This window comes from Spermophilus citellus (genome assembly GCF_964194105.1).
Source record: "Spermophilus citellus genome assembly, chromosome: 14".
Taxonomy (NCBI): Eukaryota; Metazoa; Chordata; class Mammalia; order Rodentia; family Sciuridae; genus Spermophilus; species Spermophilus citellus.
Window position 1 is genome coordinate 28176458 of NC_138194.1, and position 288358 is coordinate 28464815.

Genomic DNA, 288358 nt, shown 5'->3' on the forward strand with positions numbered 1-288358 from the left:
AACCCAATGCCTCACACATTCGAAGCAAGCACTCTGCCACTGAGTCACAATCCCAGCGCCCTGCCCCCTTTCCCTCCCTCCTCTTTTCCCCTCCCCCCCTACCCAGTTTTACTGAGTATTTTTTTTTTTAATATTTATTTTTGGTGTAGATGGACACAACACAATGCATTTTTTATTTTTATGTGGTGCTGAAGATTGAACCTGGGTCTCGCCCGTGCTAGGCGAGCACTCTACTGCTGAGCCACAATCCCAGCCCCTTACTGAGTATTTTTTAAGACATTTCGACATTTGGTAAACACTCTGTCTTCTGTTTCCATGGGTTCTGTTTTCCATGGATTCAGACAGCCCTCCATATCCGTGGGATCTGTATCTGTGGAATTCTAACTTCAGGTTGAAGATATTAAAAAAATAATTTAAATCTGAACTGAACATGTACAGACATTTTTCTTGTTATCATTCCCTGAACAATGAAGTGTAACAACTATTTACATAGACTTTATATTTTATTAGGGATTTTAGGTGATATAAAGTATATGGGAGGATATGTGTAGATTATATGCAAATACTATACCACTTCACTTAAGGGACTTAAACATTTGTGAATTTGGGTATTTTCAGTGGGAAGAGGGTGGCCTTTAACAGCGTCTCCACATTTTATGGCCCAGAATGTAGACACAGAGTAAACTAAGTAAGTAGCCTGAGATCACATAGCTAACTGAAAGAAGCAGGATTTGAATTAAGGTCTGACCAACTTCAATGAATGGACACTTAGCCACTGTCCCCTGGTTTCCCATGATCTAGCTACTCTGCCATGGTGATAGACAGAATCTAAGTGTTCAGATGTGAGGAATAGTTAGTCTTAGGGTTTGTAACTATTGAAGGCATTCGTGGGAAGAAAATTAATATGGGCCTTACTTTTTAGGCCTCTGGCATCCTGAGACTCATTAATCAAATTGTGGTCCAGGGCCAGCAGCATTAGCATTAGACTTAGCTTATTAGAAATGCAGACTTGTAGTCCCCTCCTGAGACCTACTGGAGCAGACTGCAGTTTAGCCCTATGGGAATTATGTGCATGTCACAGCTGGAGAAAACAGTGGCTTAGACACAGCATGGCACCCATCAGAAACAAGTGATGCTGGGGAGACAGACTGGTATCAATGTATTGTAAACTAGGTGTCCCTGGAGTATAGTGTATATTATGGGAGATGCTTAGAAAAGGAGAGCTCCTTTGCTGTTTTCTTCCATGTCAGAAATTTTACTTTTCTTATAAGTGTCCCCAAACAACCCCTTTAGTTGAAATTCCTTCAGTATTGAAGTAGAACTGGTGGAGTTGAATTGTTTATCAGACATCGATGGTAGGATTCAAGGTAAAATCAGCAGAAATACTTCACATTGTCCTTAGCTGTTTAAGAGCAGATCAGAGCTAACTCCAAACTTCAAGGTTTTGTACTTCAATTTGGAGCTGGTAAAGATGCCATTCCCGACTATTGCTACCATATAAACATGAATTTCCTGATCTATCCATTAACCATTTTTCTATGTGTGGACAATGATAAATGTAAATGGAGGTTTGTGTCAGGTTAAACACTATTGTTGTCCTTATCTATCTGAAGAGGTCTCTTTCTCTCTCATCCTCTCTCTGTCTCTATTTCTTTCTTTATTTTTTTCTTTCTAGTGGTAGGTTATGACAAAGTCAGTATTTATGAGGCAAAGTGTGCACTTCCCATCTCTAGCTTTCCAAGCTATCACTCATTCCAGGGGCTGCTTTGTCCCTGATCACAGCTCTTCTTTGAAATTCTATCTTATTTTAAATTATTCAAACTGAGAAGAAGGGGTATTTTTGTTTTCTGCAACTGTAAAGACACAGGTTCATGTGCATAACTGAGTCATCTGTAATTCATAGTCTTCTTTTACAATTCTCTCTCTCTCTCTCCACACATACATACACACACACACACACACACACATACACACACACACCAGAACCATTTTCAGGAGAGCTAAATGACTAACCAGGGTCTGGACTGGCATGTTGTCCCAGGTCCCAGATGATGGCACCACCATGTGAAATAGCATGTGTTTGAAGACAACATTCTGGGGCACATATTTAAAAGTGATTTCTCTTCTCCAGAGGACACTTATCATTTTGTTGTTGTTGTTGTTGACTACTGAGGCAGAAAGTCCAGTAAGAAACCAGATTAGGTGAAGCATCTTCAAAGCTGATTAGACCTCGAGTAGGCTTTAGAGGGATGATGACATCTGGGGTGTCATCTGGGACTTCATGTGTGGCGAGTCCTGACATGTTTACAACCCACTGTGATGAAGCAGCAGTGGAAGAGTGCTGTGGGCAGAACAGGGTTCTGCTGAGCAGCCAACCGTTGACACTTACAGCCATGGTCTTTAGAATGACAACAACGTGGCACTGTCTAGAAGTGTCTAAATAAATATTAATAAAAAATCCCTAGGTTCTTCTCTTTTTGAATTACTACCAGGAGCAAATAGTGTCTCAGAATTACTTATTAACGAATGATAAAGTCTCAAACTATTTCATTTTTTAGCAGCATGATAGTTTTTCCCGTTTACCATAAATAAATGGGGCTTTAAGGTTGTCAGGAAGATTTGGAATGCATAGCATGCTAGGAGATGTCTTGTTTCTGGCTGTGGTTCCCTTAAGGCAAGTTCTGTCTGGTGATTAGCATCATCTTGGATTAAATTAATTGGCTATACTCAAGCCCTGGGTAGACAAGCTAAGAATAAATCCAGAGATTCGTTCCTTCGCATGAAACGAGCAGGTTACATATCCAGTGAAATTTATGTGAACTACACAAACAACTTAACCTAGTCTTTTCTTATCCTGAAGCTCTGGTAAGTACAAAACTATTTGAAATATTTCTTTGGGTGAAAATAACCTCCTTTTTTTTTTTGCTAGTTTTATTTTATTTTTTATTTTATAATCTAAATTACATGTCTGTGTTCTGTCCTTAACCAGTAGAAAAAGTATAAATGTTCCTAATAATTATTGTCTTTTATTGCCAGCAACCTTTGCAATATGCTGATAGTGAAGAGAGAACTTCACTATTAGGAAATCAAGTGATTCTAGTTTATTCAAATATGAGTACAGCTTATGTTTTCTTTTTGTCATTATAAAATCACTATAGACTCGGGGTAGAAATCTGTGAAATACATTAGAGAAAAAGGAAGCTGATTGTAATTCAATAGTACTGTGATTACTACAGTGAAGAACTGGTGTATACATCTTTCTGAACCTCCTTCTCCTAATTCCCATCCAATAGAGTTTGAAAAGTTTGTGAAATGAACTAATTTTTCTTACATCAAGTCTCTGAATTAATGAATATTTTGAATGTATCAGTTTTCTATTTTGTTTTCTGAATTGCCTGATTTTCTACTATGTGGAAGAAAATTATATTTAAACACCATTAGTAAAATGGCATGTGAACTTTGTAGATCTTTATTTGTAGGTCAAGTGAGTATGAGAGCAAAGCCGTAGCCCTGTAAGTAGAGGTAGCTATTTTGTTCTGAGCTGCATGGTCAAATACATTATTGATTGACACCCACCCACAAGAGCATAGACAATTATATTCATAGTTGAACACAATGAAATGAACAGTATTAGAAAATCTTAATCTTAAAAAGCAATGAAGTTATTCAGGATAGTTCCAGGGTATAACTTGAGGCAATGAAGAAACTCTGCAGAAAAGGGGGAAAGATATGGGTGGCAAGCAGTCACATCGTTAGCAACAGATTTTAATGTAAATTGGGCTGGAGGCAAGAGATTTTTTATCAACCAGCTTCCTTGTAGGAAGCAAGTGGTAAGAAAAGTGGAGGGCTGCAAGATTATAGTTTTCTGTTGTTACCCCTTTCTACCTCTAGTCTCCTTCAGTCTAAACTTTTGGGAAAAGAGTTTAAAGCATTTTAGGCTGCTTAGTTGGTTTGTGCCCTAGGTAGTCATTAAGCATATTACTGTCTTATTCCAAGTTCAGAGGGAATACCTTGTCATAAAAATGTATGTGAAGAAAATTTACTTAATTCTCATTCAAATTCTGATTAGTTTTCAAAATTGATTAAGAAAGGATCACAGTAAACACAGAATAATTTAAAGTCATGGAGGGTTGGTAACTCAGTTTCATAGAAAAGGGGACACTCGACTGCCAAGACTCCGTGACCACATCACAGGGCTTACCCATAGGTGCTGGCTAGATGATGCTCTATTTCTGCCTTCAGAACCCAGTAGGGCATCTCCAACTCTCTTTGCATCAGCTTTACAAGGCTTTCCTCACTCCTACTTCCAAGCCTTCAGGTGAGGTTAGACATCCCTTCTTGAATATTTTCTTGGTACTCTGACTCATCCTCAGTTTTACTCTTGAATTACCATGTGAATGTCTTGTGGACTCCACGAGATGCCGATGATTATGTCAGAGCAAAAACTGATCCACTTCCTTGGGAAATAATTTGGTTTGAACCCTCTTCCCCAATGACAGCATCATGTACAGAAAGAACATAGCTTCTTTTATTCAACAATAATATTGAATAGTCATCATGTTCCATGTTTTACACCCAAAGCCCATCTTAACATGGGTTCTTAAGTCTTACATACATGTATGCAAAATCTCGATGCTGCCTAAAACTTCCCCGAGTGACTTCTAAGAGTTTCCAAAGATTTTTTTTACATGTGATGAAGTCATGAGAATTTGTATTATTTTTTCCCCTACAGTCTTCTTATCAAGGTGCTTGGCAACTGCCTTGCTATAGGCATTTTCTCTGCAAATGCTCCTCCATTGCTGGGCATGGGGTATCTTCCCAGGTCATGATGCCTTCAGCTCTTGCCTTTCATACATTGGGCTCAGAACTAGCTCAGGACCTGCAGCCGTGAAATAGGGACAATGGGGTTGCCTCTTGTTTCCTATTGCCCTTATCTTCTATGTTTTCCCTTGTGGTCCTGGTACAAAATCTCCTTTATCATATTTTAGACAAAACCAAATAAACATAAAATCCTTCAAGAGCTTTAGCATATTGGATCACACAGATATGTTTCCAGAGTGGTCACCAGGTTAACAACTCTCCAAATAGTGAATATGGGCAGGACAATAGCAACATTAAAAGCCTCAATAATAGGTAAATAGCATTTTCAAAATGAGGTGAAAATGGCGTCTCAAATACTGTTCATGTAAAATATGTTCAAATAAACATTCAAATAAACTATCTTAAAAAGTAACAGGAAGCAAAGATTTCTTTATTTTTTAATTTAAATACTAAAATATTCATCCTTTAAAAATATTTTTAATTGATGCAATGGGACATTTTAATATTATGCATCCAACGTGTGATGATCAGATCAGGTTGAATGGCATATCTGTCATCTCAGACATGGATAATTTCTTTGTGTTGGAAAGTTTAGAATCCTCTCCACTAGCTCTTTTAAAATATTTAATGAATTGTCATAGTCTTCCTAGTGTGCTATTGAACACTAGAAGTTACTCCTCCAATCCAGCCGTACCCATGTGCCTGTTAACCAGTCTCTCACCTTATTGTTGCTGAGGGCAAGGGGATTAAGCAGCATGCTCAAGGTCAAGCCACAGTTTATCAGATGATAAGAAGAGGTTGCAGTTTTGCTGACTCCATTGCAAAGCTGGATTCCCGGTCTACTGCTGCACATGCTTGCCATAGCTGCTGTTACTGTCTTAAGAAGTATAATCACTGTAAGCCTCTGGGGAAGAGAGAAGGGAAGACATCCGATTTCTAAGCTGAATTTCAAATGCTTTTTGTTAAGTTACTTATAAGTAATATTTGCAACTCATTTTAGAGATATATGAAAACTCTTAAATTAGAGCTCACAAACATTTATGTTGGTTGTTTGGATAAGGCATGCAAACATGCCTCTTTCTATCCTCATAATACCAATCATATTCTGTTTGTTCAATTTGCCTTTTCGTCTGCTGAGTTTTCTTACTCTGAAAAAAGGCAAAAATAATTAAATTGATTTAGTTTATTTATTAAACAATAGAAAATACTAAAAAATTATATATATAGATAATTTTTTAGTATTTTCTATTGTTTATATACGTGTGTGTGTGTGTGTGTGTATCCCAGAATCAGATAAATCTTCCCACAAACTGCTCATTTGGTCTAGAGTGTAGATTCACTGGGGAGTAGAAAAGGAAAACCACCATGGTTTGTTGAAAGTGTCTCTTCTTGAATTCCCTTCTGAATTTTTATTTTTAGAACCACTACTGCAAAGAAGTACCCAAATTAGACCATTTTTAGCATCCCATAGAAATGCTATCATTCAGTCAAAGAACACTTGTTTATTGCAGTATTTCCCAAGTAGTATAAGTGGTATGTCAGATGATTTGTCTGCATTTTCTCTAATCAGCCACGGGAACATCTGGTAGTATCATAATATGGCCCTTATTTAAGGATCTATGGGATACATTCCTCCTTGGACTTAAAGTAAGGTACATATTCCTCCAGATAAACTCATTTGGTTCCACCCAACAGACAGTAAGAACTTTAAAACCTTTTCCTGTCTTTGCTTCCCCTTTTCTCGACTGTCAGGACATTCAGGACTAAATTGATCAATTACAAAATTCGAATTTTTTTCATTGGATAATTTCCAATTTTTTTTCTCCTTTTGTGATTTTTTAAAAAGTTGTGCAATAATACTTGTTGAATTTACTTTTGTTCACAAAGTTTAGCAATGTATAATAAAACACAAATAGGATTGGGATGTAGCACAGTCCACTTGCTTAGCATGTACTATGTCCTGGGTTCAATGTGCAGCACTGAAAAACAAAAACACAAATACAAATAATATCCATAGCTGTGCCATCCCAAGATAACTGGTCTATATATTATTTCTAGACTTTCCCTTATTTCTATAAGAAGTATGTTTACGTAGAAATCAATGTCCTAGCATATGTGTCTTACAAACTGCTTTTTCATTTAGCTGTATGTCATGATCATCTTTCTGTGCCGCCAAATACAGATCTATAAAGCAGCTTTTAATGGTTGTATAGTTTTCTATTACGTGGGTGTACACATCATAAATTTATTGACCTAGGCGCTTATTAGTATCTGTAGATTGTTTTATTTGCAAATTATAAATGTTTTAATTTAACTATTTCATTTGTATCTTTTAAAATTTTAGGATAGACCCCTAAAATTATCTTTTAAAATGGATGGGTAGAATGAATGAATGAATGAAGGAATAAAATCCCAGGAATATCCTGAATGTCTGTAACTATAATTAGCCTGCATTAGCATTATCATGTATTTTTCACAGTGGTGCTGTTAATTCTGGAACTATTTTTTTTTCTCTCTCACTAGGTCTCAATCAAAATGAGTGAGACTCCTTCCACTGGTTTTTCCATGATTCATCCGAGTTCTTCTGAAGGTCAAGTTCGTTCTCCTCGCCATTTACGCATCACTCATCCTGTTGTGGCCAAACGGATCAGCTTCTATAAGAGCGGAGACCCCCAATTCGGCGGAGTCAGAGTGGTGGTCAACCCTCGTTCCTTTAAGAGCTTTGATGCTTTGCTGGACAACTTGTCCAGGAAGGTGCCCCTGCCTTTTGGGGTGAGGAACATCAGCACGCCTCGGGGAAGGCACAGCATCACGAGGCTGGAGGACCTGGAGGACGGTGAGTCCTACCTGTGCTCCCACAGTAGGAAGGTGCAGCCTGTGGACCTGGACAAGGCTCGCCAGCGCCCCCGGCCGTGGCTCAGCAGCCGCACCCTGGGCGCGCAGGCACAGGGTCACCCCGTCGTGGCCGCAGCTCCGGGCTTGCTGCGCGCCCCTAGGCGCCTAGTGGTTTTCCGGAATGGCGATCCAAAGACGAGGTGCGCCGTCCTTCTGAGCAGGAGGGTTACACAGAGCTTCGAGGCCTTTCTGCAGCACCTGACAGTGGTCATGAAGTACCCGGTTGCCAAGCTGTATGCCACGGATGGAAGGAAGGTGAGCATCCAGGCTGGGGGTCTCCACGAGGCTGAGCGGGCATCAGGAGCCTGCGGGGGGTTGAGCTGAATATGCATGGCAGCCCTCTGCAAAGAAGGCCTCGCTCTTGTGTGTGTGTGTGTGTGTGTGTGTGTGTGTGTGTGTGTGTTTAAATTCTGTGCATTTGTGGATGGTGTCTTTGCTTTCTTGTCAGAATCTGCAGAGGCATTGGGCACGAGGTTCTCTTTTTACTCCATGCGTTCCTTGAGTTATAAGGCTGTGGCACAGAATCAAATATTGATAATTCTTGGATGAGAATGGCATGGATAGTGTTCTTCTAGCTAGGGAAAGCATTTTTTTTTTTCTGTTTGTGGTCAGCAGCAGACAGCATGTCCACAAGAGTTCACTTTCCTGACCAGCTATGTCCACCAGACCCTTTCCCAGCTTGCCCTGCAGCTGCAGACTTTGGTGTGGAGCGACATATACATTTTAAAGATTTTTTAAATTATGCCAGAAGACCAGCCTGTCTTTCCAGTTAACATGTAGGCTTAATAGACTTCTTGGGTCTGTATTAGTCACCCCTACCCTTAGTGTTCTGTATTTCCAGTTATTTTATATACATCATTTTACATCAATTTTTTGCTTAAGAAAATGCTTGATGATGTCTTTCAAACCTGAGAGGTTATTGCATTGATTTCAAGTTATAAAATTATTTCATGGAAAGAAGAAAACCTGCTTGTGTAAGGACCATGACTCTGTTTTTTTCTAGGTTCCCAGTCTCCAGGCAGTGATCCTGAGCTCTGGAGCTGTGGTGGCAGCAGGAAGGGAGCCATTTAAACCAGGGAATTATGACATCCAAAAGTACTTGCTTCCTGCTAGATTACCAGGGATCTCCCATCGTGTGCATCGGAAGGGAAATGCTAAATCAGAAAGCAGAAAGAGTAAGTCACTTACACATAATAGGCCTTATTTTTAGTCCTGACAACTTGTGTCTCAAGAGCAAAAAGAGACATGCTTACTAAATGACCAACTTCATTTATCACAGTAAATAAAACATAAGAGGATTAAAACCACTCTAAAATGAAATTGGTTTTATTTTTAGTTGGAAAGAGTACAGAGATTATCTGGTAATTTAAAAAAGACTTTTCCAAATCAATGATGTATCTGTGTAAACTGATGAAGTATGCTTTATTTGTTTTATATTTTTGCATAAAATACCTAGTTAAATAAAAATGTCAGACTTTATTGCTCTAGAAATGAATTTTGTGGAATCTGTATAACATTTCTGGTAGTTGCTGAGTTTTCCCTAAATGGTCTCATGCAGCTTTCATAGCAGAGTTTAGCACGTTAGTGCAGTGACTGTATTTTTTTTTTTCTAATCTATCTGTATGTTCTACCTTCTTGAGTTATACCTGTAAAAACTATAGGTCTTTAGAACCACTTTTTATTTATTACAAAAGTTTCATGCTGCCAAATCTTTCTGGTTGACAGTAATCTGGGTAGTTGATTCCTTAGGATCTTTTGCATGGTGTGACATTATCCTTTGTATAGGAGAGAAGGAGGACCTCTTAAGGCTTGGGGTGTTGGGTACATTAATCTCTTTCTTCATTGTGCTCAGTATATCCAGGGAAATTTTAGCTCTATGCTAATATACTTATTGCCATTTATACTTTGATTTTAATTTTCATTGCTTTTAGATGCAGAATAAGACATACTATGCATTTTAAGAGGTACTAATCCCTCTACTTACTGCTAATGTGGAGAAAACTCATTTATTGTCATTTAATCATTTCATGGGTATCATATCTTATCAATGAAAGAATTGATAAGCAATTGATAAGCTTACAATCACTAATAGGTCATTGTTAATGCTTCTTTTTTGTAAGCATTATGCTTCCAGAAATGTTATGTATATTGTAGTACTATTCCACCTTGGTCATTTTACTGATGTAGTTTTATTGCTTTGTGTCTGATATTGGCTGCTGATTATGATTTTTAATTTTTGATGACTTCAGGGAATCTGAGGGCTTTGCTACATTTCACTTCAAAAAATTAATAGTGAGACATTTTCATTTATGAATTCAGTAAAAGTATATAAAAAATAAAAATATTTTTGTATTTATACTCTGAAACACTAAAGATGAACACTTGGTGGTATTCTATGTTCTGTAAGCATGTGCACATAGATATAGACTACTAATAGGAATTTGATTACATTGAAGAAGCAGGAGCACCAAGGTTAATTATAAAAAAATCTTTAAAAATAATATCATGACTGATGTGATTCTGCAACATGTACAGTGAGAAAAATGAGAAATTATACCCCACTTACGTATAATATATACAGCATTCTACTATCATATATAAGTAATTAAGAGAAATAAAGAAATAATATTGGACCTGTGTCTTACTGTTCTTTTTTGTACCATGTAGTAAATCAACTGCAATGACTATACAAAGTGAATATTAAATTTATTATTTGATTAATTCAGTCTTAAGTGCTAAAAATGTTTTCTGCCTTCCTAAAGCTATAGATGTCTGTCTTGCATATACACAGATAGGTTACTACTGTTACTTGTTTAAATTGATAAGCATTTCTTGATAAGCTGACAGTTTCACTAACTGTAAAATCACGAAAGCCCTTCATTTCAATAGAGTCCTTAGTAATTTCTACTTTATTAAATTACCTCATAAATTTGTTTAAATTAAAACTATGTGAATATTCTCATTGAAGTAGATTTACAAGTTTCTTTTAAGAGTAATTTGAAGAAATGTATGAGATATTACATTGTTTTCTCAAATAACCATTGAACATAGAGATTAGAAACATATCAGTATTATTTTACTGTGAAATACAGAAAATATGGTATTTTTGTACTAATATTTTCCTTTTTCTTCTTCTTTTCTTTGCTGCTTCCTCCATTGGATATTATAAATTCTCTACCTTTCATGTTATATTTTGATGTGGGCATCTTTTACTCTTAAAATCTTGAAAGTGAGCACACATATGTCTTCGATCCCAAGATCCCAGATTTATTCTGTTTCTTCTGACAAAACACATACTATTGACTGCTGCTCAGACTATTCTTTTGCTCCTGAAAACTACTTGGCCTTAGAAAAACATGGTTCTCAGAACTTATCGATATATCCTTCTGAAGACGATATTGAGAAATCAATTATTTTTAATCAAGATGGTACTATGACAGTTGAGATGAAAGTTCGATTCAAGATAAAAGAAGAAACCATTAAGTGGATCACCACTGTCAATACATCTGGTCTTTCTAATAATGACGAAAAGAGTGAGATAAGTTGTTTTCCTGGAAGAACAGATCCTCCATCACCTAGTTTCAAGTTTGCAGCGTGTTCAATGTCTGCAGATGCTAAAGGCAATAATCAAGAGGCCAGTTTAGCAGAAGAAATAAACACTCAAATGACAGTTCAAGAGGCTGAAACTTGCAGTTTTGCTAGTTGGGAGAATGCTGCTTTGGACACAGGTAACATCTATGGAACTCAGAATCAAGTGAAGCATCGTTTTTATAGACCACCTACACCTGGACCAAGGAGAGCAAGACAAAAGAAGTCAGTGATGGGGAGTGTGACCCTAGTATCTGAAACAGAAGTTCAAGAGAAACAGTTTTCCTATAGTGAAGAAAGGGAAGGTGGGAAAAACAAATCTGAATATCACATGTTCACACATTCTTGCAGTAAAATGTCATCCGTATCCAACAAACCAGTATTTGTTCAGAACAATCAGAATGAGCAGATGGAGTCATCTTTAGAAAGACAAAAGGAAAGTAGACTCCCCAAATCAAGAGCAATAGGTGCTGGTATGATAGAAATTACAGGTCAGAAGATGGTAAAGATGTCCCATAATAGTGGCTTATCATCATCTACATCAGAGAACTCCACTGTGGAAGAAAGTACAGTTAATAGTGTCATATCAGACAACAAAACTGATACCAAGAACTTAAGAACTTACAATAGCACCCGTGATACGTTCAGTCCTATTTCAGCAGCTGTAACGAGCTCTACAAGTAACAATTCTGGGACTGACAGAAGTATTTCTGAGGCCACAGTTTCCGTAGGGTCTTCTACTGTCACCACAAGAATTGACAGATTAACTGGTGAATTTTCTCAGCGTGGTTTAACAGAACTGCCAGAAAATCAAAAGCAGACTGTATTATCTGTTTCCCGAAAAAAGAAGAAGAAAGTTCAGCCGCAAGTAATAAGTTCCAGGTATCAAGATGGGGTAATTGCCACCAAAGAAATCTCCAAAAAGAGTAAGAGAATAAATACAGGAGATAGAATTGCAGAAGCAACCGTGTTGAAAGGTTCACACAGTCCCCTTAAAGGAGGGACACTTTGTGAGGAAGACCCCCATACAAGTGATATGGCAATCAAATCAAATCATTTTTATTCCAAAAGTATTCTCCATCCCACAATTTCTAAGAATTTCCATAGAAATAAATTAAATACTATTCAAAACCCTAAGGTTCAAGGACTTTTAATCAAAAGAAAATCCAGGCTACTAAAGAGATCAAGTTTAGGAACACCCCAAAAAAGAGAAATTGGTCAGGGAGATAAAGTACTAGCCCATAACGAATCTAAATATTACAAAAGCACTTTAAAAAATCAAAGTTCATTTCATGTGTTTAATCACACTGAACAAACATCAAAAGTTTTTTGTGATCCGGAGTCTCAAGCAGAAATAGCATCTGAGAATTTGAGAGGAATGGCCAAAAAGAGTTTATTTCCAAAAATTAATGATTCACACATAATTTCAAAAAGCCCCCCCAAACGGAAAGGGGTTAAATTGAAATCAGGTGCTATTGTAAATAAGCACCATGCTAGAGCTAGGACCAATTCTTTAGCTTCTTTGAAAAAAGCTGATTTCCTTGAGGATATTGCCCATAATTCGGTTCATAATTATATACAGAGATGGTTGCAGAACATAAATCCATATCCAACTTTAGAACCTAGAATGTCAGCTCCACTATGCAAAAATGAAAGGAGAGTGGTAAATTATAATCATGGCGGTTCTCCAGGAAATCATCCCCACACAAATATTGCAAAAGGAAATGATTTTGTCCTGCAAAGTAGTAAGCACATGACTAAAAATGCCACTTTGACAGGAGATAATCTCTGTAAAGAGGCATCTATTGCCAAAGATGACGGTGAAGAACCTAAAGATCTTGATGAGAGTCAGGTTGGATCTGTGAATGGCGCCCACTTGGTTTCACTGCACGAATATGGTACATTGTCACAACCAGCTGTCAATGACTCTAAGACTAAAAGCCAGATATCTGCTGAAAAGTCAGGACCAGAAATGAGCCTTGTTTGCCAGGGAATAAACCTAGCTAAGAAAGCACAAAGTGTAGAGGTTGCCATCCAAGTAGATCCTATGGAAGAGAGTACTCCCAAAGACCTCTTATCAGTCCTATTGCTTCGCCAATTTCAAGCTCCAGCTGCGGGTGTCCACAAGCCTCAGAATGGAGTTGTTCAGATGCCAGGTTCACTTGCAGATGTTTCTTTCCCTTCTTCCCTGTGTAATTCATCCACTAATCTTCTTCTAGCTTGGCTGTTGGTGCTAAACCTAAAGGGAGGTATCACTAGCTTCTGTCAAGGTGATGCTCACAAGATTACCAGCAGATCTTCAGAGACACTTGCCCTGCTGGAAGTTCTAAAGCACGTTGCTGTCACAGAGGAAGCTGATGAGTTGAAGGCTGCGGTTGCCAATTTAGTGGAAGCAACCAAACGTTGCCCTGGGCCCAGCGAGGAAGAACCGGGTAGGGTTCCGGTAGGTCTGTCTGCAAATTGTATCACAGCCAACATTCAGAGAGTTTCTGACTGCAGTGGAAATGAAAGAACCCTGAAAATCTCTTTGGAGAGAGATTTTCAGGGTTCTACCAATAAGGTCTGTGATTCTGAGGTCTGTGTTCCAGAAACGACTTGCTCTCTGTGTGCAGTATGCACTGTGGATGACACTTACCCTCCTGCAGAAATATGTCACCCCAGCGAAGCTGTTTCCCCTAGTGATGGTGGTGTTGGGGATCAGACCTCCTTGAGTAAACCTTGTTTCCTAGGACAGATTTGTGCGCTTCCTGATGCTGAGTTTCCCCAGGAAGCTTATGCTGAAGAGGAAAATATCTATGAGGCAGCTTGCTCAACTGATGAGACCCACATTCCCACCAGAGTCTTCAATACTATTGACATTTTAGACTCCCAAGAAAACAAATATATTGATTCATTGGAATTAAGCGAAGAGTTGGGAAGAGTTGATGAAGTTGAGAAAGACCTACATGTTTTGGCAGACTCTGAGTATAAAAGTGGCTTTAATACATCAGCGTCACTTCGGGATGTCAGTAATTTAAGCCCTTGTGGCCTTTCCTCGAGTAAAACTGATCTAGAGTTTGATAAGCAACAGAGTTCTTCAGATGAATTTGAAAATTGTTCACTAAAGAAATTTCAGGATAAAAATACCTACACTTCCTTTGATAAGGAAGACTCAAGAACTTCTGAAGAACCAGGTTCAGTCACCAACAGCATGACATCAAGTGAAGGAAATAATATCTCTGAACTGGAGTCATTTGAAGAATTAGAAAACCAAGACGCTGGTATCTTTAATACCAAGGTAAATGCAGAAGAGCAAACCACTGGAGAATCCATCCAAAAAGAGATAGAGGCTGGTGGAAATTTGCAATCCATCCACATGTCTAGTAGGAATATTAGAGAAGAAGAAAGAAGGAATGATGTGATTTCTGAGACCACCAATACGAGGCAGGTGACACCCCCATCTTTGGTGTTTTGTTATGATTCTAAGCAAAATACTGAAAAAGAGATTAGTGAAGGAGATGCTAAGAGGAGAGCTAAAATGATGGTGAGACGCATAGAAGCTGGAAGTTATTCAGAGTCCTCTCTGGATTTTAAAAAATGCTTCAAAAGCCCGGCAACTTCTGACTGGTCAGACTATAGGCCAGACAGCGAAAGCGAGCAGCCACATAAAACATCCAGCGAGGACCACAATGACAGTGATGACGCTGCCCAAGAGAAAGAATATAATAAAGGGTTTGTTAAAAGGGCCATAGAAAAACTTTATGGGAAGGCAGAGAGTATGAAACCATCTTTTTTTCCAGGGTCTTTACACAGATCTCAAGTTTCTCCTTACAATTCTGTGGAGTTTCAGTGTGCAAAGAAAGCAAATTCTTGTGTTTCTGAAGGTCAGTCATTTGGCTTCTCTGAACAGGTGTCCAGTAGATCCCCGATGTTGCAGGAATTCCAGGAGGAAAGACAAGGTCAACGTGATGCCAATGGTGTGGGGGACAGTTATCACCAGGTCGACATGGCAGACCATGGTACTATAAAACAAAATGATCCTAACAGGGTCCTCAGAGACAAAGAGGAAGGAAAACTGATTGACAAAGGCAAGTGGCTTTTGAAAGAAAATCATCTGCTAAGGGTGTCATCTGAAAATCCTGGCATGTACGGCAATGCAGACACTACATCAGTCGATACCCTCCTTGATCATAACAGCAACGAGGTGCCATATTCACATTTTGGAAATTTGATCCCAGGCCCAAACATGACTGAATTATCCTCTTCAGAGTTGGAGGAGCTCACTCAACCTCTTGAACTGAGATGCAATTACTTTAACTTGCCTCATGGGAGCGACTCTGAACCCTTCGGTGAGGATTTTGCAGATGTTGAGAATAACACCTGTGCCAAGGAGAGACGACCAGATCGCACAGAAGAGAAGGGTAATCGTCAATCAGAAAGAGTATGCACGGCAGTCACTCATGCCTTTACATCTTCTAGTAACAAAGTTCACCCTGTCTCTGATGAGATCATTAAAACCCAACCATTACCTGGCAGTTCTGTAACTCACAGTACACTTCAGGAAGGTGACTCTTTGGATAAACTCTACGCTCTTTGTGGTCAACACTGCCCCATACTAACTGTCATCATCCAACCTTTAAATGAGGAAGATCGAGGATTTGCTTATCGCAAAGATTCTGATATTGAAAATTCCTGGGGTTTCCATTTAGGGATGAAAATATACCCCTATTGGCCACCGTCAAACAAAAACACATTCAAGAATCAGGATAATCATTCAATTAGGAGAAAAGAATTTGTTGATAACGCTATTGACGATCCATTTGATAGACTTTATTTCAATAAAATGTTTGACTTGATGGATAAAAGAAGGAAACCAAAAAGAATTAAGTTCTTGGGCTTAGAGGAAGAAAGCAATTTAAAGAAATTTCAATTATATTTAAAGAAAAGGTTTTGTGTAAATTTCTTGCACAAATCATTGTTAGTTGTGGGTGACGGGAATTCAGAAAAACAAAACCCCAGCAACTGGACAAATGGTGTTTTTAAGACAGTTGATGAGAATAACAACTTATTAAATGACAGATTTCAGAACTCAAGAACAAATCTCAACCAAGTAGTAAGGGAAAATGTCAACTGTTGTTTCTTCTTTGAAATGCTTTGTCAAACCTGCCTGCTAGATATTTGCCAAGTTGAGACATCCTTAAATGTTATTAATAGAAATATATTAAAAATACATTATATTTTTGAGGGTGAAAATCTTCTCATTTGGGAAGAGGAAAACCAATTAAATTTAATTGATCTTGAAAGCAGTAATAGGCAAGATGATTTATAATTTGTAATATCAGCACCATCTTTCTTTGTAATTATTTTTTTTCCAAAATAAGATGGAACATTGGGATAGACATATAGATGACCTCTAAGTAAATTTCCTACACTTTAAAAATGAGCTTACCATAGAAATCTTACCCTTGGATGAACTGATTTGACTTTTATTATTACTCTGTTCTTTTGTTTTTTTTCAACATTTACAGATTTTATGTGGTTTTGTTCTGAACTTGTGATTTCTTGTATACATGAATTTTTGTCTAGGGCATCAAAAATATGCCTAGGACAAGAATTATGTCTTTTTATATTGTTGGCTTTATATAACATGTTTATTGAATATAGTCTTAAATAAATGGAATAGACATAGACTTAAAGTGCTTCATTTATTAATTTTAACTACTGATCTGATAAAATGTATAATTAAAAGACCTTCATCACAATGTCCTAGTTCTTGTGCCAAATATGTTGAGTCCTGGACCCTCAGAACATCTATGTCTATGGGACACGATTCACCATTTTCACACTGAAAAAAGGTGCTCTACCACTAAGCTGCTAGAAAGTACTAGAAAGTACTAAAAGTACTAGAAAGTACTTTTCCTAGAAATTATAATCTTTTAAATAGTATTAAAAGCCAAAAAATATGAAGGGATCAGAAAAAGTGGAGACAAAAATCTTAAGACATTCTCTGGGAAGGAAAATTAAAGGAGCTGGAATGATTTAATCTGGAAAAGAAAAGAATGGTGACTTCAACATTCTCTTCTGGAAAGAGAATTGCCGTGAAGAATTTGACAGATTTCTTTGTGTCTTTTCCTGCTTTAATGAAATATTAATTTTATAGAAATAAAAACATATTGCTTCCCAGAAGTATAAATAAGCTTGACTAGATTATAGACCATAAATTATTTTGCGTAATTGTACTATGTTGCCTGGGTGTTAATCAGGAAACCTTTTGAGAATCCTTCCACTCCATGGTTCTAGGATGGTATAACAAGTCTTACAGGACTTGGAAATATGTGCCTGTTGTCTAGAATGGACTTAGAGTAGAATGTTTACTAATGTTCTTGGAGCAACACATAGAGGTGCTAAAATAACAAATTTGGTTTTGAGGGATGAAAAATAATTAATTACATCAATAATTACTTTTGTATCAGTTCAGCATGAGTCATAAATCCATAAAAAATTTGTGAATTGCTACTTTGCCAGCTAAAGACTACCTCTACATAGAGTATGCTTTTTCTACATGAAGTGATACCTTCTTTAAAAAATTATTTTTTAGTTGGAGTTGGACACAATATCTTTATTTTTTTTGTCTTTGGGGTTTCTTTTTGATTTTTTTATTGGTTGTTCAAAACATTACAAACTCTTGACATATCATATTTCATACATTAGATTCAAGTGGGTTATGAACTCCCATTTTTACCCCAAATACAGATTGCAGAATCACATTGGTTACACATCCACATTTTTACACAATGCCCTATTAGTAACTGTTGTATTCTGTTCCCTTTCCTATCCTCTACTATACTCCCTCCCCTCCCCTCCCATCTTCTCTCTCTACCCCATCTACTGTAATTCATTTCTTTCCTTGTTTATTTTTCCATTCCCCTCACAACCTCTTATATGTAATTTTGTATAACAATGAGGGTCTCCCTCCATTTCCATGCAATTTTCCTTTTCTCTCCCTTTCCCTCCCACCTCATGTCTCTGTTTAATGTTAATCTTTTCTTCCTGCTCTTCCTCCCTGCTCTGTTCATAGTTGCTCTCATTATATCAAAGAAGACATTTGGTATTTGTTTTTTAGGGATTGGCTAGCTTCACTAAGCATAATCTGCTGTAGTGCTATCCATTTCCCTGCAAATTCCATGATTTTGTCATTTTTTGGTGCTGCATAATACTCCATGATGTATAAATGCCACATTTTTTTTATCCATTCATCTATTGAAGGACATCTGGGTTGGTTTCACAGTCTAGCAATTGTGAATTGTGCTGCTATGAACATCGATGTGGCAGTATCCCTGTAGTACGCACTTTTAAGGTCTTCAGGGAATAGTCCGAGAAGGGCAATAGCTGGGTCAAATGGTAGTTCCATTCCCAGCTTTCCCAGGAATCTCCATACTGCTTTCCAAAGTGGCCGAACCAGTTTGCAGTCCCACCAGCAATGTACAAGTGTACCCTTTCCCCCACATCCTCGCCAGCACTTGTTGTTGTTTGACTTCATAATGGCTGCCAATCTTACTGGAGTGAGATGGTATCTTAGGGTGGTTTTGATTTGCATTTCTCTGACTGCTAGAGATGGTGAGCATTTTTTCATGTACTTGTTGATTGATTGTATATCCTCCTCTGAGAAGTGTCTGTTCAGGTCCTTGGCCCATTTGTTGATTGGGTTATTTGTTATTTTATTGTCTAATTTTTTGAGTTCTTTGTATACTCTGGATATTAGGGCTCTATCTGAAGTGTGAGGAGTAAAAATTTGTTCCCATGATGTAGGCTCCCTATTTACCTCTCTTATTGTTTCTCTTGCTGAGAAAAAACTTTTCAGTTTAAGTAAGTCCCATTTGTTGATTCTTGTTATTAACTCTTGTGCTATGGGTGTCCTATTAAGGAATTTGGAGCCCGACCCCACAATATGTAGATCGGAGCCAACTTTTTCTTCTATCAGATGCAGAGTCTCTGATTTGATATCTAGATCCTTGATCCACTTTGAGTTAACTTTTGTGCATGGCGAGAGGAGGGGATTCAGTTTCATTTTGTTGCATATGGATTCCCAACACCATTTGTTGAAGATGCTATCCTTCCTCCATTGCATGCTTTTAGCTCCTTTATCAAATATAAGATAGTTGTTACTTTGTGGATTAGTCTCTGTGTCCTCTATTCTGTACCATTGGTCCACCTGCCTGTTTTGGTACCAGTACCATGCTGTTTTTGTTACTATTGCTCTGTAATATAGTTTGAAATCTGGTATCGCTATACCGTCTGATTCACACTTCCTGCTTAAAATTGCTTTTGCTATTCTGGGTCTTTTATTTTTCCATATGAATTTCATGATTGCTTTATCTATTTCTACAAGAAATGCCGTTGGGATTTTGATTGGCATCGCATTAAACCTGTAGAGAACTTTTGGTAATATCGCCATTTTGATGATGTTAGTTCTGCCTATGAATGAACAGTGTATATTTTTCCATCTTGTAAGATCTTCTTCTACTTCTCTTTTTAGGGTTCTGTAGTTTTCATTGTATAAATCTTTCACCTCTTTTGTTAGGTTGATTCCCAAGTATTTTATTTTTTTTGAGGATATTGTGAATGGAGTGTTTTTCCTCATTTCTGTTTCAGAAGTTTTTTCACTGATATACAGAAATGCCTTTGATTTATGCGTGTTGATTTTATATCCTGCCACTTTGCTGAATTCATTTATTAGTTCTAGTAGTTTTTTTGTAGACCCTTTTGGGTCTTCTAGGTGTAGAATCATGTCTTCCACAAATAGTGATAATTTAAGTTCTTTTTTTTGTTTTATTTATTTATTTTTATTGTTGGTCGTTCAAAACATTACATAGTTCTTAATATATCATATTTCACAGTTTGGTTCAAGTGGGTTATGAACTCCCATTTTTACCCCGTATACAGATTGCTGAATCACATCAGTTACACTTCCATTGATTTACACATTGCCATTCTAGTGTCTGATGTATTCTGCTGTCTATCCTATTCTCTACTATCCCCCCTCCCCTCCCCTCCCCTCCCCTCCCCTCCCCTCCCCTCTTCTCTCTCTACCCCCTCTACTGTAAATCATTTCTTCCACTTGTATTATTCTTCTCTTAACCCTCATTTCCTCTTATATGTAATTTTGTATAACCCTGAGGATCACCTTCCATTTCCATGCAATTTCCCTTCTCTCTCCCTTTCCCTCCCACCTCTCATCCCTGTTTAATGTTAATCTTTTTCTCAAGCTCTACGTCCCTACCCTGTCCTTGGTTATTCCCCTTATATCAAAGAAGTCATTTGGCATTTGTTTTTTAAGGATTGGCTAGCTTCACTTAGCATAATCTGCTCTAATGCCATCCATTTCCCTCCAAATTCTATGATTTGTCATTTTTTAATGCAGAGTAATACTCCATTGTGTATAAATGCCACATTTTTTTATCCATTCATCTATTGAAGGGCATCTAGGTTGGTTCCACAATCTTGCTATCGTGAATTGTGCTGCTATGAACATCGATGTAGCAGTGTCCCTGTAGCATGCTCTTATTAGGTCTTTAGGGAATAGACCGAGAAGGGGAATAGCTGGGTCAAATGGTGGTTCCATTCCCAGATTTCCAAGAAATCTCCATACTGCTTTCCAAATTGGCTGCACCAATTTGCAGTCCCACCAACAATGAACAAGTGTACCCTTTTCCCCACATCCTCGCCAGCACTTGTTGTTGTTGGACTTCATAATGGCTGCCAATCTTACTGGAGTGAGATGGTATCTTAGGGTGGTTTTGATTTGCATTTCTCTGACTGCTAGTGATGGTGAGCATTTTTTCATGTACTTGTTGATTGATTGTATGTCCTTCTCTGAGAAGTGTCTGTTCAGGTCCTTGGCCCATTTGTTGATTGGGTTATTTGTTATCTTATTGTCTAATTTTTTGAGTTCTTTGTATACTCTGGATATTAGGGCTCTATCTGAAGTGTGTGGGGTAAAAATTTGTTCCCAGGATGTAGGCTCCCTGTTTACCTCTCTTATTGTTTCTTTTGCTGAGAAAAAACTTTTTAGTTTGAGTAAGTCCCATTTGTTGATTCTGGTTGTTAACTCTTGTGCTATGGGTGTCCTATTGAGGAATTTGGAGCCCGACCCCACAGTATGTAGATCATAGCCAACTTTTTCTTCTATCAGACGCCGTGTCTCTGATTTAATATCAAGCTCCTTGATCCATTTTGAGTTAACTTTTGTGCATGGCGAGAGAAAGGGATTCAGTTTCATTTTGTTGCATATGGATTTCCAGTTTTCCCAACACCATTTGTTGAAGATGCTGTCCTTCCTCCATTGCATGCTTTTAGCCCCTTTATCAAATATAAGATAGTTGTAACTTTGTGGATTGGTTACTGTGTCCTCTATTCTGTACCATTGGTCCACCTGCCTGTTTTGGTACCAGTACCATGCTGTTTTTGTTACTATTGCTCTGTAGTATAATTTGAAGTCTGGTATTGCTATACCACCTGATTCACACTTCCTGCTTAGTATTGTTTTTGCTATTCTGGGTATTTTATTATTCCATATAAATTTCATGATTGTTTTATCTATTTCTACAAGAAATGCTGTTGGGATTTTGATTGGCATTGCATTGAACTTATAGAGAACTTTTGGTAATATTGCCATTTTGATGATGTTAGTTCTGCCTATCCATGAACAGGGTATATTTTTCCATCTTCTAAAGTCTTCTTCTATATCTCTCTTTAGGGTTCTGTAGTTTTCATTGTATAAGTCTTTCACCTCTTTTGTTAGGTTGATTCCCAAGTATTTTATTTTTTGGGGGGATATTGTGAATGGAGTAGTTGTCCTCATTTCCGTTTCAGAGGATTTGTCGCTGATATACAGGAATGCATTTGATTTATGCGTGTTGATTTTATATCCTGCCACTTTGCTGAATTCATTTATTAGCTCTAATAGTTTCTTTGTAGACCCTTTTGGGTCTGCTAGGTATAAAATCATGTCATCTGCAAATAGTGATAATTTAAGTTCTTCTTTTCCTATTTTTATGCCTTTAATTTCTTTCATCTGTCTAATTGCTCTGGCCAGTGTTTCGAGAACTATATTGAATAGAAGTGGTGATAGGGGGCATCCCTGTCTTGTTCCAGATTTTAGAGGGAATGCCTTCAATTTTTCTCCATTCAGAATGATGCTAGCCTGAGGCTTAGCATAGATAGCTTTTACAATGTTGAGGTAAGTTCCTATTATCCCTAGTTTTTCTAATGTTTTGAACATAAAGGGATGCTGTACTTTATCAAATGCTTTTTCTGCGTCTATTGAGATGATCATATGGTTCTTATCTTTAAGTCTATTGATGTGGTGGATAACATTTATTGATTTCCGTATATTGAACCATCCTTGCATCCCAGGGATGAATCCTACTTGATCATGGTGCACAATTTTTTTAATGTGCCTTTGTATCCGATTCGCCAGTATTTTATTGAGGATTTTTGCATCTAGGTTCATTAGAGATATTGGTCTGTAGTTTTCTTTCTTTGAAGTGTCTTTGTCTGGTTTCGGAATCAGGGTTATGTTGGCCTCATAGAATGAGTTTGGAAGGGCTCCCTCTTTTTGTATTTCCTGAAATAACTTGAAAAGTATTGGTATTAATTCTTCTTTAAAGGTTTTGTAAAACTCCGCTGTATACCCATCCGGTCCTGGGCTTTTCTTGGTTGGTAGTCTTTTCATTGCTTCTTCAATTTCATCCATTGATGTTGGTCTGTTCAAATTGTGTGTATCCTCCTGACTCAGTCTGGGCAAATCATATGTCTTAAGAAATTTATCGGTGTCTTCACTATCCTCTAATTTATAGGAATATAGGTTTTCAAAATAATTTCTAATTGTCTTCTGTATTTCTGTAGCATCTGTTGTGATGTTGCCTTTTTCATCCCGTATGTTAGTGATTTGAGTTCTCTCTCTTCTTCTCTTCATTAGCATGGCTAAGGGTTTGTCGATCTTATTTATTTTTTCAAAGAACCAACTTTTAGTTTTGTTAATTTTTTCAATAGTTTCTTTTGTTTCAATTTCGTTGATTTCTGCTCTGATTTTAATTATTTCTTGCCTTCTGCTGTATTTGTTGTTGTTTTGTTCTTCCTTTTCTAGGGCTTTGAGATGAAGTGTGAGCTCATTTATTTGTTGGTTTTTCTTTTTTTTTGATGAATGACCTCCAGGCAATGAATTTCCCTCTTAAAACTGCTTTCATTGTGTCCCATAGATTTCGATATGTTGTGTCTGTATTTTCATTTATCTCTAAGAATTTTTTGATTTCCTCCTTTATGTCTTCTGTAACCCTCTGATCATTCAGTAACATATTGTTCATTTTCCATGTGATATAGGATTTTCCCTTCCTTCTTTTAATCATTGATTTCCAGTTTCATTCCACTATGATCGGATAAATTGCATGGTATTATCTACACCCCTTTATATTTACTAAGGGCTGCCCTATGGCATAATATATGGTCTATTTTTGAGAAGGATCCATGTGCTGCTGAGAAAAACGTATATCCACTTGAAGATGGTTGATATATTCTATATATGTCAGTTACGTCTAGGTTATTGATTGTGATATTGAGTTCTATAGTTTCTTTATTCAACTTTTGTTTGGAGGGTCTGTCCAATGGTGAGAGAGGTGTGTTGAAGTCACCCATAATTATTGTGTTGTGGTCTATTTGATTCTTGAACTTGAGGAGAATTTGTTTTATGAATGTCGCAGCACCATTATTTGGTGCGTAAATATTGATAATTGTTATGTCTTGTTGGTGAATGGTTCCTTTTAACAGTATATAATGTCCTTCCTTATCCCTTTGGATTAATTTAGTCTTGAAGTCGATTTTATTCGATATGAGGATGGCCACTGCTACTTGCTTGCGAGGACCGTGTGCGTGGTATATTTTTTCCCAACCTTTTACCTTGAGCCTGTGTATGTCTTTTCCAATCAGATGTGTCTCCTGGAGGCAGCATATTGTTGGATTTGTTTTTTTAATCCATGTTACCAGCCTATGTCGCTTTATTGGAGAGTTTAAACCATTAACGTTTAGAGTTACTATTGATGTATGTTTTGTACTTCCAGCCATGTTTGATTATTTATCTCTCTTTTTTTTTAATTTAGTTTGTTTCTCCATGGTTAGCTTCCCCCCCCATGGTCTGTCCTTACTGAGGTACTTCCTACTGTTTGCTTTGGTTATTGTTATTCATTTCTTCCTCGTGTAGTGTTTTGCTCAAGATGCTTTGCAATGCTGGTTTTCTGGCTGCAAATTATTTTAGCTTTTTTTAAAAAAATTTTTTAATATTTATTATTTTTTAGTTCTCGGCGGACACAACATCTTTGTTGGTATGTGGTGCCAAGGATCGAACCCGGGCCGCACGCATGCCAGGCTAGCGCGCTACTGCTTGAGCCACATCCCCAGCCCTTAGCTTTTGTTTATCATGAAAGTTTTTTATTTCGTTGTCGTACCTGAAGCTTAATTTTGCTGGATACAGAATTCTTGGTTGGCATCCATCGTCTTTCAGTGTTTGAAATACATTGTTCCAGGATCTTCTCGCTTTCAGCGTCTGTGATGAAACATCCATTGTTAACCTTTTTGGTTTACCCCTGAATGTAATCTGTCTCCTTTCTCTTGTAGCTTTTAATATTTTCTCTTTGTTCTGTATATTGGATATCTTCATAACAATGTGTCTTGGCGTTGGTCTACTGTGATTTTGTATGCTCGGTGTCCTGTATGTATCTACAATTTGTATATCTGTTTCCTTTTTTATTTCTGGGAAGTTTTCTGTAATTATTTCATTCAGCAGGTTACTCATTCCCTTGGTTTGAATCTCTATCCCTTCCTCTATCCCGATGACTCTTAAATTTGTTTTTTTTATTGTTATCACATATCTCTTGGATGTTTCTCTCGTGATTTTTAACCAGCCTATCTTAGTTGGCTAGACTCTTTTCAAGATGATATATTTTGTCTTCATTATCTGACGTTTTGGCTTCTACTTGCTCCACTCTATTAGTGATACTCTCGTTTGAGTTTTTAATTTGGTTTATAATTTCCTTCATTTCTAAGATTATTGTTTGATTCTTTTTTATAATCTCTATCTCCTGATAAAGATGCTTAACTTCTTCTTTTATCCGTTTATGTAATTCATTCTCAATGTGTTCTTTCGCTGCTTGAATTTGCTGTCTCGTATCCTCTTTAAGGTTCCGTTCCATCTGTCTAAGGTGTTCCTTGAGTTCTTTATATGACCATTTTTCTGATGACTCTAGGTCCTCCTGAATATTTAGGCTGCCCTGCATTGTTTGCACTCCTTTTCTTCCTTGCTTTTTCAAGTTGCTCATGTTACTTCTTGTTCTGTTTGACTGCTGAGTTACTGTTTACTCCTATAAATTTATTTGATGCTTGGGAGGAAAGGTATTAGAAGGGAAGGGAGGAAGTCACTAAAGAGAATGAGAGTAAGCAGGTAGAATTCAAGGAAGGGGGAATTAGAAAATTGAAAAGAAATGTAAAGACAGAAGAAAAGAAGGAAAGAGAAAAAAATAGAAATTTAAAAAGAATTTAAAGAAAAATAATAATAATAGAAATGAAAAATGAAATTAAAAACTAGAATAAAATAAAATAAAATAAAATGGATTAAAAAAAACATTTAAAAAGACAGCAAAAAAGAAAAAAAAATTATAAATGCAGTCCTAGAGTTCGATTAACTGTTCTTCCAGTAGATGGAGCTATGCCCACCGGGCCAAGTTTCTCCTCTCAGTAGGTGGGAGTCAATCCCTGTGTAGCAGTTCTTCCTCCCGGACTGGGCGGGTCTGCACTCCTGCTGTTCGCCGTGTGGGTGGGGCCTTTTGCAGAGCCGGTCGGGGGTCGTTTGCAGCGCCGGGCTGGCAGGTGGGGGGTGGTCGTTTGCAGCTCCAAACCGCCAGAGGCAGTTCACAGAGCCGGGCCCGCGGGGGCCCAGGCAGGCAGCGCCTGTCCCCAATTTCGCTGCAACTTGTGGGCAGCAGGCATTTGGCGGCAGCTGACGGCCGCTCACAGAGCCGGGCCAGCGGGGGCCCAGGCAGGCAGCGCCCACTCCTAAGCTCGCTGCAATGTGTGGGCAGCAGCCGGCGGTGGTTCACAGAGCCGGGCCGGCGTGGGCCCAGGCAGTCAGCGCCCGCTCCTAAGCTTTCTGCAACGTACGGGCAGCGGCTGGCGGCGGTTCACAGAGCCAGGCCGGCGTGGGCCCAGGCAGGCAGCGCCCGCTCCTAAGCTCGCTGCAACGTGTGGGCAGCGGCCGGCGGCGGTTCACAGAGCCAGGCCGGCGTGGGCCCAGGCAGGCAGCGCCCGCTCCTAAGATCGCTGTAACATGTGGGCAGCGGCCGGCGGCGGTTCACAGAGCCGGGCCGGCGGGGGCCCAGGCAGGCAGTTCCTGCTCCTAAGCTCGCTGCAATGTGTGGGCCGCGGCCGTCCGGCGGCGGCCGGCGGTGGTTCACAGTGCTGGGCTGGCGTGGGCCCAGGCAGGCAGCGCCCGTTCCTAAGTTCGCTGCAACGTGTGGGTGGTGGCCAGCGGTGGTTCTCAGAGCCGAGCCGGCGTGGGCCCAGGCAGGCAGCGCCCACTCCTGAGCTCGCTGCAATGTGTGGGCCGCGGCCGTCTGGTGGTGGCCCGCAGCGGTTCACAGAGCCGGGCCGGCGTGGGCCCAGGCTGGCAGCGCCCATTCCTAAGTTTGCTGCTATGTGTGGGCAGCGGCCGGCGGCAGTTCACAGAACTGGGCCGGTGTGGGCCCAGGCAGGCAGCGCCCACTCCCAAGTTCGCTGCAACGTGTGGGCCGCGGCTCACAGCGCCGGGCCAGTGGGGGCCCAGGCAGGCAGCGCCTGCTCCCACGTTCGCTGCAACGTGTGGGCAGTGGCTGTCCGGCGGCTGCCGGCTGCGGTTCACAGAGCCGGGCCGGTGTGGGCCCAGGCAGGTGGCGCCCTTCCTAAGTTCACTGCAACGTGTGGGCAGCGGCCAGCGGTGGTTCTCAGAGCCGGGCCGGTGGGGGCTCAGGCGGTCAGCGCCCGCTCCTATGTTCACTGCAACGTGTGGGCTGCAGCCATTTGGCGGCGGCCGGCGGGACTGTGCCCCTGCTCTGTGTTGCCGAGATTCAGTTGTCTGGGACAAGGTGACACCTCCAATTAAACTTACTAGTTCCCGGCAGTTCTCCTTTCAGCGGAAATTTGCTAGAAGTTTCTCAGCAGGACGCATGTAGGTGTATTGATGAGTCTCTCTGATCCCGTCACCGCGGAGGCATTGAAAGTGCTGCCTCCTCACTGGCCGCCATGTTGGGTCCCCCCTAAAAAACTTTTGTACATGAAATTTAGCATGTAAGTGAAGCTTCAGAGGGAATTTAAGAATTTTATATAAACCTCCCTTTCACTTTAGAGTAAAATACCTGAATGGCTAAGAAATGGAGTCCAGCTTCTTTTTTCAAAAACATTTTTATTCATTGTTGATTAATTTTAAAATTTTATTTATTTATTGATTGTGGTGCTGAGAATCAAACCCAGTGCCTCACACATGCTAGGCAAGCACTCTACCACTGAACCACAACCCCAACTCGGAGTCCACCTTCTTGTACCCAGAGGAATACAATGCTCCTCAACTTCCAGTGGAGTTACATCCTGATAAACCAATCTCCTGCAGATACCACGGCATGAATGTATACCTGAGTTCAGGGTTTCTGGTCCCAGTGTGGCATGGTGAAATTTTGTTTATGTCCACCAGATGGCGGCGGCGCAATGCACTGTGCAATGTTCAGGCACCCTCAGAAGGACGCTTTTGTGGTCCAAGGGAGTACTGTCAACATTAGCTGCAAGGAGTTGAAGTTCAGAAGTAGAGGGTTGAAATGAAAAATGATTTATAAGAGTTGATCTCAAGGAAAACCCAATTTGGAGAGGGTAGGGGACATTTAATGAAACACCTAACCCAAGTTGAAGCTAAGTTAATGAGTGATTATCTCAGTGAGTAAGAGTAGTTTTGTTGTTGTTGTTCCCCCCCCCCCAGGGTGGGAGGTACAGGGGATTGAACTCGGGGGCACTCGACCACTGAGCCACATCCCCAGCCCTATTTTGTATTTTATTTAGAGACAAAGTCTCACTGAGTTGCTTAAGGCCATGCTAAATTGCTGAGGCTGGCTTTGAACTCACGATCCTTCTGTATCGGCCTCCCAAGCTGCTAGGATTGAAGGCGTGTGCCACTCCCAGCCAGAATAGGGGTAGTTTTTTATATGATTCTTTTAAAAATAGTTTACCTCTTAACTTTCCAGTGACACAAAACAAATACACCATTTTCAAGGTTTGAACTTAAGTATTGAAACCACATTTCATTTTCTGGAACTCATTTTGTTGGTTTCTTCATCTATAAAATGAGGCTGCTATTTAAAAGTCCTTATGAGGAGATTACCCTGTAAGTTTATTATGAGAAGATAACTAGAGACGCTCTTAGAGCTCTCAGCACAGACCATGGCCTCCAGTGCTGAATACATTTTGTCTATTAAAAAATAAAAAGCCATCAGTGTTAGTACTTTCGATAAACTTTTTAAAAGTTGGTGTTCTTCCAATCAAGAAGTATTTCTCTCTGTTGGGTGTTAGGATATCTAAAACAAATCAAAACATTTATTTCATGTTTTGACCCCTTATAAGGTAAAGGTGACTAAAATTTTGAGCCCTGTTTGGTGTCAAGTATTGTTTTAGGTTCTTTATGCTGATTGGTCAACCCGCATAATAATGTCCTCAGATGGGTGATTGTATCTTTAATAGCCAAAGGGGAACTAACTCTCACAGAGATAGACCAGTAAAGAAGCACTTCCACTTTCATGTGTGTCTTTCTTCCAAATTGTCCTGTGTTTTGTGGTTTGATCTTCTGTGTATAGAACTCCTCAGGGTAGCATAGTGATGAGACTCAGTTCTCTGCTTCTGCAGGAGGGTGGGGTCTGTTTCAGCTCTAGGTCTCTGCAGCTGAGGAAGCCCATTTGAGTGTTAGCAGATCGTCAAGGCAGGGAATGCCTGCCAGCATAACTCTGAGGGTTGCAGCTGACAAAGCTGAATTCTTCTCTAGTGCTATGAAGTGCGTGTTGTAGCTCTTAATGGTGGGTCGTGCCCTCCAATGTCATAGCAATTCACTGCCGACTTCTTTTTAGGTTCGGCTACTTCTTTCTATGTTCTTATCTCATAAATCCAAAAGAATGAAATTCACAGGCAATGGAAGGCAAGAGAGAAAGGAGTAGGATTTATTCAAGGGGGAAGAAAAGAGAACTCTTGTAGGGTGAGAGGGGACCTGAGAGCAGATTGCCACTAGACTTGGGTCAAACTTACTCGTCCAAATTTTTGCTAATCGGGGTTTGGAAAAGTGCCAACTCTATTGCTTAGCCCTGCAGTTTCCATTAGGGTCTGTCCCACTTCTGTTTTCCTGCCTCTCACTGGAAAATTGAGGTTGCTGAAAGGTGGATGCTGGAGTTTGGGGCTTCAGTGCTGTTTGGAATGGGTGCCTGCACTGAGCCTAGTTGTGACAGGTCTGGCTTGCCTCATTCCTGGCTTATTGCACCTCAGGCCCACACTGGCATGGTGGGCTCCAGGGGAGATTAGTGGACTGGCTGCTAATTGGCGGGGATTAGTGGGCTGGCTGTGCAGCTCAGCTACTGGGGAGCCATGTCAGTAAGCCAAAGTTATTTTAATCCAAAATAGAGTACTTTCCCTATTGTTATACTCTCCCATCTATTATAGCATTAAAGGATAATTTTAAAACAAAATCATGAGTCACATATAGATAAAACACGAACATGTGCCAAGAACTTTGTTTAACTTATGAAGAGGGAACCATTTGCATATTACAGTGGTTTCAAAGGAGAATTTAAAGTATCACAAAAAATAGGCAGCTGAAGGAATGCTGAAGTGAATATGGGTCTGTCTAGGACAATAATTAACTGCATCCCACTGGTCATAACTAATTTATACTTTTATGGACCAGGATAATTTGCATCATGACCTGCTTTTTTTTTTTTTTTTTTTTTTTTTTTTTTTTTTACAACTTACAGGATTGTAAGTTGATTTAAAAAATAATGAAAGAAGAGATAACCCTTAAGAGGATGTTTGACAAGACATAGTCCCCTGCCTTTTTTGTTCACTTGATGAAGTTTCACAATTTTTTCTTTCATAATTTTTATCCTTCAGTGGCTTAAGTGCTAAGTTATTAAAGGAATATTCCCAGGTCATAGTAAACAATGTATGATTGGAAAAGCTTACTAGAATTAAATAACAAAACAACAAATTTTCGAACAGGGACAAGTGTTAGACTGTTTGATGGTTTAGAGCATATTTTTTCATTCTGTTTTTAGGATAATAAACAATATACAGACTTTAGATGCAATATATAATGACTGATTTTAAACAACTGGAATTCTTCCATAGGATGTGCACATCAGCCTTTTCTCTACACATAGCTATTTCTGTACCTGATGAATATTTACTTCCTGATTCGTGAACAGAGATCATCAGAACAATAATAGCACTATAAAAAACAACAAAAGGCAACAGATGAAAATCATTTTGTTGTTTTTCCTCCTCTTGAGAATAGTTCTTATCTTTTGTAACAGCAATGTTGAGGAATAGCTGAAGTCTACAGAATACTAACTAAGTAAGACTGCTTAAAGTTCAGGTAAATCCATAAAACTAAGTAACCTAAAATGGAACATGAGGTTCATAGGAAGACATGAGTTATACATCATAGGGTTTCATTGTATTAGGGCTGAAAGTGGTTATTAGTGAGAAATGAATGACATTAAATACAATAGCTATATTTATAGGTATGAGTATTCATATATATGTGTATTATTACAGTACTAAATTTGTTTAATATAGTTAGTTGCTGCCTCAGCTTCCGTGTTAGACTTGAAATACATTATTTGAAGCTCAGTCTTTTTTCTCCTCCCAGCACTTGAAATTGAACCCAGGGCCACTCTATCACTGAGCTACATCCTTTACCCTTTTTATTTTTTATTTTGAGACAGGGTCTGGGTAAATTGCCCAGTCTGGCCTTGAACTTACAATCCTCCTGTCTCATCCTCCTGAGTAGAGGATGCCCTGCTTGAAATCCATTATTATCCTGTCACCTTGGCCTAGTTTAGACCTCTCCATATGGTTGTTCACCAGATAGCCTGCTTGGTGCTCATCTCACTCATCCAAACCCAGTGTCCTCCACAACTGTTGCCTATGGTAGAGTATAATGGTTAACATCTGTCATGTGACTAAATCTGCCCTTCAGGAGTGAAGGGGATAACATTTCTTTAAACTAGCAAATCTACAGTCTCCAAGGGAAGAACTCAGGGATAATGCCCATGGATCTTAATAAATGCATAGTCCTATAGGCACCCCTTCCCCATTGAGCACCCTACTTCCTTTAGACATCTTTTTGGGAGTCTAGTCTCTCTGGGGGCTGTGAGTAATACATTTCTTTTTTCAGCATTTTGATTTCACTCCCTCATTGTGTCTCACACAATAGACACAAACACACCCAAGCTTCAACCTATTTCCTGGTCAGGATTCTCTTGAGGTGGTTATCTTCATAGGAATAAACTGAACACAGGTCAGACAAGAGGCACAAGGATATCTTCCAATAAAAAGATTTTTTTTTTTCTGTGAGAGGGACACCTGCTCATGGGCCAGACTCAGAGGCAACAGGTTGTTTACCAGGATAAAGAAGTATCCCATGAAAGGCAGACTGCAAATATCCATGGCCAAAGCTTTTAGATTCCCAATCAGGGAATGGCTGGAGCTTATGGCCATTCCCAAGGGACAAAGAAATCTGGGCTGGGGTTGTGGCTCCGTGGTAGAGTACCTGCCTAGCATGCATGAGGCAGTGGGTTTGATTCTCAGCACCACATAGAAATAAACAAAATGTCCATTTAGAGCTAAAAAAATATTAAAAAGGGAGAGAAAGAGATCTCAAACTAAAAACTCCATAGGAATAATATCACAACATCTGTATACATATAAGTTGCATTTATTCTCATGAATGTGGTGCAGATAAGCCAAAAGAATAACACAATGTCATTTAAATAACATTGGAATTTGTTTTAGACTCATATTTAAATATTGACCAATATACATAGCCATATATAATATGAATCTTTACTAAGCAAAGATTTTTATATGAAGAAAGACTTAGACCAATAAAAACCTAAATCTTTAAAGCTTGCTTTAAAACTTTTTTTTTAAATGGTGGAACTTTTAAGAAGCTAAATTTTTCACTTTTGGCTAAGTCTAATTTGTTAATTTTCTTTTTATGGATCAAGTTTTTCAAGTTCTATTGAAGAAATCTCTTCTTAGTTCAACAACAAGATTTTTCTCCTGTTTTAGGAGTTTCATAATTTTAGTTGTTCAATTTTTTTTTGTTCCCATTGTGTGTTTTCTTTTCTAATATGAAGGGAGGTAAAGATTAAGGTTCATTTTATTTCATATGAATATCCAATTATTCCAGCACTTTTTGTTGAAAAGACTCTCTCCATTGAATTCTTTGAATTAAAAAGGATAATCTTTTGTTGAAAGTCAGTTTCTACACTCTCATTTTACTTCATTGATTTGTCTATCTGTATGCCAAAACAGACTGTCTTGATTACTGCTGTTATAATAGTAAGCCCTGAAACTGAGTAAAGTTTTGCAACTTTATTCTCTTTTCAAAATTGCTTTGTCTAGTCTAGGTTCTTTCATTTACCTCTGCTTTAAACTCTGCCCCACTGTCAGGTGGACACCGAAGACTTAAGTTTTGAGCTTGCAATCCACTGTGGATGGATTTTTGTCCACAGTCAGAGACATGCCCTTGGTCTTATATTCCTAGATGAAAAGAGAGACCACAAAAAGATGGAGGAATCAAAGTAGCTCAATGCTTAGAGGCCGTGTGATGAAAAGTGTCAGGGAGAACTACATACAATGACCCTGGTATTTGTGAAGAAGCCCATCAGTGCCTAAGACACTCAAATTGCTATGTTAAGAGGCAAGGAACAGAAAAGAAACCTTTTTTTGACAATGTAAGAGAAATATCTCCATTAGTTCTACATCTTGAACTACTCAGCAGTTATTTATTTTATTGCCACCTCAATCAGTCTTCAAACAACAATAGCTAAGATTAAACAGTCTTTACTTATTGCCTTATTTATGGTTTTATTTCCAGTGGATTAATCCCAAGTATTTGTGATTCATATTTGGCTAATGCTCACCAATAAAAGCTTCCTTACCGACAACATTGTAATACAGTGGCTACAGATCTATGTCTTAAAGGCTGATTCCCTTTCTCTCCTGTTTCTTATCTATCTATCTATCTACCTACCTACCTACCTATCTCTCTATTTTTATTACTGGGCTTGTGAATTGCAATCATTCAGGTGTATAGATAGGCACATGCCCTTTTTCTCTAACATTGTATTCCAGGAGATTAATTTTCATTTGTATAATTATGCTTTAGCCAGCTTTTTCATTGCTGTGACCAAAAGACCTGGCAAGAACAATTAAAGGAGAAAAAAAGTTTATTTGGCTCATGATTTAAAATGTCTCATTTCACAGATTATATACTCATTTTGCTTTGGGCACAAGATGAGGCAGAACATCATGGCCAAATGTGATGGTAGATGAAAGCATCTCAGAACATGGTCCCCAGGAAGTAGACAGAGAGCTTTGCTCACCAGGAACAAAACATGAAACCCAAAGGCACACCTCCAGTGACCTCCCTCCTCTAACTACACCTTACTTGCCTAGAGTTACCACGCAATTAATCCATATCAGAGGATTAATCCACTGATTGGGTTAAGGCTCTTATAACCCAATCATTCAACTCTGATAATATTTGCATTGTCTAACCCATAAGCATTTGGAGGATGCTGATATTTACCATTACATTGTTTATTTGAAATTCACAAGGCTGATAATAGTCTTTCTGTGTAACTTTTAAGTAGCTTATTTAATTTCTCAAATTTTTTCTTATCATTGCCTCCTGCTCAAGATTAAACATTAAGGAACAACATTTTGTTGGATAACACGAAGTTATATGTTCCCAGCTGATTTCCTCCACCACATTCTCCCACCATGATATTCTGCCTCTCCTTGAGCTCCAAGAAATGGAGCCTGCTGTCTATGAACTGAGACCTCTGAAACTGGGAGCCCCCCAATAAACTTTTCCTCCTCTAAAATTGTTCTGGTCAGGTTTTTGGTTACAGCGGCAAAAAAAGCTGACTAAAACAAATTCTTCACGTTTTTGTTGAGAATATTTTTATTTATGTTCATGAGGGGTGATTGCCTTGTAGTTTTCTGAGGATGTCTTTTTCTGGTTTTGGTATCAGGTTAATGCTTTTCTCATACAATGAGTTGGGAACTATTCCAAAGGGGTTGCGTTGGATTGATATTATTATTATTATTTTTTTATTGGTTGTTCACAATATTACAAAGCTCTTGACATATCATATTTCATACATTAGATTGAAGTGGGTTATGAACTCCCAATTTTACCCCAAATGCAGATTGCAAAATCACGTCGGTTACACATCCACAATTTTACATAATGCCCTATTAGTAATTGTTGTATTCTGCTACCTTTCCTATCCCCTACTATCCCCCCTCCCCTTCCCTCCCAATGCCGTTGAATTTTGATTGGCATTGCATTAAACCTATAGAGAACTTTTGGTAATATCGCCATTTTGATGATGTTAGTTCTGCCTATCCATGAACAGGGTATATTTTTCCATCTTCTAAGATCTTCTTCTACTTCTCTCTTTAGGGTTCTGTAGTTTTCATTGTATAAATCTTTCACCTCTTTTGTTAGGTTGATTCCCAAGTATTTTATTTTTTTTGATAATATTGTGAATGGAGTGTTTTTCCTCATTTCCGTTTCAGAAGTTTTGTCGCTGATATACAGAAATGCCTTTGATTTATGCGTGTTGATTTTATATCCTGCCACTTTGCTGAATTCATTTATTAGTTCTAGTAGTTTCTTTGTAGACCCTTTTGGGTCTTCTAGGTATAGAATCATGTCTTCCGCAAACAGTGATAATTTAAGTTCTTCTTTTCCTATTTTTATGCCTTTAATTTCTTTTGTCTGTCTAATTGCTCTGGCTAGTATTTCAAGGACTAAATTAAATAGAAGTGGTGAGAGAGGGCATCCCTGTCTTGTTCCAGATTTTAGAGGGAATGCCTTCAACTTTTGTCCATTCAGAATGATGCTAGCCTGAGGCTTAGCATAGATAGCTTTTACAATGTCAAGGTAAGTTCCTGTTATCCCTATTTTTTCTATGTTTTGAACATAAAGGGATGCTGTACTTTGTCGAATGCTTTCTCTGCATCTATCGAGATGATCATATGGTTCTAATCTTTAAGTCTATTGATGTGGTGAATAACATTTATTGATTTTTGTATATTGAACCATCCTTGCATCCCAGGGATGAATCCTACTTGATCATGGTACACAATTTTTTTGATATGTTTTTGTATTCAATTCACCAGAATTTTATTGAGGATTTTTACATCTAGGTTCATTAGAGATATTGGTCTGTAGTTTTCTTTCTTTGAGGTGTCTTTGTCTGGTTTCGGAATCAGGGTGATGTTGGCCTCATAGAATGAATTTGGAAGAGCTCCCTCTTTTTATATTTCCTGAAATAGCTTGAAAAGTATTGGTATTAATTCTTCTTTAAAGGTTTTGTAAAACTCTGCTGTATACCCATCTGGTCCTGGGCTTTTCTTGGTTGGTAGTCTTTTGATTGCTTCTTCAATTTCATCCATTGATATTGGTCGGTTCAAATTGTGTGTATCCTCCTGACTCAGTCTGGGAAAATCATATGACTTAAGAAATTTATCAATGTCTTCACTATCTTCTATTTTATTGGAATATGGGTTTTCAAAATAATTTCTAATTGTCTTCTGTATTTCTGTAGCATCTGTTGTTATATTGCCTTTTTCATCCCGTATGTTAGTAATTTGAGTTCTCTCTCTTCTTCTCTTCGTTAGCATGGCTAAAGGTCTGTCGATCTTATTTATTTTTTTGAAGAACCAACTTTTAGTTTTGTTAATTTTTTCAATAGTTTCTTTTGTTTCAATTTCATTGATTTCTGCTCTGATTTTAATTATTTCTTGCCTTCTGCTACATTTCCTGTTGGTTTGCTCTTCCTTTTCTAGGGCTTTGAGATGAAGTGTGAGCTCATATATTTGTTGGTTTTTTCTTTTTTTGAGGAATGACCACCAGGCGATGAATTTCCCTCTTAAAACTGCTTTTATTGTGTCCCATAGATTCCGATATGTTGTGTCTGTATTTTCATTTATCTCTAAGAATTTTTTGATTTCCTCCTTTATGTCTTCTGTAACCCATTGATCATTCAGTAACATATTGTTCATTTTCCATGTGATATAGGATTTTCCCTTCCTTCTTTTATCATTGATTTCCAGTTTCATTCCATTATGATCAGATAAAACGCATTGTATTATCTCCACCCCTTTATATTTACTGAGGGTTGCCCTATGGCATAATATATGGTCTATTTTTGAGAAGGATCCATGTGCTGCTGAGAAAGAAGTATATCCATTTGATGATGTTTGATATATTCTATATATGTCAGTTAAGTCTAGGTTATTGATTGTAGTATTGAGTTCTATAGTTTCTTTATTCATCTTTTGTTTGGAGGGTCTGTCCAATGGTGAGAGAGGTGTGTTGAAGTCACCCATAATTATTGTGTTGTGGTCTATTTGATTCTTGAACTTGAGGAGAATTTGTTTTATGAATGTCGCAGCACCATTATTTGGTGCATAAATATTGATAATTGTTATGTCTTGTTGGTGAATGGTTCCTTTTAACAGTATATAATGTCCTTCCTTATCCCTTTTGATTAACTTAGTCTTGAAGTCTATTTTATTCGATATGAGGATGGCCACCCCTGCTTGCTTACGAGGACTGTGTGCGTGGTATATTTTTTCCCATCCTTTCACCTTCAGCCTGTGTATGTCTTTTCCAATCAGATGTGTCTCCTGGAGGCAGCATATTGTTGGATTTGTTTTTTTAATCCATGTTACCAGCCTATGTCGCTTTATTAGAGAGTTTAAACCATTAACGTTTAGAGTTACTATTGATGTATGTTTTGTACTTCCAGCCATGTTTGATTATTTATCTCTTTTTTTTAAAATTTAGTTTGTTTCTCCATGGTTAGCTTTCCCCCCACCGTCTGTCCTTACTGAGGTACTTCCCACTGTTTGCTTTGGTTATTGTTATTCATTTCTTCCTCGTGTAGTGTTTTGCTCAAGATGCTTTGCAATGCTGGTTTTCTGGCTGCAAATTATTTTAGCTTTTGTTTATCATGAAAGATTTTTATTTTGTTGTCGTATCTGAAGCTTAATTTTGCTGGATACAGAATTCTTGGTTGGCATCCATTGTCTTTCACTGTTTGAAATACATTCTTCCATGACCTTCTTGCTTTCAGCGTCTGTGATGAAAAATCCGTTGTGAACCTCATTGGTTTACACCTGAATGTAATCTGTCTCCTTTCTCTTGTAGCTTTTAATATTTTCTCTTTGTTCTGTATATTGGATATCTTCATAACAATGTGTCTTGGCGTTGGTCTACTGTGATTTTGTGTGCTCGGTGTCCTGTATGCATCTTCAATTTGTATATCTGTTTCCTTTTTTATTTCTGGGAAGTTTTCTGTAATTATTTCATTCAGCAGGTTACTCATTCCCTTGGTTTGAATCTCTGTACCTTCTTCTATCCCGATGACTCGTAAGTTTGGTTTTTTTATGTTATCCCATAACTCTTGTATGTTTTTCTAGTGATTTTTTACCAGCCTTTCTGAGTTGGCTAGACTCTTTTCAAGATGATATATTTTGTCTTCATTATCTGACGTTCTGGCTTCTACTTGCTACACTCTGTTACTGATACTCTCAATTGAGTTTTTAATTTGGTTTATCGTTTCCTTCATTTCTAGAATTATTGTTTAATTATTTTTTATAATCTCTATCCCCTGATAAAGATGCTTAACTTCTTCTTTTATGCGTTTACGTAATTCATTCTCAATGTGTTCTTTCGCTGCTTGAATTTGCTGTCTCGTATCCTCTTTAAGTTTCCATTCCATCTGTCTAAGGTGTTCCTTGAGTTCTTTATATGACCATTTTTCTGATGACTCTAGGTCCTCCTGAATATTTAGGCTGCCCTGCATTGTTTGTACTCCTTTTCTTCCTTGCTTTTTCTAGTTGCTCATGTTACTTCTTGTTCTGTTTGACTGCTGAGTTACTGTTTACTCCTATAAATTTATTTGATGCTTGGGAGGAAAGGTATTAGAAGGGAAGGGAAGAAGTCACTAAAGAGAATGAGAGTAAGCAGGCAGAATTCAAGGAAGGGGGAATAAGAAAATTGAAAAGAAATGAAAAGACAAAAGAAGAAAAAAATAGGAAATAAAAAAAGAAAAAAATTAAAAAAAATAATAAAAAAATTACAATTAAAATTAGAAGAAAAAAATTTAAAAAAAATTGTAAAAAAAAATTAAAGAACAACAAGAAAGAAAAATGAAAGTGAAAGAAAAAACCCAAATCAAAAAAAAAGAAAAAAAAAAAAACTAATAAATGCTGTCTTAGAGTTTGATTAACTTCTCTTCCAGTAGGTGGCGCTGTGCCCACCAGGTCAAGTTTCTCCTGTCAGTACGCGGGAACCAATCACTGTGCAGCAGCTCCTCCTCCCAGACTGGGCAAGTCTCCAATCCTGAGTGCCTAGGGCCTCCTCTTGTGTCTAGACACTTCCCCACTTTTCCTCTAGCCAGGCCCCTCTCACCGGTGATGCTCACCACAATACTGGCTACACGCCAGGTCTGCTGCTCCCGGGAGCCCTGTTTTCATGAATGACTGGGCACACTCTCCCTGTTTGCCATTCCCTGAGACCCTAAGTTTGTAGAGCTTGGGGCTGAGAATCCTCAGCGAATTTTACTTGCCCTCCGGTAGCCACGCCCCCGGTAGCTGGTGCAAGAGACCTCAGTTGTCAGCACTGGTGGGAGTGGTAGCCGGAAGTTCCGCGCCGCAGGTCCCGCGCCACGTCTGATTCCCTCGGTCTGGCTATCGCGCTCACGGGAGAGCTGGGGGGGGCCCTTACGGGAGAGCTGGGAGGGGCCCTTAAGGTTTCCCCAATGTGTGGAGAGGGAAAGCTAGGGAATTACACACCTGTAGCCGCAGGTTTCAATGAAGTTATCTCCTCCGCCGCAGTCTGGTGACGTCAGTTCTCTGCCATGGTGGTATCTCTTGCAAATGGCGACAGTTCGTTTCCCTTTGCCGGGTGACCAATGCAACGGGTGGGTCCTTACTGTCTTTCCCCAGCCCCGTTTCAAACCTGTGGCCACTACCTATGAAGGCTCGGTTGGCATTTACCTCTGTAGAAACAGAAGGGCCAACCAGTTGTTTCAGCCGGATGGATTAGTGCTGAGTCACAGCTGTTTGTCTGCGGGAAGCAGGCGAACGGGAGCTTGAATTCAGCCGATCCGGGCTCAGTGTGTGTTCTGAGAGGCCCAGACTGTTCGCCCCAGATCCACGTCAGCTCAGCATTGCCTAGTGATCCCTCTGCATGGTGCCGGGACGTCCGGGTCGGGCGCGGCGGCGACGCGGACGAGACGAACAGGCGGGCGGCGGTGGCCGGCGGCCGGTCCGGAGCTCCGTGCTCCTCCGGGCGCACACGCGTGCCAATATTATTATTTTTTAAAAGCTTTGAGAGGAAACTTACTAGTGAAGTCATCCCCTGAAGTGCTTAGTGAAAAATAATTGAAACTATAAGTTTATTATTATTTTTAGAAGATATAAGAGGATTTAGATTTTCAATCTATTTTGTATTTGCTATGGTAATTTCAGTGTTTTATTAAGCAAATTGCCCACTACCACACTCTGTATTCTCTAATTCATTTACCCTTCAATGTACTCTTTTTCAAATTAGGGTCTAAAAGGGAGATTAATAGTAAGAAGATTTTTAGAATTTTTGTCTTCTTTCTCCCATAATATTTCTGAGAAATCTGGGCTCCTTACACTACAAATTCTTGAAATCTGTGTCACTCACTTCTTTGCTTCTATTTAACAAGATTATGGTGCAAAATTTTGTACATTCTTTGTTTATACTAACATGGGTTTTTATTTCTTGGGGAAAGGGCTTCTTTGTTGTTATCACTACATTTGTTTTAATTTTTCTTATTTATTTTGTTAGTTTTTCTGTGATTGGGCCTCACCTCATCAAAATCTTCTATTGAGAGTAATTTATTTTTTCTTTTTGGTATGTTGACAACTACTTCACATAGTTACAGCTAATGGAGGACAAAGACATCACCTTGTGTTTTTTATCCATACTCCCCCCCCTTCCCTTCTCCACCCCGACACTGGATACCTAGTCATGACTGAGTGACTTGCTGCCTTTTGGTTGATCAAAGTCTAAGTGATAAACTAAAAGGTGACTCTTGGTTGGTCTACTTTCTTGTAGTATTCCCTTGCAAGGCTAAGGTTTTAATGATTTAAGGAGGTGCAGAACCTATAGCAAACCAATGATGGATTTCATTATTTTAATCTTTATTTCTACTCCTACACTTTTCTTCTTTTTCCATCTTGGTTGCTGGAAAATGCAATTTCTCTCACTATCGATTTGGTCCTTGCACATTTAGCAAGTATCGATTCTCCCCTAACCTCCTTTGCCTCATTTTTAAGAGAGCAGAAGTTAAAAAGCTTTATTTCATTTATTCAGACAAACACTAGCATACCAAGTGTACTGCAGAACACAACTAGAATTCTCCCATCTCCAAATTTATAATTGTGATTTATCTGCTTCTGCTGCTGTTAAAGATAGGATTTCAATTTCTATTCATTTGTAAAAATTATGTTTTTATTTACTGAAAGATGGTAGCCTATCGTGGCTTTTTATCCTGTGTGGGACAAATAAAGTACAATTTTCTGTTTTAAAGTAGATTTTTACAAACATACACTAATTTCACATATACTTGTTATATCATATATGTAAAATTTGAACTTAGAACTTTATTACTTATTTTAGTGATAAAATGGGAAATATATATTGCTTCAAATTTGGTAGAGAGGAAATCAAAGTTGAATGAGTAGAATGTTGGTTAAGTCCCTAGTTCTGAATTTTATTACCCTGTATTCTTACTTCTTTTATGTAGTCTTGAGTGTGTTCCCTAATTCTCATTTTTCACTTGTCTTACATCAACTTTCTGATGTTCACCCTAAACAAATCTGACAAAATTGAGTTGAAACATTAGGAAGTTATACCATACCACTACTAATGTGTTGTAATGTCTAATCAATCTCATTTATACTCAAATTAAACCATATAATTTCTAGCACTGTTTTTATTTGTTGCTGAATGATACAAAATTTACTTAATGTTTATGAAACTCAGTTACTTTATCTGTTAATTAAGGAAGCTTAAAATAATAAATGAAATTGTGCCTGATGATTCCTCAAATCCTTACCTTATTGATTCTAATCTATATTCTTATGTAAGTTATATTTTAGAAAGTGTCTAAACTCATAAACCTTTGAAAGCATACTGCAGAATGCATATATTACATGTTAGAGCTAAGAATATTGGATACATTTTGGCAAAAGGTTGGGAGCTTCAGAGAAGTTCTATAATGACTCTTTGAGTCCAGGCATGACCAACTATGACAGGATATTTTCACAGTCACATTGTCAGATATAGTAATCTTATTGGGTATTTTAAAAGCCAAGTCTTAAGTTCTCTGTTGTGGCACTTTTCTCAAGGAACTGACCTCTATCTGTCCTATCATCTATTAGCTTTATGATGACCTGTTCTTCAGAGTCTTTCATTTCTGTAAGTTGACACAGTGTTGTATATTATTTGTACTTCTGCAGGTGGTAACTGGAAAGTTTCCATAATCACCAGCGACTTGCCAAATGCAGGGACCAGCTCACAGATTTATATTGTATTATATGGACAACATAGAAGTTCAGCCCCTATATATCTTTATGGAACAGATGGGACCAGATTTCAGGATGGCCATGAAGACATCTTTACTGTAAGTAATAAAACGGAGTAAAACTGTTAATAGAAGTGATGCAACCAGTAAGTACTTTCGAATGACTGCAGTTTATTAAACCCGGCTCTTCCTATTGTAACAGATGTGCCCTGTAGAAGATCAATCAAAAGAAATTCATGGCACTCTTTGCTCAAGCCAATTTAACACAAGTAAATCCACCATATGGAGGAGACAGTAGTAGCATGAGAGAAATACTAGATGTTCAGCATTTATTGTTCTTATAAGGGTGACTAACAGCAGCAAGGCCTTATGTGTCTCAGGCGCTACAGAAAAGTTTCAAAGCCAAAGTCAAAAAGGGCAAAATAAAATTATCAAACAATGAGGGCAAAGAAGTTGTCTTCAAGTTATTAACTATGAGTAGTAGTTTTTCCTTGTTATTCAGGGAGAGACACCTTTAGAGACACTGAGATCAGAATCTAGAAAGAAACAGAGGTAGAAAAGATGAAGTAGGTGAGACCAGCGCCATGTTGTTAAACCAAAGTAAGAAATGTCATCCATCAGTGGCAAGATGGGCCAAGCATTGAGTAGTTTGTAGGTGCTGCATAATGGCTGTTGAGTGAATGTCTGGGTGCATATTTTAAACCAGGTGGAGAGAATGAAATCACAATCAGAAAGTGGTATCTTCATTATCTTAAGTTTTCACAGGGCATCCCCTTCCATGTGGCACTAAATGCTTGGTTTTACTGCACCCACATGTCACATGTCACAGGGGTGGCCAAATCATTCTCAAGTATCATTCCTTTTAGATTGGTGTGAACTATCCTTTCCATACTTTATATGAGTTTTTTTTTTTTAAAAAACTCTCTTTCTTGTATTGATGGTCACTAGAAATAAAAGTTTTAAAAAATGAAGATTCTTGTCATTATTTTTCATATATTAGAAATAAATGTAGAAGTGACTATATCAAAATTTATGTAAACTGTTTTTCTTTTTTGTGGGTACTGGGGATTAAACCCAGGAATGCTCTACCACTGAGCTCCCCGCACACCCCCCCCCCCTGCCTTAAAACTTTTGAAACAGGGTCTCCCTGAGTTGCTGAAGCCGACTTCAAACCTGTGACTCTCTCCCTCAGAATCCTGAGTCCCTGGGGTTACAGGTGTGTCACTACTCTCAGATGACTTGTTTTTCTTGTTACTATTTTGCTATTGTATTGTCTCATGGTTACTTTTAAATCAAATTTTACTTTCAGGTAATTTATAGGGCTAGATCGTTTTGAGTTCTATAGTACGAAAGGAGTACATTTAAACCCTCATTCCCATTTCCCATAGAAAATCATTTACATAGTGTGATGCTTCTTGTTTTTTGGGCACTGCTACCTACATTTCAGCTGTCGGTTTGTCTTGCCCTCTTTCTAGAGCCTTCTTGGTGTGGCTAAATTTGTCTTTGTAGAGTTGTTAGCTTCATTGAGTTTAGTAATTTTATTCAAATGTTGATCATAGCTTTATTTGTCCTGGTGAATTGTATTTTGGTAAGGGTTCTTAGGAAAACCTTTCTTTCCCATTCTTCTTTCCTTTTGCCTGTATCTTCTTCTTATAGATCTTCTTCTTCTTATTATTGTGGTAGAATGCATAGGACTATACATAAGGGTTCCCATTTTTACAATTTTAAAGTGTACAATTCTGTGGCTTGTAGTACATTCACAATATTGTTCAACTGTCACCACCATCTTAAGTCACCCTAAAAGGAAACCCCATTGTGCAGTAACTCCCATTCCTTTTACCCTGAACTTCTAGCAACCTCCCAAGTGTTTTCTGTTTTTCTTTCTATACGAAAGCTTTACATTTCTTCTTCTTGCTGAATGATTCTGCATAGAACTTTTAATACAGTGTTGAATAGGGGTGACAAAAACTGGTATCTTTGACTTGTTCCTGATTTCTGATTTAGGGTGAAAGCTTTCAGGGTTTCATCTGTGAGAATGTTATCTATAGTGTTTTTTTTTTAATCGATGCCATTTATTCATGTCCAGGAAGTTCCCTTTTATTCCTAGACTTTTTAGTGTTTTTACCATTCACAAAGGGTGTTGAATTTTGTGAGTTTTGTTTTTTCTCCCCCCATCCGTGGAGATGGCTGTTTTGCCTCCTTTCAGTCTGCTTATGCAGTATGTTATATTCTTTGTGTGTTGACCCCATCTCCATTCCTGGGATAAATCACACATGGTTATGATGTATAGTCCCTTTAATGTGGCTCTGGACTCAGTTTGCTAGTTTGGAGGCTCGTTTGTGTGTATGGCTCGTGTGTGTGTGTGTGTGTGTGTGTGTGTGTGTGTGTATTTGTTAGGGGTTTTGGTTTGCCCTTCTCTTGTCTCTCATCTGGCTTTGGTATTAGTGCACTGCTGATTTTGAGGAATGAGTGAAGAAATGTTCTCACCCCTTCTATATTTTGTAAGAGTTCGGTATAAATTGGCATTAGTTTTTAAAAATTAATTAAATCAATTTATTTCAAGGCAGGGTCTGTCTGTGTTGCCTATGTTGCTTAAGCTGGCCTCAAATTTAGGATTCTTTTACCTCAGCCTCCAAAGTAGTTGGGATTATAGGTCTGCACTACCATCTCTCCCAGTTTAATTCTTTTAAAAAATATTCTTTAGTTGTCATTGACCTTTATTTCATTTATTTATATGTGGTGCTGAGACTCGAACAAGTGCCTCACACATGCTAGGCAAGCACTTTACCACTGAGCCAAACCCCAGCTCTTCGCCCAGTTTAATTCTTCAAATATTTGGTAAAATTCACCTGTGAAGACTTCTGTTATAGACTTCTCATTGTTGGGAGGTTTGTGATTACTGATGTAACTTTTTTAATTGTTATAGATCTACTCATGATTTTTCTTTCTTTTTGAGATAGTTTTGGTGGCTGTGTGTCTAGAAAATTTCCCATTTCATCTGGGTTAGCTACTCTGTTGGAATATAATTGTACACAACATTTTTTTCATAATCCTTTTTATTTCTGTAAAGTTGTTAGTCATGTCTCTACTTATATTTCTGATTTTAGCAATTCGAATCTTTGTTTTTATAGGAGACAGGTTCTTTCTGTATTGCCTATGTTGTTTAAATTGGCCTTAAAATTTTATCAATTTTGCTGATATTTTTCAAAGAACCAATTTTTGGTTTCAATGATTCAATTGTTTTCTGTTACCTATTTTTTTTTAAATCATCACTCTGATCTTTATCTTTTCCTACCTTCTTCTAACTTAGAATTTAGTTCTTTATTTTCTAATTCTTTAAGGTATAAAATTAAGCTATTTATTTGAGATCTTTTATTATATTTATATATTTTTATTTTTCCTCCTTTTTAATATATATGTTAGAGCAATAAATTTCCTTCTGAGCTCTAATTTCACTACATGCTTTATGCTATTTTTTGTGTCATATTTTTGTTTTCATCCATCTAAAAGTATTTTCTGATGTTTTTGTAATTTCTTTTTTGACCAATTCAATGAATTGTCCAGTTTTACTTCTAGTATTGATTTCTAGTTTGATTCTATTATGTTTAGACAAAATAGAGTATATGATTTTAGTCTTTTAAAAATTTCCAGATTTGTTTTTGTTACACAACATACAGTCTATCTTGGGAAATATTCCAAGAATACTATATCTCTTGTTGAATGGGGTGTTCTATAGATGTTACGTCCAGCTAGTGTATGATGTTCCAGTCCTCCATTTCTTTACGGTTTTGTCAAGTTATTCTATCTATTACTCAAAGTCAGGTATTGAAATCTCCAACTATTATCATGGCCTGTTTCACTATTCAGTCCTGCTAAATTTTACTTCATAAGGCTTGAATTGTAGCTCATGGAGCATGTGCTTGGCTCATGTGAGATTCTGAGCTCAATTCCCAAGTCCCATTCCACCCCACCAAAAGAAAAAAAAAGCCTCATATATTTTAGTATTTTAGTGCTCTGTTGCTGGATGTGCACATTTATAATTCTACTCTAACATCTTGATGAACTGACCTCTTTAATCAATATATAATGTCCTCTTCTGAACTGTTTTTAAGTGGATTTTGTGAAATTACATTGAAAGATATTTCTTTGACTTCTTTATAGATAACAGTTGGAGACATTGGAACGGTTTTTAAAATTCGTATTGGTCATACCAACTCTGGCCACTCCCCATCCTGGCACTGTAAGAAGGTAAGGATATATCAATAATATTCTCCGCCCCCTTTTCTTTTTGCAAAATTTTCTGCAAATTTCTCCAAGAAATTAACTCTCAGGGAGACATTTTATGTCTACAGCAGGTTGATGATGTCAAACCTGGACCTTTTCAGTCAGTACATTTCTTAAGGAAGTAGTATGGTATGCCCTTATCAATTCATTAATCCCTAATTGGTTGGGGGAATTTCCTGAATTAAGCAATACTTTCACTTCTATTCAAAGAAAAGGAAGTACTGGGATAATACTCTTGATAAACTCACATAGCATTTTTTAAAGAACATTATAGTTATACATGGTTGGATTGATACTGACAGAATCATACATGCATGGAATTTGACTTCAGTTCACATTCCCCCTTTCTCTCTCTTTTTCTCCATCTCCCCATTCTCCTTCCTCTACTAATCTTTATTTCTCTCATCTATTTATTTATTTTTTAAAGTTCATAGTCATATTTACTCTGCAAACATTCATGAGACGGCACACTTATGGATCAGAACACTTTAAAACGTTATACTTCAATAGAAAACATTAAAAAAATCTCAAAATACAAACATATACACAGTATAAAATATATTCTTGGCCAGTCCTTGCCCCTGGATGAGGTATGTTCAAAGATCCTAAGCAGGTTGAAATTGGCCAGGTAAAATCTTAATTGGAAATTAATATTGAGCCAAAGTAAACAACCTGTATGTTATATCACACCTTTGAACTATTCTTTATGACTGAGTAATTGAGAATTGTTCAGATATAGTTTGTTGTTGGAGAGATTTCTCAATTAATATTTTTATTAAGTAGTAAGAAGAACTAATTTTGTTTGTAATAAAATACTGAGCCCAAGGATTTCTAACCTGTCTTATTAGATCATTCTTTTTTTTAAGATTTATTTTAATTAGGTATATATGGCAGCAGAATGCATTCTGATTCATTGTACATATTGCAGCACAACTTTACATTTCTCTGGTTTTACGTGATGTAGCGTCACACCGTATGTGCTGCCACACATGTACCTAGGGTAATGATGTCCACTCACTCCACCATCTTTTTTGATAGATCCTTTCTATTTTTACATAAAGGTGAAATCCACTGTAGTATATTTAATATATGCACATAGCAAAAATTTTAAAAATTTATTCCACAATTTTCTCCCCTTTCCTATCTCTCTTCTCTCCCTCTTGATCTCTTTCTATTCTACTGATCTTCCCTTTTTCCTTATGATATCCATTCTTCCCCATTATCTTTTCCTTATTTTTTTTCTACCCTCCACATATGAGAGAAAACATTTGACCCTTGCTTTTCTGAAACTGGCTTATTTCATTCAGCAGGATGTTCTATAATTTTCATCCATTTACTAACAAATTACATAATTTCATTCTTCTTTATGGCTGAGTAAAACTCCATTGGGTATGTATACTGCAATTTCTTAATCCATTCATCTATTGACAGGCATTGGAGTCGATTCCATAATGTGGCTATTGTGAATTGTGCTGCTTTAAACATTGAGATGGCTGTATTGCTGTGGTATGCTGATTTTAGCTTTTGGATAAACACCAAGGAGTGGGTCATATGGTACTTACATTCCTACTTTTTTGAGGAATCTCCATACCCTTTCCAGAGTGGTTGTACTAGTCTGCAGTCCCACCAACATACACATAACTTTTTGATATACTTGCATTAATGATGAAAAGATGTCTAGCTGTATAGCATTTGCATAAAAAGTTTATTAAGATATATCATCGTATTGATGACTTCATGATATACTAGACTTGAATTCCAACCCTAGAATTTAGTGTGGCATACTAAGCAAGATACTAACCCTTGAGTATTCTTAAGAAGGAAGAAAAGATGAGTTAAATTTTCTACATTGTTTAGAATGAAAACTCTGTTCACTTTCTCCATCACTGGTAAATGCAGATCTCTCACACGGAAATCAATACGGCATGTCATCCATTTTTTGGTATGATATATTTACATCATATAATTTCAAAATAAATGATCTTTAACTAAACCAGTTCTCAGAGAGCAGAGAGTATCTAGTTACATATTCCTGATATTGTTGACGAACTTGTTCTTCTACTGATTTGGAATATGTGAGAAAATTAATAGAAAATTCATGGAAGATGAATAATTACTTAAGACAGACTTTTTATTCTACCAGTAGAAATGAATAGTTGTTACTTATGCCATCTTCTCTACATTAAAGTCACAAAGCATCCTGAAGCAGAATGAAAAATTAATATAAAATCTACTTTGTGAAAATATAGGATGTGGATGTTAGATTTCAAAATTCAAAATTATTGCCTGGCTTTTATATGCAATAGTGTTCTCTTTTATGCCATATAGAGCTTTTGATGTATGCTATTAATGCTTAGTGTGGTGGTATATGCCTATTATCCCAATGACTCAGGAGGCAGGAGGATGACGAGTTCAAGGCCAGTCTCAGTGATTCAGAGAACACGCAGCAATTTAGCAAGACCCTGTCTCCAAATAAGCAACCAAAACAAAACAAACAAACAACATAAAACAAAAAAATGACTGGGAATTTAGCTTAATGATAAAGCACCCCTGAGTTCAATCCCCAGTACCAAAAGAAATAAATCATATGATATTCAAATTGATAGTTTTAATAATTATATAATATCATCTTTTCCCTTTTTCTCTGTTTAAAAACTGATTATAAAAATTATCATTAATGATTATGCTATCTCATTTGATTGATAACCAATAAGAAATATTATATTCATTATAATGTTGGGATGCTAAGATAGTTGTTAAGTTGTCTGAAAATATTATGTACTATTGCAGAGGAATGATATAAAAATCAGTCTGAAAATTCCTATTCTCTTTCTCTCCATGATAACTACTTTCTTTTTGCAAGACAATTTGTTTGCCTGAGGTTTACCTCACCTCTATTTGAGTACCAGTAAAGAAGACACTCTTTTTGGGAAGGGGTTGCTGGGGATTTAACCCAGGGCCTCAAAGATGTTAAGTATGCACCCTACCACTGAGCCAGCCCCCAAACATTTCTTAAATCAAAGTTTAATTCTGAGTGAATAAAATCTTCATGTAATTCATCTCAATTAATATGCTGATAATAGGTTGGAATTTTTCTGTTTAGTTTTTATAATTCAGTTTAGAAGTTTGAAGTTTGACATTTTAAAGAAGCCAACTTATACCTATAACCTGAAGGGATTTGAGTGAAAACTCTGCTTTCATATACAATACCAACAGTGATACAACATTTCCATAAAATAATCACATTGCTTTTAGGAACTTAATTCTTTCAATTTTAGTTGGGGAAGAGTACAAGATAGAAAGTTAAAAATGCCGGTTTATTTTCTGTTTCTCAAATGATTAGTTTTGGCCTTAATAGCTTAATTGCAAACCAATGATTATTCTCCATGGTTCTCAGGGAGACTTTCTAAAAGTGACATTGTGTCTGAAGTGTACTTGGTATGCATTTATAAATGTGAATTCCTGGATCTGTGTGAGACCCACAAACCTTAAAGTATTGGGTCCTGAAGATTTGCTTTTTAATGATATAATTTCAAAAATACATTAAATTACATCATTAAAACTCTTAATAACATAAAACTTGGGAGAAATTGGCATGTTTCATATGAACATTTCAAAACAGAAAAATTACAAATAGAAACATTTCAAAATAATAAAAAGAAATGCCATTGTACAATAAAAGATCAAATTGGAGTAAAAAAGAGTAAATATGCTTTTTTGGGGCAAATAATCCATAATTTCTTATATTAAAAAATGTAAAATGGTTTCTGAGCTAAGTGGAGTGTTTGGACAAATTTTGTTGGAGACTTTGATAGGAGATTCTTTTGCAAGTAATATTGTTGCTATCGTAGATACAGTTGCAGAACATGAATTCTGGAGAAGAGTTTTATATACCTGTACAGCGATGGTTGGCGCGAGATCAAGAGGATGGAGAAATCTGCCGAGAATTGCCTCTTATAAATAGAGGACAACCCGTCCTTCCAGGTAGGGACACTCCAAACCCAGGCAGCACAAAAAAACCCTCGTTTGCCTAAATGTTGAAGGACAGGGAACTCAATGAATGCATGATGAGTAAATGAATGAATGAATGATTAAGGACTGCTAGTTTCTTATCAATTACCTCTGCTGCTGTGCCAGCTGCATCTAAATGTGCTTTAGTTGTTTCACATGCTGGCATTCAAGAATATGTTCTTGTCATTGTTAGCCCTGTAGGAAGGTCAACTAAAGTGCCTCTCAATCAAAACAAGAAAATTAATTCTTAGAAGGTCATGAGAAAATTGAATGTCAAATGAAGCGAAGGGCTAAGACATGCAAGTTAACGTGTACTTTTCCCACAAGGTTCTACCGTGCTTTTGAAAATTGATCTCTTTGATCAGGAATTGAAAACATAACAGCTCAATGACTTTCTAAACATTTGCCCAGAAGCAGAGATATGTTCAAGTTTTATGTACTTGTGGCTGAGACTAGTTTTATCAAGTGCGGCTCTTGATACACTGAGAATTAGGTAGTGACTGTTCCCCACCACAAGAATCCAGGGTGACCTTGTCTATAGAAGCTATTTGTTCTTGGGGTCTAGTTACTAGCCTATGTTTTGGAAGATAATGGGAAAAAGGTATATGAGAATTATTAAATTGACAATTGGTAAATAGAAATATTTTTCCAATTTAGGCGGTGTCCTACTATAATGTTATCTTGTAGTTTTCTAAAGAAAAAAAATAGTAAAAGTATTATCTGAAGAATAAGAAGAGACCCACAATATCATATAATCTGACATTTGGCTTACCTATTTATGTAACTTTTTGATGGAACGTAGACTGGTAAAACACTTGCACAGACTGATAATTTCCCTGTGGTTTTTAAATAAGGTGCGCTGATAAATTTTCTTGAGTTTCTGAAGCTAATGTATTTTGAAGACATGAATAGCTCTAATTTACTGAAAAGTGAAGATTGCGTGAGCATTGTTCTCACCATTCATAAAAGATTTTCTTACTACTTGTAAGTATTTTTCTTACCATTCTTCTTTATCATTCCACATGTACCACCTGAAAGAAGTTCACCAGGTACCCTATTCTATTACTGTTAGTAATAATTTAGGGGTTAGAAATGATTTAGAGGCTATATTTGCTTTTTCCTCTCCCCATTTTAATTGCAAAATTCTGATCAAAAGAGACGTACTCTAGAAACACATACTGATTTTCTTTGCTTCCCCTGTAGTGCTTGGTATTTATTAACAGACATTTTTCTTTTCAATTTCTCCACTTGGCTTGGTTTTCTAACCATACTCTATCATGTGCTTGGTATACTCTTTGGTAGGTCAGGGATAAATGAAGTAAATGGGTAGCTGACTCTACCCATATTTTTATCTAATATCCTAGCAATGATTGATGTGATATCTGAAATGATGTCATTATAGACAAGCAGCAGCCTTCACTAGAGGTAGACACATCATTTCTTAGGGATATAAATAAGGCAAGCTTCATTAGTGTGTGTGTGTGTGTGTGTGTGTATATATATATATATATATATATATATATATATAATTTTTTGTTCCTTTAAGTTCATGAAGAATTATGGTAGTATTTGTTATTTAAGACAAAAGGAACTCTGACAGAATTTACCTGTTTATCAGTATACTATCATATGTACCTGAAAAATACTTTTTCTCGAGGGGTGTGGTGGCGCATGCCTGTAATCCTATCAGTAGGGAGGCTGAGGCAGGAGGATCACAAGTTCAAAGCCAGCCTCAGGAAAAGCGAGGTGCTAAGCAACTCAGTGAGACCCTGTCTCTAAATAAAATACGAAATAGGGCTGGGCATGTGGTTCAGTGGTGGAGTGTCCCTGAGTTCAATCCCCGGTACCAAAAAAGAATATATATATATATATATTTTTTTTCCTTATTATGGAATTATTTTCTTGAAGAGGATACAGGTTGTTAAGAAAACTGAGCAAAAGTGGGGTTTCTCAGTTTGGTGAGTTATTTATAAAATTTTTATTTTTTATTGTGGTAGTAACTAACACAAACATTAAATTTACTATCCTAAACATTTTTAATCATACTCTTCCCTATGATTAAATGTATTCACACTGTTATGCAAATGGCCTCCAGAACTTTACCATCTTACAAATCTGAAACTCTGTACCATTAATTCGTAATCCCTCCTGCCTCACCGCCAGCCCTTGGCAACCACCTTTCTACTTTTTGTTTCTGTAATTTTACCTACTTGAGATCCCTCATCTGAGTGAAACCATATGGTATTTATATTTTTGCGATTTGGTTTCTTTCCCTAGAGTAATATCCTTGAGGTTCATCCATAGTATAGTGTTCCCATAGTAAAAGGTTTCCCTTCTTTGTAAAAGCTGAATGATACACTACAATTTCTTTGTTTATTTAGCAATGGACATTTGGGTTGCTTTCACTTCTTGGCTACTGTGAATAGTGTTAAAACAAACCTGCATGTGAAATTATAAATATCTCTTTCAGAATCTGTTTTGAAAGCTGCTGGATCATATAGTAATTCTCTTTTAATTTTTTTGAGGAAACTCCATACTGTTTTCCATAATAATTGTAGCATTTTACATTTCTACCCACAGTGCACAAGGGTTCTGATTTCTTTCTATACATTTTCTTCAACACTTGTTTTCTGTTGTATTGATGTGGGCCATTCAATGGGTAGCAATTATTTATCCTTGTAATTTTTATTTGCATTTCTCTAATAATTGTTGGTGTTGAGTTTTTATATTCTTGTTGACCATTTGTATTTTTCTTTAGAGAATTGTCTATATTCAAACTCTTTGCCCTTGTGTGTGTGTGTGTGTGTGTGTGTGTGTGTGTGTGTGGTGGTATTGTTGAATTGCAGGATTTTCTTTTATTTTCTGTATATTCACCCCATAGTAGACATATGAATTGGAAATGGTTTCTGTAACTTCAATGGATGCTTGTTCACACTGTGTTTTCCTTTGCTTCTTAGAGTTTAAGTTTGAAGTAGTTCTGGTTTGTCTATTTTTGCTTTTGAAATCTGTGATTTTGGTGTCATACCCAAGAAATCATTGCAAAATTTTATAACTTGAAAATTTTCTCATGTTTTCTTTTAGAATTTTATAATTTGGGGTCTTGTATTTAGGTCTTTATATTTTTTGAGTTAATATCTATATATGATGTAAGATAAGGGTTAGGGTTTTTATAAGCTGAAGGCCTATTGCAACCCTGCATTAAGCAAGGCTGGAGGTGCTCTTTTCCTAACGATGTGCTTTCTTCTTGTGTCTCTGTGTCAAAGTTTGGTATTTTATAATATTCCATGCTTCTTCTTACTACATCTCTTATGGTGACACATGATCAGTGATTTTTTATTTTTACTCTTGTCTTTGTTTTGGGGCTGCACAAACTATGTCCATCTAAAGTGATCTTAATGCACAAATGTGTGTGTGTGTGTGTGTGTGTGTGTGTGTGTGTGTACCACTCCACCAACCAGCCATTACTCACCCTCCTTAGGTGTCCTTCTTCTTCAAAACACAAAAATATTGACATTTGCCCAATGAGTAAAGCTACATTGTTTTCTAAATGTTCAAGTGAAAGAAAGTCTTACGTCTCTCCCTAGAAATGAATAAGAAAAATCTAGAAATGAGTAAACTCAGTGAGGAAGGCATGTTAAAAGCCAAGACAGGTGGAAAGCTAGGCCTCTAGCATCAGTTAGCTATGCAGTGAATGCAAACGAGGAGTTCTTAAAGGAAATTAAAAGTGTTGCTCCAGTGAACACATAAATGATAAGAATGAAATGACCTTATTGCTTACATGAAAAAAGTTTTAGTGGTCTGGATAGAAGAGCAAATTGGCCATAATATTTTCTTGAGCCCAAACCTAGTCTATATGTGCTCTAAATGTGTAAAATAAATTGCAATTCATTCCACTGTCATATATAACAACAACAACAACAACAACAACAAAAAGCCCATGTGATTTCATTGTGATATTTGCTTTATTGCAATAGTCTTAATTGCATAGTCTAGAGCAAGGACCTAACTCTCTTAAATTCTATAAAGGCAAGTGAGGAAGTTCCCAAAGAAAAGTTTTTGTTTTTTTTTTTTTTCTCTCCACTGGTAGTACTGAAGACTGAATCCAAGGGCAGTCTACCTTGTGCTACATTTCTATTCATTTTTATGTAAAAAATATTTATTTTATTTGTGCATTATAATTATACATAATGTGGAAATAGCAGCCCTTTTTATTTTTTGAGACAATTTCTCCCTAAGTTTCCAAGGCTGGATTCAAACTTGTGATCCTTCTGTCTTAGCCTCTTGAGTGGCTGGGATGGTAGGCAAGTACCACCATGCCCAGCACCAGAAAAATTTGAAGCTAGCATAAGATTTAATGAAAGTAGTCTCTATAACATTAAAGTGCAAGCTGAATCAGCAAGTACTGATGCAGAGGCTGCAGCTGGTTCTCCTTAAAAGATCTTGCTAAGATCATTGACAAAGATTATCAGTTATATTATGATGAACATTTTATCACAGATTTTCAATGTTGAGACACCTCATACTGGAAGAAGATGCCATCAAGGTTTTCCAAAGACAGAAATCAATGTCTGGCTTCAAACCTCGAAAGGACAGAATGATTCTCTTGTTAGAGTCTAATGTTGTTGGTGACTTTAAGTTGAAGTTGGTGTTCATTCACTATTCTGAAAACCCTAAGTTTCTTTAGAATGAAATGGAATCTACCTGTGTTCTGTAAATGGAACAGCAAAGCCTGAGTGACGGTACATCTGTTTACAACATAGATTACTGAATATTTTAAGTTCAGATAAAAGTTTCTCTTATTATTGCTCATTGACAATTCCCTTGTTCATCCAAGAATTCTGGTAGAGATGTCCTCTAAGATTAATGTTGTTTTCATGCATGCTAACATAATATCCCTCCTGTAGCTCATAAATCAAGGAATAATTTAAACTTTCAAGTCTTATTATTTAAGATATTCATGAGCCTATAGCTGCCATTGATATTGAGTCCTTTTTTTGGATCTGTGCAAAGTAATTTGAAAATCTTCTGGAAGGGATTCACCATTGTACATGCCAGGAAGAACATTTGTGACTCATGGAAGGATTTCAAAATATTAACATTAACAGAAGTTGATCCTAACACTCATGGGTGACTTTGAGAGGTTCAAGACCTCAGTGGAAGAAATAACTGCATATGTAGTAGAAATAGCAAGAAAACTAGAATTAGAAGTAGAACCCGAAAATGGAACTGAATTGCTGAAATCTCATGATAAAAGCTTATAGGATGAGGAGTTGCTTCTTACAGATGGGAAAAGGATTTTTTTTTTTTTTTGGAGATGAAATCTACTCCTGGTGAATATATTGTGAAGATTATTGAAATGCAACAACAAAGGATTTAGAATATTACATAAACTTAATTTGTAAAATAGTAATAAATTTTGAGAGGGATGATTCCAATTTTTTAAAGAGGTTCTACTGTGTATAATGTGTTATCAATAGCATTGAATGATACAGAGAAATCTTTCATGATAGGAAATGTCAATCAAGATGGCAAAACTTCATTTTTATCTCAAGACTTTGCCACTGCTATCCGAGCTTTCTGCAAAAACCACCTTGATCAGGAGGCAGCTATTAACATCAAGCAAAAAGATTATGACTGGCTGATGGCTCAGATGATTATTAGAATTTCTTAATAACAAACTTTTTCAGTTAAGGCATGTGCATATTTTAATGCTATTATTGCATATTTGGTAAACTATGGTATAATATAAACAAAGCTTTTTTTTTTTTTTTGAGATGGGGGTCTTACTATGTTGCGTTAGCTGTAAACTCCTAGGTTCAAGCAGTCCTCCTGCTTCAACCTCCCGAGTAGCTGTGGCAACAGGTCTGTGCCAACACATCTTGTCCACTGTTAGCATAATTTTTATGTATGCATTGTATAAACAAAAGGTCCACCTGATTGGGAGGAATAGACAAACTCTAGATAGCACAAAAGTATGGGAGGGGAAGGGAGGGGCATGGAGTTAAAAATGATGGTGGAATGTGATGAACATCATTATCCAAAGTACATGTATGAAGACACGAATTGGTGTCAATATACTTTGTATACAACCAGAGATATGAAAAATTGTGCCCTATATGTGTAAATTAAATTATAATTCATTCCGCTGTCATATATAACAACAACAACAACAACAAAATCCATGTGGTTTCATTGTGATATTTACTTTATTGCAATAATCTGGAAACAAATCTGAATATCTCTGAGGTATGCCTTTAGTGGAGAAAAGTTATTAATTGTTAGAGCAACATTTCCAAGTTAACAATATAGAAAAAAAAGTGAACTTCTCTCAAAGATTACTGCTTATCAATTTTGTTTCTATGAGTCAGGTGTGTGGAAATATCACTGGTGTGAAAATCCAAAGAATGGAATTGGTACCAGAGGAATTGTGCTCATGAGTACATAGAACAGGAGTCTGATTCTTTCTCCTTCTGGAAGTCCCCACCAGGAATATTATTAGATTCTTTGTTATTATCCCACAAATCCCTGAGGCTCTGGTCTTTGCTTTCTCTTTTTCTTTTTGGTTTTGGGGATTGAACCCAGGGAGTGCTTAACCACTGAGCCGATACATCCCCAGTCCTTTTTAATTCTTTAATTTGAGATGGTCTCACTAAGTTGCTTAGGGCTCCCTAAATTGCTGAGGCAGGCTTTGAACTTGCAATCCTCCTGCCTCAGCCTCCTGAGTTGCTGGGATTACAGGTGTGAGCCACCATACCCTGCCTGCTCTAGTCATTTTTATAGAAAGGTAATTTTCTGTCTTTATGTTCACGGGTGTTTTCCTTGTGCTTTTCATTCTACTCTTGAGACTAGTCAGAGACTTTTAAAATTTTAGTGGGATTTTTTTTTTTCAATTCTAAAACTTCCATCTGGATCTTTTTTAAGTTTTCTATTTCATTGCTAAGACTATTTTTAAAAAATTGTTTCTTCGTTCCCATTTCCCATGTGAGTTGAGACTTTTGTGATTCTTAATAGTACAAGTAATATCCTGAATATTTTACACGTTATTATATGAGGCATTGGTTCTTATTTAAATCTTGTGGAGAATGTTCATATTTTTATTTTAGCATGCATATGACTTCTGGTTAGTTTCAGGTCACAGATTTCAACCTGTCTTCTGTGGTCTGTTTCCAGTGTCTATTCAGTTTTTAAAGGCTTTATAGCTCCCTAGATCCTCTTTTTGGTCCTTTAGCTGAAAAACTGGGGCTTTCTGCTCTATTGGGTTGTGGATTTCTGCAGTCTTTTCTGTCTATGGCTAAGCAGTGGCAGGACAGAGAAAGTAAAGCAACAGGGTTGGGGGCACGGGGTAGGGGTGGGGAGGCCCCTCTCTACTGAAGCCTAGTTTCACTGAATTGAAGAGAAGGTTCTTGTATGCTGTTGTTTCCAGACACTGAAATGTAAGAGAATAGAGAATGAAGGATATGGAAAACAGGTCCCAGGGAACTTCCCTTATCTCCAACTGTTCCCCTCCTGTCCTCCTGTCCTCCTGTCCTCCTGTCCTCCTGTCCTCCTGTCCTGTGCGTGGGGAGATGTCTGTGGTAAATTGGAGGTTTTTCTTTGCAGCAGGACAAAATAGAAGCTCAGGCCTCAGCCAGAGGAAAGGCCAGAAGGGAAAATGGGGGTAGCTCAGAAGGGACTCCCAAGTGACCCCCACCTGCAGCTGAACTGGCTGTCCCCAGTACTGAGCACCTCTGTTCTCTATCCACACCTTTTGAAGGACATGCAATGTAACAACCCTCAAGGAGAAAGGGAGAGTAATGGGTCCTGAACTTGTTGCAATGTTCTTTATCTACAACCCTTTCCTTGACTGCCCAAGGTCTACCTCCAGCTGTAACCAACACATTTCCTGCTAGGACTCAGGTCCTCTAAACCCTATAAAACTCAGACCCTTATGGCAGCCAGTTGCCATTTTTACTCTTGAAAATGTGCCCTTCTGCTGCTTAGTAAAGCAGAGTGATCTGTTGAGGTCTGTTTCCCTTTCTTTTTCTTTTTGTGTTCTTTTTCATCTGCTTTCAGAGAAATGGAGGGGTTGGAGAGGTAGAACGACTACCTTTTCTATGTGTGGAGAGTTCATGTTTTTGCTTCGTTAGTCAGAACTAGAGGCCTTCTTCTGAGCCCTCTGTATCTGAGCTCTAGTGAGTTCTTTCCAGCTTTCTCATGCACTGAATCCAGGCTGGAGGACTGTGGTGAAGATAAATGTCAACTTATTAACACTTGCTGTTTCTTTACCTTCTGCTCTTCTTTCCCAATCCTCCTGCTCCTATGCACTGCCCAGTCTTCATATAGCTGTGGCATGCATTCAGCTAAGTTTTCATAACCTGCAATCAGTGGGAGTGACTTACCTAGAACTGGAACGGTTGATTAGTTTTATGTACTTAATTTTTAGTTACAGAAGTAATGCTTGGCACTTAAAGCCTATTTTTCTTCTGTTATCAGTGACAAAATACGAAGTGTTTGTGGCAACAGGTGAGCTATGGAATGCTGGAACAGTAGCAAATGTCTACATTTCTATCTATGGGGAAAAAGGAGACACAGGATCCAGACAACTATTTAGATCAAAGAACTCCTGTAAATTTTTAAGAGGACAAGTAAGTAAACAAAAATTCCTTTGATTGAAAAAAAGATTTTTCCTTGTGGCTCAAAAACAAACAAACACATAAAATAAGATTTCCTATCTTTACCATTTTTAAGCAGATTTTAAGTGCATTTCTAAGAGCATAGTTCAGTAGTGTTCAGTGCACGGTGGTGACAGTATGTCGCTTATAGTGTCTCAACATAACAATTTTTCGACTTTATCAGAAAAGCAGTGTGCAAGTAATATGCAGCCAGTAGAAATCATATCTTGAATTTTGATCTTCTCTTGAGCTAGCAATGGGTAAGATGCTCTATTCTGATGCTGAGTAGTAGCAGTGAACCACGGCTCCTACCAGTCACATTATCATGAGAATAAGCAGCTGAAACTCTATCTGCCCTGTGTTGCTGAGCACTGATATTGAGTAGGATAAGATTTTTAGCTCACTATTTTCAAGTTACAGTGGATTTATTAGGATGTAACCCCACTGTAAGTCAAGAAGCATCTGTATTCACATTGTTATGCAATAGCAGGTCTTGAGAAATTTTCTGTCTTTCTGAACTTGGAAATCTATACCCATTCAATAACAACTACCCAGTTCCCCAGGTCACCACCACTCTACTTTCTGTTCATGGGAATTTGAGTACTTTCATTCGGTACATCCTATTATAGAATAATTATCTTTTTGTGACTTTTTTGAATTAGCATAATGTCCTTAAGATTCATCCATGTTGTAACATGTTAGAAGATTTTCTTTCTTTTTTACTGAATACTATTCCATTGCCTGTGTGCACACACTATATTCTGTTTATTGATTAATGTGCATCTGGTAATGGACATTTGGGTTTCCGCTACCTCTTAGCTATTGTGAATAATGCAGATACATACATAAAGTACAAATACCTCTTTGAGATCATTCATTCAGTTATTTTGGATCTATTCCTGGAAGTGAGATTGCTGTATCATATTGCAGTTTATTTTAAAATTTTCAAAAGTACAAGGGAATATTTAAAAATACAGTCTGATCACAAACATTAAAGTTTTATGTATTTTTCTTGATTATTTGTAATCTCTTGCCTTTTTATCCTGCCCTAAAAAAATTAATTTTGATTTTTGAAGCACATGTATAACCAAGTCAGTGCATCTTCTGATGAAGCCTATGAAACATTCCCATCAAACAGGCTCAGATTAATTCACAAGGTTCCTCCTGATCTGCATCCTACCCATGTCCTTCTTCTGTCTCCCATTCCACCTTTCCTCTTGCTCATTCCACCCACTGACATTGTCCTGGAGCTGTTCTCCAACATACCAGCTTGGATACCTTGGGGTATCCAAGTTATGCAGTTATGCCTTGGGTATTTTGCTTGCAGGTAAGTACCTCTTCTAGACTTTAGACATAACTGCCTGTGTTCAGTCCTGACTCCATCGCTTTGAGCCTACGATCTTGGCCAAGTTCTATTCCTCTCTGTGCCTCAGTTTCCTTATTTATACAATGGATTTATTACCTAGCTACCTAGTTTATAGGTTGATTGTGAGAATTAAATGAGCTCATGTATGCAGAACACTTAAAAATAATTCCTGGCACATGAGGACACTAATGTTCCCTTGGTTGGCACGAAACCCCTTTCTTTACCTTCTTCAGGTCTTTACTCTAAGAAGGCTACTGTGATGTTCTCATTTGATATTACAGCCTTCTACCACTTCCTCTCCCCATTTTTTAAATTATTGGTTCTTTTAAATTATACATAACATTAGGATTCAGTTTGACCTAATTATAAATGCATGGAATATAATTTATCCTAATTCAGTCCTCAGTTACTTCCCTTTTCCTTCCTCTTCCCTGCCCCCCATTCCCTTCCCTCTCTTCTACTCCTTCTGCCATTTATTTACATTTTTTTAAAAAATTAGTGTCTTGTGGATATACATATTGGTGAGACTCACTGTAGTACATTCATAAGAATTTTAGATAAGAGTCATTCCACTGTCTATTCTTATCTCTCCTCCCTTCCCTTCATTCCATTTTATCTACTCCACAGATCTTTCTTCTATTTTTTTTATCCTCTTGCTTATTTTGGATTAGATTCTGCACATAAGAGAAAACATTCAATCTTTGGCTTTTTCAACTACCTTATTTCACTTACCATGAAAATCTCCAGTTCCATCCATTTACTGGCAAATGTCATGATGTCATTCTTATGGCTGAGTAATACTCCACCACATTTTCTTTATCCACTCATGTGTGGAAGAGCACCTAGGTTTGTTCCATAGCTTGGCTGTTGTGAATTGTGCTGCTATAAACATTGAAGTGGCTGCATCTCTGTAGTATGCTGATTTTAAGTCTTTTGGATATATACCGAAGAGTAGGATAATTGGGTCAGATGGTGGTTCCATTCCTATTTTTTTGAGACATCACCATACTGCTTTCCAGAGTGGTTGCACTAAATTGAAGTCCCACCAGGAATTGTGTGTTCACCTTATCACCTGCATCCTTGCCAATATTTATTGTTATTTGTATTCTTGATAATTGCCATTTTGACTGAAGTGAAATGAAATCTCAATATAGTTCTGATTTTCATTTCCATAATTGCTAGAGATGTTAAACACTTTTCATATATTTGTTAACCATTGTATTTCTTCTTTTGAGAAATATCTGTTTAGTTCTTTTGCCCATCTGTTGATTGGTTTTTTTTTTTTTTGGGTGTTAAGTTTTTTGAGTTCTTCGTACATTCTGGATTTTTAAAAAATTTTTAAATTTTTATTTTTTTTGTACATTCTGGATTTGAATGCCCTATCTGAGTAGTAGGTGGCAAATATTTTTTCCCATTTTGAAGGCTTCATTTTCACTCTCTTAATTGTTTCCTTTGCTGTGAAGCAGTGTTTTAATTTGATGCCATCTCATTTATTGATATTTGATTTTACTCTTTGTCCTTTAGGAGTCTTGTTAAGGAAGTTGGTTCCTGTGCCAATATATTAGAGTGTTGGTTCTGCATTTTCTTCTAGCAGGTGTAGGGTTTTTGGTCTGATTCCTATGTCTTTGGTCTACTTTGAGCTGAGTTTTGTATAGGGTGACAGGGGTTACGTTTCCTTCTATTATATATGGATTTCCAATTTTCCCAGCACCATTTATTAAAGAGACTAGCTTTTCTCCAATGTATGTTTTTGGCACCTTTGTCTAGTATGAAATAACTATATTTACGTGCATCTGTCTGTCTTCTATTCCAATGTGCCTGTTTTGGTATCAGTACCATGCTGTTTTTGTGGCTGTAGTTCTGTAGTATAATCTGAGGTCTGGTATTGTAATTCCTCCTGCTTCACTTTTCTCACTAAGGATTGCTTTGTTAATCCTGTTGTCTTTTATTATTTTTCCAAGTGAATTTCATAACTGCTTTTTCTAGTTCTGTGAAGAATATCATTGGAATTTTGATGTGACTTGTGTTGAATCTGCATATCACTTTTGGTAGTATGGCCATTTTGACAATATTAATTCTGCCTATCCAAGAACATGGTAGGTCTTTTCATCTTGTAAGGTCTTCTTCAATTTAAACTTTATTTATTGTTTTATATTTTTCATTGTAGAGGTTCTTCAACTCTTTTGTTAGACTTATTCCCAAGTATTTTATTTGTTTATTTATTTGAGGTCATTGTGAATGAGATAGTTTTCCTAATTTCTTTTACAGCAGATTCATCATTGGAGTATGGGAATGCAATTGATTTATCAGTGTTGATCTTGTATCCTATTACTTTGAGAAATTCATTTGTGAGCTGTATAAGTCATCTGGTAGAGGTTTTTGGGTGTTCAAAATGTAGGGTCGTGTCATAGCAAACACATAATTTGAGCTCTTCTTTTCCTATATGTATCCCTTTAATTTCCTTCTCTTTTCTGATTGCTCTGGCTAGTTTCAAGGACTATGTTGAATAGGAATGGTTAAAGTGGGAATCCTTGTCTTTCTCCTAATTTTAGAGGAAATGCTTTCAGTGTTTTTTCCACTCAGTATAACATTGACCTTGGGTTTGACATGTGTAGCTTTTACAATGTTGAGGTAAGTTCTTTCTGTCCCTAGTTTCTCTAGTGTTTTAAACATGATTGGGTACTATACTTTTTCAAAAGCTTTTTCAGCATCTCTTGAGATTCTGTGCATCTATGTGATTCTTGTCCTTAAGTCTATTTTATGTGGTGAATTACATTTATTGATTTCTATATGCTGAACCAAGCTTGGATCCTATGGATGAAACCCACTTGATCATGGAGCACTATCTTTTTAATGCATTTTTTTTTGTATGTAGTTTGCCAATATTTTATGAAGAATTTTTGCACTTATGTTCATCAAGGATATTGGTCTGTAGTTTTCTTTCCTTGATATGTTTTTGGTTTTGGTATCAGGGTGATACTAGCTTTGTAGAATGAGTTTGGCAGTGTTACCTCCTTTTCTATTTTATGGAATAATTTGAGGAGGATTGGTATTAGTCTTTTTTTTAAAGATCTGGTAGAACTTGGCTGAGAGTCCATCCAGTCCTGGGCTTTTTTTGGTTGGAAAGCTGTGACAACTGCTTCAATTTCATTACTCAATATTGTTCAGTTGAAGTTTTTATATCCTCATGGTTCAATTTTGGTAGGCCATATGTATCCAGGAATTTGTTAATATCTTCAAGAAGTTTTAGTTTATTGGAGTATAAATTTTCAAAATAATTTTTGATGATCCTCTGGATTTCAGTAGTGTCTCTAGTGATATTTCTTTTTTCATCTTGAATTTCATGATTTGAATTTTTGCTTTCCTTCATTTGTTGAGTTTGGCTAAGGGTTTATCAATCTTGTTATCCTTTCAAAAAACAACTCTTTTTTTTCATTAATATTTTGTATTTTTTTATTCTCAATTTCATTGGCTCTGATTTTAATTATTTCCCATATTTTACTGATTTTGATGTTGGTATGTTTTTCTTTTTTCTAAGGCCTTGAAATGTAATGTTAGATTATTTGTTTGATATCTTTCTATTGTTTTAATGTATGAACTCAATGCTATGAATTTTCCTCTTAGAACTGCATTCCAACTACCCAGAGACTTTGATATGTTGTATCACTGTTCTCACTTCTAAGAATTTTAAAAAATTTCTTCCAAGTTCTTCTTCTATCCAACCATCATTCAAAAGTGTATTATTTCATTCTATTATGATCTGGAGAATGCAAGGTGTTTTTCTTTCTTTTCTTTTTTTTAATACTGATCTGTTCTAATTCATAAAATGCTCCATGTGCTGCTGAGAAGAAGTTGAAATCAGTTGTTGATGGAGGGAAATACTCTATAGATGTCTATGTTATTAATTGTGTTTTTTAGTTTTGTAGAATCTTAGTTTATGTTTGGTTGATCCATCTATGGTGAGAGAGGTGTGTTAAAATCACCTAGCTATTGTATTATGGTCTATCTGACTCTTAATATTGAGAGGGTCTGTTTGATGTGCATAGATGCTCTGTTGTTTGAGGCATGAATATTTATAATCATTATCTCCTGTTGATGTATAATTCCCTTAAGTATGAAGTGACCTTCTTTGTCTCTTGTGATTAATTTTGGCTTGAAGGCCACTTTATCTGATGTGAGGATAGCTACCCCTATTTGTTTATGAGTCCCATTTGAATGATATCTCTTTTCCCATCCTCTCACCTTCAGTCTATGAATGTCTTTGCCTGTGAAATGATGATTCTCTTGCTGACAGCATATTGTTTGGTCTTGTTTCTTAATGTATCAGCCAACATGTCTTTTAGTTGAAGACTTTAGACCATTTACATTTGATGTTATTACTGAGAGTTTTTTATTCCTTGCCATTTTGATTTATTTCTAATTTTATATAGGATTGATTCTTCTTTAATTGACTATTCTTCTAGTCATTCTTCCTATGCTGGTTTCCCTGTTTGTTTTTTTATTCATTCTTCATGAAATATTTCACTGAATCTGTTTTACAGTGCAGGGTTTCTAGTTATTAATTTTTTTTGCTTCTGTATATCATGGAATGTTTTTATTTCATGTTCAATTCTGAAGTTTAATTTTGCTGAGTATAATATTCTTGGTTGGCATCCGTTTTCTTTCAGAACTTGGTATATATTATTCCAAGCCTCTCTTGGCTGTTAAGTGTCTGGGTTGAGAAATCAGTTGAAAACGGGATTGGTTGACCCCTAAATATGACCAACCATTTTTATCTATCCTTATTTTGCATGCGAGGCATTTTTGTTAAATATGTCTTAGAGTGGATCTTTTGTGACTTTTGTGTATTTGGAGTTCTATATGCCTCTTGTATTTGAATATCCATCTCATTTTTAAGGTTTAGAACTTTTTAACGATATTATATTATTGAAAAGACTGTGTATTTCCTGTAGCTTGCATTTCAGAGCCTTAAGACAATGACTCTTACATTTGATCTCTTAATGTTATCCCAGATTTCTTGAATATTCTGTTCATGGTCTCAACATTTTTTCTTCATGGTCAGCTTTATTTTCAAAATTATATACCTTGTCTTTGAGGATTGAAAATCTGTGTTCAAAGTGGTCTAATCTATTGGTGATGCTTTCCACTGAATTTTAAATTTGGTTTATTGAGTCCTTCATTTATAGGATTTCTGTTTGGTTCTTTTTCAGAATCTCTGTTTCTTTAACGTGGTCTTTCACTTCCTGGATTTGCTAATTTCACTCCTTACATCTTCTTTTAGCTCATAGAACATTTTAATTATGAATATTCTAAATACGTTTTTAGACATTTCCTCCACTGTGGTGTCCATGGCGTCAATTGTTGAAGCATTGTGGGCTGTTTGGGATGGCTTGCTGCCTGCCTCACTTTTTCATATTGTTTGTATGTTTACCCATCTATTGGTGTAGTTCTCACTTTTTTCTTTTAAGAAAGGGACTACTTTGTGTGCTTGTTTCCCTTAAGAGCCCCGAGTTGGGTGATATTGATATCTAAGTCAAATGTGTGACCTCTATTGATCCCAATATCAGTACTACTTTGAGATGTCACTGGACCTTAATCATTTCAGCCTCATATTCTTCAAACTTAAAAGAAACATAAACTCGTTGCTCTTGTTCTCCATGTTTTCTCAAATCCAGATATAAATTTGTAATAAAGTTCTGGAACAGGCCAAAAATTTAGTTACTAAATTTAGTAAAACTACTAAAACCCTAAGTGAGACCTAGACAAAAGAAGAAAGACTGGGCAAAAAAGATAGGGGAAGAGAGAGAAAGGAGAGAGAGAGAAAGGACATAAAAAAATGATTCACGTCAATCTAGAAATGGGAAATAGATGAGAGAGAGAGAGAGAGAGAGAGAGAGAGAGAGAGAGAGAGAGAGGGAGAGGGGAAGGAGGGGAGGGGAGGGGATAAACTCTTAAGCTCACCCACTTAAAGTCAAATATCCATCCAGTGGACCTTTGAAATAGTAGCAGATAAATAATACAAGAGGATGAATGGGGGTAAGAGGAGAAAGTACAAACTAGAGCTAGGAAAACAAAGAAGATTGATTCTAATTAATGGTTTAAACCATTAGATGAAATACATTCAATTGGGTTGAAGGTACAATGTTGGCTATTGGGGTAACAACTATCATTCAAGAGTTATTTATATGATCAAAGTTGATGTTGGTGTTATTTATAGTAAACCACGTCCAGGTGAAGAATATTCTTGTTGAATCCTGGTTTGGATTTCATTGCGGTTTAGACACTTAGCAAATGTCCATCATTCTTTTTGGCTGTGGATCTCTCCAGAGTTGCCCCTGCAGGAGCCAATTCACTAGTTGCTATGAATCTCGCACCAGCTGGTTCTGGTTTATCAGCTCAGGGATATGCAGCTGACTGCTTGGAGGGTGCAGTGTCATGGCTTGGTTGATTTTATTATTTGCAGGAGTTCAGTCTGCAGGCTCTGGAGCATTTTTGTGATTGCTTTGCTTCATTTTGTACCTGCTCCCCTCTATAGGGTCCTTTTTGTGGTGGTGAAGATGGTGATGGCTGTCTGTGAGCTCAGGAACTCTGGTTGTGGGTTTTCTGCAGGTGTTTTGTGATGCAAAACTATCCCCTCAGCTGATGCTGCACTCTGCAGTGCTGTAGTGAAGAGACTCAGGTGGTTCACCTGGGCGCTTGCTTCCACTGCCCCAGGTGTGAATGGTGGGTGTTGATTCCCTCTGTTTACTGTGTCTGATGCAAGGTCCTGCCAGTATCCACACAGTGCCGTTTCACTCGCCAGTCGTGATCACAGTCAGGCTATGAGTGGTTAAGGCTGGGAGCAGCTGCTTCTTATTGTCTTTGCTCTGGTAAGTTTTTGCCTGCACTAATCTCTTTCAGGTTATCTTTGCAGGTGCCTTCAGCTTAAGTGTCCTGGGTATACAGGGAACTTATCCTAGCCACCTTCTGTCTATGGCTGCCACTATCCGGGAACCTGGTCTCCATGTCACTGGATATTCAGGCAACTTCCCTGTGGTAAGGTCCCTTGATCCCAGGACCATTCCTAGGCTTCCCGTGGTGCCTCCCTGCAATGTCATGATTGGGGCCTGCTGAGTTCACCTTCTTCTGCTTGGGATAAAGCTGTTTCTTTGCTCTCTCTGTTTGAGCCAAGCAGATGCTATGCACTTTCTGCCCTTGCCTGGATCATGAAGACTGAGCAGGGTTATGTGCATCTCCAGGCAAAGGTTCACTTTGCCCCACTCTTCTTGTTTGTGGTGAGGAGGAGAGGGAGGGGGTTTCAGCAATTTTGGGCTAGTAGTAATTCCTCTAGAAGTTCTTTCTGGCCAGAGTCTTAAAAGATCCTACTGTAGGGGACTTCCCTCTGGTTTAATTTGCAGCTGTCTGAGTATGGGAAGACACTGTGCTGGTTTAAGGGAGCAACTGGTTTACTGAAGGCTCCACAAAATGACTTTGGACCCTCAGCTCAGTTTCTTTTCATGACTGGTTTTAAGCTTGTTTGCTCTGGTTTAAGGGCCATGCAGTTACTGTCAGACTTAAGTGGGTGAACTTGAGTTTTTTCACTCCCTCTCTCTCTCTCTCTTTTTTCCTCTCTGTTGCCCCTCTCCTTTCCTCTCCCCTGATTAGGGTTGAGGGTTAGGGAGCTTTGAGTTTATTTTGTACTCTGATAACCTTCTTCAAGTCTCTCCAGGTCTCAGACTTTGCAAAATTGAGTCTTAGAGCATTGATTTTGTAACTCACCTTTCAATTTTTCTTTTCCTTTGCTGCCTTCTTTCTGTGTTGTGAGGAGATTGGGACTTGCTGCCTAGCTCACTTCTGCCATCTTTAGCAGAAATTTTATTTTTAAGTTTTTGAGAAACTGCCATAATTTATCTTTTTTTCAGTGCTGGGCATTGAATCCAAGGCTTTCACACATGTTAGGCAGGTGCTCTGAGCTAAATCCTCAGCCTGCTGTGACCTTTTTGATAGTGGTTACACCATTTTAAAGTCCAAGCAACAGGGCACAAGAGTTCTCATTTCTTCACATCCTTGCCAAGGCTTGTTAAATTTTAAAAACAGTCACCATTTTAGTGGATATGGGTGATATCTCATTGTGGTGTAGGTTTGCATTTCTCTAATATTTGGTGTGTTGAGCTTCTTTCTTATTCTTATTGATCACTTGCATATCATGGTTAGATAAATTGAATTCAAATCTTTTGCCAACTTTTCAATTGGTTTATTCTTTTTCTGCTGTTGAATGATAGAAATTCTTCGTGTATTCTGGACTTTAAGCCCTTATTATTTATACTTTTTTATCTCTTTCAATAGGAACTGGCTTCTAGCCTGCTTGTTTTTGGGGCACTGATAAATTTGGCACACCCTAATCTCCTTCAAGAGATGAAAAAGTAAAGGTTTAAGGTACAGAATACACGGAGAACCATATTCTGAATCCCCTGTTGATTAAATTATACCTCCATTTCATTAGGGTAAATTTATAATTAATCTTGTTATTTTTTTAGAATATATTCCCTTCTTTATTTTCTTTTTTCCTAACATTGGACAAGAACCAGGTCTCCCAGTATTCTCAGACTTTTTCATGTAGGAAATGAACTCACCAATAAACTTGGTTAGAGATTGAGTGTGCTTTTCAAACCTTTATAGTTGTCCAAACTGCTTTGTTTTTAGTAGCCTCCAGAGGATTATGGTGTGCCAAATTCACCAGTGCCCCCAAACAAGCAGGCTAGAAGCCAGTGCCTCAAAAAGCAGCTGGGAATGTTGGGATGCTAGATGGGTGAACTAGTTTCTTCTCTCCTCAGGGAAAACCTGGGAGCTAGAGTTTGTTTCCCACTTCCTCTGTACTAAGGTTAGGAGAGGATCTGAGACCAATGTCTGCACTAATGTTCTGACCACACATTTTCAGCCTATTACTTTGTTCTTTGATGCCCCCAGGAGCCTTCTAAACGCATGGTTCCATCAGCTTTCAGGGACAGGTGGGTGAGCTGGAGGCTGGGTTCCATCTCTGGAGCAAGACAGGGGAAAGAGCTGCATGAAGTATCCAGATACCTGTCCAGGTGCTCAGTGGCCTGCTGACTGCTTGTTCTGTCAGTTCCTAGATGCATGCTAAAGCAACAGCTGGGCAAGCTGGGACATTAGGTGTGTGGTCAGATCTTTTCCAGGGACAGACTGAGAACTGGACGTTTTTGCCTATTCACTTTGTGCTAATGGCTCTGGTGATAGCTGCTGAAAGTGTTCCAGTACCCATTTGAAATCATCTTTTTGTTCTCTGTGGTCCTGAGGGATCTTCACATGCTGAGCCCTAACCTTTGAGAGCTAGGTTATTTGGGAGCCAGTCCTTAGAGTGGTAACTGTATAAGTTGGGGAGCTTAATGTGTGGATAGTCTCTTTCTAGGCAGAAGTTAGAGACTTCATTTTATTACTGGGGTGAGCTAGAGTGTAAAGTCAAGGGAAGTACCCACATGCATATTCCTGTCCCCAGAAGTTTACTGGTTACTTGCTCCATTGACTCTCTGTCATAGGTTATTTAGAAGCTTGACCCTCAGGCAGCAACTGGAAAAGTGTGTAGTTAAACCCCTTGTTGGGAGAAATGGAAAACTGGACATTTTTCTCTGCTCACTGCATTGGATCCAGGAGGATCGTGACCTTGTTGTTCTGTGTGGTCTCAGGGGATTTGCAAATGTTGAGCCTCATCTGCTCTCAGAGGTAGTTGATTCAGGAGCCATTCTCTCAGGTGGCAACTATTAAAGTAGGGGTGCTCTATTCATGGTCCCCAAACTTCACTCTTCAGGAGGCAGTTAGGAGTTGGGGATTCCCTCTTGATCATGCAGCACTATTTCCAGGCTATGTTTTTTTGCATGACTCAATTTTCCCTACCCGTTTCCATGTAGATGTTTTCTCAGTGCCAGCATGTAGAAAACTTTTAACAAATTTCTGGATCTTTCTCCAAAGGAATTGGTCTATGTATAGTTGTTCATTTGATATAGGAGTGTTGAAAGCTGGAACCTTCCTACTTTGCTGTTACTTGACTAAATACTTATTTAAAGAGAGACTTTGTTTATTTTCCACATACTTGTAGATTTTCCAGTTTCTTTCTGCTTTTGTTTCTGGTCTCGTTCCACTGGGCTCGGAAAAGGTTCTTCGTATGATTTTAACTTTATTGAATTTGTTGTGACTTTTGTGTCCTAATTTGTGATCTATTGTGAAGAATTTTTTCTATGTGAGTTTGAGAAGGATACATATTCACTTATTGGTGATGGTTCTGTATGTCTGTCAGGTTCAGATGGTCTGTGGTGTTGCGTTCTCTGTTTCTTTATTGATGTTTTTATTTCATGGCTCTATCCATTATTGAAAGTGCAGCATTGAAGTTTCCTGCATTATTGTGTGGATATTTCTCCTTTCAATTCTGTCACCATTTGCTTTTTACATACGTGAGCTTTGATGTTAGCTACATACATATTTATAAATGTTGTATCTTCCTGGTGAATCAACACTTTATTTATTGTGTCATGTCTTTTTTTTTTGTCTTTTTATAGCAGTTTTTGACTAACACTCTATTTTGTCTGATATAAGTATTGCTATGTTCTTTTTTAGTTCCAATTTGCATGAAATATCTCTTCCCGGCCTTTCACTTTTAGCCTAAATTAAATCTATTGTAAATAGTATGAAGTTAGATTTTGTTTTTTAATACATTTAGCCTATTCGTGATTTTGATTGTGAGGTTAATCCATTTACACTTAAAGGATTTCCCAATAGTGAAGGACTTACTATTATCATTTAGTTAATTGATTTCTGTATATTTTATAGCTTTTCCCTGGTTCCCTTTTCTCTTTTTTTTATTGGTTGTTCACAACATTACAAAGCTCTTGACATATCATATTTCATACATTAGATTGAAGTGGGTTATGAACTCCCAATTTTACCCCAAATGCAGATTGCAGAATCACGTCGGTTACATATCCACAATTTTACATAATGGCATATTAGTAACTGTTGTATTCTGCTACCTTTCCTATTCCCTACTATCCCCCCTCCCTTTCCCTCACATCTTCTCTCTCTACCCCATCTACTGTAATTCATTTCTCTCCTTGTTTATTTTCCCATTCCCCTCACAACCTCTTATATGTAATTTTGTATAGCAATGAGGGTCTCCCTTCATTTCCATGCAATTTCCCTTTTCTCTTTCATCACTTTTTTTGGTATCTTATTGATATTTTTCCTAGTGACCTACTTGATTCTCTTCTTTTCACTTGTATTCTACAGATATTTTCTTTGTGGTTACCAATGTGATTATACAAAAACATCTTCAACTTCTAACTATTTTATTTCTAACTTCTAATCTATTTTATTTTTTCGCTTTCCAATATTTTTTATTGGTGCATTACAGTTGTACACAATGGTGGAATTTGTTGTATATTTTTTCAAAAAAGCTCTCTACTGTGGGAGACCAACCTTACACGTGACTGGGTTACACTCCCCGGCAGGGTGCTGAGGCACTCAGTCGCAGAAATGTGGCAGAGCTTTCCCCACCCTTCTTGGGTTCGAGGGTCGGTCTCTTGTGCATGGGTGTGTCTTGCTACAGCCCCAGGGTGAAGCTACACTCACCTGTTCCTTTGTAATCTAACCCCTTGCCCTGTTTAGGATAGAATCTTCCATGGAAGTGCCTTGTGTGTGTGTCCTCCTCTTACTGTGCCCTTGGGTGTGGCCTACCCAGGTGTCAGTCACCTGCTGACAGTGGACATCATGAAGATAGACTCAGCCCCCTGAAACCTGACCCCTTGCCTTATTTGAATAGCTTCTCCTCAATAAAAGGGGTCAGCGTGTTCTCTCTCTCTCTCTCTCTCTCTCTCTCTCTCTCTCTCTCTCTCTCTCAGGACCCTGAAGGTCAGAGGAGCCATCACAACGACCCCAAAGAAAAAGGTACTTGTGTCTCTTGTGTGGTTATTTTGTGCAGCCCAGTTAGCCCAGTTCAACTGGAGTGACCCCTGAGCCTTTTAGTCGTGAGAACTGAAACCCATAATTGTACCCCTTTCTCATTTATTTCTTCCTGTCCCAGAATGTGTATGTTGGTGACTTGATGGAGTCCTGGAAGCCTTAAAGTGATGTGAGTCATTGTCTTCCTTATCAAGTCTGATGTAGAACCCTTCTGGTGACATTTGCAATTCAGTTATTATCAGCAGCAGAAGAGAAAGGGGTAGGCAGTATTTCTCTTTGGTTGTCCCTTGTACTTCTATCTTTTGTTGATATTTTACTGAGGCCTGATTTTCCTGATTTCTTTAGTTATCTGTGAGTGTTTAGCTCATTTAACATCATTAAGATAGTTGTTTAAAACCTTTTTTTTTCCCCCAGGAAACTTAGTGAAACACATTTCTATGAATTTTTTTTTGTTCCTTTTATCGGGTCCTAATTTCCTCCTTCTCTGTAGGCCTTGAGATCTCTTGTTGAGTTTCAGGCATCTCATAGTTGTTGAGGATAGGGGAAATCTTGCACTCTTCTGCTCTCAAACCTTTTCTGCTGCTGTGTCTTCTCTGTATACTTTTTAACTGTCTTAATTTCCTTAAGTGCTTCCTCCTATTATCTGAAGCCCACAATCTCTCACTCCCTGGGTTATCTGCTTGTCATACTGAAGGATCCCTGTAACAGTAACAGGCTGCAGCCACAGCCTCTCTTCCTAGGATTTTAAACCCTGCTGTCATTCTCGTCATGGCGCTGGGCCAGGGGAGACTGAAGCAGTCTCTGGGCTGTCTCCAGACAAGTTACATTTTGGACACATACCCCATTCTTTTGATTCTGTCCTGAGGGAGGATTTGGGCGATGGAGGGTTTCCTTCCTCTTGTCCTGCTAGGTAGAAGTGGGGCACAGGCAGGTAAACTTCCTTAAGTTTTGCTACTCTACTGAGATGGAGTCACTTCTTAAAGACATTTTTCTAATTGGTTATACATGAGAGTAGAATGCATTTTGATACATAGTACATATAGGGAATATAACTTCATTCTTCTGTTCCTATGTGGTGTAGAATCACACTGGTTGTGTTTATACACACACACACACACACACACACACATACACACACACACATAAGGTAATAATATGGGGTTCATTCTACTACCCTTCCTTATATCCCCTCCCCTCCCTTCACTCCCCTCTGCTTAATCCAAAATACCTCTATTCTTCCCTAGTCCCACCCCGCTTTATTGTGAATCAGCATCCATATATCAGAGAAAACATTCGGCCTTTTGTTTTTTTTTCTTTTTGTGTCTAGCTTATTTTGCTTAGCATAATATTTGAGATGGAGTCACTTTTTGATTATGCATTGACCTGAGTGCTACATCTCTTTAAGTGGTCTTTAAATCAAAGAGAGTACTCTAGTCCTTGTATTACTGTTAACTTGCCTCCATGGGGGAAGCAGGGACTAGAGCTTCCTAACTTGCCATGTGTCTCCCCTTGCTGTTGTTAATTTTTAAATCTCCCTCTAGATTGTTAAATGTGGTAGTTATTTATACAACTTTCATTGTTCAATGTGAAACTGAATGCATTATATTATTCTACCATTATTACCTAATAGTATAAACAGAATATTTAGTATACATGCCTGCCTGCCTGTTCTTCCTTCCATCATATTTTGGTTTCTTTGATGACCCAACTAGTCCTCTAACAGATTAGTTTAGTGGATAAAAGGATGACAATATTACCCATTAAACTATAGCTAAACATGAGCTATATTTTTTGCTAACGAATGCTAATGGTTTTGTTACCTATTATTTATACTCTTAACAGACCACTTCTGCCCAGGGAGAGTGGTTCAGAAGGAAAGTGGTCTTATGCTATGTCAGAGAAATTGAGCTCAAATCCCACATCTGTGTCTCACTTGTATTGTCTGTAGCAAGGAAGTTTTGCTCTCACTGAACAATTTTTGAGGATAAAACAATAGTATGTGAAAATATTTTGAAACATGTAGAACACTATACCATGCAAAGGTTTTTCTTCTTGATCATTTTCAATAGATTTTATGTATTTATGTATTTATGTATATTATGTATTTTTCTTACACCGAAATCTATAGCATCATCTTAGATTTTATCAAAAGTATTCTGTGATACTCACATTCATCCATTTTCTGAGTATATAAATTGTTGAAGTGTGACCATAGCACCTTTCTATTTGACAGCAGATTTGACTTCAGATAAATGACATATATTTCTAATATTTTTGTATTAGTATCTTAATGTTACTTCAGAAGTATTGTATTTTCAAATGGCCCATAAAAGTTCCTAAAACTTTTCATTCTAGGATAGATAGGAGTTATTTACATTGAAATGAATACAGATTTTTAGAATATTTTATAATCATTATTGTTATGCTGTGATTATTTGAAAAATATAGTTGTAGAGAATCCCCAAATGTATGTTCACATACTAAAAATTTTCAATAAAGTAGAGGAGTATATTTAAAATTTATTATATTCTATAAATAAATGTTACTCTTTTATTTATACTTTCTTAACATAGAGATTTATATATTTAGTCAAAGAACATACTTTTTACAATTAACTTTTACTACATATTAATTTATACTCTTGATAGAAATCAGAATGACAATCTAGATCCAATTGTGCTGTTTTGATTGGTTATAGACGGATGCATTCTTCCTGGAAGCTGTACACCTTGGAGATTTGTACAAGATTGTAATTGGCCACAATGGGCTTGGCCCAGGTAAGGTCTTCCACAGAGTTGATGAAGGTCTGGTTCTACTCTGTTTATGTGAAATCTTATACGAGACTTGAAAATAATGTGTGAAAGTTGTAGGAAACAAACTTCCAAGTATGGACTATGTGAAATAAAAATATTGGCCCCAAATGTCTTTTAAAATAGATGTGTTTCTCTTCAAGATGACATAGGCTTGGCTAAGTTGATGGATAGGCCTGGATTGCTAGAGAAATAGATTCAAAGAAATAGAAGGAATTTGGGATTTGTATGCGGTGGCAATATCAATGTTCGGCACACCAGTGGCAGCAGCCGTAGGGTCACTTGGTGGTAATATCCCTGGAAGGCTGGTGATTGTCCAGTTGTGGTACCTTAAGGAGGCCTCAGAGGTGTCTCCTGCTGTCATCTTGCTCATGTTTCATCCCATGTTTCCTCTCAGCTTTGTTAGAATTCGTTTTCCTTAAAGCAGCCATGACATAAACAGACTCCATTGACAAAGCAGAGCACTAAAAGGGACATACCGAAAAAGGATAAAAAACAAACAAAACAACTAACACAATAGCAAACTTGTTGACTAAAATGTGTCAAGGTATGATTTTCCTGTTAAGAATAAAATTCTCCAGCTGGGGTTGTGGCTCAGTGTTAAGGCACTTGCCCAGCATGTGTGAGATCACTGGGTTCGATTATTAGCACCACGTATAAATAAATGAACAAAATAAAGCCCAACAGCATTCCTTTGCTGGGTGTGGTGGTACATACCTGTAAATTCAGCTCTCAGATGGCTGAGGCAGGAAAATCACAAGTTAAAGGATATCCTTCAGTAACCCCCCCCCCAAAAAAAAAAAGAATAAAAGAAATTCATTTCTTATAGCTCTGTAGTTCTGGAGGTTCTCTAGTCTGGGAAGTCAAGATCAAAGTGAAGGCAGTGGGGTGGGAATATGGGTCCATGTTAGACTGCTTGGTATTTAGGAGGCCCAGCACAACAAAAAAATAAAAGCAAAAAAGAAAGAAAGAAAATGTAGGCACAAAATTACACGTGTACTGAACATGTATATACAATTTTTTTGTTGTTATTCCTAAAATGATATAGTATCATAACTCTTTATACAGCGTTAACCTTGTATTTAGTATTATATCTAGAGATGATTTAAAGGATATGGAGGATATGTGTAGGCTTCACGTAAATACTGTACCATTTTATATATAGGACTTACGCATCCATAGAGTTTGGTATCCTTGTTGGGTGGTGGTCCTAAAACCAATCCATCAGGGATAACATGAGATAAGTCTCCACTTTCTAGATTTCCTTCAGAAGGTGGTGGGGAGAAAATTCTTTGAACAGATTTAAATGAATAGGAATATAAAAATAAATTTTCTCCTTTAACCCTGTGGATTTCTAGTATTTTCAGCATAGAGAATACATGACTGACTATTAGGAATAATAATGTGATTTATGAAGTTCAAAGGTATATTCTAAACCTCACTTCCAGTGTTGTTCTGTAGGAAACCCAGTTTTCTCCTACTACACTCTTAACATAAAACACTTCTCTTACCAAATGAGTGGGATTTTTGTTGTTGTTTTCTTCAACAGAAATTTCCTGGTGGATACCTATCAGGTGTCTTACCGCTTAATTCAATTCTGACCCTATCTACCTGGGGTTAGTTACCCCAGAGTTTAAGGGCTTAGCTCTTTGAGACTGCCCCTATCTCACATGCTAATTTCAAGTCTGGGCCTCCAAAATATCAGACCAAATGTTTACAATCAAATGGTTATAAATTGTGGATTCCCTGGAGTCTCTTCAGTGATTTGCTAGAGTAACTCACATTACTCAGGGAAACACCAACCTTTACTGGTTTATCATAAAGGATATTATAAAGGATACAGAAGAACATCTAGATGAAAAGGAACAAGGACTCAGATATTTGGGAAGAATCCATTCCAGGTACCTCTCCTTCCTGGTAACTCTGTATGTTCAGCAACCTTGGAAGCTTCCTAAACTCTCTTCTTTTGGATTTTACGAAGGCTTCATTACATATGTATGATCAGTTAAATTATTGGACATTGGTGATCGGCTCATCTTTCAATCTTTTTTCTCTGTGCCAGAGGTCTGAAAGTGGATTTCTCAGGAGATCAATCCCCATTCAGGGGCTCTATACTATCAATCATATAATAGCATATTAAAAGATTTCGCTTTTGGAGATTCCAAGAATTTTAGTGTAGAATCTGTATGCCAGGAAACATGGAAGAAGAACAAAATACACCTCCCTTATTATAAATCATAATATCACAAGTGATTAAAGAATGAATAAAAGAAGAGAATTTGTGAATTGAGTAGATATTGTTACTATAGAGGTTGATGGTTATTTTCTTTTAGGACTGGAAACACATAATTGCAAACCCTCCTGGCTTTTAGAGTTTGTGCTGAGACAGAAAGTTATTCTCATTGCCTTGCATCAAAATGTGACCTGATGCTTTTCTCTGGAGTCTTTTAAAATTCTACCCTTGTTCTCTATGTTAGGCATATTAATGATAATGTCTTGTTAGGAGTTTCCTTTTTGATCTTTCTCTTTGGGATTTTGAATGCCTCCTATATCTGGATGTTCATCTCATTTTCAAGTTTTAGAAAATTTTCTGTTATTATTTTCCTAAAGAGGTTTTCCATTCCATTAGCCTATATCTCATAACCTTTCTCAGTTTTAATGATTCTTAAATTGTGTCTTTTAAGATTATCCCAGAGTTCTTGTATATTCTGATCATGATTACTTCTTTTCTTTTATTCTGTCTGAATGTTCAAGGCTTTCCACTTTGTCTTCCAGCTCTGAAATTCTATCTTCAGCCTAGTCTACTCTATTAGAGAGTTTCAATTGAACGTTTTATTTGATTCATTTTATCTTTAATCCAGTATTTTTGTTTGGTTATTTTTTAATATTTCTGTCTCCTTGAATTTCTCATTCATGTCCTGTAATGACTTCCTTAATTCACTCAGTTGTTTTTATGTGTTCTCTTGGAATTCATTGGTCATTCATATGAGTGTTTAAAATTTTTTGTTGATATTTCCTCCACTTCAGCATCTTTGGGGTCAGTTTCTGGTGAAGTATTAACTTTAGGAGATGTTGTGTTACCTAGTTTTTAAGTATTTCTTGTATTCCTGTGATGGATTTTATGAATCTTTTAGGAAGGATTTCTCTTCCTTTATTATGTGTTGACCTTTTTAGAGTGTAGACTTCTTTTGCCAAAGTGTCCTTGAGTAATCTAGGTGAGACCCCCCCCCCACCCCTTGTAAGTGTGGTATCCATAGACTTTGTGTTTATTATTATTATTATTATTATTATTATTATTTTGGTAATAGTGGATGTCTGTGAGTGGGACCAGAAGATCTGTCTATATCCTACTTGGGGTCTGGTCATTGGTTTGGGTTTTTGTCTCTTTTATTCTTTGTATTGAAGTACAGTTGAAGTTTGTGTATGATTCACTTGTATGTGGAGCAAAGTGTACTATCTTTTGTCTAAGTTCAGTTCAGCAGCAAAGTCTCTCCCTTGTGAACTTTTAGTGTCCTCGTAGGTTCTCAGCACCTCACAGAATAGAGAGAAACAAACAATCCTAACAACTGATGCAAACAATATGCAGCCTTAAAATAAATACCCGATTCCTACTGTGAGATCTATAACATTAATTACCTCAAAAGCAGGAAAGGGGAGGTCAGCAATTGTCAATAGCAACAAAACAATCAACAACCATGAACTAGATCTGGCTTTAAAGCATATACAACAGGTGTCATGTCATCCACAGCAGTAATAATGGCAACAACATGAATGGTGAGGGCAGGAGTTATATAAATCAATTAGTTCCAAAAGATGGGGAAAATGTAGTTAAGAGAAAGGAATATGTGATAAGAAGGTAGAAAAGAGTTTACCGTGTTCAAAGGTGACAGATAGAGGGATGTAGTAGTTTATGATTATATGGAAGGAGGAGGGAAAATAGGAAAAACAATGTAAAGGGAGAATCAATGAGAGGAATCACCTCCAATGAGGTAGTCGAAATAAGAGAATAGACGGTAACTGCCTATGCCCAACTGTCCTTTTCATTTCTTCTTGAGCTATGAACAGAGAGGGGATGGGGTAACAAGAACACAGTTGTTTTTTGTTTGTTTGTTTGTTTTTTTACCCCTTCTTCTTTTATTGCTCAATAAACAGCCAGTTGGTGTGGTCTTAGACTGAAGCTGGTTGAAATAACTCTCAGCTTCCTTTCTCTCCAGTGTCAGGTAGGGTGGAGGGGGAAGTACTGACAATTGGAGTTCTCTTTGCACAGACCAGATCAATGCACTCCCAGGGTGGGACTGTGGCAGGGCTCTATGAGTGGAGTTCCTGTGATTGGTGCTTAGGTCTAATCAGGCATCAGGGCAATTTTTTTTGGGTGGTATCTGCTCTACAGAGACTAAATCAACAGACCTGTAGGGCCCCAAATTACCTATCTCTGCTGGGATTCTGGATCTCAGGAACCTCCAGGAAGTCTGATCCTGGAGCAGGCGAGCCAATCCTCCATACGCTCTGCTGCCCCCAAAGCCTTCCCAGGCTCAGTCCCTGAGTGGATTCACATCCAGCTCTTCAGATTTCCAGCCCTCTCCTGCTGATCACATGAACTGCTAGACTCAAAGGAAATGCTGAGTTGGGCTCCCTTCCTTTTTTTCTGACTTGAATACCCCTGGGTACAATCTCTCTGTGCCTGTTTCATTCTCCTCTGCCGAGTACACCCTAGGCCACACAGTAGGCACTTGTTGGTGCGGTATGGCAGCGATTGCTGTGATCTCTCAGGATCCCACAGCAGTAGCTACAGCGCAGCTACCTCAAGATTACTTCCGCCTGCAGCTTTCTGCTTGCCAGTTGAGAAATACAGAGCACTTTTCGTATACCCATTCATGGTGCAGCCTCTGGATCAGCTAAGTAAGTTCAGGCTGCTTTTCTGATCTTAGGATTTTCCTTACCAAATCTTTTCAATGGGTTTTCCTCCCTCTGTGTCATTCCTCTGTTTGGTGGTGATCCATATTTATGACATATTTATGGCCTTGGCTTCAATGTGCTTTCTTCTTTGTTCAGTGCATCCAAATTTCTGAGTCTCTAAGATACTTTGTCCAATACTGAATTTTAGTGAAATCCCACTTTCACCTGCTTCTCTATGAAACAGTATACCCGTTGCTTGAATTCCCAAGCTGCAGAGCAATTAGGAATGCAGGCTTTCTCTAACCTGTCATCTTGAATCTCTAATTTTATATATTCAAATGGAATTGTATGAATAATACAGAGAAATTTATCTGCACCTTTTACTCAGTTTCCACTAATGTTAGCATCTTACAAAGCTGTAGTACAATATTGTTACCAGTATGTTGTTATTGATACAGTAGGACATAAAATTATACTACCTCAATATTATGTTTCTCTTCTTGCCTTTTTGCTACATCCACATCCCTTCTTCTTCCCCCTTCTCCTATCCCTTGTTCTTAACTTCTGGCAACTGTTAATCTATACTTTATTTCTAAAATTTCTTGAGAGTTATAAAAATGGAATCATACCTTATGTAATATCTTAGTTTTGGCTTTTTTCTTTATAATTTCCTAGAGACTCATTCAAGTTGTATTTATTAATAGTTGATTTTTTAAAATTGCCTTTTGCACTCCAAAGTATGGATTTCCCTCAGTATGTTTAACCATTCACCTATTGAAAGACATCTAGATTTCTCAGTCTGGAGCTATGATGAATAAATCAAAAGGCCAAGGCCAAAATATATGGAATGGGGTGGGTTGGGAGGAAAAGAATTGTGGTCAAGTAATGAAATACTTTGTGATTAATATTACTTAATGTTATTTGAAAACTACACTAATTCTACTCAAGAATTTTATTTCCAGAAAGATAGCCAAAAGAATTGATAAACATAAATAAAATGTTATGATCAAAATTGTGGATTTATTAAGCATAATACCAAATTTGCCTATCTCATAATAGGAAAAAATTATATATATATTATATATAATATTAGTTGTATATAATAATTACTTGGAAATTAAAGGCAAATGTAGATTAATAAAACCAATTTTGCAAATACAGAAATGGAGGAGATATGATTTAACGTCAGAATGGTATAAATTACTTAGGTGTTTTGGTTGACAGCTCAGTGTAAAGTCAACTATATGAGGTGATGAGAAGAAAACAATGTGAATTATCATGAATTCAGAAGCTGAGTATCTGGTTTCATAATCAAAGTACCTACTTGATTCTAGGTGTCATGGTTTTAGAGGGACTTAGATCTGAAAGCAATATAATTCTTGAAGTTGCTTTAAGTTTTTTTTTTTTTTAATTACCAAAATAAACAAGCTACCAGCTAACATTATCAAGAGGAGAAAGGGTGAAAGCACAAACATACAAAATGAGAAATAACAATGGAAAAGGAGCCATTAAAACAGGAAAAAAAAATTACTAGAGACTTTTTAGGCCTCTGTGCAGGTACATTTAAAAAAGCTCTGATGAAATGTATAATTTCCTAGGGATGTACTGGTTACCAAAATTAGGAGAGTTATAAAGTTTAAATAGGCTAAAGAAGAAATAGAGAAACTTATTAAAGAAATATTGTCCAAGAAAAGGAGCAGGCTCAGATGATTTATAGGAAATATATATTATGTGTTACATCAGTACACAGATATGTTACAGAACTTTAAAAGCAATGGCTAATAATATTTAGGAAAAATGTGGGAATACTCATGTATAATGTCAAGTGAACAATGTAGATACATGTCTTGGGTAATCAATTCTCACTAGCTGGAATAACAAATCACCTCAAATGCTGAGAGGTTTCACGCAGCACGGGTTTGTTTGTTGTTCATATAGCAGTCTGATATAAGCTTGAAATTCTCTCAGGCAGCTATTCTTGGAGCAGTGCATCACAGCTCTGGGTCCAGTCAATTTGCAGAGACTTCAGGTGCTCTACGGCTTCCAAGGTCCCCACAGAAGGTGGAGTTGGTCAGAGATTCTTGAAGGATGTGTTTCAAGGCTAGGTCTGCAAGTGATGTACATTGTTTTTGTTCTCATTCCCTTGGCAAGAAATGAGTCATGGATCTCTACCTAATTTCAAGAGAGACTGAGAAATGTAGTCCATTTTTTAAAAAATAACTAGATAAAGGAAACAATGCAGTAAGCACCTGGCTTCTGTGTACCACAGTAGAGCACCAAACTCTTACATAGAAGGATCCATATTTATGACATATAGAAGTGCTATACATAAGCATTTAAAATGTATAAAGTACCTATAGTGTTTTTTTTAAAGTAGGTGCTAAAATTTTATATTATTTCAATGCCTTTTTTTGGTCTATTTTTAAAAAACCCAATCCAGTGTAAAATAAACATTATATTGAGGGGGAGAGGCTTGTGGGAAGCCGGTGGTGGCAGTTGGGCTCTGAAGGTTTTTCCTGAGGAGCTGTTTTGTTTGGCGTGTGTGTGGTTCTAAAAATAAAGTTCGTTTCTTTTGACAAGTGGCTCCTGAATTGTGCCTAGCCAGACTGCGGCAATATTAAGTAATGATTAATGTTTTAAATATTAGAAGACCATTCATTCTGTGCATTATGTTAAGAAAGTAACACATTCAGTGGAATTTAATATTACTTTGTTGACTCCTATTCTTTCTGCCTAATTCTTGCAGAGACAGCTTGGATTTCTTTATGAACTCATCTTTTCTTGTTCTAATTTCAGTCCTGGGTCTTTCTCACTTATGGGGGAAAAATGTAGACAATATATTTGTACATCAATAGTTTTAGGTGAACTTATTAATTTATAAAGTGTTATTTTATAAAATATTTTTAATGATGAATTATAATTATACATGATATTAGGCTTTGTTTTAATACATTGTACCTGCACATAGCATAATTTGCTCTAATTCATTCCATCATTTCTCTCTTTCCCCTTCTGTCTGCCCTTTATCTGATTCCTATTCTCCTGGTCTCCCTTTTATTTTGATGATAAGGAACATCAGTAGAATTTCTCTGTAGTTTCCATTTATGAGAGAAAACACGTGATCCTTGATTTTCTGAGTCTGGTGTATTTTACTTAGTATGATGTTTTCCAGTTCATTTTTCTGGATAGAACTCCAGGAAAGAACAACATGACTTCATTCTTTATGGCTGAGTAAAACTCCATTGTGGATAGGCACCACTTTGCTTTGTTCATTCATTTATCGACCGACACCTGGCCTGGTTCCATAACTTACCTATAGTGAATTGTGCTGCTATAAACTTGGCTATGCATGTATTCCTAAAAGTATGCTCACTTTAATTCTTTTGGATAAAGATTGAGAAATTGTTTAGTTGGGTCATATGGTGGTTCCATTCTTAGTCTTTTGAGAACTAAGAGTCCACAGTGGTTGTGCTAATATCCAGTCCCTCCAACAATGTACGAGTGTTAATTGTTTCCCAAATTCTCACTAGCATTTATTATTTGTATTCTTGATGGTTGTCATTCTAATTGTAGTGAGATGAACTCTTGATGTGGTTTTGATTTACATTTCCCTGATTGCTAAAGACGTTGAACATTTTTTTATATATTTGTTGCCCATCTGTATTTTTTTGTTTTGAGAAGTGTCTGTTTATTTGATTTTTCCATTTATTGGATGGGTCATTTTTTGGTGTTAAGTTTTTTGAGTTACAAATTCTGGATAGTGATCCTCTGTCAGAAGAGTAGTTGGCAAAGATTTTCTCCCATTGTGAGGGCTGTCTCTTCATGATTTTATTTCCTTTAATGTGAAGAAGCCTTTTAATTTGATGCTACCCCGTTTACTGATTCTTGTCATACCATGCTGTTTTGTTATAATAGCTTTGTAATATAATTTGAAATTGGGTATTGTGATGCCTTCAGCATTGATTTTACTGCTCAGAATTGCTTTGGCTATTCTGGGTGCTTTATTCTTCCATATGAATTTTAGGACTTTTTTTTTTTTAAGTTTTGGGTAGTTTTTGGTAGTTTGGTGGAGTTTGCATCAAATCTATAGATTGCTCTTGGCAATATGACCATTTTAGCAATATTAATTCTGTCTGTCCGAGAACATGGGAGGTCTTTCCATCTTCTAATGCCTTTTTAAATTTCTTTGGAGTTTGCTAATTTTCATTGTAGAGGTCCTTTACCTCTTTGGTTAGATTTAGTCCTAGGGTATGTTTTTGTTTTATTTTGTTTTTAAACCTATTGTGAATGGAATTGTTTTCCTGAATTCTTTTTCATTGAACTCATTATTGGTGTATATAAAATTTGTTAATTTTTGTATGTTATTTTTTTTTATCCTGTTACTTTACTGGATTCATCTATTAGCTCTAGAAATCTTTTGATAGAGTTTTTGGGTCTTCTAAATATAGGATCATATCATCTGCAAACAGTGATAATTTGACATTTTCCTTTCCTATTCTGTTTATTTCCTTCTCTTGCCTAAATGTTCCAGCTAAAATTTTAAGTGCTATTGTATAGGAATGGTGAGCATGGGCATCCTTTCCTGGTTCCTGACTTTAGAGGAAATATTTTCAGTTTTTCCCTATTCAGTATGATGTTGGCTTTGGGTTTTTCATATATAACCTTTATGATGTTAAGATAAATTCCTTGTATCCCTCATTTCTTCAGTAGTTGAAAATGAATGGGTGTTGAATTTGGTGAAGATTATTCTACATTTCTTGAGATAATCATATGATGATTGTACTTAATTCTATTTGTATATTGATTTGCATTTGTTGAACCTTCCTTGTGTCTTTGGAATGAAACCTACTTGATCATGATTTGTAGTCTTCTTAATGTGTTTCTGAATACAAATTACTAGTTTTTTATTAAAGATTTTTTCATTTATGTTCATCAGGAATACTATTCTGTAGTTTTCTATTCTTTTTTTTTTTAAAGAGAGAGTGAGAGAGAGAGAGGGAGAGATAGAGAATTTTTTTTAATATTTATTTTTTAGTTATCGGCAGACACAACATCTTCATTTGTATGTGGTGCTGAGGATCGAACCCGGGCCGCACGCATGCCAGGCGAGCGCGCTACCGCTTGAGCCACATCCCCAGCCCTAGTTTTCTATTCTTGACGTGTCCTTATCTGGTTTTAGAATCAGGCTGATACTGGCTTCATAGAACAAGTTTAGGAGGGTACCTTTCTATTTTACAGAATAAGGAGAATTTACATTGTTCTTCTTTAAAGGTCTGATAGAATTCAGCTGGGCTTTTCTTTGTTGGAAGTATTTGCTGGTGCTTCGAGTTGATTGCTTGTTATTGGTGTGTTTATACTTTCTTGGTTCAATTTTGGTAGGTCTTATGTGTCTAAATTCATCTATTTCTTTTGGATTTTCAAATTTATTGGAATATAAGTTTTCAAAATAGTTCTTAAGAGCCTCTGGATTTCAGATATGTCTGATGTGATATCTCCATATTTATCTTTTATTTTATTAATTGGGTCTTTTGTTTCTTTTGGTTAGTTTGGCTAAGGATTTATCAAACCTGTTTATCTTTTCAAAGAATCAACTTTTTGTTTCATTGAACTTTTGTATTACTTTTCCACTTTATATATCATTAATTTCAGCTTTGATCTTAATACTTTCTTATACTGGTTTTGAGTTTGATTTGTTTTTGTTTTTGTTTTTATAGAACCTTGAGATGCATTTTTAGCTTTTGGGGGGATATTTTTTGATGTTTTTTATGTAGGCAGTCTTGTTCTTACATTTTCTCTTAGATTTTCTTCATAAAATGTCCCAGAGATTCTGATATGTTGTCTCTACTCTCAGTTGATTCTAGAAATTTTAAATTTTATATTCTATTTTCATCTTTGTTTCATTCAGCTTCCAAAAGTATATCCTTCAACCTCTTTATAGATATGTAGTTTCCATAGTTGTTTTGCTAGAGATTTCTAATTATATTCCATTATGATCTGATAAGATGCAAGGGTTTATGACAATTTTTTAATTTGTTAAGACTTGCTTTGTGACCTACAATATGGTATATTTTGGAGAGGATTCAATGAAATTTGGAAAAAAATGAATTTTGCTGTTATTGGATGAAATATTCTATAGACACTTGTTAGCTCAATTTATTATATTTTCTTAGGTTTAAAGAGTTTTTTACTGATTTTATGTTAGGATGACCACCTATCTGCTGGTGAGAGAGGTGTGTTAAAAGTGCCCAGTATTATTGTATTGGGGTCTATCTAGGTCTTTGAGTAGTGTTTGTTTTAAGTAATTAGATACACCAGTGTTTGGGGCATAAATATTTATCATTATTATGTATCTTTGTTGAATTTTTTTTCGCTTTACCCTTATAAAGTGACCCCCTTTGTCTCTTCTGATAAATTTTGGCTTGATATCCCCTTTGTTGGATATGAGAGTAGCTACTATTGCTTGAATTTAGGCTCTATTTGCATGGAATATCATTTTCCACCCTTTTACTTTCAATCTGTGGCTGCCTTTGCCTGTAAGATGAGTCTTTTGAATACAATATGCAGTTGGGTCTTGTTTTTCAATGTACTCTGCCAGTCTTTGGCTTTTAATTGGAGAGCTGAGAAAAATAATGCCTATCATTGTATAATTATCAGGACCAAATTAGTTCACATATTCCAAAGTTCTTTGTGAACTCAAGAGAAACACACATGTGAGATAATTATGATTCATGTATTCCTCAGTCAGGACCCATCCCAAGTTACAGACAGAGACAGGGTTTCTGAATAACTGTTTATTTTTATCTGATCAAAACATTTATTTTATTTACATAGACTTAGTCCATATAAACTTTAATAAGCTTTAATAATTTTCTGGAAATATAAGATACTACTAACTCATAAAATATATATTCTCTGGAAGATTAAGTTCAGGATTATCAATATAGTTTATAAAATCAAGAGCAATGGAGAAATTATCCTATTTTCATTTATTTGGAAGATCATATTAAAATATTTATAAAAGTATGAAGTTTTAAAATAATGCTGTGCTTGTTGCATGTATAAGACATATGTATGTTTCATATAGTTTACTTCTGTTATAATTTGCTTTTATATGAAGTACTAAAGTTTTATGTTGCATAAGACTTTTTTGTATGTTTGGAAGTAACAAGTAATTTCTCAAAACTTGAAGTAATCCCTGGACCATATATATTCACATTGTATTTTTCTTTCTTCAATTTGTGTTTAGGGAACGGCTGGTTTCTTGATGATGTTGTAGTCAAGGATCCCACAACAAATCGTGACTATGCCTTCTTCTGTCACAGGTTTGTGTGTTTTTACATGGAACAGATTATAATTAGTCAATTTTATGTTCATGTGCTTTTGAGAACTAGGTAGCTTATTGAATTATTCCTGGTAACAGATGCTTTGTTGAATCACTTTTATGAACATTAATCTTAGGGACTCGTGCTTCTATGGAGAAATGTATCTATTTATGTTTATTATTGTTCCTGATGATATAAATTGAATGTTTATTAATAAATTAAAATATATTTAAAATTTTTTTATTTCCCTCTACACATTAGTAAAGAGAGTGAAAAATCTCTGACAAGAAAACATACTTCCTTTTAAGTTGGTCCCAAATTCCTTTCAAAAATAACAAATGTGCATGCTAAATTTTGCATTTGGCTTGTAAAACGGCAATGACAGTGATAACTTGTTGTCCATAGATCTTGACATTTTGGTTATTATACCAGCAGTGGTGATAGATTTGTCTTTTTGAAAACACTTTTTGCCTCTTTCTATATGGAACCAGTAATAACTGACTGGAATTGGAATTGTAGTTGGTGCCACAAGAACAGGGTAAAATAATTGGTCGAATAGATGTACTGTCTGTGACCTTTTCAATTAGCAGGATGACTGATTAACTCCCCTGTGCATTAGGGAAAACATGTGATCCTTACCAGATGGCAGCTTCTTCTTCCTTGTACTCTTGTGGTCATTCTGGGATTTCCTGTTCCATTCTGTACTATTCTGCCTTTATCAAGTAGGTATACAGGACTCCTCCCAGATCCAGCTATCCAGTTTTTCTGACTAGAGCAGATATTCGCTAATAGTTTGAGTAAATATAAAGCCTGAAAATAATGGATGCACTTTTCTTTCCACAGATGGCTGGATCAAGGAGAAGATGATGGTAAAATTGTCAGAGAACTGTATGCCAGGACTAATAGTATCTTCTCTGCAAGTGAGTGTTATGTAGAAACTTTTTTTTTGGAAAATTATATTTTATGATGATGGAAGAAAGCATGACACTACTAAATTCATGATCCTCTCTTTTATCTTCTCAGGGAAGAAGCTAGAACTTCAGAGAAAAGAAATGGTGAGATTTTGCTTTGGGCTTTAAACTATTTAGGACACACCATGTTCAGATAACTATTAGAGGTGTTAAAACAGAAGAGTGTGTAATGTTTAGTAAGAGACATTACTTTGTAATTTCTTCTCTTGGTATTTTCTCACTTGGTATTTTTGTTTGTTTTATTTTTGTTTTTAGTGGGCTGCAGAAAGCTGGAAGTTTACAAAAGGAAATACCCTTCAGTTCTACAACAGGCTGACTGGAGGTTTTGTCCGTCTGCATCCAGATGGCACAGTTGATGCCCTCGGAGAGAAGACTGACAAATATGGTAAAGCCAGCAGACAAGCATGTGGTGCTGGGCAGGCCTGGGAGTGGAAGGAAGGCAGGTTTCTAGGCATACCATGATTTGCAATTTTACTCTTTCTTTTTTGGATGCCTTTACACCAGTATTAGGCCATTTTAATAATTCACTATCTGCATTACAAATGATCAGTAGACGACAGGCTTTAAATATGTGCAGACAGCATAATGCAGAACAATGTGCCATTAAAAATTTATATTTGGTATTAATTAAGTGAAGAATAAAATGTAGGCAATTACCATTAACCATTCATAAAAAGCAGCAGCTATTGGCTCTTGATGGATACGATTATTGGGGAATTAAGTTAGTGTTCCTAAATACTGAGTACCCACTCTCTTCAAAATATCATGTTAATTTAAGAGGCATGAAAGTAACTAAGATATTCTTCTCAATTCCAGAGATTCATAATCTAATGAAGAAGGCAAGCATGGGCAACAATTCTAATAGTGGTAGTTTGTAGCGAATGCCTTAGTAAAGGTACAAAGGGAAAATGAGGCAAAGAAAAACTAGATTTGATGTTTAATATTAGCATGACATAAAGCCATACTCATAGGATTAACAAAGAAGGAATAGACTGATTATGGTGGGTCTTTGATTTAGACCCAGATCTTCAACTCTTTTTGAAATTTGGAACTTCACTATTTTATATAAAATTTGCCTGCTGTATCTATGAATGTAATTTTACCATACTTTTTAAAAGAAACTGGGCTGTTCAAATAACCTCTAGAATGTGCTGGAGACAGTAATCTATAGCATATTCTCTTTTACTTGACATTAGAGATCCTAGGGAATCATCCAGTTTTCTCCTCTATGAAAATAGATGACCATTAAAGAATATTTCCTTTTTATCCTCCATGGCACTGGAGAATGAACCCAGGGTTTCATACATTCTGGAATGGCAGGTACTCTACCACTGAGCCACATCCCAGCCCTCAAAGAAAGTTCCCAAGTCACTTCTCCTTCCAAAAGTAATCTCTTCCTTAAACATTTAACTTAACTCTTGGTTTCCATCTGAGATTACTAGTCAATCCAGTTAGATCAGTAAAAATAGTCTTTCATATCTTGTTCCCTGTTTTCAATGTCAATAGTCTTTTATTAGCATGGTAGATGGTATTTGCAAATATGGCCACAAAATGATTTCCTATTGTTAAATCGGAAGGCATGAATGCTCTAAGTTTTATTCTACTTGCAGGAAACACCAGGCCACTGGTCAGACTGAAACCATTTATTTCTGACATCCAGTGCAGCAGCCAGAGCGGTATCTTGTATCAATTCCCTGAACCATAGTTCCATGGTGTCGTGAATAGAGAGCCTGAGTGTTCTGTACAGGCAGTTGGATATATTAAGGGAAAGAAAATTCCCAAATTAGGAAACTCTTTTATAGGGCTGCATATCTTTCCTTCCAACAAATGAGAAAGAGAGGGAGAGGGAGAGGGAGAAGGGAGAGAGGGGGAGAGAGAGGGAGAGGGAGAGAGAGGGAGAGAGAGGGAGGGAGGGAGGGAGAGAGAGAGAGAGAGAGAGAGAGAGAGAGAGAGAGGGAGGGAGGGAGGAAGGAAGGAAGATAGGTAGGAAGGAAGGAAGGAAGAAAGAAACTGAAAACATACCTTTATTCTGGAATATAAGCAAATTTTCAGGGAGGAGAAGTAACAGAAAAGTTACTCCCCTGGGACATCTGGAGAGAATGCTATGTCTTATTCACTGCATTGTAATGTCTCCTTAGAAAACCATTTTATAAATGTCTTTGCTCAGAGACATTGGATTGTGCAGGAGCATGAAGGATCTCAGAACTGGGAAGGATTTTTTTCTTCTAGCATCTATTCCATAGGCTGGTTTATAAAAGGACCTTGCCACATCTTCCTAAAAGATGTGGAGCCTCCTCTTGCTAGGCCAGCCCTTTCTGCATGTTCTCACTAGTAGAAGGCAGCTAAAGCAACACTTTAGCGTCCAAGATATTCATCTTCTGCTTTCACATCTTGGATTAATCTTTCTTAAAACCCAGTCCTAATTTCAGGAAGAAGCCCAAGAAGTTATTTTCCCAAGGAAGTAACTGAGGCTCTGGCAGCCCCAGATGAGTTCTTGACCTGTGGCCAGCACTTGAGTCTCTGTAGACCAATCTGACTGGTAGGAAACCACATAAACTTTTTACCCTTCAGAGTTTCCAGAATTTGAATATGCTATTCCTGCAAAACATAAAGCAGAATGAACAGCTCTAAAAAAGGCAGGTGCGGGATGGTATGAGTAATTTTCCTCAGTGTAACTGACAGTTTGACAACAGGAGGTCTTTTATGTGCAATAATTACCCACAGGATTACTTCCTGACGTTTTTCACACTGTCCCATAAATTCACACTAATCAATCAGTTTTCTCATGGGATGAACACTGACCCGGGAACACCTTTTCAAGGAAGTATCTTAGGAATGTTGGAAATATATTGACTCATAATTTTTACTTCACAAAATAATGTTTTTATCATTGTAAGCCAATATTTCATTTTGTGATTAAGCTGGTAATAAACGTAGCTATTTTCATACTCAGAATTAGAATGCTTATTTCACTAAATGCTACTGAACCATTTCTTGGCAATACTAGACCTAAAAGCAGATGCATAGCATGAGAAGTTCTTTGAAATTGCACAAGGAACTGTTATGATCATGAGCTCTTTCAGCTACTAAAAAAACAATTCTGTAACATTATTGACAGTGACAGATACAAATAAGCCTTCTTGTCTCTATTTTGGGATCCTATAACTAAAAGGAAGGACCAAGTAACCAAAGCTATTCTGTTTTTTTTTTTTTAATCACTGCATCCTTGATAGCTATTTTTATGTCTGGTTCAGTTTCACAAACTTCATATCCCTTAAAATTTCAAAAGATTTACTCCAAGATGGAGATTCATATACCCTTCTCATTTCACGGTAGTAGTAGTCTTTTAAGGAAGAAAAAACCCCTCATAACCTAATTTTAGATATATTTGACTTATAGTCCTAAAAGGATTAAGTTTGCTTTTTAAATGTTTTCAATATATCACATAAATGGAAATGAGTAATGTGTCATATTCTTCTGTCTTCTGTATTATCTTTGTATAGTTCTATGTTCTGGGTTTTGAGATAGGATTTTTGTTTTCTATTTTTGGAGTGTTTATTTTGTGCTATGTCAGACGATTGCATATGCAAGAGTTGTCTGCATTTTTCAATGTGGAGGTTTTTAAATATGTCCACAAATAACAAATAACCAAGGTAGACCTTAATTCCTCTCTCCTTGAGTACGAGCTTAATTTAGTGACTTTCTTCTAACAAATAGCATGTGGTGAAATCACTGTGGATGACTTTTAAGAGTTTGTCCAAAAAAGCATTACAGATTCCTCCTGCCTCTCACTTTTTCTGGGAGAAGCCAACTGCCATGTTATGATGACATTCAGGCAGCCTAGTGGAGAGGCTGGTATGACATGGAATAGAAGCTTTTGTCAATAGATACAGGATCCAGACATCTTTTAGGAGGGCCCTCCTGATCCAGTCCAGCTATCAGATAACTGTAACTGCAACCATCAACTTGATGGCAACCTCATTACAGACGGTGAGTCACCCACAGAAGTTGCTCCCAACAGAAGTTATAGGAAAATACATGTTTGTTTTGAGCTGTGATGTTTTAGAATAATATTTGATCTACTTTAGATTACTAGTATACAGTTCATACATTGTTCTTTGAGGTAGCTACTCACAGAACTTTCTCAGGATGGGCTTCCCTTTCCCTTCATAGTAAGGGTAGGAATGGAAAGGGCAATATCTATCTCTCTTGTCTCTGATTGGGATTCTCAGCTTCTTTCTTTGGTTGCTGTTTAACTTCTATATTCTGCACTGATGTGATGGAAAGTCCTTAGTATTCTGTGTAATTTTTCTGCAGTGTTAATATTGATGCCACTTTGATGACTGTGGATGTACTTATAAAATGCTTTCTATAAAATGCAGTGCAAGAATTAGGAAAAATATTTCTAACATAAAAGTAATGGGCAATATTTTTCATGAAAATATATTCTACGAACTAGGGATAGAAAGAAATCCCTTCTGCATGGTAAAGGGCATTTATTAAATTGTCAAAGGTAGTGTTTATTAGTGGTGAGAGAGAGAGAACGTCACCCCCCAATCTGGAAAAAGAAAAGGATGACTGCTATTACCACTTCTATTTAGCCTTTTACTGATAGTTGTAGATAGAGCATTATGCAATAAAATAAAGGCATCCAACATAAAAAAGGAAGAAGTAAAATTATAATTATATATGACAAGATCTCATATATAGAAAATCATAATGGATCCACAGCAAGGAAAGTATTATGCCTAATAAATAAAATCATCAGGGTTGTAGGATATGTGATGGGCACTAAAAAAATCATTTGTATATATCTGCAATAGAAATAATTCAAAATGAAATTTCAGAGAACAATTTTAATTATGATAGTATCAACTTCTTGGGAATAAATTCAACCAACAAGTGTAAGACTTGTACACTAAAACTATAAAATATTTTTGAAAGGAAAAAGACTTACCAAGGTGGAAATATATTGTACACTTACGGTATTCAAAGTTTTAATATTGTTAAGCTGGTAATACTTCTGAAAGTGATCTACAGATTCAGTGCAATACCACCAAATACCAACACCTTTTCTGCAGAAATAGAAAGACTTCTGAAAAGAATTTCAAGGGACCTCAAATAGCCAAAACAATATCGAGCAAGAGCAAAGTTGGAAAATTCACATTTTGATTTGAAAAATGGTTATAAAGCTAATGTAATTACAATAAAGGGGTATTGGTATAAAAATAGGAGGCAGGTTTACAGCTCAGTGCTAGAGTGTTTGCTTAGCATGTGGAGGGCCCTGGGTTCAATCCCAAGCACTGTAATAAAATCAATCGGTAAATAAAAATATCTTACATACATACATACAAAAAAATAAATGGAATAGAACAGACAAAAATGAACCCATACATCTATGGTCAATTATTTTTCATTAAGGGTGTCAAGACCATCCAGTGGGAATAGTCTCTTAAACAAATGGTGCTATAACAATTTGATGTCCAAATAAAAAAGAATGATGTTTTATTTTTACCTCAATACACATACAAATTTTAATTCAAAATGGTCTAATGGCCTAAATGTAAGAGGTAAAGTTGTAACACTCTGAGAAAGGAAATGTAAAAGTAAACTTTATGTCCTTGGAAGTTTCTTAGTCAATGGCTTCTTAGATATGAGATTAAAAACACAAGTAATAAAGAAAAAAACCCCTATTGAGGAATTTGGAGCCCGACCCCACAATTTGTAGATCGGATCCAACTTTGTCTTCTATCAGATGCAGAGTCTCTGGTTTGATATCAAGTTCCTTGATCCATTTTGAGTTAACTTTTGTGCATGGCGAGAGAAAGGGGTTCAGTTTCATTTTGTTGCATATGGATTTCCAGTTTTCCCAACACCATTTGTTGAAGATGCTATCCTTCCTCCATTGCATGCTTTTAGCCCCTTTATCAAATATAAGATAGTTGTAACTTTGTGGATTAGTCTCTGTGTCCTCTATTCTATACCATTGGTCCACCCGCCTGTTTTGGTACCAGTACCATGCTGTTTTTGTCACTATTGCTTTGTAATATAGTTTGAAATCTGGTATTGCTATACCGCCTGATTCACACTTCCTGTTTAAAATTGCTTTTGCTATTCTGGGTCTTTTATTTTTCCATATGAATTTCATGATTGCTTTGTCAATTTCTACAAGATATGCCGTTGGGATTTTGATTGGCATTGCATTAAACCTATAGAGAACTTTTGGTAATATCGCCATTTTGATGATGTTAGTTCTGCCTATCCATGAACAGGGTATGTTTTTCCATCTTCTAAGATCTTCATCAACTTCTCTCTTTAGGGTTCTGTAGTTTTCATTATATAAATCTTTCACCTCTTTTGTTAGGACACCCATAGCACAAGAGTTAACAACAAGAATCAACAAATGGGACTTAATTAAACTTAAAAGTTTTTTCTCAGCAAGAGAAACAATAAGAGAGGTAAACAGGGAGCCTACATCCTGGGAACAAATATTTACTCCTCACACTTCAGATAGAGCCCTAATATCCAGAGTATACAAAGAACTCAAAAAATTAGACAATAAGATAACAAATAACCCAATCAACAAATGGGCCAAGGACCTGAACAGACACTTCTCAGAGGAGGATATACAATCAATCAATAAGTACATGAAAAAATGCTCACCATCTCTAGCAGTCAGAGAAATGCAAATCAAAACCACCCTAAGATACCATTTCACTCCAGTAAGATTGGCAGCCACTATGAAGTCAAACAACAACAAGTGCTGGAGAGGTTGTGGAGAAAAGGGTACACTTGTACATTGCTGGTGGGACTGCAAATTGGTGTGGCCAATTTGGAAAGCAGTTTGGAGATTCCTGGGAAAGATGGGAATGGAACCACCATTTGACCCTGCTATTGCCCTTCTTGGACTATTCCCTGAAGACCTTAAAAGAGCATGCTACAAGGATACTGCCACATCGATGTTCATAGCAGCACAATTCACAATTGCTAGACTGTGGAACCAACCCAGATGCCCCTCAGTAGATGAATGGATAAAAAAAATGTGGCATCTATACACAATGGAGTACTATGCAGCAATAAAAAATGACAAAATCATAGAATTTGCAGGGAAATGGATGGCACTAGAGCAGATTATGCTTAGTGAAGCTAGCCAATCCCTAAAAAACAAATACCAAATGTCTTCTTTGATATAATGAGAGCAACTATGAACAGAGCAGGGAGGAAGAGTAGGAAGAAAAGATTAACATTAAACAGAGACATGAGATGGGAGGGAAAGGGTGAGAAAAGGGAAATTGCATGGAAATGAAGGGAGACCCTCATTGCTATACAAAATTACATACAAGAGGTTGTGAGGGAATGGGAAAATAAACAAGGAGAGAAATGAATTACAGTAGATGGGGTAGAGAGAGAAGTTGGGAGGGGAGGGGAGGGGGGATAGTAGGGGAAAGGAAAGGTAGCAGAATACAACAATGACCAATAGGACATTATGTAAAATTGTGGAAGTGTAACCGATGTGACTCTGCAATCTGCATTTGGGGTAAAATTGGGGGTTCATAACCCACTTCAGTCCAATGTATGAAGTATGTTATGTCAAGAGCTTTGTAATGTTGTGAACAACCAATAAAAAAAAAAATTAAAAAAAAAAAAGAAAGAAAAAAACCCCAGATAAATTGAACATCAAGTTAAAAATGGTTTTGCTTCAAAGGATATTACAAGAGATGAAAGATAACCCGAAAAAGAGGAGAATATATTTGCAAATCATATATCTCATAAAAGTCTATATCCAGAATATATTAAAACTCTTATAACTGAACAACAAAAGGCAAACAATTAAAAAATGAATAAGGCACTTGTGTAGACAATGATCCAAAGAAAGATACATAAATAGACAACAAATACATGAAAAACTGTTCAGTTTCATTAGTCCTCATGGAAATACAAATTAAAACCAAAATGATATACTGTTTTACCTCCACTTGGATGGCTATGATACAAATAATGAAAAATTGCAAGGATCTGGTAAGAATGTGGAGAAAAATTGAAATCTTTTTGAGTTGCCGGTAGAAGTGTGAAAATTATTTAGCAGATTTGGAAAATACTTTCATGGAATTAGAATTATTTTGTGATTTAGCAATTTATTCGTAGGTATATGCCCAAGAGAATAGAAAACAAAAGTAATTATACAAATGTCCATGACAGCACTATTCACAATAGTGAGAAAAATGGAAACAACATCCATCAACCAATGAATGAATAAACAAAGTGGTGCATTTAGCACAAAAGGGAATGAAGAACTGATGCATGTTATAACATGGTGGGCCATCAAAACATTGTGTTGAGTGGAAGAAGCTAGACACAAAAAGTCACAGCTAATTCCATTCATATGAAATCCAGGAGATATAAATTCAAAGAAAGCAGAATCCTGGTTGCTGGAGAATGGGGAACAGGGAATGGGTAATGATTGCTTAATGGGTGCAGTGTTTTCTTTGAGGTGATTAAAATGTTCTGGTACTAGATAGTGGTAGTTGCCCAACACTGAAAAATTACTCCGTTGCTACTGAGGTGTATACTTTAAAAAAAGAAAATTTTTATTTTATATTATTTTACCACAATTAAAAAAACATAATAATGAGCCATTGTGCTTTGTACAACAGTAGGGATACTATTCACATTTGTAGTTGCTATGAATTTGTATATTTATTAATTTTCTAACACAAAAGCAGTACAATGTTTTCAGGGAGGAACTTATAGGTCCTGTATCTATTTATTCATACATACATACATATGTACCCACTCCCACATGCATTTCTTCCCCCTGTACATAGGTACCTACATTTTCTTGATAGCACTATTTGTAGGTGTTTCTTTGCTAGATACTAGACTATTTTGGTGGTAAATAGACACTTTCTCTAATATAAATCAAATTTATCTGAAAATATATAGAAAGGTCTATTTTTTATGTTTATCCAGTATTTATTAATGTGCTACTGTGTATCAGGCATTGGTCTAGTTATATAATTACCTTATAGCTTACTACCTTACTGCACTGTCATTAATTATAGTAACATATTGGTTATACTGTCTCTGTACATATATGAATATACCAGAGTGAATATCCTGTGGATAAGATGCTTCTTATTTTGATAAACATACCTATATGTTCCATCACTGCTCATGTTTCTATGCTATTAGATTATTTTTGTAAAAAAAATTCCAGAAGAATAGAATTACCAGATTAAAGATAAAGAGTATTTTAAGTCTCTGTACATATTACCACATCTCTTTCCAGAAGTTATATAAATTTCAATCTCTTCTGTTGTGTATGAGTATCTTCACCTTAGTATACCCTTACCAGTAGGGCCAAAAGAATAATAATAAATGCATTGAATTTTATTCTCATACAAACTTGAAACATATAAATGTAACTTATTCTCTAATTTTAAAAAGTGAGACTAGGTTTTATTTTTTCATAAAGTGTAACTCTAGTTAAAGTGACCATATACTCTGTTGTGACTCAGTTTTCCATCTGCCTGGCGTCCCCCTTCACTCTCACTAGTGTCCTGGTGGGATGATCAATTCTACAGGTTAATGCATCTTTGAAAATTTTCAGTTTCAGTTTCAATTAAAATAAAGTGAGAATTTAAAGAGAACTATTTCATGGTGGATATAGCTTCTTGACTCTTAAAGCTTTCAAGAAGAACTTATTTAAAAATTTTCATTGCTGTTTTAGTAAATAATTTACAGAGTATGTCAAAGAGGATAATAACTTTTCCCCTTTGTGCTGCAACTTTAAGAAAATGTTCTTGGGCTGGTTATTTCCTAATTCCCCTTAAAAAAGAAAAACATAACCAGCTCTAGAAATTACCATCTCTGGATTTTCTTTGGTTTCCTTAGCCATGTACTCAGTACAGATAGAATTATTCTACTTTTTTTCTGTTGCTAGTGGTTGAACAACACAATTTTTAAGTCATGTTTCTCAGGACTATGTGGCGATGATTAGCAGTAATTCTTTTCTTTGTCTGATCCTCTGGTACTTTGGCCTAATAATAGATATGAAAGAGTGTCATTATTTAATGTGTAGCACTAACTATAGAGTGGTTACTTTGTCTTCTGTCCAGCTCTTATTACTTATATTAATCTTTATTGGTGAATTATAATTGTATTTAATAGTGACATTCGTTTTTATATAATCATATATGCACACGATATAACAATATAAATTTGTCCCTGAAATTCTATGAAATCAAGAGGCCATTGGCTTTACCATTCTATTTTCTGAGAGGATTGTGAAGAACCATCTTTGTTTTAAGTTGGAAATGAATGGGATCTGGACTGGAGCACATAGTCAGTGCAGCCCGCTTTTACTGAGAACTTGCGTCTCTGGATACAGACGGAAATCTTAGCGAAAGAGAAAAGGATTATGGATGTCTCATAAATACATCCAAATTCTTTTAGAACATATCCTGAAACTCTTTGGTTTTTAGTATGTAGTTTAAGACAGGGAACACCTTTATTAATCTGTAGTAAATCATGGTTGTTTGTATCACTAACTGCTGAAATTCCCAACTTAAGGTTGCATAATAGAAATGTTCACTTCAAGTTATTGTGTGCTGACTGTGCTTGGAACAGTTAAGTGTTTAATCTCATTTTTACCTTAGAAGCCTTAAAAAACTTCATGTATTATGCCACCACTACAACCATATCATCCCCTGTTAAAACCATTCATTCTGCTAGTAGCCCCAAGCAGTGTGCCGCATTTGATAACTTAAACCTTAGCTCTTCCATAATTTCTCTTTCATTCTTACCCATGAAAGGCTCTGGAAAGAAAGCCAGTCCTATATCTACAAGCCACTTCCCTTATTCCCTCCTGGTAGTGGGAGATAGCTTTGGAGGGATTTGAAGTAGAGTAGAAACACTGGCAGTAAGTGGAAGTCAGACTTGAGGCATATAGAAGAAGAGTAGAGAACGAAAGAACTTTTTTCTTTTTCTTTTTGTTTGACATAACCAAAAAAGTGGGGGAGGCTTACTTAGAACTTGAGGGAAAGGTACAGAAGGTTCACTCACTTCCCATAGAGGGGTCAATGGGAACTGTATTTTTAGGGGTATCTGCTTAAGTTTATAGAATCTTTCAAATGGCTGCTGATTGTTCAAATGTTTTCAGCTTAATTTTAATTCTTTCATTCACATAGTAGTGCTTTTTCCCTTATCATACTTTTTCCTTGTACTCCATGGAACTCCAGAGGCTCAGATAATTGTTGTAGAATTCCTCAAAAATAGTGTATTTTTTTCTCTATTGAAAATACTTTAATTTCCTGAAGCTCTCATCTATCACGCTGACTTGATTATAATTTTACTGGAAAAGATTCTATTCCTAAAATATATTTTTAATTAAGAGTCACTATTTTAAGCTTCCACATGCAAGGACATTTTCTACTGTGTTGAATTTCTCAAAATAGAGATGCTTAATTTTTTTCCCCCTCAACAGTAGTTAAGGTTTCAGAGAGTTCAGTTCATGGTCAGCTGGCTCCAAGGCAGGAACAACATCATGGAAGGGCATGGAGAGGACAGCTGTTCTGCTCATGGGAACAGGGAGGGGCAGACAGGTGGAGGATAGAGGGAGAGAAATAAATCTGCAACTAGTAATACTTAATGACCTCCATCTAAGTACCACTAGCCAATCGTTCATTCAGCCCATCCAGTTAATCCAGCAAATGGATTATCCATTAATGAGGTCAGCACCCTAATTGTTGCCTAAATGTCTCATCTCTAACCCTTGCCATACTGGGGACAACCCTTCCAACACATGAACTTTTGGGGATATTTCAGATCGACAGCGTAATACACACAGAGTGGCTGAATGGAAAAAACAAAAACAAACAATATCCAACTCTTTGCTACCTACAAAAGACTCATTTCACCTGTAAGAATACACATACTGAAAATGAAGAGATAAAATAAGATATTCTGTGTAAATGGAAACCAAAAGTGCACAGTAGTAGTGATACTTACATCTGATAAATTAAATTTAAAGTACAAAAACTGTAAAGTGACAAGGTCATTATATGACAATAAAAGGGTTAATTCAACAAGGAGATAACAATTGTAAATACAGGCATGTCCCACATAGTGACATTTTGGTAAATGTCAGGTAACATATACAGTGGTGGTCCCTGAATATTATAAAAGAGCTGAAAACTTCTTATCTCTTGCTAATCTTGTAGCTACTAGAACTCTGGTAACATCTTTGCACAATGCCTAATTTATGTGTTTATGGTGATACTGCAAACAAATCTACTATGTTACTAGTCATATAAAAACAGATCCAATTATGTATGGTACATAATCCTTGTTCATGTTACTAGTTTATGTATTTTCTATACTTCTATTCTTATTTTAGAATGTATTCCTTGTGCTTATATAAAAATGATTTTACTATAAAGCTGAATGCTATGTTATGCTGGTACTAGTCATACATCTAGTTTTATTGTATTTATTGATTGTATCAAGAGCTCATGTTGAGCAATTGACCTAGACCATCTGGATTTATAGAATTGTATTTTCTTGTTTGTTAAATGACAGTATCACCTAAGAACACATTTTTGAGGAATGTATCCCTGTGGATATGTGACACATGATTATATGTATCCAAAACTGGAGGTCCCAAATATATAAAGCAAATATTATTAGTTCTAAGGGAGAGATAAATTCCAATACAGTAATAATAGTGGGCTTCAACATCTCATGAAAGCAATGTTCAGATCATTGAGACAGAAAGCCAACCAAGACACTCCAGATTTAAATTGAATTCTAGACCAAATGGGCCTAACAGACATTTATAGAGCATTCTATCCAACAGCTGCAGAATACAAATTCTTTTTTATTGCACAGTTTCTAGGATATATGTGGGTCCACAAAAGAAATCTTAACAAATTTGAGAAGTTAAAAATCAATTCAAGTATCTTTTCTGACTATTATGGTATAAAAATAAAACGGGGCGAACTTCAGGAACTTTACAAATACACAGAAATTAAACAACATGCACCTGAAAATCTCTGAGGCCCTGGTCTGGGCAATGATATTTTTGAATATGACCTCAAAAACAAAGACAAAAATAAAAATATACAAGATTACATTAAACTATAAAGCTCCTGCATAGCAAAGAAAACAAAGAGACAACCTACAGAATGGGAGAAAATATTTGCAAGCTACATATCTGATAAGGAGCTAATATGCAAAACATTGAGGGAACTCAATAACAAGATAAGAAAAACAAATATAAATAGGTGTTCAAGAGTCATGAATAGACACCACTCTAATGAAGACATGCTAATGGCCAAAAGGCATACAAAAGGACACTCAATATTACTAATCAGATAAATGCAAAACGGCTATTATTATATAGACAAAAGGACAAGTGTTGGTAAAGATGTGGAGAAAAGGGAACCCTTATTCACTGTTGGGAATGTAAACTAGTTCAGCACCAAGAAAAACAGCATTGAGGTTCTTCAGGATATTAAAAATAGTACCTGTAGAACATTATGTTCTGTGAAATAAACCTGGAACAGAAAGACTAAGGTGGAGTTTAAAAGAGCTGATCCCTTAGAGAGACAAGGACAGATTAGAATGGTGGTTATCAGAGGCTGGGATGGTTAGAGAGGAGTAGAGGATAGAGAAATGTTGTCAAAGATACACAATCACAGTTAGGAGGAAAAATAATATGTCTTGAATAGGCAAATCTATGGAGACAGCAGGTGAGTAATTGCCTGGTGATAGGGTTTGAGGAGAAAGGATAGGAAGGGAGAAGAGGGGAAGACAAATTGGAGTGACAGCTAACGATGCTGAGTTTCTTTCTGAGATGAAAATGTTCTAAAATTGGTTGTGGAAATGACTGCACAGCATTGTCAATATTGTGTGTTTATTTGTTGTACTGGGGATTGAACTCAGGGGCATTCAACCACTGAGCCACATCCCCAGCCCTATTTTGTATTTTATTTAGAGACAGAGTCTCACTGAGTTGCTTAGTGTCTTGCTTTTGCTGATTCTCAAAATTCTCCTACCTCAGTCTCCCCAGCTGCTGGGATTACAGGTGTGTGCTGCCACATCTGCAATGTTTTTTTTTCTTTTTTTTTCTTGATGCTGGGGATCAAAGCCAGAGCTTTGCATGTGGTAGACAAGTGCTCTAACCCTGGGCTATATCCCCAGATTGCAAACATACTAAACATCATTGGATTAATGGGTAAATTGTTTCATATGTAAAATATGTCTAAATAAAACTGTTAAAACACAAAAATAAATAAAATAATTGTAATAATTTTTAGAAACAGATAAAAATAATGCCTTTAGAATTTTTATGGATTTATATTCTGGTATTTATAAAATCATTAGGTCAAATTGACAATTGAATTAAACCGTGAAAATTATAGTTAGCACATTTGTACTAATAGTTCCTTAGTTTTCAAATATTTCCATCAACTCATTAGTTAACATGATTAGAGCATAGTCTGAATAACATCCCTTTGGGAATTACTGCTTTGATTTTATTAATGAGAAAATGAAGACAGAGAGATACAAAGCGATTTGCCCAAGGTTATTTAATGAGTCAGTGTCAGCCTCAAAGTCCGAATTCTTGCCTCTTAGTTTTCGGCTCATTTCAATAACACCCTGACCCCCCAGCATTATCTATAATTGCTTATCACCACTGTTTAGTTTTGCCAAGGTCCTTAATTCTTAACCATTAAGATGTATTTTATTAGGTAGACAAAAATAAATTAGAGATTAATTAGGCCAAAAGCTTTCCATTTGGAGTAATATGTTGAACTAATCTTCAAACCTTTCACTTTTAGAAATATGATGTTAAATGAGTAGAAGATTATTTAAATATGTAGTGGAATCTTTTTAAAATTTGGAATTCTGTAGTCACCCTCTGCATCAGACTTTGCTCTTAAAAGTGTTTGCCCATTGGGCTGGGGATGTGGCTCAGGCGGTAGCGCGCTCGCCTGGCATGCGTGCGGCCCGGGTTCGATCCTCAGCACCACATACCAACAAAGATGTTGTGTCTGCCGAGAACTAAAAAATAAATATTAAAAATTCTCTCTCTCTCTCTCTCTCTCTCTCTCTCTCTCTCCTCTCTCACTCTCTCTTTAAAAAAAAAAAAAAGTGTTTGCCCATGTAATTAACTGGAATAAAAATATAAAGGTAGAATTTATTCATTACATTTCTTAATACTAGATGAATATATATGTATATATATATAAGCCACCTAATTTTATATATGCATGTTTATATATATATGTATGTGTATGTGTGTGTATATATATATATATATGCATATATATATGAAAACATATGCATAATTCTAAGTTAGAAATTGGGATTTGGGGAGCCTAAATTAGTGAATAACTCCCATAATCTTCCTTTACTTGATATTGATTAGCTTACAATTTTGAGTTAATACAAAATGGGCTATGTTGACAGTGGTAAGAAAGGAAAAATAGGTTCATTTTAGAAAACCAAAATGACATCATTCAACAGATACTATCTAATGTATGTTACATATTTCATATTATGTATTTTATATAAATACACGTGTGTATATTTAGTGTGTATAAACACACATACAACACAAACTTCAGCAACTCGTTAGGAAATGCAATAAGTCCTGGCTCAAGGAATGATGCAAATATGCCTATGCAGAAAAAGTAATATATTGTATTATGAATTTTCACAAACGAAACATACTATACCAGAGGCATTTTACCTTTCACTAATTACAAATATTTTTTTTTAAGAGAGAAAGAGAGAGAATTTTTTTAATATTTATTTTTTTTTTTTAGTTTTCGGCAGACACAACATCTTTGTTGGCATGTGGTGCTGAGGATCGAACCCGGGCCGCACACATGCCAGGGGAGCGCACTACCGCTTGAGCCACATCCCCAGCCCCCTAATTACAAATATTTTATTGAAAGATATAAAATGTATTGTTAGGAGAATTTGATTACTTGCTAACATTTAAAAATGTTTTCTAGGACTCTTTGATGTTATTTTCAATAAAGGAAATATATGCATTTTCCAAAGTCATGAGATGAGGCATCTTTCTCTTGGTATTGACAATGGCTTTGTCAGGGGAGTGGTGAGTAGTAACTTTTCTCTTTGACATATATAAATAGAATTGTATCTGCATAGGATATATTTTTCTATACAATACTTTTATACAATCATCAAATTATATTTTACTTTGGCTGATACTTGTGCTCTTTACAATTTTCTGTCTTTTGTTTCATTTATTTTTGAGATTCTGGTGCATAAATGATCCTACTTTCTAGCAAATGAAATTTAAACTAGAAGAAGTATACCGATTCTCTAGTAACATTGAAACTTTTAATGAGCTTTCCAAAGGACTTCTGACTTCTCAATGGCCCCTTTAGGGAACATATTATCAGGAAAGAAAGAAATAATCTTGCCTAGTTATGGTTTGTATTGCTTAGTCTAGTATGAAATGTAGCTTTTAATATATAAAATTGTCTTTAAAATGAATGCTTATTATTTATCTTGAAAAATGAAACTGGAGGATAATTGATATGCACTCTTCTAATTCTTATTATGTATTATAACATTTAAACCTAAAATCTGCCCCATGAGAGAATCCACTCTTATCACTGTTTAACAGAAGCAGCACATGATATATAGAAAGATTGAGTTGCTCACAAGATAATAAGGGTGGCTGCAGGAATTGAACACAGGCGATCTGACTCAAGCTACAACTTCCTCACATAAGGTTATACAATTTAACATAATGATTTGAGCTCATAACATGTTATTTAATTTAAGGGAAAATACTAATGTAATTTGTAGCTCTGCAATTTAGACTGGCATTGATCATTCAGATGTTCTCCATAAAGGAATTACTCCTCTGCTTTGGACTTAGCATAGTATCTTATATTGTACTTCATAGTACATATGTCCTATTACAAAGGCCATAGTAAATGCTTAATAAATATGAAGGTAATAGGTTTGGAATCTATACAGTTGAACTGAGATTTGAAGACGTGTTCCATTATTATAATTTTCTAAAATAAAGTTAAATCGAAGCCTCTATCCCACTAGGTTGCACTAGGTTGGTGGGAGATTCTATCTTAGTTATTATGAAAGTTATATTTTTTTCCACAAAAGATTTTACCTATCATGTGGCCTTGGAGTATCTGGTGTCATCCTTTATATGCTGGTCACTATGATATACTCATAAACCATCACATATTTTCTTAAAGGTAAACAGCTCTACTAATAAGAACAAATAAAAGATATATTAATAAAAAAAGATAAACAGCTCTGTCACTCCCCTGCCATATGCAGGATTAAACTTTGCTGAGGTTGTCCCTAGCATCTTGGGACACTGTAGGGAGAGGCCCTGAACCTTGAATGCCCTGTTACATAACCCCCTCAGTTTATCTACTGTTTTGAAAGCAAAATCTGGAAATGAGATAAGACTTTTGTTTCTTTCAGGTTTTGGTTCCAAATAGTCTTGAGTTAGGAAAACTCAAATGATTAAATGAAAACTAAACAATGGTCAAATACACATTAACGTCTCATTAACTTATTCCTGCTCCTAGTCTTATTGTTTATTGTTATGCAACATCTGCCTTGGGTCCTGAGAAATCAAGAGAAGAAATTTTTGGAGGAAGTCACTGACAATGAGGCCAATAAAACCAAGGGATAAAAGTAATTAAATTGTAAAAGCATGACACTCTATAAATAGAACAAGGACTGCATATCATGAAGTAGATCTGTATGTACATGCAATGTCAAGACATTTTAAATTTAATTGTCTCTTGCTAATTCAGAGCCGGGTTTTAATTTTTTTTCCCATCTTCTTTTAGGCTTGTGGTGGAGCCTCCAGTGAGCTGCGGGTGCTTTATCAGCCCAGCCGCTGCTCACTTCTTACATCGGCAGCGGTTCCTGGCCACATGGTGATTTTTGATCGTCATGGAAAAATAGCTGATGAGTCCTCAGGAGGCTATGCAAACCTTTCAAAAGAATTTGTGATTTTTGTCAAGGTAAAATGGAAGAAAGTCATCAAAGTTTATATGGCTAAGTACCTACTTTCTTGTCTTTACTGAATAAAAAATTTGAGAATTGAGTCATAACCGCAGTAATGAAGTCTCTTTCCACTAGGTGGCATTGATGCCTATATCTAGTCTGTTTAACCAGATTTTGAAAAGCAAATAGTGATCAAGGCGTCAGGTGCAATGAAACTGGGATGGTAATAACATCCTATGTCCAGCTGATGTTGGAGGTTAAAACTATGGACGTGGAGATTCTTAATAAAAAGTTAGAAAATCTTGCATCTGGTTGTCAAGAAATGTATATATTAAATTTTTCTGATTGTTAGGATTAATACACTTTGATTATTATGCATATGTGATAATTTCCTACTGTTTATGTCTCTTTACAGAGTTTATAAATTTATTTAAAAAATAAGATTTCATATTAATACACTACTTATAATTTATGAGACTGCTTATTTTACTAGAACTTTAATAGTGTTGCACCACAAACAAGACTACACTTAATCATCCTAAAGACATTGAAGATATTATTATCTGTATTTTAAGGTAAAGGTAAAGAATTTCAGGGATAATAAGAGTCTTGGCTTATATAGTATAATTAGTAAATGGTGGATTATGACAAACCAAACTGTATTTGCCATTAAAATATTTTATATAACCTCTCATTATTATTTTTCTTAAAACAACATAATTTTAACTCAGAGCATATTATTTAATAATATTTACACATAAGGATTTTGTAAATGTATACATCTTTTAAAATTATTAGACATTTAATATTTCATTTCACTCTTACATGAGATATTATAATATATACTTTGACATATGCCTTTGACCATATTTTTTATTTTCTTAGCTTACAAAATTAAATATTGAATTTAAAGTTTTGACTATGAAACTTTTAAGCTGCTGGGAACATAATATTGAATCTTTTCCCCCCAGAAATGTATGTATCTTACTCTTGTGAAAGTTATGCCAGCTATGAAATTAGAGGGTCTATACAACCACCTGCCTCTGACGCCAGCCTCAATGTGTGTGGTTCCCTGAGACCACTACAATTAATTAATCACTGGAAGGAACCACAGCATCATTGAAAGTGATTAAACACACAGTTACAGTTTATTACAGTGAAGGATATAGATTAAAATCTGCCAAATAAGGAGATTCATAGTTCAGAGCCTAGAAAGAGCAGCAAAGTGGAACTTTTAGTTGTCCTTTCTCCATGGAGTCAGGTCAGGGTTACTTCCTCAACACTGAGGTGATGACACACAGAGAGTATTGTGTATCCAGGGAAGCTCACTTGAACTATGGTGTCCAGAGTCTTTACTAGAGTTTCATCATGTAGGAAGTTCTGTGACTGGTGGCTGATCTCAGTCTCCAGCCTCTTAAAGGTCACTCGATACCTTGTGACCCAAAGTTCTACACCCTAAATGTCTAGACCATGGTCCCAAGGCAAATAAAGCACTCCTATCAGGCTTGACACTCCAAGAGCTGACAAATTACATTTCTTACTACCCAACTCCCTTCAGAAGTATAGGCAAATACCTATCTCATTGACCTCTGTGTTGAGTATGGTTCCAAAAGAGAAAAATCTTTGACAATTTTCTAGAGGAATAAACATTTAGTGTCAGCTTTTTAAAAATTTATAAGGATGAATTACTTTTCCTTGTTTATTTTTATTTGCATCTTATGATTTGTCTTTTACCATTTCTATATGGAATTAGTGTATTTCTAGTTAACTTTCAAGAGCTTTTAATATCTTCCTCCTCAGTTAATGATTGCATAGCATTTACTGAAATATACCTTATTTGTGTTTGCTCTCTCTTTTCATGCATTCTTCTTATGTACATATTACTATTCATAGAATGCATTCCATAATTCAGGTACTCTTACAGCATAGTCTTTTTATTCTACATTAATACAGTGTTAATAAAAATAATGTTGATGTAATATTAAAATTATTTACTAATGGTGACTATTGTGAGAAATAAAAAGTCTGATGATCCATTTTCAAAATACAGTATTTAGCGTGGAATGTAAAATTACTGAGGATGTTGAAAGAAAACAGCCAATGGGGAAATAGAACAAATGGTTACTAGCAGTTAATACATGAGTGACAGATTCACAGCCCCTTAACAAACAGGAGCTGAGGGGAAAAAGGGCTGACCTGACCAACAAAGATAAATAGCACAAGTGCACTTCTCCCAAGAAGACCTTCCAGCCACAAGAGAACAAAGGGAGTTAGGGCAATTCTTTAAATAACCCAATAGGAGACAATAAATCCTGGGCAACCTTTGGAAAGACTACACCTCATAATACTCAACCAATGAGGATGCTGGGGAGAGAGAGGCCTTGCACACTAGGGAATAAAATGCTAATTATAATCACTCTGGGTGCTCCTGCTCATCCAGACACCTGATCTTGCAAGACCATCAGTAAAAGTCTCATTTTTTTTTGCACTATTTTATTTATCACAGTCCATTCTTTGGGTTTGTGCAGGTGAACTTGTTTCCTATGCTGTGAGTTCCTTAAGGGAAATATTTGCATGTGTGTGTTTTTACCTGTTAAAAAAGATCTCTGTAAATCTGATGCTCAGCCTTCAACTTGCAATAATGGTTGAAGTAAATTGACCTCCTTTAGTTTTGTTTAGCTGTTTCGCAGTTACATTATTTCTTTTGCTCATTCTCAGCTACTTAGCTTCTGGTAACATCCTGATCACTGCAGCCTCTGTGAGAGAATTGATTCCATAGCCATTTCTCCAGTGCAATTTGAGCCTGTAATTTACTGCCTTTCTGTTGTTTGTTGCTCTGAAGGGGGTGTTCCTCAACAATGCTGTGGTTCTTCTTGCTACAAGCCTGTGCCAGGCCCTGTGTCTCCAACCCGATGGGACCTGCACTGGAGCAGGAAACCAGTCTGAAAAATCCTACTGGAAAGTGCATAAAATCAGCTCTGGGATTTGCATGTTTGAAAGTGTGAAAAATGCACGGATGTATCTGAGGATTAAGGATGGTCGATGTGATGGCACAGTAAGCATCTGCTCTTATTTTTCTCAGCACATGTTTAAGACATTTGCCAGCAATAGACACAAAAACACCACTTTCTGAGGGTTTTGGTTTTTCATTTTACTTACAGATATTTTGGAAATTGGATGTTATATTGTGGTGATCCCTCTTACTGTCATTTTTAATAAGTAGGGAGACAGTCACATGCCTGGTATAATAATAGAGAGATTCCGACTCCCTGGACAGTGCTTCTGAAATATAGTTTGCATACAAATTACCTGGGAGTTGTGTTAGAAAGCAGATTCTGATTTTGAAAGACTGAGATGGGAGCTGAATGTCTACATTTATAACAAGCTTTCAGCCTTTGCTGCTGATGTCCAACCACAAACTGCTTTTTCCAAATCAAGGCTCTAGAAAAATCCCAGTTCAACAATGAATTCTTACTGCTCCTTTTAGTGCCTGGATTTCCACCATTGGAAACACTATACTTTCACCATGGAAGAAATTTTGAATCCACAACAAACTGGTGACTGTTGCCAGGCAAAGAGTCTGAAGGTATCTCTGGACATCACTCATCAGCATCAAATGGGGGCGGGGGTCATGTTGAGCTGAAGCTTGGGACAGAGTCTGAAGTTCCTTGCCTGGTGATCTCATGACATGTATGCTGGGTGGTCTCTATGATGTGCTTCAGTGTTCCTTCTTTTATACCTCTTAGATGGATGTGATTGCATCATTCATTAGCCTAGTGTGTTTGGTAAATCCATGTGTCTGGTGGCTCTGATGTGATCCAATAAGCCCATATGTTGGTGTGCCCCTGATTTGATTTGATAAGTTCACAGGTGGTAATTTTTTATTAGCTCAAATAATTTATTTATGGTTCTGTAGTGTAGGCTTTTGCTGGACAGATGGTGGTTATTTATATGCAACAAGGTACAGAGTCATTCTACCCTGGGCACATGTACTCAAAATGGTGTAGTTCAGGGCAAGTAAAGTGCAATAACTCAGGGACAAAATAGAGTAAGAGCAAGGTACAGACTGCTCTAGACATGCATGCATAACAATGAGGAAATATCATTTTTCACTTTTGCTGTATCTGACCAGGAATCACTAGACTCTGGAATGGCATTGCTGTTGAAAATAGAATGATAACAATCCTCTTAATTACTCTATTTTCGTATGTTTAGAGGCAATGGTAAAGCATGCTTATGTTCTCCACAGGGATTTAAGATGCATTCAAACGTATATGATAATGCAAACTCCTATCACTATACTTGAAAAATCTAACAGTGCCTCAGTCCTGGTTGCTACTCAAAAATGCTTATTGTAATAAATTGAATTTAATGAAAGCATTACTGGTTCCAATGTGTTTGCCATTGTACATTTGAAAACATTTCTTACAGGCAAACACACATTTAAATCAATTGATGCTGATCTTATAACAAATGTTTCTATTTCTGTTACCATAAAATTCTTATTCTGTAGGAGTAAATCACTTTAATACATTTTGATGTAGTAGAGATTCAAGTTAGCAACAAACAGCAAGCAGTTCACTAGGGACAATTGTAAGGTTGTTAATTTAAATAAAAAAACCCAAGACTCAAAACAACATGGGTGGAACTTACTAAGCATGAGTACAAAGGGGGGAAAAAAGATGTAGGAGTTGTAGGAAAAATAAGCTCAGTGTACCAAAATGATCAGTGCACCAAAGTGATACAACAGACACACCCCACACAAACAGGATGCTTATTCATGGACAAGAGTTTAGTTTATAGAAATTAGGAAATATTCTGTCATTGCAGTTTATCTAATTTATCCTCTTCACTCAAAATACACATGTAAATAAATTTAAGATGAAAGGAAACTAATATTTGTAAGGAGTTGAAATATGAAAGCTGTGTGTGCTTGCATACACACACACACACACACACACACACACATATACAAAAAACTCTTGAGACTGAGGAAACTGAAGTAAAAGGGTTTCTTGAACTGTTATAGGTATTAGCCCACTAAAGGACAGGTCATGGCATAAATTCCCTCAACTTCTAGGAACAAAGTTAGAGAGCAGTCGGAAGAATGTATGTTGGACTTGGAGCTTAATATTTCCATATAAAAAATTTGAGGAAGGAAAGCACAAGTTGTACATTGAACCTATATTAGCTGTGGAAAAAGGTGGGCAGGATAATGCGAAGAAAGCTTTGGGATAGGACAGTTCATAGGTGAAGGTGAAGTGCCTGCTGCTTTTGGATGGGTTGAGTTGTGTGGTACCCCGGGGTAATGCTGGAATTCAAATTAAAGTTTTACTATCCATCCAGAAATGTGAAAAGGTCTTTTGTTTTGGCCCTTAGCTGTTAACTGATTCAATTCTCCCAGCTTTCTTCTGTTTCTTTCTCTAGCTCTTGTGATGTAGGCCATCCCAGAATTCTGTTTTCTTTTATGGATGATGAGTTAGGTATACACGTTGTTAGGCCAGTAGGATGAGAAGTATAAAATTCAGTGAAAATCTTACTTAGTTTTATGTCAAGAATTATAAACTGTGTTTCATTTAAGCAAACATTTTTAAAAGAAACTTATTTTAATAGAATTGTGCTGTATACATAGCCATATGCAAGATAAATTATTTTGTTTGAATTTCCTGGAAAATGATCCTACATTTTGTTGTTATTATATACTGGAGTTTATGTGTTAGTTTTGATCTTTAAAGATCAAAAAATATGAAAAAATATTTGAAGAAAATACGGGGGGCCTCCAGGATAGCAACAGAGACTTTCTCCACTCAGGAGCAAATATGCTTTAAGAAAGGAAAAAAATCTTTGAGTGATTGATTCATCTTGGAAAAGAGAAAGCTGATGAGTTGCATTAACAGTACTCTATTGTGCAAAATGTGTATTAGTAGGATGACAGAGTCATGTTTGTTTTGTTCATTAAAATATCACAGACCCTACCGTAAGACCGGATATTTTTTAAGTACTCAACAAATATTGAGCGAAAAAGAAGTTAAAATATCAATTGGGTAATGGTAACTAGGACTTATCCTTCTGCAAAGGAGCCAAAGAGAGAGAAATTGGCATTAGATGTTATATTAGCCTGCAGTGGTGTGAGCATGTATTCCATAGTGGCTTTGTTCAGTTAGGTATTTGTTGCTAATTATTAACAGGGCAGTGAAGAACACTTCTGCATTCAGAACTCACATATTTTAGTTCCCACCTACTTCCTTTTAACTAGTTGATATTTGGATTAGGTGTAAATAAGATATTTTTAAATGAGAAAAGGACAGATGGAATGAAGGGAACTAGAAATGTTTATTGTTTTAAAATTTAGTTATGTTAAATCTAATTTTCATTCTTATCACTAATTTCACTTAATGCAAGGTTAATAATATCATTCCTTGAGGTGCTGTTGGAGGAAGCAAATATGTACTAGAAAGAGAATACTGGCGAATCTGTAATCCCATTAAATTTGGTTCAACTGCTTGTTCGAAGGATTAGGGGAGGCAGTTGAATTGAGTGGAGTAGGAAAATTGGGAGAAGTTTCTTGGAATTATGAATTTCAGAAAGAATAATCCCACTTTTTCAAAGAAGAAAGAGGAAGACATGATATGAACAAGTTATGAGCTTAAATATTATCAAACAAGATCATTTTTTTAAGAGCCAATAAGCATTTATAGAGTGTCTACTTGGGAGGTAGAAATTGCTATAGTAAACATAGTAAGGCATCCCACCCTCTCCCCATCCTTGGGAAATTTGTAGTCTGAAAGAGAAAATGACTAAGCTTCCAACAAACAAACCTTTGGAGGACATACTCAAGCCATATCCAAACTACAGCAGTGTGAAAGTTCAAATGAGGCTGATGCTGTTGTCTTAACATTCGGGGCCACAAGGCTCTTGAGACTCCAATGTAGCCTCTGGTTTCAAGAGTCCCAACTCAGTGGCCCAGTTGTCGCAAGTACAATCCTCTCCTAGGCGTTAGTCTTCTCAGTCGTTGTGTCTGCTACAGAAGCACAAGATAACACTTGGATCTCCTGATGTCTTTGTATGAGCTGTGGAGAATCTAGAAAGCTATTATCAGTGTCATCTTCTCAAATTCCTTCCTCAGACATTTCAAATCCATCTTATGAGCAGCTCCATGTTGCTCTGGTACTAGGCTGAACATCAGGATAGTTTAAGAGAAATTTGTAAATTTCTGGGGTGATGCTTTCAGCCCTTTTATTGGAGATTCTCCACTAAAATATATGGGTGTTTCTACTACCTCTCATTTCTTTTCTACACTAAGAAACAACTCCATGTGGGGTTGAAAAGGACATTCATGTTTGCTTTTAGGACATTTACTCCAGGTTTATACTCCTAGCACTGATTGGCCTTCTTTTCCTGTGGGGTGTAAGTTTCCTCTGTATCATATAGAATATCCACCTACTTACTCATTGTTTTCCACATTTAAACTCTGTGGTTTACAGTCATCCACGCTTGGTTCTAGGTATATTAAATCTGATTTTGCAATTTCTTTTAAAAATAATTTTATCTTTCAGTGAAGAAAAACACCTTCCTTTTGATTATTTGCTGAAGACTTCCTGTAGCCCTTATAATTATAAACTCAAAGTTTAGGACAACTTTTTTGTTTTAGCCTGGATTCTACTTACAATGAGCATTATTGATCTGGTAGGTAAGGGAGCTTTGGAACAATAATCAATGAAAGTATATTTAATAGTCAAAAATATGATTCTTATTTTAGACTGTGATTATAGTGATCCAGGTGATGGGGCATGTTATCTGAGAAGTAATGAAACAGAAGATTTGCATCAAATTTGAAAGACACTGTTGTGGAGTGTCGAGAGCCATCCGTTGGTTGTGTGTGGACTACGTCCACATCTCAGCCTAGTGAGTAGGAGAATCTGGTGTCTGGGAACTTCCAGTGGACATTTCCTCTGGCTGACTGCCGAGACACATTGTGAGCCCTGTTCAGCTCTGCCTGGTCTCACACAGCACCAGAGATGGGGTGACCTGCTGCAGCCACACAGCCTCTCAGAGAGAGGTGTGATCTGCCAAGTTGCCAATCAACCTACTGAATGAAGACACCATGAATCAAGACTCCACCCCTGAAACCTGATCCCTGCCTTTGATGTATCCCCTTAAATAAACCAAAGGAGCCATTTTCCAATTGTCCAGCTCCAGGACCTGTGAGGGCTGAATCTATCAGGCACTTCAGGCTCCCTTTGAAACTATCTTTTCTGACTCTTTTTCTTGTGTTCTTCAGTAGTCATTTCTGACTTTAAATTCTTAGCAGGCTTATTCCTCTGAGCAGGCAAGAGTTCCCTGGCAAGGTGATGGCCATCTCGTGATAGTGGAGCATTTTGTATTAATGTTGATTGAATATTTATGGTGAAAATAAGGAAAACTATCAGCAAATTATGAACAGAGGGGAACTTTCTATTCTTGGTAAAGAATATCTACAAAAATCTTACAGCTAATATCATATATAATTATGAAAAATTACATGCTTTCTCCCTAAAATGAAGGGGAAAAAAAGATGTCCCTCACAGTAATCCTTGCAACATTGTAGTGGAAGTCCTAGGTAGTGCAATGAGATAGGAAAAGGAAATAGATTTTGTACAGGTTGGAAATATATAAATAAATAACACTGTCTTTGTTCATATATGACATGATTAAATGGTTCAGTAATTTTTTTTTTTTGCCACTGTGACAAAAAAGACTTGACAAGAACAATTTTAGAGGAGAAAAAGGTTATTTGGAGTTCATGGTTTCAGAGGACTTAGTCCATACATTGGAGACTCCATTGCTCTGGTACTAAGGTGAGGCAGAAAATCATGTGTAAAGGTGTGGAGGAGGAGGACATCTCAAGACATAGCAATCAGGAAGCAGAGAGAGAGAGAGAGCTCTGCCCACCAGGGACAAAATATAAACCCCAAAGGCATGCCCCCAGTGGCCTACCTCATCCAGCCACACCCTACAGTTATAGCCCAGTTAATCCATATCAATTAAAGTACTGATTAGGTTAAGGCTCTCTTAACCCAATCATTTCACATCTAAGCTTTCCTGCACTATTTTACACATGAGATTTTTGGGAGACACATTTTATATCTAAACCATAATAATTAGGCATATAGAAAATACCAGAGATTCGATAGAAAACTCTAGAACCAATAAGCTATTCTAGCAAGACTGCAATGTACAAGTTAATATACAAATTCAGTTGCTTTCCTATAGACTAGCAATGAAAACTTGAAATTTTAAATTAAAAATGTAAAGATAATTATATTAGTCCAACAAAATATATGAATCTAACAAAATATGTATAAGACCCATATATGTAAACTATAAAACTGGTGAAAAAAAATCAAAATCTAAATAAAATGGACAGATTTTACATTCGTAGGATGGAAGACTCACAGTTGTTATCAGTTCTTTCCAACTGATTCTTAATGGAGATGTGTCAAAGGATATAGAAGTCATCTGCAAGAGCTCCCAGGCTGGAACAATTGGAGCAACAAAATAAAAAAATATTGGATTATAATGCAAAGTCTGAAATATTCATGAGTCCTCACTGCTATAAATAAATAATTGAATAAATAGATAAATGGGGCAGAAGAGACAAATCTCTTGTGCAGAAGATTCCAAATAAATTGTGTGAGATACTCAGCCTTAAAGGGGTTGGAGCATAACTCCCTATGCATCAGCACCCTCAGGTGTGGGTTGAGCATGATGACTTTCTCCTTGAGCAAACGGTATGCAAAGTTGGGAAGGGAGTAACGGGAGGAACCTGACAACCACTGTCTTAGATGATCTGGCCGTCATCAATAGTTACAAATCATGTTTATAATATGTTATGCTTGTTGTGATGTGATGAAAATGGAACTTCACCTCCATGGTCTTCCACTCAATATCTCATAACATCAGTTTAATTATGAGAAAAGCAAACACCTTCCAATAATGGATTATTAGAATAATAGTAATAATAATTGAATAGCCTACAAAATGCTTTACCAGTACTTCTCAAAACTTTCAAGGTCATCAGGAATACAAAGAGTCTGAGAAAATGGTACAGCCAAGAGAAGTCTGAAGAGTAGTCATGAAAACTTTTTGAAAATTTTCTTCGAGGATTTCAGAGTTCTAGAAAATGAATTTTGTAAGAATGGATTTAAATTTCCAATAGCAACTATTATTTTATTTATAATAGGAAATTATGTTGTAATCTCAACTTAAATGTGAGCTGTTGTCACTAAGAATCACACGACTTTCCGTCTCTCTGCCTTGCAGACTCTCAAAAAGTTTTCATGAATACTATATGTAACATGGCACCCTGGATAAAATGCTAGGGAGAAAAGGGATACTAGATAAAAAATTGAGAAAATAGGAATAAAGCATCAGTTAATAGTATGTATCAACGTTGTTCATTTTAGAAACTACAGGAATCTGTTTCTTGCACATGTTTATTCTATTATCTGTCTTATTATTTTTATGTGTATATGTCATTGTCTCCTGTGCTTGACAATGAACGAATCAAGGCCAGAGTCCTATTGTATCCATAATAAGAATAGGAGGTTAAAGCTGCTCAATTCATATTTGTAAAATGAGCAGGGCAGGGAGACAGACAGACAAATGGTTCTTAGTGACAACAAGCTCACATTTGAGTTGAGATTTCTCCCTCCAACCCTCCATCCCCTCTGTCCAATCAATCCCCTTTCAACATTGTGAGTCAGAATCCACATATCAGAGAGAACATTCGGCCTTTGTTTTTTTGGGATTGGCTTATTTCACTTAGCACGATAGTCTCTAGTTCCATCCATTTACCAGCAAAGGCCATAATTTGATTATTCTTTATGGCTCAGTAATTTTTTTATTGGGTATATGTATCACATTTTCTTTAGCCATTTATCTGTTGAAGAGTACCTAGGTTGATTCCATAGTTTAGCAATTGTGAATGGAGCTTGAGCTGATATAAAGGATGTGGCCAAGTCACTGTATTATGCTGATTTTAAGTCCTTTAGGTATATGCTGTTTTAGTCAGCTTTTTTTGCTGCTGTGACTAAAGGATCAGACCAAACAACTATAGAAGAGGGAAAGTTTTTCTGTGGGCTCACGGTTTCAGAGGTCTTATCCGTAGAAGGCCGACTCCATTCCTTGGGGCACAAGGTGAGGCTGCACATCATGTGGGGAGAGGGTGGCAGAGGAAAGCAGCTCACATCATGGTGACCAAGAGGCAGAGAGAGAGATGCCACTCACCAGATACAAATATATACACCAAAATCATGCCACCAAAGACCCACCTCCTGTAGCCACACCCTACCTCTTCAGTTACCAATCAGTTAATCCCAATCAGGGGATTAATTCACCGATTGGGTTGACTTTCACAACCCAGTTATTTTCCTCAAACCTTCTTGCATCATCTCACACAAGAGCTTTCAGGGGACACCACATTTAAACCATAACGTATATCAAGGAGTGGGATAACTGGGTCAAATCATGGTTCCATTCCAGGTTTTCTGGGTAATCTCTATACTGTTTTCTTATCAGCAATGTATGAGTGTATCTTTTTCTCCACATCCTCACCAACATTTATTGTTGCCCATATACTTGATAATTGTCATTATGACTAGAGTGAGATGGAATCTCAGTGTAGTTTTAATTTGCATTCTTCTAATTGCTAGAGATGTTGGACATTTTTTTTTCACATATTTGTTGACCATTTGTATTTCTTTTCCTATGGAGTGTCTGTTCAGTTCCTTTTCCCATTTATTGATTAGGTTATTATTATTTTTTGATGTTTTTTTTGTGTTCTCTATATCCTGGAGATTAATGCTGCATCTGAGGTGCATGTGGTAAATATTTTCTCCCATTCTGTAGGCTCTCTGTTCACATTCTTGATTGTTTTCTTTGCTGTGAGGAAGCTTTTTAGTTCGATTGTATCCCATTTATTGATTCTTGATTTTACTTATTGCACTTTAGGAGTCTGATTGAGAAATTGGATCCTAAGAGGACATGATGGAGATTTGGGTCTACTTTTTCTTCTAGTAGGTGCAGGGTCTCTGATCTAATGCCTAGGTCCTTGATACACTTTGAGTTGAATTTTGTGCAGGGTGAGAGATAGGGGTCTAATTTCAGTTTGCTACATAAGGATTTCCAGTTTTCCCAACACCATTTGTTAAAGAGGCTGAAATACATATATTTCTCCAATATATGTTTATGGTGCTTTATCTAATATGAGATAACTGTATTTATGTGGGTTTGTCTCTGTGTCTTCTATTCTGTACTTTTGGTCTTCATGTCTGATTTGGTGACAATACCATGCCTTTTTTGTTACCATAGCTCTGTATTATGATTTTAGGTCTGGTATTGTGATGCCTCCTACTTCACTTTTCTTGCTAAGGATTGCTTTGGCTATTCTGGGTCTCTTATTTTTCCAAATGAATTTCATGACTGCTTTTTCTATTTCTATAAAAAACACCATTGGGATTTTAATAGGAATCACATTAAATCTGTATAGCACTTTTGGTTTTATGGCCATTTTGAAAATATTAACACTGCCTATCCAAGTACATGGGAGATCTTTCCATCTTCTAAGGTCTTCTTCAATACCTTTTATTAGTGTTCTGTAGTTTTTATTATTAGAGGTCTTTCACCTCTTTTGTTAGATTGATCCCCAAATATTTTGTTTTTTTGAGGCTATTGTGAATGGTATAGTTTTCCTGATTTCTCTGTCAGTTGATTTATCACTGATGTATAGGAATGAAATTGATTTATGGGTGCTAATTTTATATCCTGCTACTTTTCTGAATTCATTTATAAGTTCTTGAAGTTTTCTGGTAGATTTTTTTGGGTCTTCTAAAAATAGGGTCATGTCATCAGCAAATAGGGATAGTTTGAGTTCTTCCTTCCTATTTATATACCTTTAAGTTTTTTCATCTATTTGCTCTGATTAGAGTTTCCAGAACTATGTTGAATAGAAGTGGTGAAAGAGGGCATCCCTGTCTTATTCCAGTTATCAGAGGGAATGCCTTCAATTTTTCTCCATTTAGAATGATGTTGTCCTTGGGTTTAGTATATATAGCTTTTTGTTGATGTATGTCCCTATTTTTTCTAGTGTTTTGAACATCAATGTTTGCTGAATTTTCTCAAATGCCATTTTTTGCTTTTATTGAGATAATCATGTGACTCGTGCCTTTAAGTCTATTTATGTGATGAATTACATATATTGATTTCCATATGTTGAACCAATTGTGCATCTCTGAGATTAACCCCACTCGATCATGGTGCACTACCTTTTAAATACGTTTTTGTATGTGATTTGCCAGTATTTTATTGAGAATTTTTGCACCTAAGTTCACCAGGGATATTGGTCTGAAGTTTTCTTTCGTTGATGTGTCTTTGTTTGGTTTTGGTATTAGTGCGATACTAGCTTCATAAAATGAGTTTGGAAGGATTCCCTCCTTTTCTATTTCATAGAATTATTTGAGGAGGATTGGTGTTAGTTCTTCTTCGAGAGTATGGTAGAACTCAGCTGAGAATCCTTGCTTTTCTTTGTTGGTGGGCTTTTGATGGTGTCTTCAATTTTCTATGTTCTCCTGATTTAATTTGGGTATGTCATATATCTCCAGAAATTTGTCAATGTCTTTAAGATTTTCTATTTTATTAGAGTATAAATTTTCAAAATACATTCTGATTATTTTCTGTATTTCAGTAGTGTCTGTTGTGATGTTTCCTTTTTCATCTCAAATTTTAACAATTTGAGTTTTCTCTCTCTTTCTCTTTGTTACCTTGGCTAATAGTTTATCAATTTTATTGATTTTTTTTCAAAGAACTGTTTGTTTTGTCAATTTTTTTGTATTGTTTCTTTTGTTTCAATTTCATGGATTTCAGCTCTGATTTTAATTATTTTCTGTCTTCTGCTTTTGGTGTTGATTTGTTCTTCTTTTTCTAGAGATTTGAGATGTAATGTTAGATTATTTATTTGTTGACTTTCTATTTTTTCAATGAATGAGCTCAATGCAATGAGCTTTCCTTTTAACACTGCCTTCATAGTGTTCCAGAGATTTTGATATTGTCATTTACCTCTAGGTATTTTTTTATTTTATCCCTGATTTCTTTTGCTACCCATTCATCATTCAATAGCATATTGTTTAGTCTCCAGGCATTAGAATAACTTCTATTTTTTATTTTATCATTGATTTCTAATATAATTCCTTAATGATCTGATAGGATTCTATTTTATTTTATTCTATTTTTTTGTATTTGCTAAGAGTTGCTTTATGGCCTAAGATATGGTCTATTTTTAAGAAGGACCCATCTGCTTCTGAGAAGAAAGTGTATTCAGTCATTGATAGATGAAATACTTTATATATGTCTGGTAAGTCTAAATTATAATTGTATTTTTTGTTCTATAGCTTTTTTAATTTAGTTTTTGTTTGGAGGATCTATCCAGTAGTGAGGAGGTGTGTAAGTCACCCAGTATTATTGTGTTGTGGTCTATTTGCTTTTTCAAATTGAGAAGGGTTTGTTTGATGTACATAGATGCTCCATTTTGGGGGGCATAAAATATTTAAGATTATTATATATTGTTCATGTATAATTCCCTAAGCAGTACGAAATGTCCTTCTTTGTCCCTTCTGATTAACTCTGGCTTAACATCCACTTTATCTGATACGAGGATGGAAACCCCTGCTTGTTTATGGGACCTATGTGAAGGATGTGTTTCTTTTCCCATCCTTTTACCTTCAGTCTGTGGATGTCTTTGCTTATGAGGTGAGCCTCTTGGAGATGCATATTATTGGGTCTTGTTTTCTTATTCAAATCCACCATTATACACATTTTGATTGATGAGTTTAGGCCCTTAATGTACAATGTATTATTTAGATATGATTTGCATTCCCAGTCATTGAGTTTGTTTCTGGTTTTTAATTTGAATTGGTTTCTCCTTTGATTGACTATACCTTTAGTGTAGTTCCTCCCTTTGCTGGTTTCACTTATTTCTTATTTCTTTTTCATTTCATCTTCATAAAATATTTTGTTGAGAAATGTTCTATATAGTGCAGGCTTTCTAGTTGTGAATTCTTTCAACTTTTGTTTGTCAGGGAAGGTTTTTATTTCATCTTCAAATCTAAAGCTTAATTTTGCTGGATATAGGATTCTTGGTTGGCATCCATTTTCTTTCAGAGTTTGGCATATGTTATTCTAGGACCTACTAGCTTTGAGGGGGACTGAGAAATCAGCTGATATCTGAATTGGTTTCCCCCATACGTAATCTGATATTTTCCTCTCACAGCCTTTAAATTTTTATCTTTATTCTGTATGTTAGTCAGTTTCATAATAAATGAAATCGCACTGGGGATTTCTTCTTCATCATTTTATTTTATCCTACATCCTGAGTCTCCAGTCTGTTTCAAATCTCCAGTTTTAATTTCTAGTAGTGTTCCCCCCCCCAACTTTTTTTTGTTCATATACTTTTCTGAGTTATGAACACTGTCTGTCTGCTTTCTTGGTTTCATGCCACAGAGCAGCTAGGAAAGTGACCTCCTCTATTCCACCATCTTGAAAAACAAATATAATTTTCTATTATAAGTAAAATAATAGCTTCTATTAGAAATTTTGAATCATTCTCACAAAATTCATTTTCTAGAAATCTGAAATCATATGAGAAAACTTTCAACAAGTGAATGGTTAAATATTTTCTAATATTAGATTATAAATGTCTGAAAAAAGGGAGATTTCATTATTCTGTAGATTACTTTTGGGCTCTTCATTCCTAAATGTTTTGGTATATAGTCTTTGAGAATTTTATTTACACTGTATAAAAACTTAGTCTGGAAAATGCAGAATAACACGGAAAATTGTTTTATATTTAAATGCAAATGAACTTGGGATAAACTGCACTTTTTTCAGTAATTTCAGAGTATAGGCATAGGCTACCTAACTTTGTCTCAGTCAATAATGCACTGCATGTATGATGGTCATGCTATAAAATTATAATGGAGCTGAAAAATTCCTCTTGCCTAGTGATATCCCTGATGTCATAATTTTGCAGGACAATGTATGTGGAAATGCTGGTGTAAACAAACTGTACTGCCAGTTGTAAAAGTATAGTACAATACAATTATGTATAGTATACAACACTTGATAATAATGAGTGACCACGTAACTGGTTTATGTATTGACTTACTAGATTTTTATCTTTCTTTTAAAGTATTTTTATACTCATATAAAAACAGCTTACTATAAAACAGTATGCTGTTACACCATCTCAAATTTAGTGCATCTCCTGAAAACATCATTTTTATTGTGTTTGATTTAATCTTTTAATCTCATTTTGTTTTGGTTTCTCATGGCTCTAGGAGCAGTAGATAATTTACATAAATGTGTGTGCACACATGTATGCATGCATACTTATATAACACTAATATGTATGTGGATGTGTATACCTATAAATGTGTGTGTGTCTACCATATAGCTTATGTATTCAGTGTAGGTTTGTATAAGTGCATTCTGTGATGTTTGCACAATGACAAAATGGCCTAATGATGCCTTTCTCTGAAAGCATACCCATCATTAAGTAATTTAACATCTTAGTTTTCTGTACTCACCTATAGAGGTGAACAACTCTGAAATGAAATACAGCACACAGCATACTCTTTATGAAGCACTCTTTGATTTGGAGCCCTTTGTTCAAAGATATATGCTCTTGAGTCAGGCTGTTACACGATCTGTGATTCTGAATCTTATGGAACAGGATGCAGTTTCTGCAAAAAGTTTCTAGATTTATCAAGACAACTTGAAAATACAGCAAAATTACATTCTCGTTGAGTAAGTGGCTTTAAATTCTGTCATTAATGTTTGCTCACATTTATCAAATCACTTTACCTTTATTGTAGGGCACTGGAGATATTGACTGTCATTTTAAAATTAAGAAGAACTTGGAAAATGCATCCATAAGCCTAGAATCTACGAGGAGCCCAGGGTTGTTTGTTGGACTTCAACCAGATGGTCTGGCAAAACCTGCAATTTATACCAAGGATGAGAATGTTTATTTCTATCCACAAATCATCCAATGTACGTTTATTCTGAAGTACTTCAACTTTGGTTTGCTTGATGATGTTTTGTGCACAGTGGTAGATAATTTCATCACATATGTTTCTAAGAAAATCTCTGGTGTTAGGATTTATTGTTTAATAATCCTAGAAGTAGTGTAAGAAAAACATAATGAAGACCATTTGCCTCAAATTTGGGGGGTAGTTAATGTGAGGTGTAGAGTATTTTGCTGTTGAGCTCCTTTATAACTTTTTAAATTGTGTGTGCATATTTGACTCTTGTTATTTAAGGATATTTCCATATACACTGAGAGAAGCTGAGGCTGTTAGAAATTCTCAGCTTCATTGCTATTAATTTTTAATGCTCGGTTATAAAAAAAGAGTTGGCAAAAAGATAAAAATAAATGGGATTTGGATTAAAAATAGAAATTGGGGGAAAAAAAGTCCAAGGATAGGGCAGAAATGTGAATATTTTGAAACTGGTCTCTCTCATATCTAAGCTCAGGTTCTTTAGAAAGTTGAAGATCTTAGAACTTTTTAAACATTTGAAGCTTAAAATATATTTTCTTGAACACAAAGGCTAATTAGGTAATGTTATTGTGTTTTTAAATTATTTCAAAGTTTAGTGTGCTGATTTTTGCCTGATGTTGTTCCATGAGCTTTGGTTTCATCAAAACCTAGATTTTCTTAGTCAGTCTGACTCTGATTCAGCTTCTTTTTCTTATCAGAGTCCATCTATACCTGTGTGTGTGTGTGTGTGTGTGTGTGTGTGTGTGTGTGTTTGTGTGTGTTTGTATGTGTGTATGAGAGATATCCTAGATAAGGTGGTTTAAAACAAAAGCATAAAGCTTGATTTAACAAGACAGTCTATCTGGCCCTATTTTTTCCCCCTTACCTCCATCAGTTCATTTTCAGCTTTTAGTTACTGTATTTAAAATCTTGCAAATTCTTGGGAGAGTAGACCTTAGTTTGCTGCCATCTATATCACCAGTTTTCCCGCCCTCTGGTGCTCCGTGGGCTGGCACACTGGTACTCCCACTCAACAAAACGGGTCTGCCATCTGCCTCTGGAGCTCAGAAGAGAGAAGCAGGTGACTTGAATGCATGCAGAAGGGTACAGGGTGGAGCAGGAGAAGAGTAGTGAGAGATACTTAGCAAGCGACATCAAGCAAGTGGGAAAAACACAAGGGAAAAAATAGAAATAATGAGGAAGAGGTCAGAGAAGATAACCCGAGAAAGAAGAGAGAGCAATAATTAGGTGACAAAAGGGAAAAATAATTTTGGCAAGATGTGATCAAGAAATAATAAGAGGCCACGTTTATTAACATGGGACCAGTAAAAATAAAGCTATTCTTTACAAGCTCCATAATTTAATTTGGTTTGATTGCTAAAGCCTCAGTGGTTTTGTTTTGTTTTTATTTTTTGCTCTATTTATTAGAGGGAACTTCCTGTTTTTCTATTTTAGCAAGGGTAACAATAATACAGGAGACCTCACTTTAGAAATCATTTATTGGAACACTTAGAATTCTAAGCATTTTGAGGAAGAGTATGGAAAATAAAGGGGATTTGGATTAAAAATATTTTTTTTTATTGTTGGTTGTTCAAACATTACATAGTTCTTAATATATCATATTTCACAGTTTGATTCAAGTGGGTTATGAACTCCCATTTTTACCCCGTATACAGATTGCAGAGTCACATCAGTTACACTTCCATTGATTTACATATTGCCTTTCTAGTGACTGATGTATTCTGCTGACTATCCCATTCTCCACTATCCCCCCTCCCCTCCCCTCCCTTCCCCTTCTCTCTCTCCATCCCCTCTACTATAAATCATTTCTTCCACTTGTATAATTTTTCTCCTACCCCTCCTTTCCTCTTATATGTAATTGTGTATAACCCTGAGGCTCACCTTCCAATTCCATGCAATTTCCCTTCTCTCTCCCTTTCCCTCCCGCCTATCATCCCTGTTTAATGTTAATCTTCTTCTCCAGCTCTTCGTCTCTACCCTGTCCTTGGTTACTCCCCTTATATCAAAGAAGAAATAGTATTTCTTCAAGAAATAATTAATTTAATAATACATTCCCATGTTCATAAGAAAAGAATCCCAGTGTTAATCTGTGTGGGTACCTCAAGCCCTTCAGCTTCCACAGCAAGTTTGAATTTTTCCTGTCTGGGATTATAATGAAAAGCATGCCCACAGAATAAGCTACCATAACTCCTTTAGGAGATTTATTTTGACTCTAGTTAATCATTAGACATTGAACACTTCAGCAAGTGGAAATGCAAAGAATGGTTCCTGTACCAGGGCTCATGTTTGCTATATTGGGGTGCACCATTGAATTTCTGTTTTGTGTAGATATTTATCCTCACTTTTACCTTGAATTCTCTAGGAAATGCTGGTTTTTCTGTCAGATCAGAAAAACAAAGGAGTGTGTGTTCTTCTCTAAATTTTTTATTACTCCTTTGTCTTCTGATGTGGTACTTAGTACATTGAGTACTGAATGACACCTCACCTTGTGGCATCTCCAGGGCTTAGCACACTCCCTGGCTCTGTCAGTGTATATGGTGTCCTTGTTGAACAATGCAAGGTATAACATGCACAGAGTGAGATTTCATGCCTGGGTGTTATTTTTATCTGCTAACATCATGCTCCTAATTTACCACCTCAACTTCTGTTTTGAAATCTGTAAATATAACGTTGCCTTACAGTAAGAACTTTCTGCCTCGAACTTATGAGTAAACACATTTTGAGTAAGTAAATAATATGTAAATTTGCATGAGTGTACATTGGAGGTGGGAAGAAGCATATAACCTTTAGATTTTTCAAAAAGATAGATGACTCAGTGTTAAACTCTCTTACAGGGTTTTGTCATGAGTGATAGAATGTTTATTCAAACTTTAGGGTGATTCCCTAACTCATTTTCTAATTTTGGAATCTTTTCTAGCTAGACTAGCTACACAGGATAGATTGGAACTTCTCTATATTGAAAAGAATACCCTTGACATTTTTTTGCGAGTTTTTAATTGTATTTCAACATACACACACAGAGAGAGAGAGAGAGAGAGAGAGAGAGAGAGAGAGAGAGAGAGAGAGCGAGCAGACTAACTCTGTAGCTTGTTTTTACAGCATATATATATATATATATATATATATATATATATATATTTTTTTTTTTTTTTTTTTTTTTTTTTCTCACAGTTCTCAGGAAAGGAGTGTGGGGAGTTTTGAAGTGCTCTGAGCAATAAGGGATCTGGGGTAGAGATAGTAATAGGAAGAAAACAGTATTGCCTTTCAAGAGACTCCTGTAGAGAGAGACCTTCCCATGGAGAAGGTACCTTGTTGTCCCCAAACACACACCCTGAATGAGTCTCCTTGATCTCCTTGGAAGTACCTGCACCTTGTGTATGCATTTACACACTGCTTAATCTGGCTTGGTTCAGGATCACATGGAGGTTCTGTCCTGTCCTGTCCTGTCCTGCCTAGGACTGGGTCTACCCAGCAAACAGTGAGAACCTTGGAATCATAGCTGGGTAGGGGGCAGGGTGGAGTTTCAGCACACAGGTTCTGAGGGCTCTAGCCCTGGTCAATGTCCAAGCCCTGGTTTTGGCTATTTCCAACTTGTGTTCTCATAGGTCCTGAACCTCTCTTCTGTAAAATGAGGACAAAGAGTGCCTTAAATTAGTGGTGCTATGAGAATCACATGAATTAACACATGCAAGATGCTTAGTAGAATCCTGGTACTCAGCAAATGCTATACAAGTATTTGCTATTATGATTATCAGACAAAGAAGAGCATCTCATGTATCTTAAATAGAATTGACAGATTTCTGAAAGGCAGGAAGTGCCATCTCATCACCTCTATTAATCACTTTGGATAAATCACTTAACTTCCATGTGACTTGATTTCTTCATGTATATTTTAGTTAGGATTTGGTTTAATTATTGTGTATTAAGAATTTATAATAAAAGTAATTTATCCCACTACCATTTAGCTATGCTAACTAGCTTATGCAGCAAAACCTTTTCATTCTCTTTCATGAATTTATAATCACAGTACTATAAAACTTATATACAGAAAAAAATATAAAAAGATCTGACCTCTTGAGTTTACATGACCAGTTATTATGCTGAACCAATGGAGAGATTCTCCATTTGTTATCTGGATATGTGGATCATTTAGAAATTTTAATCATATCCATTGCTCCAGATAATGAGCCAATACTTATAATTTTATATAATACGACCTCAATGCTGGATATTGTTGAAAGAACTTTGGATCAATATAACTTGTAAATTTTCATTAACTTCAATGTACTGTTACTTTTATAGAACACTGAGGTAAGTGTGAACATATTCTAGTTTTTACAAGTATTATGACATAAACTTATGTACAAAAATTTTCCTTCTCTTATTCTAATTCCAGCCCAGTTTTATGGCATGAAATTTATATTTCATATCAACAGAAACCTGTCTATAAATCATGTTATAGGTAATTAATTTCAGGTTTCTAAAGACATGGGATGGAAGACATGGTTTAGATGTTGCATTTTTAGTAAAATAAGAATTTATTTAAGATTCAAGTGCTATAGAAATTCATATTAAATATGTTTGGAAAATTGATTTTTGTTTCATTCTAGCAAAATATAAGATGGTTCAAATATAAAAATTTATAAGTTATATTGATCCAAAGTTCTTTCAACAATATCCAGCACTGAGGTCTTATATGACCTTATAAGTGTTGGCTCATTATCTAGAATAATGGATATGAATGACATTTCTAAATGATCCACATATCTAGATAACAAACAGAGACACTCTGCTGTCTAGTTGGTGGATCTTGATACAACTCACATATTGGATATAATGAGACATTATCTGAAGTGAATAATCACCCAAATCCAGGTGTATGTGATATACACACACACACACTACACACACACACACTACACACACACACACTACACACACACACATTTTTTTCTGATAATATTCTAGGTTAGACAATTCAAGTTCTTTTACATTCATCACAAGTGTTATTTTGCATTGCTGTTTATAAATTTTCATATTCTTTTTAAATCGTGAAAGTTAGGCAAAGAAAGCATACAGGCAAAGAAAGCATATCGCTCCAATTCAGTCTTATTGGAGGTCCCCTCAGTAGTTGAATTTTGTACCTGGCCTAAAGGCAGAGTGGGCAGCCCTCAGTATAGAGGGATAGGAATATCATCCTGGTGACACTTCCAGAAACATCTTCCATGTTTTGAATTTCCTGCCACTGTGTTCTATAAAGAGATATCACTATCCTTTTTGAAAGGGTGAGGTGGAATGTTGAGAAGCGGTGGGGAGGGGAGGGAGTGGGAGATGTTTATCCTCATTTCAGCTCCCCCTAGGCGGACCCTGTTGTGCAAGCTTTCTGTGTTGTTTCTAATCTCTGCACTGGCATGTGTCTCTTTTATATTCTCCATGCATCCTGTGCATGGGTCTGTTCTAACATTCATCAGAGGTCATGGCTTATGTGTCTCCCCTCTGGGATGTGACCCCATCAATGTCAAAAAGCCATGAGTTATGCACTGAATTATTTCTAAGTCTATGGAAGCGACTGGAAGATTAGTTTATATTCCCTTATCAGTTCTGAGTTTGACATTATTAGTATATAGGCAAATGGAACCTTAGTTGTATTTAGGAATCTTTCTCTCTCTCTACAATTGTTCATTTACTCTCCGTGAATATATTTCTACTTATTTCTGATCTACATTTTACTATTTGAACTTTCCTTCACTATCATCAATCTCCAGTATCCATGCATTGTATTGTAAAGAAATGATATGGGAAAAAATCAATATTTTGTAGGGTTTTATGTTTAAAAGATTATTATTATATGAAGTTTATCTTATAATACTTAAAGGATGTATATAACAATGTGTTCATGGGCAGTTTTTCAGACATCAGTGTTGAGTTGTCTGTGCATCACTCTCCCTATGATTGTCATTAATTCCATACCTATGAGGTTGTCATGCCTTACTTATGAGTTATCTAGTTTGTTGACTGAAGTTGTGGTATAAGAAGTAGCTGCTGTTTAACTTCTATAGAATCAGACATCTGTGTAATTTTTTCTTGCTCATGTAGTCTCTTAAATTTGACATTAATAGTGTGAACTGCTGTCACTTAAAAAGTAAGTGCCCATCCTATGCCTGATTCTAAAGAAGGAACACAAACAATTTCAACACTGAAAACCTAACATAAATAGCACTCTTGAGTGTACACTATAAAATTGAATCATTATTCAATTAAATTGGAGATCTACTTTTGAGCAAGGCTCCAAAACATCTTGCTTCTCTATAAAGGATAGAAAAGTAGCTAATATATTTTTTTTACTTGAAGGTGTGTGTATATTTCTTTGATTTTTATATTCCGGTAAGATCATATAAAATTATGTTTAGAGGATACTTTAGTCAGTTTCCTCTTTTGAGGAAGGCAAACTACCAGATTACCAAAGGAGTTCTCACTTAGAATCTAAGAAAAAGCATCTTGAATAAGTCATTTGATTCATATTGTGATGTTAAACTGTTGCTTGGATTTACAAAGCAGTGAATAGGTTTTACAGGAATACCATCCATGCATAGCCTGCTGGTAAGAATAACAAGTCATTTTCTAGTAACTATGTAATGCAGAGGGAAGATTTGACTAGGCATTGAAATAGAAACAATGAGAAAGCTTCAACTTGCCTAGCTGAGCATATGGTGAGCATTCTGTGAAGAAACAAGTGATTTTGAAAGGATGGCGTCTTTTAGAATTTTAATTTCAGTTGGCAGAGAAAACCCAATGGGGATGTCTGCAACACCCAGCCAAGGGGAAGAAAAGATCCATGAGTCACAAAACTACAGTGTAATACCATCAGGACCTGAGGCCCGGCATCTCTTACCTTCTTCAGCTGCAAGTAAGCACCAAATATTTTCTTCCTCTTTTGGTTTGTTTAATGGCATTACTACTTCCTAGTTCATACAGCATACATTATATATATATATATATATATATATATATATATATATATATAATGTTATGTATTATTATGTATATGTATATATTACATATATGATATGTATATATAATATATATAATATTATATGCATGCCATATGAACTGCTCTTAAGCTTTTTTATGCTTAGTTTTATATTGCAAAAATGTATATATTTTAAAATGTGCTTATTTCTTTGTCTTAAATTTAATTTTGAGTTTAGAACAATGACTTCAAAAGAACATGGTTTTAAATTATGACATCAATGGACTACTAGCGATAAATAGTTCATGAATATATTTTATAAACAAAATACAAATTCACAACAAAATATAAGCAGATAATACATGTCTTATAATACATGTCTCATAAGATAATACATGTCTTATAAGCAATAATAGAAAGTAATCTCCATTTTTCTGACATAGAAACTGAGGTATGAATAAAGTACTGTAGGTCGTAGAGGTTTGAATTTCTAATTTCTATCTTTGCCTGTTTGATCATTTTTCTTGCTCTTACATGTATTACATTCCTTGGATTGGGAAGTATAATGTATGCTCTCGGCCAAATTCTATGTTTTAGAATCTAGTCATCCTTGGGTAAAATAAAATAGTGGACTGCTGTCTTCGAACTATTTTTTTAAACCTATCTTAGGAGAAAACTAGAATGTTACCTTTAAAAAAGTGATTTTTTGACAATTAGTTATTGGGTGTGCTTTCTTTTTCTTTCAGATAGTGAGCAGATAATACATGTCTCATTGACAGCCTATTATATTATAACATCAACCACAGGGAAATTGCCAGTTTGATTTTTGCTGCGTTGGACTAGTTCTCGTTCCATATCTCCCTGTGTTACATCATGAATCCATGTAGCAGGGTGAGAAACTGCACTGCATGAGAAACGTGCTTAGTTAAAATTTCTCACAGAAGAATTAAATATTGTGTCAGGAAGCAGTGGTGCCTAAATTAGAGATGGCTACCTCAAGTAAAATTAGATGTGGTTAAAAATAGTTGAAATTTCTAGGAATAGGCACTTTTTTTATGGGTTGCCAAATGCTTAAGAGAGAACCTTCTACATGTCTTATAAAATTTGTCTGTTCTTGCAAAAACATTTTTAAAAATGTTATCATTGTTAAAATTTTAAGAAATGAAAGTCATAAATTTTTGATTGAAGGAGATCAAATATGTTACCTTTGTACTACTACTACTACTACAACAGAATACTTGAGGCAACTAATGAGAAAGAGAAGATCACAATTTTGTAGATTCAGAGCCCAAAGAGTGACATGGGATAGGTTTAGTAAGGATTGCCCCTTGACTGCATCTGTTCCTCATAGGGCAGAAGACAAGGTGGAAGTACATGTTGGGGTAAAGCAAGTGATCACATCTCAAACTGGAGAACAGGGAGTCTGGAGTCCCCTTCAAAGGTCCGCCCCCAATGACTTAAGGAGGTATCATCATACCTACCAATAGAGCCACCCTAAAAATGAAGCCCTTAACTAACATAAGAACCTTTGGCAGACATTATTACTCTCATTCAAACCACAGCATCAAATAATTTGCAAAATTAGTCTTCATTATATATATGTGTATATATATATATATATATATATATATATATATACACACACACACATATACACACACATATTTATATATGTGTATGTATACACACCTATGCATTTTCAAATAATTCTTTCACTTAATCTTCAAATATGCATTGCACATTTAACTAAAAGTCAGATGTAAGGAAATACAGCGACAGGCAAAACAGACTTGGTCTTAGCCACCTTAAAGTTTACAGCTGAGTGGGTCAGATAAACATTAAACCAAACAGATACATAAGGCTAAAAACTAACAGTTGAGATGAAGGACATTTCCAGGGCATGCTAGTCACAAAATAAAATTTGACCCATAATACAACGTAAAAGTTCTTCATTGTAGTTAATGGCAATATACCAGAGTTGGAGACTGGACCAAAGAGTGAGAAAAGGGAGTCTGAGCTTAATTTATTTATGAGCTACTTAAATCATTGGCATACCACAGTCTTTAGATTAGAACATGAGATCCTGGAAATCTAGATGATAAAGTTCCTCTAATAAAAACACCATCCATAAAATGAATGTTCATGATTTGTTTAAAGTTTTCCATCTTTGATTCCAATAAGAATCGCTTTCATAAGCATCCATGACTTCAAGTAGGGAAAAAATGTCTTTGTATATGAATATTACCTAGAAGGCTCTCATTCATTACTAAGTAATTAGATCATGGCTTCCTTTAGTAGTCTTTTCTCTATTAAGAGTTGCAGTAGTTAAAATTGTTTCTTGCAAGAAATACCTTTCTATTGGTTTTGCTATTTAGCTGTCATACTAGATAGTTTGGGTTGTATTATCCATTCATATAAAATATGTAAGAGTTAAAATAAAGTATTTTACAAAACTTCTTTCTTACTCTTAAAGACATCTAAGATCAACTATCAGTTTCTGAATAGTATGTTTACTAGTTCACTTCTGGGATAGGGCAAGATGTATGGTTTTGGGGTTTAGGGATAATAGACAAAATGAATTTGTACTCTGTTGTCCAAATGCTTATTTATTAAAAAAAAGTTGGAACTTTTTTCATGTACATCAAAGAGGCATGAGGATTTAGAACTTCAAACATCATATATATACCAAATATTGCTTTTGTAGTAGTCCATACAGATGTATTACATTGAATTTGCAGGGTTTTTCTTTAGGTCCAAATTAAATCATATTAGCTTTGTTAGGATGGGGGATATAAGAAATGAATATTAGGATTTTAGAGAATTTTTTTTTCAATTGTGCCAAGCTTCTGATATATAAAAGTAGAGAGAATGCATAATGCATCCCCATGTACCCTCTACCCAGCTTCAACAATTATCAGCATTTAACTAATCTTGTTTTAATTATGACCCTTTACAGTATCCCACACCACTCCCACTGGGTTATTATAAAAGCAAATCCCAGACATCATACCACTTCATTTAAAAACACTTAGGAAATGCATGTTTTAAAAATTATTTAGGGGAGAATAGACATTACTTCTGAATAATTTCAAGTTTGGAAACATTGTGTCTAAACGCATTAGAGCCAAATATAGAAAGAAAAGAACTTATGATTGAATGTTTTGAACTAAAACCATCCTATACATTTTACTATGAACTCTTGTTTTTGCAAATGACAAAATTGAGGCCCAGAAAGGTGAATGTGACAGGGGTCTTACCTCTACCCCTGTGTCTGCATATGGACACTTGAGAGAGCAGTGTGGCCAGCATGCCAGTCCTTACTGTGTCTACGGTGGATGCTCAGCCATGGTGCAGGACAAGGCCTGGTCTATGCCTTGGTCTCAGTGAAGGCACATTCTTTCTTTAAACCTCTTCAGGCGTCAACACTTTAAAACACAGAGAAGCATGGGCAAAAAATTACAAAATGTATTATCCAGTTGAAAAATTCCTTAAAAGCAGTTGTCACTAAATTAAATATATTCAGAAAACTGTGGAACTCCTAAAGCATAAAGAAAAATATTAAAATTATGCCACCTTACTCCTTCCAAACAGCACTTTTAAAATTTATTTGTATTTGTGTGTGTTTAGATATACACATATAGGTTATGTTCACTATTCAATTTTGTAATCTGCTTTTCAGTTAATAGAATGTAGTTAACATTATAAGTATTTTTAATAATATTGAGTATTTTTTTTATAACATAATAGCTATAGATGGCCCATTGTATAGATATACCATAACATGTTCACCTAGGACTTTGCTAGACCTTGCAGTGGGCGCTCATCTATATTTTACATGTTTTTAAGAATAATTTCTAGAAAGGAAATTACTAGGTAATGGATGATATTGATTGCTCTTCCTGTTATGGTCTTAGCTCCTTTTTAATATTACACAAACCCCACTCATCATTCAGAGGAAGTGTAGGTTTATGTTTCATGTTGCTGTTATTGTAGTAAATTACAACGTGAGGGTGGTGTCAGTTTTCATTTATGATAAAATGAGAACGTGAAGAGACCTTTGATATGACAAAGACAATGGAGAAGTTCACATCAAGATTGCAGAAATAAATGATTCATCTCACGTTATCCTAATCACTTGAAAGTACCTCTCGGTGTTGAGCAGAAAACCTACTGGTAATTTCTTTTGTCCTACAAAACATCAGGGTCCTCCTCTATTAAACAACCTTTATTTTTTTTCTAAGTATAACCTCATTTATTTTTAGTATATTCTTTATATACATACACATACACACAAACTAAAAAGTGGATTTTTAGTGTTTCTTTTCAGTATAGTCTCTTCTGTTTTAATTCTTTCTCTAAAAATATGGTTTTTAGACTTCAAACAGCAGCCTCTATTGGTATAAAATCCAAACAGTTAGAATAGTGGTATTCCTTTAATGTGGATACATCAGTTAAGGCTGTCTTGGTTTGTGGTACATTTTTGGTCATCTTTATTGCATTCCTGTATATATTATCATCATTAAGATATTTTATGTGCAAAATATACAACTGATGCTTTCAATCAAGAGGCAGACTTTTCCCTTGATACTGATAAGTTTTTAATCTTCTTAGTATCAGTCCAGCATTCCAGCATATTGGGATACCTTGGATTATTTGATCTTGATTTCTCTTTGTTAACTGTTCCTACTGGCTTTGTTCATTCTGTGCTCTGTATAAATATGCCTGCTATACCTCAAATCAAGAAACAGATCTTCAGGACTGTTCAAGACTATTCGTGTTCATTATATAGAAATAAGTATTTTTCCTTTGGAAGGTAACTCTAGGGAGAATGCTTTAACTACTTTTATTTCCTGGATGGCTTTACTTATTTTGAAATTAGAGTTAATCCATGACCATTTTTTTTCTTATATTGTGCTATCAAATGATTAAGGGCACTTGTTTTCAATTGTTGCTCTATATTTTAGTGTTAATGAGCTTGTCTTTTTATGGCCACGCTCTGATGGTGATTCATGCCTTAAGCTGACTTCAACTTTGATCTACCTGGGAACTATTAAAATCAGTTAATTAATTTATTTCTGAGTTATTTTTCTTCCTCCAGACCTGCAAGAGACCAGCACCACAAAGGTAGCTTAGCACTTTTGTTTTGTTCTGAGTCAACCTGATGGCAGCCTAATTAAAATGTTCTGTCACCCACACGGAACGTATTTTTGAGTCATCCAAATACCTTTTAGGGACCATAGATTTTGTTCAGGGAGACCCTAAAGGAGTCTATTTCCTAATCCAACATGACCATAATCAAATATTCCCCAGCTTAGAGTATTTTTTAAACTTCTAGTCAACAAAAGCAGCTGCTTTTATGGTTCGCAGATGGAGAAATTTATAGTCCGAGACTAATGGACCTTGGTTCATTTCCAAAAGCTCATGGCATTAGATGGTATTCATATTTAATTGATAACAGCCCAAACTTTAATACATCATTATATATTATAGATTATGCCATATGAAGTTATCAATTTTGTAATACGAGTACACCTTCACTATGTGTTATATTTGTGCAAATGATGTAAGAAAATGCTAGCACAGGAAGAAGGATCCCTGGAGACCATCAACTCTTTTGCAGATGATATCAAATAAACAAGTATATACACACATGTGGACATCCAGAAAACTACAATAGCCAAGACCTCTTGACCTCATTCCAGGACTTTTCTGTGTGTTTGTCCCCTGTTCAGGATTCATTTTTCACTGGTATTCTTGTCTCAGGCTCCAGCTCACCCTGTATTAGACTGACCCTTGTAATACTTCATGCATATTGCTCTCTGTTGCCTGCACAAAGATATGTCAGCTCCCTTGCCACCTGCCAAACCTTTCGTGATCTCACATCATATCTCCTTTTATGTTCAGCTGTATATTGGCACTGCTCCTGCAAGCCCAACAGTACTGGGAAAGCTTCTGTTCCTTCTGTCTAGAAGTCCCTTCCCGACTCCCCGCCCCCATTTTGATACATCTTTCTATTTTCAGCACTGAGGTTCCCCTAAGAAGCCTATTCTGCCCACTCCTCCACAATTACCACTCCTTGCTCTCTCTGGCATTTGAACTCCAGTACTTCTTTTGTTTTCTATGAATTTATTTGCAGGTTCTGAATACAAATATTTATGTCTTTCTCCACTAGATGGCGTGTATCTTCAGGGCAAAAATCTGTCCAACTTAAATCAGTGCCATTATAAGAGTAATAAACCTAACACAGTACCCAGTAAATAATAGGAATTAAATAATGTTTTCTTGAATTGAATAAAAGTGGTCTTTTTTTTACATGATTTAACATACTCATAAGATAGCGAATAAATGATTAGCATCTATAAGAGCAACCTGCTGACCTGAGATCATTAACCTTTCTCTTGACTCCTGGGTGTGTTGCAGACTTGTTGGTAGGTATCTGGTTACGCTGTTGTCTAGCACCTGAAGAAATTACAAATGTGTTTGATTAGAAGTGGCATGAAAAACAGTTAGATATTCACATGTAATCTTTGAATCGTGAATATGAGATTTTCTTATAAAATTTTATTGAAACAGTTTTTGTGGTTTTTTCCAAATCAGTTAGCCTTATTATTATATCCAAAATGGCCTGGAAATGCACACATTATAACAGTATAATTTGACCAATACCCCTTCAAAGCACTTCCTCTCCCTCCTCACCTCCCACCCTCACACTTTCTTTGCCTGGGTGGAGGCTTTTGCCTGTGAAACTCTGGGCAAGTCATTTAATCTGAGGTTTGTCCACTTCCTTAACCGTGGGCAGTACCTTATAGGACTAGGATGAGGATTCAGAAAGTCTGTCATGATAATATCAAGTACTGCTGCTATGTCCTGGTGAATTGTGTTTAGATTATAGAGCACCTTCAATCTTGTTTCAGTACAGGGCTTTGGAGTTAAACATTCCACGGTTTACTTATAATGGGATTTGATTTTATTATTTAAACTCTGTCTCTTCATCTTAAAATAGACCTCATAATTTGAATCACCTCATAGATTTGTAGTGACATTTGAATGAAAAACGCATGTAACCCATGCATTACAAATAACGCATAGAGCTCAGCAAATAGTAGGAACTTAATAAATGTTGATTGCTACAACAGTTGAAGAGAAAATTCCAGCTGTTATAATGACAGAGATTACTCAGGAGACTAAAGAAAAAGTAACGCCAGTTCTTCCACAGCATTTTTTTTTCATTTATTACTTTTTATTTTCAAGTTAGTTTTGCTTAGCTTAGCAGGAAATAAATAACTAGTTATTTGCTGAGTTCATTGGTCTTGATACTGTACTAATAAGATTCTAGGTGCTATCCAGGGCTTCTACTGGTTTTAGGCCATAAAATTAAACCTTTTAACCCTTCTAACCCTTTGACATGGGAAATTTATCTCATTTTCTTGAGTGTGTAATATTTCTATGTAGAAATATCAATTAAAAACTAAGGTGCCATTTACGGACCAGTTCCTGACAGTCAGTGCAGAGTAGTTTGGAAGTTGCTGTCAGCATTTTCTAACATGGGTCAGCAGGTTCACGAGACGGTAAAGAAGACAACCATACTAGTTTGGGACTTCTTAGCTGTTTGGGCACTGCTAGCTGCTCGAGGCTGCCCTGTGAAATGTTAGTGTTGTACAGCCCCCATTCTGACAGACAACTGTTCTGAGCATCTCAAGAACCATTTGAACATGTGAAAATTCTCTTTAGTTCCAAATCCTTTTCATTGCCCTCTCCATAGCAGATTTTTTTTTCAGAAATATTTCAGAAAATTTTTCTGTGTTCTCAATTTGATATTTTTATATCTAATTTGAAAACATGTTTTAATATCACGTTTTTTTAACTTTATATTACAGTAGTTATATATAAAATCCATGAGACAGGCAACCGCTTTATGGAAAATCCATGGGCACAGAACTGCAAAATGTCTTGCTCTCCTGTGTTGTTGCATTGAGAACAGGCAGAAGTTTACCAGGCTCCTCAGATATTTATTGTTCTAATTTAGTTTACTTTAGTAGTCGATTTTCAGCTGACCAGAACCTTACTGTAAGGAGACAAGCACAAATCAACTCCTTGTAGTCCTCTCAGTGCCTCCTCACACATCCCACCTGATTTTGCTGTCCCTGGGCTCCCATGTGACAGAGGATTTTGTCAACTTGATGTTGTATCTGATCTGCCACTAATGCCTTTTTTCCGCATACAGAAGAAATCAGACATTCCCAAAGCAGTGAGACTCTTCTGTCTGAAGATGAATGGAAGGTGATAGTGCTGACGGGAAATACAGGGACAAAGGCCAATGTCACACTCTGGGTATACGGAGATGAAGGAGTCACTGGACCAATAAGTCTTAGCAAGGACGGCCCAGAGCAGCTCTTCCTTCCAAGACAGGAAGATGAGTTTCAGGTAAACAGAATCATCAACAACACTGTTCTTTGAAGTTTGCAATGATATTTCTGAAATACAGAGAAGTGTGACTGTGTGTATGTGTCCTATCTAAAATAAATCTTTAGTCTATCAGCATCCCCATCAGTTAGTTATGTTAATTCCTATTGTAATAATCAATGGAAACAGTTTCACTCACATATCTTACATAAGCAAGGAAACTTGTAGGAGAAAAGTGTTTTCTTTAAAGACGATTCATTTTAGGTCATCGTTTAGAAACTGGCCTCATAAACCATTTGCTTCAACTCAAGTTATAACCAGGTTATAAGCAATTTAGATTCTTCTGGTAATAAAAATCCGTCTTTTTTCTACTTGCATATATTTTTAGATGTTGCTCACCTGAGCTGTAGGGGTTTGAAATTATTTTCTTGGCATCTTTATGCACCAGATTCTAAAGCTCTGTCTATGCCTATTCTAATCTCTCTTTTACTTCCTGGTGTCAGAGAACACTGTGCTTCCAATACAGCTGTTTGCTCCATCTTAGTTCCTCAGAGTGTTGGCCAAATTTCAATGAGGACAATTACGTTCTACTCCACTGATTCACACCCCACACCCTGCAGGGCGCAAGCTAGCAAGCTATCTAGTTCTTTGGTGCATTGTTAAACAGCAGTCATTGCCTCTGGAGAGTTCTCCTTTTGCATCTTGAGGCTGGCTAGAAAATAATAGAGAACCAGAAAGGACAACCAGAGCCACTAGACAAGGCTCTTGCGGGCTGCAGTACCTGGCTTTTAACTAATATCCAAATGGTTTCTAAATCTTCAGACCCAAACTTGTCCATTCTACTTTCTCCATCATTAAGGTAGAAGAAAAGTAGTTGTCTGCAGTCATGAAGGAGCACTTTGTATGTAAGGAGCTCAAGGCACCTTACATACAATGGATTTCCAAAGATTATTTGAAGATGATTGTTTAGAACTCAGAATGCATATATTATGATTAGATCCTAAGCCCATCCCACAGAAGCCTCTTTTTTCCCCATAATATACCTTGTGGTGTATGTATTTATGGTCTGATAAATCATTTCTATGTTTTTCTGGAAAAATTTGCCCAGCATTGAATCTTAGAATGGTATAGATGCTCATGATTGCACATTGGAATCACCTGGGGAGTTTTAAAAACGACTGATGACTGGTTCCACCTCCAGAGATTCTAGTTTATTTTTTCTGGGGTACAGCCTGGGCATGGAGATTTTTAAAAGCTCCCCAGGTGATTCTAAAGTTCAGTCAAGCTTGAGAAATCTCATTACAACACCAGAATGTGGATCAGGTGAGCTGGGTTGGAGTCCTGGCTTCCCATATGTTAGCTGTGTGTGATCTTGAATACGTCACTTAATTTCTCCAGGCCAGCATCGTCTTTATGGGTAGAATGGAAGCAATAATGTCCATCCTTTCTAAATTCCAGGGAAGTCTGATAACAAAAAGTGAAAATGTATAAACTGTAAAAAGAATTTATTGACATATAGGAAATGTAGTCAATTGGTTAAAAATGGAGGCTTTATAGTTGTGGCTGCCAAATTCAAATTGAAATCAGCCTCTCACTAGTTCCCTAACCTTGAATTGATTGCCTGTCCTATGAATCCTGAGTTTCTGTTTTAGTTGAAGAGGAGGGTAATGATACTCACTTAATAAGCTTTCTTGGAGATTTAAAGAATATTTGGGAATGTATGTGCTATTCACATGCCTGGTAGATGGGAAATACCCAACAGATGAAAAGTATCATTACAAAAGTTGCCAAGAATTCTCCCTTTCCTGGTCAGAGGCATTAGGATATATTCCCTCCTAGACTCTCTCATTAACCATGAAGTGAGAGCAGAGGCTCATCCAGCTCCAAGCTGTCATCTCATTGGTGATCAGGTGTCCACTCAAGAGTTATATGGACTCCAGGCCAGCATTATCTGGGAGCTGGTTAGACCTGCAGAATCTGACTCCCAAATCCAGTGGGATGGAACCTGCATTTTAGCAAGACGCTTTGGTAATTTTGTGTGCATATTAAAGTCTGAGAAGCACTGGGTTAGGGGTTACTAGACATTGATGCTGGGGACTCTTGATAGTCTGACAACCCTAAATTAGGATTAGTTAGCTTACTCCTACTGTCTCTTTCTCTTCTGTGGGCTTTGATTTCCTTTAAATTGGTATCATTTTTCACCTCTGAATTTATCTCTCATTCTCTTTTTCTTCCTTTCTATCAAAGGGAGCATAAAACCATTTTTGAGGACAGGTGGGTACCTCTGACCAAATAGGCTTGAGTTCCAGTTTTACTTTTGGAACTTACTGTGTTTCCAGCTGTGTGTCTCCAGACAAATGATTGAATGTCTTTGGATTTCTTCATGTGTTAAGGGAGACTCTTGGAAGAGCTTTCCTCTTCCCAAGGATGCATGCAGTTGGAAGAAAGCAGGCCTGTCCAGCACTTGCAACTTAGCTGGCAAGTCTCACTGCTGCATAGTTCAATCTGCGGTTACATCAGACTTGCATGAAGTTACACGTTTGCTACCCGATGGCTCAGACACCTCTGTATTGTATTCACTTAGAATATGGAGAAAGGGGAAGTCTAGACTCAAGTTCTAAGAGATTCTTGAGACCACAGAAGGAGATCTAAAGGTTGGTTTACCTTTCAGAGTTAAACCAGGTCTCAAATGAGGGCTCACTTTCTGCTTCTTCTGGTGGGAAGAGCCAGCCTTTGAGTTCTGTCATTATGATCATCTCTGGGAATAAGAAAGTAGGAGGGGATTGAAATGGGCCGTGAAGGATTAGCATCTCTCTTTTCCTTCCTTCCAGTCAACACTAGCATGATTTTTCCTAAGCTGCTGCTGACACACTGTTTTATTTGCTATATAGTTTGGGGTTGGGGTGAGGAGGATGTAGTGGTGAGCACTTAAAAAATAAAAATAAAAAAGAATCTCAAAGCAGAGAACATGGGTATGAAGTGGGAGTTTTGATATATTTTGGATCACCTGACTGTTCCAACTGTGTTGGGATCTAGACCATAGGTATGCAATGATGTAAGTCAAATAAAACTCGTGAGGAGTACCTGCCTATTTGTCTCCAGTCATCAGATGGTTGCTTGTAATAGAAATAAGGATGATGGTTATTATCAATTCAGTCATTGAATAATAAGGTGATAAAATATAGGTTTTAATCCTGATGGTTTACTATTCTGGATGTATTTTTTTATACTGAAAATGTCTGCTTATGAATATCTTTCTCTAGGTTCTGTATCTCTCCAACTTAGAAACTCTGTTGTCATTTTTATCTTTGCATACCTGTGGCCTTGCACAATGTCTTGAATATTGTTTTAAAAAATCCTCATGAGTTGAAATGAGAATTTTGTGCAATAGCCTTATGTCCTTTCTATAGAGGAAGGACCAGAGACATAGAACACCATGTAATACTTAGTGTGTAACAACCAGCATTTCAGTTGAGCTTGAGGTAATTCTATGGCTATTTCTCCCCACTATCTGGATTAACAAATACTCTGGGGTCATGTCCAAAACTAACTTTAGTTCACCTAACCTGTGGGCAGGTTTGTTTGTCTTCCTTGAACTTACAACATCTATATCTTATCCTAGGAGGCAAAAAAGAGAGGATTTTTCAGAGTGGAAGGAAGTTCTAGACTCACGGGGGACTTTATTGTAGAAATTGCTGTATATTTAGCTTTTGTGTGTGAGTATGTGTGAAAATTGATTTTTTCCCATCTTAAAATAAGAGCCTATCTTTCTGTCATTGGAATTCAGAAAGTGTTGGCTTCCAGTGAGAAATGTGTGGTAGTCAGAGAACCGAGCATATGCATGTTTTTTAATCCTATTCTTTCATCTGACTCTGCATATTTTTAGTCAAGTTTCAGGATATTTCTGTCTCATATTCTATGTCTGTGAAGTTCACTGATAGCTTCAGAGGACTTCATCTCTAGACCCTGAAAGGGTCCCTGAGAGCTTTTCAACCATCAGCAATACAAAAAAAAAAAAAAAAAAGAATGTGGAAGTTCAGTATGAAGAAAAGAAAATAAACAGCATGTTTAATTTTTAAAACTATGCAATTTGTTTTCTCCCTTGTATTTCATTCAGGTTGAAATAAGAAGGATTGGAGAGATATATAAAATAAGAATAGGACATGATGGGACTGGTGGACAACCCGAGTGGAGCTTGCAGAGGGTAATCTTGTTTTTTGTTGAATGCTTTGTAGTTATTCTATAATAAAAAGCCAGCAGGCCATGTAAAGCAATGAGAAAGATAACATATTTTACTAATATGGAAATAATGGGAACAAAGTTTGAACATAACACTTTAAAATGTTTAAATGTTTTGTTTTTGTGTAAGTTTGTTTAAATGGCATTTTTTAAGAGTGATATTGCAAAGATATCCATTCATCAGGGCAGAAAATTTGAAGAATACAGTAAAGTGCAAGAATAAAAGTATGTTGTTATTCATTGATTTTAAGTGACTACTCTGGTAGTTTGTCTTAAAATCTTTTTCTTGAATGAATCTCATATGCACATGCACTTTCACTCTTTCCAATATATATGATGTGTATATAACATATAATCACATGTATATATTTATATTTATATTTTATATAAAAGTAAATGTGTTTTTCCTTTTTAATGAATTTGAATCATGCTATGTATGTACTTTTGGATTCTATTTATTTTTCCATTTTTACTTAATCATGGCCATAATTATAAGTTTTTGTTCAGTGCTTATCATGTGTCCACTGACTTATAAATATTACTGTATTTTTGCCTGACAACAACTCTTTGATTTAGGTATCATTAATGTCCCTGTTTAATAGCTAAGAAAACTAAGGCCTAATAAAATTAAATAATTTTACTGAGGTCACTTAGTAAATTGTCTTATTTATCACATGATAGAATCAAATCTAGAGGCTGAGATCTTAAACACTGTTATTGACCTTATGTTTACCTTCAAAAAGAGATGTCACTGAGTGTGGTAGAACATACCTATAATCCCAGTGGCTTGGGAGGCTGAGGCAGAAGGATCACAAGTTCAAAGTCAGCATCAGACTGGGGCTGTGGCTCAGTTTTTCAGTTTTTGGGTGTCCCTTGGCTCAATTCCTATACTCCCCCCAAAAGATGATAACTACTCTTGGTGGCCTTAATATTTTCAAATGGAAGCATTATATTATAGGGAGTAAGATAGTTTGAATTATAGAACATCTCTCCTTTCTAGCTTTTAATATGATGTCTGCGGCTGATTCCTTTATAGTACATTATGTGTTACTTTAAAATGTTTGAGGCTTAAAAATGTGGATACCACTGATAGAATCTGACAAAATATTTTTCAATTTTAAGTGTTTCATAATCTTATCTATAATTTTTCTTATTGTATCTTTGGTTGTATAATGAAAGAAAATGAGAAAATATTAATTTCGCTGAAATATTAGTTGAATAGTTTTTTAGCACACACATAATACAATGAAGCTTATTCCCTTTAGTACAGGGACGGGTGAGTACATTGCAGTCAGTCAAGTATTTCTTAGCATCTAATACACACCTGCCATTGTGCCAGATGCTCTGGGGAATGGGAGGAGATAATATATATTGACAGATTTCAAAAGAGAACAATGAATGACCTATTAAGAAGGGGATGCAAAAACCCATGTAAACTTCAAAGTTTTAATAAAATTACAACCTTTATTCTTGTGTATTCCTAGGAAGGTCATACAAAAAAACTTACTTCTGAATTAAGTTATCCTGTAGTTACTAGTGTACATTGTACTTTCTCTGGAGCCTTTGAGGAGGGTGTTGAAGGGTGTTTTATGTGTTTTTTTTTTTTCTATAACAACATACCTACCTGAGTCTGGGTGATTTATAGAGGAAGGAAGTGTATTTAGCTTGTGATTCTGGAGAAATCCTGGTTGCTGCATCTTATAAAGGTTTCATGCTATACATGGTGACAAAAAGTGGAAGGACAAGTGAGCACCTAGAACAAGACAAAACACAGGATGGTCTTGCTTTGAAATAACCTACTCTCACAGTAACTAATCCAGTCCTGTGAGAACTGCATTAATTAATCCTCCCTGATGACATGGTCACCTCCTAAAGTCTCCGCCTCCCAACACTGTCACCATGACAATCAAATTTCAACATGCTTTTGGAGGGACAAATCCTATTCCACCATAGCAAGGTGTACAGCCACATCACCATAAACATAGTGACTCTCCAACTAGATGGAACAACTTCTCAAGCAGAGGGTGTTGGAAGAAGGAGCACTGAGTTCCTGGAACTAAGGGAGGGATTCCTCTGCTCAATGATAAAGGCTTCTGAAAAGATCAAAGTGGGTGAGACATTAATTAACCGATTCAACAAATGAATTGAGCAACTACAACTGTAATGAAACACCAAAATGTTTTGAAAGAAGGGACATTTTTCAGCACTTAATTTGTTGTTTTTTTTTATCTTGAAGTGATTTTAAGTTTATATAAAAAATTAAAGAATAGAAAAACATTACTTGATTTCACCCAGATTTGCCAGTTGTTAAACGTATGCCCCATTTAGTTTATTATTCTGTGTTACAATTTGTGTATGTGTATGTTTTCATCATTTGAGAGACATTATTGATGAATTCTAATTGTACTTTTAGCATGTGTGTGTCTTATTCATCACAAACTGTTTACCAAGTTTAGCATCCATTGATAATTCTTGCCTGAATCAGTTATTACTATGATGGTTCCCAATTGATAATTTTCTGATCCTGTTGTTTTTTCTCCTTTTATTGTCAGGCTACTACTAGATAGAGCTTTCCAATCTTTTGGCCTTAAATCTCTCTTTTTCTGTGCGCGCGCGCACACACACAAAAATGGAGGTTCTATAGTTTCTATGGATTCAACCAACCATAGATGGAAAATATATTTTTTTAAAATTGTGTCTTTGTACATAGACATTTTTCTTTACTTATCCTGTAAGCAATATAGTATGACAATTTTTTACGTAGCATTTATATTGTAGTAGTTATTATAAGTAAGCTAGAGATAGTTAAAACTGTATGGGAGGATGCAAATAGGTTGTATGCAAAATACCATGCCATTTTATATAAGGGACTTGAACGTTCATGGATGCAATCAATCCCCTGTGTACCAAGGGATGATTCTACCAGCATCTACTTATAGATTTTCATTTTATTTTACAGGTTTCATCTATTTTTATCATCATCTTTTGATGTTGAAATCTTCCTTAATTTGGCACTTTAAGCTCCAATATCATTTTGACCTCTCACTATCCATTCTATGAAGGCTTCTTTACTTTTTCACATAAAAAGACATTTTAGGCTCATCTAGTTATTTCTTTCCCCAGCTCTGGAATCAACTATTTTTTTTTCCAGAAGCCATAGTTTCTTTTAGCGCACAATGGTATTTATAAACCAGTATTTATGCAAGACATACAGGGAGAATTTATTATTTTTCCCTCTAATGCCCACCCACCCATGCCCAGGGGCTGCTTCCTCTGATGTGATAACCTGGCTGTGCATCTACCTTCCCAAGATTCTCTCCACTAAATGTTTCCATGGTGAAATGAGTATGTGAAACACTGAGCTTTTCATTCTTTTCTCGGAGAGTCAGAGTGCATTATAAATATAGTAAAGGCTCTGAGATGGCCTCTGGTAAAGAAATCTGTATAACAGCATTTCCAAAACTAAATTCACCATGGGACCATATTTTTTTTCAGGTAAAATCTATTACCATCCTATGAAATAAATATTGTGTATTATTGTAGAGGCTTGAGGTGTTTGGGAGCTGATCTAGGGAAAAGCTATGACCATAGGGCAGAGACAGGAGCACACACAAATTTAATTGGGTAATGCTTTGAAAAGTTTGATGTAGGGGAAGTTCCTCCCAGCAGGGTCCTTCTAGAGGCTTCCCTGCCTTGTGAGGAAAGGAGGCAACAAAGCTCCCAGGAGTCTGGGTGGAGTGTCAGCAGGGAGTGTGCGTGTCTAGGAGTTCCCTAGGGCTGTGGTGATAGTTGGGGTCTCATAACAATAGCCATATCTTACAAATTGAGTAGCATCAGGGTGAGGTTTTGTGGGGCATGCAGAGCAGGCAGCCTCCAAGTAGCTAAAGATTTACTTTGGGGATTTTTATTTTATTATAACAAAAATCTGGGATATTTAAAAAAGGTATTAGATATGTAAAAACTTGAGTTTGGTGTTCATGAACTTTTGCCCTAATGGGTCTCAGCCTGCATGAAGAAATAAACAATGTAGGGGCCAATATACACAAGCCATCTTTGGCTTATTTACATAAATAACAATTATATGCTAGGAAAAACACTTTTATGTTTGTATGAATCCAATCATAGCTAACAATATAGAAGGGTTTATAATTTACATGACTTAGAAAATGACCAACTAATATGCTAACCTGTTCTTTTGAGCTGTCTAGGCCAGTGAGAGATCCACACGAGGTGATCAACACTAGATCCCAAGGAGCCACTTTTAACCTAGAAATAGCTAGGTGGGTGAATGATTGGGTTATGATGGTACATCTGAGAGAAAGGGATTGATTCAATATAGATCCAGCCTTAGTTATTGCAATGATACAAAATTAGAGTGAACATTGGTCTGTTTCAATCTGGGTGGAGAACAAGATTGAGTAGCAAATAAATTAGAGAGCAGGTAAAAGCCCAACTACATGCTCAAGCCTTAGTAGTAGTGGGTTTCCAATGAGAAAGATGAATGTGTTCCCTAGAGGAACTGGGAAACCTTTGTGGACAGAGGGCACCTCTGAGAATAGAGAAGTGCGAGTCAGGGCAAGCTGGGAATGGCGAGTGGAATGTGAAATGCATGTTACCTGTTTCATTTATCAGTGGTGCATGGGGATGGCCAAGAAATATTGTATTGCTACATATGTAAAAGTGTTTTTTTGGACAATGAGAAGGAAAGTGCCTATTTGCAAAACTGGAAAGTTTTCTTGTGTTTGGTCTTTAAATAGACTGGAATTTATCAGACATGAGTTGCTTGACCTTGTTTAGGTAGGTGCAGTTTATAATAGACTTTAGATCTTTCATCACCATTTCTCTCATTCCTAGTCAGGTGTGTAGGAATAATTCTGTGTTGATCATTACCATCTTCTGTATCACAAGCTCCAGTCATTATTTCTTTTCTCAGTATTTCATAATTGCACTGGAAGATAATTACTATGCAATGTGAAGTTTTATTCGTCTGTATTCATTTGCTCTGTGGCACAATTCGGTAATTTTTTGTGTATTCTACATAGCCTTCTTAATCAATATTTTCCTTTTATTATATTGCATGGGCCATGCTAGTCAAATTAACTTCTTTATATTTTAGGACAAGTCAGAACCAAAACTATTTTTGTTTACGTTTCAGTGTGTCAGGGTATAAGGAAGAGAGGAATAATTCTTTCTTTGGGCTTTGATGCTAAAATAAACAATAGCACAGATGCATAAAAGTGTATATAAATGTACTCATATTCAGAAATTTCATCAAATGAAGCCAATGCACCCACTAAGCAGAAGGGTTCTGCTAGATATTTGAACATACCCACACGACTGAGATACAGTTCTTGTCGTCAAAGTGTTTATTCCACCATTAACCTGATTATAAGCCATATTCTGTTTCGGTTTTCCTTTAGAGTAGTAATTTTAATTCTCTTAAACCAATAAAATTACCTCTTTATCTCTCATTCTGCATCTGTCTTCTGAAAGATTTATGGAAGGAACTAAATTGATTTCTCCCTTTCTCTCAGGTTCTGAGCAGAAAGGTTGGGTAACCTGAGAGGTATTATAACCTCAGTGTTGAATTTTAGTATGTTAATTCAGACATTGTAAGTATCACCATATGTCTGTTCCAGTCAGCTATTTTTAGTACTTGTATTTAACTACTTGGCTGAAATTTCTTAAAGTAATCCAGGAATTTTAAGTTTCTAAGAAACCAGGAGTGAGTGTTTTAATGATACTATTTCTCTTGTGAAACAACTAATATTTGTTGTTGTAAATCAGCAGGGGAAGATCAGCAAATGAACTCTAGTTTCTATTGAGGCCATTTCTAAGGTTGTTTCTTTTCATTTAGGCAATTAAAGCAAATGCTGAATATTTTATGTGATAAAGACTCTAGGTTTCCTTCTTAATTCATTTTTTTAAAAAGGAAAATATTTTTGGAAATTCCCTTTGTCTTTCCTTCATTTATTTCAACCAACCTTAAGTTTGGCTTTGAAGCTTGGTATCAGTAGACTTTTTTTTTCTGTCATATTGACCTTTTGTACTACTTAATGTTTGGTAGTTCTGTTTTAGAGCTAAAGCAAAGGTCATGGCTTTGGGTCTTTTTTTAATATAGACTGAATAATTTGAGATGATGCCTTAATCTGAAAGTCAGTCGGAAATACCATTTTTTAGAAATAAATGGTTGATTCTGTAAAGATCAAAGGCTTGTCTCTTATAAGTTCAGAATATCATAACATCCACCATTATGAGGATATGTATCATGAAGGTTTACCCTCACTTGTTATGATGAACTATTTATAGCCAATAGCTTCTTGTAATTACCAGTAAGATCTCTTTGGGGAAATTATTATTAGGGGAAATCCAGTGCTTCCAAGAAGTGTTTGTTGAAATTATTTCCTGTATCCTAAGTTAAAATGGGTAAAAACCTACTTTTTTGCATTATATTTAGATTTTGAGCTGGGCTAGCTACCCCGTTTCCTGGCACTCTGGCAATGTAAGGCTCTTGGTCTTAGTGGTATATCTGTGCTATCATACTGAGTTTCAGACTTTTCTTTTTCCATGATTATATGGTTAGAGGTCTTCTTGGAGGTGTGACTTGTTATCCTACACATATTAATACACATTAATCAACTATGCTATCTAGTGTCCAAAAATACTATAATAAAATATTAATCTAAGTCACTAAATTCATTCCAATTCAACTTTTGGATCATTTGAGCCCAAATAAAATGGCTATAACTGAACATAGTAAGAGAATAATTATCTTTGAATATTAGAAAAAAAATGGAAATGCATTTTAACAAATGCTGTCAGGTAAAACTAATATTTGTTTTTGAATTTTACGTTTTCTGGTTTTCTTTTTACCCTGCCATTGGCTGTGATTATTCTAAATTAGGGTAATAAATTTTAGATTTGAAGTCAAAAGACTTGAAAGATGTTTAGTTTCTCAAAGGTCATCATTTTCTCTGAGTTTTCCCCTGTTGCAAAATAAAGCTCAATTATGCTTGCTCTGTCTCACAAGTTGTGCAGATCAGGTGAAAAAAATTAGGTGAAGCTCAAGCAGCACTCTTTATTCCCCAACTCAGCCTACTTTTCCCTCTCTCACTATACCCTTAGTTATCCAAGCCAGAACCCTGCAGATTTTTGTAGATTGATTCATTCTCTTGCCTCCAAAATCCAATCCCTAAGGAAACTGTGGACTATTACTGAAGCTTATCTTGATTTTATCTATTTTCTCCATCTTGTCACTATTTTCTCCATCTTGGCCCAAGTTGCCATATTTTCCTTCCCTCTGCTTGGAGTCTCCCATCATAGCTGTCCAGCTTCTTTGGTTCACCTGCTGTGTCCAGGCTTCAAAGAGCAGGCAGAGGGATCTTTCCTTGGCATTCGTCTCATCAGATTTCCCCTGTCTAATCTGTCCCCGTCTACTTCCCTGAACTGTTTTCACACCTCTCTGCCTTATCCATGATGCTGAAGCCACACTAGTTTGCTTCAGAGTGGTCTTTGTCTCATCACCCAAAGGGAGCACCCAGTGGCTCTTGATCACATCAGCCTTGCTTATTTGCTTTATAACATGTCACTCATCTAATATTTAAAATCTGTTTATTGTCTGACTTCTACGAAAAAGTGAGTAACACTAGAAGATTTTTTTTTTTTTTTTTGGTCATAGCCAAGTCCTAGAACAGTGCCTGTCAGGTAGTAGATGATGTTGGATAAGTATTTGTGGAATGAATAGCTTCACAGAATACGTTTTTGTTCACTTAGTAAATGATTATGATATATGGGGATTAATCTGTCATGTTAGTATTAATTGAAGGGGAATCAGACAGTTGTGCTTGTTTTTTAGGGAATGGGGGATAGTCTTGCGTGGCTGAGCCTTGGTGTGTGGGAAGGGCAAATGAAGACACAGCCTGGAGAGTCAGAGGTCTGGCCCATTCACACTAGGGCGTTGAGAGGAGGCCGGTGCTGTAGCATTGGCTCAGTCCACCTGTCAGCTGGTTCTGCACATGCTACCTGTGACTTGGATAAATTGATTCAAACACAAAAAAGAGCTCTCTTGAAACCTCTGGCTCCTCTGATACTTTGAATTAAACAGGGTCATAGGTTTCGGTGGATTTTCTAGTATTATTAACCTAACATGCTCCATATAAGCTCCAGGCAGTCTTAAAGATTAGCGAGGAAGGAAATGGCTTTATTTATTTATTAATTTTTATTTTGAAGTTTTAAGGCATCTCATAAATATTTCTAGTTCCTTTTCATTTTTAGTTACTTCTTCATTTCAGGGTTCCAGAAAGTACCATTGAAGGGAAAGAAAAAGTTCTGAAATACAGTGAGAAAAATAGTTCGTTTTTGAGGATTTTCTACTTCAGTGAGCAACAGGAAGTATCAGTTTCTTCTCACAAAATCTCCAGTCAAATGCTTAATCTCAAAAGACTCCAGCAGTTTAGAGAAACATCCTCAAAGTTGTGCCAGCTTATTTGAACCAAGGATAAATTCATGTACTTGATAGTCCCTCTGTCAATTGTAAGAACCATCCCTGATCCTCCGTGTCTGGGTGTTGTAACAAATAGGGTGTTTGTATAAGGCACAGGAGGGAAAATGAAGAGATTTGGTGTCCAGTGTTGATTCTGTATGTGATCGGAAGGGATACTTAAAGTGTTCTCTGAAAACACATGGAAACCTTATTATATTTTTGTGTTTCTGACTCCAGAAAGAATATACTAATGGCCGACCTTGGAACTCCCTCTGCCCTCCCCCAAACCAGATATTGTAAAGTACATTTAATTGTCTAATGCATGTCTTGGTGAATATTTTTTTTTTTTTGGAGGAGAAGTATTACACATATTTTCATTTTATGGAACAAAGGTTTATAACACTTCAGAACAGAATTCCTAAAAGCAGTTTTCTCAACTTTTCTCTTTCTTGATTGTACATCTAGAGTCAGACCACCAACCATGTGTGTAGCTCTCAGAAAGTTTTGTGTATGTTTGTGTGTTTGTATGTTTAAACTTTGATATTTTATCATTTCTTCTGTAAGCTTAAGGAAAAAAATAAGATGAATTTTGGGTTAAATAAACACATGAAGGATGTTTTATAAGCAAAGTACAATATAGATTGTAATGATTATTGTTGGCTATTGTATTTAGTCACAATGTTAACAGTCAGGAGAGAAGTGGAGCCTTATTAGGGTAGCTGATTCACTCCCTGCATGACTCTGAGTGTTCTGCACAGGGATAGCATCCCTTCTTCCTACCCAATCCTATCCCTATTGTGCTGGTTATCTTGATTGACATTAAAGATAGGCAGAGAGGACAGTTAGGGAAAGGATAGGGGTATTATCAAGAGAGGTTAACCATGGAGGAGAGCTGAAATGGTGCTAGCACCTGTGGTCTGGAGAGGAATGGACACCCTTTTCCTTACGTGTTCCTGCCTGAGGTAAGAGGATCAGACTTGGAGCCATCTCAGGGAAGCTGTGTAAGGATTCTATAGCTGGGGACCTGGGAGACAGGTGTCTATTTCTATAATTAATTTTGATGCTACAACTAGGAACAATAAACATATATTAAACACTCAGGATTTACATTACCACATTTAATGCTTATACCACCACAAAGTAGATACTATAATTCATCCAGTTGAAAAAAATTGAGACTTTGAGAAGACAAGTCACTCTCCTTGTCACAGAGCTAGTATGTGGATTTAGGAAGCAGTGGTCTGACTGCTGGGCATCTTTACCACCGTCTTCTTTTGCCAGTCTGGAAATCCAGATGTTCTGAAAGGATACTCCCTTAGGAGACACCTGGGTTTCAAGGCCCACTGTTTGGAAGGCTTTTCTTTGAGAGAGAAATTGCTGTGTCTAATCACTGGTAGTTTGCAAACTGTTTCTATAAGGTGTTTTCATCTCATTTTTTGTACATGAAACACTCTTCAATCTAGTGAGACGGGTTATGACACCAGTTTTCTAAACAAGGACCTGAGGATCGCAAGTCATCTGTCCAACTTCTACTCAGCAAGGTTATCCACCTGGTAGGTAGCAGTGAGGATAGAAAGCAAGGTCCTTTGAACCCAATTCCACTTCTGTTCTGCTTGCTGCATTCCTTTTTCTGATTCCTGCCATGAACTAACACATGACTGGGCTTATACACTGTATTCTTCTAAGAATTCAGTCCTCTTTTATAACTTTAACAATTAAAATTTTTTTTGTATATGAAAATAAATACAACTGAAGATAAGATCTATGTCTGTCTACCTGTCTGTATTTACTTTTATCACTCTGTTTAATTATGGAATTATTTATTAGGCAATGGTTTATTTTGATATCCCAGGATTTTTGAACCTTGGAACTATTGGCATTTGGGGCTGGATAATTGTTTATTGTTGGGGGCTGTGCTGTGCATGGTAGAATGTCGAGCATTATCCCTGTCCGCTGTCTACTGAGTGCCAGGAGCAACCTCCATAAATGAGTTAATGTAACAACCAAAAATGTTTGAACATACTGCCACATGCCCCCAGGGGGAAAATATCACCCCATTGAGAACCATTGCCATATCCTTTTATAGCTTTGTAAAGAATGAACAAACTTAGATTCTTTGTTTTTCTCTTTTGAGGCATTATGAATTTGAGGGTAAACGGAGCTCATCTGGAGTCCCCACCCCAGAGGGTTTCTAGTGGTGACAGTGGGATTGAGCTTACATAAAATCAGTGGAACTGTCACCCATGAGTACCTCTGAGGTGAAAATCACAGTGGTACTCAGAAACCAGGGGCTTCCTGCAAGTTTCCATGGAGGGTTTAATGTGGAGGAAGAACATAATGGGGTTTTAGGAAAAGTAAACTTGTAAAAGCCTTATATGTCGTGGAGAAAGCTTCAAGTACAGAATCTAAAAGACTCTCATTCATCTGTGTATGACCCCTGTTTATCATCATGATGAAACAATGTGATCCATCTGAAATTCTTCTATCCTGATTGCTACATTATTTAGAATCTATTCACAACTTAGTTTGAATTAATTAATATACTTCTTTTATGTACGTTTCACATTATATTTTAAATATTTTGAATCTGTACCTCACAGACAATCTATAAAATCCCCCTAATGGTAGAGAGCATTTCTCTTAAACTTCCAACTATACCTGTGCAGTGCTCTGTGTATCTGCATAAGAAATGTCGGTGTGATGAGGCCGAGGGTCTTGTGTTCCCCCTCTCAGAGTCATCTGCCACACACACATAGCAGGACAAGGTACTGCCCTGCGTCTTTGGTTAGTTCTTTTTTGTTTAGTAATTCCATTTTCTGGCTCCTCAGGGTTAGGTTCATCTATTTAGCTTTAGGGAAGAACATCTCTTTTTGCTCTAAATAGAGCAAAGTAATAAACTCATTGACTCAAGGAAGGGAAATAAATTGGATTAGACACCCTCTCTGATTGCTAAAACCTTAGCAACAAGGTGACTAAAGACAGAACTTCAAGTATAGGATGGGAACATTCTTCTTTCATTCACTCACCACCACCATCTCTCTAGTTTCAAAGTCAATGACCCAGGCTCTGTGTCTTAGGACTATTGGAACAACAGAAGTTTATTATGATTAGACTGAAGGCTAAAAATAATAGAATTGGAGCATTGTATCTGATTGGGACCCAAAAGCATATGAATCCTTATGACCGCTCCCTTTCACCTGGTGTCTTGAATTTTTCCATCTAATTTTCTTAAAGTGTGATACAACCCAGTGGACATTTGCAAGTTTAGTAGAATGTATTATATTAACCTCTTTTATATTTATACATGTAAAAACACATAAGTCTGGCTAATGTTAATATGAAGAATTTATACAGTTTATATAAACTTTTCCACACTTCTTACATATAGTATCATCTATTCTCTACAACTTTGTGAGATGGTTATTATATGTTGGAAAACTGTTCTTTTCAGGATCTCTTCCCTGGAGCAAGTAAAGATGCAAGCAGGATTTGTAATGATTTGTATGAATTAGTCTTATTATTTGTATTGTTAAATACCCATTTCATTTAGCTACTCAATCTTCATTCAACAAGAAAACCAAGGACTGACTTGTGAGAGCTTGAGGAATGACCAACATAAGAAGGACATGGTGCTTTCCCTCAAGTCCAAAAAGGGTGTGAAGTCATGAATGGATAGGCTGCCAGGGATCCAAAAGGAGGGTTGCCTGGCCAGACTAGGGATCATAGAAGACTTCTCAGAAAAGGACACAACTAAGCTATGTCATGAAGGATGGGTCAACTCATCCAGGTAGAGTCAGAAGAATGCTGTTCTGAGTAAAGAAACCAGTATGTATGAAAACCCTGATGAGAAGATATGCATCCAGGTTGCAGAACCACGAGCAGTTCACTAGAACCAGAGTAGAGGATAAGAGAAGGAAGTGTCTAAGAAGATTAGGACCCAGTTGTAAGCTGCTCACTGTATTAGGATTTTGAATTTTATATTATACATACAACTATTGAAAAAGTTATGAGCAATGTACAAAACGATCAGATTTTTAATTTAGAATAAGCTCTCTTGAAAGAGCCTAAAGTTGGGGTTGGAAAAGAATGAGAGTGGCCAGCAGTGTGAAATGGCAATGGAATCTAAGTATAAGCCCCTGAGAAATGGTGGCATCTGCACTACCAGGTGCAAGGAATGCAGAGGAAATTGAAGAGGGACACGTGGCTATTTAGAGTATTAATGAATATCTTAAAAGGAGAACATGTCATCTACTGTGATAGGAGAGAAGGCAAGCAAATCCTCTGCTGATGTGCTGAGATGGGGAGGAGAAGACAAAGAGAAAAGGAACTTCTATAAAATAGCCCCCAAGGGAGCAAGCCCTAAGGAGGCACCCAGTGCGCACTGGGGAGAAGTGCAAGTCCTGTGACGCAGTAGCTGAGGGCTTACCCCCAGCCTACAGATGTATAAGTGTGCTCACAAGGATCAGAAACCTCCTCTGGAATTCCTCCCATAGATTACTTGTTTGGTTACTGCCACAGGCAAAATTGACACCTTCAAATAAGACATAGTCCATTCCATATTTCCAAGCCTTCATTTTCTTATCTATAAACTTAAAGAATTGTACCAGTCTGTTTGGTGATAGTTGAAATGCGATTTTAAAAAATCACTTGCATAATCCTTGGGAAATAATATTGACCTAGTAACCCACAACCACTAGCAACCACCACCACTACTGCCAGAGTGCATAGTCTAATCGTGCAATCCTTGGGGTGCATTTTGAATTCTGAGTTCTATGAGAGGTTGGAAGCCTTGCAATTTGATCATTGTTTCTTCTAATCTCAGGTAACCATGAAGCACATGAGGAGCAAGAAGGTGCTAGATTTTGTAGCCGATGTGTTGCTCTCTGGGATCCAAGTGGATGGGGACATTGTCTGTGAGCTTCCCGTAATCAGAGATGGACAACCCATTTTTCCATGTGTGTTCATAATCTTCAGTAGCATGTATTACATATTTAAATTGCTTTATAGCTTCTTGAATTTACTTCTGACCTATTTATTTGCAGAATATTTTTCCTACTTCTTAAATAGTTGTTTTACCCACTGAGAAGTGACTTTTTCAGTGTTCCAACATAAGTCAGTGGTGGATCTGGAATTAAGCACATCTCACAATGGTTCTTATGGTCCATCCACAGTCACAGAGGCTTAGTCAATGGAAGATAAGAAATGTCCTGGCTTTGCCTGGGACCAGCTGGTCACCTCCTGCCATCATCTCACTGTTGTTTATTTCCACATTAAACTTTACATCATTGTAAACTTTAAGCATCATATACAATAACATCTTCAGCCTCAATTCTAAAATATGAAGCATAAAATGTCCTCCTATGTCATACATGGAAGAAGAGCCTTTTAAATTATATTTTATTTTTGCTTTTGAAAAACTTGTAAACACTCTGAGCATTTACTTGTTCATGATGTGAAAATACCCATTTGAAGCTAAAGATAAAATTCAAGGGTCAATAATTAATAAATGGATAAATGAATTAAACAGACACTTCTCAAAAGGAGAAATACAAATGGCCAACCAATATATGAAAAAAAATGCTCAGGATTCTCAGCAATTGGGGAAATACAAATCAAAACTAAACTGAGATTTCATCTCACACCAGTCAGAATGACAGTCATGAGAATACAAGCAATAATAAATGCTGGGGAGGATGTAGAGAAAAAGGAACACTTTCACACTGTTGGTGAGATTGTAAATTAGTACAACCACTATGCAAATCAATATGGAGGTTTCTCAAAAGTCTAGACATGGAACCACCATATGACCCATCTATACCAATCCTGGACATTTATCTTAAAGAATTAAAGTCCTCATACTATAGTGATACCTGCATAACCCATGTTCATAGGAGCACAATTTACAATAACCAAACTTTACAACCAGCCTAGGTATCTACCAATAGATGAATGGATTAAGGAAATGTGGTATATATGCACAATAGAGTTTTATTCAGCCATAAAGAAAAATGAAATTGTCATTTGCAGGAAAAATGGATGGAACTTGAGAATATTATGTTAAGTGAAATAAGCCAAACTCAGAAAGTCAAGGTCATATATTTCTGTCAGATGTGAAAGCCAGAACAGGAAAAGGAAAATAAAGTGTGTGTGTGTGGGGGGGTGATTTCATGAAAAGCAAAGGGAGATCAGTAGAAGAGAGGAAATAAACCAGGGGTGGGAGGACAAGAGGGCTGTTGATCAAATTATATTGTTATATTGCATATACTAAGATGTAACCACAAATTCCCCCATTACATACAACTGTAATGCACCAATAAAAAATGCAGAGGAGAAAATCTAAGGGCAAAGTCTCTTGATAAATACAAAAAGTCCAAATTAGGAGGTTTATCATATAGTTTTTTAGTTTTTTCTTTTAACAATATCCTGAGAACACATGAATCTGGGTTTTGTTCGTATGAATTCTGAGTTAATAGTTTTCCTCCTGTTTTCTCTTCCTTGCTGCTTGGCCAGTGGTGAGGTACCATGTTGATGTCTACACTGGGCAGTTGAAACAAGACAAAACAGAATCTGAGGTCTCCCTCTGTCTCTATGGGGAGAGGGGAGACTCTGGCCTTCGGCTGCTGCGCAAATCCAACATGCCAGTAAGATTCCAAAGAGGACAGGTAAGTCTGTGTAAAGGGCTCCTCCAGGTTCTTGGCATCCTTTCTGTTGCTGGCCACGTGTGATTTAAAATCTAAAAGGTGTTGGTCACTTTTCAAATTTTAGTTTGGAGACATCTTAACACAAGTTTCCTGACCTGTCTTCCTAAGGTTGCTGTGTTTTATAAATTGTTCTTGAAAGAAAAATGGGATGTTCTAAAGCTATAATAAATAATGGAACAAAGAAAAAGACATTAAAAGTTAGTGATAGTGAAAGAAAAAGAACAAAACGAGTTGAAAAGATATCAAGGAAACATGCTTTCTCAGGACTGAGAGCTACCAAGCATTATTCTAAAAGGTCAGACCATAGAAGGATGGTTATAGGATATTTTATGTATTTTATATTTCATATAGTAACACTATGGACTTTCTTTAAGAAATCTTGAATGGAGCCAACTATATTTTATTGACATTCAAAAGCCTTCAATTCCTCATTATTCTCTTTTGTTCTTTTTATACAAACATAATTCTTTCTAAATATTAGACATTTGAGAAATTACAATGGGAAATCTATTAACCTAATTTTTAATGTTACTTGTTGCGTATGGAAAGAGGATAGTACTTGGAGATTTGAAATTAAGTAGTTATCCAAAGGTTCAGTTTGTATGTATTTTTAAGAAGGAAGATTCCTTACACCAGCTCAAGATTGCTGTCTCTCAGACTTTTGTTGTAGTTTATGAAGTATTGTGAAACATCAAAGATCTTCAAGCTCACCTCTGCCTTTTATTTGTTGTTGTAGATTACACAGAAGCTTTCCCTGAAATGAATAGGAAAGCTAGTTCTGCTTTGCATGAGACAAAAATAAAATTATACCTAATTTTTATCACACCTGAACTAATTTAGAACAGAAACAAAATTCTAGATACTGTGATGTTATTAATATTATTCTAAATGATTAGTGACATTATCCCCTGAAAGACACCTCAAGTTTGGCGTTAGCCCCAGACTCCTCACCCTCCCACTTGGTGATAAATTGTGCTGGCTCCCACTCCTGGCTGGTGCTAGCTGGCTGGCCAGAATGTAGTACTTGGTGGCAGCTTCTAATCATGTGAAGTTGCTAAGATGTTGCAAGTCATCTTCATGATTGATCTTCAGGGCATTATTGTGTATAGCATTTAACAGAGTTGGTAGGGTATATTATGGACTGAAATTAAAATGGGTAGGGGGTATAGTGGCCATCAGGGCATAAAGTCTGGGTTTAATGTTTTCAGTTTTGAAGTTTGGAATCAGAAATACAAAATTTCTTTTTCTTCACTGGTTCATTTTTGATTTTACATTAAATTTTTTTTTTTCCTCAATGCATGGAATGTAATGGCTTTGCCAAATGGTTTCAAGAGGCCTGTAGTCAAGCAACCATGGTAACAATCTTGGTGTCTTATCATTAGATTTGTGCCATCCCAGCCACAACTCACATTAGAAGCCCCGGATTGGCCTGGTTGTTGTCATTTTCTCTACATGATGTCCAGTGATGTAAACAAAGGCAGCAACATGCATCACAGATCCTATTTAATCCTGTCCTCCAACCTGAGTTTGGTTTAAAATGCAAGAAAGATATTGTAGTTTGAGTTTTCCCCAAAGCAAACCAGGAGACACAGGCTTTGGTACAGGTAGTTTATCTGGGAAGTGATCCCTCTGAATCTGTAGGAAGTGAGGGAGCACTGATGGAAAGGGAGAGAGGAAAGGGAGGGAGGAAAGGGAGAGAGGCCAACATAGAGACACCAGTGAGCTGCCCACCGTGGGGCTTCATGCTTGGGACCATCAGAGGAACCCCAGGCACATTCCTCAGAATGGTCACCATATGAAGCCCTCAAACACATGAGCAGGAGACCCAGGAGACTGAGTGGTCAGTAATCCTAAACTGGCTACCAAAGCAAATGGATGTACCTAGGGATGATACCAGAGGATGTGGGAAGGGACATCACCTGCCTCTGCTACAACAGGTGATGTGTGTCAAAAAATGTCCCCTTGTGAAGGCACACTAGGAATGAGGGATAGTGAAAATCAGGTTATCAAGCCACATCCAGGAAGAGGTACCCCGAATTCTCAGCTGGTTTACAGAAACATCACCATGGAACAAGTAATGATTTTTGTCTGGTTCAAACCAGGGCAGATTTCCACCAATAATAACCAACCAACAATTTGAGACCCAGGTAGCGTATCTGAAATTACCAAAGTGAAATTTAACTTGGTAACAATGCTGGGGCAACCCCTCTCCTGTAGGCAACACAAACAATACTGGATTTGCATTTTTTACCACAAAACAGGGTTACAGTGGCTAACAGTCTACAGATTTAATGAGATTCACCACCTTTTCTCAGATAATTTTAGGACAGTTATTCTCAATAACAATATAGGAGGAATTTATGTATGAAGTTCTTTTTTTTTTATTCCAATCAGCAAAGCATTTTCTTGAGGTCCTGCATTTCTCCAGAAATGTCAGTGAATTTTTGACATGACACACCAATTCTATTTAGAAAGGAAGATTACATAATTCTCTTTACAACAAATCCTATTTTTATTTATAGAGGAAGGTACAGGAGAGGGATTTATTAAAGAATGGAAGAAAAGAGAGTAAGAAAGAGAAAATTGTCCACCTGCCTCAAAGTAGCTCATCATTCTGGAAAGCAAACGTTCATATTAGGTCACATGTCACCAGCCTGACCACCCAGTGAACCGCTTCTCAGGGGGAGGAGTGGAAATGAGAAAAAAGCCATAGACTGGAAGCTTTGGTGTTAGGGTTTTTTTTTTTTTTTTTTTTTTAACACTGGCCGATACTATAATGGAGAAAATAAAACTGCAAGAGAGAAAAGAAATACAGCCAAAAATATTTTTAATAGACAAAAAAGTAATTTGCTTATTTTTCTTCCTTTATTGCCCTTTTTTGATGCTAACAGTAGTAACATTATCTCTTTTAAAGCTGCTTCTGGCAGCCTTGGGCTATAATGATTGCCGGTATTTGTCATTTGCAGGACTCTAGTTATTTCCATGGGGTTTTCTGTCTCTTCCACCAGATTGATAAATTTCAAGTTGAAGCAGTGTCGCTCGGAAAGCTGCAGAAGGTGCTGTTGCACTGTGAGGCTAGTGACAAATCCCAGTACTGGTACTGTGACAAGGTCATAGTCAGAGAGCCCAGTACAACATCCGAGTCCATCTTCATCTGTGAGAGGTAATATGGGTCTAGACCTATGGCACTTCAGAGGAGTGTGGGTATGTGGGGTGTGTGTGTGTGCGTGTGTGCATGTGTGTGCATGCTTGTGGGTGTGTGTGTGAGGTTGTGGTTTCATGGATTTCTGTCTTTTACTCAGTATTGCACATTATACAGCACAAATTGCTTAAGTAAATGGTCTTTGGCAAAGCATTGTGAGGAAGTCTTATCTTGTAATTACTTAGTGTTGGAATGTTATATGTCATAATAATTTCCAAAGTTTAATATTGGAAATCATTGCATAAATAATGAGAATATCTGTTTAAATGTTGGTTTCTTTACATTACCAAAATGTAGTGTTACAGGGTGGAACATTTTAGACAGAAGAACTTTTAGAACACAGTAGGTAGAAGACAGGGATTCAGATCTAGGCAAGTTGTGCTTTCCTGAGGCCCCCATAAGGGTAAGTCATAGAAGCAACTCCCTTCATTTCTAACCTGGCCCTGTTGCCTTTAGGCCTGAGCCACAGATCCTCTTCTGCTCATCAGAAATTCAACATCTCCATGCTTAAGGAAATGACCTTTATTTTCTCAGGAGAAGCCTTGCCCTCCAGATCTCTGCTGAATCCTGCCATCCCAAGAAAACTCCCAGCTTTGGCATTTATGTTTGCTTGATCTCTTGGTCATCAGGGAATAGGACCAGCCTCAGCTTCAAGAAAGGGATTGAGCATGATCAGCTTATTACACTAAAATGCCATCTATTGTGGGCACGGGGGTAAGAAACGGGGATCCACTTTGAAATTTTGAATATTCAGTGTTGTGAGCTGCCCTACAAACCCATTTTTTAATATTTATTTTTTAGTTGTAGTTGGATACAATATCTTTAATTAATTAATTTATTTTTATGTAGTGCTTGAGGATTGAACCCAGGGCCTTGCCTGTGGTAGGTGAGCGCTCTACCACTGAACCATAACCCCAGCCCCTGCCCTACACCCATTTTTTTCCAAACAGATAATGGGAAATAAGGTTCAAACAAAACAAAACAAAGACAGGTAAACCAGGCAATTAGAAAATCCAAGGGTATGGATTTGGAGATGCCAAGACAATTGTAACTTTAAGTGTTAAGAAAAACGTATTAAAAAAATTTGAGATGATTCAATTAAAAATACTAAAGCCACGCCACTCAAAACAGCAGACACCAAGTGATTGAAGATGACTCTAGATGAACAGCAGCCCTGAGACCCACAGTAGGCCTTCCTCCTTCTTTGTCCCTTTAGTTATTAAGTTCAATCAATTCCTTTTCCAGAGGGCCTGTTAGTTCACCCCTTTTCTCTTATTGCTTCTGCCCTGACTGGTGTCCTTGTTTCGTCAATGCTAGATTATCACAGTAATCTTCTGACTCTTGAGTCCTTCCTGCCTAGCACTTCCGAGCTAATTATACCACAATACATGTAGCATCATTCTGACTTTACCTGATTTTCTTTGCTTTGAATCTTCATGGATAGTTTTACCCTAAACTTTTCAAGAAAAAAATATGTGGGCAAAATATCATCCTTAAAGCTGAAATTACATCCCTCCTCTGTTTAGAAGTCTTCAGCAATCTATCTCTACCAAAAAAGCAAAGCAAAGCAAAACAAAATGAAACAAAACCAACAGCATGATCTTTCCAGTGAAGGTTTTATATCCTCTGACTCCATTTTCTTCCTTCCAATTCATTTTCATAACTGTCCTCTTGCCAGATCTCAGGCAAATGAGACCACCTGTCTCATTTGTTAGTTCTACTTTGCTTCTCTACGTAGGAACACCCCCACCTTAAACTCCTATCCTTGTTAGAACCCAGTCTATCCTTTAAGGTCCCATTCAGATTTGGCATCTAGCATGAGAGGCACAACTAGAAAGTTTCTTTCTCATCTCCCAGTGGTTACTCAGAGCTTAGCATAGCCCAGGCCTTCCCATCTGACAAGGACATGCAGCACTGAAGAGAACCCTGAGCATCTCTTCCTAGCCTGTTGCCACCTGCAGGGCTTGGGTATCTCCTGGACTGGGTGGCACATGTAGCTTAGTTGCCACATCAAAGAGCTAGAGAGTGCTCCACCAAGGCCTTTCTCCTTATGTTCTGACATACTTGGTCATACCAATTCAGCTGATGTCTCTTAAATATGAAATCTCCTGGGGATCTTTTAGCTGTATTCACACCACCGTGCGTGCATGCACGCACATTCCATGCATCTCTGTAGCCCTACCAACTGCGACTCCACTGCCTCCACCCACCCCTTCATGCATCCTTACTTCTAATTTGTGATGCCAATGTGGCCTCCTCTGGAAGGAGAAGACATAGTGATAGCTTAATTAGGGCCATTGGATTGTATCTGAAAAAATGTCTTTACAGAATTATATGAAATTAACAACAAAAATATAATAGCTATGTACCATCTTGATGTATCAAATGCTGCTATTTGAGGCCCTATGCATAGTAGGTCCTAAAAAAAAGTGGTAGCCAATACTCATTCATACAATACCCTGATGAATACGATAGTTGCTAAAAATCATGATTTCTTATTCCTGTAGCTGTAAAGAGATGGGGCAGACCCTGATTCCATAATTCTTTTAAAGAGGCACAAGAGTGTGGATCCAGGAGCTGAAAAGGGCACAATAGTTTCCTTTCTATGACAGAAAAATACTCTGAGGCCAATTACAGTGGTTTCTGAGCTCTTGGAGCCTGCATGTGAAAGGTCAAATATAATGTCCTCTAAGGCAGATGGAGTTGGAAGAGACCTTTGGCTGCACACAGGAGCTGCACTGGGCAGTCCTGGTAGGGGAGCTTGGATGGGCACATGTGAGTAATTTTGTTCTGGAGTGTAGGAGGCAGAAATCGACACAATACAGAAAAGAAAAGAAAATAAATGTTGGTCTTGCTCCTTAGAACTTTCTTAAAGAGCAAAAAATTTACAGCACACCTGAATTAAGGTGAAAGACCACCGTGTGCTCATTTGTTTTATGAACTATTGAGGAAAAATGCTTAGGTGAAATACAGAACTGACCAATGAGGAGAGTGCTTCTCACTAGCCTTTCATATCATCTTTTCCCTCTTCCACTGAACACCCACACCCATATGATTTTATTTTTACTTCTATACCTAAAGATACTATTTTTCTGCTTTTTGTACCTTTAAAATAGATCAGAGTATGACCAGTGAATTCTGCAACAGAAGCCTTGACCATTTGAGGTTTGGAGCATGAAAAATTTGTATTCAAATAAGGTCAACGTTCAAGAGACTTTATAAATTGTTTCGAATATTCTTATTCATTATTCCTTTTTGGATGCTGAAACAAATGACCACAAACTTGGTGCTTTCTTTTTTTCCCCCAGTACCAGAAATTAAACCCATGGATGCTTAACCCACTGAGTCACATCCCCAACCCTTTTTATGTTTTTTTTTTGAGATAAGGTCTTACTAAGTTACTCAGGCTCACTGAATTACTGAGACTGGCTTTGAACTAGCAATTCTCCTGCCTCAGCCTCCTGAGCCATTGGGATTACAGATGCATGCTCACTGTATCCTGTAACTTAGTGCTTTTAAATGACAGAAATTTATCCTATCACAGTTCCTGAGACTGGTAGTTGGAAATCCAGGTGTCAGCAGAGCCCTGCTGTCCCTGAAGGCTCTGGGAAACAGTCCCTCTGTGCCTCCCCTACCTTCTAGTGGTTGTCTGTGGCTTGGGACTGCATCATTCCAGTATCTTCTCTGTAGTCTCCTAGTTGTCTTCCCTTGGTGTATCTGGGTGTCTTCTCTTCTTAGAAGGATGCTTGTTTTTGAACTAAGCCCACTTTACTTCAGTGTGACCTCAGCTTAATGTTACATCTGCAAAGACTCTCCTTCCAAATAAGGTCACATTCTGAGGTTCTAGGTTGACATGAATTTAGGAGGGCACTGTTTAATCCATTATACTATTTGAGTGGCTCTCATAATGTACCATGCACTGCAAAGTTTCTTAACATTATACTAGGGATCGTTAGGTTTTCTGTGTTACCAACTTGTTCTAGTCTTGTCTTTGTGTGTATATGTGTGAGCCTTGACTTAAATGATCAAATTATTAAAAATCAGTATCTTTTCACAGAAACAATGTGATTTATGGTATTTATTTGTTAGCCCACTGAACCTAGGAGGGACTAGACACATAAGCAGTTATAGCCAAGCTCTTTAGCCTGAAGACAAGAAGTGCCCTAAGTCTGTCAGTGTCACCCTTCATTACTCCTGATTGGAGATGGCATTGACTGAGCTCACAGGAACAAGTTATTTGAAGTAAAGGCCCTCCCTGGGGCAATTCTAAATATAAGGAGAATTTATAGATGCAGGAATTGAAAAGTTAATGCAAATAACTGATGTTTTTTTTTTTTTTTTTTTAAAGAAGCTACCCTGACATCAGGCAGAACAGCATGACCAGCTATGTCTTTTCAAAAGGAAATCATGGCAGGATAAGTAAAGTGACCTGAGGCATGTTCCCCTCAGGAAGGAGGACAAGATGCTGCACAGTGTTCCTTAGAGTTGATATTTCAACTAACACCTTTAAAATGTTCTTGCCTCATTTTTATTCAGAATTCTGTACTTTTTTTAAAAATAAAGGTTGAGATCATTTCCCTTGGGTAGAGTGATGTAGAAGAAAAAAAGACTTAAGAGGTTTTGACTATGGATATAACCAACTACCAGTCAATCCTGGATTGATGGGAGGTGATGGGCCAACTTCAGGGCCACAGAGTCTTCAGCCACTTACAGATTATTGAGAAAGAATCTTCAGTTTCACTAAAATAACTAGGTCCTGGTGGGTGGATGAGACAGGCCTTGGGCAGGGGAGGCCCAGAGGCCGTCTCTGTGCCCCTCGGGCGCCGCTCTCTGGGAACCATCACTGCTGACGCCAGCCCTGACCACAGAGCAGCCCTTGGCCATATCAGGGCCTGGATGGCAGGCTCTTCTCTGTTCCTGGCCTTCAGTAAGTTCTCAGCTGGGTGCTCTCCTACCTGAGCTTACCTAACCCTAACCTTCCTGGTTCCTGGAGTTCTTTGGACACTTGGTGCCGTATGTCCTGGTGAATTGACAAGAGCTGTGTCACTTCTGCCAAGAAGTGTATCCCGAAGCTTCAGGTTGGAAAAGTCGCTTCCTTGTGCATCTTTCATGAGGCACGTGACCATAACTCAATGCTTGCTATACTGAATTATATGTGTGTGTGTGTGTGTGTGTGTGTGTGTGTGTTTTTCTGTCTACCCCACATCTCCAACTTTCAGTTGACTTCTCCTCATGCCTGTGTTTTATATTTTTTACTTTTGATCCCTACAAAACTATTCCATCGATCTCAGAATAAATAGGTTAAACTTACATGTGTAATAATTGAACCAAGGGGCATGTACTAACCAGGACAGTTAAGAAAGCATAGGAAAGGGTGTATTTGGAATGAGAACATGATATCTAAAAGGTCTTATATATATGTCTTAATCTAAGACACATATAAACAAAATGATCATTTACTTTCCATTTTAAATGTTAATGATAACAAAGAGCCAGAGAATTATTCTTTGAATTGCACAGGCATTTAAAAAATCCAGTGGTGTTGATTTTCCAGCAAACGACAGTGACATCCTACCCTAGCTGTCTGTCAGGGAATGTCACATTTTCTACTGCTCCATTACTAAAGCCTCAAGTACCTTTGGGGCCACATCTTGATGGAGGAAATCTTGAACTTCTGCAAGGCTGGTCTTGCCCCTCCACTACTCCATCGTTAGTCATGAAGCATCTTTTCTTGCTTAATTGTCTTGTGCCAACTCTGGTGTTTATTCCGAAGATATTACACATGGAGACCCATGAGCTTAGGAGGTTGTAATCAAAAACCTTCATTGTCTACAGGACAAATATAGAAAATAGTGAATGCTCAGAAAGTGTGTGTTAAATCAGTAAATCACTGATGAGGTCATAAACTAAGTCCCATGCAGATTATAACTGAGTATATTATTTGTGTAGAAAGACAGAAATACAATCAGGGACAGCACCCTTTCTTTTGTTTCAGTCGGCCAGTTCTCATGAAGGTGTTAAGTTTATAGTGACAAGTTCAAAATGAATTATACTGCCACGCCTTGACCATTGAGCTTTCCAGTCTTCTTTTTCAAATCTTAAGAGTGACTTTTACTTACTTACTCCCAGGATATTGGTCCTATCTTAGGTCATGTGACTTAGCTCGTTTTATTTTTTCCTCTGCTTATTGAAATCTTTATTCTTCAAGGCCCAAGTCAAACCTCTTATCCATTCTATGAAACTTTTTTCTGTTCATCTTTATTCTCTTTAAAATCTCCCAAGGCTTGAATTAGACATCTATGCAATACTTACCATATAATGTCATCTATTGTGGCTTTAAACAAGTTTGTCTTATGTACTTCTTAAGGGTCAGGTCTCATACATTGTCTTTTTAATTGTCCAGTATGTTTCTTGTACCAAGAAGGGTTTTGACCAATATTTACAGAAAAATGGGGGAAGGAAGAAAGGAAAAGGAAAGAAGAATAGAAGAAAAGAAAGAGGGAAGGAAGGAAAGAAGGATAAGTAAAATGGAATCTCAAGTTGGAGAAAAAGTTAGAGGTCACCTAGTCTTTAGATGAGTTCCCTCTATAACCTCCTCAGATGCCTCATTAAAAATAATTAACCTATGTACAAAAGGTTACATTTTCCTTTTCTGGGAAATAGGGGGAAATGATGAATAATACCGATAAAAGGGGATGTAGAAATTTCGATCAAGTACGGGAAAATCTGAAATACTATTTCTATAGGGAGAACAGAATAAAAATTATCATGAGACAGTGAGCAATCATTTAACTTTACTGATTTTTTTTTCCTGAAAGAGGCCACTATTAATCATTTCTTGCTATTCTGAGCATGTATTTGTGCTGCTGCAGATTTCTGTGCTCTTCTTTGTCAGTTTGGGCCATTCCTTGGTGCGAAAATGACAAGTAGTGATGGTGGGAAACTGACAGAATGAGGCGCAGGGATGAGTCTTGCTCGTTTTTTTTCAGGATGGGGGTGGAGACGTAGAACTTTCAAGCAAAATTTCTTCCACCATTTTCAATGTGGGTGAGTGGTTGCCCTATCTAGAATGTATCTCAGACAATTCTGATGTCTAACCTGTATCAGCCCTTGCCTTTCCAAGCCCCTTCCCATATGGGTTAGAGCAGGACCACTCAAACACATTCTTTGGCTTGTCTACTGTGAATCTCAAAAGACTTAGAAAGTTTTTTTGTGCTTTCTGGGTAGGACATTGAAAGGGAACCCCCTGGTGATCTGGGGATTTGAGGCATTCTTTTGCTGATGGTTGCATAATATATATGTTGTTCTTGGACAAGCTAGCTTCTCCTGGCTTTTCCCCTGTTCTTTTCATATCACTGTTATTCCTCTCAAGCCACCCTGCTCTAATGCTCCCATCTGCTGGGGTCTTGGAGGAATATTCTTTTCCAAATGCAGAAACACAGTCCTTAGTCTTTAACTGCTAACCTTGGCTAGTTTCCTATTGCTTTTTTTTCTGGTTTCTTTCAGGACATTAGGTGTAGAAATTAAATTTTGAAAGGATGGGCTTGGACACATGCCTGGCAGGTATGTGAAAATATGTATATGGAAGAACATAGGCATATGCTGTGACTACTCTTCCTAAGAGCAACTAAAACCCATTCTGTTCTCTTCATTTAAAATGGATTGGCAGTGGGCTGGGGATGTGGCTCAGTGGTAGAGTGCTTGCCCAGCATGCATAGAGTACTGGGTTCGATCCTCAGCACCACATATATGTAAAATAAAGATATTATGTCCACCTAAAACTAAAAAACAAATATTAAAAAAATAAAATGGTTCAGTAGTAAAGATATAATGGCAATATTAAACTATTTTTTAAATAGAAATCAAAGTAAATTAAGAAAAATAGTTTGATGACTTTAAGATTTTAAGAAATATCAGGCTAGAGTAATCTAGAGAGAATCATTTTTAATAGGCACCCAGTATTCTACTATCTCCAGGGATTTCAGTGTCACAACAGTGCTTTGTCTAGTATCTTCTGAAAAAAAGAAAAATTATAGAATAGACTTTTCAGGAAGGAACTACATCCAAGACAGGTCAAGATTGTATGATTTTTTTTTTTTTTGGAAAATTTCAATTAGTCCATAAACTCTGGTTTGATTGTAAGATGACAAATTCACTACAGCCTATTTTAGGAAGGAGAGATTTAAAGGTGACTTTTATGGAAGTAGGAAATAAGGCTGGAAAAAAGATAAAACTGGACATGACAGAACAGGAAGGCATCAAAGAATCACTCACCCTCTAGATTGTCCAGCTGTCTCTTCATCAAAAATCTTCATCCTTCTTTCTGTAGACCACTTTCTTCTGGAAGGTTCTTCTCACCCATATCTCTGTGACTGACTTTGGGTTGCACAGTGCCACTTTTCCTCAACAACACTGTGGAGATTCCATGTTGTTTCTCTACCTTTTAGTTCACAATATTAAGGGAAAATATCTGATTGACTAAGCCTGGGTGAGGTGTCCTTCCTGCTCCAGCCAACTAGGAGAAGAGGCCGGTCCAGTGGCCAAACATTACTAACTAAGGCCTATGTCTCTACAACACATCTGAAAAAGGAGGAATCATTGTTGGTTGACTGAAAGTTACTTCAAATATATTTGCTATAATGCCAATTATGTCCAAGTACCATGTTTTGCAATGAGGAAATAGTAGTAACTGAACATTTATTACATATCAGAAACCATAATAAATTTATATATATTTAGTTCTGTATTCCTATTGTGTAGGTATTATTATCTATAAGTTATAAATTAAGAAACTGAGGCTTAGAGAGATCAAGAACATGGGTTAAGATTGTACAACTAATAGGTTTTGAAGTTAGGTAGGTCTGACTTCACGTTAAATCTGGAGCCTGCATTCTTAAGCATAAAGCCAACTCCCTTTATTCTGATTCATAAACTCTTTAGAGAGACATTTTACCTGGAAAAATGGGATGCATTGATCAAAACCAATTAGTAAACAAGATTGCAGAATTAAGGGCTAACTCCATGTATAAAATAAGTTGTGTGTGTCATTAGATCCCAGAGAAGGAAGAGAAGGCACACAATGATCTGCGGTGATCAGGAGAAAATGAGATCTCTTGTAGCCTTTGAAAACTGCAGAGTTGAGTGATCTTGATGACTGGGTAGGACTACATGAGCTCCCACTGGATCTTCTCCCCCATATATGACCATCATCTGGGATTTCAAGGCCAGTATGGTAGAGTGGCCCCCACAGCTCTGCCTCTTAGTTCCTGGACATTCTCAGATTTCTCCCCATAAGTAAGCTGCACACTGCCACCCTACCCCTCTGCACACTCACCCCATGTCCTAGCTTGTCCAGTAGCTTCCTGTGCTTCAGCTGCATGGGATCCCATGCTATCCCTGTACCTCTGCCAACACTGCTCTCCCTTGGTTGTGCTCTTTCTGGACTCTAATTGCTACCTTCAGCTCAAGTACCACCTCTTTGTTGAACTATTTTTGTTCCTCATTCCTCTGCACTTTCCCATTCCTGCCATTCAGAACTGGCTAGTCTCCTTTTGTGCGCCTACTCTGCTGTTATTTCTTCTACCACTGTTTTAGTCAGCCTTTTCACCACTGTGACTAAATGACCTGACCAGCACAATTGTAGAGGAAGAAAACGTTTATTTGAGGGCTCACAGTTTCAGAGGTCTTAGTCCACAGAAGGCCGACTCCATTTCTTGGGGCTCCAGGTGAGGCAGAACATCATGGCAGAAGAGTGTGGCAGAGGGAAGCAGCTCAAGTTTTGATCAGGAAGGAGAGAGAGAGAGAGAGAGAGAGAGAGAGAGAGAGAGAGAGAGAGAGAGAGAGAGAGAGAGAGAAAGTGTCTCCACTTGTCAGATACAAATGTATTCCTCAAAGCTACACCCCAATTCCCAGCTCCTCCAGCCACACCCTACCACTTCAGTTCGGCTAATCCCTATCAGGGGATTAATTCACTGATTGGGTTAAGACTCTTACAACTGAATCATTTCTCCTCTGAACCTTCCTCCATCATCTCACATCCAAACCCTAACAACACTCACTGCAGTTCATTGCATTTTTATCTTTGCATGTCAGTTCCCTTCCTTGATCTTGGAAGCTCCCCCAGGTCAGATTCCATACCTCCGTTGTTGTTCTTGTAGCCCAGCCCATAGCAAAGTGTCTGGCACACAGAAGGTACTTTGTAGGAATTTATCAAATGGGCAGATAGATGAATGATGGAAAGAATGGAAGTATGTTTGAACATAGGATAGCAATAACAGTGTTTTGTGATATGATAATGATGTTTATGTACTATTTAATAGCATGCAGAATACTTGTGCATGACTTTTAATTTATGCTTCACTATATTTTTATGAGACAAGTAATTTAGTCAACCAAAATAAGCTTTAGGAGGTTACTGTCACAGTGGGGCACAGTGGCACCTGCCTGTGATCCTAAGCTACTTGGGAGGCTGAGGTGAGAGGATCATAATTTCAAGGCCATCCTGAGAAATTTATGGAGACCCTGCCTCAAAGTAAAATTAGAAAGTAAAAGGGGTTTGGGATGTAGCTCAGTGGTAGAGTGCTTACCTACCATGCACAAGACCCTGGCTGGGTTCAATTCCCAGCACCTGGAAAAAAATAACAAGGGAAAGATTAGAAAGCTGGTTTCTGAGTCCAGTCTTGACTATTTCTGCAAAAGAGCACTTCTAACACAGAAGTTTGGCTGACCTAGGTGGAAGTTACCAGTATGAGCTATTACCCTAAGTACATTTTCTGAAGTGGTGATATTTTCACCAGGTCTTAAGGTAATATGATTATTTTTGCAGACACTGAGGAAGAAATTTTAGAGGAAGTCATGTGAAATCAAGATAAAGACTTCCATAGAGGAAAGACTAAAATGTTGAAATTTATTTTTTCTATGACAAGTTGCCTTCAAATCAATGGTCAGTCCATACTTTCTAGTCTGGCCCAGGGACCAGGCTCAAGATCTTAAATCCATCCTGGTCCTGTACTGACTTGGTCCTCTGCATGCTCTGCTGCAGCCCCAATGGTTTACATGCTGGTGATTGTGGATGGTAAACCTGGATAGGTAGGTTATATTTTATGCTTCAAGCCACATTCATGATGTCATTCTTGGCACAATGATGAGTACGTAAAAACACTGGATAAAAAAGCTATTGTTGTAGCTACCTTCCACTGTGAACAATTAATGTAAAATCAAGCTTATTGTAAAAATCAACAAGATAAAACTTACTTTCTGTTTTCTTCTCTTTTTTCCCCCCTTTTTCTTCAGATGGCTTCCCTTCATGTCTCAGGGCATAATTCATTCAGAAATTGAACTTTATCTTCAAGGTGAGGATTAATCACACCATCAGTAGAAGAAAGTACAAGATGACTTTGTACATCTGGACATCATGGAAGATGATTTGCCAGATGCCCCCCAGCATATCCCCTTCTCTAGTTTACCTTTTGTGTAAGATTTATAGAGTATTCCTTACAGTGAAAATACATGTAAAATATGTCTTGACAATGTTATATGCCTTACTGTTTGTTAAAAATCAACTTAAGGATTTGCCACTGTTTAAAGAGTTAAACTCACACTTCCTATTTTTTCCCCCACTTATAATGTCATCAGACGGATCTATTATTAACTGCACTTCACTTTTATTTTTGCAGAAATGCAAATAAATCATCAACCTAAAATACAAGAGGAAGCAAATGGTAAATGTTGTTGTCACTTTTCATCTTTTAATCTATTTCTGTTTCTAGATTACCTGCCTTGTATATTTTTATGGTACATTCTTATTGAATTTAAACTATAGATTAAAAAATACTTTAAATGAATGAAAGAATAAGCATTAGATCATAATTTGATTTATATAAAAGAACTAACATGAACAACGTCAGTTCCAAATGTGTTTTTGCTTGATGTATCCCTTCAATAATTTAAATATATAGGGGAAAATAATCATTTTCTAAATGATTAATTTCTATTAATTGTTGTTTTTTATTGGTTTGCATATTGGTTACTAAATTTTCTCTTATACATCTTTTGTCATTAGCTTTTTTCTATTAGATCATCTTCCAATTGACCTGCAGTTATGTTATTAATATGTTTACGTTCTGAAGTTGATCTAAATGAGATGGATGAATACAGATTACTAATATGCATATCAGGTTAATAAACCTTTATGTTTTTAAAAATATGTGTACTTTGTTCAGTAATTTGAAATTAGGCAGGAGTCAGTGTAAGTATTATTATCTTCTTAAACTCATTGATTAGGATAGTAATGGAGATAAACAGTTCATGTCCACTGTGACAACTAGCTTAAGCTAACATTTATATTTATTTATATGGGAAAATGTATTTCAGCTTCCATTTTACTTTGTTATTTATTTGACAAGGAAAAGTTTGTATATGACTGTTAGAATAATTTTGCTAATGTTCCAGAATCTCTCAGTAATTTTAAGGGGCTTCTAGTGGCATTCTAAGTAGAATTGATTATCCATTACTTCCAGAACTTGGTGGGCATATGTGAGTAACAAATACTAATAATTTTAAATTAAAGATTATGATTAAGGCTGAAAATGTCCAAAGTCCTTCATCAGTAGTCAACGTCTGCGATACTGATCAAGATGAAGTTGAATTATACCGGAGAGGTGTTTACCTAGAAGTTGGTTAGATCGACTTCATCAAGTGTAATTTCGATTAAAATAAAATACTATTACATGTTTTCTTGTAATTATTTCTGTTGTCTTAGTTTATTTTTATGACCTACTTAAAATGTCCATTTCTTGTAGTACAAAAGGGGACAAGTCACAGGCCTTAGTTCATGAGACACTAGCATTGTAAATGGATTTCTTAGTTCACTTTTAAATTCTGAAGATTATTTTATTTAATATTTCTTGGGATGTGATTCTTGAAGTACATTAGTGGTCTCACATTTAGGTGAAGCAGCTAATTTGTGGTGTGGATAGAACCTGGGAGGTCAGGTGCTGCAATCTGTTGGAGCAGGGTTACATGGTGGTTAAGAGTGTTGAAAAGCAAATATAAGTTGTAGATTTTGAAAGTATATGAAAAATGTTTATGTCATCCATGCCTTTCTAGACAGTGGCAGTGGGGGAAAAGCAGAGCAAAAGGCTATTTCAGTTTAAGAGTGGAGGGAACAAAGAAGAATCAACTGAATTCATGGTAACCTCTTGTTGACGCGATAAACACTAAATACAATTATGCATCCTAATTCATTAAATCCTACTCATAACCCTAAATATTTATAATTCATTTAGATAAAATACTCATTCTTCATAGTAAGACTGACCAAGTTACTGAGTTAGACTAAGCTTAATTGTAAGATTTTTATTTTATTTTATATTTTTGGTATGGGGATTGAACCCAGGAGTACTTAACCACTGAGCCACATCCCCAGCCAGTTTATATATATATATATATATATTAGAGACAGGGTGGCACTAAGTTTCTTAGGGCCTTGCTAAGTTGCTGATTCTCTGGTTTTGAACTTTTGATCCTCTGCCCCAGCCTCTCCAGCCACTGGGATTATAGGCATGTGCCAATGTGAGGTGGTATTTTAATATGTATCGCTGGATTGAATTTCCTGTTAGCAATGCCTTCTGCATTTTGCAATTACATCTTGTTACTATGCTAAACCCTCTCATTAATTCTAATAAATTTATATTCTATAATAAACACATGCTAATTCTAATAAATTTTCTCATGATACTTTTTGACTTATCTGTGAAGGCAGCCATCTTGTATCTTCATAATGACATCTTTTCTGGCTCTAATCTGCTACCTAGGTCCCTGGTACAATGGGAAATAGAAGCAGTAATGGTAATGTTAATACTGAATATATCCAGTAATTACTACGTATTCTAAGTGTTTTCGCTAAATCTGTGTAGCTTAAGTGTTTGTGCTAAATCAATTAATTTATTTAATCTTCATAAAAGGACCCAGAAGTTTTTTTCAAGTTCAAGTTCTTTTTTTTTTTTTCTAAAGTCACATAGGTGGCATACAGCAGACTTAGAATCAAATGCAAGTAGTTGGTAGTTAGTCTCCAGAGTCTAGATTATTTTTGCTTTAAAGGAACTGCTTTTAACGGCTCCCAGCCATTAGCAATATATGTGTGTGAGCATGTATCTTCCATGTCTTTGGATTAATTTTGTTGTGTTATTTTTCTAGCTCCTCATTAAGCTAGATTTTAGTTCTTTAGCTTTCAGCTTTGTTCTGGGCCCAGGTGAAAGGATGTTTTTAATTGTCAGGGGAGAGTATTATTTTCATTTTTGTTTTCCTATTTGATTTTCTTTTCTTTTCTTTGTTTTTTTTTAACTTCAGAACATTTGTGGAGACAGATTGGGTTTTGCTAAGCTTCCTTTGTTGCAGTGTACTTGGAGGCCAATCTTTGGCTAAGGTTAATGTCCCTTGTGGCTTACATTACGAATTCAAGTTCAGGGCCTACTCTTGAGTGGGCCAGGGTTCTCCTGTTCTGACTTGAAGCTTTGGCCTCACAGTTGCAACACTCAGCCTTCTTGTTTGCTGAATTCTAATGACTCAGTTTCTGTTAACAGTTCTTTTTATTGTTGTTGTTATTATTGTGATTATTTGCCACTGGGGGAACCCCTTAACTATCTTCGAAATGCAAGTTTGATGTTTCTTGTAATTTCTCCAAAATCTAGTTGTGTTATAGGGAGGGTGCTTTAAAAAGTGCCATGCCAGAAAACTGGCTCAGAAATGTAATAACACTGTCCAAAGTTTAGCAGTTTGTAAGTAAAAGAACTGTATTAGAAATCAGCCCTTAACCATAGTACAAAACTGCTTCCCACCTACTCTCAAGGATTTCTGACTTGAGGGAATTTAAATTTCTTAGAGCATTTACCCATTTATTTACAGGCAGTGATAACTCTTTGTAGCGTGATTATTAGCAATTTGGTAGATTATCTGTGGTGAAGATTATTAAAATATTTTCTCCTCTTGATTCTATTTGCCCAACCATGCTCTGCTAGCCTAACTACCCAAATAGTGTCTGCTCAAGGAAAGAAAATTAAATTTAATGAGTAGTGTCAGCCAAACATCATTAAGAACATAAAATATCCTAAACCACCATCATGCATTTCAAATCAAATATAGATGGCTTTGAATTGCCCCTGCTCTGAATCATTTAGGGCACACTTTTTTTTTTCTGTAGTGAACAGGATAATGATCAGGTTGCCCTACCTCCTACATTGGAGACTTCTACCTGTTGGGTCAGTCTCATTTCTTGCCAAGAAAGATATCCTGCGGGTGCCCAAGAGCCTGGGAGGGCCTGAGAGGTCAGTGTCTCAGATGTGTGATGTTAAGACACCAAAGCAACCACCTCCAGACTGTCCTATCCATCCCAAAATGCAGAACCTGAAACTGGGTTAACAAATTCAAATGCAGCTAAATGGGAAAGGAGAAGCTGATGTGTATGAAAGAGTTTGGAATCAAAAGGGGAGAAAGGGAACCCAGAAGCATTCTCCCCAGCAGAGGCCAGATGTTTGCTGTGTCTTGTGTTTGGTGTCTAGACCCTTTGGCATGCGTATGCCAGGAAGAGTTAACTGAACAACCAGGAAGATAATGTGGTGCTGCCTAAGCCACAGTGTAGCTTTGGCTTCACTTTCTCCTGTCATTAAATAGCTAGTGTTTGAGTTTTCATTGATGCTACCTTGACTCTAGAATATTGGTTCACACCTTTCCCTGTCTCAGAATATCTACAATTCCACACAGCAGTGGAATGGAATAGAGTTGACACTGAAACAGTAGTTCTAGATTCTCAGCATCTTTAGAACATCCACAGCCAAGCAGAATCATTGCCACAAGCAACCCATTCCTCAACAAATTCACATTTACAGATAACTCACCAAGAACATGGTATGGTTTTGAGTGCAATACAATTATTCCATCAAACTGAATCGGAGGCAACATTTCTCACTTTGGGACTGTTGGCATTTTAGCCAGATAACTCTTTGTTGTGGGGGAACTGTTATGAACCTCACAAACATCACAGGATGGTGAGCAGCAGACCTAGCTTGTACCCACTAGATGCCAAGTCCATACACACCCAGTGGTGGACACAAAGACAATGTCTTTGGATATCACCAAATGTCCCCAAGGGACAAAATTGCCCTTAATTGATAAGCACTGGCCTAGAGTTATGGTTCTCTGGGTCAAGCATGCTGAGGAGTGTTGAGGTGGGGCAAATCTGAGAAGGTAGATGTAGCAGATTGTGTTTGCTAAAAATGTCTGTTGTAGCAACATCATCTTCTGTCCCATGTGCTCTTCAGAAAGTTGCCAATCCCATATCAAAAGACAGAATCAACCAGGGCAGACACCTGAGCATGTCTTGACTACAAGTGTGTAGCAGAAATGATCTGATATGACATTTCTGCTATTCACTGTTGGGTCATAAAGTATGATCCTATGTCTGCCTGGCCTTGCTCTCTGCAGATGTTCGTCTTGAAAACCCAGCCACCATACTCTGAAGAAGCACAGATCACATGGAAAGGTTGGCATGGAGATTCACAAAGGCCATTGTCCTGAGCCCTGGGGGACCTTTTGTCCAGGAGCCAACACCAATATGCCAGTAACATAAGAACCACCTCGGAAGCAGATCTTTTTGTTCCTAGTCGAATTGCCACTGTGGAGCAAAGATTAACCTTAAGCCTAGCCCAACTATAGATTCATTGGCAAAAGAGATTATTGTTTTAAGTCATTGAATCTTAGGATGCTTTGTTATGCAGCGATAGAAAACTCTAGCAGCAGAACTCTGAGTTCATATAGACCTGAATACATAGCTCAAAACTTGGATTATAAATATGTGGAGGATCATGAGTAGCTACCCTAATGACCAGAACACTGTAATGTGTTTCTGAAAGTTATAGCTAAGGAGGTTGGGGCACAAAGTATTTAAGAATTGTTAGTAAATATTCAAAGAAAGTCAAGTCAAGATTTCCATAGGAGTCAAGAGAAAGTGAGGGGCAGCTGGGGTTATGACTCACAGGTAGAGCGCTCGCCTTGCTAGTGCAAGACCCTGGGTTCGATCCTCAGCACCAACTATAAGTAAATAAAATAAAGTTAAAAAAAGAAAAGAAAAGTGGATGTTGAAAAAGGGAAAGGAGATGGACAGTGGTAGCAGCAAATATCAAGGAAATATGGGGTAAGGACAAGGTAGAACTGCAATTGCTGGGAACTGGAATCTGGGGCACTCAGCAGAAATTTGGTATTTAACTACCAGGATCAAGACTTAAAGTGGAACGGAGGGCACTAGACACAGGCAGGGTGTAAGTGGTAAATCACATGGGAGCCTAGCCACTACCTTAGGAGTGTCACAGGCTCCAATGTTCAGGGAGGCCACTGGATGTCCTGGCTAACATTGCAGATGCTGAATCCTTGCTGCACCACCTACTTCCTGCATAGCTTGGGGAAGACGCTGGATTTCCCTGTTCTTCAATTTCTTTCCTATGAAATATAGCCAATACTAAAAACTGTCTCTGAGGGTTGCTGTGAGGAACAGGTAAAATAATATCCAGAGAGCATCTTGAATAGTGTCTGCTAGGTCTTAGGTACCCAATTAGTGTTAGTTGTTAAAGTTTATTTTTCAACATAATCCCAATCTTGAACACTCTGGCTGTCTGGATGAAGTCCCTCTATATCATCATCTAAAAATTTTTAAATTTTTGCAGTACTGAGGAACGAATCTGGTGGTGCTCTGTAACTGATGTATATTCCCCATACCTTTAAATATATATATTTTAAAAATTTTCAGACAGAGACTCGCTAAGTTTCTGAGGCTAGTCTCAAACTTGTGATCCTCCTGTCTTTGCCTTCCCAGTTGATGGGGTTACATAAATATGTCACCAACCTCCCCCAGTTGCTATAGCCCTTCTATGCATGCATTTGGATTGGAATGGGCACATACCGTACCCATTGGCTATCTCTACCACTCTTTTTGGTCCTTTCTTTCAACCCTGTAAAGTGAGGTATCATTGATCCCATCAGATACAAATAAATAATAAACCAAATCACAGAATGATAAGAGATTCCCCCTAAACTAATACTGAGATAAAATATGTAATAGATTCCTTTATGATAAGGTTTTATAGTTACTTTCTGAATTTACAGTAGAGAAAATTGAGCACTGTTTGGAAACCATTTTATTCTAGGAAGCATAACTATTTCTAATTCTGTGTCAAATTTATCCCAGCTCCTGTGCTCATCAGCACATAATTTCTCTATTGCTTTACATGTATAATAGGATTAATAATATTTGTGTTTTGAGAGAATGAAAATATTTGTAAAGTACTTAAAAATTTTTTAAAAAAATCTCATGATCCTCTTATAAGGTTGTATTTTATTTTGAAGGGCTTGTGAGTTTAGGTACATAGATTTATTTAGAGATAAAATTATTGAAAATTAGAATACAGTAATAACCTGTCTTATTTGTAGTATTTTGCTAAATCTCTTTGAAATATATTTACATGCCCTTCAAAATGGGGTGATACAAGGCCATTATTGTTTCCATTATCTTTGTGCTAATAATAAGACCAATCATGAGGCAAGTAACAACATCCTTGTCCTTTGTTATGACACATGACACATCCTCTGAAGAGCTTGTACTTTGTTAATTGAGAAATAGTTATACATTGTGCTGAGACAGTCTTAATGATACCTTGAATACCCTTCTTCAAGCAAGCAGTCTTTGCTTTTCAAAATACTCCTTAACAGATTCCACAACATTTTATAAGTCATTTATTTACTTGCTATGTGCTTATTATATGAGGCACTGGAGCCATGGAAACACGAAGGGCAGACCTTGTCCTTGGAGGGGCTTGCAATCTGGGTGGGTAGAGAGGGGTGGGAGGGTCCCCTTCTGTGGAGACAGTTATTTGCACAGCTTAAGATTGAAGCGTACGACTCTATAGAAGTTGTGAAGCAGACAGTGGTTGGTTCTGGTTATAGAAGGGGGGATGTTTGGAAGTGCTGCTTAGAGTAGGTGACCTTTGAGCTGAGCCTGCAGACATCAAGAGTTCAGCAGATGGGAAGGGAGGAAAGAGAATCGCGAGAGAGGACATCATGATGGAGGGATTTTGGCAAAGTCCTGAAGGTAGAAAGGTTTCCTTCAGAATGGTTGGAAGATGTCACAAGGTGACAAGATGTCACAATGGTTGGAAGATGTCACCCAAAGGGCCAGAGGCTGCTTTGTGGTGGATATTTGGGAAGAGGGCATCAGTACTACAAAAAGAGCTAGGAAAAAATCTTTTGCTAGGTGTGCTCATCGATAAGTAATCGTAATGTCTCTAAGTAATGTCCATCTAATAATGGAGAAAGTTTTAATATGCTGATCTCTCTCATGGAGCAAAGAGAGTGGTTGATTCACTACCTAGAGTCCAAAGGACCCTCAGAGGGCTTCATGGGGTGGATCAATGTCCAAACTTGTGGCTCCCCCTGTTGAGGGCCACAGCCGAGTCGGGATGAATTGGAATTGAAAAAAAACAAACAATCTTTAATATCTATAGCTAAAACGTACCAGGTTTTTGGCAAAGCAGACAATTGAGGAATCCCCGATTGAGCAGGTCCCATAATAACCATCTCATTATTAATGGCTCTTAAGTCTTGCAATAATCTCCATTTACCAGATTTCTTTTTAATGACAAAAATGGGAGTATTATGGGGAGATACAGAAGGTTGTATATGTCCCTCCGCTAATTGTTGTTTGACCAGGTCATGGGCTACTTGTATCTTTTCTTTAGTCAGGGGCCACTGAGGAACCCACACTGGTCTTTCTGATTTCCAAGTAATTTTTATTGTCTCAGTGACCCCTTCTGAAAACCCAATCCATGTCTATCTATTCCTTGATCTATTTGAATTGGTGCTGCTATACCTTGTCCTTGTTCTCCTAATCTTTTTTCTTTCCTAAAACCTTGTCTAGCCCTAATAGTGGGTGCATTTTGATTGATGTTATTTGTTAATGTCAAACCTAATTGATCTAGGACATCTCATCCCCATAAATTTTAGGAAGATGATCCAATACATATGGCTGTATAGTTCCTTCACATCCTTCAGGATCCTTCCAATCTAATACCATTGCACTTCTATGGGGATTAGTCGCCACTCCTAGGCCTCGAAGAGTTTGAGTGGCTTGTTGTAATGGCCAATGTTTTGGCCACTCTTGACAAGATATGATGCTAAGGTCTGCACCTGTATCCAGTAGCCCATTAAATTCATGTCCTTGAATATTTAGTTTTAGAATTGGGCAAGAATCTAAATTTAAAGACAGCATAGCCCAATCTACACCTGTGGAGCCTAATCCCCTGGAACCTCTTTCTACAGTACGACTGGAAAATTTATCATGTAGGCTGGGTATTATTAGTAACTGTGCTATTCTATCTCCTGGTGAAATTACTGATATACCCTTTGTAGAACTAGCTATAATTTTTATTTCACCTTCATAATCGGGATCAATTAACCCAGGACTTATCATAAGTCCTTTTAGAGTGGAAGAACTGCATCCTAACAATAAGCCTACTGTTCCTTGGGGAAGAGGTCCTTTTACTCCTGTGGGAATGATTTGAACTCCCATCTCTGGAGTTAGTACTACTCTGGCGGAGGTGCAAATGTCCAACCCTGTGCTCCCTCTGGTTCGTCTGATGAGAGATCTGATGGATACGGTGTCCTGGGCACTACCCTGATGGTGTTGCTGGGTTCCTCCATGGTGTTTCTGGGTTCCTCCAGTGCCCCGTATATTTGTGGTTGTGGGCCCCGGAGCATTGGGCCCCGTTTTTTGGCAATGGAGCCCGATGCCTTTCTCCACGATCTCGTGGGTAAACACCTGGTCCTTGTCCGTTTTTTGATAATGGAGTACCCTCTGTGGTGGTTTGAGAATTCATCCCGACTCAGCTGTGGCCCTCAACATCCCCCCACAAGTTGCCCACAGTTCTCCATCCTTCCCCACCACAACACTGAACCTCTCCATCAAGTAAGCCTGAAAAGACATTTTATACACACTGATATTATTCTTAGGCTGCGTTGATCACCCCTCATTGTAATTAGGGAGTTGGAGGTTGCAGTCTTCAGGGGCCCACTGGATTTTCTCACATTCCCTGCAACTTCCTGGGTCCTGCTCTGTTAGGGTAAGCATCATGAAGCCATGCTTGATGTCCCAGGAGCCATCAGGGAAAGCACGGCTAGCCCATAGTTTTCACTATGTGTTGCGGTGACTTAGAGCAGGCAGCTCAGTATTCCGTACTAGCAACTACATGGTAAGAGCTTAATTTACATTCATCCTCTCTGCACTTCTCTGAGTATTCAGTGGGCAGTTGCCAAGTAACTGAAAATGTGTCTAGACGCAGATGTTTCTAAATTCAACAACAGGGTTAATTTTCTGATCTGCAAAGTCAAACACATGTGACCCCTGTAGCAGAATGCACAGAGTAAGGTAAAGATAACATGTTAAGATCTAAGGAAGGGCTAGCTATACTTCATTAGCTACAGGGACTTTGTTCACCAAAATAACTTCCAATCAAAATCAACATCCAATTAATTAAAAAAAAAAACACTGTGAAGGAAATGGTTAACAACAGTCCTCTGACCTAATTTTTTTCTTTTACCCTGGACACACACAAAAAAGTGCCTCAATCAGATACCTTTGCTTATGTGCTAATAACCAAACCTTCTGACAAAAGCATGGTATTTATAAGTAAAAAAGGGAATGGAGAGTACTTCTATGTGAAATGCTCTCAGCAACTCTTCCAGTTTTCTATTGCTGTACGAGAAATCACCACGAAGCTTTAGAGGCTTAAAACAATGCTTTGCTATTATCTGTCATCTTTCAGTGGGTTGCTGTGGCTCCTGGGTGGTTTGTTCTTGGAACTTCCCCTGTGATCTTAGTGCTACAGTTGCAGACATCTGAGAATGTGGCTGGATCTCTGAGATGGATTGCCCACGATGCCAGTTGATGAGATTGAAGTTATAAACTTACATGGGATCTCTCCACATGTAAGCCTTGAGTTTCACAGCTTGACTTAGGGGTCTGTCTCCAGAAAAAGTACTCTAACAGACCCAGGCAGATTAGCCTCCAAGAATGTCACTTCTGCTGCATTGTATGAGCCAAAGGCAGCCCAAACTCAGCAAGAGGGGAAATAACCCCCACCTTTTAACAGACACAAAATGGTCACTTTGCAATAACGGCAAATGGGTTGGCAAATATCATGAGAACTTACTTTTTTCTTCCACTGAAGAATATGTCTGATCTATCTGTGTTGCCTATTGTAAATTAACCCGGTCTTTATGGATTGATGGGGCATGACTGGAGACTGTTACATGAGCTGGGAAATTAGTGGCATTTAATAGCTCTGTATCCATTCTTATCCATTTACCTTAGAAGGTAAATTTGAACCAGCATTTTTTTTTGTGTGTGGTATATCATGTATTTCTCTTTATTATAGTTACTTATTTTTCTTTGATGTGACTGTTTGATTGTGATAAAATATACAAAACAAAAAATTTACCATCTTAACCACTTTTAATTGTTCATCAGTTTTAATGCAGGCTAGAGAGAATAATTCTGAGACATACTGGTGGTCCAGGAAAAAATTATTAAACTTTTATGATAAAGAGCCAGATAATATACCCATTCGATTTTGTAGGCCACTTGATCTTTGTTGCGATTTCTCAATGTTATTTTGTATGTGTGTGTGAATTTTTATTTTATCTTCTATGTACATATGTGAATATACCAGAGTGAATTTCTCCATTGTGTATATCCACAAGTCAATAATTTTTTAAAAAATTAAAAACTACAAGTAGCAGAAAGTTCAGTAGAGGGAAGGGAAGAGGGAGAGGGAAGAAGGAAGGGAAAAGAGAAGTATTTAGGACTGAATTAGAGCAAACTATATTCCATGCTTCATAATTATGTCAAAATGAATCCTAATGTTACTCATAGCTAAAAAGAATCCACTGTGTTGTGGTGGTGGGAGAGGACCCATAGACCACATGTGAACAAATGAGCCTGACTTTGTTCCGATGAAACTTGAATTACAAAAAACAGGTAGCAGGAAAGATTTGATCCAAGGGCCATAGTTTGCCAAGCTCTGTTCTATGATATCTCCAAAGGAAGAATGCTTGCCCTGTATCTTGCTATTAAAATCATTAGCAAACTTGGTGTCAGGTAAGATCTATAAGCTGTGTTAAGTCTGATTCAATTGTGATCTTCACTTAGAGAGTCTCTTAAATATCCCACACCATGCTTGTACACAATATGGGCACTTAATATCTATATATCAGTTGGTCTGCAAATATTAATTGAATTCCAGTGGGCATGGTGGACATGGCAGAATATAGGATCGAAACTAAAGTTTAGGATTTTCTCATTCAATGACACCTGAACTGATTGATTGCACTTAGCTACAAGCTAATGGAAATGGCAGAGCACATACTTTTCATTATAAAATTGGAAGTTCCTATTCAACTTAACTTCATTATTGAGAAGAAATCTAAATTTATTATGGGCTATCTGGAGATCAGACAATACATCTAGCCAACTTTTAAAGTATTTTTAACACAAAAGGAAAATAAGTCTCCTAGGATGTAGTGTCCAAAAAAAAAGAATCCCCTTTTCTACAACAGGATTTTTACAAATGGAAGCCATGGTATTAGGTTAAATTTGAAGGCCAATGAGAAGGGAATGAAGTGGGACAGTCTAAGTAGATTGTCAGGAATGGCTCATTGCATAACAACAACTGTTTTTAAATCTTTTGAGAATACTGGTAAATGTAATATAAATATTAAGACTTCAGTTCCATGGAATTTCCATTCTTCCTTTGAGAGCTTTAATAGAAGTTGTTTTCTAAAGAGGGGAACAGATGACAGTATTTTTTAATATGTGTAGTTGGGGTAATTAGCAGCTTTAAGGAAAGAAAAATAAAAGTTTGTATAGGAAAAATATCTGAACTCTTTTTTTGGTGAAGGAAATTTTAGGAAATTACAAAAAATACTTGAAATTTGACACATATATATAAGCAAAACAAAAGCTGTAGACATATTTTTAGCCTTATTATAAATAAAGTGTTTCACAGGACAGTGGAACTTCTAATTTAAATATGGACTCAGAATATCTCTTTGTTATTTTCTACAAATGTTCCCATTCCATATTTCAGATAGTGAGACATTCTTAGAGAGGTTACTTGATCAGATTTTAAAAAGTATGTGGTGGAAATGATGGAAAAGACTTATTTATTTTTCCTAGTGGCAGAAAAGAAAAATATGCCTAGGGAAACTTGAAAATCAACAAAAATAATTGCAGAAAATGTTTTTATTAGCTATTCTACCGTTGAAGCTTATGTCATGGTGACATGCTAATTCCAAAAAGGAGGAACACAGAAGTATTACATGAACCGCTGGCTTCTTGCTATTCGTCTCTATTTTAGAGCAAGAACCCAAGCCTACATTATAGTCTCAAAGCTGTTGGTCTAGCCATAACTGCATAAATTCAAAATCCTAGGGAAGGCTCAGATGGCAGGGTAAGGAGACAAAATTGAAGCAGGAAAGAAGACTTAGCTACATGATGAAAAGGAAACAGGTTCTGTAACTTCTTGAATTATGCAACAAAGCACAGATGTGAAGATTTTTGGTGTGAATGAGGATCAATACAGGGTTCTCAATGGGAGCACAGTTTGAAACATGCATGATTTCTGTTTTCCCCAAGTCCAAGTTCCTCAACACAAACTGGCTACAGAGGAGAGGCAGCAGAGCTCACCTCTTTGGGTTCTGTTGTTCCTTTGGTATTTTTGAGGCTTCAGTGCCATCTTTACTGTTAAATGTAGCATTATGTAAAAATTGACTGGATGCAAGTTTTATCAAATGGGTGAGAAATCTTCACAGGGTGTGTATGGGTATATATGGGCAGGGAAATGGAGTAGAATTGATGTATTAAAAGGAAAGATAAACATCTTAGTGGAGGAATTATGGAGAACTCGGGAGTCCAGAATGGCGGTGGGTTTTAACTACATTTTGGAAATGAAAAATCCCACCCAGGGCAGTATATACTTACAGTGCTTTTGAAAATAACAATAAAGATGTCTTCAAATTGCTCTGCACTCCAGGGTTGGCCTGCGCTGTGCAGAGATGCATGTCCTACACCGAGTTCTGGCAGGCAGAACCGCAGCCTTGTTACGCTTGACTGTATGGCGTGGACCCAGGGCCAGAGGGGTTTCCTGCTGGGTCTTGTTGCTAGAGTTTCCCCAAGAAGTACGCAAAAGGCTAAAATGAAATACAATCTCAATTTGTCTTTCCATCTAAAGCAATCATAGATCTTTCACAAAGATGTTTTCTGTCATTCTCTGCTTGTCCCAACCTTTCTGTGCTCCTGGCTTCACTGCGGCAGGAAGTTCAATTATCTATTCTGCTTACGTGATGCACTATTTTTTTCCCAATCCGTTTTCTCTTCATCCTCCTCCCCACACACCCCACTACTTTTGCGACACCTCATTATGTTGTATAGAATGTCTCCCTTGCTCATTGGTCAATTCCGGCTCTCAGGGGACTCCAGCAATTTTTCATGAACAACAACAACAACAAAACCCTTAGCTTTGTTTTTGCTAATTTAAGGTCTTCTATATCCTTACCACTGTTCTTATAGAATATCCAAACTATGCTACTAATACCAGCCTCACAGGGTTCTGTGCTGGTATAAATAACGGACTCAAGTCAGGTTCCCAGTGCATATCCATCATTCATCCCCACCCAAGGATTTGACAGTGGTACCTCAACAAACTCCCAGGTCTGTCAGTCAAACACAGAGTGCTAAGTGCCTCAACTCAGGTGTTTTGCTCCTATCTGTTGTTCTTGAGAGCCCACTACTATATGTTTTGTAATTAAAATGCTATATTTTCAAAACGATTGCATATGCTAACATACAAAGCAGAGGTTCTTTTAAACAATTATTTGAGAACTTCTTGTTTTTTTTTTGAGAACTTCTTGTTTTTACAAACTGTTTAGTTCATATCTAAAGTAGCCTAAGTAGACTTCTCCATTTCCCTAATACTAAGAAAGTTTTCCTCCATAACTTCATGTTGCTTTTTTTTTTCTTTTTTTCTTTTCTTTTTTTCCTTTGCAGATGGAGACTGGAAGGTGACTGTTGTCACTGGGGAACTTGAAAATGCTGGCACCACAGCAACAGTATCCCTTTATGTCTATGGAGACACAAGATGTTCAGGGCCTATTATTTTGGGATCTGGGAAACACCAGCTGTTTAGTTCCAACAGTGCAGATATGTTCAAGGTAAGACTAACATGACTCTAACTTGTTTGCTGAGATGTATTATAGTATACATTCCCTAGGATGCACCAAGAATGACTTTGTTCTGTTGACCTTGCATTTGCATTATATATATATTTGTTATACCGGAAACCTTCTATCCTAAGGGAGTTAGGAAACAGTAGTAATCATAGAAATATAAGATTTCAGTCCATTTTTATTTGTATACAGAAGCAAAAAGCACCCAAACTTTGGAAAGTTCAAATTTAGTGGAAAAATTTACTATTCATCTTACCAACAAGCTGAGCTTTTATTTATTTATTTATTTATGGTGCTTGGGATTGAACTCAGGGACTTGTGCATGTGAGGCAAGTGCTCTACCAACTGAGCTCTATCCCCAGCCCTAAGCTGAGTATTTTTGTTTGTGAATGTCCATCCAAGATTTTGTTTGAATTCTTACATACTTTACACAAGCACCTTTATGTAGATGATGGGCTGCGATGGTGTGATGAGAGGAGATGGTACAGCCCACAATGACCACAGGAACTAAGCCGTCCCATGACCAATATTTAAATGCTGAGTTGGCCGTTTATAAGTGTGGTGAGCTGGACACGTTAACCTTTCTTTGCCTCTGTTTCCTCAATCATTTTCACTTAAAGGGTTAGCATGAAGGCTCAATGAAGTAATCCTTATTGTAGTTCTTGAAATGTTTAATGAATATTCACCACTAATATTATAATACATATGCAATTTTGTATCACTCCTTTCTACGTGTTACCATTTATACAAGAAGCTACAAGTCTTCTTGATTATAAATTTCCCACTTATTAAATACTAGTAGTACACCATCTATATGGGATGATTGCTATTGTTGAATATTTAAATGACTTCAAGGTTTTTGCTATTATAAATAATACTGCAATGAATATACTTTGAACCTTAACTTTTTTCTTTTTTAACCAATGATATTTTATTTTCTTAGGACAAATCCTAAGCAGCAGGATTACTCTTGATTCATTTTTACAAGTTACTTTTTAAAAGTATCTGCTTCACATAGCACCATGCCAACCAGGACACAGGGAAAAATGGATAAATCTTAGTTGTTACTAATCGTGACTACACACCAAATTATGGTCTATTCCTGCCATATGTAGTATTTAATATCTTGTAGTTAAAATTTCTCAACCTCCCCTGAAAGTCATGTTACGTGAATGACTCTGTGGAAGTTATCTTAGCTCTAATCTTTTTGTTAAAAGAGCTTTGCTGAGATATAATTCAGATGCCATACATTCACCCATTTAAGTGTACAATTAATGATGTTCAGTAAATTTACAGATATATACAACAACCTCCACAATTCACCCCAAAAGAAAGCTCATTGGCAAGAACTCTAACTCTCCAGCCCCCAGCTTTAGGAAACCATTGTTCTGCTCTCTGTTTCTATAAGTTTGACTGTTCTAGACATTTCATAGAAATTGATTCATACAACACGGGTCTTTATTGTCTGTCTGACTTAGGATAATGGCATTTTTTTTCTGATTAGTTATCCATGACAGTAGAATGCATTTTGACACATCATACATAAATGGAGTATAACTTCTCATTCTTCTGGTTGTACATGGTGTAGAATTACATGGGTCATGTAATCATATATGCACATAGGGTAATAATGACTGATTCATTTCATTGTCTTTACTACTCCCATACCCCCTCTCCTCCCTTCAATTCCTTCTGTCTATTCCAAAGTGCCCCTATTCTTTCCTAGCCCCTGCTTATTATGTTTTAGTGTCTGAATATCAGAGAAAACATTCTGCCTTTGGTTCTTTGGGATTAGCTTATTTCACTTAGTATGATAGTCTCCAGCTCCATTCATTTACCAGCAAATAATAATTTTATTCTTCTTTAAGGTAGAGTAATATTCCATTGTGTGTATATATACCACATTGTCTTTATCCATTCATCTGTTGAAGGGCACTTCCATAGTTTACCTCTTGTGAATTGAGCTGCTATGAACATTATTATGGCTGCATCACTATATTATGCTGATTTTGTGTCCTTTGGGTATATGCCAAGGAGTGGGATAACTGGGTCACATGGTGGTTCCATTCCAAGTTTTCTGAGGAATCTCCATACTGCTTTCCAGAGTGGTTGCACTAATTTGCAGCCCCACCAGCAATGTATGAGTGTAACTTTTTCCCCACATCCTCGCCAACATTTATTGTTGCTTGTATTTTTGATAATTGCCATTCTGACTAGAGTGAGGTGAAATCTCAGTGTAGTTTTGATTTGCATTTCTCTAATTGCTAGAGATGTTGAATACTTTTTCATATATTTGTTAATCAATTATATTTTTTCTTCTGTGAAGAGTCTGTTCAGTTCCTTTGCCCATTTATTGATTGGGTTATTTGTTTTATTGGTGTTAAGTTTTATGAGTTCTTTATATATCCTAGAGATTAATGCTGTATCTCAGGTGCATGTGGTAAACATTTACTTCCATTCTGTTAGTCTGTCTCTTCATGTTATTGAGCATAATGGTTTAAGGTTTTAACCCAGGTTATAGCATGTATCAATACCTCAGTCCTTTTCATGACTGAATAATATTCCATTATGTGACTGTATCACACTTTATCCAGTCACCCACTAGATGACAGACATTTGGGTCATTTTCACTTTTTAGCTATTATGAATAGTACTATGATAAATATCCTAGTATATGTTTTTGTGTAGACATGTGCTATCATTTCATTTGGTTTTATATTTAGGAGTATAAATGTTGGATTGTGGAAAATATATGTTCAGCATTTTGGGGGAATTTCCAAACAGTTTTCCAAGGCAGTTGCACCATATTTTCATTCCCACCAGCATTGTGAGAGGTTTCCTTTTTCCACAGTCCCACCACCATTCATTATTGTCTTTTATTAAAAGTGCTGACCCAGGATGATGCATGAGCATTGTGAGTTCAAAGCCAGCCTCAGCAAAAACAAGGCACTAAGCAACTCATTGAGACCCTGTCTCTAAATAAAATGCATAATATAAAACAGGGCTGGAGATGTGACTCAGTGGTCAAATGCCCCTGAGTTCAATCCCCAGTACCAAAAAAAAAAAATGCTATCCCAGTGGGTGAGTGGGTATGAAGTAGTATTTCATTGGGTTTTTGACATACATTTTCTTAGTGACTAAAGATCATATGGCAGAACATCCGGAGAGAGCAGGCAGAGAGGAGTTCTGGAGATCAGGGGCTGAACATCTTTCAGCTGTTCACTTTTGAATCTTATGCAGTAGCTGAAATAGACTAGACACTAAGGAACATCTTTTAAAAGCTTGAATATTTAATGAAATTTTCTTGTCTAAAATTTGTTTAATATTTGCTTCTTTGTCTTGGGGCATTTATTGCTGAATTTCTCTTGTGATAATTCTTACCCTGGAGGTATCACAAAGGCATTCCATGTATCTTTTGTGGTTAATATTTACATACAAAGCTTCCTAGAGATTTCTGGGGGGGGTTATTGTATTTTTGCAAATAGAAAAACTAAATAGTGCTCTTTATAGCTTGAAAAAAGTTAGAGCCCATGCTACTACTCTTAGGAAGTAGTTTCTTATCTCTGGTTTACCACTGTATGCAGTCAATTAATTTTGCAGATGATAAATTATACTCCATGTGTGTCAAATATGGCAAAATACGCTGTACTGTCATGTATATCTAAAAAGAACAAATAAAATAAATAAAACAATTTGTAGATTAGCAGGTTTAATATTAATTATGAGCTCCTACAGCATTGCACAATAATTTAATTATACAGTCTGTTCCTTAGAATATTCTGAAGAATACAATATGCCTTTTTAAACACAATGTATATCAGCAACAATTAGAAGCCCTGTATTTGAGTTCCTACTCTGCATTTTGCTCTGTAAGGAAACGTGTGTAAACCACTTCACTTTTTCCAAGCTTTAATTTCCTCCTTTGTAAAATGGGTACAAGAATACCTTGTAATATTATTGTGAAGATGGAAAGAGTTAAACATTAAAACACTTTCAAGTATAAAACCTTCTTATCTTTATATTGAGACTGACTCTTCTGATAACTGCCCACAAATGGGGGTAGGCTTCCTGATGGGGTGGGATTTAAGGCAATTTTTCAGATGAATGAAGGCAGGAAGGCAACATTGGCAGATGGTTGGTAGGTGGCTAGTGCTGGCACGGGGGTCTGTGTAGAAATATCTGGAGGCTGAAGTAGGAGGAAGGAAGAGAGGGAGCCAAGATTGTCTTGCTCTAGCCCATCAGTGAGTATGTGCGTGATATCAGGAACATTTATCTTGGGCCTTTTCAATGTTTAAAGGTCAGATGTCCATGTGTACCTACAAATTATTAGCCATTAGCTAAATGAATATCAGCATGTCATGGGATTTGGGCACAACTCCATGATTTTCACATTTGTCTCTTTTCTCCTCTTTAAAAAATAATCTTATCCTGCTTTAAATTTTCTTTTCCTATTTTTTTTTGAGGTACCAGGGATTGAACTAAGGGGCACTCAACCACTGAGCCACATCCCCTGCCTTATTTAGTATTTTCTTTAGAGATAGGGTCTCACTGAGTTGCTTAGCACCTTGCTGTTGCTGAGTCTGGACTTGAACTCACGGTCCTCCTGCCTCAGCCTCCAGAGCCGCTGGGATTACAGGCCTGTGTCACTGCACCCGGCTCTTTTTTTTTTTTTATTTTTATAGTGGTTCTGACGCTTGGAGTTTGGTAATATTTCACTCAGAAGATAAAAAATGGCATCACTAAGCAATGCCCTTCAGAAGAGGTGATTTTCCTGTGGATGGGCAGATCCTAGGGACAGCTTAAGTGGATCTTTTCCTTCAGTTACAAATACAAAGAGGAGGGACATAGCTCAGAGTGGCCAGCACACAGATCTAGGCAGTCGCACTGCATCCTGCTGACTTGTCCTCACCCAGTCATTGTAGCCGTTACCTGACCATCTCAGGGAACACGGTCCATGGTTCTCTCTGGCTTGGTTACTTGGCCAGTAGTTAGGCCTGACCACAGAGACCCACTTATATCCCCCCCGTCAGAGAGGTGAGCAAGATTTGTGACTTTCCTGAGCTAGAGCCCGCATCCCTCCCTGACCAAGCAGCCCATGCTGGCTCTTAGAACCCAGTCCCTGGCTCTGACAGGGAAGGGAGCTCAGCCATAACCTTGCCCACTAGGGGGCCAGCCTGTGGCCAAGTATGACCAAAAAGTCAGACCAGAAACTATGTCTAGCCATGGAGCCTAGACTGTGGCCCCACATGACCGTTAAATCCATCCCATGGCCCTGACTGATGGCAGAGTACCAGTCCCAGCCCAGTGGGGCAGAGTTCCAGTCCATGACCCCACCCAATTGCTGAGCACAACTTACAGTCCTGCTTAACTGTGGGGCACCATCTATAGAGACTACCAACTTGGGAGGTCACTACTAACCTCGACTGCTGTGGGGGTACAGACAGAAACTCAGCCTGTGTCTCCGCCTAACTATAAGGCACAGCATACAGAAGCCCCTCCACTGAAGAGCTCACAGAGCCCAGCCTCTAGCCATATAAAACCTAGCCTGTCTATCCCCAAGTGGAGACCAGCCAACAGCATTATCTGGACAGGGAGTCGGACCATCTCCCCAACCAGTCAGAGGGGATTGTGGAGTCTAGCCTACAGCCCCACTCAATCATGAGTTCAAAAAGCTGCACTATTTGACCAGGGAGCATAGCTTGCTATTCTGCCCAAAGAGAAGCAAGTAAGGAGCCCAGCCAGCAGACCTACCAACTGCAGAACCCAGCCAGCAACCCCACTAAAACTCAGCATAAGCAAAGACTCTGGTCCAGTTAGAGATACTGACAGCATGCTCCACCTGCCTGATGATGTGACTAGCTGGACCATCTAAAAATTTAGGCTAGAGTGATTGTTGAAACTTTGTTTTTTCCTGACAAAGTTTGCCTTTAAAAGCTAGAACTGACTACTTCCTCTAATGCACAGACATTAATGCAATGATACAAAAAAGAATAATAATAATAATCAGGAAACATTCACCAAAAGGAACTAATAAAGTTCCAAACAACTGACTCTACAGAAAGGGAGACCTGTGAACTGACTGACCAAGAATTCAGAATAATAATCTTAAAGAAATTCATTGAACCTCAAGAAAACAGAAAAGTCAATGAAATTAGGGAAACAATTCAGCAACAAAGTGAGAGGTTCTGCAAAGAATAAAAGCAATTAAAAAAAGAACACCAGTACACAAGTTCAGAGCTGAAGAACACAATGACTAGACAAAAATAAAACAAAACAAAACAACAACAACAACAAAAAACACCAAAGAATTTTATGAGTAGAATCAACCAAATATAATAAAGAATCAGTGAACAGAAAGAGTATTTGAAATCATTCAATCAGAGGGGTAAAAGGAAAAATGAATGAAACAGAAGTCTGAAAGACTTGTTGGATAACATCAAGTGAAATAATATATGCATTTTGAATTCTACTATCAAAAACCAAAACAAAAAAAAGAGAGAGAGAAAGAAACAAATGGTCCATCTAAAGAAACTATGGCTGAAAACTCCCCAAATTTGGAGAGAGGAAAAGATAGCCAGATTTGTGAGGTTTAAAGGTTCCCTGAAAAGTTATACACTGAGACATATCATTAAATTGTCAAAATTCAAAAACCAAGGGAGAATTTGAAAACAGGATGAGGGAAATGATTCATTGTATACAAGGTAGCCCCTATAAGACAATCAGAATTCCTGGGAAGAAAACTTACAGAGAGTGTCATCATATATTCACATCATTGAAAAATAAAATCTGCCAACCAGGAATACTGTATCCAGAAAACCTTTCCCAGACATTATTATTGCTGTATGTATATAGGTGACTGCATGACCAATGTGATTCTGCAACCTGGACACTCAGAAAAATGAGAAATTGCACCCCATCTGATTCAAATGTATGATATGTCAAGATCATTGTACTGTCATGTGTAACCAATTAAAACAAAGTTAAGAAGAGATAAAGACTTCCCATAAAAACAAAAGCAGAAGACTTTGTCACCACTAGACGGGCCTTACAAGTATTACTAAAAGGATTTCTTCAAGCTGAAATGAAAAGATGTTTTTATGTTATTGTCGTTATTAGTTATACATGACAATAGAATATATTTTGACATATTATACATATATGGAATGTAACTTTCCATTCTTCTGGTTGTACATGATATGAAATTATATGGAGAGTGTATTCATATAAGAAAGTAATGTCCAATGCATTCTACTACCTTTTCTGTTCCCATTGCCCCTCCTTTCCTTCATTCCCCTTTGTCTAATCCAAAGTACTTCAGGTCCTTCCTACCCACCCCGTCATTGTGATTTAGCATCTCTGTATCAGAGAAAACATTCAACCTTTGGTTCTTGGGGATTGGCTTATTTCACTTAGCATGATGGTCTTCAGTTCCATTCATTTACTAGCAAATGCCATAATTTTATTTCTCTTTATGGCTGAGTAGTATTCCATAGTGTAAATGTACCACATTTTCTTTATGAAAGGATGATATTTAACAGTGTAAAATTATATAAATATATAAAACTCACTGGTAAAGGTAAATACAAAGTTAAAGCCAGAATTCTCTAGTATTGTGATAGTGATGCCTAAATCACTTTCAACTGTAAGGTAAAAGTCAAACAAATATATTGAAAAAAATCATAACTACAATAATTTGCTATTGAATATATAACATATAAAAATGAAATATGATATATATGTTATAAATATATATAACACATAAAAATGTGACATCAATAACCGAACATGTAATGGGGAAAATGTAAAAATATAGAGTGTTCATATGTGCTTGAAGTTAAATTATTATCAGCTTAAAAACAGAATGCTAAAATTATAAGATATTTTATGTAAACCTCATGGTAACCATAAATGAAAACCTTGTAATATATACCCAAAAGATTAAGAGAAAGGAATCAAAACATTATGATACAAAAGTCATCAAATCGCAAAGAAAGTAATAGAGAAACATAGGAAATATAAAACAGTAACAAAGCAACTAACAAAGTGTTAATAGTAAGTACTTACGTATCAGTAATTATATTAAATGTAAATGGGTTAAATTTTATAAAAAGACATAGGTAGGGTGGCTAACTGGATAAAGAAAACAATATCCAGTGAAATGCTAACCATAAGAGACTTACTTTAGTTTTAAGGATGCTAGTAGCCTGAAAATGTGGTGATAGAGAAGTCTGTGCCATGAAAAAACAGGAGTAGGTATACTTACATAGTACAAAATAGAAAAAAAAATCAGGAACATATCAAGGGGATCATTATGTAATGATAAATGGTGACTTCATGAAGAAGACATAGAAATTGTAAATATTTATACTTCTATATCAGAGCACATAAATATTTAGAGCAAATACCAATAGAATTGAAAGGAGAAATAAGCAGCAATAAATTAATACCAGGAGGCTTTTGTAGTCCACCTTAAATAATGAATAGATGTTCGGAGAGAAAAATCAAGAAATACTAGATTGAGTAACATTATACAAAAAATGAAGCTAATAGACAAATGTAGAACATTCCATTTAACAGGAGCAGAACAATATTCTTTTCAAAGGCATATGAAACAATATCTAGGATAGATCCCATGTTAGGCCTCAAAACAAGCCTTAATAAAGTCAAGATTTAAATCATATCAAGTATATATTCTGACTATCATGGTACGAAATTAGAAATTAATAATAGGAGAACAATTAAAAAATTCACAAATGTGTGGAAATTCAACATATTCCTGAGTGACTAGTGAGTCAAAGAGGAAATCAAAAGGGAAATAAAAGAATAAATTGATAGAAATAAAACTTATGGGTGTACAACAAAGGAAATTCATAACTGGAAGGCTTGCATTAAGGAAAAAGAAAGATATAATCAACCTAACTTTACACTTCAAGGACCTAGAGAAATTAAGCCTAAAACTGTAAGTAACAGAGAAAACATTAAAACTGATATCAGAGAAATGCAAAATACTATTATGAACAATTATGAACCAATAAATTGGATAACCTAAAGGAGACAGATAAATTTCTGGACACATGCAGCCTACCAAGACTGACTCAGGAAGAAACAGAAAATCTGAGCAGAACAATAATGTATAAGATGAACGAATTGGCAGACAAAAATTTCTCAACAAAGAAAATCGTAGGACTTGGGCCAATTATATGACTCTAGAAATTTGTTGATGCCTTCAATATTTTCTATTTTATTGGAGTACAGGTTTTCAAAATAATTTCTAATTATCTTCTGTATTCCTGTAGTGTCTATTGTGATATTTCCTTTTTCATCATGTATGTTGGGAATCAACTTAATAAAAGAGCTGAAAGATCTATTTAATGAAAGTTACAGAACCCTAAAGAAAGAAATCAAAGAAGACCTTAGAAGATAGAAAGATCTACCTTGGATACGCAGGATTAATATTATCAAAATATTATGAAATATTACAAAAGCACTATACAGATTTAATGCAGTTTTGATCAAAATTCCAATGACATGCCTCATAGAAATACAAAAAACAATCATGAAATTCATCTGGAAAAATAAGAGACCCAGAATAGCTAAAGAAATCCTTAGCAGGAAGAGTGAAGCAATTGGCATCACTATACCAGACCTTAAACTATCCTACATAGCAATAGTAACAAAAACAGCATGGTATTGGCACCAAAACAGACTGGTATATCAATGGTACAGAATAGAGGACACAGAGACCAACCCACAAAATTACAATTATTTTATATTAGACAAATTTTGCCAAGAACATGCATTGGATAAAAATAGCCTCTTCCACAAATGGTGTTGTGAAAACTGGAAATCCATATGCAACAAAATGAAATTAAGCCCCTATCTCTCACCATGCACAAACCTCAACTCAAAATGGATCTAGGACTTAGGAATACCCTGCGTCTAATAGAAAAAAAAGTAGCCCTAATCTCCACCATATGGGATTATGCCCCAACGTTATTAATAAGACTCCTGTGGCACAAGAATTAAAATCAAGAATCATTAAATGGGATGGACTCAAGCTAAAAAGTTTTCTTCTCAGCAAAAGAAACAATCTGTGAGGTGAATAGAGAGCCTACATCTTGGGAGCAAATCTTTACCCCTCACACATCAGATAGAGCACTAATTACTAGAGTATATAAAGAACTCAAAAAGCTAGACACCAAAAAAAAAAAAAACCCAAAAAAACCAAATAACCCAAACAATAAATGGACCAAGGACCTGCACAGATACTTCTCAGAAGAGGATATACAATCTATCAATAAACACATGAAAAAATGTTTTCATCATCACTAACAATTAGAGAAATGCAAATCAAAACCACTCTAAGATTTCATCTCCAGTCAGAATGGCAGCTATTATGAAGATAAACAACAATAAGTGTTGGTGAGGATGTGGGGGGAAAAGGCACATTTATACATTGCTGGTGGGACTGCAAATTGGTGCAGCCAATATGGAAAGCAGTATGGGGATTTCTTGGAAAACTGGGAACGGAACCACCATTTGACCCAGCTATCCCTCTCCTTGGTCTATACCCAAAGGACTTAAAAACAGCATACTACAGGGACACAGCCACATCAATGTTTATAGCAGCAGAATTCACAATAGCTAAGTTGTGGAACCAACCTAGATGCCCTTCAGTAGATGAGTGGATAAAAAAAATGTGGCATCTATACACAATGGAATATTACTCAGCAATAAAAGAGAATAAAATCATGGCATTTGCAGATAAATGGATGGAGTTACAGAAGATAATGCTAAGTGAAGTTAAGCAATCCCCCAAAACCCAAATGCCTAACGTTTTCTTTGATATAAGGAGGCTGATTCATAATGGGGTAGGAAGAGGAAGCATGGGAGGAATAGACGAACTCTAGATAAGGCAGAGGGGTAGGAGGGGAAGGAAGGGGGCACGGGGTAATTAATGATGGTGGAATGTGGTGGACATTATTATCCAAAGTACATGTCTGAAGACACGAATTGGTGTGAATATACTATGTGTACAACCAGAGATATGAAAAATTGTGCTCTCTATATGTAATATGAATTGTAATGTACTTCGCTGTCATAAATAAAGAAAAAAGAATAAGAAAAAAAGAAAATCATAATACCTGATATCTTCATTGCTGAATTTACCAAACATTTAAAAAAGAATTAATGCCAATCCTTCTCAAACTCTTCCAAAAAATTGATATGGAGAAAATCACGGTGGAGGGAACAACTTCTGACTCCTCACCTTAATACCAGTCACACAAGAGTAAAAGAAAAGGAGGGTATAGGCCAATATCCTTGATGGACATAAAGGCAGAAATCCTCCATAAAAAAACTAGAAACCAAATTCAAGAACATATTAAAATCCTCAAGCACCATAAATAAGCGGAACTTATTCCTAGAATGCCAGGATAATTTAAAATGCACACTTCAATAAACGCGATATGCCTCATGAATGAAGGATAAAAATCAGATTATTATTTCAGTAGATGCAGTAATTTTTTTACTTACAAAATTTGACATCCTTTAATGGTAAATCTTTCCATACATTGCATATAAAACAAATCTATCTCAATCTAATAAGTGAAATGTGACAAGCCCACAGCTAATATCATACATAATGGTAGATAGCTGAAAACATTTCCTCTAAGCTCAGGATCAAAACAACATCATGTATTGAAGGGCATCTAGGCTGCTGCCCCAGTTTAGCTCTTATGAATTGAGCTGCTATAAACATGGAGTTGGGTGCATCACTGTAGTATGCTGCTTTTAAGTCTTTTGGGTATAGACTGAGGAATGGGATAGCTGGTCAAATGGTAGCTTCATTCTAAGTTTTCTAAGGTATCTCCATACTGCTTTCCAAAGTGGTTGTATCATTTTGCAGTCCCACCAGCAATGAATCAGTGTACCTTTTCCCCCCACATCCTTGCCAACGTTTATTGTTTTTTTTTTCATAATTGCCATTCTAACTGGAGTGAGATAAAATTTCAGTTTTAATTTGCATTTCTCTGATTGCTAGAGATGTTGAACATTTTTTGATAAATTTGTTGATTGATTGTATATCTTTTTGTGATGTGTGCTCATTTCCTTAGCCCATTTACTGATTGGGCTGTTTGTTACCTTAGTGTTAAGTTTTTTGTGTTCTTTATATATCTTGGAGATCAGTGCTCTATCTGATGTGCGTGTGGTAAAAATTTGCTCCCATTCTGAAGTCTCTCTCTTCACTTCTTTGTTGTTGTTGTTGTTTTGCTGCAAAGAAGCTTTTTAGTTTGAATCCATCCCACTGATTGGTTCTTGATTTTACTTCTTGCACATTAGGAGTCTTAATATACAAGTCAGGTCCTAAGTTGACATGATGTAGATTTGGGCCAGCTGTTTTTTCTATTAGGGTGCAGAGTCTCTGGCCTAATTCCTACATCCTTGATCTACTTGGAGTTGAGTTTTGTGCAGGGTGAGAGATAGGGGTTTAATTTCATTTTTCAGCCATTCTTTATTTCCTGGAGTAACACTGAAAGCGTATGATGCCATCTACTCCTTATCTATAGCCAAACACTTGCATGAAGAGGAGAGCAAGAGTGTAGCATATAATCTGAATTAGATGCTTGATATTTAGCATAGCTGAAACATGAAAGAAAAAAATACCCTTGTCTAATCCCTCTCTGTTGACCTCCTCTTGCCAATGACCAATACCTGGATTTGTGAACTTGATGGCTTTCTCTTCTGCCTTTCAAGATTGTTTCGCCAGCTTTGTTGATTCTTTTCTTGCATCTTGACTCTGCTTGTCCTTTGCCTTTGGTCTACCAATCTGTCAATATACTTACATCTTCCCTGTTCTAAAAGGGATCCTTACTCTGTTCTCAAATGGCTGATCTTTCTCCCTTCCTTCTTTGCAAACATTTGAGAGACCTATCCTCACAAGTTGCTTCACCACTTTCTCTTTCCATTTCCTTTGAAATCTCTCCTAGTTTGGGGGTTTCTCCTATTGCTATATCTAAATCATATTTTCAAAGATCAGCTGTGAAGTCCTGATTGTTCCCTCAGTTGCTGTCCTGGTTTGGCAGCCAAGGGATAAGTATGAATACTGGGTTCAGATATCCTGGGATCAAATTTTGTCATGCTGACTATTGGAGTGTTTTGGGAGCCGTTGTTGATCATTTTATACTCTATGATAATTGCAACCTAGCTAATAATTATAATAACAGATGTGGATTTAATAACAGAGTAAGGTAGAACTGTGAAGGTATAATCAGTTTGGCTATAATATTTGTTTAAAAAATGGAATAGATTTCAACATGATTGATATATTGAAGTACAATTTAAGCTTATGTACATTTTATCCATCAGAATCACAAGATAAGCACTAAAAACTCCACCTAGAGTAGCAGGATCATATAGGACTATAAAAACCACATGCATGCACATGCTTCAAAACTTATCAGCTATAAATCGTTTCTTCCACTTATATAGAGGGGATGGAGAGAGAGTAGGGGAGGGGAGGGGAGGGGAGGGGTGAGGGGACAGTGGAGAATGGGATAGACAGCAGAATACATCAGTCACTAGAAAGGCAATTTGTAAATCAATGGAAATGTAACTGATGTGACACAGCAATCTGTATTCGGGGTAAAAATGGGAGTTCATAACCCACTTGAATCAATCTGTGAAATATGGTATAATAAGAACTATGTAATGTTTTGAACAACCAACAATAAAATAATTAAAAAAAAAAAAAAACTTATCAGCTCACTGTGTATGTTAGGAGCCGCACTCATCCACATCCAATATTAAAGCTTTCCTTCTATTTCCGATAGTCCTTCTCCCACCACTTGCTGGTAACTCACAAGCTACAATTTTTCCCACATCCCTTCCAAAGGAAACAGCACATCTTTTCAAGGTAAGGCACCACAGCTACATAGTGTTTATGTGTTCCCTAGCCATTCATGTGTAAAACTCTGCGACTGTTTGACTGTTTTTTTTTTTTTTTTTTGAGGTTGCTGTCTTTTGTCTTATGTCACCGATGCTGGTACTATGGCCAACCTTAGTGTATCATAGTCTTCACATTCCTTTAGTAATACCTATGCTTAGGGTGTAGCCCAATTTGCCAGAGGGTTTTTCTCAGTAGTTGTTTCCCAATTGACTTAGGCCTCCCTACCTAATTGTACTGTCAATTTTATTTGACATTCATTAGTAGAGTGGTGTGTGTGTGTATGTGTGTGTGTGTGTGTGTGTGTGTGTGTGTGGTGTGTTCACTGATGCTCTGATTAAGCCTGTCTTGCCAGGAACTGTGAAGACAGGTCTACGGGATGTGACCTTCCCATGTGTCTCCACCCGTCTTCTGGATGCACTGGGCCCAGCGTCAATTCCTGTTGCTCCCTGCAGGATGAGAGACTTCTCCATTTTTTTCATGTTTCCCTGCCCCAGATTCAGTGGCTTTCCACTAGTCCCCTCAGGTGACTATTTTTGTTGCTCTGCCCTCTGCAGACCTCAAATCTTTTGTTCCATTGGGCAGAAAGAGGAGAGAAGATTCAGGGTTTCAGCAGGGGCTGCTGTTTCTCTCCCAAGCCAGCAACAGGAAAAAAATCTTTCTCAATAACACCTGGATCTTTCCTTGCAAGTGCCTGGTGGGTTCCTGGAGGAAATGTCTGCAGAAGGGTGAACATCCTTATATTGGTCCACACCCCAGCCTTTAGCAATTTGTTGAACATTTCTAGGTGAATTTTTGTATTGGCTTACAGGACATCTGTTGGTATCTGTCCTCAAATAACAAACGCTTGGATCTGGTTTATCCCTGCAGACACCTGTCTCAGGAGTTTAGATTAGTGTTGCACCCCTCCCACCACCAAAAAAAAAAAAAAAAAAAAAAAAACACAAAAAAACCCTTGTTCTGCAGGAAAGTCATGAATTTGAAGTACATCCAGGTTTTTCTTCCTTGTAAAGGTGACAGGGACATTCTTTCCAACTCTATATCTCTGGGCTCAAACTAAGCATATTTTCATGTGCAAGTAGATTTATTTCACCTTTATTAGACTTTTATAGAACTATGAGCACTAAAGAGCCATAGATAATACATAAAGTTAAAAAACATGTATAAGCTCAATAACTAATTTCACAAATGGCATATTATTCAGAAATATAAGTTCATTCTTTTCCATTTTCTGTGAGCAGAGAGTAAATGACAGAGACTAACAAGAGGAATTAAAGCTATTTTCAAGAAATATTTTCTAAATAATACAGGAAAAATAGCCTTGGAATAATATGTATTGTAGTTTTTTTTCCCTCTGACCATTAAACAATAATTGGAGCATTTTCAGTATGTCCTGATTTAGATGAAACCAACATATAAGTAAGAGAGTGCATCTTAAAAAAAAAAAAGAGAGAAAACAGTGTAACCATGGTGTTCAATAGAAAGTATTAAACACTGAGAATCCAGGCTTTTCTTTTAAAATGGGAAAAGAGACAAAACAAAAGGAGAAAAATATGTTCAAATGTTAATTTGGAGTAGGTAGACCAGAAAACCTCTAAGTTCTTAGGAGAAATAAGATAAAATCCAAACTGAATGTTTCATCCAGCTTCTCAAAAAGCATTATGCGAAGACCAAATTCTTACTTATGTTTCTTTACTTTTTAATTAATTAATTAAATTTAAATTTTTGATACCTGCTGGGAATTAAATGAAGGGGCTTTCTGTGTGCTAAGCATGCGCTTTGCCACTAAACCCAAGCCCAAGCCCCTTGTTAGTCCCTTCCAAAAGCAGGGTGTTCAAAGAGCATTATTCATTTTATGGTAGATAAGCAGGTGCTTTTAGAGTACACACAATAAACACCACATATTCAACATTGCTCAGAAGGGTACATAACCATAAAATAAGAAACAATTGTTTCCATGGGAAAGGACATGTACAAATGAAACAGATAAGAGTCCAGAAATATTATGAGTTAATTCCCCATGAAGCATTGTAGCTAAAAATTGCTTTAGGGGCTCAGACAAAGGATTTGCAGTTCTCTCTCTCGGGATTGATCGAAATGAAATCTTCACTAGTAGTTGACTAGTAGACCTTTCAACTTGGATCAGGGTGTGTTGAAACTGTTCCCTTGAAGCAAGGTGGCTTACTAAGCTCAAGAGAAAAAAGAGCTTTGGCTTTCTTTGGATTCCTAGTTCAAATTTTCTCTGTGCTTCTTGGATAAAATTCTTGACTCCAAATGTAGTATCAATTATGTCTTTACTATTTCTTACCTCCTCTTAAATTGGCCAGATGACCAAGATTGCAAACTATTATTAAAAAAAAGATGTCATTTTTTTGGGGGGGTCTATGTGATACATGGTCTTAGACTCTGAAAGAATATGTCTCTCATGGAAAGGATTAGAGAGAAACAAATGGATAAAATTTTGGAGCTGTTGATAAAGTAATTAGATGTCATAGATAAACATAGGCTACCCTATAGCCCCAAGCATTATGAGGGGTATTCTCAGAACTATGAAAACTATTTTGACTCTTAGAATAGTCAGCTGAATTGATATAACTTGCCTAAGAAGAAAAGCAAGTGTGTGACAAATAATGGCATTTAACAGTATTGTCCTCCAAATGTTATTCAGAGAAGGAGTAGATGTTGAATAATTTCCTTAAACGAGTTGCTTATTGTAAAAATAAGTGATACTTACATATACTAAAAATTATTTTCAGGATATGTTATTTAGTAAAAAAGTAGAGAAGAACATATATTCTACTATTTATTTTTAAAAGGATTTTTGTACAAATATATACATACACTTATATATGCACTTATATATTTTTGAATTTAAAAAAATTGAACAGATTAACCATATGATCATCAATAATTTTGTATGTGAGAGGTAGGGGGTAGGTTACAGGGGTCAGGAACAGAAACTAGACTTTTTGGAATAAACTTTGTTTTGAAACTTTGATTTGGAAATGCATAAATATTTCATAAAATTTAAAAATTAATTTTGAAAAAGAAATCCCTAAAAGCAAAAGGAAAATGAAACAAATGAACCTATCTAAATAGATGATATAACCACACAACCAGCAAGTATTCCAGGTCACTTTAAGCCCCAGTGAGTTGACGTTTAACCCTGTTAGAATAGCTAGTAATCATTTGGTTGTTGATGGTTTTGATATGGATAATCTGAGTTTGTTATATGAGTAATGTGGGATAAAGCAGGCAAATAATTATGTTTTCACCATTGAGAACCACTTAAAATTTTTTTTAGTGATTTCAAAGTTTAGCAATGAAATGATGTAGACACAAATTTACCAAGCTAAACAAGAACTATAGCAGAGAGAGAGAGAGAGAGAGAGAGAGAGAGAGAGAGAGAGAGAGAGAGAAAAGATAAGTGTTACAATTCTGACAACAAAGCCCATTAAATCCAAAAAGCATTAAATGAGATAAAGGACGCTTTGTAATGTTAAAAGCTACATTTGATGCCTCAAGGAGATATCACTCATATTAAACAAAAGTGAGTTTTAAATGCATGATTCATTTCAAACCCAGTTTTAAATGCATGATTCATTTCAAGACAGGTCAAGTGGAACAAAAGCAAAAAATTATATTTCAAAAATCTAACAATGCAATAAATAAGGTAGACCTTTTGTTTACATATCAAACATTACATCCTGATAATGGAGAATCTTCTCTTTCCAAATTTGCATGGAATTGTTAAAAAATTGGGTGCCAGTAGAAGCATTTCTCAAACTTTCAAGTACAGGTGCTTGGGTTTCCCTTTAGGAGCATATGATCCCAAGGTCTGAAAAGCTGCTCATGTTATTCTGAGCTTCATCCACATTTGAAATTCACTGACAAAGGGGACCAAATCCACAAATCACATTGGTAGTGTCTGAGTTTTGAGAGAAAACTAAATATGTTTGATACTAAGATTCTTTCAGATCATCCCAGACAGGGAATATTAATAAGTCTCCCTGATTTTTCTCTGCCAAGATCACTTAAGCATCTTCTGGATACTTTTAAAATAAATGCATCTATATGTTAGTATCAGTTATGCCTGGCTGGTTATTTATTTCTAACTCTAAGTGCTCTTTCAGATAAAATATCTTTAATTAAAGCAGAATGATTGACATTCTTTACTAACTTTACATATTGGGTTCTAGCATCACAGTCAATAAAATTTGTGCTCTCAACTTTTCTACAAAAGTAGAAGTTCAAAACATAGAATAATACAACTTTAGAAAATGATCTCCATGACTTGTATCCAATTCTTATAAATGGCTTTCCCTGTTGTATATTAGGCCCTGCGAAAATGGGCCAAGTTAATTGGACTTTATTCAAAAAAGTGACTGTGTTGATACCAATGGAAGATGAAAGCAACCTGGTTGAACCACGGGTGTTTTGTCGGTACATTAGTTATAACATCCTGGCAGTGATACCAGCTGCCTGCTCACACAGTGGAAATGTTTTTCATTTCTCTAGACTTTTCTCATTGTCTGCAGGTGCCACAGAAGGCAAATGAATGTTGTCAATGATTTCCAGGCTGTTAGGCAATCCAGCCATTGCATAAGGCATCTAGAACTTTGTGAATGATGGCTCCTGTGGGTAACTCTTCAAGTGTGTGTTTCCCCGGAAGCATCCAGGATACATGTTAGGTGTAGACAGATAAATACCAATTCTCTGAGCAGAGCCTATCTTTTCCTTTTGCAGAATCTTTATGTCACAAAAAGGAAAAACATAACAAATGTCTTGTCTTATTTTTTTCCTTTTTCTTTTTTAAACATCAGTATAGAGTCAATTGGAGAGCTTAAACATAGACATCCTTTCAATGGGGAATTGTGAACATTTATCTTAGGTTATGATTAATTAAAAAAATCCAAAGCCATCTCTTTTTATAAAAGGTTTCCCTGGCTACACCTTAGAAAGGAAGTACAATGGCTTTCTGGTAAGCAGTATGGCACTGAATTTGGTTTGGAGTTTCTCAGAGTTGTTATTTTTTTTCCACTCTTACTTTTGTTTCATCAACGTGGTTCCTAAAGTTTTACACTTTGTTCTCTGTGATCATATGTTTTTAAGAGCTATATTAGTCAGCTTTCAGTTGCTATAACAAAATGCCTGAGATGATAAACATAGAAAAAGTTTATTTTGGATACAGTTTTGGAGTTTTTGGTCTACGATTGGTTGGCTCTGTTGCATTTGGGACTGGCATGGGGGAGCACATCACGGTGTGAGCACATGGCAGAGAAAATGATTCACCTTTTGGCCAAGAAGTAGAAACAATGGAAAGGACTGCAATATCACACATCCTCTTCAAAGCCATACCCCCAAGTAACCAAAGGATCTTCCACTGGGCCCCACCTCTCAAAGGTTCCATTGCCTCTCAATAACACCACTCTTGGGACCAGGTCTCTAACACCTGGGCCTTTGGGGAACATTCATGATTTAAATTGTAGCAGAACTCATCATATATTCCGGCTTACAACTTATTTGGTAATAGCTTCAAAGAAAGAATATTGGCCATAATAAAAACATTTCCCCCTCTACTTGCTTTCTTATATTTTTTATGAAAAATATTCTTTGTTTTTAATAAATTGCTGTCAGTAATGGATGAGAAGGAACATTTAGTACCTCAAGAGGAGACGGAAAATTCTCTTCACTCTGAGACAATACCGTTGTTAAGGTTACCAAATGCTGACCATGTTGTGCCCAAAATAAGCTGGGAGTGCATCAATTTAAATCGCATTTGTCTTTGAAGTTTGATTCACCATAGAATTAGGTTTTCAAGAGAAAACGAAAATAAAATAGGCAGGTTCTTGGTGGCAGAGAGATCTCATTCTTGTTTGCATGATAGAGTGTCAATAATAATATTTATTGATCATCTGCAAAGGGCCAGGTTTGTTTGAGGTAGTCTACATATGTCATCTATTTATATTTTCTCTGTCTGCTAAGAGGTAGCATGCAAAAGGACAGGTAACTTGTAGAGAGCAGTGAGCACACACCTTTGTGGGTCTAGGTCTCTCAGACTTTATCAGTCTTTCCTTATGTCACATTGCCCATTGGGATTAGGGCTTGTGGCAGGAGAGTAACCCTTGTTCTTCAAAGAGCAAACTTTTCTGACCTGGGAATGCATTCCTTCTGTTAGTCAGAAGAAATCATGCTAGTGACCTTGGTAAAATATGCCATAACATAGGTTATATCTCACTATGTTTTTTCACTCTTTCAACTACATGTGCGTAAATGTATGATGCACTGAATGTGTACATCTGATAATTTGTTTGAGTTTGTGTTGTATCTCTTAACAGATTCCTGAATGTAAGGCCCCATATTTGTCACGGTTCTTCAGAGAAGAACAGGATGTTCACATAAACAGAACCCATAATGTGTGGGTGCAGATATGTACATATATGTAGGGAGAGGCAGAGCTATCTATTTTAAGGAGTTGGTTTTGCACCTCTACAAACTTGCAATTTTGGGAGTGCAGGTCTGGAATCTGCATCTTGGGCCAGCAGACTTGAGATCCAGGGAAGAGCTCCCGACTGAGCCCAAAGGCTGTCTCTTAGCAGTGTTGGTTCTTACTGAGAAGAGGTCAATCTCTGTTCTGTGAAGGTCTCCATCTGATTGGATGAGTCCCACACTTATTATGGAAGGTAATATGCTTTTTTCAAAGTCCACAGATTTAAATCTAATCCTATCCAAAACACACCTTTGCAGAAACAACCAGAATATGTTTGACCAAATATTTGAGCCTCATGGCCCAGCCAAACTGACACACAAAATTAACTGTCACAACCCTGAAATTTCTTTTTGTCAGCAACCAAATAAAGAGTGATTTATAGAATGTGGGGTTTATTAAGCCACCAGAAAGTCTCTTTCTTCCTAGAATTAGGATGAAGGAGATGGTGGCCACTTTCTGATCCTTCAAGAGGCCCTTTGTCCTCAGTATACTGGCGTCTACTGCATGGAAGTTTACTCCCACCCCTATGCCAAATAGCCTGACTTCCTTGTAGCTCCCCACAATGCCCTCTTAAGATGTCTGGGGTGGATGGAAGGGGATGGCATTCCTTTCTATCATTGTCCAGCATTGCTCAGCTGAGGATATGAGTGTGGCTATCTTTGCATCCTCTCATGTTCTCCATAGATTATTAGCTGAGCTCTTTGAATGGCTGAGATTTAATACTAACCTTGCTAATGTGTAGGAGTAGGAGAGGTATCAGGAGATAATTCTGATCTTCTAAGAGCATGTGGCTATGTCTTATGGACTGGGGTCCCTGAATGGTTCTTTCAGTTCATAATTCCACCATTGGAATTCCTAGTAAATCAGGAACACTTGAGCATGACTCTTAGGCTTCATTGTCACTCAGCCATTTTATTTTATTTACCATTTCTTTTTTAAAAATGTTACTTTTGCACAATTACATCCCCATAGAATTTGGGTCTGATAAACAGCCACTGGCATTTAGTCTCTTCTCACTTTGTTCTTCTTTTCTTCCTGGAAACTCAGCCCATTATGTTCCTAGAGCAGCCTTTGATGGCCATACCCCTTTCTACCTCCTTAAGCTTCCCAGAGCCCATTAAATTTGTTAAGTTCCTTATTTCTGCCAATGTAATTTGCCCTATAGCAAAAGCAATTGATAATATAATTTGATAATACTAATGAAGAATAATGAGCTACCCATGAAATTAAAAACTCTACTGGTAAATATGTGAATATCATCAGTATTTATGCAAATGATTTTGCTTGATACTTCAACCTTCATTACTGAAGAGTTTACTACATTCTCCTGACTTCATTTATAAAATCTGGGCAAAAACATTTGCTTCCTTCATTGCCTTTATCAAGAAAGGTACATGGGTATATACAGGATTGGATTCACTTTTATGAAAATACTTGCAGATCTTTCTAAAGTTCGGGTGTATGTATGGCTTGCTAACACCTTATGCTGTCATAAATAAACAAAGCAAAGTCTTGCTTATGCATTCTCTTTCTTCATTCTGCAATGCACTACTTGGATCAGTATCAGTGGGAGTTACATATATGCTTCCAAAAGAGGCCTCGTTCTCACAGAATATCAAAATAGCTTGTAGATAGTATCAGCAATAGGGGTTCATTGGAAGAGATGGAGTCTATTGCTGGCATCTGAAATATGGAAAGTCAGATTCATGCAGTATGTAAGTAATAAGGGACTGTGTTGTTCATAAAAGCCTTAAATTCAAACATATTCTCTGTATTTATTTCAGTCTTATGTCAGAAAGACATGTTGTACATACATAAAGATGACTGTTTCTTTCACAGCCATTGTACTACAAATGAAATAAAATATTTCATTTGGTGGCTTTGCTAGGAAAATAAAAACAGTCTCTCCTGGAGCAACATGGGCAACTTACCTTGACACTGAGGACCGCATGCATGCCATTTGCAATGGTTAGGTCACTGCTTTGTTACTTAAGGTAACTGCCTTGTTACTTAAGGTGGGAATATGAAAATCATTTGTGATGCAGTGTGAGAGTTAGAGCATTTTCTTCTGAATTGCAGTGTAAAAGAGAAAGCTGAAAAAAAAATGCTTGACAGTCTTCCAGTTGGCAAGCAGTAGCATTTTAATAAGTCAATACTGCTGAGAGTTCAATGTGAAAGCTCATCTGAAAGTGAAATAAGCGGATGAAAGTTCAGACCAATGGACACTTTCACGGCTTGGGACAGAGTATGCACATGTGTTTGGAAAATATATATGTGTAACCTTTCAGAATAATGCACACACCTGACCATATGTTCCAGTGAACGTGATTAAAATCCCTGCCATGGTTTTCAGAAAGACATGAACGTGATTTACATTTGGTACCAGCATGAACTTGTAACTATTTTGGAATAAAAAATGATACTAAGCAATATTTTAAAATGAATTGTATGCTGGAGAGCCCTGCCTAATAAAGCAATTGAGACAAAAGATGGGAACCCAGGTAACTGCTGATCCCAGCATAAAGATTTTAAGAGGATTCTTTCTGAACATTTATCATATTAACCCTATTTTTGGCATTTATTTTCTTACGTATGGTAGGCGATCTTTTTAAAAATAGATTTCTAAAAGTTTACAGTCCTCTCTTGCTTCTTGCCTTTATTATTATTATTGAATTTGATTGTCAAATTGTCTCCGAAAACCAATCAAGTCCCCTCCATAGATATGAAATATCTTGAAACTCACCATATATTGAATTTTGTTTTTCCTTCTATGAGGAATCAATAAATCGACTGCAACTATTGTTCTCAATAGTTCTCCTGGAGACCCATGTGTACTTTGTAACCTTTGCACTGCTGCCTCGGAGCATTTTCATTTAAACTCCCTGTCTACTTACTTACTATTGGGTATTGCTGTGGAGCAGAGGGAAAGATTTTTCCACCACGACATTGAAGCTTGACCTCTGCAGGTCACTCTGGCTAATCCTAAGAAAAGGAAGCATCAACCTACTCCACTGACTTTAGGCCTGTTATCAGGCCAAGGCCTTGTTTGTGTCTGCCACCCCAAATGTAAGAGGTTCAAATTTATGCAAATACATGAACAAAGACTGACAGACACACAGAAAGTCAGACCCACGGTGATGATCTTTGAATGCTGTGAAGTGTAGTTTTGCATAGAGAATTAAAAGATGGCTGAAGAAATGCTTGTTGATTGGTCTCCAGGTCTGTTGCTACCCTGCAAGTACTCCTCTTCACTTAAAAAAAATAATAATCCCAATAGATCTTAGCATACAAAAGGAGAATGGCCCTGGCCTTATCCAAGCCCATAATTTGAGGTTCTATCCAATTTGCTTTGTTGTGATGTGCAATGGAGCTTGAAGTTGTTTCTGCCACAAACTCAAGCCACACCTTGTCTTCCCAAGTCTGCACTTCAGCAGCGTTCTTATTACAGGGCCCACCAACCAGGCTCTTTAAAGTTATCCCCAAATCCCACCTTCAGCAAATTATCGTCAGCACTGTTTGTAGATTAATAGTACAATGTAATATGCACTGATACCCTCAACTATTTAAGTCAACATTTTTCTATATCTAAGTTGCCATCCCTGTATTACTAATCACATTAATAACCATATACGTGAGTGTGTTAAAATGTCTGTCTGTGTGTGTGTGTGTAACATACATCACTTCTTTGTCCAGTACTTAATGCCAGTGAAAGGGATAAACTTGAGTGTGATAGTGAGTTCTGGTTACATATTTCAAAGTTTTAGATATCTTTAGACATTTTATTAAACAGAGATTTTTTTTATTTGTAGTTGGACACAATACCTTTATTTTATTTATTTATTTTTATGTGGTGCTGAGGATTGAACCCAGCACCTCACACGTGCTAGGTGAGCACTCTACCACGGAGCCACAACCCCAGCCTCTAGACATTTTATAATTGGCAGAATCCAGCCATTTGAAAGGCTAGGTGGTGTCAGAAATATTCTCTACAATTTCCAGGTTTTAATCAATTCAAGTTTACAGCTTACTTTTGATCTTTTTTTTTTTTTTAAATTGAACTCAGATTTGCATAGATAAATTCAAATGGAAAGCTCACTTAAAACTTATTTCTTCCTTTCAACTATTTAGCAAAGCTCAACTTCTGGTTGCTCCTCACTGAAGATCTGACCTAGCATTTTATGGAGGTACCAGAGTTCTAATTAAATAAGAACATTTTATTTTTTAAATGGACAATACTTCTGGATTTAATGTCAAGAACAGTTTTGTATCCTCTTCTCTAAAGCTAGTCAACACAGAGTGGGCAGAATCATGCCTTATCAACACTACAAGAAAAACTTAACAGTTGTCATCAATTCAATGAGAAGTATGTGCACTTGCCAGATTTTTTACTTGCTTTTAAAATGCATATATGTTTTTCTGCTATTTTGATTCTAGTCATATGATAACACACAGTATCATGTTCAAATATCTCATCCAAATGCAGGACTTCTCAATAATCAACCTTAAAGAGATTTAAAAGCTTAGTTAATTTTAAGTATTCACTTCCAATTCTGTTTTCCTTTGCTTCAAAAACACATGTTAATTTTACCTTTCTGCAATTCTTCTAGGCCTTAAGCATAACAGCACTGCTGATTTGTATGAGTCTAGGTCTGCTGTCTCTCTCTCTCTCCTATTATATTTTATATATTGACTTAGAAAGCAAAGGAGGTAAGAATGATATGCCCAATGATCCTACAAAGACTTGAGTAGCTCCTTGCTACAGTGATTTCAGTTTCTTAAATGCCTGTGGAAATTCATTCCCACTAATCCATCTGGCCAACAGATTTTATTGGTATTAACACTCCTGTGCCACAAGTCAAAATTTAGTTTTTTGCTCTCATTTCCTGTGAGAATCTTATTGTGGGTAATGGTGAGGGGGTGTTCAGGGAAGCCTAGTCCAACTTTTGTGGCCTGCAGGCCAGGCAGACGAGTTCCAGTCCAGCATGAAAGCAAAGCCTTAGGCATTGAGCTCTAATTACACCTAAATTGTCTCGAGCAGTTTCCTAAGTCTTGTAACAGTGGGCAATGGAATCAATACCGACTTGGTTCCCAGGGAATTCTTTGGACTCTCCTTCAGCTGGACTCAGAGACTGTGTTAATCGACAGCAACCAAGCATGCTCGGGTTTGTCACACTGTCTTAGGGGACTGTGTTCCGTGAGCGTTCTGCCCAGAGGTCTGGAGATTCATCTACTCATTCTTCACTGAACCCTCTGCTCTGTAGACTTCAGCCTTCAAGCTGGGTCCTTGGCTCAGAAGACATTTTTTTTTAATTGGTTGTTCACAACATTACAAAGCTCTTGACAAATCATATTTCATACATTAGATTGAAGTGGGTTATGAACCCCCAATTTTACCCCAAATGCAGATTGCAGAATCACGTCAGTTACACATCCACAATTTTACATAATGCCCTATTAGTAATTGTTGTATTCTGCTACCTTTCCTATCCCCTACTATCCCCCCTCCCCTTCCCTCACATCTTCTCTCTCTACCCCATCTACTGTAATTCATTTCTCTCCTTGTTAATTTTCCCATTCCCCTCACAACCTCTTATATGTAATTTTGTATAGCAATGAGGGTCTCCCTTCATTTCCATGCAATTTCCCTTTTCTCTCTCTTTCCCTCCCATCTCATGTCTCTGTTTAATGTTAATCTTTTCTTCCTGCTCTTCCTCCCTACTCTGTTCATAGTTGCTCTCATTATATCAAAGAAGACATTTGGTATTTGTTTTTTAGGGATTGGCTAGCTTCACTAAGCATAATCTGCTCTAGTGCCATCCATTTCCCTGCAAATTCCATGATTTTGTCATTTTTTAGTGCTGCATAATATTCCATGGTGTATAAGCGCCACATTTTTTTTATCCATTCATCTATTGAAGGGCATCTGGGTTGGTTCCACAGTCTAGCTATTGTGAATTGTGCTGCTATGAACATCTGAACATCGATGTGGCAGTATCCCTGTAGCATGCTCTTTTTAGGTCTTTAGGGAATAGACCAAGAAGGGGAATAGCTGGGTCAAATGGTGGTTCCATTCCCAGGTTTCCAAAAAATCTCCATACTGCTTTCCCAATTGGCTGCACCAATTTGCAGTCCCACCAACAATGAACAAGTGTACCCTTTTCCCCACATCCTCTCCAGCACTTGTTGTTTGACTTCCTAATGGCTGCCAATCTTACTGGAGTGAGATGGTATCTTAGGGTGGTTTTGATTTGCATTTCTCTGACTGCTAGAGATGGTGAGCATTTTTTCATGTACTTGTTGATTGATTGTATGTCCTCCTCTGAGAAGTGTCTGTTCAGGTCCTTGGCCCATTTGTTGATTGGGTTATTTGTTATCTTATTGTCTAATTTTTTGAGTTCTTTGTATACTCTGGATATTAGGGCTCTATCTGAAGTGTGAGGAGTAAAAATTTGTTCCCAGGATGTAGGCTCCCTATTTACCTCTCTTATTGTTTCTCTTGCTGAGAAAAAACTTTTTAGTTTAAGTAAGTCCCATTTGTTGACTCTTGTTATTAACTCTTGTGCTATGGGTGTCCTATTAAGGAATTTGGAGCCCGACCCCACAATATGTAGATCGGAGCCAACTTTTTCTTCTATCAGACGCAGAGTCTCTGATTTGATATCAAGCTCCTTGATCCATTTTGAGTTAACTTTTGTGCATGGCGAGAGAAAGGGATTCAGTTTCATTTTGTTGCATATGGATTTCCAGTTTTCCCAACACCATTTGTTGAAGATGCTATTCTTCCTCCATTGCATGCTTTTAGCCCCTTTATCAAATATAAGATAGTTGTAACTTTGTGGATTAGTCTCTGTGTCCTCTATTCTATACCATTGGTCCACCCGCCTGTTTTGGTACCAGTACCATGCTGTTTTTGTCACTATTGCTCTGTAATATAGTTTGAAATCTGGTATCGCTATACCGCCTGATTCACACTTCCTGTTTAGAATTGCTTTTGCTATTTTGGGTCTTTTATTTTTCCATATGAATTTCATGATTGCTTTCTCTATTTCTACAAGAAATGCTGTTGGGATTTTGATTGGCATTGCATTAAACCTATAGAGAACTTTTGGTAATATCGCCATTTTGATGATGTTAGTTCTGCCTATCCATGAACAGGGCATATTTTTCCATCTTCTAAGATCTTCTTCTACTTCTCTCTTTAGGGTTCTGTAGTTTTCATTGTATAAATCTTTCACCTCTTTTGTTGGGTTGATTCCCAAGTATTTTATTTTTTTTTTGAGGATATTGTGAATGGAGTGTTTTTCCTCATTTCCGTTTCAGAAGTTTGGTCGCTGATATACAGAAATGCTTTTGATTTATGCGTATTGATTTTATATCCTGCCACTTTGCTGAATTCATTTATTAGTTCTAGTAGTTTCTTTGTAGACCCTTTTGGGTCTTCTAGGTATAGGATCATGTCGTCCGCAAACAGTGATAATTTAAGTTCTTCTTTTCCTATTTTTATGCCTTTAATTTCTTTTGTCTGTCTAATTGCTCTGGCTAGTATTTCAAGGACTAAATTAAATAGAAGTGGTGAGAGAGGGCATCCCTGTCTTGTTCCAGATTTTAGAGGGAATGCCTTCAACTTTTGTCCATTCAGAATGATGCTAGCCTGAGGCTTAGCATAGATAGCTTTTACAATGTCAAGGTAAGTTCCTGTTATCCCTATTTTTTCTAATGTTTTGAACATAAAGGGATGCTGTACTTTGTCGAATGCTTTCTCTGCATCTATCGAGATGATCATATGGTTCTTATCTTTAAGTCTATTGATGTGGTGAATAACATTTATTGATTTCCGTATATTGAACCATCCTTGCATCCCAGGGATGAATCCTACTTGATCATGGTGCACAATTTTTTTGATGTGTTTTTGTATTCGATTCGCCAGAATTTTATTGAGGATTTTTGCATCTAGGTTCATTAGAGATATTGGTCTGTAGTTTTCTTTCTTTGAGGTGTCTTTGTCTGGTTTCGGAATCAGGGTGATGTTGGCCTCATAGAATGAATTTGGAAGAGCTCCCTCTTTTTATATTTCCTGAAATAACTTGAAAAGTATTGGTATTAATTCTTCTTTAAAGGTTTTGTAAAACTCCGCTGTATACTCATCCGGTCCTGGGCTTTTCTTGGTTGGTAGTCTTTTGATTGCTTCTTCAATTTCATCCATTGATATTGGTGTGTTCAAATTGTGTGTATCCTCCTGACTCAGTCTGGGAAAATCATATGACTTAAGAAATTTATCGATGTCTTCACTATCTTCTATTTTATTGGAATATAGGTTTTCAAAATAATTTCTAATTGTCTTCTGTATTTCTGTAGCATCTGTTGTGATATTGCCTTTTTCATCCTGTATGTTAGTAATTTGAGTTCTCTCTCTTTTTCTCTTTGTTAGCATGGCTAAAGGTCTGTCAATCTTATTTATTTTTTCGAAGAACCAACTTTTAGTTTTGTTAATTTTTTCAATAGTTTCTTTAGATTCAATTTCATTGATTTCCGCTCTGATTTTAATTATTTCTTGCCTTCTGCTACATTTGCTGTTGTTTTGCTCTTCCTTTTCTAGGGCTTTGAGAAGAAGTGTGAGCTCCTTTATTTGTTGGTTTTTTTCTTTTTTTGAGGAATGACCACCAGGCGATGAATTTCCCTCTTAAAACAGCTTTCATTGTGTCCCATAGATTCCGATATGTTGTGTCTGTATTTTCATTTATCTCTAAGAATTTTTTGATTTCCTCCTTTATGTCTTCTGTAACCCATTGATCATTCAGTAACATATTGTTCATTTTCCATGTGATGCAGTATTTTTCCTTCCTTCTTTTATCATTGATTTCCAGTTTTATTCCATTATGATCAGATAAAATGTATGGTATTATCTCCACCCCTTTATATTTACTGAGGGTTGCCCTATGGCATAATATATGATCTATTTTTGAGAAGGATCCATGTGCTGCTGAGAAAAAAGTATATCCACTTGATGATGGTTGATATATTCTATATATGTCAGTTAAGTCTAGGTTATTGATTGTGGTATTGAGTTTTATAGTTTCTTTATTCAACTTTTGTTTGGAGGATCTGTCCAATGGTGAGAGAGGTGTGTTGAAGTCACCCATAATTATTGTGTTGTGGTCTATTTGATTCTTGAACTTGAGGAGAATTTGTTTTATGAATGTCGTAGCACCATTATTTGGTGCATAAATATTGATAATTGTTATGTCTTGTTGGTGAATGGTTCCTTTTAACAGTATATAATGTCCTTCCTTATCCCTTTTGATTAACTTAGTCTTGAAGTCAATTTTATTCGATATGAGGATGGCCACCCCTGCTTGCTTACGAGGACCATGTGCATGGTATATTTTTTCCCATCCTTTCACCTTCAGCCTGTGTATGTCTTTTCCAATCAGATGTGTCTCCTGGAGGCAGCATATTGTTGGATTTGTTTTTTTAATCCATGTTACCAGCCTATGTCACTTTATTGGAGAGTTTAAACCATTAACGTTTAGAGTTACTATTGATGTATGTTTTGTACTTCCAGCCATGTTTGATTATTTATCCTTTTTTAAAAAAATTTAGTTTGTTTCTCCATGATTATCTTTCCCCTCGCCCTCTGTCTTTACGGAGGCACTTCCCACTGATGGTTTAGGTTATTGTTTTTCATTTCTTCCTCGTGTAGTGTTTTGCTCAAAATGCTTTGCAATGCTGGTTTTCTGGCTGCAAATTCTTTTAACTTTTGTTTATCATGAAAGATTTTTATTTCGTTGTCATACCTGAAGCTTAATTTTGCTGGATACAGAATTCTTGGTTGGCATCCATTGTCTTTCAGTGTTTGAAATACGTTGTTCCAGGATCTTCTCGCTTTCAGCGTCTGTAGCCGCAGGTTTCAATGAAGTTATCTCCTCCGCTGCAGTCTGATGACGTCAGTTCTCTGCCATGGTGGTATCTCTTGCAAATGGCGACAGTTTGTTTCCCTTTCCCGGGTGACCAATGCAACGGGTGGGTCCTTACTGTCTCTCCCAAGCCCCATTTCAAACCTGTGGCCACTACCTATGAAGGCTCGGTTGGCATTTACCTCCGTAGGAACAGAAGGGCCGACCAGTTGTTGGATGGATTAGTGCTGAGTCACAGCTGTTTGTCTGCGGGAAGCAGGCGAACGGGAGCTTGAATTCAGCCGATCCGGGCTCAGTGTGTATTCTGAAAGGCCCAGACTGATAGCCCCAGATCCACATCAGTTCAGCATTGCCTAGTGATCCTGAGCAAACAGAATTTAGATTGTTTACGACTCCCTATGCCCGCACAGCTGAAGAGGTCAGAGACTTGATCTCTCTGCGCCCGCCGCCATGTTGGAATCCCAAAAACTGGTTTTAAAATGTACCCTCAGGAGTTGGTCTGGGTGATTCTTCAGGGGCTACGAGAGCCTGGCTGGGAGGTGCTGGGCCCCAGAAATAGAAGACATTTTTTTAAATCTCACCCATTTGTTTTAATTTTCGTGGCATCATGGCTGTGCTTTACAGCATGCAGGAGCCTAGTGCCAACATTTATAAAAATGGTTGACTCTTGCCCCTAATGCAAGTAGAAATACAATGCCCTGGCAAAATCAGGCCACTGCTGGGGAGGGGGACGGCTGTAGAGTGGACATTTTCTGCCTACTGAAACTCAGAACAAATGTGAAAGAGAGAAAAAAAAAGAGATTTAATTTAATCAGTTTTAACATTGTTCCATTATTTGCTCTTGCAAACAAAATGTGACCCAATTCCCTGGAAAATGCTGGAATATTTGCAAGGCATCCCTCACAAGCACAGTCACACATACACACTCCTGTGCACAGCAGCCCCACGCATTCATGGGCTAAGCACAGGCTGTGTCTGCATAGGGGGTATTATGTAGGAGGTGCAGGGGCTGGAAGAGCGAACTGAGGAGCTATTTGATGGACTCACGAGACACACCAATGGAGTTGGCTTTTTCTATTTGTTTTGTTTTCTGTATAGACCTGGCTCAGATCTTGGAATAGAATGGACTACGTTTTTGTGTACTGTGGGTTTGGAAAGGAATGCACTGCGAAATCCATTTTTGAGTTAAAGTCTGAGAATTAGGGGATGTGGGGCTCTGGGAAAAGGACATGACCTCTCTGAAGCCCACTTGCCTGTTTTTTTCATGGGGTGAATTATGCGAATCTCCTCGGGCTCCTGAATTTAAAACAGCCCGGCTGTTCTTGTCCTTGTTACTGGTTTTAGAGCAGATTTGCATCCTGAAGAAGCACTAGGTCCTAACCACTAGACCACAAAAGAATTGGCCTGGTTTGGGTATAAGAAAGTGAAATGTTAAAATTCTTAGCTGCATGAGGCCCATATCTTAGGAATTTTCTTGCTATAATTTGAAAAATGAATGGAGACACAAAAGTGTCAAAAAATTCATAGGATGCGAAGAATGAGCCTTAGACTGACACCAGTCAGGGATGAATCAACGTTCAAATCATTTAAAAGTAAAAATCCAACAAATTACAATTCAAAAGAACTCATAGTAACTATACTATCTCTTGGAAGAATTTCAAACTATAGTACTAATGTAGTTTGTATCTCGAATGTCCCCCCAAGGCTCATGTGTTACAGACTTGGTTCACAGGGTGGCGCTCTTGGAAACCGGTAAAACATTTAAGAGGTGGGCAGTAGAGGGAGATGTGGGAATGTCCCCTCAAAGGGGACTGTGGCTCCCCGGCTTATCCCTCTTCCTCTCCTCTCGGTTTCCTGACCACGAAGTGAGCAGTTTTGTTCTGCCATACACTCTTACCACAATGAACTGTGTGGCTACAAGCTCAAAGGGATAGGTCCAATCATATAGGGACTGAAACCTCCCAAACTATGAGTCAAAATAAGCCTTTTCTCTTTATAAGTTGATTATCTCAGGTATTTTCTTTTAGATCCTGAAAATTAATACAAGCACTGTTTAGCAGGAAGTGGATGGTGGTTTCTATGCAGAGAACAAAATTCCACGATGGAGAATCACTAGAACATATAAAGTCTGGCATATTTTCTTAGAGTTCACCAAGAAAACCCTGTAGCACGTTGATCCTGTAATGGGACCATATGCTGGTGGAGGCTGTGGATGTGGGATGTAATCTCCCAATTTGCCTGTGAACTAAGGGCTTTGGGTGTGGTTTGCAAAGCTCTCAGGTGTGCTGGTTACTTAATATGCTTCCATTTGGTCCATTGTCAATGTTCTTAAGCTGACATTCGATGCCACCCAAATTGCTTCAGCTCTTTTATCCCTGTGTCTGGAGAGTTTTGCTGCTGATCACAAAATGACAGTGCCCATGGCTCACTGAAAAAAAGTAGAAATTTTGCCTGCAAACAGAACCTCAGCCCAGGGTGCAGTGTTTCTTTCATAGTTTAGGTGAATTCACACGCACACACTGAATCCCCTGTGCGCCTGCACCCCCCTGATCTTGGCTACCAAATTCTGTCCTTTGTAACTAAAGTTGTTCTTTTATAAAAATCAGGTAGTTTCCCCAAGAATTATTTCCAAATTACTTGTACAACAGTTTTGAGAATTACTCTTAACCTTAGAAAAATTAACTTTCAAGTTCAAATTAAGCCTTAAAAACTCGTCTTTTACTGCTTTAATGTGGTAGGGGCTTCCTGGGCACATGCATATGTCTGAACTTATCAAATTGTATATATTAAATACGTTCAGATTTTGTGCATCGCTTGTACTTCAATAAAGTGGTTGAAAAATGAAAACTTTCTTCTTGCACTTTTATTGGGTGAAATACAGAAATAGCCTATTAAACACAATTTTGTATTTGCACAAACTAAGGAGAGAAAGCACTTTTCATAATCAGGCCCATAAATAGGGCCAATATTGATTTATTATACTCTAGATAATGTAGCTTGGTAACAATATTCCTGCCTAAAATGTGAATACTGAGATAAATTACAAAGGAAGTCTGGAATTTTCTTCATGTCTGGATGGCCCAGTTTTAGTCCTCTTAATGGCAGACAGATGGTTTGGATAGCATTACAAAGTCCTTTTCAGCCCTTTAATTGTTAGAGCATTTGTACAAAAAGAAAAATATGCCTGTGTGTGTGTGTGTGTGTGTGTGTGTTTGTGTGTGTGTGCGCGCGCTCGTGTGTGTATGGCAGTGAGCGAGAAAAAAGTATAAATAATACCAGTCTAATATTTTAGATTTTAAAAATACATGTCTGCCTTAAAGTTGTATTGGCAAATGTTAATATTTTCAGAAAGCTATATTTGGCTCAGCCGTAGCTAATTGTTATAAAGGGGATTAACTTATGCCTAGACGTGCACATTTTGTCCTTGCTTCTAGTAACATTTTTACTTCAGAAATTTGAAAGCAACATGAATATGAAACCATAACATGCCGATTTATCCCAATTTGACCATAACACTGTCTGAGTGTCACAGCTCTGTCGTCTGCTGGCTTTGTAATGACTGCTGGGTCCTGACTTAGTTTTTTCCCACAGGTGTAAATGTGAAACCTTGGGGGATTTGGCTTACAAGGAAGGTAGATTCTTAAAAATAAAACCCTGACTCTCCAATTATAAATAATTCCAGTAAGAGAAAAGGGAAAATTACTCAATCAAGTGAGTACATTGTTATTTATTTCTTCAATGAACTCAAGTTCTGAAAGCTGTTTTAAAATACATAAAGATGCAGAATTTAAAACACATAAAAATGAATAGCAGAAGCATTGAAGAAAAGTCTCCATAAGGCTAAAGCCATATACAGCGAGAGAATATGGAAAATGCTAGTAGCCTCTGAAAGCAAAGGACAAGGAATGGCTGAAGGGCCAGAGTCCCTGCTTGGGTCAGATGGACAATATGAAAACAAGCCAAGAAAATGTAGAACTACTGAATCCTGCCTGGACATTCACTGAATAATCTCTTATCAGAAAATATAAAAACAAATAAGAAGCATTTCAGTCCAAGAAACCTAGGATGTAGGTAGATAAAATATATGGCATGGGACATATTTGGCCCCTAATATATTTAGGACCCTTTTGCTCCCTCCATTTACATTTCTAATACTCCAGTCAGGGCCGCCATGCTTTCTCACCCAGAATAATGCACTAGTCTCTTCAATAGTTCCCATGTTTTTGTTTTTACTGTCTTACAATTCCTCCTTTGCAGAACATCAGGGAAGATCTTTAAGAAAACAACCAAACAACCAAACAAACCAACAAAAACAACACAAATCAGCCTGGGCCATGGTAATTCTTGCCTGTAATCCCAGCTACTCTGGAGGCTGAGGCAGGAGGGTTGAAAGTTCAAGGCCAGCCTGGGCAATGTATTGGTTGTAGGAGGTCCTGGGGGTATAGCTCAGTAGTTGGGCACCCCTGGGTTAAATTCCTAGTCTCTATCTCTCTCTCACCTCCCCCAAAAGGAAACAAGGAAAAGAAGCCAACATAAACCAGGTGATGTGATCCATTCAAAATCCCTCAGTGGCCCCCTGCCTGCCTGATGGTACCTGGCTACCTGTTTGTCCTTCACCCAGTGTGTGCTTCTTTTGGGTTAAAACAGCTAATGGAGCTTCCATCTGCTGCAAACTTGAACACTCCAAGCTCATCCTGACTATCGGGCCTTTAGATTATGGAGCTGGTCCCTCTACTCGTAATGCTCTCTAGTATCCACCAGATGAGTATCTTTTTCTCACTCAGATCTCTGAGAAGCCTTCCCTGGCCATCCTATCCAGAATGGCCGTGGCCCATTCATTCTCTGTAGAGGACTGAGCAGGTCATTGCTTTCTTTCTCATCTATGTTTATTTTCTCTCTCAGCCCATTGAAAGGTGTGTTCCACAGGGTAGGCGGCCTGTCTATTCATTGCTCTGTTCACAGTGCCTAGAACAATATGTGGTATTAAGAACCGGGGTGTACCTCAGTGGCAGAAAACTTGCCTACAACATTCCAACCAACTGGGTTGGAGCAGGGAGTAAAGAAGGCCTGGGAGAATTCAGAGACAAAGGGGATCAGCACAAGTTAGGGTTGGTGTCTTGGGGATGTTTTTAGAGGTGGTGGAATCAAGTTGGAAGTTTGCTTAGGGTTTGGAAAGATGGAGGAGAGACTAGGGCAACCTGGGCTAGGAGAGTGGTAGGCAGAAAGATAATGATGATAACCAAAGATATCAGCCTTTAGATCTGGTGTTGAATGAGCCAGTCAGGAGGGCCAAGATTGGTGGGGAATGTGACTGAATAGTTTGGGGTCAGAGAAATGTTGGGAATAATTTGAAAACTAGACAGACAAGGTTAGTACCTCTGTAGAAAATAGTGTGTGTGTGTGTGTGTGTGTGTGTGTGTGTGTGTGTTTGTGTGTGTTTACTGTGCAAAATAAAACTATGTTTAATAAAAGGGAATTATGCTACAGTTTCCTCACAATCATGTCATGATTAAAGTTCTAAACAACTTCCTCACTAATATAGGAAGTATTTTTAAATGTTAAATGTTAAATGTCCCTAGAACACCTCATTATGTCATGTAATAATTTTACTGATATTCATTCACAGGTGATGTCCATAAAGTATTTTTTTCTCTAAAAAGAATATGTATTCTTCCTTTTAAGTAACTAGGCTGGGGGTGCTTTATTACAAAGTTTTGCTGAAAGAGAAAGTCATAATATGCAACTGACTTCATTTTATTTTCATGAAGGAACCATGAAAGCCATTTCATATTTGAGGAATGTGACAGTCACTTATAGAGCTTGTATTTCCTGTCATGAAGCTTGGCCCAAACTAAATATCCACAATGAGAGTTTTTCTATAAAATAAGGCACGCGCGCGCGCACACACACACACACACACACACACACACACACATTCCAAAAAATCTTCAACTATTTTTAATATTTCAGAGATGCCATATGTTAACAACTGCTTAGGTCATTTTTTTTTATGCCAAGGTCATCTTAGGCTGCCTTGATTAGGAGTGAATTTGACTGACAGTTTTGAACTAAATGTTCACTGAAGGCCAGAATTCTTCATTTGCATGCTTCCCATGCAACCTGGAACTAGCTACTTTAGCTCAATTTCCTCAACTGTGAAATGGATTCAATAAATAGTGTCTTAAAAATGCAAACTGTAGCTGAAATAAGCCTTATGCTAACCATGGCCTGTTCTGACAGGAGATTTCCTATCTTCTCCCTTCCATCAGCCCTAAGAGATGCTATTTTGTAAAAAAAAAAAAAAAAAAAAAAAAAAAAAAATCCATCAGATTTATTTAGGTTGAGACTTTTTTGTTCAAAATAGCCTCTATCTCATATAAAACATATGAAGATTCAGAAACAGTGAAAAATCCCAATATAGAAAAGCCACCACAGACCTCTTGATGCAGAAGGACTTCCAAGTGGGGCTGAGCTAGGACATCAGGCTCAGTTCTATTTACCCAGAGAGACTGCTTAAGGAAAAATAGGGAGAAGGGAGTATCATAGCATCCCCATCTTGATCCTCTGAACTTGAGTCTCAGGGGCTATACCTGCTAGAAATGGGCAGCTTCTTCTCTGAAATTACAATTTGCTGTTTTTTTTTTCAAATTTAAGAGATCCTTTACTGCCAGGATCTCAGAATAAGGCAGAACTTGCTTTTTTCAATGCTTGCTTCACCAGTATCTTATAGGGAAGGTGTGAGAAGGAGAGGGGAGGTGAAATGCACTGCAGGGCACAGAACACACTCAGTAGGTCATTTGGTGTCAGAAAAGTAAAAGAAGGCTCAGTGGATCTGCAAGAACACAGGTGGATCTGCAAGGAGAGAATAGCTTGAGACAGAACAGCAAGATAAGGGATAAAGCTGCACATAGCTTGGAAGCAAAAACACAAAGCTGAATGAAACTACATATTTAGATTGGACGAGTGCAGATCAGGACTTCCAAAGATGAAATCAGTGAAATGGGATGTGCCAGAAATGATCCCCCAGAATGGAAAAGGAAGAAAACAGAGAAAATAGACAAAGGAGGCAGATATAGAGGACTGAGAGCAAAAGAGAACTGAAATGTTTTGGAAGAAAAGACAATGGAATACATAGTAATAAGCATGATATATGAAGAAAACACATTTCTGTAGGTATAGAAGAACGATCATATGTAATTAAAAGGGCTTATTAGACTCTACATACAAAACCAGTGGAAAGCTGGGTGCAGTGGCATGTTCCTGTAATCTCGGTGACTCTGGAGGCTGAGGAAGGAGGATTGTGAGTTCAAAGCCAGCCTCAATAACTTAGTGAGGCCCTAAGCAATTTGAGACCCTGGCTCAAACTAAAATATAAAATGGGCAGAGGATGAAGTTCAGTGGCTAGAAGCCCCTGGGTTCAATCCCTATCAATCAGTTGATCAGTAAAGATAAAAACCAATGGGAAGAAACCTGTACATTCAGATAAATCTTGGTGAATATTGTAATGCTAACAAAAATCATACAGGGGTCCATCCAAACATATAAATCTGCCGAGCCATACAGCTGATTAACATGAACACGTTTACATCAATTTCAATAAACTTGTGTTGTATAAAATAAATTCTAGGAATTGTGGGTTGGATTCCATGTTTAGCTTTATTCTGTAATGGAGGCTAACTGAACACTTTCCAAAACTTGGGATATCTGTACAAAGTGGGTATAAATATTTCTTATGCAGGTTGTGAGATTAGAACTGTCAGTGTGGCCAGCCTCGGTGGATGATGAAATCTCAGTCTCTAAGAGAAGCAGGGAAGCAACTTGATGGATTAAGTGAAAAAGTCAGTATAACTCATGACATTAAAAGGAGGCATATTTTCTAATCTGTCACCATTAATTGTGTCAATGGCAGATGCTTTTCACCTTCCACCCACCCTCATGTGTTCTGAAGTACCCATATTTTGTCCTTAGAAATGCATTGCCCTCATAAAAGCCAGGGCACCTGGCAGAGAAATTGATTCCAAATTCTCCAGTAGGAAAGACCTGAATTGGTCTGAAATATTCTTTTTGTTGTCTAGAACCAATGATAGCTTAAAAAAAAAAAAACGCTAAAGGACAGAAGAGCAAACTTAAAGAGGTTTCCATTGGCTAACAGGGAAAGGTTATCATTATAATAGTGGCAATAATCACACTAGTTAATTGAAACCAGCTGATATTCTGTAAAGCCAAGGTTTAGTAATCATATGCAAAAGAGAAAAGTGAGTGTAAAATGTACAAAATGTAGTTTAATATAAGGAAGGGTATGTAGAATAATATATGTTTAATTATTTATTGATTTTAATAAATAAAAGAGTATTAATAAATGGGATTCCTGTAAAGCCCTGTGCCATTTAAAATTTTAATAAATCCACTTCTATAAAATATGTAAACAATCTGCAAAATGCTACAGAGAAAATTTACCCAGAGAATAGCCTATTTGACTGCAGGAATCTTATTTTTTGGTTTATACATGATGATTTTGGATACTGATACCGATATCATTCAGTATGAGATGGTTTTTATTACCTGTAATATTACAAAAAGGAATTTAGAAAAAAAAGAGTCATTAATAATTTAGTTCAAATGATGAGTAAACTCCCTCACTTCTACATTTTGCCAATTATTTATATCTTCTATGGATCAGAATGTATTAAAGTTCTAACTGCAGATGTATTTTACAAATATCTTGAATGTATGAGTATTTGCTTCCTGTTTGAGTTAGGTATCTCTACATATAAGTACCAAAAATCTACTTATGTTCTGTCTGTGTGGGAAGAAAGGGAAAACAGAAAATTGTAAGAAATCATGCAATCCAGGAAAAAGCTGAAGTTCTACCAAGACAAGAAAGGATCAACTGCCTCAATCTCATGAGCACCCACAAAAGCTGACTGAAGGGGTGGGCTGGAACATGGTAAAAAAGCCAGGTGACAGGGGACACTTAACTAGAAGATGTGGCTACCCATCACCCAGGGTGAGACCTCTAGATAGCTCTTGCCAATTATAGTAAGATGCCAGTAAGTACCTTTTGTAAACTTTGATTTTTTATTTATCTTCCATTTTTTTTCCAGAAGCTTCTTTATTTTTTAAATTTAGATTAAAATTATTTTAAACTGATACATAAACATAAAATTATACAAATTAATGATATACTATGTGATGTTTTGATTCACGGTCTATATTATGTAATGTTAATGTCAGATTAAACATATTCGTCTCATCTAACATTTATTAGTTCTTTATGGTAAAAACTTTCAAAATCCTTTCTTCTAGTTTTTTGAAATAACTTCTTTATGGTTATATTAGTGTTGTATATATAGTCATCCTATTGTACAATGGGACACCATAAATTCTTACTCCTATCTAACTACAACTCATCGATCAACTTCTCTCCCTCCCTGACTCTCCATGGTCGCTGATAATCACCATTTTGCTCTCAATTTTTCCCTTTGTAGATTCCACATAAGTAACATCATGTCCTACTTGTCTTTCTGTGCCTAGCTTATTTCACTTAGTGTAATGACTTCCAGTTCATTTTTATTTTTGTGTAATTATGTAGTCATAGGAAGTTGCAAAATTATACAGAGATATTCCCCCGCTACAAGGTGCCCTCACCCAGTCCTGCCTGACCATGATTTCATGTTACAAAGTTATAGCTCAATATGAAAGCCAAGACTTTGACAAGACCCCTATTTAGTTTCAGAGGGAAGCTGGAATGAATATTCTGGAAACTAATGCCCCGTGCCCTTTCAAAAATCTAAGTATCTTTTATTCATTAAGCTAGAAAAAGTTTCTTTTCCAGTTCTTTCATGAGGAATGACACTAGAGATACATAGAAATGATGTGAGGGCAGAACCCTCAGAAAAGAAAGTTTGTCTCTGTGAAGGGAACACCGAGAATATTACCAAGAATTTTACCCAGGAGAAGGTTTAGGAGAAAAATCTCATGTTTCCATATTGTTTATACAATAACAAATTATTGTTCATGGTTTTCAGGTCTTTTTCTTGGTACTGGATTTTTTTTGGGGTGATATTGCATACTTCCTCTTAAAATTTACCATAACAATTTTCAGTGTTTCTAATCTATACATCCAAATTTCTGTTCAAACTAGAAGTTATCATATTTTCTTGTAAGGCAATAAATACTTAAAATGAACTATCCTGTATGTACTGAGACATCAGTCATAATGTTTCAGATAGGATTTCAAGGATCACAAAGCAAATTTGTGTTCCAACATGTTTTTTTTTCAAAATATGAAAGTCTTCCTATGAAATTTGCTCCTAGAATTAAGTTTGAGTTTTACAAATAATGTATTTACCTCTTATTGAGAATATACTAAAGTTCCTTGCCAAGAGATTTAGTGTGTCTGGGTTAGAAAAATCCAACTGGTGGTCATTACATACATAAGTGTCTGGTTTCAGAGTTACATCTAAAAGTAGACACCTGAAAGGGGAAGATGTTTTCCATAAACATTTGTATGAATATTCATAGATCATGTTGTTTACCTTGGAATGCCTGGTTATTCTTTCATATTTCTGTGTCTGACCATCTTCTAGTACATTAAGGGATTTTATTTTTTGTTTAGAAAAGCTTCTTTATTTGAAAATGTTGAATATACAATATACTGTGGAATTTAACAAAGACATTTATTTTATCAAAGTTCATTTTTCAACTTTGAAAAATCTTTCTAGCTATTTTTGGCATTAATGTTTCCATTTTCATTAAAAAATGAAAATGTCCTTTTTTCACGATTATCTTCAAATTCTCTCTTAAGTAGCCCTCAAATTACTGTCTGATTTTTCCAACTATTTCAATTAAGTGCACTCCTAGGGAAGGACCATGGAACATGAACTGCCAGAATAAGTCTCCCAGCTGTTCTGTAAAAGCCTCTCCACTCTTCTCCACCCTTCTCCACTCTTCTCTGCCCTGGTGTCTGTCCTCAGACCTACAGAGGATGCCCTTCTATGATTTTCAAAGTATTTTTGCAAGGTTATCTAATTTGGTCCTTACAACATCCCCCTTTCTACAAACAGGGAATTGAGGCAGAGAACTTAAAGTTGAGAGGACTTGGATCTCTGTCCAGATTTTTCAATGATAAGCTCTATGCCTTTCTTCTCATACCCTGCTTTCCCAAACTGGACTCCAACCCAGTTTGAGCCACCCTACCTCCATACTGGAGACATACTGCTTTCAGAGCTTCTGCCATGCTACTGGGCAGCCAGGATACCCCTGAATGGAAGGCACTGGTCTCTCTCAACTCCTCTATCCCCTCTGAACACCCAGTTAGTATGGGAAGGTCAAAGGCATTGAAACTCAAAGCACCTGTGGAATTAAAGTAAGTGTTCCTCATTGTGTTAATCACCTTTTTTTCCCCCACTGATTACCTTTAGTAATAATGATAATGATAATTACTGTGATCATTACTACATATCAAGGACGTAATATGTGCTTATTTGTTTGATTTTGCTAAATGTATCACTTGTTTTTACAACGTCTCAACAAAGTGGTTTTTGATTATCCCATTACCTAATGAGGATAATAAATGTAGAAAAACACTAAACTTGCCCAAGGTCCCAGTGTTGGAAAGTTTCAATGCTTGAGTTTGCTCCTGGACCCCTGGGTCTCCAGACCTGTGTTCCTGAGTGTTAGGCTGGACGTGCCCATCCCCCACAGCTGTCACAACACCTGCTCCAGGTTTATTTCCCAGTGGCAGCAACTACATTTGTAAAGCACTTATTCATATTTGGAAGAATACTAGATTCTGTTCAAACAGAAAGAAAGACAGAGGTTTAAATTTCCGGAGTAATTAAGTAAGATTCTAGAATCACTTTCATTCTTCTTTGTCTGGGTTCCTGTCATTACTCGGCTGAGAGGACACAGCTCATTCCTTAAGGTTTGGATGACTTGCTATCTCTGTTTCTTGTACTGAATCATCTCATCATATTTTCTTATATCTCTGCTTTGCTTATTTATCTCTTTGTATGTATCAAATTAGTTGTTTGAAGCTCTATCCTACTCACACAGGAATTTTGAGTCTGTTTTTTCTTTTTCTTTTGTACCAGGGATTGAACCCAGGGACACTTAACCTGTAGCCACATCCTTTGCCATTTAAAATTTTTTTTCTTAATCTTTATTTATTTATTTATTTATTAAATATTTATTTTTTAGTTGTAAGTTGGACACAATACCTTTATGTCACTTATTTATTTTTATGTGGTGCTGAGGATCGAACCCAGGGTCTCGCACATGCGAGGCGAGCGCTCCACCGCTGAGCCACAACCCCAGCCCCAATGTTTTTTATTTTGAGACAGTTGCTTAGGGCCTCCTTAAGTTGCTGAGACTGGCTTTGAGCTCAAGATCCTCCTGCCTCAGCCTCCCAAGCCACTGGGATTACAGGTGTGAACCACCACACGTGGCCTGTTTTTTTTTTTTTTTAATTTCTATATTCTTACTTAGGGTTCATTTGTAATGAATTTGTTAAATGATAAAAGTGGTTTAATCTACTCACAACACATTAACAACACTCTTGAATGTGTAATATATATACGAATAATATACAACATAGTACATGTAATAAGCAGAACTATTTAAAACTGTTATAAACAAAGTGCTTTATTTGCTTCCTTAAATTCAGTAAAGAATCAATCCCTTTTTTTGTTAAGAATTTCAACTACCCAAATCAGTTTTCAACAGCATTTTTTTTTTTTGTCTTCATGTGCTGGTTCTATAGTAGGAATTTAATGGTATATTTCAACTTTCAGTAGTGACATGAGAACAATGGGAATGGACTGTATTTCCAGATTCCTCTGGCTTTCTATTTCTGCCCCTGTGTCTCTGGGTCCATATGTCCCTTTGGTCCTCAGGTTGAAAACAATTTTATTTTAATCTGTGCCTGTGCCCTACTTTAAGCATCATTCTTTATGTGGAGAATTGCTGAGACATGGTGTGGTCCATCTTTATGATGAAAGCTATCCTACATTTTAGAGTTGCTGTCCTTTTTTTCCAATGTAGGAAGTTAAATACAGAAACTAAAAACAGTTATGTGGTGCAAGAATAATTTTTGACATTACATTTTTATTTGATTTAGGCTGAGGTGATTCAGGTTGACTGTATTAAACCAGAACTAAAAGTTCCAAACCAGATTGCCTAAAAACTCAAAGTCACTTAGGAGCAGTGGTCATTTGCATTCTGGTTTTAATTGGCTGACCCAGGTATGCCTGGTGGATGAGCAATGTAATATTTGTACCCTGGCATCATTCAGTTAGCATTAACAAATATTTAATCAGCAGTTTTAGATAGGGTTTATTAATTTTTGTTTAACTTATGATAGCCTAATAATAGATTCATTTCCTCCTGTGAGCACTGTACCAATCTTCTCTCCCTTTTTTAGAATATGCAGCTTTAGACATTTTTCTTTGCTATTAGAACAAAATTCTGATTGACAAAATAATAGCTGCTAATGCTTATTGAGCCCTGTAGTATTTTATAAGATTGGTACTATAGGCTGAGTATCCTTTGTCTGAAATGCTTTGGATCAGAAATATTTCAGATTTTGGAATATTTGTATGTACATAATGGGAGGATGATATCCAAGTCTAAACATGAAATTTATTAGTTTCATATTTACCTTATATGTATACCTTATATATAGCCAGAAGATAATAACTTTATTCAGCATTTTTAATAATTTTGTATAAGAAACAATGTTTCAAGGTGTGGAATTTCTCACTCATGGGGTCATGTCAATACTCAAAATATTTTGGATTTTAGAGCAATTCAGATTTTGGATTCTTGCATTAGGGATACTCATCCTGTGTTCAGATTAAGCCACTGAAGCTTTAAAAGGTTGAGAAACTTGTGGCTTGCAGAGCTGCAAGGGCAGAAGGAACTTTCAAAACCAGGCATGTCTGATATCAAAACTGGGATTCTTCAGAGACACTATGCTTAATAGAAGAAAAAGTAGGCCCAATCTTCATCATGTCAGATTAGGCCTCAACTTCCTTAACGAGACTCCTGTAGTGCAAGAAATAAAATCAAGAATCAATAAATGGGATGAATTAAAACTAAAAAGCTTCTTCTCAACAAAAGAAACAATCAATGAAGAGAGAGCCTACATTTTGGGAGCAAATTTTTGCCACACACACATCAAATAGAGCTTTAATCTCCAGGATATATTAAGAACTCAAAAAACTTAACACCAAACCAAACCAAACAAAAACAAACAACCCAACCAATAAACGGGCTAAAGGGTTGAACAGACACTACTCAGAAGAAGATATAGAATTGATCAAGAAATATATGAAAAACTGTTCAATATCTCTAACTATTAGAGAAATGCAAATCAAAACTAAGATTTTTATCTCAATCCCGATAGAATGAATGGCAGTTATCAAGAATACCAGCAACAATAAGTGTTGGTGAGGATGTAAGGGAAAAGGCACACTCATACATTGTTGGTGGGACTGCAAATTGGTACCAACATTCTGTAAAGCAGTATGGAGCTTCCTTAGAAAACTTGGAACGGAATCACCATTTGACCCAGCTATCTCACTCCTTGGTCTATACCAAAAGAACTTAAAAATGGCATACCATGGCGACACAGCCACTTCAATGTTTATAGCAGCTCAATTCACATTAGCAAAACTGTGGAACCAACCCATATGCCCTTCAAATGATGAATGGATAAAGAAACTGTGGTACATAAACACAATGCAATATTACCCAGTATTAAAAGAGAATAAAATTCTTGCATTTGCAGGTAAATGTATGGAACTGGGCAACATCATGCTAAGTGAAAGAAGCCAATCCCAAAAAACCAGGGGCCAAATGTTTTCTCTGATAAATGGATGCTAATCCATACTGGGGGGGGATGGGATAAGTAGAGGAACTTTGGATGGGGTAAGGGAGAAGGGGACAGGGGTAGGAAAAATAATGGACTGAGATAGACATAATTACCTAGGTACATGTATGATTGCAGGAATGTTGTGACTCTACTTCATGTACAACCAGAGAAGTGAAAAATTCTGCTCCATTTGTATACAATGAATTGAAGAGCCTTCTACTGTCATGTATACCTAATTAGAACTAATAAAAAAAAACAAAATATAAAAAACCCGGGGTTCTTACTCCCATACTATTTTGCCTTTGGGTGTATGTTGGAGCATTGTCTGTTTCCCATCCTATTTCTATTATCTGCAATTTTGGGAAGGATTTTAGGAGTCCACTTACCTATACTAAGCATCATGTTAAGATGATTCTACATGGGAGAATTTCTAACACTGTGTTGTTCTAGATATAATAGGAAGGCCCAACTCTGTAACTTGACTGTCAAAATCTGTCCCTATGTATCCTGACAGAAAGCATTTTGGCTACAGGACAGAAAATTTATTCAGAATGCTTGTCACCAATACAGTAGCCCAAGATTATTTATTACCAATAAAAATATTTTAATAGAGAATGGGTGGCAGATCTGCACAAGCTGTGGAGTAACTTCCTGGGGGTGACGTGAACGTTTATGATAATATCAAAGGGGAGAACAGATATTGTGGGGGGTGGTGGTGGTGGCAGGATGACAAAATACCAGAAGGCAGTTCAAACTGTCTCTGATGATAGTATGTAGCAGTAAGAATTTGAGCCTTTATGATCTTTAGCTCTGGTGTTCCTCCTATGAATGTTAGGCTTCATGGCAAAATAATTTTACAGATGTAAGTAAAGTTACTAGTCAGGTAACCTCAAAATAGGGAGCTGAACCTGGTTTACCCAAGTGGGTATCATTTAAACCACAGGCGCCTCTAGAAGTGAACATTTTTCTTTTCCTTGTAGCAGGGGGGAAAGGCAGAGATTCCACACATGAAAAGGGTTTGATGTGCCCTGTTGACTTGGAGATGAAGAGTGACATGTGAAAAGGGACCAGGGACTTCAGTGCTCCAATCTCATGGAGCTGGATTCCGCCAAGAACCAAAATAAGCTTTGAAGGAGAATCTTTCCCAAAGGCTCCCAAGAGGAGCCCAGCCTGGCCAACACCTTGATCTTTGCTTGTGAGGCCATATGCAGAGGGCTGAGCTCATCCATACAGTGCCTAAATTTTGCCTCGTGAAATCAGGAGACCATAGATGGATTGGTTTTAAGTCATTAACTTTGTGATAATTTTTTTTTTATGGCAGAAATGGAAAACTAGTGCAGTATATAATCGATCCATTATTTTTCATAAGACCCCTGTAGGAATTTTCAAAAGAAAAACATTTCCTATTCTGGATAGTGAATAATACACTAGAATATTTACTATAACAGTTGATTAGATGATGTGGGGGAGGATGCCAAGGGGTAAGATCCTATTGCCAACATTGTTGCAAAACCACAGTCTTTCCAATTCAAATTGGGTGTGTTTCAGGGCTGTCTGGTTAACCCTAGTTTAAATCTAGGGGAACAAATGGTCTCTGTTCCTCAGGATCTCACCTTCGTGGAAAATATTATAAACACTGGAGAGTTAGATTATCTTATTCTTTAGGCCTCACTACTCAGTAAGAATTGTGTATCAATAACAAAAATAAAACATTTACTTTGCAATATGTTGTTAAGGAATGATGTAATGAGGACTAGCTGAATTTAGCTGAATTTAATCTACTGTTTTTTTTTTTTTTTTTAACCACCGAGCCACATCCCCAGCCCTTTTAAATTTTTTGTTTTGAGAGAGGGTCTTGCTAAGTTGCTTACGGCCTCACTAAGTTTCTGAAGATGGCTTTGAACTTGTGATCCTCCTGCCTCAGACTCCTGAGTTATACAGGCATGCCTAGTAATCTATTGGTTGGTCCACGGTCAATGGATTCATGCTTGACTATACACAATATCATTTCATGGTGTTACAAGTGACTAGTTCTAACAAAATTAATCAGTAAGAGTGTATGTGACAACAAAGTAGGTCTTGAGTTCAAAATTGAATTCAAATCTAAGTATGAATTTGGAACTGGAAAATTGAAATCAGAGATGCAAGATTTTTTATTTTCCTTTTTACCTTTATGTTGCAGATTAATCTTAAAGATATTGGTGAAATCTATAAAATACGCATTGGCCATGACAACAGTGGAAAGGATCCAAGGTGGTATCTGGAAGAGGTGAGACTGGAAAATTTGGTCACACATGAGCTATTTTGTTTACCAGTTGATTCCTGGATAGGCGAGGATGAAAATGATGGCAATGTATGGAAAGAAGTGCCCATTGCGAGAACTAATAAAGCTCCATTGCCAGGTAGGATTCCATTTCCTTTGAGATGTATATTCAAATTTAAAACAATTGAGGGCCAGACACCAAATATCTTATGCTTGACAGGCCCTAAAGTCTCTATCAAAATGCCTCAACTCTGCCAGTGTGATGGGGCAGCAGCTCTAGATAATGCATAAGGAAATGGTATGGCTGTTTGTCAATAAATTTTATTTTGTGGACACGAAAATTTGAAATTGTGTAATTTTTACTTGTCAAAAAAATAGTATCTTGCATTTGGTGTATGTTTTAACCATTAAAACCATTTTAAACCATTATAAAGGATAAAAAGCATTCTTAGCTCCTGGACTATAAAAAAACCAAGTGACCATCAGGTTTGTCCCTCAGAAAACAAACAACAAAACCAGGTATGACTTTGCTTGTCCTTACTGTAGAGCATTAGGCTTTGTGTCTGTTCGGAGGTGAAAAAGTATATACAAGGATGTATGCATATACCCAACTCATCTTTCTATAAGCTGCTTTGCCTCCCATTGCAATGTGACTTTCTTTTTTAGCTATACTTTGATAATAAATGATAATGAATTTAGGAGCACCTGAATTCCCTTACCATTTTGTTGTTGTTGTTTCCTAACAGTAAACTCACATATTACCTTCATTTTTGCTCTGCCCATTCCCTGTATTTGTAAGAATCACTCTTTTCCTCCACCACTGGAGTGAAAATGTCTCTCTCATTGAACATTGATGATCTCTTTGCTCAAAATCAAATGACTGTGCATGTCTACATGTCAGTCTATGTGTTTGTGTGTGAGTATGTGAGTTAGCGTGTGTGTGAGAACGTGTGTGCACATAAGAGTGTGTGAATGCATGTGTTCTCGGTGTCTCAGACATCTCTGCTGTATTTGATACTCATAATTTCTCATTAGAGAGGCGGAGATTTCTAGAGGCTCTGGAGCCAGACAAAAAAAAAAAATGGGTTCTAGAGTTGGCTTGGTGATGTGTTGAGCTGGATCACTCCTGGTGTGCTACTTAGCCTGAGATAGTTACCATTTATAAAATTGGAATACTAGCAGTACCTTTTTCATAGGATTGTTTTTAGTATATGAGATAATGCACATATGTTTTATAGAATAATAAACTTACAGTTCTTAGCAGTGTCCCTGGTACACAGAAATCACAGGAGAAATATTAACCATTATCATCATTGTCCTTATTAAATGTATCTCCAGCTTTGACCTCTGTCACATTAAACTATCTAGTTTGTCAACCATCTATTTCTTTTTGTATTTTCTTTTCTTTTTTTTTTTTTTGGTGTGTGTGTGTTTCTATTCCTGTTTCCACATGGTCCTCTTTCCTTAAACCTGTGGGTTGAAATGCTTGATTCTTCTCTGCCTTTTGAGCCTCTTCCTAACTTCCACTGTCAGCTATACACAGAAGAATGATGTCTTTCCATCTTCAGCCCTGTCCTCTTTCTCACCTACAGCCCCAGTGTTCCATTAGGAGGTTTACCAATGAACCCTCTTTATTACCCACTCATTCAACCATTGCACAAAGATAATGGTAAGCTCATGCCTACGTACCAGGTGCCTCGTGTGTGTCAGTGGTAACGGGCATCAGAGGATATACAGATGATTTCAGACCCAATTCCTGTTCTTTAGAAAGTGGTTCCATCTTCCCACCACTTTACTTATTATCTTCAGTCTAATGACTCCCGTCTTTTTGCCCTTGAGTCAGTATCTCCTTTTCAATTTCCCTGGAAATCTTTGCTCTGTAGTTTGATGATGCTTTGAGCCCACCACATCCCAAACTGAAGGCACCTTCCCTGACCCTCCACTTCATGCTGGTTTCTGTTAAACTTACAATGGAGAGTCTAGTTTTTTTCTCTATACCTTTCCTATTGATTAGCCAGCAGGGGCTCCATTATATGTATTAGAATGATGGCTGGCACAGAATACATGGCTGTGTGCCAGAAAAATACATGCTGATTAATTTAGGCATGGAAGAACAATTTGGGATAAAACTAGTTTAATGATAGGAGAAATCTATAATAACACTGATTCTTTAAATTTTCATAATTTTGATACTTTTGCACATTGACTCATATAAAATCTCATTTAACATATAAGTCTCCAGATCTCCCCTGGTTTTGAGTGCCTACAGTCAGGTAAGGACCACAATGGCATCCAAGGATGAAATGAAAGAGATAAAAAGAGATGAAAGAGTCTGATATGTAGAATCCTGACGATTTATTTATTTATCTGTTGTTTGCAGTTCTGGTGATTGAACCCATGTCTTCATGCATGCTAGGCAAGCACTCTACTAGAAGCCTTGTACATCCTATGTCTGATCTATTTTATTCACCTAGTTACTAAAACCTGTTAAATCTCCACCCTGCTTTTAAAAGATGATATTTGAAAGAACTTTTAAATCCATGGTACTGATCAGAAACAAAAGACTCTTATTGGCCTGCTATATTGTTATCTCTCAATTTGTAGTGTTTTCAAAGGCTGCATTATTTAAAAATGAACTTTATTTAAACTCTATTAGGTAACTATTTTATGTTTCTTACAATTACCTCTTATTTGATATATACACAATTTGTTATGTGCAAGAAATTGTGGAATGCACTAGTATGAGTTTTTAAAAAGTCCAAGATACAAAAGAAACTGCATTGTACTTTAAATGAACTATTGATTTTGGGCTCATTTAACTAGAGCAGCAATAAAGGCTCAGCATGTCTCCCTGTATCTTTTTGTTCATTCTTTCCCCAAACTAGCTAATGAAACTTTATCCATTAGCATTTCCCATTTCAAGGGGTAATTTCTTGGAGGAAGCACACCAACCAGTTCTTAAGGCATTTTTCTCCAACAAAATAATATAACAGAATAATGGGATACTTAGAGCCAATCTGATGCAGTCTTCTAATTTTATGTAGTTTTCTTATCAATCAAGCAGCCCTTCGCCCAGGTTGAATATTTACTCATTTAGGAGAAAATCATTAAAAGGATAAAATGCAAAAATAAGGATACCTCATTGTTCAGGAATTTACTACAGATCAAAACTTACTGGTGGGCAAGGAGCAGTCTGTGCAGGTTGGATGCCACCTTTTGGAAAATTATTCTTCATGCTACTCAGTGCCTTGTTTACCATTCCTGTGATACTGAGTAAGTGCATCATAGATTCAGACCTCTGAACTAATACTTCTCAGGTTTACATTTGAGAATAGATGCAATGGGGCTTAACTTTCAATACTTGGAGACTGTCTGTCTTGTTGGTCAAAGCATTTTGAAGCTGGCCCAGGGAAGAACACAAGGCATGATGAGGGTAGGTGGAGGAACTTTTTTAAAAAATTTAAGCTATGAGTACTGATTTTGGAGTTACTGGCTTGAAGTTTCTTTTATTTCCTTTTCTTTTTTAAAATTTAATGGTACCAAGAATGGCTGTTCAGGCAATTGACACTTTCACTCTCAGCCAATTCTGTGACTTTGCCTCTTCTTTTCAAAAAGTTACTGGAAATTTTTCTAAAGAAAGGGGTATTTGAGAACATTATGCTATAAATCATCATTCTTTGGAGGCTGAGCTAGATTGCTGGTGGGATCAGTTCAGTCTCCTCCTGAGGCTAACCCTGCCAAGTTGAGTTTGAGCTACTTTCCTCTGATTTATTCACCGTCTGCAGTGGTGGCAGGGAGAAGTGCCAGGGAGACACAGATCGCCCTTGGTTTGTTGTCCTTAAGACTCTTTAGTTAATGGCCTGGCAGGGATGCCCAGGGCTGTGGAAGCTTAGTCTCTTATGAAGTTCCAGCTCCTGTCTCTCTGCAGGAGAGATGGATGGGAACAGGAGGTGAGGACTGAGGCCACATTTATAGGAGATGAGATGTTTGATGCTAGATTTTGGCAAGTGAGCAGGAAGTGTGCTTGGTGCTTTATTTTAACTCAAGAAATAGCTCCCTAAGGATATGTGAAAACACCATCACAATTAAAATGTGTCTTCTCCAAAATATTTGCATTTGTCCAACTTTAAGTACTGAAGAAAAATACATGTTTATGAAACATTTGCTGACAATCTACGGTAAGTCTCAGGTAACAACTAAGTTGAAAAAGAAAAAAAAACCAAGCTTTTTAAAAATGCTTTTGCCTTTTTCACCATACCCACTGCTGTTCAGGGGCAGACGTGGGCTTCTGGATGAGAGAGACCCTTTTATCCACAAGATAACCATGGCTCAGATAAGCAGAATCTGGCTTCAAATCCTGATCCTCATCCCTGGCTTTGTGACTGGGGGCAAGAGAGACTGCTTTTCTGAATCTCACTTTATCTAAAAAATGGGCTGTTTCATATCTATTACTAGAGTGTACATCACATTATTTATCATCCAAACTAGGACTTTTTTGAGGGTGAAGAACGACTCTGGGATTAATTATGCCAGGACAACAGGTGCCCAGACCATTCCAGACAAATTAGAATTATGGTCATCCCATGGGGTTTCCACAGAAGCATGTCAGAGAATAAGGAGAGAATGTGTGTGTCTCATAGGAGGTACTCAGTGCACAGTGCCCTTGACTCTAGTTGTGTCCCCACTCTAACCTCAGCATTATCTGATAGTCCCTGCCTGCTGTCCTTTCTTTCCTACCTTTTCTGTCCCATCTGCTGTCCAGTCTCTGCAGGCCTCTGAATGTCCAGATCCTTCACTTTTGGCCAGGTCTCTCTGATCCAAGGAGTCTTCATGGTAACCTTCCTTCAAATAGCCAGAAATTCCTCTCCTTTCCCCACGCTGGTTCCTCTTTTTTTTCTCTCTGCAGCCTAGAGTTCCTTCTTGTTCAGTAATAAGATCAATATTTCAATCAAGAGGCACATGTCGATTTAGCCCCAAACTACCATCTTGGATGACAAAACTTGAGCACACACTGGATCTGAACTGTCTGCACATGCTTAACGCTGAATCTCATTTACCATCTGTTTCCAAGCTCTGATTTCCAAGCTCCGTTTGTATCAACAGGATCCCAACACAATGGGTGCTGAGAAAGCTTAATTCTTAGAGACCTGAGAGAAAGCACTGAAACAGTCCATTAATTAAATCAAACAAACACTCCTGCCTAGGGTTTTGTCTTCAGGAAGCACAGTGGCATGGCCTGTAGAGCTACCCAGAACTGGTGGCCATGAGCGCTCCTCTCTGCAGTGTCCTGCAGCTGGCACTAGGCACAGCAGCTCAGGCTCCAGCTCCATGGGCACAGACAGGCTGGCTCCTTTACATCAGGACCCTGCCAGCAACGTCATCCACTATGTCCTAGGTACCTTTCCGTATCAGTCATTGGAGCATCATGACTGAAAATAAAGGATGGAGGAAGCTTCTCAAATGTGAGCAATTGCAATTTTTTTTTTCTGATTAGAAAAGTGTCCAGGAAAAAAAAAATCAAACTGGCATCCACTAAGAGTATTGTGTACACTGTGGCAAGGATGGGGGCATAAATGAAAAGCTTATGATCTTCTAGTCTTCTCCTTGACTTTTCCATGAATTGCTCATATCACCCAAGATTGGTAGGACCTGAAATGTGTCCAGGGCTTGTGTCCCAGGATGGAGGAAAAGGTACTGAGAGGTCATGGCCTAGGATGATTTGCAGCTGGAGAGCTTTGGGAAGTTAGCTGGCCCAGAGAAACTTTCATACTGCCATCTCTAAATTGGGAAGCTAAATATTTGGAAGGGCCTGAGCATATCATCTTCCACTTAGGGAACTACTTAAGATATGAAGTCTCCAGACTGTAATGGTGTTTGTCTTTAGCACAAGGCATAAGGCATGGAGAAAGAGAGGGAGAGGAATTGAGAGGGTGAGAGAGAAAGAGAGGGAAGGGAAGAGAATGAGAGAAGGTGTGTGTATGTGTGTGTGTGTGTGTGTGTGTGTGTGTGTGTGTGTGTGCGTGCATATGTTTTTGTGCATGATTAGTGTCATAGGTCATTTCCCAAGTGAAATCTGACCTGTGTCTTTTAGGAGAAGGAGGGAAGTCTGCAACATTAGGGATGTAGCTGGAAGAAGGTTGTTTTCAAGTGACTTCTTTGTTGTTTGATAAATGGAGATTTTTTTCAGAACATATTGAGAAATCTTGGATAGTTAGACAGAAATAGAGTGAATTACTCCTCGGGGTAACACTGTCTAAAGGGAATGAGGGGACATTTTAAATGAGTTCCCTTAGGATGTCCTTCTAGTGCAGTGTCTGGCATGAAGGGCACTTGATACTAATTCTAACTCCTTGTTGGGTCTTCTTCAATCAATTACGGGCTGGTGGATGACATTTCTTAGAGAGGGCAGAGTCTGGTTTTCCCACTTCACCCGTGCATAGTGCTTAAGACAAGGGACCGAGTTCAAGGGCCAGGAGCTGGGTGGACCCTGAGATAAGCTGGGGAACAAGAGCCAAGTTGGAAAGGAAGAGACAAGTTCCAATCACTGTGATGATGGAGAGTGCTTTGGGCTGGGGTCTCATAGTGCCTGAGATGTGCACTTGGTTAAAGGCACAGTTCTGGGTGAAGCACAGCTACATGAATTCACACTTGAATGGATCTTTGGGCAGCCAGCAGAGAGAAGTGCACAATCCCTGGTGATGGATGGATGATTAAGCATTCACTTATTTAGTAAATATTTATATGTGCTTGAGCTAGGGATTCAAAACTGGACAAGACAGAAGCCCTGCACTTGGAAAGCATTGCATTTAAGGGCAGGAGACCAAGATGCTCACTCCATCAGCAGATAAACATACTTTTGCAGCAGTTTGCTAGCTCATACTAGTTTGTCGATTTGGGTTACACATAATGCTGTTGTTACCACCATTGCACAATATACCGGCTATAATTTCAGATGGCTTTATTGTTTTTTTTCTCTTTTTTTGGTACCAGGGATTGAACCCAGGGGCACTTAACCACTGAGCCATATCCCTACCCCTTTTTATTTATTTTTAGATTTTGAGACAGGGTTTTGCTGGGTTGCTTACAGATTAGCTAAGATGCTGAGGCTGGCTTTGAACCTGCAATCTTCCTGCCTCAGCCTCCCAAGCCACTGGGATTACAAGTGTGTGCCACCCCACCTGACTCAGGAGACTTTTAATAACAGAATGATCAAATGTTCTTTCATGCTTTATTCAAAATCATTCTAAACTGAGGATATTTCTTCCCAGGACATCTTTTTTTTTTTTTTCAGGGGGAGGAAGCAATAACTGCCTAAATCTAGGAGAAATTTTTCCTGGCTTATCTAATTTATGTGCTGAAGCTGATAAACATCAGACTGTGAATGATATATCAACTTAGTTCTTTGCTTCTAGGAATGAAAAGACCTCAGTACTTTTTCTATACTACCTCAGTACTTGTCCTCAGTACTTCTTTTCTATGTTCAGTCTTAACATAGTTTGGGTTAGCTGTGGCCCTTTCCTTCTGAAACATATACTGATCCTTAATGCTCTGGGCATATAAAGACACACATGGAAATCTAATGGGGAAGGACTCAATATGGTGGTGCAAGTGAACTTGTGATGTCTAAATATTTAAGAACTCTATTCCAACTAGCTTTGTATATGACACCCTCATTATCACTGATCTGCAGCCTTCACTTGACCTTGGATCATCAAGACATGGGCAGGAATGAAAAACTTCTCAACGCCATAGAATTTTAGGAGGCAATTCTTCAAATGGAATGTAAATGAAAATGATAGAACTATACTGAATTTTCTTTATACATAGTTCATTTGCCTCAACTCCTTATACACTCATTAAAAAAGGACAAGTATCATGGATGAGACAATATTGGTAAATATGGTCCAGGTTCTGAGGCCTGAAATTGTATTTACCATCACGTATGTAATAGACTTGAATTGTCACAAGTGTGACTTTGAGGGGTTTCATTCTTCATTACTGAATAAAATCCACATCCCTCAAGAGAGGACTTTTTGTGGTGATAGAAATATTCTCTTCTAGATTGTGATAGGATCTCCAAGACTGTAAATATTCATCAAAACTCATCAAATTATACACTTTAAAAGAGTGCATTTTACCACCTGTAAATTAAACTTCTATGAACTTGATTTAAAAATAATCCAAGCCCCTATTCTCATGGAGGGTGGAAATCTTAATTATTTTAACTCATAATAAGGTCAGCTACTTCCAATGTAAAGCTTAGTTTCTTCTGGTCAAAAGCTGATCAATTCTTCTTTGCCTTTTCCTGATGCATATGGGAATTGTAGTTCTTGGATATTATCCTCCTATCTGGAGGGGGACCTAGTATGGGGGATCCCCTCTGTTCTCTCTGGTTCTCCATGAAGTGTCTTATCATGTTGGTATTTGGGGTCACATCCTCCCTCTTAATGTCTTCGCATCCCACCATGGCTTTGATTTCCATGCCCACAACTCTGTGTTCCCTTTGATGGAACCAGGAATGTACTCCCTTGGGACTCTCACCTGATCTCAGCCATTCCCAAGTTTTTCTTGGTAACATGGGGGTGAGGGTTGATGAGGGAGTTCTGTTGCCCGCCACACACACTCCTCCTGGCTGCTTGGGACAACAGGACTCTGCTGCAGGGCTTCCCCTATGACTCAGCCTTCAGCCATTCCCTGGCTCATCAACAAGGCCCAAGTCATAGAGGGAGAAAGGGAAGGAGAGAAAGGAGACAGATGGAGTCAGAGAAGACAGAAACAAACTTCTCTTTCACTTTTTTCTAAGTATTTTTCAAAAACTCTTAACATTCAAAGTCATGTCTCTCACAATGTCTCTCCTAAAATTCATTCTGTATGTTCCAGAAATCAATGGTCTTTTTGTTCTAGAACTTTCCCACAACTGCCTTTTCCCGAGCAACAAGTTTCACTCCATAGAGGCCCAATGTCATTTAGGGTGAAAAGAAGAATGCAGAAACGGCAGTTACAATCTCACCATAGTGTCCCAATATGTTTGCTGGAATGATGATGGACAATGATCTCTTGACAGATAGAATCCAATTCTGAATGGCAGAAAGCAGGGCTTTGTTCTGGCCGCCTACTTTTTAGGTGACGTAATCCTTCCCCTGGTTGGGAGGAGGCCATTGAGGTCATGGGTGGCAGGCACAGTCGTAGATTGACTTGTGCTGTACTCAGCCAACTCCAGGAGATCCCCTTGTTTGATTCTCAGTTACTCACACTGGCCAGTGGTCTTCGCCAATAGGCTGCTATCCATTCAGCCATGATGCTCCTTTTCACTTTCTGGCCACTGGTACCATGTTTCCCAGCACCCAAGCCTTAGGTAGGTGTGTGTGGTCAGTTTCTGGGAGCAGTACGTTGCCATACCATCTAGGGCCATGCTTTAGAATATTCCTCTTGATAAATAATTACATCTGTTCCTCCTCCCTGCTCAACTTTTCTTGCTTCTACAACCTCTGCCTTTGTGACCACCAGTTTTGTAAACTGCATTGTTTTTCTTTTGATTTAATCTGCTTTTAATTTTAACCACTTTTCTCACAATGTGCAGATAGATGGGTTTCCTCTCTCTCGCTCCTTTTCCTTTCCTTCTTCCTCTTGTTTCAGTTTTGTCTTTGCTTGTCTCTGGTCCACATAAATGAGCACTCAGACATTCAACACAGGCATCCTTAGCAGTAAATTTAGAATGGTGCTGATGCTCTCATGTGTGAGGAGCTGAGGAAGCTTGTAGAACTGAAGTCTTGGGAAGTTTCCACACGCTTCTGCATGCTTCCTGCTGAGCCCCTGAGACTGGTGGAATCCTTGGGTTTTAAGGAGCGTCCTTTCCTAATCTGCTTCTCCCTGGGCCTGAGGACAAGTCCTAATGGAGTGTCTGTAGGAGTCGTAAGGAGAGATGAACTGTGGTTTTTCTGTTTCTTGGCATGTCCTGCCTTGAGATCATCCTTCCTTTCCCACCTGATGTTGACAGTGAGGTAGGGTAGGAAGAAGTAAACAGAAATAAAACATAAAGGAAGGACAGGGAAATACATTTTTAATTCACAAATTCTGCATTCTTTTGCAGGCCTGACCCTCCCCAGGCAGTCTCTTTGCTAGGCCAGTGACTTCCAAATTCGCAGGAAATCTGTACATCTTGGAGTTCGCCACAAACCCATTCTTTTGTTCTTCATTCACTCTTAATTAACCCCTCCAATAGATAGATTAGGAAAAGAGAGAGGTGATGTTTTGAGAAATCTATCATTTAGGGGACTTTGCCGTCCTACTGATTGATCAGATGATGTAGACCATATTGGCCTAAGGACCCAAGACTGCCAAGACCAGCATAAATCAGGTTGAGATCACCAGGCTGATATCATTCTTATATAACTTGTCTTAGTCATGCCTCACTAAATTTCCTTTAAAAGAAGAGCTGGGAACCTTAAAATACATCTCACTCTGAAAATGGCACCTGGATGTACGTTCCTTGCTTTACCCCAGACAGCATCTCTCTCTTAAGATCACTCCACTTCTCCCTTAAATATGTATCTGCTTTCCTAAATAAATCTCTGTCCATGCCTCTGACTGGCTCATGCTGAAATTATTTTCTATCACATAAGCCAAGGACCCCACTCGTCCTGAGAGCCAGTTCTCCTTTTCCCCAGGAATTTCTTGGACTTTTGTTTTGGAGACATCTCTTATGCTGTGACAAGAGGGTCCAAGGAGACAGCTGCAGAAGACACATAATGTATGTTCAGGTCTCTTCCCCCATCCATGTGGCTTGGACAGGAAATGCTGTGACCATTAGGAAAATATGAACAACAGCTAAAATAATGTAAACTCTGCACAGCACAGTTTGTTTGTTTGTTTATTTATTTATTTATTTATTTATTTATTTATTTATGGTTTTAAAAGAAGACCAAGAAACTGGATTCAGTGACATTGTAGCAAAGAAACAAATTCTGAAGACTTATACTGAATATTCCAAAAGACATAAAAAAGAGATGGTAGTAATGAAGTCCAGTTCTTTCCTAGAGAAGCTTCATAATGACTAATATCTATGGGCTGGAAGGATGCTCAGCCAAGTTAACATCCTTGAGTGCCAAGGCTGCCCCCAAAGCAGGCAGAGTTCAGGAAACATCAACACTGGAACTCTGCAAGGCAGATATAGTTCATTCATAGATTATTGTGTAAACATGAAAACTGTCTTTTCCTGGTTCAAAAGCCAACCAAGAATCTATACAGTTTTATTTATTTGCTGTAGTCACACTGAACTAGAAAAAAAAATAAGTTGTTATTCCTGGACAAATGCTTTACATATCCCTCTTACTATCAGTGGGAAAAAAAATCGAATTAGTGGAATTTATTTTAGCCCACTTGCTGATAGAGATGACATTTTGAGAGTATCTTTGTGGTTCAAGAATATTCCCATATTGAGCAACTATAAATTATTTTTTTCAAACGCCATGTTTGTTGCGGTTAACAGAGATTGAAGAATCAAGAATACTATTTATGAAAGTATTAATGCTTCAAGTTGATGCTAATATATCATCATTAACAGATATTTGACAAAAAATGCTGGCCTGCACAATATACATCAAGAATACAACTAATAATAAATGCCGGCAAGGAGGTAGGGAAAATGTACACTCATGTATTGTTAGTGAGACAGCAAATTAGTACAATGACTTTGGAAAGCATTGTGGAAATTCCTCAAAAGACTAGGAATGGAACTACCATATGACTCTACTATTCCACTTGTTGGTATTTATCCAAAAGAACTAAAATCACCAAATTATAGTGAACATGCGTTCCAATGTTTGTAGCAGCACAATTCACAGTAGTCAAGTTATGGAACCAGCCTAGGAACTTGTCAAGAGATAAAGGATAAGGAAAATATGATGTGTATATATATATATATATATATATATATATATATATATATGTGTGTGTGTGTGTGTAATGTATATATATTATATATACATTGTAATGTATATTTATAATATACATTATATTATAATTATAACACATGTATTATATAATATACATTATTTAGTATATACACATTATATTATATATAATGTATATACATTACATATAATATATATATATTATACAATATATATACATTCCACACATAACTCAACCATAAAAGACAATGAAATTATGGCCTTTACTAGTAAATGGGTAGAACTAAAGAAGATCTTGCTAAGTGGAATAATCCAGACTCAGAAAGTCAAAAGTCAGATGTTTTCTCTCATGTGAGAAAGCTGTAGTAAAATAGGGGAGCAAGGAGAGAGGAATAGAAGGGAGATCACTGTAGTAAAGAGGGGGAAAGAAGAGGTACAGTTGAAGAGAGGGATTACAAAATGAAATTGACTAAATTATGCAATGTACATATATAATTAAACCATGGTGATTTCATCTTAATGAATATCTGTAAAGCACTAATAAAAACAATAAATGAATAGCAGATCAGTAGAGGAAGTACAACAGAAGGAGAGTGATGGGGAAGGAAAGTAGCAGAACTGAAGATTAAATGGAGCAAATTATATTCCATGCATGTATGACTATGTCAAAATGAATTCCACTATTATGCGTAACTATAATGCACTAATAAAAACATTTAAAAAAATTCTGGACTACAGAGGTGTTTGGAAATATACCTAAAAGGGAAGATTTTGAAAGATTTTTGTGTCAATAATACGATACTGTTAAATCTTATTATAGAGGCCACACTTTTATAGTCCCAAAGAATAAATAAATTAAAGAAAGCAGACAACACAAAAATGCTGAACTTTTACACTGATACACATCCAGGTGGTCCTGGAGAGACAGGAGATGGAGACGTCATTGAAATGATAATAAATAATGGGTAAATATGAGGATGAACTTTGAAGACAATGACATTGCAGACACAAGTGAAAACTCTGGTGACAACATGTAGTGCAGCCATCAGTTGAGCTGGATGACAATTGTGGCAAACGGAAAGACAACTATTTTATTCTGTGCTTCTGGTGGACTGTCAGAGTGAGTTGTTCATAAGCAGCTAAAGAACTTAACTAATTGTCGAAAGAAAAAAATTGCATCAATGATGATAAAGAGAACATTAAAAACATGTTGACAGAAATGTCTAACATACATAGGTAACCCAAGCCAACGAGTCAACTCTTTCAGGTTCCTTTAGCTAAATGATGGTCATAGATACATTAATAGTAACTTCTTAAAACTGGTACTTTAGGGATGATTACTTGTTGTCAGAAAGATTGATTAAGAATACTTGCCTTTGAATATGTTCAGGTAAAATCATCTCTGCCATCTGTAAACCTGGCATCTTGAAACCTGTTCTTGTAATTTTCAAGAATCTGAGCAAATTTATTTATTTATTTATTTATTTATTTTTAAGAGAGAGTGAGACAGGAGAGAGAGAGAGAGAGAGAGAGAGAGAGAGAGAGAGAGAGAGAGAGAGATTTTTTAATATTTATTTTTTAGTTCTCGGCGGACACAACATCTTTGTTGGTATGTGGTGCTGAGGATCGAACCCGGGCCGCACGCATGCCAGGCGAGTGCGCTACCGCTTGAGCCACATCCCCAGCCCGAATTTGAGCAAATTTAAAAGTCTTTCTAACTTACATTTTAGACTTATCATTGGGCTCCACCAGGAGTTCATCTCCTTATGTGTGGGGTGTCCCTTTCTTGGACAAATATAATTTGTTGCCCTTGTACTTTTTTTTTTTTTAACAGCAGAATGATTGTCTGTTACCTAGGACTTATGGTCCTGCCTTTTGAGCAACACCTTGAACACTGACATTTCATGCCCAACGAGAAAAGTCCAAGAAACAATTTGCAGCAGCTTTGCTTGCTAAAGCTCCTTTAAAACATGTAATATTTTGGGGCTGGGGATGTGGCTCAAGTGGTAGTGCGCTCGCTCGCCTGGCATGTGTGCGGCCCAGGTTCGATCTTCAGCACCACATACCAACAAAGATGTTGTGTTCGCCAAAAACTGAAAAAAAATATTAAAATTCTCTCTCTCTCTTAAAAAAAACATGTAATATTTTACGGTGCATCTAAGTGACACATTAACTAAGCATGCTTAAAACCCTCCCTTTGGGTTAAGTTAGAGGAAGAAGAATTTTATATTGCCTTAAGGATCATGACAATGTCTGGATATAGAATATATTGTTCTGCATTTCACATTTTAAAAAAGAATCCATTACTCTGTTGCAGAATTATAGCAAATGCTTAGTGAGTTACGTTATGAAATATAATTGATATAAAGTCAATACTACAAATTTGAGCAAAATGTCTACTTCTCTTGGCAAGTGGGGTTGTGTTTTCTTCCATCTTCCATTTTAAATGATGTAACTCTTTCTGACATGATTTGAGAATAAAATTGAGTGTTCAACTTTGATAACTAATTTATCTAAATGTCAGGTACTTTTATTTCTCCTTTGAACTTTAGATGGAAAGTAAATTTTTGTGTGTGTTTTTTTCTTTTTTTGTGTGTGTGTTTGTGCATGCGTGTGTGTGTGTGTGTGTGTGTGTGTGTATTTAACCTAATAAATTTGTAGCAACATCTAGGATACTATGTTTAGAAGGATTTGAGGCCATGTCAGGTAACAGGCTAAGCACAACTTTAGGGTATGTGAACCATAGCTGAGTGAAGGCTAAGTGTTGTTCTTGATGCTGTAAACATGTGGGCTTGTGTCCAAAATAATTTTTGATATGTTCTTTTTAAAAATTTCACTATTCATTTAATTGTCTTACTTTATGTATATCAATGTTTTTTAATAACATAGTTGTATGCAAGTTCATTCTTCCTCTAACATAGAAAAAAATCCAGTAAGCAGAAACCTGTTTTCTCTACAAAGACATCAAATTATTCTTGTTCTTCTACCTGTTTCCATGAAGAATTCTAGCCAAAGTTTTGACTTAATTCTGTTCAGGCAATTCCAGAGTTTTTCAGACCAGTTCTTCTTTGTAGGAAGTTTGAAAGATTTCTTTGGCTGTCCTAAATTCATGAGAAGTGTTCTGATTTTCTGCTTAAACTCTGCTGGGTTTCACTCTGGGGTATTTTAGAATATGTAAGACTGCACAAAGAAACTGATTTATCTTTTCTGCTTATACCATTTCCCAATATACCACATTTGTCTTTTTAAAGGTCAGGCATGAGAGAAACAGGCAATGTTTCTCACTTACCTTGTTTTCTTACTTGTTGGATTTTCATGTCTGAGTTCTTTGGAAAATGTTAATGTGAATTTCTATAAATGCAACTGCTCAATTGAGGACTATGATTTATAAAGAGTTCTAGAATCATGGAATACAAAAAAATTCATCATACCCAAGATATTATTCATATTCGTAATATCAGCAAGAGCCATCTCTTTTCTAATTAGAGATTTCTACCAGTTGTCTCAGAAATGGCCTTAATTCTAAGGTCAAATGTAGTGTATTATAATTTTCTAGAACCTCAACTGGACTCTTTTTAAAAATTATATTTAAATTTGCATCTCTCTAGGATCTTTGTATCTTTTCTTTCTCAAGAGGGCTATTAAAAATCTCCACAAAGTAGCAGCACGAATAACCAGCTGTGATTAGAACAGCCAAACTTCAGGGGGAAAAATTGCCACTTTCATCTAATTAAGAGAGAGGAGAGTCTCCTTCCCCTCCAAAATACAACTTCTCATAATAACTGTGTTAGTGTAGTGGTTAATGAAAGTACATAATTGCTAACAATAATTATTTTGAAACAGTCATTCTGGGAATAGCCAGAGTCTCTGTGAATGAGGTAAACATTAAGTAGCCAAGAGTATGTTTGAATGGGGGGTATGGATAAGAAAAGGAGTTGGGGCCAAATATCACATAGAAAGATTCTGATTCCCTTATAGAATATCTAAGTATATTCAAAGACATAAATAACGACAAGAAAGATAATATCAGATTTCTGAACATTTCAGTGGTGGTTTATGAAATTCACATACACACTGGCACAAAGCCGGGGGCAGAAACAGAGTCTAATGTATTTATCAACCTCATCGGCACGAGAGGAGATTCAGGGAATCGGAAGCTTCATCAATCCCAAAGCAACAAAACCAACTTTCAGCGTGGACAGGTAATGGAAAGATCTTCATGAATTGTCTTATCTACTATTCTTCCTCTAATTTCTTTCACTAAAAAAGTAGACACAAATTTCCTGTGATACTCGTTTGGTACCTCTTAGGAGTTACAAGGGGGTCATTTCTTAGGGTTCATGTTATTGTTCTGAAGTTGGGTGGACATGCACTTTACCGGGGACAACACAATTGTAAGTGAGCCTGGCTTTTGTCTAGTGAAAAGCAAAGCAAAACAAAACACAACAAAGTCCCCAAGATTCTACTTTCAGATAGGGAAGACTCGCTTGTAGCTAAGTGAGCATCCTGCTGAGAACACCTAGACACATTTGATAAAACATCTTTCAAATGAGTTTGCAAGGCATTGGAGAGCTATTGGGCAATTAGAGCTTGAGGGTCCAGGATTCTGAAGAGAAGGAGTGCAGATGAGAAGCTGGTAGTGGCAGAGCCTTCCACCATTTGTCAACAGATTCCTAGAAACAAGAAGCCAACAAGAAGGTAGCAGTGAGGTTTGAGATACTGTGCAGAGGTTTATGAGGACTCATGGGGCTTGGATTCAGCCCCAACAGTGAATAGAGGTCCTCATCAATCGACACCTGAAAAGTGAAGAGCTTCATGTGTGCCCTCCCAAAGCAGAGTCAGGACAGGCCCTTCACGCTGTCAGCAGGGGAGGTGACACTAAGACGCAGCAGAGAAAGAATGAGAGCATGAGGAAGACAAAGAGAAGACCAATATAAGCATACATCCTAGGGGCTGCTGCTGTTGGCAGCAGGGTCTGGATCCCTCCATGACCTCAGTTAACAAATTGGGCACCATCGCATCAGTGACTGGAGTCATTGTGGGAGAGAGAGTCATTGTGGGGGCCATTCACAGAGAGCCTCCTGCCCGGTTGCCATGGCTACTCAGTCCATGGGGACCATTGCCCAACAGGCACTGTTGGGCATGGCCAAGTCAAGACCTCTATGTGAAAAAATAAAATACTGCTGAAAAAAATGTAAAAAAGACATAAATTAATAGAGATATTATTAAAAATGTATTCCTGGATAAGAAGACTCAATATTAGAAAGTACTCACTTCTCTTTAATGGATCTGCAGTTTTAATGCGAAACCAATCGAAATTGCAGGAAGATTATTTTAAGTTGAAATTGGCAATCTAATTCTAAAATATATGTGGAAATGCAAAGAGTCAAATGCTCTCAAAATAACCTTGATGAAAAAAAGAATTGGAGCACTTACACTACCAGGTATCAAAACTTATTATACAGTTAAAGTAACTAAGACAGTGTCGGTTTGCACAGAGAAAAAAAAAAAATAGAGCAAAGAAACAATCCAGCAACAGTTCCAACATCCTGGTGTGCAACATCAAGGAAAGGATTGTCTTCTCAATAAATATTTATAGTAACTTGGATATCATTAAAGAAAAAAAAAGAAATGATGACTCCTTTTCTATACTAAATCCCTAAATCAGTTCATTACAAAATTAGTTCTAAATGTAAAAGGTAAAATAATAAAATGTCTAGAAGATAATAGAAAAAAAAATCTTCATGGTTTGGGGATAGACTAAGATTTTAAAAGTTTTGTGGTAAAATACACATAACAAAATTTATCATCATAACCATTTTTTAAAGTTTGAAAAAAATTATTATATGCTTTTGTTATTTACATGCTAATATGAAGTATATATGTACATTTTAATGGTATCAACAACATTTATATTGTTGTGCAGTTTATCACTATTGTTCATCTCCCAAACTCTTTTTTTAATCTTACAAAACTTGAACTCTGTACCCATCCAATAACAACCTCATTCTTCCTTTTTCCAGCCCTTGACAACCTCTATTCTACCCTCTGCCTCTATGAACTTGACCAGATGTCTAATATAAGTGAAATTATACATTTGTCTCTTTTGCAGCTAATTTCACTGAGAATAATGTCCCTTATATTTGTGCACATTGTAAAATGGGACAGAATTTTCCCCCTTTTTTATTTTATTTTATTTTTTTAGTTGTAGGTGGACACAAAGCCTTTATTTTTATTCCTTTGTTTTTATGTGGTGCTGAGGATTGAACCCAGTGCCTCACCCATACTAGGTGAGCACTCTACCACTGAGCCCCAGCCCCAGCCCCATTTTTCCCCCTTTTTAAGGCTGAGTAATATTCATCTTGTGTATATACATCTTGTTCACATGCTTACCCTTCAGTAGACATGTGGGTTGCTTCCACCTTTTTAGCTGTTGTGAATAATGCTGCTATGAATATGGGTGGACAATTGCAGACTAAGATTTTAAAGATAGAAACAGAAGTGCTAAACATAAAGGGGAAAAGAGACCAATTATGCTATTTTAAAATTAAAGACTTCTGTTCTTCAATAAGCTGTCAAGAGAGTAAAAAGGCTAGTCACATAGAGGAAGACACTGTAGAATATGTACTGGCAAAAGACTTGTTTTAGACTATACACAGAATACCCACAGATCAACAAGAAAAAGACAGATAACCCAATTTAAAACATGGGCATGACATTCGACCATGTACTGTACAGAAGAGGCTATCCAAATCACCTAAACATGAAAAATGTTAGCAATCAGGAAATACAATGAAAACCACCATGAAGTGTTACTGTGCACAATAAGAAATCTAAACTTGAAAAGAATGACAATAACAAGTATTGTAGCCCATAGAGCACTATAAACTTCCACATGCTGCACATACAGAGTATATGTTTGCATAAGCTTTTTAGAAAACTGAGACTATCCATGAAAACGGAGTATAGGAATCTTCTGTTCCCCAACAGAAATGAAAGCAAATATGAGATGATATATTTATGAACACTGTGCAATGTAGTATTCTAGGAACAATATTGTCCATAAATAGCAAAACAAATAGATAATTTAAGATAATATTTAATAATGAAAATAAATAAAATGCTATTGGACAAAACAGCTGGATGAATTTTACACACATTGAATTAAACAAGGAAGTCCGAAGGTAAACACACTGTATGATTCCATGTACAATGTTTTCAGACCAGGTGAAACTAATTAGGTATGTCAAAAAATGGGATATTTGATACTGTTTGGGTACACATGTGTGGGAAAGGGCATCGCCAGGGTCAGAGGATGCAGCTAATGCTCTGCTACTCATGAAGGGGAGGAGATGTGAGATCTCTTTCCTCACCCATCATAAGCGTCATGGCTGCCACAAATGATAGGTTAACAAGACAAAAACATAGCATACTTTTTAAATTAACATTTTATGTGGCACAGGAACTATAAGTGGAAGATCCAAAGACCCAGGGAAAACGGTCCAATTTTATTCTCAAATTTAATGACAAATGGACAATTGTTTTGAAATATGATTCATCAACAAGGGTGAGAGCTGATATTAACCAGCTGAAGGGCAAACCTAGGAAGAAAACCGGTCTGTTCAGATGTTCTTGGCCTCTCCATGTAGCATGCCTTTCTCTTCGGTGTGGGGCAGGACCTCTCTAGAAAGAGGGTCTTATAACCTACCATCAAGCGAAGTAGGTCAGAGAATTTCTTTATGGCCAGCCACAGAAAGGTAGGAGAATGTGAGAGTCTGCAAGTTTTGTAGCTTGCTTTCAGGGAGAGAAGTTCTAATTTCCATTACCTGCCTTGTAGAAAAGAAAGTCTGGTTTCTATAACTGATTTGGGGGAGAAGGGCCATGGAGGGACGGGAGGGCAGAAGAATTCATTTCTAGGAATGCTTCTGAGGCCTTTTAATTTCCTTTAGTTCAAAGTGCTCAGCCTGCCAAAGGGCCAGACTTTAGGGTTCTGAGCCCAGACAATTATATGGAATGTTTATTGAGTGTGCATTTGTAATTTATATACTTTGTGATTATTTTACCATTTATTATAAAATTTCTTATGTATGTATATGTATACAAACACACACATACATATATACATGTATACATATACATATATATCACATAAATTATATATATTATTATTTACATACATATATAAATAAAATTGTATATACATATTTTTTTTATTTGGTGCTGAGTGCAGTGGTGCACACCTGTAATCCCAGCAGCTCAGGAGTCTAAGGCAGGAGGATCATGAGTTTAAAGTCAGTCTTAGCAATTTAGAGAGGCCCTAAGCAATTTGACGAAAACCTGTCTCTAATAAAATATAAAAAAAAAGGGTTGGGGATGTGGCTTGGTGGTTAATGGCCCCTGGGTTCAATCCCTGGTATCAAAAACAAAACAAAAACAAAAGAAAATCAAAAACAAAAAAATAAACAAAAAAATATTTCATACACATACACATACATATACATATTCTTGCATATATCATTTATTTAAAAACAAAAAAATACTGAGAAGCAGAGCAATAATGGTAGGAAGATGCCTTTTGGCAGCAGCCTCCCTGGGTCAGAGTCCTGGCTACATCATTCACTAGCAGCTGATGTGGGATAAGTGCCCTTAATTGTATGTATTAATCTCTCACATTATTGAATAAGAAAGGGGGTAGTATTCACTTCCTGAGTTGTGTTGTTCTGAGGACTAAGTGAGTTAATGTAGGAATAAAACTTTGAAGAGTAAAATATTTTTAATTGACTGTACAATTGAGGACAGAAAGAATCATGTGCTATGTGTTTGTGTGCCTCCCACAACACATAGTGTAGGAGAGACCACCCATGAAAACTACATAATTCTATCATAGTGGTAATAATAATAGCACACTGGCAGTGTATAGCAACATGGAATGTAGCAATATAGTACTGATAATAATAATACCATTTTTTTTTCCTAGAAAGAAAGGAACTATCCCAATGGTCACTGGGTTCATTTTGTTGTTGTTGTTTTGCAGGTTGATATTTTTTTCATTACGGCGGTGTCTCTTGGACAACTGAGGAAATGTCTGATTAGTCATGATGGCATGGGTCCAGGTAAGGTTTGGTTTCTTGGTCAGAAATTGTTTTTGCTAATTTATTAAAAATAACATAAAAGGTAGGTGAAACATATAGGTCATGTAAAACTGAGATTAGAAAATAATTGACTTCTAAAACAGTATACTACAGTAAAGATTTCTCAGGTTAAGCTTATTGTATGACTTACAAAAGCAGACAGTTATGCTATTCTGAGGGAAATTTCCTAAAAGCGAGTGTGTGTGTGTGTGTGTGTGTGTGTGTGTGTGTGTGTGTGTATTTGTGTCTAGAAGCACTAGGCAGTGTTTGCAGATGCATTTCTCCCATGTTCCTCATCCCAAAGCCTTCAACCCTCAGCAAACCGGAAGCTTTGGGATCATCCTTGATCCTTCCTACCCTCCCTGACTTTTACCCTGATATATATGTTAACCAAGTTTTTCAACTATACTTCATTAATATCTTTTTTACTAACTAACTCCTTATAACTATTAAAATTACTTTTGTTTGTTTGCCTCTGGAACTATATCTTTATTTTTTAATTTATTTCTTACATACATGACAATAGTGAAATGCATTATATTCATAATTATCCATTCACAGCACAATTTTTCGTAACGCTGCATATTAAGTACGTTCATGCCAAATTATGCCATTATACATGAGCTCTCTCTTTTTTGCATTACAATTCTTAATACACCTTTATAACACAATTTATCATATCTCTGTTTGCACACAAGGCATGTTGACTACATGTATGAAGATGTGAATTTGGAGCTGTAGTCTTTAAAGCTAAAGTGCAAATACATATTTTAACTTATGTCCCTGCAGCAAAACCATTTATTGTGTTTATTTCTATGCTCCTTTTCCTTTCTGCTAGATTAAGACTTTTGGAGACTGGACTTATTTATCACTTGTCTTTATCCTTGTAGGGCCCTATAGTACAGTGCTTGACAGGATAGATAGTTTAATTAGTGACCATTCTTTGAACAAATGGTTTTAAATAAATGAAATGATTATCTGTAATGCTTTTTTGAAAAGAACAAGGAAAAATCTAAAATGGCCATCTCAAAAAGAACCATGTTTTTGACAAATGCAAAAAGAATGGAAGCAGAGAGGTGACAGGAGCAGTTAATAGAAAGAAAAGAGACACATAAGTAAATAAGCTCAGGATTATATTGGGGAAATTCTTCAAAAGAGGCAGAGGAAAAAAATGAATATAGGAGGGAACAACATAAAATGCTGCCTGTTATATGGGGGGGCTGTTTTAGAGTGGTGTCCCAGCACACTGCAAAGGCATGTCACCTGCAGAGGGGTGCCACTGCAGAGTTTCATAGCAGAGGGTGTGACAGCAGAGCATGTCACAGGAGAGAATGTCACTGCAGAGGAGTGTCACTGCAAAGGGTATTATTGTGGAGAGTGTCACTGCAGTGGGTATCACAGGAGAGGGTGTTAGTGCAGAGAGAGTGACAGGACAGGGTATCACAGGAGAGGGCGTTAATGTAGAGAGTGTCACTGCAGAGGGGTGTCACTGCAGAGGTGTCACTGCAAAAGGTATTATTGTGGAGAATGTCACTGCAGAGGGTATCACAGGAGAGGGTGTTATTGCAGAGGGTGTCACAGTAAGGAATATTTCGACAGATGGTGTCACTGCACAGGCACGTCATTGCAGAGGGCAACACTGTAGAGGGTGTCACTGCACAGAGGTGTCACTGGAGAATCTATGCCTTTAGGTTATTTTCATAAAGAATGGTAGTGTGCATGGAGATTTCCTGCACTCCCCCACATCTCCCCCGCATGTAGGGCTAGGACTTGCAGAATGGCTGATCAGAATGAGGCCATGGCTTCAACATGGATCAGAGCATAGCAGTTGGCTTAAGCAGACTCTTGAAAGTGATTCTGAACCTCCCGTTGGTGATGAGGGAAGGAAATAATGATAGAAGTCTAACCCACACCCTGTAAAGCCCAAGCTGAGGTGCTTGCTGTGCAGAAAAGAGCAGGGCAAAAGCTATCCTAGGTGATGGGAGAACAATTAGGGATTTATTTTGAGGGGGGGGGGGCTGAATGCTTGAATGAGAAGGCATTATAATGTTTGATACAAAAAAAATGAGAACTACAAAAGGAAAAATGAAGGGAATGCTGTGATTTTAAACATGTTTACAGAACCCAATTACTCACACAGAAAAGGCTTTCGGTAGAGAGAGCAACAAACTTATAAAATATTGATTTTTTTTCTTTCTGTGAAACATTCATTAACAAAAACCTGTTCAGGTGTGGGAAAGACTTCAGCAAATTCTCAAGGCTTTTTTTTTTCTCCCTTTTCATTTTTTAAAAAGAAGTGATGCACAACATTATTCTTTTTAACATGAATACAGTTTATCTATGGATAAGAGAAATAAAAAGCTTTAGTAAAACACCCAATTTGCAGCAAACTTTGTAACATTTCAAAATATCTAGGAATTACCGGAGTATCGGAAAGCAAGTAAAATAGGCTCCTGGATCCACTCCCAGAGATTCTCATCCAGTGGATTCTGAGTAATCGGAAATATGCATGCTTTTCTGTTTGTTTTAATACAAACACTTGATTGATGTCGGCCGTGGACTGGCTTCCAGGGGAAAAGCTCTGGATCAAGAGCTGCTGTATGCCAGGCATTTTGCCAGAGGCTGGACTTATGAAGGTGAACAAGATGCAGGTGGTCTCTGTACTCCTGGGCAGGGCCCAGTGGGGGCAGACACATATGAAATAATTTTATTAAATTATAACAAAGTATGATAAATATTCTGAATGTGACCTTCAGAGTGCTGCTATGCCTTAGTTAAGGGGATACACTGAGTCCAGAACATGAAGATTTTTTCATGAAGAGATGGAAGATGGCATAGGCTGGGGTAAGAGCCAGGTGTTGGCTGGATACTTGGGAATTTTGATGAACATCTATGACTGATAGAATTAAGTTATTTGAAATTCGGAGAAAATTGGAAATAATCATTATAATGTGATTTTGAAATTCTTCAACTAGATTTTCCTTACGACATTCTATTCACTTTTAACTAAAAGAAAAGCATTGCTATAACAGACTGTCTAAGCTATGTTTATTTTTGTTTTTTTTTAATATGTACTATAAATGTCTGGTAATCCATCACTCCCTAACTGAAGCCAACACTATAATCAATACCAGTTATTCTACCTGTATTTGCCTCTCTTATACTCGCCCCCAAGATATCATCTCCAATTTTTGATTTTAAAATATAATCTTGGCTTATAAAAAGGCTTTATGAATAATGTCTTTATCCTTGAAAATACTTTTGATACCTTTGTGCTTTGTAAAAACAGCTGTGTTGTATGAAGCCTTTTGTGATGATACATCTTTTAACTCAAGTGTTTGTTTCTGAGATTCACTCATTTTCATATGTAGTATTTCAGATAATTTATTTTCACATGTGTTTAAAATTCTTTTGTGTGGCTACACATAATCTGTCTATCCATTTCTTGTTAATGGATAGTTGTGTTGTTCCTCGTTCAATTGTTACAAACATGCTGAAATGGACATTCTTGATATGTCTCTTTGTGCATAGAAGCAAGAGTCCCTCTAGGGTGGTGGCTGCAGTTGGGGATGACTTTGCTGCCCTCTTACCCCAGGGTATTTAGCAATGCCTGAAGATACTTTGGTTGTCACAACTGATAGAAAGTACTACCAGCATATAGTGGATATAGATATGGAATCTTGCTAAATATTCTACAATTCACAGAACAAAAATCACAACAAGAATCATCAAGTCAAAAAATGTGAATAGTGCTCAGGGTGAGAAATCCTGCTGTAGGGTAAAGGTATAGATGTCAGTTGCTAGTTCAAAGGATATGGTCATGTTCAGTTTTAGACATTAAACTACTTGTTTCAAAAATGACAGTACTGAGTTTTCCTCCTATCTATAAGTGCGTAGGAATTTACGTTGTATTATATTCTCATCAACATTTTGTACACCTAATTTTTGCCTTTATTTAGTGGGCATCAAGTGGAGTCTCACTGTAGCTTTAATTTGCATTGTACTGATTTCTAGGAAAAGTGAGCATTCTTTTATCATTTTATTGTACATTGAATTTCTTCTACCGTGGAAATATATGCCCTTGTCTGTAATGTCTAAGGTTAAAGCAAAAGTCCTCTAATAAAAAGCAGCCAATCAGGTTTTAAAATAGATAAGATAGAAGTTTCCTTCATATTCAGGTAACAGCTCCAAGCTGTGTGTTGTGGTGACTGCTGAGTCATCCATGAGGGACCTGGGTCCTTCCAGCCTGTTATTCTTCCAACACTGCATCACATGCTCTTTTGTGTTTGAAGCTGGTCACGGCATGTGAGAAAGAAGAAAAGTCCCTAGAAACAAGCAAGTGAGATGGAAGCTACACTTCTGGCCACATGTCATTACTGATAAATTAGTCACATAGTTCACCTCTACCTGCAAAGACACCTTGGAAATATGGACTTTAACTTTGCAGAGATGTCAAAAGGCAGAGAGCTACTAGCACTGACTGCTGAGCTATCTTCTGCTTATGGTACATTTTGATAACTGAAATTCCTAATTTATTAATGCAATTGAGCTTAACTTGATAGTTTTTTAAAAAAATTTTTTTCTTTAATGATGAGCACATTTTGTGTCTTAAGAAAATCTTCATTGCCCTTAAGGTATTCCAGATAGATAGGGGGATAGATAGGTAGATGATATTCACATACATATATTATGTTTAAACATACACATGCATATATTATAAGTCTTATCATTAGGACTGAAATATTTACTCCATCTGCAATTAATTTTTGTGTATGATATGAGGGTAAAATCCACTTCAATTTTTTTTCTGTATGTATAATCAGTGATACCATCATTGTTAATCAATTACTACATATTTACCCATGTGCTCTACAAAGTCACCTTTATGGTAGACAGGCAGCTCTTCACAGTTTCTTTATGCATAAATTTTAGTTATGATGATTTAAATAATGCAAATCCCCTACCCACACAGTTCAAATTTCAGTTACCATCCTAAACTAACTGTAACTGCATCAAGTACAAATATGTTTCCAGCTTTTCAGTCCACAAATCATGATGTGAATAACAGATGTACATCCTAATCAGTGACCAATCACATCACTTCTCTCAAAGTCTGTTGGTGATGGGTCACTGCACAGCTGTTATGAGTTCATGCCCAGACAGCAAAGCATGTGCTTGTATTGGCTTCTTGTTCACCAGCAATGAATCCATGTGGGAGTTTATAATAATGTATAATTGAAAGATGAAATTGCAACAAAGAAGTGAAAAAAAAAGAAAGAAAAGTGAACACCATGGACGTAAAATTCAAATTTAACATAAACTGAGTTTTAGAAGAAACTCAACAGTCTTAGGGATTTTGACATTGCTGTTATTAGGTAGAAATCACTGAGAGTACTGAACACCATGAATGAGCAAAGCGGTTGTAATAAAAGAATGAAAGTTTTGATAAAAACTTTACATTAAAGGAGTGCTCATAGAATTTTATGATATAGAAAACACGAAATATAAAATGTTAGAAGCTAATGGCAAATCAATAAAGGAGTTTGGCATTTTTCAAAGGCACAAAAAAGATGTTTACTCTATTTTGTATATTATTTGACAGAGAGAAAGAGAGAAAGACAGAGAGAGAGAGAGAGAGAGAGAGAGAGAGAGAGAGAGAGAAGAGAGAGAGAGGAGAGAGGAATATACAATTACTTTTAAGATTTTTTTTTACCAATAAATAAAATCTTTTAATTTTAATAAATTACTGGATACTAAGTATTAGTGTTATTATTTTTTTTCATTTTCAAATACAATTTTAGCTAACAGCAAGAGAGTTTTGATGTTTTCACACAAATGTTTAAAAGTCAACTAACAATTGCAACTTTCTCCATTGATAATTAAGATTGCTTAACAATTGCAACTTTCCCATTGATAATTAAGATTGCTTGTTATGGTTTCTGATTGCAGTCTGCTTTATAGTTCCACACTACTCTACAGAGACAGCAAAGTCTACGTGCATCAAGTTTATATATATGTATGGTATAGGTCAATCAATTTTGTTGTTCCATAGTCAACTTACCTATGCCAGCATTGATTCTGTATTGCTTTAATTAGTACAGATTTATAATAGATTTGAATAATTAGTAGGGTGAACCCACTACCTTATTCTGATCCAGATGTGCCTCTGATATTCTTAGGCCTTTGTCACCTACATAAATGTGATCATCAGTTTGTTGATTTTCTTATAGAACATTGTGGCAAACTTGATTTAATTACATTCTCATTTGTTTATAAGAAACAGACATCTCCTCAATGTCTTCCTACTTCTCAATTTGGGATCATGCTCTATTTCTTCATGGTGTTTTGCTGTCATTCCTTAAATGTAGACAATTTTTTTTTTCTGTAAATCATACTACAACAGTTTTTACATTTATTCCTCTATTTTTTATGGCAATTTGACAATAACTTTCAATGACTTATTTTTTTTAAACTGTTCTTTGCTGGTCAATAGAAATGCACTGGATTTTTATATATTTATTTTGTATGTAACTGTTTTTCTCATCTCTCTGATTCCAGTGAGTTTCTGTAACTTAGGTACTAGGGTGAACTCACTACCTAAACCCACTACAGATGTGTGAGTAATCACAGTTCTGTTTCTTTTTTTCCTATCCTCACTTTTCTTTCTTCTCTCTTCCTTCTCTCCTTCATTTTCTCCTCTTATCCCTCCCATTTTCCCTTTCTTTCTTTAATTTCACTAACAAATGCTGTAACCAATGATAACTTCTAATTTTTCACCCTTTAGAATGATGATTGATTGTGACTTCCTATATTGTATAAACATATCAATCATCTATACCCAAGTATAACTGTATTTATATAAGCACATCTATGTGAATTTACTTCTCACTTTATTTTTAGCTCACATGCATTTTTTTTTTTTTTTGAATTTTATGGAGAGCCTGTGTCCCTGATAGGAAATCTTCTTTTTTTCCTCTGCTTTTACTACACTGAGTAATTAGGTCACTCACTCATGCTTTCATTTCTCTACTGGTATAATTTATATGTGCATATTTCTGAAGCCAAATTGCCTGACAAGTGTACTTTAAAAAGAACATTTGGAGGGTCTATGAATAAAATCACAATGTTAGTACATTTTGTGCTACAGAGTTAAAGTGATCTTCTTTGTCAATTTACACAGGTAATGGATGGTTTCTCAAGAGTATTGTTGTTAAGTCTGAAGAGGAAGATGGCAGTCAGGAGGTGCTGTTTCCATGCAACAGGTGGGCTATTATCGTTATGCAAAATTATGCAAAGTGAGGCTCTCCCTGGCCAGTTCATTTCAGCTGGGTGGTCCCAGCTGTTAGTGTACACCAATTCCTCTCTTAAAACCAGAGTCGAAGGCCTTCTCTTCTCCTATGAGCATTAACAGTTCTCTATTTATAATATTCAACATTTTCCTCTTCTGGAATAAGTATGCTGAGATGGAAAGAAAACTGGATTAGGACTCAGAATAAAGGTTCTTATCTCTGTTTCTCAAATACTTGCTAGGACACTGCTAGTTCTGGGTATTTCTTTCAACTTTTCTCCAGTTCAGTGGCCTCATTTGTAAGGCAGGAATAATGCTTTATTTCCCTAGTTCATTTGAATCATTTAAACCCAAATGAAATTATGTGCATGAACTCTGAACTCCTTTATACTTAGATGGCATAGTAATAATAAGAGAATCAAACTTCAAGGGCAGCTGTGTAATTTCTTGGCCAAGTAGCCATAGGTGAATCACTTAAACTTTGATCCCCCGTTTTCAAAATCTTATGATTAAAAAGATTAAATCTTCCCTACTTACTTCATAGAGGTAATGCAAAGAGAATATCAAGTTTATCTTACAACAAAATGCACTAAAAATTGACATTATGAAATTAATCCATTACATCCCAAGTTTTTAATTCTGCCAATGTAACAAATATCCAATTATTATTTCAAAGTTACCACAGTGGTATATTTGTTGCCCAATTAACCTTTTAGTAGGTGTTCCACATCTGGAATGATGGGACAAAATGGTGGTAATTTCTGTTCCTTATCAACTAATCTGTAGAGTGTGTTGATCCATTTGTTCAGTCTTCATGCAATAGGAATTGACCAGCTGCCATATCAAGAAGTGGAATGCACATTGGAGGCCCAGCAGAAAGGAGTCCTGTCTCTCTCAGCAGGGACCTCTTGCCTCCCATATGAGCACCAGTGTTAGCCTAAGGGCCATGGGAGAGACTTGCACTGTGAGGACTCAGGTTTCAGGATGTTACATTTATGTGACTCCATGTTCCTTCAATCTGGAGAACTCATGCCTTGCATTTTGTGTATTACTTTACTCCTCTATTTATTCATGCAAAACCATGGCATGGAAATTTGGATTTATAGGAACAGAATGATGCAGATGAAAATATTTGGTGTCAGGCACTACACCAAGTCCTGGATATATAGAGATAAAAATAAAGATCTCCTGTCTTCAAAGAGCTCTCACTTGATGACTGATAAGGGAGGAGGGATGTAATTCTAAATGAAGCTGGAGAGCTGGGTGTGCTCTTTAGCAGATGGGTTGACTTCACTATTCCCTAAAGTGATTTATACTCTATCAGACTTGCAGAGAAGCACACTGGGTGGCTGGCTGGATTTTACTTTACTCTTTTTGATTCTAGGAAATAGCCACTCTTTTGAAACTTAATAAGGAGTTGCATTCTCTATGAAAGAAATTTAAAACACTTTTCTTATCTTCTTCCCCAACCCAGAACACATTCTTTTAAAATACATGTGTATCTTAGTAGTTATTGACATTTTACAAAGTTAAAGTTGTCAGAAGAGACCTTATATTTTTGTTTTTTCAAGAAATCTTTCTTATTAATTAAAGAAGAGTAAAAGGAGCAAAGATTCATGATTTTCAGAACTAGATTTGAATAATAACACATTACTAACTAGCTCTGACAGCTTTCAGTTTATTCTTATGTAAAATGTCAGTAATAATGCCTATTTTGCAGGGTTGTTTTAGGATTTCAATGTACATAAAGTACTTTCAAAAATGGCTTGTGATTATTAGAAGCTCTAAGGTGGCAAATGTCATAGAAGCAATTGTAAATATAAGAAATCTTCAGATGCAAGACCAAACCAAATGGAGCAGGAAAACTCACTTTTATTTCTAGATCATGTATCAATTATGTAGAATTCTCCAAATAATTGGCTTTAAAAAAATGTATCTGCATACTCCAATGTAGTAGCCATTAGCCACAATTACATTTAAATTAATTGAAATCAAATAAAACTTTAAAATCAGTTATTTGGTTGTACTGTCTACATATTAAGTGCTCAAATTTGGCCAGCATGCATATAACATTTCATTCTATATCACATCTAGATAATTGATATTATATGAGGCTATGTTTAATATTATGTGATATAGCTTTATTGATTTGAATGAGATGGTGACTATGAGATATCATGAAAATAAATAAAAGATGATGATTTTTCTAAGTGTGTCACATTTAAGACAAAGAATTGTTCTGAGCAGATGGGAAGAGTCATGTTCTCTTCAGAGCCAAAATTAATTTTACTGGCAAGGTAAAGGAGTAGAAGTCAAAATGGATGTGACTTATTCCTACATTTCTGAATAATTACAAGCCTTGGAAATTTGATTTATAGGAATAAAATGTTGTAGATGAAAATATTTAAGATGATGTATTGTTCAACACAACATCATATTAAATATTGCATACAGGTGTATCATTGCATGTCATCCTTAACTGAATTATGGCAGTATTAAATGTTTTCCTGGCTCATTTTCTCTGATGACCCAGGGTTAGATAAGTACAAAAAGAGAAGTTTTCTAGCTATTTCTTCAGAAATGGAAGAAACCAAAGATAACCTACTTTATGCCTTGTTGGACAGACAAGAAAACTGACTCTCCAAGAGATGAATGACATGCCCAACTCATAGAAGAGTTAGCCAGAGAGCTGGGTCTCTATGTTCCTGAACTCTCAAGAATTTTAATCCAGCGTCTCTCCATCTTTCTTTTCCATTGTATCACCATAATCTTGTTTATTGCCTTTAGGAAAAATATCTCCACACAAAATTCTGAGTTTTCTATATAATTGTTTTGTCTGAAAATCCTAATGACATTTTGGAGAGTTTCGAAGACCCAGGTTTTACTATCTTCTCAGCAGAGTTTATCAGTTATTTAAATTCAAATCCCCTCTTAATTATGAGAATAGAAAAGGCCTCTGAGAAACAAAGTTATTTATAGCTTTATTGCAGAGTTAAGGAACAGCAGATTTCTTCTGTTGTGGGACTCTCTAAGGTTGACATGGCTGATGCATCAGTCAATCTTTCATCACTGAGAAAAACAACTTAGAGGAGGAAAAGCTTATTTTGATTCATGATTTTGGAGGTTTCATGGAGCTGTGGACATCTGGGTTCATTGCTTTGAACTTGTAGTGAGGCAGAACATCAAGGGAGAGCACAACAGAGGAAAACTGCCAGATCATAGCATCCAGGAAACTGAGAGAGAGAGAGAAGGAGGGACCAGAGAGAAGATAGACCCTTCCAGGGTACTCTCCCTGTGACCTACCTCCTCCAAAGAGGTCCTGGTAATGCATTCAACCCTCAATGAACTAATCCACTAATGATGTCAGAACCCTCATGATCCAATCACTACCTAAAAACCCCAACTCTGAACCTGGCTGCACTCGGGACCATGTTTTCAACACACAAGCTTTTGGGGGATATTCCAGATTTAAACTGTAAGAGCTATCTTCTGTGTTGCTGGAGAGAAAATCAGAAGAATATCGATCACAGTTTTTATTTGACTCATATCAAAGGGTAGGCTTAAGGTAAAGCCATAACTCCACACACAGACTCATTTGATCCCCACAGTAAAGCTTAGGTGGGCTGTGGGGTACTTCTATTTCACAGACAAGGAAACTGAGGCAAAAAGAGGAATTTTTTTTCAAAATATATATTGGTGGAATATATAACTATAATAAATAAAGTTGATGGAAACAGAATTCAGATCAAATATGTCCAGTTCCAGAATTGTCTGCCCTTATGTGGAAACCACAGCCACATATATCTAGCAAATTCCTCCATTGAGACTAATTTGAATTTAAAGATGTAGTACAAAAAAGAGTGTGACATAATCTTCATATTGATTATATATTTAAATAATCTTTTTGAATTTTTTGAATTTGAAGGAAATGAAAATTATTAAAATTCACCTTTTACCCTCTACATTATTTATTTTTTTGCATATGTGGTTCATGTCTTATTTATTATTTCTCTTGCAGAGTGCCATAATAGAGTCTGAGGGTTTGGTCACAATATACAACTGCTAGTCACATGCCAGGAGAGAAATCAAGGCTGTCACAAACAGTACTCCAAATGAGAAATATTTACTGATTTTAAGATGTATTAAAATATAGGTAATGTTTCCAGAGGAATTTTCTAAAAACCAAAATTTTAGAGTGAATGAATGTGACCTTGCAACTCAAGTGTAGGACAGTTTTGCTGAAGTTAACTAAAGACAATTTGGAGTGGCTTGAAATTGCAAATGCTTTTAAAATATTAATCCATTTTATATTTTACTCTTTCATATAATGTGCTTTCTTTCACTTCTCTCTCTTATTAATTATCTCCTCTTTCCATGGCAGATGGCTAGATGAGTATCAAGATGACGGCAGGACAGAGCTGGAATTGATTGCAGAGAGTAGCCATGGTGAAGGCAGATGGACAGGACCAGCCACCTCCTGAAAGGGGACACTGGGAGTTGTCATTCCACTGAGCTTCAAGTGGCTATGGATCTGATCATGACCATGTGTTTGCGTAGACTGAAGCAAACACCTGGGGAGGGTCAGTTCAGGCTGGACACATTCTCTGCTTTTGAGAACTTCCAAAGTTGGGAGAAGCCATTGAGACAGACCATCAGCCAATGACTGTCCAGGATCAGCCTCTGATGCCTGGACTGTGCACACCACTATTTCTTTCTTCCTCCCTTCTTCTTCTTTCTTCTCCAACTTCCCCCTCCTTCCTCTTCTTTCAGAAAATTAGACACCTATTGAGTTTACTGAAATGTTTAGATTAGCTATCTTTTGCAAGTGAAGCAGTAACATTTGATTAATGTAAAATACTAATTTGCAACATACATTAATTTCAAAGTGGAAGTCTTAATTTTAGCTGATGCCACGTCTCTGTTAGTATTGGTGGCAGTATCGATAAGAAAATATAAAAAGAAATGGATTGATTGGGTTATCTTTCATCCTCATTGCCCTTTGCACTGGTCCTCGTGAGACTGGGTCTAATGTGAGCTTAGAAGTTGGACCTACAAGTAGACAGTAACAGAGCACCATGCAGGAAATATATCTGGAGGCAGATATCTGACATTTATTAGTCCCTTTCCCCCATGAAGTCTCAAATATGTGTCATTGTTGTACCACAGGCAGACGCTTCCAATCCTTCAAATTGGCACAAGAGATAAAACCCCTCTGCCATCCAGGAGAGATCTTGGTATGGCTTATAATATCAGAGATGCCTGTGTTCCAGTCTCAATCCTACAACTGTGAGGTAATGACTATCATCATCCTCATTCTGCAGATGAGAAAACCCAGGACTTGGAAAGGCCAAGTGACTTGCCCAAACTCATAGAAAGAGGTGAACAGGAGATCTGGGATTAGAACCTAGTGGTCTGGCTCCAGCCTATGAGCATACACATGTTTTTCCCTACCTTATTGTCTTCTCCACCTGTTTTAGTACCCTATGAAATCATGCAGAGGGGACCAATGAATCTCCTCAGGCACTTCCTTCATGGTTTCTGTCATATGCAGCTATAACCTGAACTATTATATACTTGTTTTTTTTTCTTTAAACTGTCTTTAAAACAGGTAATTTGGTGGTAGAGGAGAGCTGAGCCTCATCTGAAACCATGTCGATAATATCCATGATATCACTAATTTAATGTCATATTTTTTTTCCTAAAACACATTAAAATTAATCTATATCTGATGAACTTTTAGGTTAATCTATTTACAACCTAAGATTCATTATAGACATCCAAAATCATGCATTTCACCATTTGGAAAAGCACCTAGAATACATGTATATACCTATTTCACTCTAAGCCTAGCATATAGTGATCAGTAAGTGACATTTCAATTAAAGAGATTATTGTTAACATGGTTTACCTTTTAGCACCCCTTCGTATTTATATATTTTATATCTGAGAATAAAAACACATCAAGAATTAAGTTTCAGTGATTTACATTTTGTTACAGTTTGGATCCAGAATGTCCTCAGCGCAAAGGTTAGAATCGGACCCCAGCCTGGTGCTATTGGGAAGTGGTGGGAACCTCAAGAGGTGGGACCTGGTGCAAGACCTTCAGGTCACTGGAGGCTCCTGAAAGGGATCCTGCAACCCAGCCCCTGCTCTTTCTCCTTCACTTCCAGGCCAGGAGATAAGTGCATCTGCTTCAACCTGCATTCAGCCATGACACACTGCCCAAGCACAAATCAACAGGGCCTGTGGATCATGAAATGAAACTTCTAAAACTGTGAGCCGAACTAATCTCCCTCCTCTCTCTCTCTCTCTCTCTCTCTCTCTCTCTCTCTCTCTCTCTCTCTCCTTCCTTCCTTCCTTCCTTCCTTCCTTCCTTCCTTCCTTCCTTCCTTCTTTTCTTTTCTTTCTTTTACTAGGATTGAATCCATGGGTGTTTAATCACTTAGTCACACCCTCAGCCCTTTTGTTTTATTTTTTTATTTTGTGATATGGTCTCATTAAGTTGCTTAGGGCCTCACTAAGCTGCTGAGGCTGGCCTCAGACTTATGATCCTCCTGCATTAGCCTCCCAAGTGGCTGGGATTAAAGGTGTGTGCCACCGCTCCTGGCTTAACCCTTTTATCTTTATCAGGTGAAAATCTCTGGTTATTTGTTACAGTAATGGAAACCTGTATAAGACACAGCTTTTTATTAAAGTGGCGTATAGACTAAGCTGAGAGTAAAACTAATAGTTATAGAATCCAAGCTATGGGAGAACTTGGAGAATCAACTGTAGCTTTTGCTGACACTTACTCATGGTACCCAACACAAAACAGATACTGCATTAGCATATTCACTTACTTATCAGTAGTTGTTAAGGATCTCCCTTGTACCAAATACATGATCATGTACTGGGGGAAAAAAATGGAAAAAACAACATAGTCATTTTTTTTGCCCTTGGAGGGGCTAACCTTCTGCTGGACCTGGATGAATATATACTTTTCAATATAAGGTAGTAGTGCTCTCTGCTAACCCTCAAGCCTTGGGAGATGGAGATCACGTTGTGCTGTATTTTGAATATCTAGTTCTTGGCATACTGCCTATCTCATAAGGAGTGCTCTGTGTCTATTAAATGCCTTACAATACAATATGCCTTTTAGTGATCAGAATTTTACATTATACCAGACATAATTCCAATTTTTTGTGGAATAAGTAGTCATAAATTGTACTCAGTGACTCTATCTTAAGAAAATTTTCTACAATAATATATTGCTATTCTGAACATAATCCTGACCTTCTCCAGTAAAGACTAGATACGGGTGTTTCCCAGTTCTATCCAGAAGCGTATTTATAATCTGTCTCTTTTACGGGAGTGGTGGTGTACATACCAATTTGATCCATTTTGTGTTGATTCTTATTTATTTTATTCTGATAGTGCTCATTTTCTTAGATATCATCCAGATTTGGTGATTCTCTCAATCTAACCCCTTTAGTAATGGTTATTCCCTGAAAATTGGAAAAGGGATAAAGAAGTTGTATTTACTTCTGGGTTTTCAGAGAAAGCAAAAAAAAAAATATTAACAGAATATATAGCCCAAAGGCAGCAAATAGATTCTTAAAATAAAGCTTGGGTGGAGAAAAAATGGTTTCTCATGGAAAGAACAAGATGAATCCTTTATCCAGACACCTGCCATGTGCATCTATTGGAAATGCTGAGAAATGAAAGACCACTGCAGAAACATTGGGTGGGACACAGAGCTGCTCACGTCATGGCAAATCACAATCATGGCAAATCACAATCATCCCCGCGATCCTTGGGTCTTCATGGGTTCACTCTTTTGAAATGAGGACAAGACAGAGTGAAGACCATTATGAGGATGGCCTTTGAGTTCTGTTATGGTTCATGCAAACCTTGAAAGCACAATTCAAGTGCTCCATGTGTTGCATCAAATTTCTATTTTTATTTATTTATTTTTGTACTGGGCATTGAATAAAAGGGTACTTTATCACTGAGCTATACCCCTAAACCTTTTATGTTTCTTTTTTTTTTAATTTTGAGACAGAATCTTATTACATTGCTGAGGCTGACCTTAAATTTACAATACCCCTGCTTCAGCCTCCTGATTTATGAGGATTATAGATGTGCACCCACTACGCCTGGCCATGATATAATTACTTTATGGTTCTAGGTAATGCGATTTATTGGAGATGTAAGTTAGTTTTTTTTTTTTTAAAGAGAGAGAGAGAGAGAGAATTTTTTTTTAATATTTATTTTTTAGTTCTCGGCGGACACAACATCTTTGTATGTGGTGCTGAGGAACAAACCCGGGCCGCACGCGTGCCAGGCGAGCGCTATACCGCTTAAGCCACATCCCCAGCCCAAGTTAGTTGTTTTTTAGTATAATGAGTACCCTTCCCAGAAAACCCACCAGAGTTAGGTCTGTATTTCAGTTATCAGTGCTGATAATACTTCAGCAGAGTTACATTTTAAGTTATTTTTTATAAGCAAAGAAACTCTCCAAAGTAGACCTAGCTCCACATCCAAGTAGACTGAAGTTTTTTTTTTCTTTTTTCTTTTAATTTTTTATTTTTTATTAGTTGCTTGAGACAATACAGTGATCTTGACATATCATACATTTGATTCAAATGGGGTATGAGTTCTCATTTTTCCACGTGTACAGATTGCAGGATCACATTGGTTATAGTTTTAAAAATGGATGTTCATGTTAATTCTTTCAGGAAATGGGATGAAGTATATGAAACAATGCCTCAAATGCAGAAGTTAATCTGGATTCTCTACCACAGTGAGTCTGAAATCCGAGGGGTGAAGCAATATCAGCTTCCTTGAACCTCTATTTGAGGTTGGCTAGAGAATACCAATTAAATTGGTTACTCAGCTTATAAATATGACCATAACCTTGTTATAAGGCCAACGTTGATATTTTAAACTCAGCTATGTCAATTGGTTGAAACTGCAAACACACTCTTCTCTAGGCCTGTACCCATGTTGGGCTTGTTGACTTGCAAGGTTCTTTCTTTCTTGAAAAGAAAATTTCTATTCATTGACTAAGACCACGCTTGAAATTCTCACCATCAGTCAGAATGAAAAGATAGCCACTTCTTAGTGCCAATGTGGTAAAACTGCCAAATACCCCAAACAAGTAGAACATTTAACTTAGCAGCCTGAGAGAAAAGTTACTTTCAAGGGAGCAGAGTGAATGGCTTGCAGATGGTGTGTATCAAAAGCAATTAAGGAAACCCGAGGATGGAGTGGGCCTTCTGAATGTTGAAATGTGGTCACAGTAACTTAGCAGTCTGTATCCAGGGAAAATGCATTTCTAGAAAGAAGACAAAATGCAGATATTTTCAAAAATCTGAAAACCCACAGATGCATTTTTAGACACCACTAGGCCCTCACTTTTTTTGCGTATAGGAAGGAAGTTACTACAGGCAGAGAGAAAGTGACTTTTTAAATGAAGGGACTGAGAAGCAAGAAAAAAAATGGTGACCACAGAAAGAGGAAACTATGTAGATAACTTAAAATAACATTGTGTTAAAATAATAATACAGCTTGCACTTTAGGGGTCTTGCTAAGGAAGTCAGATCCTAGGCTGACTTTGAGCCTACTTTTTAAAAAATTAGGTGGAGGGTGTCTGTTCTTGTACCTTTGATCCACTTGGAGTTGATTTTTGTGCAGGGTGAGAGATAGAGGTCTAATTTCATTTTGCTATGTATGGATTTCCAGTTTTACCAGCACTGTTTGTTGGAGAGGCTATCTTTTCTCCAGTGAATGCTTTTGGAACCTTTGTCTAGTATGACATAACCATATTTATGTGGGTTTGTATCTGTGTCCTCTAATCTGTACTATTGTTCTACAAGTCTGTTTTGGTGCCAATACCATGCTGGTTTTGTTACTATGGCTCTGTAGTATAGTTTAAAGTCTGGTATTGTGATGCCTTCTGTTTCACTTTTCTTGCTAAGAATTGCTTTAGCTATTATGGGTCTCTTATTTTTTTCCAAATAAATTTTATGATTGATTTTTCTATTTCTATGAAGAATGTCATTTGGGATTTTAATAGGCATTAAATCTGTATAATGCTTTTGGTAGTATGGCCATTTTGACAACATTAATTCTGCCTATCCAGGAACATGGGAGATCTTTCCATCTTTGAGGTTTTTCTTCAGTTTCTTTCCTTAGTATTCTGTGGTTTTCAGCATAGAGGTCTTTCACCTCTTTTTTTTTTTTTTTAAGATTGATTCCCAAGTATTTAATATATTTTTTTAGGTTATTGTGAATGGGGTAGTTTTCCTAACTTCTCATTCAGTGGATTCATCATTAATGTATAGGATTGTGTTTGATTTATGGGTGCTGATTTTATATTCTGCTACTTTGATGAATTCATTTATTAGTTCTAGAAGTTTTCTGGTAGAATTTTTGGATGGTCTAGATAGAGAATCATATCATCAGCAAATACTAGTATTTTAAATTCTTATTTACCTACTTGTATTCCTTTAATTTCTTTCTTCTAATTGCTCTGGCTAGAGTTTCAAGGATGCTGTTGAATAGAAGTGGTGAGAGAGGAACATCCTTGCCTTGTTACACTTTTTAGAGGGAATTCTTTCAATTTTTCTCCATTTAGAATGATGCTGGCCTTGGGTTTAGCATAGATAGCTTTTACAATGTTGAGGTATGTTCCTAGTATCCCTAGTTTTTCTGTTTTTTTTTTTTTTTTAATGAAGAGATGCTGTATTTTGTTGAATGCTTTTTCTGTATCCATTGAGATGATCATATGATTCTTGTTTTTAAGTATATTAATATGATGAATTACATTTATTGATTTCCTTATATTTAATCAATCTGGCATCCCTGGGATGAACCCTACTTGATCATGGTGCACTAATTTTTTAATATGTTTTTGTATGTGAGTTGCCAGGATTTTATTGAGAACTTTTTATCTATATTTGCCATGTATATTGGTCTGATTTTTTCTTTCCTTTATGTGTCTTTGTCTGGTTTTAGTATCAGGGCGATGCTAGTCTCATGGAATCAGTTTGGAAGGGTTCGATCCTTCTCTATTTCAAGGAATACTTTGAGGAGTATTAGTGTTAATTCTTCTTTGAAAGTCTTGTAGAACTCACCTGAGAATCTGTCTGGTCCTGGGCTTTTCATGGGTGGTAGGATTTTGATGGCATTTTCTATTTCAAGTAAAGTCAAGAATAAAAAATGGGATGGATTCAAATTAAAAATCTTCCTTTGCTGAGTAGAAACAACCAGAGTGTTGAAGAGACAACCTACAGAATGGGAGCAAATTTTTACCACATGCACTTCTGATAAAGCATTAATCTCTAGAATATATAAGGAATTTAAAAAACACCCAAACCCCTCAATTAATAAATGCGCTAAGGAACTGAACAGACACTTCACTGAAGAAGAAATACAATTGATCAACAAATATATGAAAAAGTGTTTAACATCTCTAGCAATTAAAGAAATGCAAATCAAAACTACTCTAAGATTTCATCTCACTCCTGTCAGAATGGGAATCATCAAGAATACAGGCAGCAATAAATGTTGGTGAGAATATGGGGGGAAGCTACATTCATACCTTGCTGATGGGACTGCAAACTGGTGCAAGCACTATGGAAAGCAGGTGTGGAGATTCCTCAGAAAACTTGGAATGGAATCACCATTTGACCCAGCTATCCCACTCTTCAGTTAATACCCAAAGAACTTAAAATCAGTATACTACAGTAATGCAGCTACCTCAATGTTTATGACAACTCAATTCACAATAGCTAAACTATGGAACCAATGCAGGTATTCTTCTTTAGATGAATGGATGAAGAAAATGTGATATATACATATATATATATATATATATATATATATATATATATATATATATATTTCCAGTGGGATTTTTTTTTAAAGAGAGAAGGAGAGAGGGAGAGAGAGGAAGAGAGAGGGAGAGAGAGAGAGAGAGAGAGAGAGAGAGAGAGAGAGAGAATTTTTTTTTAATATTTATTTTTTAGTTCTCGGCGGACACAACATCTTTCTTTGTATGTGGTGCTGAGGATCGAACCCGGGCCACACGCATGCCAGACGAGCGCGCTACCACTTGAGCCACATCCCCAGTCCTCCAGTGGGATTTTACTCAGCTTTAAATAAGAATGAAATTATGGCATTGGCCAGTAAATGGATGGAGATGAAGTTGGAGAATATCATGCTAAGCAAAATAAGTCAATCCCCCCAAATTGAAAGCTGAATATTTTCTCTAATATGCAGATGCTAATTCACAATAAGGTGGTTGGCACTAGAGAAGAATAGCGTCACCTTAGATTAGGTAGAAGGAAGTGAAGGGAGGGGAGGGAAGGGGATGTTGGGATAGGAAGGATGGTAGAATGAAACAGACATTAATACTTTATGTGTCTGCATGACTAATATGATTCTATAAGACCAATATGATTCTACAACATGTACACTCAGAAAAATGAGAAATTATATGCCATCTACGTATGGTATATCCAAATGCATATATGCATTCTACTGTCAGGTATAACTAATTAAAACAAATTAAAAATTTTTAAAAATAACAATACTGGATAAAAACTAAAATTAGAATGAAGTTGGAGGGGGCAAGTGAAGCATGGTCTTCTAAAGGCTTTATTTTATCAAAAAGGAAGATAAAGGTATGTCTGTTTGAATTTCTAGTGTAACCACCAAAAGAAAACAAGATAAAATTCCCAAACAAGTGTAAGTGAGATGAAAAGGTTTCATCCATGAGGAAGATATTAAAACTTTAAATTATTGTTACTCGTATTACTAACTTTAAAGATAAGAAACAAAAATAAGTGTAAGTAAGAAAAAAGGTTAAGACTGGGAATGGTGGAGCACACTTGTAATCCCAGAAGCTCAGGAGGCTGAGGCAGGAGGCTGGTGAGTTCAAAACCAGCCTTAGCAACAGTGAGGTGCTAAGCAACACACTGAGACCCTGTCTCTAAATAAAATACAAGATAGGGCTGGGGATGTGGCTCCATAGTTGAGTGCCCCTAAGTTCCATCTCTGGTACCTACTTCCCCCCCCCAATTTTTAAAGCTATAGAAGATTTAAATGACATGATTAACAAATGACCTAATAGACATAAAATACAATCAACCAATTTTTTGGGGGATGCATACTTTTTTTGAGACACGCACAGAACATCATAAAAATTGGAAATGTGTTTGGCTATAAAATAGTAATAAAGCTGGATGATTTATAGATATATCAATAATATGAATAAGTTTCATAAAAACAACACTGAGCAAAATAAACCAGAATTGCTAATATATAAATGTAATTCCTTTTATATAATGTAAAAAGAAGGCAAATTTTTCATTCAAAAATTTTTATTACATATATGGATTGAATTATTTTTTCAAAGTCTTGAAATTATGATTAAAAAATGTCAGGAAGATGATGAACTTTGAGAGACAGGCTCTGGTCTGGGGACAGTCACAGGAAAGCCTGCTAGGCAGCTGACAGTATTCTTTTATGTCCTTTTTATATAGTTGCATGAGTTTTAGTTTTATAAATATATTTTACACTGCTTACCTGTGTTTTGTGAGATGATACATGTAACATACAGTTTACAAAATTAACCACTCTTAGGTGTACAATAATTCAGTGGCATTAAGTAGATTTACAATGCTCTATAACCATAACCACCATCTATATCTCATACTTCATCATACAAAACCGAAGCTCCCATTCAACACTCCCCAATTCGCCCTTTCTTTAGTAAACTCTGATATACTTTGTCTGGCCAATTTGTCTATTCTGAACATTTCATATAAATGGAATTATATAATATTTGTCTTTCCATGTCTGGCTTCTTTCATTAAGCACTGTGTTAATGAAAGTTCCATCTCTGTTGGAACATGTATAAGAATTTGGTTCCTTTTGACAGATAAGTAATATTGTATTGTATAATTAGGTTTATTATTATTATTATTATCATTATTTATTGGTTTATTATCATGTGTTTATATGCTCTTTGATCTTAATATTATAGCTTACAAAAAGAAAAATAAACTACAGGAATACATTCAAGAAACTACTTCTAAAAGAAAAGAAAAAAAGATTTCCTGTGTCCAGGGAGGAACGGGAATGGGGAGGATGGTGGATGACAGGAATAATCTTTCCATGCAATCTGATGGTTTTGAATCACTGAATTTACCACCTATGTAAAAATCAAAGAATAAATGAATATGTGAATGAAGAAATTGAAGGAGCAGGGAGTAGCTTTACTACCCACATAGGTAATGGATAGGGAAATTCCAACCTTCCTCCTCTCAAAAAATCCTAGCCTCATCTCTTACCTGAAGGAAAGAGGGGAGAAGGAGCAAATAGAAGAATTCAGGAATTAATAGCTCAGTGCTTTTGCTGTGGTATTTGCCTATTTCTCCTACTTGAATTCCTTGAGAGAAGGAATTTTCATCTCATTCATCTTTGTTTTCTCAAGCTCAGTGCCTGGGTCAGTGCACACACACAAAATCATTATGTCTTGATAATAGAAATGAGACATATTTATGACTAATAGAGATTAATAGGAAGACTGGGAAAATGGAAATACTACATTTTAGGAAACGTAAGCATCGCTTTCTTTTTATTCCAACAGTTTTTGTGACTCTTTGTTAGCCCACGGAGACTTCTCAAGTCTCTTGTTTATCAGTCTCACGGGCAGTTAATAGAAAGGGACAGGTTCCTCAGAAAGGCTCAGGAGGTTAAAAATGAATCATGAAGTGACAGTTCCAGCCAGGGAGGGTCAGAGTGCATTGAGAGTGCTCTGAAACTATAAAATTGGTAGGCGAAGTTCAACATAATGTTTTATTTGAGGCAACTAACACTGGATCTAGGAAAACGCAATCTGAGTCCTGGGAGTTATGTATCTGTTACTCAGATTGCACTGATGACCCCCTGAAGTGGGCTTATCAAGTGTCCATTTCTGAAGACTTTCTGGCTCTCGGCTCTATTTTGCTTCCTATCATTCTGTTGTTGTAAATCTTGAGATTCTCCATTAAGTTATTTTATTGCTTATTTCCCTGTAATAATTACTACTGGCTTATTTCACTTCCCCAATAAAATTGGTGATTCTTGGAGTGGAGCCAAATTTAAGCATCACAGAGTCACTTATACAATGTCCAATGCATCCAGGATTCCATAACAATGAAAAATCCTCCCACCCTCTAAATTTAATGGTATGAATAGAGGATGATGTGTTAAATTCAATTCCATGGCTTCTTTATTAGCACTGTGGTTCAGCCTATTGAGGAATCAGCTCTTCTAACTGTAATGGACTATATCCTTGGCTGGAGGCAAGGCTTAGGACCCAGGCGAAGCTAATGCATGCAATTTGAACCTCAAATAGTAAAGAGATTTTAAAAAAATAGTATTGTAGCCTGCTGTGGTTTGGGTATGTTTTGAGTGTGTCCCCAAAGGTTCAGATGCTGGTATCTTCATCCCCAGGGTGATGGGGGTGGGGTGCTGGAACCATTAAGAGGTGGGGCCTAAACTGTGCATGCTGGCACTGACATAATTCCAGTGGCTTGGGAGGCTGAGACTGGAGCATGGTGAGTCCAAAGCCAGCCTCAGCAAATTCGAGAGGTGCTAAGCAACTCAGTGAGAACCTGTCTCTGAATAAAATGCACAATAGGGCTGGGGATGTGGCTCAGTGGTTGAGCGCCCCTGAGTTTAATCCCTGGTACTGCTCCCTCCCCCCAAAAAAAGAGGTGGAGCCTAGTGTAAGATAATTAGATAATGAGGGCTTTGCCCTCAGAAGGGAGTAAGGCTGATCTCCTAGAGTGAGTGAGTTCCCAGAAGAGCAAGTGGTTATAACAATAATCTGATCCCTGAATCTCTTCCTACTTCATGCTGTGATCTCATCTGTATACGTTCTCATCCTTGCGATGTCATCAGCTATGAGGTCTTTACCAAACAGATGGGGTAACCCAATCTTGGATTATCAGCCTCCCAAACTGTCAGCTAAATCAATCTCTTTATAATGTACCTATCCTCAGGTATTTTGTTACAGCAAAATAAGATGAATTCATGCATAGTCTAATCCCCACCCCAACTAGAGCATTTGTTTGTCGAGGTCAAGTGAGCTTTCTGGGGTTCTTTGTACCACTCCATGTTCACAACCTCTACCTAGTCCCCTCAAATACCTTCCTACAATTCTTAGGATATCTAGCATCAGTTATTCTTTCCTGCAATTGAAGTTTTCTAACTAATTCAAGTACTTTACTGAGCCAACTCTTTTTTTTTTTTCTTCATCCCTGCAGGAATTTCTGCATATGGGCTCCTGTCTCACAGACCTCCAATTGTCTGTCCCCCTCTGGTCTCCCTCCATCATTCCTTGACCTCCAGATTTTAATATATACATGTTAGAATGCAAGTCCTTAGATAACAGGGGTAAAAGGTCTTTGTTATTTTTTTATTACCTTCATATGTGGAAATAAACAAAGATTAGCCAAATGAGAAAAGCAAAGTCTGTTGTCTCTGAGTTTGCTGCTGCAAGGGAGTCAGCTATCCTTACTTGTGTTTGACACAGACTCAGAGGCAGGAGAGGAATGGGAAAACTTTATAATGGAACATGGGGAAGGCTCCTAAGTGGAGTCTGGCCTGGGGAAGCTGAAGAAAGTTGAACTAGAAGAGGGTCAATCTATGGAGCTGATTAAAATGTATATTTGTTTTTTTGTTTGTGTGTTTGATCTCGAGTTGCAAATGGGAGAAAAAGTAGGAGAGCTGACAGCTACCGATGGAATCCTCTAATCCTTCCCTTTTGGTGGTATTGCCATGACTTTGTAGTTTGGCTTCCTAGGCTGATGGCTACACCAATTGTGAGTCAGAATTTTATTGTCATATGTGGTCCACCTTTTTTTCTGTTTGTTTAATCTCAATTAACATTTGAGTTTCGTAGCTTAGGTTTCATTTACATTTAAGACACATTCTCTTTGCTTATATTCCTCAAGGGTTTACTTTCATTTCCAATGCAAAGGAAAAGAAGGGCTAAGAAATTACCTTTGTGCCCAAAGCCACCCATTGAAACCAAGACTTCTGGTTTTTAATTGCATCGTATTCCATATTCTGCAGCACGATCTTGCCACCTCATTAATATATATTCACACATATTCCGTGCATTCTATTCTTACACTAAAGGACAGTTTAGTAAGAAATGCCTTTTAAGAAATACCCACACAGTTTTTTAAAATCCTCACATAATAGTTGCACCCCACTTCTTTGCAAAATAATTTGGTCTAAAATCAGTGATTATGCAGTGAAATGTGATTTTTTTTTGTTTTAATAAATAAAGATTATCTTTTTTTCTCTTTGTAGTCTCTAAATGCAAGTAATCAGAGCCTACACTTGAAAAGACTTTTAAATCACTTTTGAATCATGTCTTATGCTTCCAAATACTTTTAAAAATGAGCCTACAAAAGTGGCTACACTTTTATCCCTGTGTGATTCTGATCAAGATATATTCTTCCCAGATGTGCATGTTCATCAGAACAACCTGGAAAAGTGATATAAAACATGGACCTCCAGGCCCCACTGCAGAGTTAACGTGCCAGACTCTCTGGAGGTGAAGTCTGGAGGGCTTGGCTGGTTCACTTGTTTGTATATAAGAAGTGTTCAAAGTGAATCCTATGCAGTCTGGCAGGTGCTGGACCTTGGGCTGGTATTTGGCAACCATTGAATTAGGAGTTTTACTGCTTCATCTTGGTTACATTGATACTGTCACTGTGCTTATCCCTTTGGTAAATGTTGACTCTGACAATGTGTAAATACTACATCTGTGTTTTTTGAGATTTAGAAATTTTGCAAACTTGCAAATTTCTGATTTGTTATCACTTATATATATATATATATGTATATATATACATACATATATATATGAATATGTATTGTGTGTCAGTAATACATACATACACATCTGTGTGTGTATATTTTGATTTATTTTCTTAGCATACCTGGAAAGGGAGATAGGTTAAGGCAAAGCCTGTAGGTCAGACTATGTTACTTTTGTCCTTAACAAAATTTGCCAAATTTTGTAAACCCAGAAAAAGCATGAAGAATGCAGCTTCATAATATGAGAAATTTTAAGTAAGAGCTGAGTTCCAAAGCCCCTAAACATGAATTCATGTATCATTTCACAGTTACTTTAATGAAAGGAGTCACTCTATCACTTTAACTATAGTTCCTTAAATAGCTTTTGCTCTAAATTCTTTTGAAGACTGACAGTGCAAAAGGAGGCAGAAAAAGAGCTCCATACTGTGTCAGACAATAAGTTACTCATTTATCTGGGAATGGTTCCTGATGGAGTGTTAATTAGAGCTCCCTTCCTGACACCTCTGACATAGTCCACACACTCATGGGGCAGGTGAAACCCAGTGGGTGGGGGCTCTTCCAAAGAGCAGAGTTGCTCTTCCAAAGGAGTCCAGTTCTGACCACTCCTGGGTTGTCTGGATCTTGCAAAGAGTTTCTATCAACAAAGAAATGAACCACACATTGTGTGAGCTCTCCATCAGCTTCTCTGGTTCTTGTAGCCCTGGTTCCAAAAAATGCTGTGAGTCTCCTGTAGAAAGCCCATGAAAACCTAACAGCATCCTGATATCTCAGATACGAGGACCCCAGGGGAAATATTGACAAAGGCCACTCTTCAGCATTCAGCCAGCTCACACTCCTTTGGTGTGGTTTTCTGTACATTCATCCCTTGGTACTCCTGGGGTATTTATTCCATGACCCCAATAGATACCAACATCCATGGATGCTCAAGTCACTTATGTAAAATGGTCAAGATATTTGAATATAACCTATGCGTATCCTCCCTTTACCATTTATAGGGATTTAGGTTTGCCTTGCAAATCTTTGACTTAATTATTATATAGAGTTACTGAAGAAATACGATCATGTTTTCTTTAAAGTTCACACAAATGCTATCATGCTGCGTTAAAAAGAAAAATATTAATCAAACTTTAAAGACAAATAGTAATTATTAAATCATCTCTAGATTACTTATTATACCAAATAATGTGAATGCTGTGTAAGGTTGTTGTACGGCATTGTTTAGGGAATAATAGCAAGAAAAATCTGTACACGTTCAGTAGAGAAGCAATTTTATTTTGGAATGTTTATAGTCTGCAGTTGATTGAATTCATAGATGTGGAACTCACCGACTTAGAGGGGCCACTGTCTTCATCCAATCACTTGTAAAATAGATACTACAAAGTGTGTCCCACCTGCTTGCTACTCAGGTAGGCGCTGGAACATCATTGACATGTGCATGGTCCTGCCTCAGGGAGCTCCACGGGCCGGTGTGGGAGCACACACTATGGTGCCATGATTCAGGCTCTGATAGGAGCCACACCAAGCCCTGTGAGGACACTCTGACTTGATGGAGTCAAGTATTTAAAGGTGTTAAGGATTTAACCCAAGGACCTAACAGTGCCTGGGATTACTAAAGGCAGTGAGGATTCAAGAGCCCTTTCTGCAGTGGTTCAGGGGTCTCCACCACACTGTGAGGTAGATTCCATCAGCTCAGCTCTGATGTATGCTGCAAAGACTTTCTTACCATAGACTCAGTTAAGAGTGGGAAAATAGTCACATTTTCTTTACAAATTGGAACAGCCTTTTCATTGCCCCCCAAACCTGATGAGAACAATTAGAGGAGGAATGCTGAGAGCCATAGCTGAGTCCAGAATGGAGTGGTTGAGAGGTGAGGCCAGCAGGCCATTGAGATGATAATGGTTATGTTAAGCTGTGTATATTAGACCCCTGCTGTCCGACTTGGCCTGCTACTTTGGAGTTCTCCCGGGGATTCCCAGAGAGTTCCCATTGGTTGGGGAAGTGCCTGGAGGCGGGATTTCCGGTTGGTGTGTGGTGTGTCCAGAGAGAAGGCCGCATGGGTGGCGTTCGTGGGAGTGCGGAGAAAAAAGGAGTTCCTGTTTTGAACCTACAAGGCTGTGTGGCAGCTGGGTTATTTTGTGCCCAGCCAGACTGCGGCAGAGGAATAGTTTATTTGGAGGCTCAAGGTTTCAGAAGTCTCACTCAGTCCATAGACAATCAGCTCTATTCCTCAGGGTGCAAGGTGAGGGAGAGCATCAGGGGGTGGTGGAGGCATGACACTCAGAAAGCAGAGCTCTGCTCAACAGGACAAGATATATACCCCAAAGGCACACCCCCAGTGACCCACCTCCTCCAACCACACCCTACCTGCCTATAGTTACCATCCACTTAATTCCTATCAGGGATTAATATACCAATTAGGTTAAAAACTCTCATAACTCAATCATTTCATCTCTAAGCTTTCTTGCAGTGTCTTACACACGAGCTTTTGGGAACACCTGTTATCTAAATTATAACAGTCACTCATTGGCATTTGCACGAAGGCCTTGTTCTAAAAGATTTTCCTGAAATACCAATTTAAGCCACAATTCAAGAATCATAAAAAACTTTTACCTAGAGTAAAGCCAAGGACACCAGGAAGACACACAGAGTTTAAGAAATTTGCTCTTTACAGAGTAGTTGGCTGTTGAAGATCTGGGATCTTTGCTTCCAATGCTGAGCTCTTGACACCTCTCCATCGCATGGAGTGGTTTCCCAGGGACACATACACAATTACTTGATCTTTTATTTGGGTGATTCCACAGTATTGCCCCATCTCCCTCTTCAGTGACCTCCAACTAATTTCCTACACATATTATCTTGAAGCTAAACTGCACTCTCAACCCTTCTTGAATGTGATGGGTCCATCTTTTAGTGGGCTAGGTAGTGTCCCACCAATCTGCATGTGGAATTTCTGCTTCCATTTTATATTATGATACCTCTTTACACACAGTTGTATAGATGAAAGAATTTCACTGTGGAATTACCCATAGATGGGTATATCAGGCTTTGATCATTTCTACAGTTTCTGTTACCACCATCACATCCATCCCCACTTTCCACCCTAATTATTCTTTGTCCACTTTCAGGTCATCTCTTTTATTATTGTTGTTTTTGAACACATGAGAGGAAACAAGTAATTCTTGTCTTTCTAGGCCTGGCTTATTTTGTTTAACCTGATGTTCTCCAGTTCCATCCATTTTCTTGCAAACAACAGGGTTTTGTTCTTCTTATGGTTGAGTGACCCGCCATTGTGTGTATATATCACACATATTCTTTATTTATTCATCTTTTGACACGAACCCAGGCTGATTCCCTGATTCCATATCCTAGCTCTTGTGAATAGTGCCACATTGAACATCGATGTTCATGTGTCTCTTTTGTATGCTGACTTCATTTTCTTTAAATATACACCCAGGAGTGGTGTGGCCAGATCATGTGGTAGTTCTATTTTTAGTTTTTTAATATCTACATTTTCAAACAATAACTGCCTTTTCAAATCTGACTTTCCTTCTTACTGTTCCTTTAAGTTCTTGGTAAATCATATCAGAGGAGTAGGATGACTGAGAAAACATTGACAGGTGTTCTACAAAGCTAACACAAATAAAAAAAAAACTATCACATAGAGTTAAAAGGAAAAATCTTGAACTTTAAAGAAAAGTAATCTAAGCCATTTTAACCTGGATTCTATTGTGATACTGTCTTTAGCATAAAGGGTTAAATGTCATCTTGTTAAACAATAGTGATCTTGATCTCCAGTGCATATTAGCACAGGTGATTGAAGAGTAATATAGTAATTTATTTTAGCTATTGACTTCGCTTTATTCTTATCATTTGTTTTGAATGCTTCAAAAATGTGTTTCCTTGTGTACACAGGGAAGTCCTGTGACCACACTGACTCCACAGAGAACCACAACTCCACCCCTGCCCCTCATGTCATTTGTCCCAAAGGTGTAATACCTCTGCAAAAAGTGGGGACTCTAGGTTGTATCATCACTAAAATAATCACGATTTAAAGCAGAGTTGGCGTACAGATTTGGGGGTCAAAGTTGAGCCAGCAGCCTGTTTTATTTTTGTTTTTCTTCTTTGTTTTTTCTTTGATACCAGGGATTGAAACCAGAGGGGCTTAACCATTGAGCCACATCCCAACTCTTTTATTTTTTTTTTGTTTTGAGGCAGGGTCTTACTAAGTTGCTTAAGACCTCATCAGCAGCCTGTTTTGTGTGTATTTGATTAAGCATGGTTCTTAGCTTTTGAAAGGGTGGCAAAATGAACAAACAAACGAAAACAAAGAATATGCACTGGAGACCAAAAGGGGCCTGCAAAGTCTAAACTATTTGCTTTCTGTTCCGTTACAGAAAATAAATTGCCAGCTTTTGATTAAAGTTTCTAAAACAAGTTAAAATTAGTAGGCTATTTTGATTTAATGTGCTATAAAATGACTATCGTCATGCAACACATAATTATGTTTTGGTCAATGATGGAGGCCACATGTACCGTGGTGGTCCCATAAGAATATAATGGAACTGAAAAATTTGTATTGACTGGTGACCCTGCAGCCATTGTAGCATCAACACACAGTGCATTTTTGGTCTTGTTTTGATACTGGTGTAAAAAACCTATTGTGCTGTCAGTCATATAAAAGTATAGCATGATTATTTACAGTGTATAATTATTTATGATGACAATACATGATTATGCTACTGGTTTATATATTTACTCTGTTATACTTTCTATCATTATTTCAGTGGATGCTCCTATTTATAACTTTTCTGCAAAACATGATACCACATCACACAGGCAGTGACCTCATCCATCTCATTTACCATGTCTCTTAATTGCATCATTTTCTTTATGTGCTGTTTTAACTTCATGTTGCTTTGCTCATTATGACCTGAGGAACAATAAACTCTCTCTATAAAGATATGTGTGTGTGCGTGCACGCATGTGTTTAGCATACAGCCTAGGTGTGTAGGAGGCTGTGCCAGGTAGATATGTGTAAGTACACTCTATGATATTCTCGCAGCATACCCAATAACATTTCTCAGAACTTGTCCCCTCATTAAGTGATACATGACTGTAATTTTAAAAGTAGCAAGGGGACACTGCAATATAGTAGAAGAGTGGGGAGATCCAGGAGCAGCCCCCGCCCTCGTCCTGGCATGAACTTGTTCAGGTTTTTATATCACATATTTGGGCTGTGAACAAAATACATGATTCTGATCAATTTTCCTCCCTTTACAACATATAGAAAAAAGTAATGTTTCAAATGAAAACATGAACATTGTTCTTACTTCCTCTTAATTCCCTGAGCTACATCTGACCTGCTTTTTTTTCAGGGTCCAGAAATGGGCACCAACTCACCTGCCATATTTTGAAAACAGCACAGAAAAAATGATCCACTGGTGATACCTATTCTGGCACATTCATGCGCATAATTCCAACAGGGAGGAATCTCTGTGAATATTGACTTTTGAGATTAAAAAAAAATGTCTTTTGTAAATCACCTGTAGGATGGACCAACACCCAAATTATGAGCTGCTCTTCTTCAAACATTCCAAATTATACATTTTCCAAGTCTATCTCTTTATTTAAATACATTTCATTACAATGGCATTAATTGAATGGCAAGAATATTGAAATGAGGAGACACCTTTTCTCTTCACATTCTCAAATGCATTTCTTTTCAAAGGTTGCCCTTTCATGCAAAGTATCTACCCATATTTTGTACTGTGAGTGAATTCTAAAGACAAGAGATTACATTTCGTAACAATGGAGGACAGAGCCATCAAACCTCACAGACTGTGACCATATTGCAACCTGCTGTTGCATATTTGCAGAAGGATCAGGGAATTTTGAAATGAACATAGAAAATCTGCAGAGGGAATAAAAAATAAAGAATTAAAATGAATCAGTGGGCAAATTCTATAGTAGAAAAGGGACAAGTAAAATTAAGCAATGCATGAGAGTTATTTTAAAAGTCTAAGGGGACATTGTAATGCAGTAGAAGAGTGGAAATCTGGGTAACAGTCCCCATCTTAGGGACCAGGCTATGTGGTGAATACATGGTAAAACCTAATATTGCTCCGGAGACAATGAGTAACAGAATAACATGAGGCTAAATCAAGCACAAGAGATAAGTTATAAGTACAACTTATTTTTAAAATATCACATGAAAAATCTACTGAGATGCCTATCAAATCTATTGTCCTATTACAATCTATAAGCTACAGGCTGTTTGTCCTGAATGTATCAAAATAAATCCTCTTGTTTTATCACACAGTCAAAATACAGATAGTAGATATTTGTTTGCTTGTTTGTTTTGTAAGTCCACCCAACCACTTGAAAGCATCTACCAACCCTGAAGTCCTCACGATGAAAAAAATTCGACTCTCTCTAGTGAGGTGCACCAGGTATTCTTTTTAGCTAACTTTTAAGTTAACTAATGCCAGCTCCTTTGAAAAGATAGCTTGTTTAAGGGAGCAATGCTGTCTGAGACACTTAAGTCTCATAGTTTAAAAGATTTAGGAAGGTATAAACTGCATATGAAATTTATCCTTAGGTGGATGACTTTATCAATTTTGACAAATGCATCTAGTTATGTAAGCACCCCCACAACAGATAAAAACATTTCTTTGGCTGCAAATTTTCCTTTGTGCTCCTTCAGAATCAATCCT

The 288358-nt window shown here is 37.0% G+C and overlaps 2 protein-coding genes across 2 annotated transcripts; both read left to right on the forward strand.

Annotated features, from left to right (window-relative positions):
• Positions 1-7356: 7356 nt before the first annotated feature.
• LOC308633242 (lipoxygenase homology domain-containing protein 1-like) lies at positions 7357-173340 on the forward strand (the record flags this gene model as incomplete). Its single annotated transcript, XM_081265757.1, has 23 exons — positions 7357-7971; positions 8720-8891; positions 42193-42356; positions 46419-46505; positions 50393-50525; positions 59025-59176; positions 75214-75292; positions 87468-87543; positions 88387-88463; positions 88567-88598; positions 88770-88899; positions 104540-104631; positions 106388-106564; positions 109390-109602; positions 123455-123632; positions 126310-126363; positions 130416-130547; positions 138835-139034; positions 143131-143217; positions 156557-156689; positions 158245-158396; positions 161444-161598; positions 172930-173340. The coding sequence occupies 23 exons, from the start codon at positions 7357-7359 to the stop codon at positions 172997-172999; spliced, it is 3360 nt and encodes a 1119-aa protein (XP_081121883.1). The 3' UTR covers positions 173000-173340.
• Positions 10913-16612, forward strand: LOC308633173 (oxygen-regulated protein 1-like; the record flags this gene model as incomplete). Its single annotated transcript, XM_081265726.1, has 1 exon — positions 10913-16612. The coding sequence occupies one exon, from the start codon at positions 10913-10915 to the stop codon at positions 16610-16612; it is 5700 nt and encodes a 1899-aa protein (XP_081121852.1).
• Positions 173341-288358: the final 115018 nt, after the last annotated feature.